Here is a 288358-nt window from a genome sequence, read left to right on the forward strand (position 1 = left end):
CAGAAAAAAGATGATCAGTTACAAATAGAAGAGTTTGGGATCTGAAATGGCATGCATTGTCAGCTATTAGCTGGTAGGTAGTGGTTTTAAAAGTGAAAGTTTTGGGGAAGAAGAAAATATTTCATTTTAATAGATGGTTTCCTCTCTAGAAAGGATAAATGTAATTTGTCACGCTTTTTTCTTCATTTTTTTTCAATCTTGTGATGATTCTCTCTGAAGTTCAACTGTTCTGTTTGTCTTTGAGTACAGCTGTGCTAGGAATAACTGTCTTTAGCATTCTCAGAGATGGAATGAATACATACGTGTGGCAGAAAGAGCAAACTAACCCTGCTAAATCATGAAAAATAAATACCAGAGGAGAAGTACATTGTGAGTTTGAGCAATTCATGGCATGAGGCTAAGGATTTTGCCTTTTTGTCTCTAAAGGTAAAACATTTATTGCTTTAAAAATAACAGTTAAAAAGAAACAGAGTAAGCACAGTTCTTTAGCATGAAGTTCTCAGAAAATAAAATACCAGGCAGGCATTTGATTGAACTCCCAAATGAAGACTTGCTACTAATGGATTTATCTTGTGATCGCTTAATTTCTCAATGTGTGGCAGTGTCAACTTGTGTTTTGTTAGATATCACAGAACGCAAAAAAGCTGTGTACCACCAGTGACCCATGATGAAGGCAAGTTTCTCTTGAAATTTATACCTCACTGCTTGGATGAGAAGATGACATGAGAGAGATGCTGGTACAAAGGTGGGTTCTGTAGGGCATCTGTTTTTTTCTTTCCTTCTGACAAGAGGAGCAAGCTGAGCAAAGGGCAGAAATGGGTGAGAGTGTTGTGTTGGTAGTGCTGTAAGAACCATGGTACTGGGCAATTGACTTTCATTTCTATGCTTCAAAAAGAACAGCAAGCACTGCTTTGTGGTATACGGAGACATTGTTCGGTAAAATGGGGAAAAAAATTTCCGTCTGTTTTTCCTTAGAAGCAAATACTTCTTAAATGAAGTACTTACAGGGCCAAAGATATTGGACTTAAAGAATCAGGGTATGATGGGGAAAAATATCTGGTGTTCCTGTTAAAGCAGCAAAAATCATGAAGCAAGCAGTAAAGCAGAAATGTGCTTATTTCAACAGAATATTCTATCAGTCAGTTTTCTAAAGTACTAGTAAGAAGACAAAAAGTTGTGCTCTGTCACCTGACTGTTATAGGAACAAATTAACATATGTTACAGCAAGATCTCAGGTGCCATGAACAGTATCAATTACCTAATTGATGTCAAGCAGAGCTTTCTTACATGTGGCCCAATTGCATTTCCCCATGTTTTGCTTTTTGGAGTTAGAAAAGAATAGAATTTGATTAACACTCATTCTTCAAAATGTTGCTAAAATAAATAAGAGCACTTATCATGCATTAGCATTTGAGATTAAGAGCTGAAAATCTGCCTTGACGTGTATTACTTTGTAAATAAAATGTATTAAAAATTGTAACTAAAAAAAAAAAAGCAGATGAGTGGAGTCCAAGACTCAAAATTGAAAACAATTTGTTATTTTACATTCTTCACATCAGCTGCTGAAAGCAAAGCAAAGGGCCACTTGGGAGTTGCTTTCGTGGGGCACAAAGGTCATCATATTTGATCCATCCATCATATGGAATTTATATAAAGTAAGATTTAGTAATTACCTGGTGTGGGAAGGAAAAGCATAAAACAAACTAAAATCTGCCCCTCTGTGCGCGACTTCTCAGGTGGGAGCAGAACTGCGTCATATGCTCACACGTTGCTTTGGAGGTGGTTAACGAAGCTCATGTGAAAGTGCTCAGTGTGCAGGAGCAGAATATTGATTTTCTAGAAACTTTGCAGCTCTCCTAATTTCATTCACCTGAAGCAACTAATTGCAACAGGTGTGATGCAGTAGCAGGAAGCTACAGACTTTCCAGTAGTAGACTGTGTGCTTTGTGATTCTGAAATCAGTGGCTTGGTATCAGCCAAGTAGGATGGTTGTATTTCTCTGCACGTGCAGCCACAGTAGATTGGAGTATGTTCCAGTTCTCTCATCTTTTGCTGTGATGATCTTGCTATATGCAGGATATTGCTTGAGTGATGCACTTCACCTTCCTCGAAGGATGGGGGACAAGAAGTCGAAGTCAGAAGATTTTGACATTCACTAGTTTACACCACTGTGTAAAGCCTGTATGTCACAATTACCTCTGCTTCTCATCCTGCTCCAAAAGGTAAGACTGAGTATTTTGTTTTCCCTTATTTCATGTGTTTGGATGTATTATAGAAGCTCAACCTCACTCCAAAGAAAAACCCTTAAGCCCTAAGGACATCAATAATTTTTGCTAGTTGTTAGTTTCTTCTTCTATTTTTCCTTAGAATCTGCATTTAGAAATGGTCTGAGTAGGCATTTCAGTGAGGTCTCCTCCAGTGCGCCAGAGCTTTTGGTGTGTGCTCTTTGTAGTTGTGAAGAATGGGTCTGTGACTGAAAACAGCAAATGTGCAGTGTCTGCCCAACTTAAGAAATTCCTTAGGATTGAACATGTCTGTTTTCACCCAAAACCTAATAAATATTAGAGAAAAAAAAGTCCTCTGATTTTACACTTGTAGCCATGAGTAGATGAAGACCCAGCAGCAGCAATATCTGCATTCTTGTGCTGTAGAAGTTAGGGGAAAGGTGCTTGGGGGCATTGTGCAGTTGCAGTGAGGGAGGACAGAAAGAACTGCTGTTTTGTTTGCCAAACTGGCTCCCTTATCCCTGCAGTTACACAGTGATTCTGTGATAGGGTGGGAAAGCTTAGCTTTCCTCAGAGCAACTACCTCTGTTCTGATTTTCCTCTTGGACATATTTGCTGTCCCAGTTGTCAAGATGGAAGCTCTATGAGTAAAACAGTCATGTTGTTTTAACTGTACTACTTCACACTCCTCTGTGATAAAACTCTGTGCTAATAATCATTATTTGTTTTCTTTAAAACAACTGATGTATTTGGCTACCTGAAAGTCTAAATTCCTTTGTTCTACATTTGAGTTGCAGCTGGTAATGTACCATGTAGGGATGTTTGAAGTAATTGACAGTAGCTACAAAAAAAAAAAAAAAAAAAAAGAGGGAACAGACTCTTTAGCAAGGCCTGTTGTGAGGCCTTGTAAGGCCTGTTTTACCCTGTAAGGGTAAATGGTTTTAAAATAAAGGAGGGGAGAGTTATACTGGATGTAAGAAAACAGTTTTTTCCACAATAAGGGCCATGAGGTATTGGCACAGGCTGCATTCGCCACAGAGAGGTGGTGGATGTCCTGTCCCTGGCAACATTCAAGGGAAGGCAGGACAGGGCTCTGAGCACCTGATGTAGCATAAGTGACCCTGTTCACAGCAGGGGAGATGGACCAGATGGCCTTTAAAGGTTCCTTCTAACTCAGATGATTGTATGACTCACTCAAGTTCCACAAATGCACGCAGAGAGGCACGCATCTTTCTTGGCAAATATGTTGTCTCATTCTCCAACTATAGATGCAGCTTAACCAGGCAGATTGATTTTTGGGGTCTGGGTAGCTTGCTGCTATCATTTTGAATTAACTTCAGAAAGTATTTTATTCAATGATGCCTTTAGAATTACAATACTAAATAGTTGTCTGCTGCATCAGGTCTTTGCATGCTGCTTATGTTTTTTAACCCAGAACTTTCTATTAAAATTAAATTGCTTTTGCTGTTAGCTTGGAATTGTTTTAGATGGACTTTCTGCAGCAAGCAGGATTTGCCAGGATTTTAAATTCCATCTAATTCCTTCTTTCTTCATTCATATCAACGCTGAAATTGTAGTTGACATAAGGATGCATTTGTACAGAGGAGACTGGCTGAGCTCATGTCTTGAAAGCCCACTTTAGACGTTTATTGACTATTTTAAAGCACTGAGGGCTAAATCACGCCTTTAGGTATTTGTTTTAGCACTTGGGATTACTGACTGATAAAAGAGAGAACGTGCAGTAAGCTTCAGGAGTTTTGTTTTCTATGTGACGAGATTTATCTGTTGTTTTGATAAGAGATAAAATTATATAAATAAAGTGATAGAGAATATTAGTCTTCCCTAGGAGAGTGAGGACTTGCCTGTTTGCTCTGATGCAGAGTACTCAAATATTTGGCTTGAGCGAGGTCCAGGTTTCAGATCAGACTTCATCTCCTCTGGTCAGCAGTTGCTGTTGAGTTTAGCTGCATCACTTAAGGAGGTGGACAGGACAGGAAAGGGCAGCAGTTCTCATAGCTGTTTGAGAGAAATGGGTGAGAGCAAATGGAGGGAAGCCACTGCCTTCAGAGGAGATGCTTTCTCCTTTGCCACTCCTACAGGAGTGAGAATAGAGCTACGCTGACCAAAACAAAACCAAATCTCTGCATTTTCAAGGTCTTCCCTGTGCCTTATCTTTCTTGGAGCCAAGGAATACGAAATTTTTTGGCAAAATTGAAGCTGTATACTTGGCCAGTGTATCTGTAAAAAACTAAGGCTACTCTTCTGATGACTTCACCCAGTGCTTTTTGGCAGAGAATTAAGTTATTCAGTCAGTTTCGTGGATCACAAAGTGAATATTGTAAATACTCACTGCCTTCTGAGATACGTATATTGGTGTACAAATTGAATTTCAAGCATGTGCAGTATTAAACTCATTTATCAAGTAGTTAAGAAGCCACCTTCCTCTCTCTCCCTTTCCTTGGCAAGGAATTCAGGAACTTTGAATTGTTTGAAATAGCTGCTTTGAAAGTGCAGGTAGGGTTCCCAGAGCAGAAAAGTGGCAGGAGATGCACAACGTTCTGTGTAGAGAATGGTGTTCCAAAGAGAGCACAGCTTTCAACAGGACTGGCAGACAAAGGATGGAAGAAAAACAAATGAAAAGCAACTTTTTCAGTGTCACATAGTAAGCCTGTCACAAAGTCAAACAGAGCTAAGGTTTCTCTATCCCATTACCTGCTGGCTGGCCTCTACTGCAGTCATCAGAAACCAGAACAAAGCAGGGCCCCTTCCTCGCCTCGCGGGCACTGTTCTGCAGTCAGTACTTGGAGAAAAACTTAATGATTTGTTGACAAAAAGTTGTTGTGCATGCATGAGTGCACAGAGGTCAAGTTAAGCATGCTGCTATTCCTCCCCTGTATCACAGGTTAAGGAAGAACAGCTTTGGAAAGAGCTTTACTTACAGATATAGGGACAAATAAATCTAGAAAGAATTAACAGAAATAGTGATCTGCACCATCAGGAGGAGGAATTAACAGCTGCAGTAAATCAGAAAGCTGAAGACAGCAAGCTTTTGAAAAATCCAGCTGCTATTTCCTAGCCATGTAGTCACTGTTATGCGCTTTAAAAGGAGGGTATTGGAGTTCTGTCCTCATGCCATTAGAGAGACTGCTTTTCCTCTGAGGCATCTTTTCTCCAGCACAGCATCAAAACACTTCTTCCAGTGCCCTGGTCATTGCCTGCATTTCACTCAAAAAAATGAAAGTGAGAAGGTTCTGCTCGATTCCTTTGCACAGCTGACCTTGTGCTGTTAACCTCACCTAAGAACGTGCTCCAGAGGATGTACTTCTGTCTCTGAAAGTCACTGCGTGCTCAGTGCAGGTGAGGTGTCTGAGCCAAACCACTGCTTATCTTTCTGTCCCAAGCCATTTTGTTTATAGGTAAAGGCATGATTTTCCTGGTGTTCAGGCACTGTTACTACTTAAAGCTGGATCTGGAGTCTTTTCCACTGACTTGTGTGTTGGGAGCCCATTTGGGTTCTTAGATTTTTATTGTTGTTTATAATTAAAACAGATTTTTAGCAGTACAGCTGCAGCCTGATTGCCATTCTTTTAATGAATCTCAAATGAAAACATGATCCAGCTTCATCTCCTGCAGTTGCGCTGAAGAAGTGAGAATGGGAGAAATCAGGAGTAGTAATGGTGCCTTTCACCCTTCCTGCATTAAGTATATAAGCATTGTTTGGAAGGACAGAGCAGCAAGTGGCTTTGTGTGATGAAAAAGAAAGCATTACTGAGCATACAGAAGTACTGTGCAGTTGTATAGCTCAGCTAGTTTTCATGGATCCTGCTGCTTTCACAATAATATCCTTTTGTTCCCTTTTTTAAGGCATTTCTACTAGCAGCATCATATCACTCATCTGGGGCCATTCTGGAATGGCAATAGAAAGCACAGCAATGCCAGCAGAGAAGCAAAAGTACTAGGCTGTAACAAGTGAGGATATGCCCAAATACAGCAGCCAAAAGCATAGAAATAAAGGAAAGAAGCTACTTACCCTTAGAAGGCCTCCAGTACACAGGAATCTTCAGCAACATCCCTTTGCCTCCAGTGCCAACCCTTAAATGAGGTCTGGGAAGGGGTGGATCCTGGCTCCACCCCTTCAAGTCACTCAGGTACATTGCATAACCCTGAGCTCCCCTGGGTTGGCCCTGCCTTCCCATTAGGTGCTCCATCACTGCTTCAGGCCGTGACTTAGCATTTCTGCTACAGGGAAGTAAACAGTCACATTTGAAAGAATTTACTTCTAATTTCAGAACAAACCTGAAATAATAAAATCTTTCTTTGTGAGAAGCATTCGACAGTGCAGGTGTCAGGCACTTAAATTTGGGCAGTTTCATCACGATGGTAGGGAGATGCCACCTACAATGTCTGCAAGCATGAGCAAAGCAGGGCAGCAGCGTGACTCACTGCACATGGAAGTGTTTTTGAATTTTTGATGGAGCTGTGTTGGACTGGAAAAGCTGAGCTGGAAGTGAGAGGCACCTGTAAAGCTCTCGGGTTCCCTAAGGGCATCTCTCTATCCCGCGCTGTTCTTTCACTGTAAAACTTTACTGTCAGACTGCAAAATTCCTGATGTTCACCTGCAAGGCAGCGTTTTGTGAGCTCCAATGTGCATTGCCCTGAGGAGGGATGTCTGGCTTAGTTCTGAAGTTATTTGTGCCATGTCCTTTTCCATTGCTATTGAAAATGTGCATCAGAAGTTATTTAGGAATGTGAAGATGAGGCTAATTATTTGCACAAAATTAAACCCTACAGCGTTGTAGGTTAGGGTACACTTTAAAAAGCACATCGTGTTTGCAAGCCCTGTCGTGGGTTGTGTACCATATATGTACGGTCTGTCTGGAAAGGCAAATGTTGGTCTGAGGAGCAGTAATGCTTTGCAGAAGGAATCCCTTTTATTTCCAGGAGTATTTGGAGTAGAGGCTGGTAACTGTCCATTCATAATCATGGTTGATCTCCACTTAATTTGAGCTATTCTAGCTCATTTCTGCCAATGTTAAACAAAACTTTAAGAATGAAGAAGGTTAAAGAAGGAAATTAAATGATCGTAAGTCTGCCAAGCTTCGTATTAGGGTGCGTAGAATTTATGGCAAAACAAATTTGGCTTACCTATTAGGAGATTATAAAGAATGTATTTAGAAGGAAGCTGAGATGCTTATTTTTACTTAACGTCCCAGAGACTGTTCTGCACATTATCTGAATAATTACTTCCCGTGCTTCTGTAAGTAACACATTATTTTCTTTCAAACTATTGTGTACCTTAAGTCCATTAAAATGATTCCATTGTTTGGGTTTGTTATTTTCTGCATAAAGGAGCATTTGTAAGCACCTACAGCGAGTACTCCTAGAGGCATCTTATAAAACAGATAGCCAAGTATGAAGTAAAGCATAAACAAGCTGAGCTACTGCACATACAAAGGATTGATAGGATTACAGGGAGATCATTTCATTACCAAATCTGCAGTTGTTTAAAGGAGTGGCCTTTCAGTCTTACAGAAGAATCAGAATATTGTTTTGGTTTCACACTGGTCGCTTCTCAGGCCTTACATTTCCCTGTAGTCTGTGTGGCTGTACAGGCTGCTGGCAGAAGGGCAAAGATTGCTGAGTTCTGGGTAAATGAAGAAACCACGTTCCTCTGGGCTCCTGTGAATGGCCATGCCCTGCAGTCATTCAGGACACCTTGGGATATTTAAATTTGATGTACTGACATTCTTGTATGTAGAAACCTTGACGAAGTGCTCTGCGGGAGCAGACTGTCGAATTGAGTTTTGCATATATAGGAGTTAATACATGAGTTGTACGTGTGTAAATGATACCAAATGCTGTGATTGTAATCCCTTGTTAACAAAGGGATTGAATTGCAGAACAGAATGACTTACACTGTATGTCTGCATGCTGTATTATCCCCACCAAGGGTTTTGGAGCCCTATGTGTTTTCTAACTCTCAGTGCCTCCTCACTTTAATGCAATACCTGCAGAACTTCTTTCTAAGAAATGGTAACTGTGTTTCTTCAATGATTCAACACTAAATGCAGTGTTTTGGACTTGACTGACCTGAGTATGGATGCATACACACAGAGTCTAAGCTCCCCTTTCTTTCATTTTTGGCAATATCCACGTTGCACCCTGTGGGCATGTTGCCCGTCTGACCACTGTTTGCTATCTGAAACTGTCCTGAGGTTGGGTTGAGTACTTCGAATCCTTCCACAAACCTCATTCTTGTGGCTGTGCTGGCATTTCAAGGCAGGAGAGAAGGGAGCTCTTGTCCTTCAAGGTAGGGCAATTAACCCAGTGCCTAGGCAAGCAGGGCAGAATGTGGCTGCAGGGACACACCGACTGCTTTAAGGTGAATGGATTTATTGCACAGTTCTGCTAGTGTGGGGACATCCACCTTTACCTAATACCACCCCTTATATATTTTTCGTTGATTGGGAAATGTTTGTTTCCTATGCACTATTTAGGACTTCTCAGACATACAGAAGTACTTAAGATTAAGACCTTAATATTTAATAAGCTTTCTATTGTTAAAGAGTGAGCAAGCCTGCCAACGTGAGATTGGGCCGGCAGCTCGGTGGATTAATGGAAACAGAGTTGGATTTAAAAGCCCTGAATGATAATCTTTAAATATGCTTAGGCATTGTGGTTGTGCAATTTCCCTGGGGAATCATCACATTCTCTGCTTCAGAAATTGCATTGAAGACATAAATGAAGCTGCAGCACAACCTTTCCTGCCGACAAATCTGCTTTCATTCCTGGGGCTTAAATTCCGTGTTATGTGTCTGTATATGCAGAATGTCATTCCTTCAGGGTTTCCATTTTTTCATTTATTATGAGAATTTATTAATTGTTTCCACTGGAACAATTTAACCAAAACTGGAAGAAAAAAAAGAAAAAAAAAACGAATTGCTCTGCAACTTTCTTACATGAACCAATATGTTGTTTAAGCTTTCACACAAGCAAATATTGCTATGTGGAAATACTGAAATAAAAACCATATTGAGCTGTGTGCTATCAGTAGGGCAGACAGATGAGATTAGAAAACGGCTGCCTCACACTGCTGCCTTTTTCTTTTTTTTAACTCCTGGCTGGGAAATTCAGTGTTGCTTCTGGTTCATATAACACATTTCAATATTAATTCGTTCTCTGATAGAGATCTGAGTGGTCCCACTGCAGATGATAGTGTAGACACAACGTGATTTATTTGGGGATGTCTTCAGAGAAACTGAAAGGTTTGAGAACACCTTCATTGCAGGAGATTACTTTTTCTTATTTATACAAGAACTTGCCCGTGTGAAAGGTATCTGAGTTGCTTTACTTGTGTACACATTTCTGGGGATTATCTCAATTTCAATTTAATTTGCCACTTCACTTCATGCTATAAAACTCTCAGGGAATCTCTAATTTTCAGTGAGAGGTCACTGGATGAATATGAAAATGAAATAAGCTTACATCATTGGAGCTGTGTTGTGTGAATTTCTGTTAGCACTTTAAAAGAGCTTCTTGTGTAAATAAGGCAGCAGGGCACTCAGCTACTTGGTGCTAGGTCTGGTTGTGTGACTGAACACCCGGACATTTTGTGTGATTGCACTGATGTTAAGGAACCTTCTAACCTGCCGGACACTGTGCTCCATGAGAGCCAGTGATGTGTCAGCTGTCATGCGCTGAGTTCTCAAAACGTCATGGATCTCAGCAGTTTTCAGATGTTTAAGCTATATATAAATTCACCCTCACTTCTCCATAGATTGATCTCCTGGGAGGCCAGGAGTACTGAAGGCTGGAGGAGATAAGAGAAATCAGTTTCTGTGCTCCTTGTAACTGTTTTCATCATCCAGGCCCTTTCCTAAGCTCTGTGAACCTAAAGCATCAGGGAGGGGAGCTGATGGAATTGCTGTCAGAGTACTGGAAGAGGACAGGCAAGCAGCTGGAATGGAACAACAGCAGGATCAAAGAGAAAAGGTGAGCAAAACAGCACTGAACACTTATATGCATACTTTTGACCTTGTATACTAAGGATGGGGTTGGTGACTGCTTCCCATTCTCGGGTGGCAATATCAGCTGCAGTGCCTCTACTAGGAAGTAACTTGTATGAGTGAATGAGGTGGTAAGACTGTACCCAGGGATCAGCTGATTGCTCCTGACTGCAGCATCAGTGAGACATCGCAGATTTTCTTACGTACATCTGACTTGTGGCATCTACAGACAAGAATCCATCACCTGCACGTTCACACAAAACTCAGAACTTCTCAGTCTGCTAAATCACACTGATTGGATGGGATGGTTTGTAGAGAGACTTTACTGTACTGTGTACTTTACATGTACTGTGGCTGAGATTCAGTTCTGGGAGCATCTTTTTGTGCTTGTTGTGAAGGGCTTACCGTGTATTTCATGGGATGCTGCTCCATTGTGCAATATGGTAAGGAAGAACACTGCTCAGCTGACTACAACTGCATGCCCAGCTCTTGGGCAGTTTCCATTTTCACCCACATTCTGCATCTGTGGTTTTTGTGGGGGCTTTTTATTTTTAATATCTGTTATTTTTTAGTGTCCCTTTTCTTCCTTGACTTTCTTGGTGCAAACATAAACAACATAAATTGGAGTCCTGTGTCATCCTTTAAAAACAAAGATTGCTTGCACTGGAATATTCTGATCCTCAGAAGAAGGTACATACGTATATTTCTTGAATGTACATTAACTCTTGATTCCGTCAGCATGGGTGATCTCCAGGAAGTTTTTTAATTACTCCAGTTTTCCATGTGATGACAATTCCTTTAAACATGTAAGGACTTATTTCAAAGCACGTTTTGATAGTGAAGAATGTACTGTGTCACATTAGCCATCTGTGGTGCACAGTTGGACATAAGAAGGTGATTAATAAGGAAGAACTTGAATGCATGGACTTCACAGGATAGAAATTTAAAACTTCAATTTTTATTAGCACCAAATATCAAGCAGGCTCCGTGACAACAAGTTGTACTTCCAAGCTGGTAAGTTATTTAGTTTAGGAAAGCGAGTGGGTAATGATACGACATTCATTCAATTTATGTACTCCAGTATTTGCATTTGTAGATCCCCAGTGCCTTCAGTTGCATACAGGTCTGAGTCCACAATTTCTGTTCTTCCCCAGAATGTAGGACTACTTTCAACTATGAGGTTTAGGGGCATCTCTGTTCTTGAAAGGCCAAGGCCACAACTTAGCTGCTCACTAGAACAGTCAAAGTGCTTCTGACTCTGGGGGCAAAACATTCCTGTTTCTAACATACTGTCAAGTTCCTGCAGCTGAGCCCATAGCATAAAGAATTTCCCCAACAGCCCTTCCTTGCTTGCAGCCCCACCGCGCCTCCTTACTCATCTAATGCCAGTGTCACTTTCAGGTAAAGCTCCTGCAATTGCAAACCAGTAGCAATTGGTGGCGAGGAGGAGGGCTATGTGATGTCCTGATTGTAAAGAATCATGGTGACTTGGACTGTCATAAGCAGCATCTGGTATAGGTACACTGAGGGAAAGAGGGGAGCTTCCAAGAAAGCACCAGAACCAGCTCCATGCTGAAATGTTCTTTTCCTAAAGATCTGCAAATGCTTCATCTTAACTCAGTCCGTAAATAAAATTAACTTCCTTGGTGGGAAGGAAGAGTTCAGTTCCTTCAGAAATGAAAGCACAGTGGGATTTTGGTGTAGGGCTTTTGTTTGGTGGATTTGTTGGGGTAGAAGTTACCTGGACAGTTAGCTTTGCCATAAGGAAAAATGTGGGGATGACTACACTGCTCATCCCCTCAGTATTGTGTGGGTGCAGGTGAGCTTTTCAAAACAGCAGAGGGAATGTTTGTGAGCTGAGGCTGATCTCAGTATCTTGGGTGCTATCAGAATTGTCTAATTGTGTCCATCAATGACTGAGGAAAGGCCTCCGTGGAGGAGGGAGGTGAGGTGCATCTGAATAGACTTTCACAAACCAGTTCCCGAAATCCCTTTATTTCTGTAGTAATTTATCTCCAGGATGAGTACTTTACACTTAAAACTTTTCTCACTGTCAGTATGGGGAAATAAATACATAGGCAGTACATGTTAATAATTGCTTTTTATGCTATACCTTGTACAAAACTTACTTTGTTTTACAGATATATACAACTATATATTTTCTTTTGTTGCCTGTGATTCAAACCACATCCTGTAATAGTCCTATGGAAACCTAGTGGGAAGTTTCTACCATATAAATGATCCCATGCTTTTAAATTATTTCTTTAACCACTGGCACAGGGAAGTCTGTGTTAAGCAACTCTGTCATAACAAAATGTTCTGCCCAAACAACTTCATCAGAAATGGTATCAGTGGATTGGACATCTCTTCACTAAAGAAACATCCACTGTGAGGCAGCTTTCAAGAACCCCATGTTGCTCTCTCACTTGCATTGGCGTAATGAATGCTTTCTGGCTGTTTGAGAGAATAGAATGTAAACTGAGGGGTTTGGCCAGGTCAACAAAAATCACCATTTCTAGTGAACAGAATAACATACCCATGTCTATAAGGAAATAATTAAAAAAAAGAAAAAAGAAAAAAGAAAAAAGCATGACCTTGGGTAAAATGACTTACATAGACACTGCTGGGAAACAGCCTTTCCAACTGCAGTTGCTTGGTAAGTTACTAACGATAGATTCTTTGTCTTTTTTAACATACCAGAAAGTAAGAAACATATAGGGCTCTGTATTTTGTACTTCAGATGTCTCAAGCCAAAAGTTGGGATGAAGATTTATAGGCTGCCCGTAAGTCTCTTTGGAAGCATTCTGTGTACATTCTTGTTTTATTTGCCACCTTTAGCTTGTTTTCTTTTGTGGCCGCAGTGCCATGTGGACAGAAAGTACTCAACCTACACAGTGAGTATAATCAGCTAAAGCTGAAATTCCTGGGTTGAGCTGAGTACATCTGAGAAAAATAAGCAGGATGTCAGCTGAAATGTCATCTTGTTGCCGACTGAAATAGAAAAACACCTGTCTGTGCTGATGTGTAGTTCAGGAAGCAAAGACAACTGAACTAGAATAGCTGCTGGGGAAGGTACACTGGTCTTTGAATTCTGAAACAATGGGATCCTGGAAATCAATAGTAATCTGTATTTCCCGGGTTAAAGCCTTAGTGGGGAAACAAATTAGGCTGTAAAGCTGCTCCTTGCCCACAGATTTCCATAATATTCATTAAATAATATTTCAGCATTTCTGAAGCATAGACCCAGTGGTGACTACGTGAAATTGGAAGGCAACGCATTAGAATATCTCTCTATATGACAGGTTTTTTGTTTGTTTTTAACATACAGTGAAATTCATTGTTACAATATAAGACTGAAGTGGCAATCTTCTCAGAATTCAGAAAAGGACTCCAGCTGTGGTCAATGAGACCATCTAGTGGTGCACTTAACAGGATGAAGGAAGTGCAAGGAATGCAGGTCTGAGGGTGGAAGAAATGTCCGCCAACTTTGTGAAGTTTCCTGCAACAACCTCCAAGCTGTCTGGTTCTCCATTTTCACACCGTGTCTAACTACCCTTTCATTAGTCTGCATTGCTCAGAAGGCACCGAATTTAGAGGCGAGCTCACTTGTGAATGTGTCTGAAGGGTGCAGTAAATCAAAAAAGCAGTGTCAGACAAGGTACTTGGCTAAGCAGAACTCCTTTTGATTTGACACAGGAGATCAGGAGTAGGAGTCCCTGACATTCCATTGTAACACTGTCTGGTGTTAATTTCCTCTGTTTTCCTAAGTAATTTCTGAGTATAAGCAACTACCTCAGAAAAAGAGAAGTTACTCACTTTCAGAATTATCAGTGACAGATGAGCTCTACGCATAACAATTGGTTTGGGGTGTGCAGCTTTTTGTTACATTATTAAGCCTGATCCCCCAATATTTTCTGAAGCGTTACCTGTATTGACTACCACATAATTTCAGATTGCCCTTAAGAGGAAACAGAAGGGAGTATAAATCTACCTGGCAATGGGTAAGCTGCATAAATAAAGAAAAAATCAATAACGAAGGATAGAGCAAATCAAAGACAGGTAATGAGAAATGACAAAAACAAGTATGCTGCTTTTTTTTTTTTAACTCATGTACAGTGCGTGTGCTGGCCCACCTTTGGCTAGGCATATACTCGTATAGCTGGCAGTGTAGTTTCTTAAAAAGAATACAAAAGACATTCTGTTGTAAAGTTTAAAGAATATTTAATAATTTTTTTAAAAATAAAATGTATATTTTCAATTTTGTTCTGTATATGAATGCACAAAAATGTATAATCGTTGTTGCAGTGACAAAATCCAAAGAGCTGAGGAGATCTGCCCACTGTGGTAAGATACAGGTGACAATCTAAGAGAATTCACAATGGAATCCAAACACAATTTCCCATAGCGAGTCCTGACTTGTTTTCTTACTGTGATTTGCCTAAGTAGCTATGAAGATCATTCACACATAGCACAAATCCTTGTGGACAAAGTTAATAATGAGTTGGGTTTTAAAATAAATGCCACAATCGACGTTTTTTTTCTTCCTCTTTTTTTTCCTGCTTACCTTCAGTGCCACATTTCTATCTAGCACAGCAATTAAGCCAAGTGGTAAGTGAAGGACATTAAGTTCTTCCACGCTGACAACCTCCTGTCCTGCCTATGAATGGGGGAAGAAGCAGCCTGAAGCCACATGCACTAAGGACTCTAATGGGGAAATGGAAATCAGCTTGTGAGCAGTGAGGGGGTTGGGTGGATTCACGCTGCAGCCAGATTGCTGATGCTGGAAAATGTATTTGTACAACTCCGGTGCAGTTTCTCCCTCTTGGTTTTACAAATCATACATACAGTGCTGCATTCAAATGGTGATTATTAAATGGAAGAATAAACCTGTACAAGTTGATGTAACTTGAGGGGGAGGAGTAAAGAAATACTCATAGAATGCAAACTGGAGTGAATTTCAGTGACTGTGCATTATAATATGTTAGAGCTAAATAATTCTGTGGTACAAGCAATACAATTTGGCTGCTGCTGACAGTTGCTGTGCAGGAAAATAAAAAATGTTTTCTTAAATATACATATATATATTTCTTATAATTGTGAAGATGAAAAGCCAGAAGTATTTTGGACTGACTCTAAAAGCTAAATCCTGGTCTTGCTGTATTCAGGTCCAGCTGTGCACCCTATGCCTTCACATCTTGTTTTTAAGCAGAAAGAGCAAGGAGTTTAAATCAGGAGTTCTCTGCCTTGTGCTCTTTGTTGCCTTTGGTTCTGTCTTTAAATGTATTGAGCCCTCCTTCACGTTTAAAAATGAGTGAAAATAATATAAAAGACCTTACTATGCAAGTGACAAAAACACAAAAGGAAGCAACTGGAATGACTTCTGTATTACTCTGCATAAATGCACTATGAGCACTAGCATTATGTACTACAGGATAATTGTAATCAACCAATTCCATGTCAAGTTTTGTACATTTTTTAATACATAATACGGAACAATCTGGTTTTTCTTTTTAGAAAAAGAATTGCTGCTGTTACACAACACAAAGCAGTCTGACCTCATCAGGAGGAAAAGGATGTAATGCTTTTGAAAAGAAATATGATAAAGCTGAGGCGTGTTATAGTCAGTATGTTCAGAAGTTTGAAATTGGATTGTGCTGGTAATGCTTTAAGCACCATAACATCTGCTAGACCTGCATGAAGAGAGTCAATAACATCAAATATAGAAAACAGTCCAGTTCAAATTAGTGATAAGTTGCACCAGCACCTCTATTGGCAGTGAGTTTTGTTGTTTTTTTTTTCAGTAGGTGCTGCTGTTGCAATAGGTTTTACAAAGTGAATGCTTTCATACTGTCTGTAGATAAATGTTTTTGAAAACTGAGGCAGTTTGTCTTGTTGTAAGGATGCCTAAAGTGTCGCACATGATTAGAGGGAACCAGAAAACGCAGTGTGTCTTCCCTGTTTCTCATTTTGTGTTTTTACTTCTGTAGGTGTAGCTGAAAGTCTGCCTAGCAGTCTGCTCTAAGAGTTCAGCATGCATTATTGGGAGGCTCACAGAATGAGGCCTGTGATGTCTTCTCCCTACATCTCCATCAGGCAAACTGATGAGTGTTGCCTTCTGCAGAAGCTCTGTTGCACAACGGTTTGCTCTTATCAGCTGAGCCATCGGGCCTGCTGTCAATCTGTTAATTTTTAATGGCTGGGATCACTACAGATAGACTTGTCTACTTTTATCTTTCCTAAAAAAATCAATGTTTTATTAATGTGTTCATCATTCTGTTATGCTGCTTTTCAGTGTTGGAAACTCAGAGCTGTCAGCAGAAGCAAACAGTGAGTACAATCTAAGAATCACGGGAAAAACTCACACATGGTACATCTAGGCTACAGCTGTTTGTCTGCAGTTAAGGAAAATGGAGAGAGAAAGGAAAGGAGAAAACTTCTGCCATTGCTCCAAGAGTGCAACTGTTGACAGCCAGCCTGGGCTCAAGAAGCAAAGAGCATCAAGCCCATCGTGATTACAACTCCACAAGTAAGTCTTGCTCAAGGCACAGATTGTCCATACTCACTGGGATACTCACTGTTTAACTTCAGTCACAAGTTGTCCTCTGTTAACATTTGTGGCTAGCTGGCACGGTAATAAAAGCCTTTAGTGGTGGTGAGGCTGTTATAGCTTGTGATTGGGAAGCCACATGATACATACACAAAAGTAGTGCATTCCTTTCACTTTATTTTGCACAGCTAAATGCCCCGTGCTGCAGGGGCTGATGCATAAAAGGGGGCATAAATGAGAGTTAGACTCATTGGTGGTGCAGGTCCAAAGAAGGGTTACTGCTAGAGCTAAGGAGATGTTCAATACTGTAGGTTGGTGAGGCCAGCTTTACTGCTGGAAATTGCCTTAAATCAAGGTAAGCAAAATGTCACTTGTGACTGAAACCTGCTGTTGTAAGCACCGAAGTACAGGTTAACTTGTGTGCCTGAGCTTGATATATGCTTCATCTGGCCCAGTAGAAGTGGATGCACTGGGCTTTCTGTGGAAACAGGGCACTGTGGCTGGCTCTTGTCTCCAGCTGAGAGGTCCTCAAAAGGCTGCCTGGGGGGGAAGCAGGCCAGGTGGCTTGCTGTGATAGCCTGTTCCCTGCTATCTCCTTTCCCCAGGATGCTTCAGCATTACCTGGAGCTGGGCTCTGACAGGGAATTGTTTGAATAACAGGAAGCATTTAATTCTTCAGATTCTACAAGGGTCCTGTATAAATTACTTCAGTTACTCAAGCAGAGTGGGGAATGGGACAACCAGTGTGGCTGTTTCTTGGCAAAAGGAAAGCAATGACTTAGATTTCTGCAAATTCCAGAAAGTGTGGGAGTATTGTAGCCAACAGCCTTTGAAGCCAGGAGGAGGGAGATGGGTATGAAAAGCACAAATGTGAGATGACTTCAGTTCTAACAAAGACTGATGTGCCTTGGCTGTTGTAAGCATACAGCTGAAAAAAACCTGCTCAGCATAAAAACATCTGAAGTCTTAATAACTCTTAGAAAAATGAGCAATGTGCAAAGATTTTTCCTTAGCAAGGAGAACTCTATCATACCTGCAGATGATGGTATTTCCAGAGTAAATTAATGAAATGGTGACATTCAGGGAAGGAACAGCTGACAGCATAGTACAAATCTCCAAGCATGGAAATGACTGATATTTTTTGGCAGGCTAACTTGAAACAGAGATGATAAAAAATAAAATCATAGTAGAATGACTGAAGAGCCCACTCACAAGTTGTTTACTGAAATGAAGATACAGCTGAAAGTAATTACTTGTTTCCCAAAGGTATAACCGATAGTGCCTCCTACAAGAAAATCCTGCCTGGTTATTTCAGTTGGAATGCAAAATGGGACAGAAAGGTTCCCACCTTCTGAGATTAGATGCTGGTTGTTTTCACCTCCTTTCAGAACAGTGTGTGTATATGAATCTAACATATATTACATATACAGTCAACTATCACCTATATGCCACTGGCAATTAATAACTGTTCAATACTGTTTTCCCTTAACAGCCAGATCTCACTGTACAGATTCAGATTTAAAGCCTGACTTTGCAGCACATGAAATTAAAAATACTCCTTTAAAAGAACGTATTTCTGAAGATGATCCTCTCCTGGCTACAAAATCATCTTGAGATACTTGGATCAAAGGCTGCTTGCTCTTGACATTTTAGCTGTGTGCAAACTGTAGTAAAATTACACCTGCATTCAGTGCGAGCTATTCTGTACCTTCTTTCCGTGCTGAAGAATGTACAGTTTCTACACCTTCTCTTCCAGACTGTGAAATGCTGGAAGGCAACCTGGCAGGTTTCACAGAGGTTGTGTCAGTGCAGTCTTTTCCTAATGCTGGTTTGCAGATGTGCCCATCATCAGCATCTTCCTTTTGCTTTGCTGTAGGCCACAGGAAAGGAGCCATGGCTGTTTGCAGGTTTTCTTCCATTCAAAGACAAGGCTGCTTCTTACCTGTGCCAGTTCAAGTACAGAATCTTTCTTTTCTTCCTCCTTCAATAAAATGGGGTGATTCACAAAATCTCCAGAAAGATAGCATTATACACAGTTTATAGTACAAAGGGGGGGAAAAAGGTCAGAAGAATGAGCATGAAGGAGTTTTCTCCTGTGTCCTTCAGAGGAGAAGCAAAAAGACTGGGAATGGTATCTATGCACAGTAGGTGTCTGCCTTGACTACCTGACAATACATGGTCATTGCAAAGGTGAGTCCAAGAATCTAAGAGAGAAAGAAATAATAATCATTTTTCAGAGAGATAAAATCTATTGAAACCAAAGAAAACAAAACTAAACAAAGAGGGAGAAGCATGCTTACACTGGTTTTGTTCATGCACAGAAAGACACATCACACACTGCTTTTCCTGCCAGCTCATTCCTTGCTTCTGTTCCTAGTTTCTGCCTGCCTTTTATCCTTATCTGTATTGCTGTTTTACAGAATGAACAATGAGGGCACAGGAGAGCTGATTTCTCCATGGAAAGCAGTGACCAGATACTAGGAAGAGGTACACTGAAAATAAATGTTTGAATGTCTTTTGTTCAAAAATGTTTTATAGTAGCAACCTGCTTGGCTGTGGGGCTGTGGTTATCTCTGTAGCCGTTGTTTTGAAAGACAAGCAGTTTCATCTCTGACCCAAAGGACGCTGTGGTTTACTTTACTGCACTTTACTTTTCCAAGCATGTGTGTGCACAGATCCCTTTGGGGGAGTCGCTGCAGACTGTCCCTGCATTAATCATAATCATCAGTAGCTCATCAACATTGTATGTGTCTTTCCTTCTGCTCAGGCTGTTCAAGAGAAGCAGCAGGCAGAGGTGGCTGCTTCTCCCAGCCTGAATACTGACCTGCTGCGTTGCCTCTGGTACAGTAATTCCTCAAAAAAGGGGATGAGAAAGACCATCGTGTTTTCCTTCTATTTGAAGTACTTACTTACACTAATTGCTTATTGCTGTTCCTTTACAACAAACACTGCTGTACAAATTTTCATTGAGATAAAGGTTTGCCTGGTAGAATTTGTTGGTGTGAATTCCATTTTAAGCACCTAATTAATTGACCACGTAAATGTTAACGTTTCCTTAGGTGGTAGATTCCATCTATGAATATTCTTGAAAGAATGTGAATTATGCCTATGCTACTTCATAAATAAACAACAAAAGAAGGTTACGTAGTTGTCCATCTTTGCTGCCCATGAATACGAAATGAGTGGTGAGGCATTGATTAGCTGCCTTTTGGAAGCAGTCCCTAGAACAATGCCTTCTATTTCCCAGTAAAGGAACACTTTCAGGGACAGCTGTGCAATAAAACCTGAGTGGCTGAATGTGTTACACAGTTTCCAGCATGCATGACTGAAGAACATTCTCCCGCCACATCTGCTGTACATCCTTCAAGTTATGTCACGGTGTCATTCGAACTATAATATCATTAACATGAAAAACAAAAGCTGTCACGTACTTTGGGCCATACCAACCAGATCACAGCAACAACAGAGGGAGCGCGGTTCATGTTAGGTGAGAGTGGATCAAGTCTTTCATCATCAATTACATTCAACCACACAGTGCAGTTCAGCACAGACTTTGATGAAGGCTTCTCTGTTCTGAGGTATTTTCTCTGTATTTCACAGCACTAGCTGGCAGCATTAATTAGCATTTTTAGATTGTCTGAAATGTTTTCTCCCATTCAAAATTAGTCAGTCCTGCTGGTCAGAAAGCTGGTGTTTGCTCTTAAATTCCTTCAATATAATCAAAGTCAGTGAGAAGGAAACCTCCATGGTCTGCTGAGTTTTTCATGCATCTTTTAAAGATTCCTTAAGTGCTGGATAGAAGCTTAAAAGCCTTTTTTTTAACAACAGAACCTTCTTACATTGTCTCTCTGCCGTATGACCTCGCTGCATGCACTTACCTGTTTCTTGAGCATATCTGCTTAAAACATTGGAAAACAGAACAAAACTGTACTGAATTTGGGCCCACAAGGAGTCAGGCATTTGCACTGATAAGTTGTAGCCATGACGTACAAGAAAGTAAGACACGTGTTATCCTGCTTAAGCCAATGTTAGAAAGAGCACAAGCTGAATCCCAGTTTCTGACCCCAGATTCTCTCTTGCTGCTCCAATATTATACCATGCAAAATTTAAATTAATTAATGAGTTAATTTTGAGTAAATTTAGCTTAGTGATGCCATCCTTTTTGCTCATGTGTTGACTATGAGAGAGAGGTGCAACTGGAAATTAAACTCTGTCTTCAATGTGGTGTTCAGGAGTGGGACCTTATGCTATATGGGGCTGACAAACAGCTGTAAGTGCCAGAGTTCTAGAGCAGCCTTCACATACTTCAGGGTAAGCATTGTAACCAGCATGTCTGCACTGGGACCAGAATCACCATTGCTGGATTAAAGATACATACAGATATTGAAGAGAATTCTGCACTGGTGACTGACCCTTCTGTGACCAAAGTTAGGCTGGAAGTAACTGCAAGTGAAAATCTTACTTACAACTCTGTGCCAGTCTTGCTTGCTTTCACTGAAATTAATTGAAAAGGAGTATGGTTTATTGGGAGGGTAGAATTATGGTAATAACAGCTAAACTTAGAACTAACTTACCCTGGAACTTAGAATGGGCTTGAAGTCTTAAGCTACCTTTAGGCTATTTTAACATTAGATATTTAGGCTAAGCTGACTGCACTCTTTGGAAAATTACTGGACAAACATTGGTGCTCTAAAAGACAGCGCACTCTACCATAATTAGGATTCTGTCTTAGGATGTTGTGGACTTCCTCTTCATTAAATCAAGTGTGTGCCTTAGATAAACCACTTGATAAAGTGACTGCTCTTTACAGTGCTTTATAGCACAGAAAATGTGGGCAGTATTCCCAGTCCTGTATCTCATTCTAAAAGAAAGAAAACATAAGAGAGAGAGTTTTAGTCTAAAGTGCAAAACTTGGAATTACTAAATTAATATTGGGCAGACTGCTTGCTATTTGGTTCTGAGTACTTAGGATTTGAAAATCAGTATTACAGTGTACCTGCACCAGAACTGTGCACAATCCAAAGATCCCCACTGCTAGTAAGTTCTCCTGGAGCCATATTTTCACTGTTTCGTAGCAAGGCTGGAATAAAACAGAATACGGTATTAGCCATAAATACACTGCTGTACTCCCCTGGGAATATACAGACAGGAAAGAGCCAGATCACACAAAGCTGCTGGGTACTTCATCTTGGCACTACTGGAATGAATACAGTGCATTTCTGATTTAAAAGCTTGAGCATGGAGCACTGACTGTAATGCCACCTCCAAATCACTGCACAAGCACTGTTCCATACAAACTGGGCCAGTGCCTAAAGATGAGCAAGCACTGGATTCGGGGCACCTTTCCCCTCTAAAATCCAACTAAAAGCAGTTAGATTTTTAGAACGAGCCTTTCATTTATTTTCCTCCATGTTTCAGGAAAAGCTTATCATGTAATGTATGCACATGCACACATATTTAAATACTATATGTACGTGTACATATATATGCAATCAACATTATATTAGACATCTACCTAAATGAAAGTTCCAGTGAGAGCTGTTCAGTAGCTTCTCCTGTTGCATGTGGGCTGATTTCTTACCATTTTCCATTAGTTTAAATTGCAGTATGAGCGTTCCTCTGTTATTTTATTTGTGCTTTGAATTCTGCAACAGCTCCAACCTCATGTTTTTGGCCTGGACTGGTGGGATGAGAATTGGCCTAAGTGAAATCTTTCTTTAAATACTATGCTCTTCTCTGTAAGAAAGAAGTTGTGCCCTGTGCCCTGTAAATGTACTTGGGCAAGAGTGTTCTGCCTTCAGTTAGTGGCTTTTACAGCATGCATCAAGGATTAATGCCTACCCGAAACGTGGTTTCAGCCTTGTTAACCTGCACTGATCACCTTGGTACCCTGAATAAAATGCAATAAGAACTCTGAAGTCCTAAAATTGAGAATTTGATTTGGAGCCATATTTGGTTTCAACTCAGCCTCTACCACTGTCAATCTGCATGCACGAAATCCCACGAAGAACAGCCAAACACTTTGTACTTCCTTTGCAAAGCACCGGAGCTAGCAAAACTTCATTTCATTTCCACTTCATCCGCTGGCCTTGCCCCACACCCCAGGCTTACCTGCTCACCTTGCCTCATGACTGCTTAGGCCACACAAAGCTACTGCTATGGCAGCACTTCTCCAGGCTTGTGTTAGATGTATGAGCAGCTGTTTGCCTTCAACTTAATCCAGTAGGTAGAGTGGACAAAAACATTCCTGTCATTTTTTCAGCTTAATCTAGCTAGGCTGTGCTCCTGATCAGTGAAAGTATTCATCTGCAACATGAAACAACAGCTCAGAAAGCCTTTAAAGCCTAGAAGTATTTGAATGGATGGCTTCATTGGAGGTGAAAAGTCACAGCTCAAAGTAAGCCTTCCCACTTAGAGATGATCAGGGTTACATCACTACCTTATCACCTGCATCACTCTGCAACCATCTGCCTGCCTGCCCTTTCTATGGAGGCTGCTGAGCTATTGGAGAGCCACTCACCGCTTTCCACCAGGTCCCTGGGGAATGGAGTCCACAGTTCTCGCTGAATTCCAGGCAGCAGGAGTCTGGCACCCGGGTTGTGTTGTACACCTCAAACCAGTCGGTGTAGTTTGAGACTCCACAGCATCTGAACTGGAAGAAGAACCAAGGCAATACTGTAAGGATGATTTGTCACTGGTGTCTGCTTGTTCTGAGGCAGTGGAAGAATCTTCCATGTCTCTTGTTGGATACAAACTGGACCTTATTCATTGCGCTGAATTACACTTGATGACACCAGAAGGGGCTTGACATTTTAAAGAAACGTAGTATTTCCTCAGCTTTACCAACAGAGACTAATGTAGCTAATGTGGAGACCAGAAGCAAAGGCCTTATTTGCAGTGGTAGGACACTGCAGGAGCTGAAGCAGGACAATGCCAGCCACGTAACGAGTTTAAGAGTGACTGCACAGGATTATGATGATCATTTTTATTTTGCTGACAGGAAAAAAATATTTAGGACACAGATACAGTATCCAGGAGGTAAAGGAAGTGTGATCTGTACTGCATACTATTTCTAAAATCATGATTTAAGTTAACGAGGCAAGCTTCTCTCTGTGCTGATCATCTCTGAAAGCCTTTGTGACTCAGTAAAAGTTTTGTTTCCAACTCTTCTCTCTGGTGCATTCTCTTAATGTTGCTATTGGTATTACTAAGTAATGGGACTTCAAGAATGCGGAATGATGCAACGCACAATGACCACATCAGTGCTAAATCTCAAGGTTTGTTACATTTGAGTGGTGGGATGCAAGTGCACGAAATGTACGAAAAAGCACAGGGAATGGCTCTGTGATCATCTTCCCCTGTGGGATCTGTGATGTACCTGTGATACAAAACAAGTGAGGATCATTAGCATCTAGATGTATACACCATCTGCCTCTCCTGTGCTAACTCAAATGTATGAACTTGTAGGTATCAAGGCACTTCAGCACTCGTTTTAATGAGTGAAACAAGGCAGCCCGCATGGCTTTATAGGCATGGGGCTGCAGAGCTCTCAGCTACAGGCAGTACTTCAGACTTTTCCAAGGCTTTACCAGCAACCTGCTTGGCTCTGAAACAACTTGCCAAGGTCTTTTTTTTTTTTTTTTTAAAACCTGATTGTACCTGAGCCCATCAATATTTTTCACTTCCATACACAACCTTTTCCTCATGTTTCTGATAACTCATCATCACACCAAGTTCAGCATCAGCAGGACTTAGGACCTAATTCAAACTCTGGTATTTTACACGGTCCCAGAGAGTTTTCCCTCTGAAATAATGGGTTTTGTGGGCATCGAGGGGCCGGTCGCTGTGCACACACCAGAGCTGCCATTCAACACCAATAGAGGGCAGGGGTGTCACACGCTGCCTTACTCATCCTACATTTCTTCAAGTGCCCACAGAATGAGGCCCGTGATACAGCCATTTCAGTGCTCACAGTGCAGAGGTTTTTCATCCAAATAAACAAAATTCAGATTTTTTCTACTGGAGTAGCACCTCCCTAAGATTCTGCCCAAAATTCTTATTTGGTCCATGGCAGCAATCAAGCCTTAGCTTGTAAACTCAGAAATGAAACATTCACAGGCTTCCACAACATGACTCAAAAGGGAAAGAAAGTGTGCGACTTTTTTTCCTTTACGTTCCCACACACAAGGCAGCAATTCATGACGAGAGGTCCCAGAAGCAGATAGGAGCAGTATGGAACACATGCCACATGTTTGAAGAGTAAGAGTTTATCTGGAAATCTTACAAGAAGTTCTCGCAGGCTGTCATCATTCGCTTTCAATCAGCTCTTCGGATAGATGGAAGTGACAGACAGCCTGTCTGTCAAGCAGGCCTTGAAAACGTGGCTCAGACATGATGCAGAGAGTGAAACAGTGAGGTCTGAGGCATCTGAGTGACATTCTGGCCAAACACAGGTGACACAAGTTTGCACGGATCGGAACTGAACCCCTTCTCCCCATAATTTGGCATGGATGAAGGTGTCAAAGTCTGACAGGCTAAGGTAATGAAGTGTAGGTTTTGTAGTCTTGCAGCTCAGCTGAAGGAGTTGAGAACAATTGTTCCTGTGGAGCCTGCAAAGCAGACTGTGGCAAGGTCTAGAATTGGGATTCCTAACAGTGTCAAACTCTCCAGTACGCCAAAAGGCGGAAACAGGAGGCAGAGACAAATTTGGCCTAGTCTTGGTCACCCATTCCACGCCAGTGCAGGTTCTCTGTATAGTGTATAAAAGCAAAGGATTAAATATTGCTATTCACCTGCACAGCTGACAGATAAATCCCAGCAAGAGGAGAAAGGGCTAAGAAGAGATCAAGGGTGAGAAACAGAATGAAGTTGCACAGGGTTTGTGGGACTGGAAGAAATAATGATAACACATCAAAGGAGATGTCATGCTCTTGGAAAACACAGAAAGGACGAGCAACGGAATTAAGCAGTGACTCATACAGAATCCTAAAACCGAGTACCAACACCACAGAAACTGGAGAGCATACAGGCAAGTAAGCAGCATTCAGTGAAGACCAGGTCAGGTGAACAGTATCTGCAGGGAGCACTGACCCATGGCAGTAGGTCAATCAAGAGGCAAGAACAAGGAAACGAGCTGCACTGGGTTTGAGTGAGTCACCAGCACAGATCCAGATCGAAGCCTAAAAGACAATTACAAACTATTTGTGCTTATTTGGTGAATCTAGACTGAGACACTTCAACAAGGGGCAATTTTCAGCAAATGTCAGATGCTGTCTTGAAAACAGCAGTAATTTTAGGACGCCTTGACTCGGGCACCTCAGATCATTTGATGCTAGGGCTTGTAGCTGTGATAGAGCATATGTAATTAGATGTAATTGTGCACATCTGCATGAACAAATGCAGGTACTTACAGCACAAGGTGACAGTCAGGTAGGAGACACACACACACACACACTCTCTGAAACGAGCAGAAATCTTGTCAAATGCCTTTGTGTCTCCAGCCTCCTGCTGCTGAAAGATTCCAGGAATACTGATGTGAAACACTGCTGTTTGTTTCACATGTTTCACGTGGGATGTTCTTTCTCCTGAGATACCAAACCACTTTTTTTTTCCCCCTCCTTTTTACAGTGGCATCGATCACTCCCTTGAATTGATTCCGCGGGCTCTGAAGTGGTGCATTGGTTCCCAAGCACTCAGGACACACAGGGCTGCTCAGCCCAATGTGCTGCTGCAGTGTTTTTTCCAGCCAAACTGCATCCAGTGGCACTCTGGTCTCTGTGCTGCACTTCTGGAATGCAGAACTGCTTGCAGATTGCTTTATTTTTGCATTAATCAGCAATTATTGCTTGGGATACCTAAATGTTGTTAAACACAACATTTCTATCTCACTGCAGTGGAAATATGAAGAAACAGATTACTGTATGGATTTTATTGGTGTTTAATACCAGCCCTGCATGTGACAGGGGCTTGAAGCTTTATGATCTTTAAGGTCCCTTCCAACCCAAGCCATTCTATGATTTTATGAAATTCTAAATAGGCTTTTTTTTTTTTCTTTCTTTCTTTCGTTTTTTTTCCTACCAATATCTCATAAGAGCAGACAGGTTGGGACAGGGTTTTTAAAATGAATGAATAAACCTGACCGTGCAGACACCCAGTCCTTGCCTCGGTCTGGTTTTAGCAATTACTGATTGGTTTTGTGAATGTGACAGAGCAGGAAGGACAGGATAGGGTGCCCTTTTCCTCCATCACTGTAAAAAGTAATGAAAAAGATAATTACAATTTGAAATTGTATAACGTTTAATGGATTTCTGGGATTACTTCAGCTGTTATGCCACCGTATGTTTTGATCGAACACTGAACAGGGTGGAGGGAGATTGGGTCAAATTTTGTTCTCAGTTACGGTGGTCTAAACAGACTTGAAAGGCATCACACAGCAATAAAAGTGAGCTGAATTTGCTCACTTTGGTGAAGCTAGTGCTTTTCCTACATGCTCCTCAAATTACTGCCTGGTTAGTTAAAAGGAGAACTGTTCCAGTATTGATCACAAAATTGTTGGGATGAAGCAACATTTTAAAAATTAATGCCTGTTTCTCGTTTCCTAATGATCTCCACCTGGAACTTCACCTAGTTCTGGCTGGTGAGAAGCATAATGCTGGTCAGCGTAACTTACATCCTAAAACTATATTTTAGTAATGTTTAAAAAAAAAAAATAAAAAATTGTATGCTTCTGTGATCTTCACGATGTGCAAAAGTCACCTGCTCATGCAACAGATTCTTTTACTGTTTGAAAATCCATTGAGATAAGGCAGCGAGTTTGGCAAGCTGAAGGTATTAAAAAGAAATCAATAGTGTTCCAATTTGAAACAGCATCCTGATCAAAAGGCTGAACAGCACTGCAGAATGAGTCTAGAGCTTTTCCTATAACATGCATTGCAATGTGTGCCTGTGTGCAGGTGAGTCCTACTCTTTCACTGGTAAAGGAACAGAGCCAAACCAGTAGTCCTCCTGACATCTGGGCCTTTGGGACCTCACTGTTCCTTCATTCCCAGTTCCTTATGATGTATATCCTTCTGTTCAAAAAAGAAAACAACTGTTTAAAGCACAAAAGCTTCAATGAAGAAAGGCCTCCACAAGAACAGAAACAAGATTGCCAGAACCCAGAAGAAACACAAGAATCACCATTCACAAGTGCCTGTGTTTGCATCAGATAGCCATATTCTCTAGCTGTGATCAGCTATTCCCACAAAAACCAAATGGCACCTGCTCTGCGTGGTTCTCCTTTTCTATGGGGAAGGTGCCACACACAGGAGGGCATGGTCTCTAAGCTACCAGGAGGATGCCTGAAGAAGTTATGGCCCCCTGTGGCTGAGTGCTTTCACCACAGTGCCATCTTCCTGCTCATACTCAGAATCATTAACATTGCAAAGAAAGGAGTGTCAATGTGGATGGGAAGGCAAAGGAGGATCACGGGTTCTCCTACTGTCATGTAGTATTTTACTTTTTTTCTGATGCTCCTGTTGTGATGCTATCCACATACACACAAAGCCCATGGCTCAACCAGTGACTGATGTTTACTGGGTCCATGAAAAGAATCCGTGCTGAGACATTCTCCTGCATGGCAACACAATTAGTTCTAGTGTGGGGTTTTTGAGAGCTGTCTTTCAGGAGCCAGAATGAAAAAAGCACTTCTGGGCTGGGACCATCCCTTCCTGAAGTCCCCTGTATGCTCCTAATCCTCCTATCAGTGATTAAACTCTACTGATTAGCAGTGTAAGAGGTACCGATTACTACTGAGCACAAAAAATAATACTTGGCATTTACATAGTGCTATTCAAGTGTAAAGTGCTTTACATAATTAACCATGCTGGGATTGCCTTCACTGCACCACTGCAAGCCTATTCCAAAATAGTTTAGAAAGATACACGTGAAAAACTACCATGCAGAGCAGTAAATATGGATCTCTGGGAGCATTTTGCTTTTGTCCTCAGTGCCAGCACTGGGAGCATGCTGACTTTAACACTACGTCAAGACAGTGCATGGAAATTTCAAAGTTGCCATGTTAGGAAAGAGTGATGTACCAGGGCTGTAGGTGGCACTTCCCTGCTATCTTCTGGGCTCCCAAGAACTAGCTGACATCTGAAACTCAAAAGACCCCCTTTTACACACTAATAGGTTTCAAAGGCCAAAGGAACCATTAACATGATCTAGCATCGTCTGTAGCAATTCATACACCACAGACTTATCAAACCCAACCTTGTTACTCAACAAGACCATTTCTTTTAAAAAGAAACCCTGCACACACCTCAGAGGAGGATCCAGCATCCTGCTGCACAATGGCATCTTACCACCAAATATTTCTATGGTACAGTTTTAGCTCTCAGATCAATAGCAGCGTCCTCTGCTTTCAAAAGCCATTTCCCTTCCTGTTCTCTTTAAGGACTATAAGTAAATCACTACTTCATCTTTTGCTGGTTATAGAAAGCATTTTGAATTTCTGACCTCAAAGTAAATCTCCAAAGTTCTGATTATTCTGGTGCAACTTTTCTCTATCCCGTTCAATTTGTGAACATCTTGAAAAAAACTTGGGTAGAGAACTAGGCATACCTGAATATACTGATAAACCTATTTTACAGAAAGGAAGCAGGAGCATGGGTTTTATGTCCCATAAATCCTCCACATTATTCCTTTCCCCCCACATTACACATAAACTATTAACACCTGTTGGTGTATTAATACTTCAAATTTACTGTATTAATATTTCCTTCAAAGATCTTAGTAAATCTTATTACATATTAAAGTTAGGAGTAGAGCTTCTGTGTTTTGTTTGAAATAAGCAATTACATTAACCATTTTCTCTGTATTTCATATGGCTCACTGTTGGCCCAGCACTTCAAAACGTATTTCTCTTATTAGGAGTTTAGACCTTCTCCTGTCCAGTCATGATATTGGAAGAGAAAAATATGACCAAGTTTTGCAAAATGCTGAGTCCCCTTGATGATTAACAAAGGAATCTTCCCCATACAATTGCTGGGATGCAGGATGGGAGAGCTTGCTTGCTGGACCTGAGCCGTTTTAAGAATTTCATACACAGCCACTGTGCTGCATTCAACGCAGACAGGGCACACAGCCCCAAAGACAGACATAGATGAGCAAATCAATGCTCTGCTTCTGGTAGTGACCTTGAACATTTAACCTCCCAAACCCTTCCTTGGCTGACTGCAGACTCCTGTTATCTGATATTGGACAGAAGAGCACTTGTGAAACTTCACCACCATCAGACTGAAAGATGTGCAGTTCAGGATTTCAGTAAAGGGTAAACAAGAGGGTTTATTGCACCAGAATGTGATAGGTTCCCATCCATCACCTTGAGTAATTCATACAACCTTGGAAGGATGGGCAGAGGTTGTTTAAGACATCAGAGGCAAGCCATGCATGTCTGTACTGTGCTAGCACCTCTGGAAGAAGAAGCTCTGAGAAAGCTGCATGAGATTTTCAGGGAGAAACCAAGGCAGCACGAATGCTTTTTCCTACAGCTGAAGGAAAGTTGAAACATGTTCTTAATTCAAGGAGGATTACTCAGATTAGAAAGATCATACCCATGAGCAATAACTGCACTGAATATGAAAAGAGAAGGACAGAGCTAATAAATCTGGACTGCAGGTGATGGCATTTCCTCAGCAAGCTGGACAAGGGCAAAAGGAAAAAGGCAGCTATGGAGTTGAGTTTTGCCTTGTGAGACAAATACTGGCAGAGCGTTGTTAGAGAATTGGAAGGATGTGACAGTGATGGTAACACAGCAAAAAGTGTTCCCAGCCCATCTGTGATGGAGAATGACTGAATTCTGATGGGGAAAAAAATGCACTGACTGTAGGAGGAGGTTGCAAATACCATGGACAGTTTCCATTTTAACTGCAATAAAAAGGAGACAAGGCAGAAATGAATTGTATTTGAGGTGTTTGTTATCGCACTATCATCGTTCACTCCAATATCAGTTATCACTTCGACTTTAAAGAGAAGATTTCCAGTTTGACCCTCTACTCTACTCTCTGCAATCAAAGTGATATTTAGGTGTCAACACAGTATAAATATTTAACAGAAATAAGCTATCCCAGCCAAAGAGAAATTAACAAAATCAACATTTGCAACAGAAAGCATTTTAGTTGCTAATGTGCTCACTGGATAGGAGGAAGAGGTTGGTATGGGATCCAGGGGTTTAATTAGGTTCAAACACAGAATATGCTGTTTCAGAACCCAGAGGGTAAAGAGGAAGGGAAAATAAATAAATAAATCAGACTTACATCTGTTTGAATGATGCTCCACGCATTAGTTAGGCCGATATTTCCATCTGTCCCATACAAATGAAGCCCTTTCTTCAGATCCCGCTGAGCATACTTGTCAATCTAAAACAATAAAAGACATAGAACTCAAGGTTTGCTGAGTACAACATTTCAAAATCAAAGTGCAGGGACAGAGAGATCTAAGACAACAGTCAGATACTGAAACAAACAAAAAGCAAACTGGCATTTCTCCTGTATAACTGTTATCTATTACAGGTATCTGAGTTTTGTAGGGAACACGAGGAGCTCCTATTCAAAGTTAATGCTCATGTTTTCCATTGCAGACCTCCAGAACATCTTTTCCCTTGTCATTTAATCACCAAAGTGCCAGAGAGAGGATGTAAATAATAAATGGATATTCACAGTTTAACCTGATGCTTCTGCTGGAAAAGAAAAGCAATGAGTTGCGCTGCTCATATATGCTCATACTTTCCCCCTTCCCTGTTCCACTGGGTGCTTCCCAGTGTTGGTGGTCTGATGGACAGCAGAGGTATGGCAGGAAGGAGAGGCAGACCTGTCCCTTCTCTATCAGTCTGCTATAAATTCAACTGACAAATACGGTGCCACTCAAATCTTTTTGCTGCGACAGTGAAAATGATAAAATAAATGGACTATTTGCTTCATGGGGACAGTCTAGGTTAATGCACGCTCCTCTTCCATATCAGGGAACAGACACATAATGGGTTCTTTACTGAATGCCCCTCAGACAGCAGCCGCTCCAGCTCAGGACATCTAAAATGAAACCAATGCTAATTTGGAGTTAACAAAGGGCACAGAGCGACTCTTCTTCTACCATACACCAGGATTTCCCATCGACATTTTTTGGTCAGAACTGGTTTTGTTTGCTCCAGGAAAAAAATTTGATGCAAAACACTTCCCACAGTGTAAAACAGGATTTCTGAACCCTTTTCATTATTATGGGGTTAAGCGTAATGTTGCTCAATTAAGAGGATAAACGTAAAGTTACTCAACCACATGACTCCACAACAAACTATGGCCTCAAAATGTCATCACACCAAAAAAATCTCTGCTTGTATGCACACAGGTTATGTTTGGTGTCTCCAGTTCTTTCATTCAGTTCCTGGAAGTTAACTACAGTCAAGATGAGCCACCAATAAAATACAGCTTTAGGACAGTACATGAAAAAGCTACCTCTTATTCTCAATACCTTGATAGTCTCATCTACAACTATCTTGAGCATTAGGTGCTGTGCTACCACTGCAATCACTGTGTAAGCTGCTTCTGATTTTATGCAGAGGTTATACACAGACACTGGAACATTAATTAGAAGAGAAAAGCAAAGCTGGGAGCTATCATTAAGCTTGAGGTTAGTTGAGAAAATTACAGGCAATAAATGATAAGCTTATATGCGCGTGGGATTCCTAGTCTTCATTTAAGAATTAGACTGAACCAGGTTTTAGCTCTTCATATACCCTCAGTGTACATCCCTGCGCCTTGACTGGACCTGGTCTCGAGCAGAACATCAATTAGGAAGGACAGGCACAGTTGTGCCGCATCTTCGAGAGAAGCTTGGAAATGTAGTTGGTGTCCTACAGAGGTACTGAGATAAATTGATTGTTGAAAAACTAATTCAGAAAGGGACAGGTGAAGAGGAACAGCATGGCTGAGGGCAGTATCTAGCTATTAGATTTATTGCCTTGAAGACAAAAGAGAAAGGTCTACTTGGAATATTAATTTATCACACTTAACAAGATCTGCCCTGCAAATTGAGAGAGCTGCACATCAGCCCACCATTCCCATCACCACTAATCTGGGAGAAAGGGGAAGAGGTCGAATGAAACAGTGATGTTTCTCTGAAATCCAAGTGGCAATGGCATGCTACTGGAAGGATACAAAACATGCAGTCTACATTTCTACACTCAAATTTTGCTTGTCAAACCAATGCAGTTCCTCAGCATGGTAATGCTTTTACCTGGGCTCACAGGCTGCCCTTGTTAAGGCAATCTTCATGCCCTGCTTGAGATCAATAATGTTTAATAACTTACAATCAGCATTTATAAAGTACTTCAAGATCAAAAGTAATGTTTTGTTAGTTCGTGTGTGCTGTAACATGGTCTCAGCAGATTGCCTCTACACGCATTCCTGCTCTTCCTTTCTACCTGCAGAAGACTCACTAATCAGCAACCTGCAGAGAAAAAAAAAACCTCTTTTCCTCATAAAATTAACCACTTTTCCTGGCACAAACAGTGTTCACAGTATAAAATTCTTGCACAACTAGTAACAGCTTTCCATATTTCAGAAACTGAGGAGAATGCTACTCAAGAAAACATATATTTCAAGACCAGTCCCCTTGCTAGTATTTCAAAGCAACAGCATCAAATCCCTCAGCATCAGTTTGTGAGTATTGTATGGCCCACTATTATTATTTGTCAGTTTAGAAATAAGGACTTGTTTGAATCTTGTTCAGAAGAGGATACAAGTATTTTATAATCCCACACTATACGTCTATCTCATTTCCTTCTTCAGATCTAGGCAGTCTCTCAACTGGTTGCAGCCTCGAAGGAGGCAGGCATACAGATGTGAAACAGCACCCCCAGATCTCGTTCCTTTATTATTCTATGTCCACTGACATGGAGAGCTATCTGGAAGTCTTGTAGTTTTATGTATATATGCACACATAAATATACATAGCTTTATGTTTGAGTGACTACAAACGTAGCTTTTCACCCAGTTCTTCATGATTGTTTCTAACTGATCTACCCAACATGCTCTAAATGCACCACAGAGCACATTCTCTGAAGAGCAGTTGATTTAAAACCTTTCTCAAAGAGCTGCTCCTCAAAGCACTCCCACTCTCCTGCTTACTTATGCTAGGGTCAGAAGGTTGTTCAGCATCACCTGAAGCTTTCCACCCTGCCAAGCCTATGAGGCCATGCCATAACTTATCCAGCTCTCAGTATGGTCTGCTTGCAGGGATGAATTCTGCACTTCTCTGATCTACAGTGGGGATCCAGAAGCAAGGGTAAAAGTTTTGACCTGCAAAAGCTCTTACAGATGCTGATGTTCCCACAAGACAATAAAAAACTGCCAAAATTGATTTGAAGACACAACCAATTTGGTATAGTGAGAAAATGGATGTGAGAGTTACTCCTTGCCCTGAGCACAGAGCCCTGGCCATAACTTTGTGCAGCACAACGGGGGCTGAGCTCTTTTGCATCAGGAAGAATGGAAATGGGCCTCAGCCTTTGGTCTCCTATCACTTGTGTCTGCAGCAGGGGTACCAGCATGAAATACCACACCATTTATGCCTCCTCTGCTTCTAGCCAGCTACACAGAGCCCTTTTCATGCATGTATATCAACTGGTCAATCTTGATACCAGCAGCCTTGGACTTCCAAGGGCGAACACATTAGACAGGATCCCTACTCTTATTCAGGCTACGTCTCACACATTGCTCACATGTGTTTCTCCTATTAAAAGCACATTAACCTTTGCTTGAGCAACCTGCCTATGAGGCTTTAAGAGGGATATTTTTTCTTTCCTAATCGAAATGCTGCTTGAAGTTCCAGACATATGAGTCCTACTGGTTTTGACCAGGGAGGGTTAAGCAAAACTCAACACCTACTTCTGGAACATGGCTGACAAATACTCCTCCAGATAACTGTGCTTCCTGTTAGTCTAGATTTTATTTGCTTCTCAAAATATTTTAATAGCAGGAACGTTTAAATATATCTTTACTCTGATGTAACTGTATATTTGATTTAAATGAAAACTCACAAAACACTCCCAGCTGTCTCTTCTTCTGCCTTCCATTTGAGTTTTTCAGAAAGTGATCTTTCTGAAAATGAAAAGCTGCAGCAGAGTGATTCATCAAGTCTGCTGGCAAATGAACCCACCCAGCATTCCCCAATCTGTCAGCTTCTCTTGTTTGTCTCTATGCTACCAGTCCTTAGCCCAGCAAAACAGCTCTCACAAAACAGAGACTGTAAGTACTTTGCTAAATATTCTGCAACTGGAATCTGCTGTGCTCTCCCGTACACAAGCCATGTCTTTCACAAACTGTACCTCTTCTGGAGGAGCACAATGAAGCATAATAAAAAACTCTCAGCGGGCAGACCATTACCCTAAATGAGTTGTCTATTTTTAGTCATGTAGAATACCAGAGATTTCTATAGAAAGGTTAGACAGCAAGAAGCTTTTATCAACCTGGAATTGAAGCAGAGAAAAATTCATTTTCTCCTTCAGATTCATCAGGCAAATGATGAGAGGAGCGAGCTTCCACCTGGCACCACTTCCATGTGAATTCCTACAACTTCTGACTTGGAAGTCACATTGGACTTGTATTCCTGTTTATCAACACCATTAGATTTCAGTGTTGGTTCTGCTAACAGAAATTTACTGTGTCCTCCTGCTTGCTGTGAAAATGAACTCACTACAAAGCCGTGCAAAAGCACCCGTGCCAGTGGGGCACACACATGACTAGCACTGTACCTGAGGTCACTGAAATGAGCCCGACTATTTTCCCACTGACTTCCATCAGTCCCTATTTTGGCTCTTAAATATCAATATATTAAAACACCTTCCAAAAACCTGTGAATAAATTCAGGCCAAATTTAGAAGTGGTCTCCTCTTAATCTGTATTCCTTTGAGATAGCTACTTAAGCTATAGCAATTTCTCTCACTCTGCCTAAATAAAAGGCTTGGGAGTTTATCTACTTACTGTTACAGCATGACACGGAAGGCAAATACTGCTCCCAAAGAAGCCCAGTCCTCTAATTTTGTTGCTGATAAGGAGGAAGTGCTTTGGAGCAAAACTTCTTGGGCACAGAGGAAAGATGTATCTGTGCAGAACACAGGTCTTACCAATACTTACAATTAGAGCGATACATGCCTTTGATTAAGCTGAAGCCATGGCAATACTAAAGAGGCTTTGGCCAAAGCCTTTCTGCTGCCCCAGGACACAGAAGGGAGGGGGTTTGTGCATTCCTCTCCAGAAGAAAGGCCAAAAGAAGCCTTGGGTATTAACTCATTTTCAACTTGCTACCAGCATGCAACTTGTATTCTGGCACAGCCTTTAGGCGAAGGCCAGACAGAGGATGCCAGCAGCAACCCCAGCCTGCTAATGCACAGGTAAATAGAGGCTTTTAATTTCAAGCCTCACTGCTTCCCTGCCACATCATGAACAAAACATTGCACCCAGCTCAGACTGGCCAAAGCCACTCAGCAGCATTTCAATACAGGTAAGTAAATATTTCTGACCTTTCTGGCGATTGCTTCCCCTGCCTCTCTGCCTCTCCACCAGGGTAGGAGAAGCCACAAGAAAATGACAAAATGTCCAACAGTTTCCCATCGGGCAAAACTTTAAATTTAATGCCCTGATAATCATTCTCTACAAATAGCAGGGAGTGGGAAATCGAATGTAAACAGAAAGCACCTAATCTATAAGGTCATTTGTAGGAGCCCTCTTGCTGCTAAGAAGAGATGAGATTGATTGTACCAACAGGCAAGGCTTGTTTTAAATGAGATGTCCCCAAGCCTGTCTACAATAGCAAGAAGCTCAGAGCAATACGTGTTTTCTTCAGCCCTGAATGACTCCTTACATCATCTGCCTATAAACAGAAATCATCATATTTACTGTAAAGACTACTATGGTAGGGAGGAGGCACTTCATGAGTTTCGTTGACATTTGGTGGTCAAGGCACAGCACAGTCATTTCTTGTCCATGTCAGCAGTCCTACACAGCATCTCCAGAATGCCACAGTCAGCTCTCAGCGATTCCCTCTTCCTCACTTCCTTCCCACATGTGAGGCACCTCCACAACTTAACAGTTTTTGTAATTGCTTCTTGAAACACAGCAAGCCACTGGCTTAATGAATTTTCATTTCCTAATTTAACTGCAAAAGACTACATCAGGAATCAAACTTTTTTTTTTAAGGGATCTTACACATTTGCTGCAAAGCTTAATGGCTTTCCATGGCTTTAAAGCCATGTTTGAACGCCAAAACCAACCTGGAATACAAAGCCTCGTAAAGAAACAGAGCTAAGGAGTAGAGTTACCAACCTGAGGGGAACAGTGACCCTCCTGACACTGACAAGGTTAAATGCTGATCCATTACAAAGCAAAAGAAAGAGCAATTACACCTTGTACTGGCCTGGAGAGGGAAGCTGATGAAACCATGAGTTCTGCCACACGCTCCAACAAGAGCTAAGAAGTTGCAATTGTTTTTATTATAAAAGAACTGATAAGAAAGCCAAACAACCTGGGTTTTCAAATGAGTTTTTCCTGGGACCGTAGTTTGGTCCCAGGAAGTTTCATCAGCCTTTTAGCCATAGGCTCAAGAAGCACAGAAGCAAATGGCAAGGCACTTGATATGACAGATAGCTGAGGCTGCAAGAAAGAAAGCACCTGAAATATCTCTGTACCATTCACGTAACCATAACACCAATGGATCCCAACAGTGGCTTTACTGCTGCTTTGTTTTATAGAGAGATCACAGGTCTGGCAAGTCACTAGGCTTTGCATCTCAAAACTTTTTGTGCAAGAACAATTCAAAAGTTTTCACCAAACTACACCTTATTTTTTTTCAAATGATTTCTTTACAGTCCAAGGGGAGAGAGCCATTTTCTCACTGCTTCATAGGAAGCAATTGTTTAGCTCCCTATCATGGCTGGAGCAAGAGGAAAGTATGCTTTTCTTTAGCCAAGGAGGTCATTGCAATCTAATCTGTTCTCACACTCAGCAACAGCTGATTAACTTGTGTATCAGGTCTCCAAACTTGTTTAAATAAAATACATAGTAAATAACCCAGAGATAAGAGCTCAAAACATTAAGATGCAGATGTAGCTACGCATATTCTTAGCTCAGTACAGAATTACACAGAATTAATCCAATAGCACAACTGATACTTATTTAAGAGGATGTCTACAGCCAGCTCTGTCTTCTATGGCACCGTGTGCATGGACACTCCCCAGGGAGATTGTCCTCAATCTCCTTAAAAACAAACAAACAAAACCCAAACCAACTGAAGAACAACCTTGATTTTCTTTCAGTGGGCCTAGGAATAAAAACTTTAAACATGAATTCTTGGTTTCTGCTTCTTGTTTCAAAACAGTTTGAATGCTGCAGTGAACACAGAGACAGGGGTAGGTAAAACGAAGCAGGTAAATCAAATCAATTACCTTCACAAAAGGCTAACACAGAAAATTAATTACTAAGATATTAAGTCAATTCTTCTTGAACATTATGCATTTTGAGTGACAAAATCCACCAGCACGTCAGAGGAATTTCAAAAGAGTGAAAACTGAAGTGTTCTTTTGTGAAATACAGAATTATTAATATAGACTAGGGATACATTTTACACTGATTCCTTATAAGGAACTTTTTGTTTACATTTAAATAAATTATTCAGGTTATTAAAATGGCTGGGGAAAATGCTAACGTTCTCAACAGCAGTAACACCAGCAAAGTTGGGTGCCATCAATAGCAAGCGTTGTCACTCCTTTTCCAGAATGAAACTCTCTTTGTAGTAGGTTTTTTCCACATACTTTGCCCCAAGCGACACAAGACATCTGTCCCCTTTCTCCAGCCATGTAACCCTCCAATTGCTGTTCTCAGACACTCCTCTTGGTCTTGGCACATCAGCCAAGTGCCACAGATCTCCCAGCTTCTCCTTGAAATTCTCCTTTCTGTGCCACCCTTCCTGCTCACCCAAATTGCCTTTTTCCAAGAGTAATTCCTTTCCTGAACATCCCAGTAAATGGCAATCTCGCCTTGATCTACAGTGGCAATAGGCCCACATCAGTGCCAGGCTGTAGACTCACCCCTTGTACACTGAAATCCCACGAACACAGAACCTACAACAGCAGAAAAGGGAAATGCCTGTTCTTTCAAAACCTGTGCTTATGTTGAGAATAATTCCAGGGTATTTGTATTCAGCCTCTTCACCTCCATTTTTTTAATTTTTTTTTTTTTTTTAAAGATAATCACTTTCATTTGTCCTCAACAACCATCAGTATAACCTCAGATAAGTAAATTGGGAAGGATGCTAATTAACATGATACATGCTGTTGAGCCTTTGTTTGCCAAGACACTTGAAAGGTGAGTAGCATTTGTGTTTCAAGTGCTAACAACCTGTTATCTCCATCTACCAGACTAAAATACCCTGAAAAACCCACCAACTATCTAGGGATGCAGATGTCAATAGAGCTCGAGATCCAATTAGCTTCCACTAAGGCTTCAGGATGTGTAGAGGCAAATCAAAGCGAGGAGACAGCCTCCTCCTTGGCAGGATCTAATGACCACTGTGCCATTATCTATTAGGCGGAACAGTGACACTGGACACAGGCTCCTTCTCAGATGCAGCGAGCTGGGAAAGGGAAAGGCAGGAGGTTACTGACACTGATGAAGGACTTGGCTATTTGCCCACTATGCCATTTGTGGCAGCCATCCCATGGGATCAACTTCAGCTTCAATTATTTACTTGGTTTAAAGGTGAACGAGAGAGCTTTCAGAAGTAAACTACTGGAATACCAGGGGAGGAGTGATGGCAAAGGCAAACAGTGCCCTAGGCTCCCACTACGGTAAGAGATGATGAGCCAGCCCCTCAAACCTTGTAAGTGTGGGCAACCTCTAACATTCATGTGACAAGAGACTTAAAACTGTGGTAGAAGAATATAAGCCAAAATGCAGAATTGGTCCTCTGCTCTGTGGTAAATACATCTCTGAGACAGTCAAACCAATTGCACCCTATCTAGATCAAGCCTCTGAATGGCAGCATCTGACCCTTGCTGGTGCCATGGGAAAGGCACAGAAGCTGCCCATTTTGTAGGTGGCAGCACTGGTCTGCCGAGCACAGGGCTGACAGCTCTACCAGCAGTTAGCAGTAGTTGGAGTAAGTTGTAATGGGGAGAGTGGGGTAAGAAATGATCCCAATTCCTTAGAATCAGGGGAAGACACGTCTGCTGATAAGCCACCTTCCTCTGCACTAGAGCTAGAAGACAAATTAAAACCAAACAAAACGCATGCAGGATAAAGCACACTGAAGAGTTAAAATCTGTTACATTGCCTGGAGAAAGTTGTCTGGAAAGGCAGGCTGGCAGAAAAATGCTGGGGAGCAGAACTGAAGAAACTGTCTTCCTAGATCCAGGGACCGTTAATCCTTAGGGGAAAGTGAGATACCACACAGCCTGCTTTATTATTCTTAAGATATGCTTTCTCTGAAATGAACTCATTTTAAATAAGTAATGCTGCAAGGAGAATTACCATTGTCCTTGGAGGGAACGGAACGACAGGCGAAGGCACGCTCGTGGCTGAGAGCTTTATGCCTGCCATGGGATGATCTCTGCTCAGCCCTGGAGCGGGAGCAGCTTGATGCAGCCCTGGAGTGAGGGCAGCAGAAATCCCAGCTCTGAGGGAGGGAGGCTGAGGGCTTTGCAGGAACATGTGGATACTCTGCAGAAACTCAGTATGACCATTTGAACCTCTGCCTGGCTTTGTTTTGAAGAAAATGGAATAAGATCTCAATTTCCTCCTGGCTAAACACCAGAGAGGTAATTATCTCCATACCTAAATTTTCTTCCTTGAAAATGCATTATTTTCTTCCAGTCACACAGACACGCATTTACAAGAATCAAAGGTTATGCGAAATACCAGCTCTTCAGCTAGCAGAATTCTGCCTGGCTCCTCTAAAATCAATGGAGTTGCTCATATTTCTGCTTGGCATCAGTCACACGGTGTCTCCAGTGGCTCAAGAACATGTTTCTGTCAGGGTACATGCAAGTTTGTAAACCATTCCCTCCCCAAAACAGCATTTCTGACATCATTTCGTACGAGTTCTGACCTTCACGAGCAACTGGAATTACTGTTCTTAATCATTAGGTAGCTTTTCAGCAGAGATAGGGGTAAACAAAGTATCTTGGAAGGCTACTAGATGACAAAAACAGAGGTGAATAACTGCTATTAAATGCCTCCTTCGTTTTAATGAAAGAAACAATCGCAACTCTTCACTGTACTTCACAGAAAACAGATTTTCTCACGAAGGGAACGATTTGGGACTCAGTGACTGAAATGAATAAACTACACGGAGATTGCTTTCCATAACGGTAGAAAACAAGCAAATAAACAAACTGCCAGTCACACTTAGATGACAAAATGTAAGTTTCCAACATCGGCTGTGCTTCGGATAACGTCACAAAAAACTGCATTTCTAATGGGGAGGCACACAGGTTGAAGGGAGAAGGGAATGTAGTTGTTTCCCCACAGGGAGATAAATGACAGCACCTTCATACAGACCGGGTACTGGAGGACTGCAATTTCTCCATATGGAACAACAGAATTATGCATGCTTTTCATTCCCATTAGAAACAGCATTCACTAAATGAACAGCAGAAACCCTGCTAAATGAAATCAAGTTGGATGAAAGGAGAAATTGGCTATCTTGAAGAAAGAACGTACTGTTCATGTGAGCAGCAATAGACACAACAGAGACTGTGGTTTGATTTGCTCTCATCTAACCCTATACAAGCCATACTAGTAAGCATTTGGACATCACTTACCACACCATGGACTATGGGTAAGCAGGCTCCACTGACAAAAGGAGATGCCCGTATTGTGACTGAGATGAATACAAAATACTCAGAGACCAGGAGTGACCAGCTACAGCCATGAGATAATAGAAGATTATCAACTTCACTGATAATTACAGCAACAGGCTGGAGTTAAATTTCACAATATCTGTGGATCCCATGGAGTTGCTGGGTCCACTCATACTGGGGAGAGCAAAAGGAAAAAGGCACAGTTCAGTGCTACGAACACTCTGCAACAATCAACGACTTCACTGCAAAGGTAGAGGAAACAATGCTGTACTCTTCTTCTTTGATTACTGAATTTTAGTGCCCACAAAACCACAGCAAGCCTGACTTTACAGCCTGAAATCCTGTACCTTAATATAAAAAATACAGCATTAACAATGATGCCCTGTCTATTAAATTGCCCCATTCTAAATCCAAAGGTGTCACTGTTTAGGAAAAGGGAAGAAAACCTGCAGCTGGTCCCTCTCAGGCTGGCTGCCTCTCAACAGCAGAACAAGGTCACATCTTATAGAGAACTGTCTACAATAATCCAAACTCAATCAAATCACCGCTGGCCACACCACCATTCCCATCAGATGGCAATCACTTTTGATCAGTTCCAAGCACAAGCTGCATCTTAATCAGAACCTTTAAAGGGCATATCTCCACTGGACAATTTCACCCTGGATTAATTGACTGCTACTTGCCTAGTGGCCACTGATGCATTTGTAAAGCTTAGGCTGGATAATCTCAGAACATCTTTGATTCACCTCTGAGATCGAGCTAGAGGAACATGAGCTTGGCACAAGCCTATCTACCCATGGGCACCTCCATTTGTATTTAGAGCAAAGGAAATGTGACCCAATATGTCCTGCAGCATCACCCAGTACTGATGATAAAAACGAGCAGATGTCTGAAGCCTACCATCACCCATTTACAGTAGAGCCCCCTGCTGAGCGCAAGCCCATGGTATCCGTTTTATCCTATTGCCAACCTGCTATGCTGACCCATCTCTTTACTTTCTCTTCCAAAAATCCCTCCAGCCCTAAAAGCTTTCTGGCAGATATGAACAAAACATTGTGCTTTCTCTTTTTTTTTTTTTTTCCCCCCTTTCATTTATTTTGGTTGTGGTTAACACCAGCTAGCTCTGTGTTCATGCACCTGACTTCACCCAACATACAAATCATCCAGAAAGCAGATCTGTTTCCAAAAGGCAGTGCTTGAGCTGAAGACCTGAAACAAGTTTCTGCCATACACAAGAGCTGCTTCTAAAAGGGCATCAAGGTCCTGGAAGGAATCCAGGCAGATTGAGCCACTGTCAGTTAGGATCTGGTTTAGTCAAAAGCAGCCTGGCAGAGGGGTGAGCTCTCCCTCAGAGGACTGTAGGCTGAAGAGAAAGGTTAAATCTGCCGCTTATGACAGTGGTCTCAAAAACACTTCTAGGGATGATTCTCAGCTGCTTATTGCTCACACTTCTAACATTTCATCTTAAAAATCAAAGAAGCCCCTCTTTCCTAATTAGGAGATTGACTTGTTTCAAAAGAAAAGCATTGATCCCCCATCTCTTTGTGAAGCTGTAAACTGCCTTCTCTCCCTTCCTCCCCCTTGCAATCTCTGGGGTCTAGCAATGCTGGCTGAGCTAACACAGAACTTTTTTTTCCAGAGGACATCTCTTCTCCTATCCATCTCACTTCTTCTCACTACCTCTAAGTAGCTCAAATTTCACTGAGATTTACTAACAGCTTCAAGGTTTATGGGGGCATAAGTGAAAGGGAAAATCATTGCAGTGACATTCAATGTATTTTTGAAGTAAATCTGCAGCTAAAGAACATTAATAAAAATAGGAGATTGATCCAGTTGATTCTTCACCCAAAGTTATTTGATATTTTTCTTACTGCTAGGCAAAGAAAAAAAAAATTAGTCACTGCTAATGGAATTTAGTAGATAACACAAAATGTGATGTGCATAAAATAATCTGCTGAGATCACTTGGACTGCTTGGTTACGAAGCCCTGTGGCTCACCCAGCCCAAAGGCAAAAACAGACATTTGAGAATAAAGAAGAGCAGTCACACTACAAGTCTTTAAGGTGCATTCTGGAAAGCAGGAAATCTGCAAAAGGACTGAGGGTATGTTTAGAATAAGCTGCATAAAGGTTGAATTGTATCGGCATTGCTACATTGCAGAACTGATATCCATATTTTGGGAGACCAACTGAAAATATGAAAAGATTTCAGAGAAGACCTATAAGAATAACCCGATCACTGAGACTCAGGCTTTGTTTCAAGTGGCTTTTGGATAAACTAAGCAGGGTTAAAAAGCAGCCTAATTGTAGTCTTCAGGTATCTACAAGGGGAAGCAATTCTCAGCAGTGCACCAGAAAAAAACCTACTAAATTATGAGAGTTCATGGTTAGAAGTTTAAGCTAGACAAACACAAGATAGAAAAAAAGCACAATTTTAGCTGTGGAAAAAACCCCTATCTTTGGAACAATGAGGAGTGAGGTGCAAAGTTGTCTTTAAATCAAGGCTCAAGAGTTTGGCAAAGTTATAACTCAGATGTAATTAGTTTCATGGTGACGATACTGATTGAAGTGCTTTGAATCACAGATGACCTTAACAGTTCCATCTGATCTTAAATTAAATCTCTCAGCCTTTCCAGAGGTTACAGTGTTTTCGAAGGACAGGGACTCTGTTATTCATACCAGATTATGTCACCTTTGCCTTGCAGCTTGAACTTTACTTTGAGTCCATCCTGAAACAAAAGCTGAAATCTAACAAGTCAGTCTACTTAGCACATCTCATTTTGGAGACTTGGGTACTGCTTCTTTTAAATGGCCACCGGTGATTTTTGGGTCACAAACCATGCTACAACATGGTCCAAATTCATAGAATCATAGAATCACTAAGGTTGGAAAAGACCTCTAAGATCACTAAGTCCAACTATCAGCCCACCCCCCCCAGGCCCACCAAACACATCCCTCAGTGCCATGTGAATATTTTGTCACTACAAAGACCTGAGTCATTTCAGCTGCTTTAATTTCAATAGAAGTAACACTGCCCTGCTCTCTGTTCCTCACCTGTCTTCCAGATCTGCCTTGGGACATCACTTGGCCCACCTCCAGCCTACACCCAGCTAACATCCACCGCCTGGGCATCTGCCTTAAACCCCAGGCTGCACAGAGCAGGCTGTGCTGAGCACAAATCACAGCAGTGAGGGCCCTTGCTGCCACAGAACTGTGATGTCTGCCGAAGTCACCAGTAGTGCTTGAGGTCTACAGTCACTTTCTCCTACAAAAGCATCTGAATCCCATGAATTTTTTATTTGAAAAACTTCCATCATCTAAACAGTAGCGATTTCAGAAAACACTGCCCTGTGATTAGCTGCAGGAAGGCTACCTGCCATTTGTGACCTGAAACGCAGCCAAAGCTCCCATTCAGTCAGATGAGACTGTGCCATGCTGTCATACTGATTTCTGAACTTAATGCAGACAGACTGGGATCAATAACAATAAACGTCTTAGGGAACTCAAAGGTGTTTGGAGCAGGGATGACAATTTTCTTTACCCGCTCCTACAGGCCTAAAACCAACAGTGGAGGCCTCCAGGTGTTGCTGTTGTGAAAATAGAACAGATACACGCAGAAGTGAGCGCTGAATTCTTTTGGAGGGCGCTGAAAGGCTGTGGGAAATTCACAGCACTGTTTATAAATGCTGGGGAACGTAGCTTAAGCAAGAATGAAAATGAGCTTGAGACTTGTTCTGCTGTTTATTCATTATTCACCATCGATCATTTTCTTTACTACGTTTTCTTCATTCTGTCACAGGAAAAAAAAAACACCCTATTCGGCCAGTATGACAAATTGCACAACCTAAATGTTAAACAGCAAGGAGTCAGAGTGAATGATTTTTTGAGCAATTTGTATGCAAAAAAAGCCACCAACAACAACTAAAACACCTCAAAACAAACAAAAAGCCATACCACTAAGGTATTCACTGAGCAGCATTAAAGAAATAGCAGGCTGGGATTAATCCGCAGATGAGATTCATCAGCCCAAAGAAGCAACCTGGTACTTCTATCAGTATTGTCAGCTCTTGGGATGCTTTTAGAAGACATGTGGTAGTTTGATGGGGGTGTGTACAACACTCCAGCTTTATTGAAAAAGGTTTTATTACAAAACACTGAGGCCTCATGATTTACTTGGACATTTTTTAAAACATTAAAAGCCAAAAAGTACAAAACAAAACAAGAAAAAAATGCAATTCCCAAGCAACAGCTGTCCTTGTCATTCTGCCTCACATTCCATGTTACTCTGAACAATCTTGTATGCTGAATGCAGGCATTTCTCAACTCAGGTAAAGTAGCATAGCTCCACAGGCTGCTGATGTGGCTATTTAGCAGATGCTGTAGCTATTTAGACTATTTAAACCAGTTCAGAATCTAGCAAAATAGCCAGGGCTGTATAAGCAGTGCCTTCACCTGAGCATCAAAAGGCACTTATCATTAGCAACAACCACCACCAGGAAGAAAAGCCAATGGTTCCACACACCTTTCTAATCAGCAGAGAAAACATAAAGACTATGTAATTCTAGAAGAAATTCCCAGCCAATCTAGTTTAGCTTTGGAGTATACATGCAGGAAATTCCCTTCTGAGCATTGTGCAGGGCTGTGATCACACTCAGAACCTCCAGAGTTTGAAAACCATGATGAGAACCAACAATGCTGAAACTCAGCATCACTGGGCTCTGATCACAGTGGGATAAAAAGAAAAAAATACCCACAATTCTTAAAAGCTACTTTATGTCAAAAGAGCAAGGTTTGTAATACCTGCGACAAGAGAAAACTTAGAAATCACTGAATGAGAATCTGGGGAATCAATGGCACAGGAGTCAAAGTGAATTTGAAGGAAGAAAGGCTTTGAGGCTTATATGTATATAGGCAATTACAACACACTCCAGTGGAGAGTTGACAGTGCTCACTACTGACACCAGAGCTTCTGAGCTCATTAGCACCAAGATTAAGATTAGTACAACTAAAATGATAATGACCACAATAACGTTACATCAAGCCCTGAATCAGGCACTGAATTCCAAATGTTCTGAAACTGCAGTGGCCACATCCCCATGATCAGCTATCACTGGGCAGTAACAACGGCTTTGTAACAACCAACCTTGGAGCCAGATCCACACACACAACCATAAGGGAACCATTCTGCCAAAGGTCACAAGTTCTGGAGCTGGAGGCTGCTAGGAAGAATGCTGAACATTGCATGAAACAGAATTGCTGGTCAGGCTTACAGTTTGTTGACATGCAGATAAGTGTGTCACAGACAAGCTAATCCTGGAAACTTAGTTGAAACCACACAAATCCAAAGCAGCAGACATTTAGGTTGTGCATAAAACAGCTTCACAGATGAAAAATGACAGTCAGCATACAGGGAGTAAATAAATCCTGGAATCCTTAATTGGAAAGACTGAATTGAGTTTCTATTACTAAACCTACTGTACTCAGATCTTCCTACAACATTTTGCAGACAGCACAAGTGATCAGGGAGGATTGAATCTCCTCCCGCTAAAACAGCTCATGCAGACACAAAGGGAAAATTTTTGAGACTAGGAAAAAATAGTAGAAAACTTACAGAGTTGGATATTTGGTAGCTGACCGTTTCACCAAAATCGTGTGAGGGCTTAATAAATACAGTTTCTGAAACAACCAATGTAAATGTTGATAATGGAAAAGATACCCTAAATTAAATGGAGAAGATCATTATTTGAAGGGAAATTTCCATGAAAATGACACCTCAAGAATGCACAACATTACTGTGAGAAAACTCTAGTTTAAGCCTGTAAAACTTCAGCTCCCATTGACCAGACCAGACACTGACAGCATTCAGCAACACGCTGACTCCATTGCCATGAAGGTCAGAAAAAGTCACCAAATGTAAATATAGCCTATAGGCACAAGTATTAAAACATTACAAATGTTTCCCAGGCATTCTGTAGGAAAGAGTTAAATGCCGTGGCCCTTGACTACTCTTATCTCCCTGGATTTAGAGGAAAAGAAAGGCAGTGAGGCATGAGTGGGATAAGCACGGTTCTTCTGCCAGTTATTTTAGACAGATTTATAACCTGTTCCATATTGCATTAGATATTCAGAATTTAGGACAGGAAACTTCTCATTATCTTTCACAAATCCAATTATGTAAATGAACATGCCCCAAGCAACAGCAAATTCCCCACATACACTTTTGAGGAATGGGATTCTCTTCCTCATCAAACTGCAAACCAGCACCAGGCATCCCCTGCTGCACAGGCAGAGCAATTGTCAAGAGGGATGGCTTAAACCTATGAGGAACACTCTGGATTGTAAAAATACAACCCCATGTAAGACAATGGCAGAGAGCCTCAGGTTATCACTTCTGGAAAGACTGGAAAGCAGGACTGGAAAACGGAAGAGTCCTAAACCATTAAAACCAATGGGAAACAGATTGAACCAGGCCAGCCCTCACAAAAGCTACAGCAAAGCTGAATTCTGTCCTCTTACAGTATGTCACCCACCCCCGCATATACCGTTATAAGAAAGTTACTGCTGCAGAGACAAACTGGGATTTGCTTCAGGAAAGGTAATTCCCACAGAACCAGCTTTGTCTATGTATGTCTGATACATAATCCACAGAGAGAAAAATGTTACCTTTGAAATTACTTAGGCCCGGTAGTTTTTAACTGTCAAAGACAATTTCTTTGAAATCTAATTCATGATTTGCAGGCTTCATTAAGTTTTCACGAGTAATTTTAAACTTAAATCACCATTGGTAAATCCATCATTTATTGATAGAAACATTAGGACTCTAATGGAGCATGACTCATGATGAAACAAGATAGGAAGGGATGAGGGTGGAAAAAATGTGCTCCCTTCCTCCACAGAAGACTTTTTTTGGTGGAAAATACATTAGATGGGGGAAAAGAGTATTTTTTTCTCAACCGGCAATTTAAGAAGAGCTTCCAAAACTGTAAAAATTTTCTTCTAAAACTTGAGCAAGAAGATACAAGCTGAACTCAGGAAGGGGCAGAAGTAATGTCGTCTTACTATTTACAGAGAAATGGTAAGGATGGGGCACAGCAAAATTTTGTCCTCTGAGAAAGAAGGGAATAAATAAAAACATGCCGAAGCAAGTAATATGCAACAGAGATGCACAGATGTCTGTGTCAATTTAATCCCTCACCGTGCTGCATCCTGTGATTCTGGCTGAGGACATGTTGGAACAGGGAGAGATGATGCTGTTTTGATTGATGTTTATGGACTTACTACATAGATACTCCAAACTGGATATGCAGTTAGTTTCCAAACAAATGGCATTTGAGGACATTTCTCAGAGGCACACTGGCCTGTATATAATGCTACCAAGAAAAATCCCCTTCAGGCACAGTTGCCAATTCCCTTCTGTACAACTTGCCAGCAAACAATATATTTTAATTCCAGCAAGCCATTTTATTTACCATACTTTATTTATCATTCTATCACTCTCTCAGTCCAGAAAGTATAATTTCTGGCCAGCCATTTTGAACAATGCAATAAAAATGACACTTTGCATAGTAAGCAACTTCTGGATGAAAAGAAAACACTATTCCTGCTGATGTGCAAAGCAGTGATATCATAGAGAGCTGAGTGCTAGATGAACTGAAGTCCCTGCACTTTCTTACCTGGGGTAAGGTAAGGCTGTCTGGCAGCAAGAATTAACACTGTAAAGCCTGTAAGCACATGGCAAAGAAGCCTCCACTACAATCAAGTGTGAGCATGCTGCAATTTGCAAGTTGACAGGCACTGGCCATGAGGAAAGGATAAGAGAAAGAAAATGAAAAAGAACCACAGCTCCCCACAGTTCTAGTATTTGATGTGGCAGTGTGGAAATGATGACTTGTTTGGTGCAATATAAAAAGAGGCTGCTCTGCCTGGGAGAGACCCTGAACAGTGTCACTAACTGTAGGGAGGTTACTCCTAAGTTCAGCCAAAGTTCCCAAAACGATTGGCTGGTTTCTAAGTTTTATCTGTTTAGAACCACCACCCTCATCACTGAGGTGTGTGTGTGTTTCTATGACTTACTCATTTATTTTTAATGTATACATAATGAATAAGAATGTATGAGAACAAGAATATTAAATAAGCTGAATGTAATGCATTTTAAATAGCTCTGCTACTTCTTTTTTTAGATCTAAATTAAATGCAAAGTAAGCACCTCTCAAAGGCTTGTGGCTAAATTTACCACTGGGAGCTTAATGGGTGTGCTGATGAAACATTTACATGCACCTGCTTTGGTCATAAAAAGAGAAGATTTGCACATCCAATACATCCAGCTTTACATCTGACTTCGCGTCTGCAATGCGATTGCCAACTTAATACGTATAAATGAAATTAAATGGGAAAAATGGACAAGGTTCAAAGCCTGGACCACTTTTTAAAAGACGTTTTCAGACAACGTTTAGGCCATCGCATCTTACCTGAGATTTACAATCACCTGCCATTCACATTTCAGCTCTTTTCCAATAAATACCATTATAAAGTTTTCAGACTAGTAATAAAAAGCTATTAATATGTTTTTTTTTCCCTGTGCTGATCAATTTAACATGCAGATTGTGCAGTTAACACTACTTTACATTATTGCCTTCATCATTTCTCACCCTTACAATGCATAAAATAAACAAAGAGGTTTGGGATACCTTACAGAATCATTTTTATCTCAAAGTGAAAGCTGCATAAGATCTGTGGCTTCGGACTTAGAAGCGGTGATAAGCTGCTCCTTCCTTCCTCTTCCCTAATTAAATATATAAAGAGACTTTAACAAAATTAATTGCAGTATTCAGCACTCATGAATTCCTATGCATGTGCAATTCATTTCCTTGCAGACAGCAAAGCAAAAGGAGGTTCTCTTGCTGCCAAGGTTACAGGATTCATGAGTGAGCCCACTCAGGACTAATGAGGAATAAGCAAAGAATCTCCCTCATCAAAACCTACACAAGGGGCTAACATTTAATCACATTAAATTACTTGTGTGTCAGACCACATTCCTTAGGATAGAGGGACAGCCCGAGAACAAGTGCTTCCAGGGGAATCCCGAGCAGCTCCTTCTGCCACAGTCTGTATAATATTTAGCAATAAAATGAGACCTGGAAGCTATGTTCCCAGTTTGGGGACCGGCTGTATTGATACTCAGCTCTGGGAAAGCAGAGAGAGAGACTTTCATTCATTTCCTTCAGCATCAACTCCAGCCTTCAATCCAGGTGGGATGTGGGAAGGTGAAGGGCAGGCAGCCTACGCTCCTTGAGGGAAGAGCAGTGCCACAAAACTCCTGCTTTCTCCCACTTAACCCTGCTGCCTGAGCTGCTGACTGCAGAGCTCAGAAATGGAAACTTCCTTGAGAAGAAGTGAAAAGGAAGATCCATCAGGTGAGGTAAAGCCTCAGAAAGCTAAGTCATTCTTATCCAAGGAATCCTTCCCTGTGAAGTGTGTTGATGTGGTAGGCAGTGCAGAGGAGTGCTGCTGCTGTTCTGCGCCACTTCTGTCTGCAGACATGACAGAGAATTCTGGGCACTCTCTTCACATCCTGGCAGGCCTAATTTTCATAAAGTGTCAAAATTCAAGCTTTTTAAATTTCTTTCAAAGCAGGTCAACAAGGAAGAGACACTCAACCACTCTTAGCTTAAAGACACATTTTTGTTATTCAAGAAGTAGTTAACCCTCTGCTCAACCTCATACTCCTTTAGCATCAATTTTTCTTCTCTTTATCAGACTCCCTCATAACCACTTAAAAGAGCAGCGAGACACTGCATAAGGACCACCTCTCTAACAAGTGTCACGTTCTTGCCTCCTTAACTCCACTTAACTCTGTTCAATCAGAACACAAGTTGTCTGCATGCAACCTAGAATTCCCACTGACTAATTGCGTCAGGGAAAAAAGTGAAGGAATAAAATTCACGCAGGGACATTTCAGTGTCTTCTTCCCTTGAAAGGTTAGAGTCACTAGAGCACTGCAAAGCTTTTAGGGATCGGAAAGTCCTGTTAAGTCCAAGCTACTTAAACAGTGGATTCGTGACGTTAAGCTGAATGAGACAGAGTCTTTGACGAGAAAAATACTTATTGTGTGACTGTAGAAATAAATTTCAAGCAGGCCATTCTAGATCCTCATCACCTTTGTTTCTAAATCCCTGGTCCTGCCACTTTTCACAAAGATCTGTACAGAACAGGACTCCTTGATCTTCTGTGATAAATTAACCTCTAGAAAGGTTCACATGGAAAAATCTTGAGAAAGAGTGATATTGGAATCCTTGCATTTAATACGCTATTTTAAAAAAGAAGATCAATGAGATGAATCAAATTTAAATATGAAAGCTGCAGCACAGGTGACTTCCTGAGGGCCCCTTACAGGCTTTGCACAGCATCCTATCTAGACCAGAAATAAATATACATGGCATGTAAAACGCTGGTTTAAAATATTGTTTTGCTCATTTGTATTGAACTAGTTTCATAAGGCCCTATGCAAAGAGTTCATGTGCTTGTTTCTTCTTGTTGTTTCGGTGGGTGTTTTTTTTGGGGTTTTTTGGGGTTTTTGGGGGGAGGGGGTTGGGGAATGGGGTAGGAGGGTTGTTGTTGTTTTTTTAAATCTATGAGGGTGATCTAATCCATGAACAGATGGGCTATGGAGTATCTGTGAAGATACTCAGCATTTGACCAGACATGGTCCTGGGCAGCTTACTCTAGCTGACTCTGCTTGAGCAGGCTGTTGGACTACGTGATCCCAAGAGATCCTTTCCAACCTAAACAATTCTGCAAGTCTGTAACATAGCAAGGGAAAGCTGGACAGTCACTGAGAATGCAGATGGAGAAGCCAAATTTTCACAGCAGATATTAGGAAACAAATATCCACAGGAAGTTAGATTTCATTAATTTCATTTCTCTTTAAATGCTCATTTTTTCTGCAGCCAAAGTTCAACCAAATTCTAAGCAGGCAGCAGCATCCCCCAGATAATGCACTGTGAGATTCAGACAACATCATGCTAGAGAATAACACCCTCTTTCTAACATAGTTGCCATGCAGAACTTGCCACAGCATTGTACTGTGATGCACAATCTCCAACAGAGAAAGATGCCAAAAATTCTAAAATTCAGAATAATAGCTTGGTTCCACAGTAAACAAACGCACAGCTCCCAGTGACTTCACTGGGGCCAAGACTTCATCATACAGAAAGTGCGTGCAACATGTGTGCTCATTCTGTGCTAACAGCTGATACCGTATGAAACCCTCAAATGGCTTAAAATGGATGTGGCAGAATTGTGATATTCAACAGAGAGCCATTTCACAGTCCTAATCTTTCTCATCTAATTGTCCCTTACTGACACTCGAACATGAAAACTGACACTGATGTGAATGCAGCCCAGAGAAAGAAAAGATATGCTGGACAATCAAAAAAGCAGTCCTCATGGCTCCGTGCTCTTCTGTGGTAACAGCAGTTGTCATGAAGAGCTGCCTCTGTCATTTGTACATAAATCAGTGTCAAAGAGAGCACAACTCAGGTTTCTATTGAGAATAACCCTGCCATGGGAAGTTACATCTGGCCTCTGAATGGCCACGAGTGGAGCTGGTAGCAGTAAGGGCACTCCACTGACATCTACTGAAATACCAGTTTGATCTCAACACACTTCAAGGTTCGCAACACATTCGACTCCTCCTTTCTGCACAGTCCCCAAAAGGAAATCAATTTCTTTTTCTCCCCAAGCTACCTGACCTTGAAAAAACCATTGCTTCTCTTTGTTTGAATGCATTCAGCTGCTCTTCTGCCAACTACAATGCATTCTCTATTCATCAAGGAAAAGGTAGACCTGAAAGAAATCTATGGGATGTTTTCTTGTGCATGTGCACTGTACAGAAAGAAATGTTGATTATTTCCCTAGCTTTTAAATATCGCTTCAATCATTTTGATTAATTCAAGTCTTACTGCAATTCTTTTGGTCCTGAATTTTTAAAAGAATAACTGAATGTCTTATACAATGAATCCAACAAACACATGGTTTTGAATCAAAATCTTTTCCTCTCGTGCTTCATAACTTCCCAACACTGTTATTCTCTATAGAAACACTTTTTAGTTCTTTTCTTAAATATCTTCAAATGATCTTAGCATCTTTTCCCGTTTGTTACTTTTCCATAATTTCCTGATTTATAACATGCAATCCAGTTTGCTCTTTAACATGCCCTTCAAGCTGAACTCTGAAAAGGTTTCCTAAATGCTGAGGTTAGGGCTTTGTCAACAGAGGAAGCATCAGCACAGCAGAAGCCGATGACACGTATTGTTCTGCCTTCCTGTGGTTCAGAGCAGCAAGCTGCAGCTGGCACAAATGTGTAGCAGAGCAGCAGCATCACTTGCTTGCAGCAGTAATGTGCAAAATGGACAGGGCAAGCAAATCAAAACTACATTTTTGTGTCATAATTCAGTCTTACCCAGGAAAAAAAAACCCTCATTTCTAAATTATATCAAAGACAGCTAGACGCAGAAGGAAGAGTACATGAAGAAGAACGAGTTTCAAGAAGAAGGAACTGAACCTATACAGGGATACTCTGGTCTCAAGGATGCCTTCCCTGCAATTTAAAGGGACAAAAGAGAGCACACTAAATAACTGCAGTAAAATAAAGTGGATTAAAACTGCGAGAAGGTTAAAACAATCCTTGCATATGCCTCATTCTACTACTCCACACTGCTAATCCCAGGAAACTGTAAAGAAATTGTATTATACTGTCATCACCCAGATTATCAGAAGCACTCAAAATTTCAAGTAGGAAACGTGTGCATTCAGAAACTGTTCAGCCCAGTTGTCTCTCTACTTCCTGTTAAGATTTATCCCTTTGCTCAAAAGCTACTTCTCTCCCTTCTATCTCAACCTTTTCCTTTTGAGAAATATCACCGGCTTTGGTGCTCACTTGTAAAAAGATTCAGAGATCACAAATGATTAAAGATAAGTAGTCCATATCAAAGATGATTACAGCTATATTTAGTTGCTGTTTTACTGGCAGGAATTCTCATGCACCATTGACTACATGGGTTTTGTAAATTTCGGCATGTATTTCAAAATTACAAGCACCACTGACTCATTCCTCCATCTTCACAGATTCAATCCTCAATTATCAGCCAACAAGACAACACCATCATAATGCTTCAGATGAAGGGCAGATAAGTGGAGCTATGCTGTAAGGTGGCTGCTTCATATACATCATGGAGTTTAAACAACTAAAACATCTGAATGTGATCTGCAGCCCCAAGTCAATACACTTCAGCTACAACTCCACCAAAGAGGTCCCTGAACAAGCAGTGACTTAGAGCTGCTGATCCACAGATCCGTCTTTTCTCATTTCAACTGGGAGCCATCCTGTGTATCCCATCACTGAGTTAAAAGGAAGGATTTGGAAGAACTTCAACTCCAAGTCATATGAATAAAGCGGTCTATCTCCAACACTGTTTTTCAGCTGCAGCTGACAAGTCTTAGACACGAGCTGCGTGCTCCTGGCCAGCATGTATTGGGTGACACAAAAAGCCACCTTTCCTTCTCTTTCTGTACATGTAAAAATGTTAAACATTTAGTTTACTGTCATTTTCTAATGTTGTCTGAAATACATAGTGACACATAAAAAACGTTCACAGAATGAATAAAAAATGCATTGTCTATTTCAATATACTATCTCAGTCATTCCTTTGCACTTGATGTTGCCTGTATTTAGATGTCTAAAGCCGCATTTTAATAATTTATCAGTTTTCTAAACCACCTTTTTCTCTTTTTGCTATTCTGTCCTTTTTTTTTTTCTTTTTTTTTTTTTTTTCCTCCCCCTAAAATGTTAGGAAACACATATCAGCATTTAGAGAAGATGCAAAGAAGGGATTCAAATGCCACTAAAGCCGGTGCTGATCAGTTGGCATGTACTGGAGTTCTCCTGGCCATTTCTACACACCGCAATGACTTCTTTGACCACAGCAGAGTTAAGTAAAGACTGAGTCTCCAGAATAGCAAGGTCCTCTTACACATATTAAGATATGACAGTATTTAGCACTTCCCACACTTCCCACAGTCCCAAAAAGGATTCAGTTTTCAGCATCACTTCTGCCAGTCAGTAGAAGAAGAGCTGAACTACTTACTATCAGTAACACATTTTAAGATGCCCAGACAAAAAGTATGCACAGCTGTGCACACAGTAATGCTGATTATTAAATACACTGCTAGGTATCCCAAGGCAGAGGCCAGTTGAAGATCTGCACCACTCATAATTTGCCTGCTATGAAAACTAAAATTTAAGACATGAGCACTGGAAACAAATGTTTGTAAAAGTGCTCCCACAACAAAGAGGTGTTCTCTGATGTGCTCCTCACATCACAGACTAATCTCTGATTAGGGATTACAAACCAGTGAGAAGGAAGCCCAGAAACATCACTTTCGGTTGTATGCTAACTGATGCATTGCCATATATTTATCAAATGAATTTAGTGATGCCAGGAAATAAAAGATAGATCTAGCTGGCTTTAAGCCAGGCATGACGGCAGCAGTAGCGGTGTGTGATTCATCTACACAGCTCTGGGAATTAATGTCCCAGCCAGTCAGGCTGGAGTTCAGGACTGGATTTCTCCCAAGACAAAGCACTATTCCAAAGTGTGCAGTAGTGCAATATGAGCAATATTATACTCACTGCACTATGAACAAAAATCCATTCTGACTAGGATGAGACACCTACAGTCTTCATTTCTGAACTCAACCACAGTAGGAATACATGAGGCATGAAGAGCTGACAGGCCATGCATTATCTATCTTTACGCAGGGTATTTCTGTTAGGCACAGAGCTTAATTTAGGAAAGTTTGATTTTCCGTTCCTGGCGCCCATTCCCTTGCTAGCACTTTACTCAAGGAATCAATTAGGCTCTGATCAACTGCTGATCAAGAGCTCCCAGTGGGGAGCCTTAATGCATTTTATCTGCTGTTACCATTCCTAAATAACACCTATTTTGTAGCATGCACTTAATTCTTCTCATCAATACTTTGCTATCCTTCAACAACCCTGTTAATAGCAGTTTGCAGGTCCGCTTTCAATGTTTTGTTTTGCTTTGTTGCTTTTTTTTACAAATGAATTAGCAAAGCTGTGGAATTTCCAGTGGTGTATTTGTGTTTTTTTTCAGACACAGAAACAAACGAATTTCTCTTCACTTGCTCCTGCCTAAAAAAAAAATTGGTTAAACTGATGTGTTGGAGATAAAGACACTAAAAGGAAAGCTGTTTGAGAACAAATACAAAAAGATAGCCACCGATGCTTTAAAGCAAACATTCATTATTTTCCACTAAACTCCCTATGAAGTGAAAGGCCACCATCTTTACCATCTTCAGAATTTTTCATTATTGTTAGCATTTTCCCTAACAAGATTTCTTTTGAAAGGTAAGAACACAAAAGGCACATATCAACTTTGACAAGACTTCAATATATGATTAAGTCAATCATGTGGATTTAAGCACACACTTAAGTAATCTGCTGAATAGAGACAGATTTAAACCCGTGCCTGAATGCACTGCTGAAAAGAAGCCAAAACGAATTGGTTATAATTAAATTCTTTTGATGAAATTTCTGCAACTCCCTATTGTGTGACACCAGTACTGAAATGCTAATAAACTAGTTAAAATTAAGCTTATTACCAAGTAAAATAAGCCACAGAGAAACGTCTGTCTTTTCTTATTTTACATATTACCAGTTTGCATTAGAGAAATAAAATACTCGACCAGGGCTAACCCATGACCTTCACAAAGCAATAACTGCAGGGCGTCACAGTACAGGAGACAACCTACAGATTCCTCTACATCAACCTGCAATGTTATTCCTGCTTCTCAGAGGAGTGGATTTTATCTCTGTCAGCACTTATGCAAAACTCTAACTTCAGAACACTGCCAGAGCGATGCTGCAAGCCAGGAACTGATCAGTGTGTGGAGAGCTCTTTTAAACACAAAACAAATTGAGCTCTAACTGAAAAATAAAGTGCTAATGTACCAGCTGCTCAAAATATCTTGTATACACAGATCACAGAATCACAGTTGGAAGGGAGCTCTGTACAACCCCCAGTCCAACTCTGTTAAGAAGGCTCCTTACAGCAGGTTCTGCAGGAGAGCATCCATGCAGGTTTAGAATATCTCCAGAGAAGGAAACTCCACAAGCCTCCTGGGCAGCCTGTTCCAGTGCTCTGTCACCCTCACAGCAAAGAAGTTCTTTCTCATATTCAGATGGAACTTCCTGTGTTCCACTTTGTTCCCGTTGCTCCTTGCCCGGTTGCAGGGCACCACTGAAAAGAACCTGGCCCCATCCACTAGACCTGCACCCTCTAGATATCTATAAGCACTGACAAGATCCCCTCTCAGTCTTCTCCAGGCTGAAAACCTATGTTAATGCAGCACATCCTGGCAGAAATACCCCAGAGTTAAAAACAGCCTTGTTACCTCAAGACCTTCCTGCACACCAACAAACCAAGACACTGCCCACACTGATACTCTTCTGCAATTTTTCCAGCCTTGCCTGGCAGAATAGCTCTGTTCACTGAGGCAGGAGGAAGATACAGGCAGCCAATATTTCTTACTGTTGAAAGTTTTGAGCGATGTAAGAAGTTTAACACATGCCAATGCAATGGCACAAGCTAATTAAATGATCATGAAACCCTGGTAGGAAAGGTAGGATCATCTGACTGATGAGCAGTGCAGAGTGACCGCCCCCAGTAGTTTTGCAGCACTTCCCAAAGTGTTTTCTTCCACTAACTTAAGACCATCCGGAAACTGCACACACAGTTGGGGTGATCTGGCCCTTCACTTCAGCCTCCAGTACTCCATCTTCAATCAGATCTGCCTCTTTCATGGGTTTGCCTGACAGGCCTGCCAGACTGGCTAGGAACGGGAAGCCAAATGCAAAGGAGGTGGTGAAGGCTGAGCTATACTTGAAACCATACCCGCTACATTCCTCTACAGTCTGCTGCTTGTAATCTGTATGGGACCAGGCAAAACATCTATAAGAAGTTACAATCATTAGTAAAATGTTTTGAGAAGCAAAACAAGAAACAAAATAATCTACACATCAATCATATTTCAGTAAGAGAGCAGTAAAAACTAAAACATGTACTCATTATGATTCACTGTGCCACAGAAAACAAATGTTTTTCTCCCATTTGTGGGCATTAACTTGCAGCACCATAGCTCTGTCCATAAATCTGACAAAATGAAGACATCTGAACAAACAAAAGTACTGAAAAAAATCATCCACTATGGCTGCAAAAAAAAGTAAATATGGACTTGTTTTTTTCTGAACCTCCAGGAGAACCATCACAGCAACAATAAAGACAGTCTCTCAACACAGATGCAGTATACAACTTAGAACTGGTACAAGACCATGTATTTTCCTAGCATAGTTTATATTTTAGCAGGGTCCAATTTGGTGTTGAAAAATACAAGGAATATCCAGCCTCTGTCAGAATAGGGCACAGATGTTTTCTCTTTATCACAATATAATTAAGGTTACCCCTAACAGAACTCCATGGATCACTTATAAATACAGAAAGGCCCTCACGCAGAAACAATTAACAATTAATTATTAAGCGTATAAAATATAAAATGTTTCTCTGTATCAATTGAATCAAAATAATATATATCAGAGAGGAAATTCAAGCTATAGTTAGGTAGCCATTCTCATGACTCTGGTAATATCACAGGAATACCTCAAATGGGGGCACATCTATTTAGCCTTAAAAAACAGTGCTTAAGATTGACAATTATAATCACAACAACTCCCTTCCAGACCCATATATTTCAGGCTGATATTTCTGCCAGGACAAAACAGAAATGCTATGTATTTCTCCTGACACCCGTTCTCCATAGGAATGTGTTTCCTCACCCTCTTCCCCCACAGTCAACGTTTCACTTCTGCAGAACTCAAAGGATTTATAACCAGTGTAATCAGGTAGGATGGAAAAGAGAAGCATTAACCAGGCTTGAACTCAGCGCTCCCTGCCAAGGAGTCACACAGTGCAGCCCCGAGAAGCAAGGAGTTTCTTTTACATCCTCCATTAAGCATTGTTGAGCTACTTCTCCAAGCCCTTCTCTCTTTATAACATCGCACCACATAGACAGCTTAGAGAAAGAGTTGTAAAGTCCAGGGCACTATTTATCTCACGAGGTCAAGACAAACATTTCTCCATCACAAAAAGGAAAGATAACGTTGTGGGGCACAGGAGCAAGACTGCAGCTTAAAAGCTGAGGGGCTGCTGCCAAGTCTCTGGGAGTGAGAGGTCAGTGCAGGCTGCCCCAAATCCAGCAGCCAGGCCTGTCCATCTCCACAGCTGCATGCTCTCCCACAACAAAAGAATAAAAGTACTGTGCCAAAAGCTGTAAAGAACTTTTGTCTTGATGCTTTTTAATAATGAACACACTACTAAATCAGTAGTCCCAGCGGTGGATACAGATGCATTGCATCTGTACGTGCTTGGATGCGTACTTGTGCTGCAGCAGATATCTCAGTACTGGACCTGGCTTGCCACTGTGGCCATTTTGCAGAAGAAGGAACAAAAAGGGCACTGGCAAAGTATTTTTAAGGTAGCTACAATGCCAGCCACACCGCTGGCACAGCTCAGACTCTTGGCTTCTTTCAGCCAAGACAGCAAGAGCTTTACATTTAAGATCAGCCCCAGCTGCTTGCAAGCTTGGGCAGCCCTCTCAGCCCTGCTTCTTCACCAAAGTTAAGGAAATAACACTGCCCTGTTTCAAGCAGGGAGGGCTGATAAAACTGTAAAACGAGTGAAGCATCCATTTAACAAAGTAGAAGTAAACAGAAACTGCCAGGAAATCCATTATCCAATCAACTCTAAGCCTGGTAACAGAAAAAAATAATTGGACACCATTTTGCCCTGGGAAGAATTTCACATGCACATACACTCCTACTATACTTCCAAGTAATTGAAAAAAATGCTGTTCACGTGCATACGTAAGTATATATATGTATAAAACCACATAAATATACATACATGATAAAGGAGGCCTCAAAGACTTAACCTGCAGTCACATTCTGCTTCTGTATGCAAAGTTGGTAATAGCTTCTCCTGATGTGTGGGTGTTAGCACAGATTGTTCCTTCACTGATCTTCCAAGGAACCACATTAACTTAGTAACTGTGGCACACCTGTCTTGGCTCACTGCACTACCTGTATGAGTGCACATGGCAATGCTGTTCTTCACATTAGCATAGCTGGCACACAACTGAAAGCATGCTGTAAGAAAATATCAGTTGTAGGCTTTTTTTTTTTTTTAATAGGCAGGACTGCAAGCGTAACACAGACACAAACCACTAATTTCCCCAACATAAAATCATGTATTTAAAGTCTCCCCATTTGATCATCCGCAAGACACAGACTGAAGCAATTTCTTAACACAGTAAACCTGAACTTGAACCAGAGTTCATATTTTAGAACCATTTTTGAACTTGCAGAAATCTGTACTGCACCTCCTGCATCAACCTACAGTTGATGACCTGGAAAGAGGTTTAATGTCTTGATATACTTACCAAGAACGTAGATAGGGGTGCTATAAACCAACAGGTCTGAAGCAAGGAGGGAATCCCTCCTCACACTTTCATTATTTTTACCTCTGAAAGATGACCAGCACACTCCATGAGAAACGTGTCAACGTAATGGCATTGATTGCGTTATGAATATTTTCTTTTAATTACTATACCTTAATCATCTCTATACCCATATCATCATATCAGCCTCAGTAACTGCCAATGACAGGGAATTTTACGATATGGTGATGCAGAATATCAGAAACACTCGTCTTTTAAACATATCTTCTTTGTATATAGAAAATTATAATTCTATATTTATTTTATGATTTTATATTTATATTCTATAATTCTAATTATAGAATTATGATTCTATATTTTCAAGTTCAAGACAGGCCTGTGATATATCAATATTTTAGAAATTGCTATCATTTTTTCCTCTTAGGATCTCTTAAGAATATGACATCTTTCCTTTATCAAACTGAATCAGGACTGTCTCCATAACCCCTCCATAATCCTTCTCCCAACTGTCTGTTGCTTCTAATCATTTGTTTTCCTTCACTGAAATGAAGAAAACAAAACTCAATCCCAAATTAACAGGGAGGCAAGTCCTTAAATTTCAACAATGACATGATAATATTTTCTGATTCCTTTACCAACTGTTGTATTTGGTTTTTGGAGGCCTATTGCATATTAAGTAGATGCCTTCATTAAGTTGTCATCTATGACGTGTAGATCTTTCTCCCAAGAGGCTACAAGTAATTCAGAATCCAATAACACATACAAGGAATTTAAATTGCCCTTTCTATTTTAATTACCTTGCAAGTTAATTCCAAGTCTCAGCTACAACACGCCATCCAACAACCTAGTCCTTCTCAATCCTTCAGAAGTGCACCTGACAATCATTCAGTGTTCATTAATTGAATAATTTGGAGCCTTTCTAGAAAGTAACGTTGCAGTCTTATCCACTGCCTGTCCACATTATCTTTAAACACAATAGATCCACTAAATCTAGATCTACTATTAATCTTCATTGTACTTATTTATACCATATGTAAGACATACAAATGTTTTTTCATTAAAAAAAAAAACAAAAACCGAAACTGCTTATTGGTCATGTATCTGATGACTGTTCATGGCAAATTTTTGCCACCTACCCTACAGTTTTCCCTTAGTAATCATCAGTTGTAAGAGACTTCGTTACATCATTTTGATTGAATAGGCAAGTTATGCATAATTGCACGCTTTCACTTGATTTGGGGTTCATTCAAAGATGATATGGATAAGTAAATCTTGCCCTTGCAGAGAAATAACAAGTGCAGGAACAGAAGTCAAACATAAGTCAAATTTGAAATTGCAAACAAAAGCTGAGTTTACTAAATTTTATCCATTTATAGGCTTCTACAGGTCTTACAAGGAGCAACTTGAAAAGATAATGAACTGTGTGCTTCAGCCAATGAGGCTTCCATTGATATAATATTAATACGGCTCTTAAATTGCAAACATTCTACATTTTTAAGAATCCTGTCTGATGGCTCTGCCCACATGTTCCTAGTAAGCCTCATATGCTTTGTTGCATGTTTGCTGGTTTTTCCTTTTTTTAAAAAATTTATTTTTAAATGGTACAGGCACTTGGCAATGTCTGTGACCTTGAGTTGTACACACGAGCAAGCAAGAGAGCCCAGTCCTGTAAGGCTGTTTATGCATTCTGAGAGAGGTGTCTCAAGGAAGACAGAAGCATGACGTGCATACCAAGCCAAGTGCTTCATGATTTATTTATAGGGAAAAGGGGCATAAAATTTTGCTGAAGGGGAAAGAAAAATGAAGAATCTGACTTACCTTGTCTGTGTAGACGAAGAACAGAATCACAACAGTGAGCTCCAACAGAAATATAATTAACAGCATGATAAAAAACTGTCAAGAGAAGAAGGGGAAAAAAAAAAAAAAAGCAAAAACAATCAACATCTATCTCAGCTTTTTCTGGATGCACAGTAAGTACATTCAGCAGACCATGCAAAAAGGGGAGTGGGAGTCAGACAGCAGAATGCAAAGCTGCTTACAGCAGAGCAGAGGGCACGCAACATGCAATAATCACAAAAGCAGGTAAACAACTAGTCAGAAATACACCTCTAACCATGTATGCATGGCTCATTTCTGTCACTGACATCAGCAGAAGAGCATAAAAACCCACATAGATCTGTCCCCCCCAGCAGCACTTCCTAGACTAAGCTTAATTTATTTTTGCTATCAGATCTCTTCAATTAACAAGATTTCACCAAAAACCACAGTTTAGGCTTCCCACTGCTAGAGAAGGTATCTTGGTTCATAAACCATGAAGTCATAGCCCTTTTCAAAGGGAACTGCGGGTTGAGTGGCAACCCAAAAACTTACACATCAAGTTAGCTTTAAAAGCAATTCCAGATAGCTACGCAGACTACCCATAGCTTTCAACTGAAAAGAGCTGATCTGTTCTTAAGACACCAACATAACGCTGGTCTGTATCTTTTTCTCCTTTGGAGTTCCTGTGGAACTGTGTAAAACCCAGCATTTCAAAGCTCAAGGGAGTAGATAAAAGAAATCTTTCACACAGGGATTTCGGGAAGCCCTCAGCTCTGATATACTTTAGTGGGACAAACTCCAGGCAACGCACAACACCTCTGAAAAAAATACACCTGTGCGTTTTGCTAAGAACCTGCATGGGTCTATAGCAGCAGCAAAACAGCAGTTGCACAAACTAGAACAAACCTTGCCTAAGCTGCAGATGAAAGTTTTGCAGGTGAGGAAGCGAGAGTGATTTTGGAAACTTTCAAGGCTCAGGCAATGGCCCTTCAACACAAATTCCATATGCTTAGTAGCTTGCAAGGCTGGAATTCTAATACTGAGCAACTCTGACTTCACTGAAACCCTATTCCCAAGAGGAAAAAAAAGTTATTGTCTGGCTTCAACCACAGGGCTACAAATCTATGAAAGTTTAATAGCTACAAAACCTTATCAGAGCTTCTTCTCTGCCTGGCAAGTCAAAACCAAACCTCTGAACCTATGGATTTCTGTGATTGAATGGAGGACAAAAGGTCAAGAAGGGGAAAATACCATTTTCCAATAGCACAATTAGACTGCCTGCAGAATGGATGGCATTTTGCCCCAAGAGTGTTAAATGAAAGTTTATTTTCAAATCTTCATCATGAGTATCTTCACACCTGCCTGACCCTAATACTGGATCCCATTACTGCCCTCTCAGTGATCTGAGTTCATTTCCATATCATTACCTTCCAGCACTGGCCTTCTGTATAGCTTTGCAAACCAGTCTTGGTGCAGCTTGCTTATTATTTTTTACTTCAAACATTTTAGCCTGTTGGATAGAATTAACTGCAATAAGGCAAGTAACATCACTCTTTGCAAAGATGCCTGATTTATTTAGCTGTGGGATGCTTTATTGCTCATCCATAACGCACACATTTCCCAAACCATACATGTGAATACTGTCCCCCTGTGCAATTCACAGGCTTAGCCTGGATCACACTAGGCCATTTCTGAAGCACAGAAAAGGAGGGACTTGCACCCATTATCAACATCAATAATAAAGCATTTCCTACCACAGGACCCCAGTTTCATCAGCTTATAATTTTGCCAAACTTGAATTGTCTAGGTTTATATATTCCCAGCTTGTTTCAGTATAAAGGATAAAAGCTTCTGAAAGAACTTTTTTTAAAAAAACAAACCAGTCCAATTACTTTTAAGAACAAGGCAAGACAATGAATGCTACTGAGGTTAAATTTCTGTTGGCTTAATTTGAAATTCTTTTATGCTCCAGCATTTGGAGCAGGGACCTGCAACAAGGCACCGCTCCATTTCAAGCAAGTGCCTTTTGTCTTACCCAACTGCAAGTGGATTTTTGTGGGCAAGTCATTAACCTTCAAAAACCTGCACTTCACATAACCAGTACAGACGAGAGGGCTCAGCTAGCTGCTAAATTCTTAAAATTCTACAAGTGCAGAAGGCCTGTGCAAATAATTCCTGCTGCTTGTGTACAACCACACAACTCCCAAACCACTCCAAAACTTTGCCCTCTCATGACACCACACAGACCCACCATGCCTTTCTGCTGTCCCCACAGGATCAATATCCCCCAGCTTCATCTCACAGGAACCTGGACCAGTGGATATGGACAGGAACCTGCTCAAGAGTTGGGAGCTGGAGAAAGAAGAGATGGAAAGACAACTGGAGGGAAGCACGAGGGCTGGTGAGCAGGGTACACCTAAGGGGATGCCAGTGCCGAAGTCAGGAGGTTCACCAAGAAAAGCAAGACAGTTGGGATGTGGCCAGGTGACACTGCCATGCAGGACAGGTGCAATGGAGAGGGGACAAGCCTTTGCTGACCCCCTCCCTGTCCCTAAATGTGATGGGTTCGGGTGTTAACAGGCAAGGCTCAAAATTTAAGAAATGAGAACAAAAGCTATCCTAGTGATGTCCAAGTCTATCCAAAGGCTCAGAGGTTCCTGCACAGATTTCCTCTCCCACCCACAGCTCAGTGCAACTTTCTGGCAGACTGGGCAACAAAGTCACTATCGCAAGATTTCAGTTTCATGCACTGCAGGTTTTGGAAGTCATACAGTGAAATAAAATTAACATTGTTCAGAAAGTCAAAACCTAGATAAGCAGGATTTTGCTTTTCCTCCACAGAAAAATACTCCTACTTTTAAAGAAAACCTCTGGTTTTATCTTTCTTATTATTCACACTCATTGACAGAAAGAATGCGGTTATATAACAGATAACATGCATTAGCAATCCCACCGTGTGCAGACAGTAGGGACATCCACTGTATCTTTTATTGCAAAGGTAAATTAAGCGAGGTCAGCCTCAAGGCGGAGGCTTAAAATTCATCATCTGCTAAAAACTGCAGCACTTACATGTCAGCACATTTATCATTTCCCTCCAATGAAGAACCCTACCTGAACCCAGACCAACATGTCAGAAAGTAAAAAAAAAAAAAAAAAAAAAAAAAAAAAATAAAATAAAATAAAAGCAGCAATAACAAAGCTTCAGATGGACCTGGCTGCAAAGCACAGCCTGCGTGCTTCATCACATCTTCTGATCCACTGAACTAAAGTGCACAGATGGCCGCACGCACAACCTGCCCCTCGATTCCCAGTGCACCTTCCCACAGAAGTTCACGTTCAGTTCCAAGTCTCAGCATCATCCCAAAGGAAATCATGTCCAATCTGGGGCCAGAGGTGGCTTGGCACATCCCATTCAAATTTAAAGGGGAAAAACTTAAAATCACTGAAGGCTCGCAGCACTTAAAACCCCACCAATTCTATAGGAAACTCAGCTCATTTTCAAATAAGGTCTCTCACTGTGTTGATAAACACAGAGAGGAATAAAAATGAATTTTTCTGCAGTCCACTGCAGGCTGCTGATATAAAGATTTATTCATGGAGAAACAACAATCCCAAAGCAAAGCATTCATATAAAACTCCACAAAAAGATTAATCTGACCTTGCACAGAGATGCTTTACCACACTACATGTCAAATGGTAGAAACCAACCTAACAGAGGTTCACTGGAGAGGTACCTTCTGTACAGTGTTATCTAAATTACACCTGAAAGAACTCCAGAGGATTTTTGATAAGAAGAGAGGTAAGGTGATGCCTTTTTGTCTACTTACCCCTGCTTACTTCCAAGCCCTAAGAAAACTAACAGCAGTCCATTGGCACTGACCTTCATAGTCTATAAAGCCCATCACCCTCTCACAGGTTCCCATTAGAAGGGTAGAAAATGCAATGCTGGAAAGCCTACTGCAGAGCTAAGCACTGCCCTTCTGATACCAGAGAGAGAAAAATGTATCAGAGGAGATCCCAGTTTGTAAATCAATCCGCAATGGAGCTGCAGTAAACTTTTGACCCATTAGTCTCTAGTCCCTTCATCCAGCACCAGTCCTTGATCCTCCTTACATGCATATAGTCATAGAATCATTTGAGTTGGAAGGGAGGCTTAAATGTCATACAGTCCAACCCCCCCATGATTAACAGAGACACCTACAGCTAAGCCAGGTTGCTCAGAGCCCCAGCTTTACCTTAAATGTCTCCAGGGATGGGGCTTCCACCACATCTCTGGGCAATCTATTACAGTGCCTCATCACCTTTATTATAAAAAGCAAACAAACAGAACAAAACCACCTTCTTCCTTATATCCAATCTAAATCTCCTCTTTTAGTTTGTAGCCATCTCCCCTTGTCCTATCTCAAGAGAGCAACTATTAATGTTTTCTTCCCAGCAAACAAGATTCTCTAATTTCCTGAACGTTACAGATACTTGCACCTTTACATGATGACCAAGCATCATACACTAATGCATAGGATTGGGTCCTTTTTCCTGCTTCTCCTTCCCAAATCTTAATAGTTCTATCATGCTGCTCAGATTGCCCTCCTCTCTATGTCAGAGGTAGCTAACCTCACAGCCTCCTGAAAGAAAAAGTAACCAAGTACAAGAAAAACCATCTACCACTGCCTTGTTAGTCACATGTTACAAACATTTTGTAAGGAGATAAAAACATTACAACTGATGATGAAATCAAGAAAGCTCTGTTTAGCCTGACCCCAGACATAATGCCTTTAGTGTGATGGAAATCTTTGTCAGACAAGGAGGCAATAAGATGTCAGGGTACCAGACCCTCTTCTCACTTAGCTAAATATGAAGAGACAGAAGTTTCTTACTAAGTATTAATCAGATCCTCTTTGACAAACAGCAGGACAATACATGCATCACTCCAAAAGTAATTCCTCCTATTTATTTCCATGGAAATTAGAACAGATAGAACGAAGACAATAACACTATTCTATAGAGCAAATTCTCAGCTACAAAACACTGTTTTCCATCATCACCACCTTTAGCTATGTCTTTTCACCAGTGAAGGTCCTACATGTGGCACTCATAAAAATCTGCACCAGTGGAGATGACTGTCTGTTGCCGCATTGTTGAAATGCACGATCCACCACCTCACTGTGCTCACATCCACTGTTTGGTCTCCATAAACGTTCAGCAAGGGTTAATGAATGTTAGTGGTGCCATTTTTTTCCATACAGAAGAATTCAATCCCCCACCTTTACTTCTTTTGCTCTTCCACGTCAGATGCCATTCTGCCAGACTGCCCCTCTGCTGCCATCTGTCACACAGCAGCAAAATGTAATGGAATATTGGTGGGAAGGTTCAACCTCTACTGAAACCTCGACCGACATGCCACCAACATCCACCTCTGATATCATGGGCCAATGTAATCAAATAGAGGCATTACTTTCAGAACAGCCCTCAAGTTAAGAAAACCCAAAAGCCAGTAGTCTCTCTGGAATAGTGACATGTTCCAAAACAGTTTAAAGATTCATGGCTTAGCAAATAATTTGTTTAGGCCAAACAGCCTGTAAGTCAGCACAGCCTAAGAAACTGGACAAATACTTCAGCAGTCAGCTTATGCTGTGTTTTATTATGCACTGCCAATGCTGTTAATCTCCAGCAAGCTACGTGTGATGTTGGCCTGAAGCAGCTCTCAGAATGAAGAGGGAAATATATATATAATATATATATATATTTTTACAGGCAATTTTGCCTTTATTACAGCAGCTGCAAGTTTGATGCAGTCATAGTCAAGTCATTTGGTACTTAATTTGGCTTGATTACTAAGTTCTCATTTGATCAGCTTTAATTCTGATATTACATTTGACTTCCTAATTAAGAAGCATCTCAGGTAGAAGAAATTACAGAGCATTCATATTGGGCCCAAGTTGCTGGTCTTCCAAGACAGCTCTGAATTGATGGCCTGGTAAAGATTTTGTTTGCCTGGTCCTAACATGCACAGATCAAAGTTTGGTATAAGAGATCAGCACAGCTCCAGTAACTGGAAGACAGTCTCCTAAAATCACAGAAGCACACAGGTTGGCAATGACCTCTGAGGCTTAAAAGAGCCCGCAGCCACACAATTGGTACATTTATCTTTTTACCACGATTTTAAACAACAGCAGATATTAAAGCACAGGTTCTCTGCCCACTTGAAAGATCCCTACTGTCCTGATCAAAAGGAGAAGGTCCCTTATTGCTGAATTTAAAAGGAAGATTATCAGATCATATTACTGTGCTGTAGGCTGAGGTTATCAGCCAAAAAGAAAGGCTGTTTTCCTTCTTCCCTCAATTGATTTTTGGATTACGTTTTGATACAAACAGATGTACTACCAAATATTACACTGTGTTCTGCATATAACCTTCTCTGCAGGGACATCATTTTATTTTCAATGCTGAAGGTATAAATGGTATCTCGCTTTTTTGAATAAACAAACACAAATCAAACCTTTATCTACAAATTCAGAGATCCAGAAAGCCAAATGAACTTCATGGATTTTATAGCAGCCACAATTTACCAACCTACTGGAAAATGAAGAATTTAGCTTGAATTTAATATGCTCATTAATTTTTCCATTCTCTTATCATGGATTATATTCTCTATAACTGAAATAACATTTAGGAGGCCAAGGGGAGCTGCTGCACTTCTACAGTTGGTATTGATAAAACCTTCTGATCTCCTGCCTTCTCCCACAATAAACTGAGAAAAGTGGAGAGAACAGAAGAAAAAATGTCAATTGTATTGACAACTTAGAAATGACTTCTGCAGCCTGGAATACTTGTACAAAAAAGGCAAGGAATAAGGAATGATAGGACAGAGCCAAGACAGTAGTATCAACTGGCATTACAGTCAAGAAAATCCCACTCTATTGCTCCTTTATATGAACTTCAAAACAAAGAGAAAGGGCAACTTGCATCCACCTGTTTCCATCACAGTAGATTTCACATCTCAGTACCAAAGTTTTTGCTGATGTTCAGTTCAAATTCTCCTTTTGTTAGTTCCATACTATTGCTCACATCTCTTGTAGTGCCATACTTTCCTTCTGCCAATAGTATTTAGATTCCTCAAACATTTTATACATCCTATCCAAACTCTCTCTTAGCCATGCTGTGCATACCTGGCTTCTAATACTTTCTTAGAAGTAAATCTCTTTAGCTCCATGATCATTTCATATTTTTTTTCAGTAATAAAAATGCTAAGTTTGCTCATAAACCGTAAAAAAGCAGTACTGTGTAAGAGCAGACTTATGAACAGAAATTCCATTATGAAAATGGCATGTATTTAAATTTGGCTCATCAGCTATTATTCTCTAAAAGCCTTAACAGTTAATTCATCTTGATTGCGACAAAGTTTTGCATGCATTATGCCTGGTGGATATATAACACAGCTTGGTTTATGTTCGGACCGTATTTTTTATGAATGTGCAGATATTCCTGCTGATGAATAAGTCTCAAAGAAGTCTAGAGTAACTATTTATGGGAAGATATACAACACATGCAGAGTTAATGCAGATTATCATCATTTCATTTTAGTCTTATTACTGCTTTCAGTTGGAATTATCCAGCCTTACAGCACTCATGAGAGCTGAGAAACTCTACATTTCCATACTATTACTATTTCTAGTCATTTCCCATCCTTTCCAAAAACTGGTTCTAAATTAATTCAAGTATTAGCTAGCTATCACTGGCACATGAGAAGAGTAGGTGGGTACAAGCCCACTTAACACGACCACAAATTATTTCTTAGCATAAACAAGGGTCTTGTAAGCCTCTGACTCTCTTTAAGGGTTGTTTCTACTCTCCTGTAGAAGAAGTAATGCAAAGGCATAATGTGATCCGGTGTCTACCTTAATCCTAGTCAAGACAGAAACTCAGCCTACCTGTAAACTAAGACACAGGTTAAGAAAAACTGAAAGATCAGACTGGCTCTCTCAAGACCGTGTGCTACTTCATTAATAGCACAGCAATTACTTGAGTCCAACTGACACAGCTAATGGAAAATACAACTAAAAGACTCTGTCTTGGGATTAATTCAGTATTCTTCCCCTATGGCAAAGACATATAAAGTGAATTAGTGTCTAAATTCACACCTTTTACTCAGACTTAATATCACCTCTGTACTCAGTAAATGTAGCTTCTGCCTGACTCTACCTTCCCCAGGATATTTCTTGTCATCTGAAGTTGCAGCATGACAGGCAATTGGCCAGCTCAGTGCCCCTGAGAGCAGCAGTGACTGGTCCTCATTGCTCTGCCCGAGGAGCAAGCAAATTGGCAGGGCTGGCTTCACATCCGTGTTCACTGAACATCTGGCCATCAGCTGCTGGGCACGCTGATAGACGTGCCCTCAGGATGATCAGGGTAAGTGACATGAGTGGGCTGCTTGGGGACTTAGCATGACCTGAAGGGGAAAAAAAACAAAACAACAAAACTGAAATTCTGCAGGTTTCCCCTTACGCATTTGGAAATCTTGAGTTAAACTTGCAATGGGACCACATCTGCTGATTATAAGAATAAGATGTCTCTTATTTCTAGAGTCAAAACTGCACTGCAAGTGAAGGAAATACTGGTAAGCACATGGCTGAGGTGAATAAAAAGGACAAGTTGGAGCATTTTGTTTGTATTTAAGTTACACCACTGGTTTTCCACCCAGTCCACAGTTCCCAACTGTACCACACAGACACGTACTACACGTACTACACTGCTGCTTCAGATGTGTATAGGTCAGTTTTGCAACAGCTCAAAATAAAATGAACAGCAAATCAGCTTGGTCTACTTTGTTCCACTAAATACATTCTCCTCCTGGAGAACCAACATGCCTCTAACATCAATGAAACCTTTCTTGATAGGCATCAATGACTTGTGCCAACTAGCTTCCAACTCTACCTCCAGAGTTGTTTCTGAATTTAATGTAATTCAAATCCGTAAAGAGAAAAGCCAGTGATGCTCTTCAGAAAGCAGTGCTAAAGTAGCTAAAATAGCAAATGAATGGGAATGTAAGCCCACACATTGCTTCTTTAAACCTATGGCTTTATCTGAGGAAATGACTGCACTGTAAGGAAAAAAAATAACATTGTACTTCATGTTCACAAGTGAAACAAATGTCTGAGCTGGTGAGGATCATACAACTCATCTGTCTTTTGCTTCTGAAATGGTAAAGCCCTGCTGTCTAACAGATCTCACAAGTGACCCTAGGTCAGTGCAAAATCCCACAAAAATCAGCAGAACTTCATTTTATAAGTCAGACAATTAGTGCATGGCTTTATCTGTCTGAAGATGCAAGCCCTGGTAGAAAACAAGTTTACTCAAAAGTATTTTCCAGAGATCCAAGCACAATGTAGTCTCATGCTCTGTTCTTCCTCTATGAGTTTCACTGGGTTATGTAATTATCCTGGCAATTTGATACGCACTGATGTAGCTGTGGGCTGCCTCAAATCCTTACAGACAGCAGCAGGACAAAACGAGGCTTGCTGTCAAGGTCTGATTCTGGAAAAGACTGTGGTCTTTTTTTTTATTTTCATGAAACTCTAGCATATAAGAGTTGCTCCAATGCCTGGACTAAAAAGATAGGCTAAGGGGGTTTTCTAAGTGATGGGGAATCCTGAGCCCATGCAGGATTTAGAGGCTAATGTTAGTACCACTGGGTCAATCAGCCAGGCGCTGGGAGCTCTGAAACACTGATAGCCACTTATACAAACAGCTTGAACCTTCACCTGTTACAAACTAGTACAGCTCTGCTGACTCCTGCTCGTGGCACCATTACTCTGTTTGTCTGCCATAAAGCAGCATCTCGGCACCACGTAAGATAACTGAAGGACTTGAAACGTACTGTGTGCTAGTGGCATAGATCAGTCTACATTATACAAGCATGACCTTATGACATAAGCTTGTTCTACATGTTTGAGCCTGAGCTGAAGTCTGAAAAAAAAAAAAAAAAAAAAAAAAAAAAGGGAAGGAAACCATCTTTGTTCTTTCTGTCCCCCTGTCCCCAGGTATTTTGCCTAGCTACTACCAGAAATGAAGAAAGGAAAAGGAAGAGAAGGACTCACCCAATCCTAAGTTTTAGTATCAGTATCAGACAAGCAGAATTCATTAAAAACTTATCAAAAAATCATAGAATGGCTTGGGTTGGAAGGGATCTTAATTATTAACTAGCTCTAACCCGCCTGCTGTGGGCAGGGCTGTCACTAGGTAGATCAGGCTGCCCACAGCCCTATCCATCCTGGCCTTGAATGCCTCCACGATCAGCACAGCCACAGCTTCTCTGGTCAATTTGTTGCAGTGCCTCACAGACCTAAATGCTTAATAATAAAGGAGAGGCAACCAGACTACTGAAGTTTGGTTCTCACTGCTTCCAGTTTAAAGAGGCAGCAAGGAAGCACCTTTACATGTAACGCAGCGCTACCTAAGAAGCGTTACACACAACATAGAACACTCTCAGGCACATCACTGCATGTCCTTCTGCCTTTCTGATCTTTGCATCACTTGCTGCTGTGTCTGCAGCCACAATTATCCTGATTTTTCTACTCAGATCACTAAAATAACATAAGCCGATGTGCTAAGCTGGGGTGAGAATCTACTGTTTGCTCTGTAGCATAAAATTACTGAGATGAAGTCATTCATGGGCTATTTCTTTCCCATTTAGTTGTTCTGAAATAAATTCCCTATCACCAATAGAGTTTCAGCTGTCAGCTCACTGATTGGATGCAGTAATACTATTGAAAACAGTAGGGGTTTTAGTTGTCTTTTCTTCTCACTCATTAACTTTTTCCTCATTTTCTTTATTGCTATTTCACTTACAGATGAGCTGGCTGAACTTCAGAAAACTCTCAATAGCGCAGCAGAAAACATCACTGGCACTCATTTTCCTCTAGGACTATTCCAGAAATAAAAGGCTTTTGATGGCTGGATAGTCATTCAGATATAGACTATCAGCAGTTTCCACAGCCAGGCTCACCTAACACAGAGGTTTAATTCTGATCTTATTCACACTAGCAACTGTGATGAACTCCTCACTTACTAACATGGAGTCCTCACTTAAATAGAGCTGAGCATACATAGCTGTCTGTTAATGATTATTTTCTTCCCCCTTGTCACTAATCATTCTTTCAGCTTTTCTAGCGGAAACAAAACCCCAAACAAAACAAAAAATAGGCTTAATCAGGAACAAGGGGAAACAGGGCATGTCTAAGCCATCTTCTTTCTTATCTGATCCTTGATTTGATACATGCCCACTGTTGACACTTCACAAGAATGATGACTACTTTCAGCCATTGGAGAGCAAGTCAGCATTTTTTCTATTTCAAGTCCCTTCCCCATTCTAAAATACTCCTGTACTATGTGGCAAAGAATCACCTACACACACTGAAAGCCTTTTTAGACCTTAATATCTCCACAAGCAGACCCATCCTCTACCTCTTCTGATAGGCGCGTTGCTCACTGTGCTCATGCCAACTGGGAGCAGAACATGTTCCTTGTACCAAATCCTGGGGGGAAAAACAGTAACAAAACAGTGGCACAAAATGACAGGATGAAACTGCCTATGAATCATACCACCTACCAACCTAACAACATGGGTTGTTATTCACAACAAAAGAGTCTTCAAACATATCTACACACATGAGCTCTTACAACCAGGCAGACACAATCACCTGGCCCAAAAGTAAGTTCCAGTTTTCAAAAATTTTGCATTACACAACGCTCACTTGCCCTTTCTGGCAGCTTCTCTAAATCTCCTCTTTCCCACTTAACTGAAAATAATGTTGCAATTAGGGTAATTGACTTAGAAACCAGCTGAATGTACCGACTGGGCACTTTCAAAAGGACATAAATTGAGAGATAACTTTGCTTTGGAACATTTATTTATTATTTAGGCATAATATATGTGAGGAAAAAATTCCAAGTTATTATCACTATTATGGAAACATGGATTAAATACTTGCTAAAGGTCATTGTAGAACACAGGACAGCTGGACATGTTCTACTGACATCAGGAAAAGAAGACACAGGCACTGAGTTGTGATTTAGACAATCTGGGTTTGTTTCATAGCTGCACCCCATTCCCCCGGTGCAATCTATGCAAGATGCTCGGTTTCACTGTGCTGCAGCTCCCCATCTGTCTAATGAGGGTAATAACACTGTCCATTTGTCTTATCTATTTAGATGGTAAGCTCTACTGGGCAGGGACTGCTCCTTACCAGGAGTTTATTCAGAATTCATACACAACTGACTGATCTCTTGGGCTGCCTGCAGGCGATACTGTAATACAGATCATGAATAATGTGATCCATCACGATTTAACATCTGGAGTTGGGTTTTTTTAACCTGGGCTATCCACAGTGACCTTTCCTTTTTGCCCACTGATGTACACTGCATATAAAATAGAGAACAAAACATGTATGCAAGACAGAACTTTGGCAATTTAGGTCCTCAAACATAGATCTTAAGCAGTTAACCTAAAAGACAATCTTTACACAGATACTTAAAAATCAGTGGAGTCAACAAGTGAGCATGAAAGAGAAAATAGTACTTAATCAGGCATGAACTTCTCTAGCATAGAGCAACAGCATGGGCACATTTACATACAGTCACTGCCTAAGGGGGATGTCAGTTCTGTGATCAAATCATAACCAATTGCACTAGAGTGGCACAGTGAGCTGGTGCCCTATCTTCTGCAAGGACTTGACCTCAGCTGAAAAGCATATACATTACAATGATGTTCAAGTACACACACTGCAAGTTTTTGTCAAAATTCCCAAAGATGAAAGATAAGGCTAATGGCTCTGACAGACACTGGAACTGTAAGCCATTTGCAATGGAGGAGGAAATAACAGCAAATTCCCCACTTTTTTTTTCTTCAGAATATCCTATGGAGATTTGCAGCATAGGTAGATGATACTGTAGGGAGTGATCAGATACTTATGAAAAAGATCCATAAAGTCAATAATCTTTCTTGCTCAAGTCAGACTCTTAGCTTATTAGCTGTCTTCTGTTCAGGACAGTGACCCAACCTGTCAGAATAAAGCTGCCATTTTCTAATTACAGAAGATTTTTTAGCACAGACACTGCTGTTATATGATACTGAGCAGCCAGAATAGCAGAGAAGTCAAAGGAATTGTACTAAAGCAAGAAAGCATTGTTCTCCTGCTTCCCTCATCAACTTGCATCTGCTTTCAGATGCAAGATTATATATGCCAGGTTGTATACTTATTTCAAGAAATACTAGTTGCTTTGATTTCCCTAGGGAAATTTAATGATGGAAAAGTTTATCTTCCTTCACGCTGTAGCTGGAGCAAATAAAAATGATTGTAAATACCTATTCTTTCTTTAGTGAATCTTAGAATGACAGCTGTGCAATTCATCTCATCTGCATACTTTTTTTCAGAATGCGTAGGATGGTTGAGGTTTCCTTCTCATTTTTCTGTCATGCTCCATTTTAGATTTTCATATTATTCCATTTCTCTGAATGCAGAAAGATAGAAATGGGCCTGTTTCTTAAAAGATTAAGGAGGCAGTGTCCCCAGCTATACAATGCCACTGAATAAAGATATCTGCCAGCTCCTTACTTGGTGGACACTAGATTAGTCTTTTCAAGTCAGTAAAACTGTGAAGCTTTAGGTTATCTAAACACTTTATTCACAGGGTTAATGCAGTTCATTCCTGAAGTTCCTTACACCCAGCTATGAAAAAATCTCATTTACAAATTAAATTCTACTGCTGTTTTTGGCCTCCCTTCTCTGTTTGTCCTCTGTTACTTGAAACATTTTATTTGTTCTCCTTCCTTTCAAAATCATTGGCAGTTCCAGAGGTATGCAATTATTATCATTTGTACTTAACATCACAACAGCCTCATACCAAAGAGCTTAAAGGTTTGCACTGACAACCTAATAGGAAAGTTAGAGAACACAAAGGTAGAGGATTAGAGCCTCCTCTGCTCTGTAACTTCCTGTATGAAATACAGATAACTTGAAATGTCTCTTTGAAACCGCTCATTTCTTGTTTACCCAAGCAGGCTCCTTAAATAAATCTAACACCTTATCACATCATCAACCAGAATTCATAAGGCAACATCGTATACACGCAAATCCAGCTATCTTCAACACTGAAAAGGCTTCTGCTGCTCCAGTGCAGGTGAACTATGCTGGTAGTACTCTTCCCCTGCTCCACCCTCAGCTTATTATAATACACCCACGTCGCTTTGTTCCTCTGGCTATACTACCACCTACTTCCTCCAAACCACCTATCCAAACACCAGCAGCAACCTGAGGCTACAGCGTCTTTTTCTTCTTTCTTCTGCTTTTAGAAAGCTAAACAAGAGATGCTTCCATTGCATGGGAGAACTGCCTTTCCAATCCTGTCATTAGGACAGGGCGTGCTACAGAAGACAACAGCAGGTGGAGGTCCAAATTGTACTTGGTTACACCAGGTGTGTCCATATAATTCATATGCTTGCAATGTCGTAAGAGTCTTCAAGATCTCAAGGGCATGACTTCAGAGCAGGAGGTGACAGGCAGGATGGACAGAACATATGGAGGATCAGATGACATTCACATCATCTTTATTTATGTCTGCATCCATAGTGAATATTCCTGTCTTTCTCTCACACTCATCAGTAGAGGACAGAAGAAGGGCAATGAAACCTGCTGCTCCTTCAGGCATAAACAGAAATCTCTGCTCAGTGGAGCAACGTTTTAACTCACATACATAGGTGATAACAAGAGGATTTGCCACTCCAGCATGATAGCATCCTGGGGAACACCTCCAGCATGGATGAGCTTCATCAGACTATTGCATATAGGGTAGTGAAAGATACAAATGACATAACTTCCTACCTTTTACTTCTTGCTTGCATATTGATATTAAGATCTTTTTTTGCTGTTTATAAGCCCACCATGGATTTGTTTAAACTGCCTGCAGACCTTGTATCACTTCTGCCCATTTCAGTTCTGCAAGTTTGTTTAGCACTTGCCTCTTCACTTGGTCGGTTGCTGGGGCTGGCCAAATGCTAATGAGTAGGAAGATATTAAGAGAATCAAATAGACTATCTGGTGAGTAGCACAACAGAATGCACTACCTATACTGTCAAATAGCTTCCATCAGTCCAACTTAAGCGTATCTGTGTGCCTGGACTTCAATTTCTCTGTCAAAGTGCTATCAAAGCTCTTGTTTACAGACAGAAGTAACACTTAGGAAAAAATACTTTCTAAGTTAAGAAAAGTTAGCTAAACCAAATAATGCATAAGAAGATATGGCAGAAACATCACGCATGAGCAAGACAATTTACTCATGAGTTGCTGTCATGCTCGAAAGTGGATCCAGAGGAGGCGACTAAAATGTTCACAGGGCTAGAGTACCTCTCCCATGAAGATAGGCTGAGAGAGCTGGCATTGTTCAGTCTGGAGAAGAGAATATTCCAGGGAAACCTTACAGCAGCTTTTCAGTACCTAATGGGGGCCTACAGGAAAAATAGGAGGGGACTCTTTATCAGGATGTGTTGTGATAGGACCAGGGATAATGGCTTTAATCTGAAGAGGGTACCATTCAGATTAGGTATAAGGGAGAAATTGTTTATTCAGAGGGTGGTGAGGCACTGGAAGTGGTTTCCCAGAGAAGTTGTGTATGCCTTATCCCTGGAAGCATTCTAGGCCAGGTTGGCTGGGGCTCTGAGCAACCCAATCTAGTGAATGGCAATCCTGACTATGGCAGGGGGCTGGAACTAGGTGACCTTTCAGGTCACCTCCAACCCAAGCCATTTGGTGATTCTATGATTCTATATAGCAGCTCAATATCAGATCTAAGGGAACACACTTCCAAAGTGAAGAAAGTGAAGTAAAATAGAAGTCACACAGAATAACTAGACAGAGAAATATGGCTCAGTGATGGTACCAAATTAACTCAAGTTTCCCAGCTCTCCCATACGAAGAGTTTCTAAAACAAATTGATCCTATTCTTTTATCTAACTTGATCCACCAAATACAATCAAGTGCAATCAAGACCAAAAGTATTTTGCTGTATGTGTTAGGAGGAGCAAGAAGCCTTAACAGCTGCATCTCCCCAAAAGGATGCAAATCTAGTTGACGGAGTAGATTCACTCTAGTTGCAGCAAGGACAAGTGATCCTGTGAGAATCTGCCTATGCCAAAAAGGTTAGTGAGGGCCAATATATCAGAAACTCTCGAAGTACTGAGGACTGACAGATCCTGATCTGTGTGAAATAAGGTGATGAACAGCCTTTTTACAGTGGAATCGCCAGCTCAGTAAATGAAACCCCAGCTTCACTTCACTATAAGGTTTGATGGACCTCATTGTGAAGTACAAGACTTCAGCAGCAATGCCATCTCAGTCTTCAATTCGACAGGACTAAAAGTATACACTAACATCAACTACAACAAGCCCTCTCTACTGTAAAGTCAGTCCAGCATTGAGTGGCATCAAACAATATTTGATAAAATGCACTAGCTGTATGGCTCGAGCTTCTGCTAAATTATGGACAGCTGGTACCTTATTAATCTTTGATTTCACAACAACCTCCTTATGTTGGCACCTTTACTTCCTGACATCTCAATCTTTGGAGAGCTAACGATTGGCAAAATAAACACTGCCAAGTCTAAAGGACTTCATTTCCAGTTTAAACCAAAATCAGTTTTTCTCTTCACAATGTTTCCTGCCTACAGTTAAAATTCTGCCCAGGACTTCACATCATCAGTGCCGTTAGAGCAGATGTTAAGAAGACATAGCTTCCAAAGCTAAGTAAACAACAGTTCAAGGGTATACTGCAAAGATGTCTTCACAAATCTCACCCTCCTCTCTGAAGAGTTCAAGGAAACCCACATAACCACTAACCCTTCCCTTCTTGCAGGTCTCATCCTGCAAAGATAGGCTAATAGCACAGTCACAAATGATGCAGCAACCCCTCAGAACTACCAAAGACCGACTCCAACAATATTCACATTTCTTACACACCAAGTGGACCACCTCTGTTGAAATACAGGATATTGTAACATGCATAGGAATAGCGCCAGCATCTTAAAACAGCAAGCACTACAACAGCACAGCAGCTTAATACTTACACTCAGCAGGAGGCACTTGTTTTCTTTGATGGCACCTATGCAGCCCACGAAGCCAATGATCATGACAAAAGTTCCTGTGACAATCAGCAGATTGGCAGCTGACAGTGATGGGAAAGATGAAGAGAGGGTGGCAAAGTTCCCTTGAGTAACTGCCAGCCAGATGCCCACTCCAAGGATTCCACAGCCCCCCAACTGGAAAAATAAAGTGAAAAAAAAGCTCAGTTGTTGTATCAAAGTAACCCCAGATTTTAATCCACATCAATACAGCAGTGAATCAATACAGCTTCACTGTAGCAGCCATGCCTAAGAACGATCTTTAGTTACAGCACTTTCAGCCCAAAGTAGACAATGCAGACAAAGGAAAACACTTTATAAAGAGGAAATTTATCAATAAGATAATACAATCAAAAAATGACCCAAATTTCAGATGAGATGAGAACTTCACTGGTTTAGGAAAAATCTTAAAGGGAAGCAGTAGTACAGGCTCTTCTGGTATGTGAGCAAGGAGAAGGGAGCATGGCAGCAAAGGCAGTCACCACCACAAAAACATCAAATTTACAATTATTATATACACAAGGAACTTTTAAAAATGCAAACAATTATAAGCCTGCTGCTTATAATTGAGATAAAGTCTGCACAATTGTAACAAACTGAGTAAAGTTGAGCAATTAAATAGAATTAAACCAAAGGGGATTTTGCATTATTATACAGTCACACAGCAGCGCATCACTTACATTTCTTTCTTTCCTACCTTCCCTTTAAAATAACCAATTTTTATTGAGTTTTATAATTGCACTTTATTATCCAAACCAATTAAAGGTGAGGAAAAAAAACTGCATTCATAGAGTAGTAAGCCACACATAGGAGCATATCAATTAAATGTCTGCATAAAATGGACGAACATAAGGCAACTCCTGAACCAGAAGAGGAAAAAGACAGAGCTAATCCTGGGGCAGAGCTAAGCCTCTGAAATGAAACACAGAAGGGAAACCCAAAAGCCAAAGCAATTTCTTAGTGCTAATTGCTAAGGCTGCCTCTGCATGATACTGAATTTCCCCTCAGGAGGAGACAGGAATGGTGGCTCTACCCTAGTTGCAAACAAGACTGCTTTTGTTCAGACCTAAGAAGCAAAACTGTACCTCATTGCAACCTCAGCTGCATCAACCTGAATGTCTCCACTGAGAGAAGGCAGACCAGGACACGTGGATTCACAACATCTCATTAAGTTGTCTTTCCATATATATGCATCCCATATCGCAACATTCAAGCTGGTGCAATGTGCCCTTGGTAAGCACCAAGGAGGGACAGTACCTGCAGTGACCACATATACTGAAGTACCTTTCTTCACTGCCCACTTGTGTACTGTGATATTTACAGTGGTCTAAAATGACTAACCAGGAGACAGGAGTAGGAAAAATACTGAAGGAAGATAACCCATAGAAAATTATCTGGAGTACCTGAGGACATGTAAACAAAAGTTATCATCCTAGGCCAAGGAAAAAATGGAAAAAAGGAGGCATATATGCTCTAAAAAGGGAAGACAGTAAAATAATATCTATTGGGAAGAGGCCCAAGCTAAAACCAAAATAATCACAGCACTGGCAATTAGTGCCAGTTCTTTCTTGCAAAGCAATTCCATAGCACCAATAAAAGGCAGCTTATTTCATTCCTTTTCACATTCTCTGTGTTTCTACATGCTTCAAGTAATACAAGTGCCTACAACTCCTGCTTGTATTTTAGGATGTGGGTCAGGACATGCTTGCTGTTCCTCCACTACCCGCTAGGTTCTTTATGAGGTACAACACACAACACCAAAGATGACATTTCCCTTAGGACATCAGATTACAGCACCATCTCCTTTCACAGTCATTCTTGGCTGCAAAACAGAGAAACCATTGGCAGTACAAAACTTCACAAAACCAGATGTTTGATGTAGAACACTGCAACTGTGGCTGTCCCATTTACATCAGGGCTGAATATTTCAGGTCAGTTTGTCACCAGGAGCATCTCACTATGCTGTCCTTGATTCAGAGGTACTCTAATATATCTCAGGCTCTCTATCAGCTCATTATCTTTCTGTTTTTGAAGAGGGAACACATACTTTTTCCTTATGTCGACTAACCAAAATCTAACAAGTACAAAGGGATCCTTTGAGCATTAAACCATATGGCTATAATGGATTTCACAGAGTGCTTCCTAGACAACGGCAGCACACACAACTGAAGGTTGCTGCACGTTACTCCAGCCCTGTTCCTCCTCCCACACCAGAATGTTTCCTTGTGGTGCTTGAGTAAAGTCACGGAGCTGCCATACAACTACCTGGAAAATGGAGGATGCCCTTGATGTTGGTCTACACTACTCTTTCCACCAAGGGCTGAGCCACAACTCTAAGTCTGTGGCCACAGGACACAGTAACACTCAAGCATCTGGTTAAGAACACAAATAAGGGAACTCAAGATCCACCAAGACAACCATAGGAACCTTTCCAATGAGGGCAGAATATTTTCTGGTTCCAAATGGCTCCCTTCCCTTTTGCTTCTCTTATTCTGAACAGAAGTGTAACTCCCAGTTTCAATTCCAGGGACCAGAGGGATCGTGTTTATTTATGCAAGGTATCTCAAACAGATGAGAACTGTCATAATTGATTCTTTGCTGCCTGATTTGGTTTCTTCATCTTTGTCTCTAGGAAGCTATTAAACTATGGATAATTTTGCTTAGTTACTTATGATGTTCCTTTTCCTCCACTTTTTCTTCCTCTACTCCATCTCTCAATCCTTGCTGGTCAAACAGGCAGAAGAAGAGTGATGAGATGACAAGTCTTGACAGCCTTCAGGATTTGCTGAGATACAAAATTAAGCAAAACCAAAACCATTACCAGGGCTACTCCTGAATATCTGGTGTCTTCCTTGCAAATAGCTGTCACATTTAGAACACACACTAAATGTTGAAACAAAAAGATTAGTGATAAGACCACAGCCTGAAGCTGGCAACCTTACACAACTCTGTATTGGTACTACATGGAGACTGCAAGGCTAATTCAAAAAGAATTTATAAAAAAAAAAAAAAGAAGAAGAAAAAATCCCCAAAGATGTCAGGCCACTGACGACATTTTTTAATCTTTTGCGAAATGTTTAACACATTATTTGCCTAATTGTTCATGATATTCCACTCTCTTGAGCAAGGCAATCGTGAATGAAACAACAGAATGCAGCATCTTTTAACATTTTTTTCGAGTAAATGTTGCATTTTTTAGTAAAATCTTTTATTCTAGTGCCCAAACTGGGATAGTTTCATAGCCCTAAGTCTGGAGATTGAATTGAGATTTTAATTATGTTTGTGTTCTAGGATAGACTGTGGTGGAAATCTGGAAGGGGCCATCCAATGTGCCAGTTTCTCAATTCTGAAGTATCAACTATAAAAACATAAACAGTGGGTCCTTAGCAAGCCCTGGACTTTGAAGTCGACTGTGGCAGGAGTGGTTCATTTTGCTTACGACAAATTGCTTGTGAGCATTTAAATAGCAGAGTGTAGCAGTAAAGCTGGTGGCTCACCCTAAGAGCAGAGATTCAGTCCATCTCTTTCTCCCTGGGAGACACAGCCACGTGCGAGTTCACTCTCTTAGCAGAAAAGCTGTCTGCAAAATTAGATCCTCCAAATTGTTCTAATGGGCTACAAAATAAATTATTCAGGCTTTAGAGCATACACTTAAAATTGATCTTACATTATTGTAAACAAAGTAATCCCAAACAACCCCGGATATATGCGTGCTGTTAGAGAAAATAATTCTGAAGTTACAGCTACACACTTAAAATACAGCAGGAGAAATTGCCTCATTGTTCATCATAATGGTGTTGGTGCCCTTAAGTGTTTTTTATATTGGTTTTGTTACATTGAGAATGCATCTAATCAAGGCTTCTCATACTGTGACTGATTAGGATCTACCCATCACACTTCCCTTTTAGATAAAAACTATTCCTGTTATATTAAAAAATCCACTGATAACAGGACTCAAGTGGAAGCACGACCAGTTGTTTTACAGTTACAATAATTCACTTAGAAAGATTTTTCTCTCCCAGTCTCCACAAATTTAAACTGGCTTAAAATGGCTTTCTCAATCCCACTTGCTACGCAGTTATTCTTCTGCAAATGTTCTTCCCCCTCCTTTAACTATGGAGTAAGAGCTTACAATGAAAAAATCAACATCAAAGTATTAATAGCTGTGATGTGAACATTACCCAGCAAATGCTCTTGAAATGTAAGGCGTACTTAAATAACTGTTTCTTTTAGCTAGATACATATGTCAGGTGGAAATGTAATACGTACGTACACTGACAGGATGCAATGAATCCAGGATCCTACATGCACAAAGCAGAAGCTCACATGCTACTGCAGGGACTGCAGCTTTCTCTACAAGCACACAGACAACTTCTTGCTGTAGCAGCTGCCTGTCTTGTTGAAGGATCTGGAAACTAGCCTGCTGGCCACTTGTAGAGAACATCTTCAAGCCAGCATTAGTATGGCCTTCAGACTACCAAATAAATCTCTGGACCTGTATCTGCATCACATCACCACATACTGAACGTGCAGCCAGTGTTCCACCACTGGGATGGGCTCTTTAGCAGAGCTTATCTGATATTCACTAGTAGCATCACCACAGTGTAGCACATGCTGCAATTCTCTTGCTAGTCAGAGGTCTAAAATCTAACAAATGTAAGAGGCGAGGATGTCATAAAAGTTCATCTCTTTGTGCCTTGGATTTTGGAAAGTTAAGTGGAGTACTGCATGAGGAACTGAAGTGCTTTCTGCCTTTATTATAATTAGGCTCTAGGGCTCTGAACTGCAGAGCCAAACAATAAGTGCAAGCCTCATATAGGATGGCCATGATCTGAGCAACATCATTTTAGCTATGATTTAAAAAAGAATCAGCAAAAAAACCCATCAGTTCGTGGGGACAACATTCGTGAGAGTGAAGAGACTGGAATAGAAGCAATCCCTAAAATCCAGTATTGGATAGGAAAGGAAAATAGAGAAAGATAATTTTTAAAACAGGCAGAGTTCATTTTGTCCACAGGTTTAAAACCAATTAAAGTACCTTTTAAGAAAACACTAACCTGTACTTTGGAATTTGCTGCCACAGTTTTGTGGATATCAAAATATAAGCAGGGTCAAAAAGAGATTACACAAAGCCAAGGAGGGCAAAGTGCGCTGGTTTTATTGAAAATGACATCTTGAATGCAAACCGTGCATATGAAGAACTTAAAACTGTAAATTGAAGCAGCTGAGAAAAGTATCCATTTTCTTATATTCCCTCTCAGCACTCCTAACTGGCCATGACCCAAAGCCGGGTATTTGGCTAGATGAAACCTGGTCAACATTATGGGCATTTGTAAGTTCTCCTTACCTCACTCTTTTCCCCTCTCTAGTTTTAGTGCTCACTTAGAATTTAAACGTGAAGGTTTTTTTCTTGCTTGGCATCAACCTATTTTCAGACATGGGTTTATGGAGAGAGACACCAATGAAAGAGTTAATTCCCTGTTTCTCCTTACCCACGTCATACTCTCGTGTATATATATATATATATATATATATATAAAATATATATTATATATTATTATTATATTATATTATTTTATTATTATATTATTATATTATATTATATATTATATATATATATATATTTTTTTTTTTTTAAATCAATGAAAGCATGGCCTATTCAAACCAAATTGAGGAGATCTGCCATGCAATTAGTTACAAGGTCAGAAATCTCTTTCCCTCCCTCAGATCCACTGCAGAAGCTGTATTTCTCTTCCACTGGGCACAGTGATTACAGTCGCAGGTCTAAGCTGTAGAATCACCCTGTAAGCTCCAGTGTTGGTGAATCAGCAGCTAAACTACAAGCAATGCAGTACTTAAACTAGAGTACATTAAAAAGAAGAAATAAGGATCGAGTTATTTCACGCATTTTGGAGCTGAGTAAAGATACCTCCACTTCTGCACTTCACATACACGCATTCCCTTCTCCTGTTATCACTGCCTTCTGCTCTTGCATCATGACCCAGGTTGTCAGTAATGTTTATGGAATTTGGACAGCCACCAGCAAATTCTCAGCTGTCATCACTCCAGAGCACTTCAGCTGTCTCGTAATTTGCATCAAACAATCAGTGAGAGCTGGCTTACAGAGCCACTAGATCCTTGCAAGAAGTCTCCTGATTTCCCAATACTGAGATTAAACAGCCTATTAAAACTTGGCTGAATGCAAACACATGCCTTGTGCACCATGCATGTCTTCTGCACCCTGGCTATCAGTCTGTGTCCCCTAAGGAGGTCTTTTCAGAGCAGCATAAGGGTAGAAAAGTCATTAGTCTGTTCAGTTATAGGATAGACCTAAAAAGTCTATTGAAGCTTGGGATTTCAACAGGAGGCTGCGTCATGAGGTTTGTACAGAAGGAAAACAAAACAAAACAAAGCAAAAACCAACACAACAACAAACCTGCAGTCCACAAATCCCTTCTGTAGGGTAGAAGACTCAGGAAATAATTTCCTTGCCTAATTCAGACGGGCTCTCAGCCGCACTGCTTCACAGACAGACATGTCTGGTCTCAGCTCGGATGAGTGCCAGATCCACCTAGCAGACAGACATTATTCCACAGAAATTACACATCACAAATGGATGCTGCTCTACTCTCAGACTCAACACTTTCTTGATAAGAACATCTACTCACTGTAGCATATTAGCTTCAGCCAAAATTTTATTTTGTTCTGGTGTCATTTTAGTCCACTCTCAAACTCTTCTCTGATATCTCTATGACTCTGAGGAAGATGTTTCAAAAGAGTGCATCTGAGGAAAGCACAAAGTATTTCAAATGTCAATCTCTTCGTCTTTGCAGATAAGCAGTGCACAGCAATTAAAAATTAAAAGCTCTATGAAACTAGTTGTTAGCCACTCCATTTCTGCATTTTGCTTAGGAAAGTGATGTTAAGGTTCAAGTATAAAAATGTCATCTTGCAATATGGGGCATTATGTATGTGCCCAGAATCTTCTGAGAGCCACACAGCTCTCCTCTTCACTAGTGCCAGCCAGCATGGCAGATCACTCGCTGCCCTAATCAGCACTGTTGCATGAGACCTTTTCTTACAAGATGATTCACTTGCTGTCTGCCTCTCCATTACAAGCTGCTGTCCAGTGGTGCAACACAGTATAGAGCTAGAAATTATTTCAAAGCTGATGTTATGCATCATCCTGGGGTTCATGCTCTCATTGCTCTCTTCCTTGCTATTGGCACAGGTTTGAAGATACACACTTTAGGAGCTCGTGTTATAAATAAGATTTGTTTTAGGATATTCCAACCAGTGTGTGAGCCTGACAAATAGCGAGAGCTTTTATCAAGCCTGAAAATTCTACAGACTTTGGAGCATATGGGAAAAGAAATATCATAAGAAAGGCATTTGTTTTCATAGTGTCAATAATGGAAACACAAGAAGTTGTTTTTTCAGTTATCCTGCAGAGGAAAGAGCCTCAAGAGCTTAAGCCTTAAGAAATTCATTATCCCTCCCCAGTCGAGTTCCACCACTAAATTGCGGCCCCATACAACTAAAGTAAATTCAGGGCCAACTGAAGATGTAAAAAGACAGAATATCATACTGACACCCTGCTAATGGAAAAGTGAATAAAAAGCCTTTCAGTTAATCCCTACTGCTTTATGAGCTGTATTCTCCTAAGCACTTGCTCCTCTAAATCATAGTTATCTATCAACTACTGTTACAAAAGAACAGAACTGCAACAGTTATGAGTTAACACATCCAGTGTAAAAACTGTATTTTCCTTTTACAGGTTCAAAATTCATTGAAACACTTCAATATGCTCAGTGCCATCCTTATCGAGCAAAGCATTTAAGCACATGCTTAACTGTCAGTGACTTTAATTAGTCACTGTCTTTCCAGGTTTGAGTTTTAACCTCTAACAAAGCAAAAGCGTTAAAGCTCCTCAAACATCATTTCTAAATTCATCTGGGATGACAGTAATGAAATCGATACAGTCCTAAGGAAGAATATATGCATTGGGTCTGGAATCAGAATGAATAAAATGAAGTTAAAGCTTTTAAAAAGAAGCAGAAATGGAAGAAAACAAATGTGCTCTGCAATCTCAGTTCTGTGCCCTCTGTAAAATAATAGTTTCTAGTGACTTCGGAGCATAAACTGGGAAACAACCAGATCTGGAGTTCTAGATGCAATTTTTGTCACTTGTTGCCACATACATGTTGCTAAATACTGAAAACGAAATAAGCAAAAGGTGAAATTTGGTCTTCTACACAGCATAAGAACTGAGATTTCTGGAAAGGAGATTATCTACAGAGAATTTTACCCAAACCATCTGGTGAGATGCCAGGAGAAACTATGGAAAATGAGCACCAAATAATGACACCAGAAGCCACAGCTCAGTTCTTTGGTTTACACAGATTTCTTGCACAAGAAATAACACAGATTATTTGGTGTCTGTAGTGTTATTCTCTTTTAAACATTGAAAAGGTTTAGATTGAGATATAATGAAATAAGATGACAGGGGTCATACAAAACCAAACATAAACAAACAGATTTCTTAAATAATACAAAGCCAAAAGAGACAGTCTTTCTGTTTCATTTTACTCAAGATGTTTTTAAAACGTGCTAACAGGCACAGTCTGCAGCAAAATGCAAGTAAAAATATTTTTATGTTAGATGTATAATCCACCCATAGAGGTATGCAGATAGCACAGGGCTGGTTACTATAGAAACCCCTAGAGTGCATATAGATACATACTATAGTTGGAATGTAAAATTAGTTGTGTATCTAAAAGAGAAAATTGCTGATAGTGTGGGAAAGAAAGAGCTAAGGCTGATATCCTTCCTCATAGAAGCTTCCAAGAAATACCGAGTCTTGACTGTATAAGCCTATATCTGATTAAAAATGCTCTGAATAAAGGGTCTCCCATGATGCACACTGGCAGAAGATAATCTTAGTTCTGAAAGTTGAGGCAGATCGGGAAAACAGTCCCTGGTTTTTTTCCTGAAATGGGGGAGGCTTGGGGATGTTGTTTTTACTCATGTGTTTGGCTCTTTACATCTCAAGGCTGGTTTTAAGAGCATCCTTTCCACAGGTCCCAAATCATGCTGATGTAATTTCACTGTGATAATGGCTAATTTTCCTGATGGAGACCTTTTCAAAGAGAAATTGGTTTTCTTGGTCTAACCAATCAAGTAGGTCATCTTCCCCTGAAGAATACAGCTATTCCATACTCTCCCCTGCCATTTGTACTTTCGATGTTCAGTCATTTGCTCAGCAGCTGGTGGCACTAGAATGACACAGATACAAGGGGGTCACAGCCAAGTAATTCTCTGAAGACTGTCAGAGGGCAGGCAGAGGGCCAGAGGTGCAGGTTAGTGGGAATGCCAGAAGCAGCGCACTCTGTTCCCTTGGTCCCATCACAGATGTGCCTGCAATCTGCCCTGCCTCGAACAAGCAATACCCTGAGTCCTTTCAAAGACAAATGTGCTGGACTGCAGACAGACCATCACATGGGCAGCTCGCTCCTTGAGTGGCTCAAGTCCTGCTCAGGAAAAACAGTAGGAAAAATTTCTGAGAAAAAGGAGTGGTAAGGTACTAGAAAAGGATGCCTAAGGAGGTGGTAGAGTCACTGTCCCTGGAGGTGTCCAAGAACTGTGTAGGTGTGGCAATGAGGGACATGGTGGTGATGGATTGACAGCTGGACTAGATAAACTTAGAGGTCTTTTCCAACCTTTATGGTTCTGTACATTGAGCCACCTCCAGTAGGCACAGGAAGGTTTCAGAAAGCAGTTGGACTTTCACACAATATCCCAGCTCCTAAAAGCTAGGAAGCTCTGTGACAGACTCCAGCGTGACTCTCGTATCTGAACAACGCATGAAAAACTTGTCACTGATATTTATTAACAGGCTCCTTCATATTCATGCTAATAGTAAAGCTAGCGATACTTCCACAGTGCAGAATAACAGCATTCTACAGCATCAATCAATGAAAGCAATGTAAAGGGGGAGCTTAGTATTGCGAATAAAATGAACTATGTAACACCTGGAATACTAGGCGAAGGTATTCGTGCCTTACATACAAAAGAAAATTGTGCAATGAAGGTCTGGTTCAGATCACTCTGATGCAATTCTTCCTTCTCCTTTTCTCTCCCTGTGGCCTCCCCATTGCAACCACTGCCACGTTTTGCTGTGAAAACCCATTACTGTCTGGGATGGAACGTGACCTCTTGTCTGCTCTAAGAGCTCACTGGCAAAATGAATGCACACAGTCTCAATATTCTTTCCTGTATTAAACAAAACCACCCCAACCAGGGTACCCAAGATATAAATATATCTCCATGCAGGAAGCCAAGCATACTAGCAGTAGCAACACTAATGAAATTTGAAATGCATTGTGACCCACTAAGACCTTCCTTTACTGAGGTTTAGCTATTCACTGAGACAGGGAGAATGATGAAATTCATGCACCACCACAAGCTTTTCATTAAAAGACTTTTTGAAATAGTCCCATCAATAAATAGTTCACATAGCCTTAGGAAAGGTTTTTGCCACTTTTAGGATCGATGCCCTAATCAATAACAGAGTTGTGAGCAATAATCACACCCAAATGATAAGCAGCCTCACTTCACAAAGCTCATCTGCTTTCACTGAACACCATCAGAAAGCCAAGGAAGATGAGTTCCAAATCTTTTATGGATTCTTCTAAATGGATTGTTAATAATATTTGTACAGGCAAACAAAGTATTAACTACCATCACAATTGCCTAACAATGCCATGTAAGCAGTCTCTTGTAACAAAACCAGCATTATGCCCAGAATAGCATCTCTCACTGACGAGTCCAAATGTCTCGTCAAGACAACTATTCTAATTGGATGGGAGTACAAGAGAAAGCAAAGATTATTCCCTTGTTTTATGTTAGCAATTTTTAATGATTGTTTATTTATATTAGGCTTTGCTATGCAATAGCACATTTGAGACTTTTCTGCACTCTTACTGGTGCTATTTATATACGATTGCCGTATCCCAAGCCACTTCCAAGCACGGGCAGCACGCCATCAGTAATGAATGCCACCTCAAATAATCTTTTTTTCTGCACTAGTTATCCCCAAAGGAAACAATATAGTCTTCTCTTATCATGAACCAACTATCTGCTATGGAAGCATTTCAGCTGCTTTGGAATAAACACATCTTTGATCAGCAATGTCACTGCAGTGTATAGATAGGAGAGCCCATAGCATCCCTTGTCTTCATATTTTATTTGGCTTTATCTGTTCTGGGGAATCCACCGAAGTGAGCACAGAGATTACGAAGTAAAAATGAGTATAAAGCATCCTTTAAACAACAAGTCTGCACCACAGGCTACCTAACAGCGCCCCTCTAGTCTTACAAACACTGCTGTCAGAATCTGAACTGCTCAAGATTTTTGGAACAAATCCCATCTCCCTTTGTCACGTGCTACAGGATACAACACAGAAAGACCGCAAATATTTCGGTCTAACTTCAGACCCGTGCAACTAACTTTTCGACATTTAAGGTGGCTTGCATGTGACTGTTGTCACTTTAGATGTCAAGGCTATCAGTAGCGTCTAAATATCAGCGTAGCTTAATCTAAGCCCACCTTTATCAGCACCATTAGCAGCACTGATCGAAATTCCCCTGACCACATTAACAGCCCAGATGCCCACAATGACCAGACAGCTGTAAAGGTCACTGCAGCCCAGGGCAGCCCCACCCCTGATCAGTGCAGAGATCACAGGGGTGACCAACAGAAAATCCCTCTGCTGTCCTGTTTCCTAAAAGACTTATCTAAGATAATTATCACTGCAAACGACAGGTCATGAAATTTCATGATCCTCCCCGAGGTGATTTGGTAATTAACTCATCTACCCTTACTAATTAAAAATTACATATTGCTTTTTTTTTTTTTTTTTGCCTACCTTATGGTAAGACCATGCTATCGTATAGCTATTAAAGCCACGTGCGTGTGCAAATACACACAGAGCATGAGGAATCAAACCCTCCCAGTTCAGCAAATGGAAAGCATTCAGCTGTACACGTTCTTGCACTGCCCGTCACACGTGTTGCTTGGCAGCTCTTAATAAAGGAGGATGACTGACACGAATTTATAGCTTATTACTTTGCCCCCTCACGTTATAAATTCATGAAACAGTTGTACTTTATTGCAGTTTTATGTGTGTCAATTTTATTTACATACTCTCTCTTGCCATTAGAGGGGAAAAAAGCTTTTGGGTTTCTGGAGATTCTCAATCACTCTGTGCTGGGGCCTGAAATGGGATGGAAACAAAGACTTCTGGCTCATCTAAAAATAAACCACCACCTCAAACTCTTTCTCAGCACAACCTTCCATCATAAAGCACTGCTACATAAATACAGCTTTATAAATTATGTATCTTAAGTCTTTGTGTGCTCACAGCAGTTTACCAATAAACGTTTGGCGATTCCTTCTGAAAAAAAAAAAAAAATAGGTCATAAAATCATTGCTAGTGATGATAAATGATTACAGCTTAATAACAGTCAAGCTGACAAAGCTGAAACGTCCACAGGGTGTACTGCAATTCTAATGCCACAGGTGGAAAAATAAAAAGCTTCCAAATATAAATGTTACAGCCTTCAGCAGAGAGGAAAACTAGAGAAAGGCCTTATGACACCAGGCTGCGTACTAACTCTAGGATGTCCCCCAAAACAGAAATGGCAGAAATTTAATGCCAACTTAACAGGTGAGGGAATAAACCTGCTTCAGGACAGAGAGAATTGCAATGTGTCTGTGGGAGAAGACTGATGAGAGAATAAGATTAGAGAGAGATGTGGGATAAGAAAAGGCAGTTAAATGTTGAAAAGCATAACTTTATTCAAACAAGAAGAGGATACCTTGGATACTAAACTCTATTCTTGGGTTAACTAGAACTTCAGTCTATGGATAGGAAGGAAGAAGAGGTCAACAAGACTCTTGTTTGAACTTCAAGCTAAAAACTGTATTTGTGAATCAAGTGAAAAAATCTTTTTAAATACCTCTTCATCAGGACACTTACAGTCTGCAGCTGGACTGTTCTGCTCATAATTAATGACCCATAGCCACTTAAAGCTAAACGACTGATTTCAAATTGCAAACGAGCAGCTCAGTAATGAGAGAATGTCTCAAGTTGATTTCAGCAATCTCCATACCAATTCTGATAACATTTTAACAGGCAAGACACAACCAAAGGGACAGAAAGCTCCCATCGTTGGAGCTTTGCTTTAACAGCTTGCCTTCAAACAACACAGTGAATACCTAATGGCATCACTTCAGTATTTTTTCTGGCATTTCAGTCCAGCAGGTTCCCTTGCTCTGCCAATGTCAGGTAAGCTTTATTTATCAAATGACAGCAATGCTTCTGCTAAATCGAGAATGATGAGATCTTTCCTGGCATGTGGCACATCTCAAGGACCATGCTACTGCAATGGATTTTTCCCAGGAAAACAACAAAGAAGTATCTAATTTTCAGTCCAGCTCCCCTCTTTCCCACATCCCTTTAAGAGCATCCACGGCCACTGCAATGTTTGCTGACAAAAGAAAAGGACATGTATGAAAGCATGGCTGAAATATTGCAAGACACAGAAAGTAAGCAGGATGAATGAGAGTCTTCAAATAAAACTGGAAAGATAAAGGAGAGAAAATGCAAAGAAAAGTTATTTGAGTAAATAGCCTATTCTGCTTAGTTCCCTTCATACTCAGTGATCTGAATATTCCCTCACCATCCTTGCCCTTCCATGCTGAGATATGCAACCTCAGCAACTTTTGTTATTTTCCAGGAAGCCTGCATTCAACCCTACATTGAAGACCTTCTGCGTTCACTGGACCAAAACCCCTTTCTGCTCAATGACTCATTTCCTTATGGAGAGAGAATGAAGCTCAAAGAAACCTTTTGCACGCAATTGATAGAGAAAACGGGCAGAAAGGGATCTCCACCCCAAGGGACAGAAAACTGCCAGACTATGTAAAGAAACCCGATGCTAGAAAACATTTCCCACTTATGTTCAGCAGGCTTTTGTCATCCAAGCTATCTGATGCTATGGATTCAACGATATGTTATCTGGAAGTCATCCTTCAGATTTTTTGCACAGCCTCCAAAAAACAGACCTGCCAGTAGCAGTCTTCCTACCTACCTCCACCATACCACAACTATGAGAGAAGCATTCTCCCTACAAAGCAGCTGATGTGCTGCTGCTCTCTCTCAGAGTCAAGCGTATTACTTCGAGTAAGACAATATGTGGGAGGCATGGTCCCATTTTTCAGCCAGAACCTCTCTTACCATTCCTACAAACCTCCCTCTGGTGCCACCAGAATCGCCTACACGCTGTGCAGCTGCTCCATGCTGGACCTTGACCCATGATGGAGCAAGAAACAAAGCTGTAAGCGTCACTGCAGAGGCATATAGATTTTCTCAAAGAAGTCTGCCATTTAACAGAACGCCTGTCTTTCTGGTTCAAAATTGCAGGGAGTAAACTGTGTTCAGGCAGGAGATAATAAGCTAACAAAGAAAATACAGATTTGGAAGCAGAAAAAAAGTTAGAGAAAAGCTCCAGAGAAAACTTTCCCTTCATTGCAGTAGCACAGGGAAAGCTGATGAAAATACGATGTCACTATGCTCCTTTATTTTAAGGGAGAACGTGGCTGTTGGCAAGCTGCTGTCTGGGTAATTGCTTCCTCCTTGGTCCGGTGAATCTGAGATTTGTTGTCAGCCTTCCAGGGGCAGGGAAAAGCTCATCTATCTCTTCCATTTTATCCGGATGAAATGGCCATGGGATTTGCTCAGTTGCGCAGCATTAGAGTGAATGATTACAAGGAAGTGCTAAAGCACCACCAAGACATGCGGTGCTGCCACGGCTGCGCATTACTCCTCTCTGACAAAAACTAGTTCTTAAAAGAATAATTATCTTAAGTTGTAATCTTCAACAGCTGTGGATGGTGCAATAACTATAACTAGGTTTTGAAATACTAGCGTCTTAAATAAATACTCCTGTCAGGACCTCCGAGTGATCAAAGCATGACACCATTTCCAGAGAGCTCAATGTGGTATTGAAGTCAGCTCTCTTCAGGCTTTCTATGTAAAACGTTATCCTGCTCTCACAAGCCCACTAAAAGCACAGTCAGGCTTACCTTGACAGCTTTGTACACAGAATTCTGTATGTTCAGCCTGCCTGCACCAACGCGCACATTAGAACAGGCAGAGCAGAAGAGATTTTAGAGAGAAAGAGGCAATGGCTTGCCCTGCAGTGCAACCTCCTTCTTCAGGAGTGACGTCCCCAGGCAACACTCCTGTTCAAGGAGGTTCTCATTTGGGAGCAGGCTAATTCTGTCACATTTACTTTCACTCGATAGACAAGTTCTGTAGAGCCTTGCAGGCGGTACAATGTTTTTCAGACTGAAGTGGAAAAAACCTTGGCTTAGGAAGGAATCCTGCAGCTTTGTTTTACTCTAAATACATTCAAACATCAAGACCTTCCTCTTTGAATCAATGCAATCCAGGACAAAGCACGAAGTGAGTCTGCAAGGGCTGCAGGTAGCTGGGAATGTCCCCCGAATCCCCATGATGCCAGTGACACAACAGCACTTGGCACTTAGCACACTAAATGTACTTCAGGGCTTTCAACAAGTAAAACTTTCACCTTCCTTCGCTCTTAAATTGGCAAAACAAACATACTGTTCCCTTAAAGCCAGCCAGAAATGGGAAATTAACTCTGACAAGGGGGACAAGACGCTCACCGTGAAACTCCCCCTGCCTCCTACCCAATAGCAACTCTTGGAAAGCCAGGCTTATTACAGACACAATTGACTCACAATGAAACTTTGCTACAGGGCAAGAAAACTACAGGCAGAAAAATAATTTCTCTCTGTGCAGCATCTGCTTGCTGACTTTATTGCTGTTGCCAACTCAAACTGCTGAATTAAATAGTGGCAATATTTGTACAGGCAGGAGAAACACTCAGAATCACTAAGTGAGAAACTGTGCTCCTCTCTTTCTACACCCATTTCTGTCTTTAGCAGAATGGACCCTCCAAAGCTCCGCAAGGAAAAGAGTCAACTTTTCTCAAGGTGCCTCAAAGCACGTACACAACTGCTCTGCACACAGGCTCAGGCAGAAGGGTTTCAACACGGGGTTAAGCAGGTGCCAAACACTTTGTGCAGAACTCAGCTGGTACCTTCTCCAAACTGATGGCCACAAGGAAGCAGGAGGCTGCCTGGCTCTGCGGCTGGAGCACCGACCAGAGACTGCTCATTGCCTCTCGGTTATTATATGGTTATTATCCCTGAGCTGCTCTGGAGACATTAGAAGAGCGTTCCACCACATCCTGTGCAGCGCTCAGCCCCGATCATTACATTGTACCTCTGCAAATGCCCACTACAGTCTGTTACTGATGGCACTGGTTCATTCTTGGGTGCCAGAATGGCTTACTACCACCTGTCCCACAGCAAACAGATTGATGCAAGGGCAGCCAAAGTCCTTCTGGCATTGACTGGGGGAAAAACATCGGCCAGGCAACAGACAGAGGAAATGTGCAGCAATTCCAGCCTCATCTGGCCCATGTGAGGCACTTCAACAAGTTTCACTCCATGGAGGCAATTTCCATGGGCACAGCGGAGGGGACGAACCACTGAAGCGTAACACACTGCACCAGACATGTCATCTACCTTGCTGAAGCCAGAGATGATTTTACAAGTGTTATTCACAGCTGCATGCACAGGTTTCCCTGGCTGTTATTCGTGCCCTTCTCCCCCAGGTCCCTTCTGATACCAATGGTCTTTGCTTTCTGTGCTGTAACAGGCTAAACCTGCAGCTGGGCACACCAGATGAGAAAGAAGTAAAGTAGTTTAAGTCTGACCCTTCAGTGCAAATCACAAGTAGTGGTGTATGCAATACAAGGAAGCTATGCAAACATGTACAAACCTTTCCTGATGTGACATACCTTCCCCTTCACCTGAGGGGAGCATAGCAAGCAGTAATGCAGGAACGCAAAACACAGCCCCCTTAACTGTCTTCAACTAAAAGAACTGTTGTCAATTCTATGCAACTTGCTAACTTTCTAGAGGTAAACCAGAAGCAAGTCAGCAGAGCATGTGCAGTGAGATCAGTGGTTTGGAAAATTTGGTCAACTCATACAATCGCATTCTGTAAATGAGAAGAGTCTGAAGCAGTAAGAGAGACTCTCCAGTACTCTCCGGGGGAGAAGCAGCAGCATGAAGTGTAATGAAGGTAAAATAATTGAATCTCTCTCTCTTTTTTTTTAACTTTTAAATTCCACTTTTTGAGTTTGTTCGTGAAGAATATCAAACCAAACCAGGCCCAATTTATAAAGCTGGCTGGCTCTATTGATAAAGTTTTGCTTCTTGAAAGACTCCTGCTAGGATTAGCTCGAGCATTTGTAAAGAAGAAAAGAAAGAGGCAGCTCTCTCTCTTTTCCCAGTGTATCCTCTCTTGCTGTTTCAAATCAAGTGTGAAAAACTGACACATGAGTGAACTGCATATTTGGGCAGGCTAGGGAGAGCTGGTAAGAACAAATCTTTTTGGTGCTTTTTCCCAAGCATACCTAGAAGTGAATTACAAGAAATTATGGAAGGAAAAGGCAACACTGCTACAATCAGGTCTATCTTGCAGAGCCATACCCAAACCTCCTCTGACTTCTGGTTGAGGTTCCCAGTCATTTCCCCTTAGCAATTTTTTATGGGGTTCTACCACTACACAGAACTTACACAGCGATCTTTTGCAAAACAAAAGGGTGACGCTGAAGACAAATTCCTCAACCATCCTAAACTGCTTGAAGGTCTTTTCTTCTCCTCTTAGCGCTGCACCCACTTGCAGGTAGTAGGACTATTATTAAAATGCAGAAACATCTCCAGATAACTGAGCAGGAAAGAGCCTATTGAGTTTTTTATTATGTGTACTCCCAGTGCCACAGAGACTCTTGCCAGTTCTGAACACAGGACCAACCTGCACATAAATATGCCACATTTAAGAGTGTTACAACTGTTTACTGGTGTAAGTGCTTTCCCTGGAAGGACGCTGATGCAAGCAGTTACCATATGTCACTGTAACATGCCCCCATAAAAGCACACAGTTCCAGAAGACTGCTGGGCTTCTACACAACAAAATCTGTTCACCCTTTTTTCATCTTCTCGTTTTGTTGAAGGAGAGAAAGGAAGAAACAATCCTGTATTTTATTCCTATGTTTTCAGTCTTGTTCACTCTGTTTCTAATATTATTTTACTTTCCTTCTGGAAAAAGTAAAGAAGGGCAGAAGACCTCCTCGTTCTGTTGCCACAACAATGGCATTAAAAACAAAAACCCCACAAGTGGCAGCACAGAGTGCAGTACATAAAGACATAACAAAAATCCAGCCACACTGGAGTTGAGGTGCAGCTTTTCTCTGCATAGAAGTTTTGCAGCCCCGTTGTTTCTGAAGGCAGCCAACATTGCCCCTAAGCTGCTAAGTTTCCTGCATGGAGCCTCCACAGATATAAATTGTACAGCTTTGTGAAGTTCATCAAATTTACATGTGGCACTGTTGTTTTTATCAGCCCTCCTTCACTATCGGTTTTCTATTCCAGGACCCTACTTTTCCCCTTGTCCACCAAACTGAGCAGTTCCCAGCTGTCCAAATAACATGGTCAAAATGAGTTCCCCCCTCTCCCCCCATCATCTCCATGGCTGTTTCCCTACTCTCTGCAATTACTACTGTCACCTCTTGGCCATTCCACATCCTGATTCTTGTATCCTGCTTGCATCTTCCTTTACCACACTGCTCAAATCCTCCTCCTGTTTCAAAGCAATTAAAAAAAAAAAAAAAAAATCCAAAACCTTGCATTATATATAAAATCATATTCATCCTTTCTCATTCTTGACATCAGCAACTCCCATAACTTATCTGCACCCTTCACATGAATTGTCTTCTTCTCGAGGAATTTTAACAGCTCACCAAAGATAGATGTTTACTTGTCATTATTACTCTTACAATCCCTTTGCCCCACTACACACTGTAGTCTTCACCATGTAATCTGTGCCACGCATCCAGGGAACACTGCCTGTTAAAATTACAAAGGAAGCCAATCAAAACTGACAGCATATGTTCTCCTAAATAACTCTGGCATTTGTAATCAAACACTGAAAAGCCGAAAGGTTCTCAAGCAAATGCAAAAGGTGTCGCAGACGACGTAAGCGAATGTTATCACCAAAACGGTCACTCCAGAGAACTCAGAGCAATCAGCTTGCTGTGCCTGGGCAATGCTCTGTTGTGATAAAGCACTTCTGTGCAGATCTCCCTCTCTATGCCCCAGAGCCCATTTGCAGACATTCACACATCTCAGCAGAACACAGCAGAAACGTGCTGCTCAAAGCCTGGCCATGCTATGTAACTTGCTGGTCTGGCACTTGATGGGCAAGAGTACTTAAGATGCACAGATCCTTTTTCTATTGCTCTGCATGTTTCTCTACTAACAACAACTTGTAAATTTTTCTGGAAAGAAACTGTTGAAGAGCAAATTTACAAAAGCAAAGAGGTAAACCTGCCAAGGCCTGAAGAATCAGCACATCTACGTCAGTGCTGCAGCTTCCCGACCTGTGCTATACCTGTAAGCTTATATCTGTATTGATAGTAAAGCTCCTTTTCTATTTTTCATTCACCTAACTACATTAGAAGTCACTCAGATCATACAGTAAAGAAATCATGTGCTATAATGCCATCTCCCTGCTATAGTAATGATGAACTGATGAAGCAAACATCTGCCATTTGGCTAGAAGATGCAAGGTTGCTTGGGCACAACAGTCCTGAGAGGTTCAAAAATGCTGGCTACAGGTGCCTGTCTGTTCTGAAAACTCACATTCCAGCTCTTTCCATTACCTGACATAATTACAATGAATGCAAAAGTTAACCCCATGCCTGCCTCGAGGTCTCAGTGTCCCAACTCATGACAGCTACGCAAAATAGCAACTGCGGTTGTGTTATGCTAATGAAACGGCTAAAATAACTACAGAGCGTGAAAGAACAAGGGAGCAGTGAACCTGTCATTGGGCCTGTTGGTACAATACAATAATACCTGGATAAGTGAAGGGATGGAACACACTGGGGAATTAAAAGTAATTTCCCATTTTCAGCTTTTTCTAGTAGGATTCCCTCAGGGACCTGCAGAAATTAAAAGTTATGATTGTGCTTTCTGAAAGCCAGAGGTAAGCACACAGATATCCTGGCTGACATTTTCAACAACCAACCTATCGCCTGATGGAAGTATTCAGCTTTGGCTCCTTCTCTCAAGCAAGCAGCAAACGGCACAGCCTGCTGCAGTAAGGGTTTGTGAGTGTAAATGAGCAATAGAGATTTGCAAACAATAGTGCTAGAGCAGACAAGGCAGCCCAGACCCAGCTAAATGGGAGGAGAGCAGGGGTGGACAGAGACTCAGACCCACTGCATCAGTAATTTCTCTACCACATCTACAAAGAAATCTCAACATTTCTGGGGGGAAAATGAAACACTGCTGTTATGATGGCTTTTTTTGTTTGTTTAAGAGAACATTTATGAAATGTTTTTGAATTTTTATTGCTCACTGTGGGACAATTGCATTTTCCTGCACAGCAGTACAAGACGTGTGTAACCCAGAGAGGCCCAGAGTTCACTGGTAACTTGCTGTACAGTTAGATGCAGCAAGCACCCACACAGCTCCCTGCTTCTGCACCACAAACTGTGGCAGTAGCTGAGGTCTGTGAAACCAAAGGTAAGTCAGCCAATAGATGTGCATAGGTACCAGTACAGAAACATACCTCACTACTGAATTTTTCAACAGGTAAGCTGCAGAAAGCAGGAATTTTAATGTTGCAACCCTATTTCAGGTCTTCTACTCTTGTGGAAGGAAAAGAGCTTCTGCAATCACTGTCAGCACTGCACCAAACCCACTGCATAAGCAGCATACCTTTATAAGCACAAGAAAATGAAGGAAACAAACATATCCCCCAAAGAAATCACATCCTCATTAACCAGAAGAATCCATCCTTAACTGTGAAGTTTCCAAGGTACTTGCTAAATAATGAGATGAAGTTTTCTGTCATGAGAGATGTCTTTGATAGGCCAGCCTCATCACTGCAACACCAGCTCCAGGTTTCCATTGGAGCATGCTGAGATAAGCAGGCACGATAGCTGAGTGCTACTGAGATGCCAGCTCTCCTCCAAGCATCCGGTGGACGCAATCAGTGCATTTTTATTGCCTTTATAATCTCCAACTCTTATAAAGCTTCCCAAGACAAATGAATGAGAAAAAGCCTCACACACCATGTGCAAGATTTGTATTACTGCAGCTATCTGGGAGAGAAAAAAAGACAGAGAGATGAAGTGGTAGAAACAAGCACTCCACTCTCAATCCCTACTCCAGTATCTCATCAGTGAGGCAGTTGTGCTCTCAGAAAGCCATAGCCACAGGCTTGTTCAGCATTAAACAGGTGGTTTCCATCACTCACTTGCACTCATGGATAAAGCTCTGCACAATACAAACTTTATAGAGGAAGTACAACTTCTTAATTCTTTTGCCAATGAAGACTGTAAGCCTAAGATAATGTTATGTTGCAGCTTTTTGCCAGCTATGGCTGGCTGGGAGCTGAATGGGAAGGAAGCTAGTTAAACTGACAAACACGAGGCCTAACATTGATTTTTCAATTGATTTCACTAAATAGTTGTCCACACAAACCATGGTGTGGAAATTCCTGAACTGGTTTAAAATTGACTTATAATGATTTAGCTTATGTTGGCTCTTTATCGACTCGAGTTTTAGCCACATTAGGGGGAGAAAAAAAAAAAAAGTTGTGTTCTTTGTGTCAGAACACAGCAGCATGCATTGTGACACGTCCCAACAAGAGCAAGGTTGTCTGATAATATGCTTTTTATCAACATCAAGATCTACAAAGCTGGTAGAGACAAGATGTAAGTATCCTCTTCTATACTCATGTAATTGCAAGAGATCCATAGATTACATTTCAGAGAAGATAGCCAGCAACTACAGTGCCGGTTCTTGGAATTCAAGCAAGGGCCCAGCATGGGAACGGCACCTCAGCCACTCGACCACGCGTGGCACAAAGCCATGGGTCACTGCTGAGTCTTTCAGCAGCACATCCAGATTTCATGATGGTCATGGAGCATTGGAAGAGGATTGCACATCAGCACAAGTCTGCTTAAGTAGAATTCCACCTTCGAAGGAAATCAGGGCACTTCTGCTGTTGGAATGTCTGCATTCCTGAAGGGAAAGTTTAAAAGCAAGTGGTTGTGGACCAATTCAAGTGTATTAACTAACAAATATGCTGACAATCATACTGAAAAAAATATGGACACTTGCCTTTTGACAGCAGTAAAAACACTTACAAACCTAGCTCTTGACACTGCCCCGTTAGATGTTGCTCATTTCTTTTTTACTTCTGAATACTCTATACAGATATATTTGCTTTTGTAATTGCAGATATGAAATTAAAATCTTCCACTTCCCTGGGCAATCAAGATCTTCCTCTCTACACAGTTTATAGAAGCTCACTCTTTGATTTTTTTTAATAACTTGTGTTGTGTTTGGTGCTTTGGGGAGTGCCTATGACAGAAAGCACTTTATTACTTCTCTGTTTGAGTTTGCTGCAGAGAACTTACCAGGCCCCATCTCAGAAAGGATGGATCTAGGCAGCAATTTAATCAAGCAATGATTGAAAAATTAAATGTGGTGATTAATATGGATTTAGGACTTCTGTCTGAATGGGTTTTAGCTGGTGAACATGGCACGGTTGTTTGCTAGTAGTTGTTTTTTTCTCTCCCAGAAAGAGCAAAGGGGACACAAAGGAAACCTCTTTAGTCATATCATTTCTCTTCTCTTAATATTCAGAGAAAAGCTGGAGAGGAGGAGGTTATGTGCAGAGCGTGTTGTTATCCTTAGGTAAATATCTATGCATAATCTCAGCAACTGCAAGCTCACCTCTGTGTATAAACAAAGATTGAGAGCATAGAACCTGGCTTGGACCAGTGCCAGAAGGGAAATCCTGCCCAAGATCTGAACCATCAGCCGAGCCGATGAAGAAATAAACAGTTCTCAGTTAACTGGAGTGCATGCTAAATATACAGAGTAAGGATCTTTTACATTTCACAGTGGAGTCAAGGTCTTTAAAAGATGATAAGCATCAACGATCAGTAGCCCTCTAGTCAGCAGCACAAAATGAACCTGAAGGTCTTCATCTCAGAATCTGTGTCCATCTCTTCCATCAGAGGAAAAGAAAGAAATTTCTATAGGCATCCTTCGGTACATATTCCTTGTAGCAACTTGGGGGTACAGCCACTGTTACCTTGCACTTTCTGAAGAAAGCTGAAGTACCTGGCATTGAATCAGATTCCAAATCAAGTCTCCGTATGGTAAAACAACAATATCAGTCAAACTACCACCTCTAGTTACGGAGACCCCCCCAACTTATGTCAACCTTTTCTGTATTGCTCCCATATACAAGTTATTAATGCAAATTCACACTTAGAAGAGTCATGGTAAAACTGGCTCAGAGTTGCCCTGTTTAACGTAAAGCAAACATCCTTGTGCATGCATTTACTTTCATTTAAACAGTTTATTTAGCACTAGACTATCATAGAATCCAGGATAACTCAGGAGATGAACACCACGAAGAAGTTACTTCTGCTTTACTGTGACTACCTTAACAACAATAGAAGTTTTAACCAAGCTGACACAAAGTCCATGTTATGCTGGCTTCAATTCCTTTCCCAGCAAGGAGCAGGTTCCACTGAAGCATCTTTACAAAAATATCACACATACCTCATCTTCCATAAAGCAGTGAAAAATTAAAGGAAAACAACAACAACAAAAAAACAACATAAGCAAACAAAGAAGGTTATTTGTGGAATACAAACACCTTGTCTGAATAAGGATTACCAGAGCCTTCATTTAAGCTAATAGACTTATTTACCCCCTCTTCCTTTTTTTTTTTTTTTTTTTTTTTTTAAAGCCTGTCCAGAGTGTGTGATTCACACCTGTCCCAGATGCCTCTCATCCTCACACATGGAATAGATTTTCATAAACACTTGCTTGAGCACAGATCTAAAGCCCATATTCACAGCACTTAGATTAGTAAGAAATAACTTACAAAACATCTCTGGAAACGAGGATGTCTGTGTGCAGCTCCAGATAGTTTTGCTAACACTTATACAAATGCCTGGTTCCCAAAGGATTCCTATAATTTAAGTATGGGGTATCTAAGAGAAAGTGAGAGTGCTGGAAGGCAGATATCCAGTAATTCAATCCCATACATCCCTGGGCACATACTTAATTGTGTTATAAAGTGGTTTTGCAAAAAATGAAAACAATTAAAGCACAATATGTATTTTACTGCTTACAGTTTAGAAGAGTGGTTTATTTTTTTCCCATGCACATCCACACCAGTAAACAGAAAACAAATCGGTGAATCCTGATTAAAAGCACAGCGGTGATACATTGCTACGTCACGTGTGTAGCAGGGATATTTTATAGCCAGAATCAAAGCTTTGCCAGTTCATTGGCTAGAGAGTTCTAATTTGATCAGCATTCTTTAACCATTTTACAGCAGCCAAACCAACGTTTTAAACCTCAAGGAAAGCCGTGAGCACAAATCCTGCTGGAATCCAGACAAAGACAAAGACCTTTCTCTAAAAGTGCCGGGCTTCCTTTTCTCTTCTGCTTCTGAGTGTGCCATGTGAGCCTCAAGTAAAACAAGATCCATTGGTGCTGCTTGTAGCTGAGGTTAGTTAGAACCACAAAATGTACGGCTCAAATACACACAGCGTCATCACATCCAGGATTCTGGGAGAGATTGGGAATGGGGGGACCCAGCCAATCATAGCCACCCACCTAACAACCTACGTATGGTAGAGCAGTAGAGAAAAGAATTAGAAATTGTAGCAACATGCAGTATTTCTGTTGAGCCCTTTAGGCCAAGGAAATATTTGCTTCCTAATACAGCAGGCTTTTGAAAATGCTGGACTGCATTTCTTTGAAGCTCAGACTCTGTCTGTAAACTGAACATGAAAATACCACCATGGAATAGCAACATGACTTCCTTGTTTGCACAGTGCTTTTGAAAAGCGAGAATAACCAACTCTTTAAGACATATGTATATTAACTTGATATGCAGATGCCTCATAGCATAGGTGATGGAATTGGGCTGCATTGATTTTGAACCTTTTCTTGAGTAGCCAAAACTAGGAACTTAAAGAAAGCAACAGGAGAAGCAGATCTCGTTGAAAGAGAAGCACAACTACAAGCTAACCAGGTTCCTACCACTGCCCTTACAAAGAAACAGCTGTCTGATAAATGCATGGTAGCACGCCCAGCAGCAAGCACAGAAACTTATTTCTTTTTGCAGCTGATTTATGAAGGCCTGGAGAACTTCTGGGCACAGCATTTCCTGGCAAGCCACTGGAGCCAGTCCCCCACATCTGACAGGCAGAAACTCTGCCAGCCAGTGGTCACACTTGGGGGTCGATCTCATATTAAAGAGCTGCAGATTTTGATTTCTCTGTAGTCAACCTTCACCCTCAATGAGATTTTCTCCTTTAACCACTGTTCCCTCTTTTTCTTTCCCCCTTTGCTTTGCAGGACAGTACCTGACACGATACGTTGGTGTCAGCCTTCCCATCCCATTACATGGCAGGGTTTAATGCGCACACACTGGGTGCTGTCAGCCCAACGGAGTCAGCGCTGCTCTGCCATGCAGCTCACAGGGCTGACATCTCCTCCCGCCTTCTCTGCCCATCTCCACACTCAGCTCACAGCAGGCCCTGCATCCCCTGCTGCCAGCTGACATTTCTCAAACTCGGGGGCCCAAAGGAGGAGCTGCACTGCTTTCCTCAGCCTCGCAGTTTGCACTGCTGCTTCTCTGTTTCGTGGCAAGCCCGTGATGTAAATTGTTGCTATCAGCTTCTTCCCCTCATTGCCAGCATTGCTGATACCAGACTGCTGTGCTTCATGCATAATTCATCAAGTTCATAACATGCAAAGATCTCCTCTGCAGCTCTTTTCTCTGCATTAAAGTTACCTCTGGTAAAAAGCAACCATCCAGCCCCTCCTTGCCATGGCAAAAGGAAGCTTGAATTTACAGGGTCTGCTGCCTTCTTTAATTTACCATAAAAACAAAGCATCAGCAGTGTTCCCAGCTGAGAAGAGCCCAGCCCAGCACGACACAGTCACAGAAGGTCACAGGGATGCGAGACCCAACTCTGCCATTGGAAATGCAGCTATGGCTGCAATGTCTGACACTCATCACAGGCTCTTTTAACAGATTTAAAAGCACTAAGCCTGAAACCCTCTGCTATCAAGACACACAGGTAAAGGATAGAACAGGATACTCCTAGCAGCATGCTCTGTGTCTATCCAGAGGTTCCAATGGACTAATATTCTCACAGTGTTAATGTAGGGCAGTGCTGTGCATATAAGAACCTCCAGGAGCTTTTAACCATCCCAGCCTCATGAAGAGTCCTGGGTTACTTTTTGGGAACACACACAACCAACCTATGGCAACCACACACATTCTTCTTACCCCCTTCAACTGCAAGAGCCTCCTGCCCTCTGCCACGCCATTCTCCAGAAGCCCTAAATGCTCTGTCCCTCTCAGTAACAGCTGAAAATTCGGGGTCATCAGGAAAGGAGGCTGATGAGGGTCATTTGGGCTCACACCTGAATGCAATATTGATGGGCTCGCTGCTGCCAGCTGAAGGCAACAAGCAGAGTTCTCCAAAGCAAAGGCAATTTCTTAGTTTCTGCCTACTGTTACAATCCTTTTTCTCTGCAGCAAGTGACCATAAGAAATGTTCACAAAACAACAGGGGATGGAGAAAAAAAGAAAAAAAAAAAAGACACCAACATAAAAAAATGACATGACATCTATTTCTACAGTAATGAAACAATTACTAACTAATCAGAGCTAAACAAACCAAGCAGGACACAGACACATGAAAACATTTTCTAATAAAGCTCCCTGCTCACTGAGGTGGCTAAAAGATGTGCGATTACTTCCCTTTCACAGGGCAAAAGGATGAGTACAGCAGGCTCAAGTTTACAGATTTGTAGGGCTTTGCTCTCAGCCTGATGCATGGGATCCAGGCCATGGTTACAATTTACTCTTATATCCAAAAGTGGGCTGAATGCAAGAGCTTCCTGCTTTTCCCCTTTGCACCAATACAACAAATTCGTCTGGGAGAAAGCACAGACAAGCCTAAGAGCCAAGCTCTCTCCAGTAGAGAGCTGAAAGGCTCCAGCTGTGCTGCAGATTTAACGAGCTGCAATGGGACACAGCTGCCACGGGCAGGGCAGAGCAGAGCTGGAGGCGGCAATGCTCAGCCATGTCCCAGCCCTGCAGTCTATGCTCACAGCACCCTGCTGCCAAAAAAGAAACTCAGAAGACTCCACTTAGCAAGAGATTTCAAGAAGATCAGTGTTAGATGTGGTTGTAAGGGATGGGGGGTTAGCAGGGAAATATTGGTGGTGGGTAGATGGTTGGACTAGATGATCTTAGAGGTCTTCTCCAACCTTGATTCCATGAACGCAAGTCTTGCAACAAGACAGAAGACACGAAGTGCTCACTGTGCCTGCTATAACAATCTGTTACGATATATCCCCCCTCACCTTGTGTGCAGCGACACAGTACAGCAAAGTCATCTTTCAGGGAGACAACACAGAAGGCTCATATACACTGCTGCAGCACCTGAAGCAGGCTAACACTGCCATCTTTACAGAAGTTAAAGGTATCCAGAGGAAATATTTCCTACATTCCACCACAAGCATTCCAACTTTCTGTGCCTCAGTCTTAAAGACATCTAAGCATCGTGTTAACAGCTGACATGACCTTTCTGCTTGGCTGCAGCAGTCTCTCACATTTCCAAATGTGAAATCCCACACCATCTATACCAGCACTAGGTTTTTCCCCTTTGTGATGCTCCTTTGCCTCCAAGGCTGCTTCTCCCCTCTGCAGGCAAGAGAAAGCCAAGTGCCTCCCAGCCTTCAGCACAAATATACCTTAAGCACCAATGCCTCCAACCATCCCCCATAAATCTCACTAAATATTTTTGTAGCCATTGTTCCCTTTCTTACCTTTTTCCTCATGCGAGCTCTCTCAAGCTACCGCTCTAAAACCTGCACCTCCAGCTTTCTTCTGACACTCACCTTCCCCTTGGTAGCTGGCAGCCTCTAGTTCTCGTTAGCTAACTGCTTGCAGCTGGGGGAGTTAGCCAGGCTCAGCCTTAACCACTTCTGATACTCCAGGGGGTTACTCAACAAGCTCAGCTCAAAAAATGCCACTAGGAGATGACTAGTCTTACACAGGATGCAGAGCATTCGGAAGCTTTTGCTGTCCTTTCACAGTCATAACCCATCTCCAACCAAATATACAAAATGGAACAACACTGTTTAGGCTGATAAAAGTCAGACCATTGCATGTGTTGCAGCAATATGGGCCCAACTGCATGAAGCTGTGCTGGATACAGGAATGGGCAGATAGGAATTAAATGACTCTTTGGACCTAGGGGGCTGTGCTCGGTTAGTGAGGATGCAGAAAAGCTGATTTCTTCTTTTGCGCCAGCCATCCTGCACCAATAGGGTGGGGATGCAATCCGAGAAGGTCTGCATGAGACCATATATTGCTTTACAAGCAGAGTGTCTAAGCCTGGGACTGGCTTGGAGCTCAGAGCTTACACAAACAGGAGGGGGACCAACTTTTTACATAGCCTGATGATGATAGGACAAGGGGGAATGGCTTTAAACTTTAAGGAGGGAGATTGGGTTAAACATTAGGAAGAAATCTTTTACTCAAGGAGTGGTGATGTACTGGCACAGACTGCCCAGAGAAGCCTTGGATGCTCCATCGCTGGAGGCACTGAAGGCCAGGCTGGAAGGGGGCAGCCCCTGCTCATGGCAGGGCAATTGGAACTGGATGATCTTGACTGTCCCTTCCCCAACATAAGCCATTCTGTGATACTATGACTGGGGAGCAGGCTGAACATATGGTCCCCAGAACATATTTAAAAACAGCTACAGCCTAGAGGGAGGAAGGTGACTTAAGCCGGAATGAGAGAGCTGCGATGCCACCAAGTGAGTTTGTGCCCCATGGAGGCAGAGTTCATTTCAGGCAGTTATCTCCCACTTCCTACCAACTGCTGCTCTCACCAATGATGGCTGCAGTCCATCCTGATAAAGACAATGAAAGCGAGCTGGACACTGGAGTGATTCCAGGAATAAATTCCCACCTCCTCAAAGGCAGGAACAATCTAGCAAAGAAGGGCATCGCACAGCACATATGGCATGCCAGGAGGGGTGAGCTAGAGCCAATCTACTTTGTCACCTATGGAGGAAAAAGGAAGAAGAGGAAGATAAAGGAACAGGCAGCTCGCTAGGAAGACACAAGACACCCTTCCAAATTGCTCAGGATGATCTGTGCGGTGGCACAGGAATGACACGAGCAGCATCTTTGTTTTTCCTCTTTCCCCCAAAATAAACATTTTGGACAGTAAGAAAAGTTACCTCTTTCATAAGCCTGACCAGTTGCTTCAGGCATAGACCAAAATAGAAATACTGGTCTGACATTATGTTTCTATTGCTAATAGTTGCTAAATTATACTTGCTGCTGCTGTATTCCAATCAGAATTCATAAGGTCAGATCTCTATAGCTCTCTTTTCTCCCAGCAGGCATTAAGAAGGTTATCCCACCATGAGCCACATGAGCATTTGTCTCTGCCTGAGCATATGTGCACAGGTGAAACTAAAAGAAGATGGGTATCTCTGCAACTAGTAGGTGTGTGAGAGAAGATGTATCAATATGCTTTGCAGAGAATTAGCTCATCTCCTTCTCCACCACATATGATCTTCGTAATGCCAAGATAGCAGCGAGCACACAGCGATGATATCAGCAAATGGAGATCCTGCTGTGCCTGGTCAGCAGCAGGGAGCTGTGGGCAGCCACAGGGTCCGGAATCAGCACTCGCCTTGGATGGCAGCTTGCTTCCCCAGCTGCGTGCACCACGGGGCATCTTACTCACATTGGCTTTACTGAGCCAGCCTGTGCTTCACGTGGCCAGTCTTCAGGATTTAATTCTCACCGTGACTCTCTTCTCATGAGACACAGCTCTCATTCCTGCAACCCAGCAATCACGTGGGAAACAAGGCATTGGATCTGATCTTTATTTAAATTTAGCCTATTCTGAAAAGGGGCCTTACCAAGTGCTACGGCTTTGTTCCACTGTTTTCCTTTTGCATTTCCAGGCTTATATAAAGATGTCCCAAAGGAACATGGAATCAAGCTCTCTGTTTCTAAACCCTGCCATTTAAAACCCATGTCTTTTTCCTATCTCCCCCAGTGTCAGTGCTGTTCTTTAAAAAAAGCCAACCTGCTCAGAGAAAAAGAATACATTTAGCTGGATCACACCCAGGTCTGTGAGGAAAGCACTAAGCCCTAAGGGAGAACAGCTTGCTCATTTTTTGCCGTGTGCAAGTCGCCTTAAATATGCTGGACCTGTACAGATTTCTGCTAAATGTCTCTATAAAACCAAAAATCATTTGTCTTTAAAATGACTGGAAATGATCATGAAACATAAATCCTTTCCCTTCCTCCCTCACCCCACAAACTTCATATATTATATAAACACGGGGATATTAAAATTATACATAATTTTTAAAGTAAGTGGTATCTGCCTTTGAGAAATTGGTCAGGTAAATTATAGCCTCAGAGACTAAGGAAAAGATATGGGGACCATTAGATATATGGTGCTATGAACATCAAAGCAGAATAAATTAAAGCTGAGGTAATTTTAAAAACTGGATACTCTCCAATTCTCCTGCAAGAAAGTCGAATGGAACAAGGGCACTGGAATGGAGCGTCCCAGTGGGAACTGACTGAAAGCAGACAAAGCTTGGACACAGAATCTGCATCTAGTTTATTATTTTGATGGTACTTAAACTGTCCATCTGCCTTGGCTTTCTGCCTCCTCAAATTAAAACAGCACAACTTCACAACCTGAGTGCTGTGCCATGCTTCTAGGGACCTACTGCAAACACTGACACCTCTTTGAGACTTAACGAAACACAAAGCAGAGGGATGCACCCTGTCAAGCTATGAAATATAACAGAAAAGCAAAGAACAATCCTTTGATAACAGCAATCTTGCCTTTTTTTAAGAGTCTGTTAACACTTCTGAAGAATTGCAGAAGCTAGTTGTATGGATTTAGCATGATTACATACATATCTGTATACTGTATGCATTTCCATGCCTACCTGGCACTGAATGTGGGATGCTGTGCTCCCACGAGGCTGATGGGAGGCACTCAGAGAGCTCTGCCCAGCAGACACCATCTGCAAGGCCTGCAGCTGGCAAAGGCTGAGTGCAATACTTTCAGTAGCATGGCTGCTGCTACGGCTTATTGTGGTCACTGGGTGTGCAGCACAACCTGGATCCTAGGGGTCAGCTTTTTCTTGTCTCTGTGCACTCCTAGCAGCCTTACTCATTTTCATGTTTTGAGTTGCATTCTGCATGCTTGAGAGAGCTATGGAGCCCAAGGTCAAGGATGTTCTGCTCTTGTCAGTGTAAGGATCTTACCCCATTACCTTGCCCTTTAGTATCACCATGTGGCAGAAGGCAAAGACAGAGATAATTATTAGCTTACATTTAATGTGCAAAAGGATTCAAAGCCTTCTCTTTGTAAGTTCCACAGAAAAGACCAAAGGGCTCTTAAATTAAAAAGGCAGTCTGTGCTAGAATATAAAACAGAGTATTTAACTTTTTAATTAAAGAGAAAACTCAAAGAAAGCTATTGGAGAGAGAAATTAAAATTGGTGAAAACCAATTTTTCCTTCATCTGGTCTCTCCAAGCAGATCCTTGCCCCTAAGCTTTACTTCTGCCATCAGTTTCTTTCTGCAGAAAACAGTGCTTCGTCCTTAAGGACTTTTCTCTGTGCCCCAAGCAGCTGCTGTCAAGCAGTGACCCTCTCTCACTCTGTGTCTCTGACAGCCCCTTCCCCTTCAACACCACTGTTCCAGGAAAGGGGCAAGTTCCTCCCATGCCCTAGGGCTGCCCCTGACCCACCCACCTCAGGCAGAAGAACACAACCAAAATATGTTAGAGGCCAAACACACAGTCTGTCTGTCACAAGGGATGATCACCAAGCTGTTATTCTGTGAAATTACTGGAAACTCTTGACTGTCCTTCCCAACAGCTGTCAAATCTTGGCTGTGCAGCAGACAGCATTCAGGGTGGTATTTTTTTTCCTGCAAATAGAAATACAGTGAAAATCCAAATAAATGTGACCCCTGGGATCTGAATTTGCTGTCATCTGATACCTTCATTTTTAATGATTTGATGCAGCTTCAGACAGCTTCACTCCCCAGTGAGCACTGCTTGGGCCCCACCACCATGACCTTCCCCTCTGGTCTAAGAGTTCTGCAATTTATGGCTGTAATGGATTGTGCTGCTGGCAACCACACGGCAACTTGTAACTAATATCTGTTATGAGAAAAGAGAAGGCTTCTCTGCACAAACGCTGCTGTAGCTGCAGTGCGGTTGGGCTTTCCATCCACTTGGCACCTTTGAAGCAGGAAGGCAGAAGTCAGAACAGAAGCACTAAGAGAAAGAGGCGAGGATGCTTAAATCATGGCAGTACCTTAACTCTGCAGTGCTAGGGGTGGCGGGGAGGAGAACCATCGGACGCTCCAGTGGGCTCAGTGATACAAGGAAAGCACGATGCCTGAGTAGGTGATGTTAGGTACAGCATTTCCTCAGTAGCAGCCTGGGGCATAAGGCTCTGAGTAGGTCAGCACATATAACCAAAAAAACTTTTCTCCCACACACAAATTCAGTGAAGCTTGTAGAGGATTCCATACGTCCCAGTAAACTTCAAAGACAACCTTGGTCTTCCTGGGCAATTCCTCTTCAAAACTAGTACTCTCACATGCAAACATTTGCCTGCGTGCTGCAATGAGAGCATATGTTGCTGCTTGCAACATTAAACATTATTCAAAGGAATAACGCTCGTGCTATTAACACAACAGCACGCACACTGTGAAAATGCTTATGCCCTCTCCTAGAGCCAAGCAGAGCACAGAGCTGTTATTCCCTTCTATGAAGCGTCCTGTCAAACAGCATCACTCTAATGCTATCTCCCCATTTGCCAATCACATCCAAAGAACACCCTGCAAAGAGATTCCCTGACTCCTAGCAAGACTTATTTTGTCAAATTTTCATCTGCTGAGAGCTGGAGATGCCAGCATCGCCGAGATTTATCTCTTGTGCCTTGCTTCAGAGGGAGAAGTCTCTCTTACGGACAGAATTCTCATCCTGACAGCAGCAGCTATCGCTACACTGCACGGGTTACATTACATCTTGAGCTATACAAAGCAATTACATTTCAATTAGTATTGTTTACTATCAGCTCATTTCTAAGTTACTTAAAAATATTAGTTAATAAAAAAAGGTTACAAAAAACAACAACGCTTAAAACAAGAAATATTTTAAAATGGGAAAGTGCTGAGAAAGACTGCTCCAGCAAGGAGACTTCAGACAGAGTCAGCTACTTCTTTTTGCTCTCAGTCTTTTTTTTTCTACCCTCCACCATCCTGCAATAATGAGCCTTAGAGTCACTTAGCATGAACTGCTCTTTGAGGTCTTATCTGCTTTTGAGACGGATATTAACAGTGAGGATATTATGAATATTATTCAGCGTTGAGGAAAAGGAGCTATGTGTTCTTTGCATCTTCAGAAGTATGTGGAAAAATAAAAGAATGCTCACTTTTCCAACAGGTCAAGTTAAAAACAGTCTGAGAGCAGTTCTCCCTGCATCTATACAATTCTTTTCTTGTACAAGCACAGAAAATAATGCCCTTCTTGTTCCCACTAGGAAAAGAACAAAGAAAAAGACTAATGATAGTAATTTAAAAAAAAATGAGAGTTTGCTCATTCAGTCAAAATTAATAAGCAGGCTCCATATGAACAGGAACATTAATGACAAGGGTCTTTGTACAAACATTCTGCCTCTAATAGAAACAGACTTGATTTGATAAGTGCTGCTTCAAAATAAGGGGCGGCCAGGGGTCAGCCAAGCACACTCCTGAGCAAACTAGAAATGGTCTGGATGAAAGAGATTAAAGTCTACCCTTAAAGCAATAAAGAGAAATAAGAATCCAGCACTGTGCATCTCAATTCAATCTTCCACCAAGCACAATGCTGAAGAACTTCATCTCAGGCTCAGGATATTTTTAAAGAAAAATCTTCAAGATGATTTTGAATTATTTAAAAGGATGTTACTTCTGATTTTTCAGCCTAGTTACAATAGCAATGGCTCCAATGACCAGAAACTTCAAAACTAATTTATTTAGCTAATAATCCCATCTCTTCCAATGTGACATATTGGGCCATCTCTACTACATTATTGATTTTGGCAAAAACGCAAAGTTCAGGGAGTAATTTAAGTTTTTGTAAAGTACTGCAAGGGAGAAAAAAGGAAAAAAAAAAAAAAGAAAAAGCACGCTTCACTTTTTTACTCCTCTTCCTAAACAGGATTTGAAACTTGCCTGCCTGCTTTGTTTTACATTCTTGTTGCTGATGACTCTGGGTCTGCAAGGATCTGATAATAAGTTAATGAACAAGTAGTGCACAACTGCACACGCAGAACTGGAGTTGAGAGGCAGAGTGGGGAGATAAAACACAACTCGTCTGGATATTTTCAAAAATACAGTATTGCGGCAGCAAGGAAAAGTTCAATAACATGCAACAGACCATCACCACTGACTTTCCAAGTAAGGACATTTTGACACAAATTCAAATTTGCTAATTCCACCCACTGCCAATCCAAGTCTCTAGGATCTGTTAGGAGTTGTTTGTGCTTGTGGCTGTGTCAAAAGTTCCCAAACCATGATATGCAACAAGAATACGGTGGGCTGTTCTTTTCCCCTGAGAAGCCCAGATACTGCCTGAATAACTAGCCATCTGTGCCTGTACATGGACTGACACAGTCAAAAGCTATTTGCAGCCACTGCTGCTGTCGCTGTCACATGACACCCTACAATCTCTGCTTTCAGTTGCTCAGCAAGCATAGGTTGCAAAACCCCAGGTGATACTCTTAGTACAGCAGAGTGTGATAGGAGGATATCAAAGATTAAGAAAGGATATTGCAGCAGCAGTTCCTGAGCCTTGAAAGGCTGAATGAGGTACTAGGGAAGTCTGGTTATGCTCACCAGTGGAGTGGTAGAATGGAGAAAGCTACTGGATGCCAAAGTACATCCAGCCCAAATCAAGTCTGGTGATACAGAAAAAGGAGAGAGCTGTGATGGGGGCACAGACGTGGTCTGAATAGCTAAAGTCCTCAAATTTGCACATGAAGCAGCTGACTGTCCTGGTGCTCTGCAAGAAGTTTCTTTCCCTCTCTGGCATTAGGAAAAGGAGGCCACAGCTGTGTCAGATAGGATGTCAGCATCCTCTGGAAACTGACTTACCCTGACCCTTACTCATCCACGATTAACCAGTTTAGCATTCAGCAAGCCAATGCCTATACTTCGCAGCGAGTTTACAAGATGATTTTTCATGAGATGTGCTAGAACAGGTCTAGGCAGAGCTAATTAAAGACATATTTAAAAGAACGTTTTATATTCTCTTGCTGGCAAGGAGAACATGATGAGATTTAAGAGCAAAGACCGCACTCACTGCAACACAAACCAAGTGTTTTATAGTTTAATGCCCCAGAATATGCAATTCCCTCCCAACAATTGCAATCACACTGAGAACATGCAGCCTCGGCATCTGAAAATCTACTCTGTCCTACTGTGCAAATTCCATAGCTGCAGGAAAAACAAAACCAAAAAATAAAAAACCCCCTTTCTTCTCTTTCCCATCAGGATTGCTGTGAAAAGGTCTCCAAGAGCATATACTTATCATACAACTGAATGTATAATGTCAAATAACAACCTCTCCAGTGGTGAGTTATTTATATGTAAAGCTGCCACGGCAAAGCACCACATTACTTCTGCTCTATTTAAGTGTTCACCGACTAATGCAGAGGTGAGAGAATCAGAAGAAATACCTGAACACAGCAGGACTGAGGGAAGCCAAGTTCATTTCAAGACTTGGTGTTTTGAGAACAGCCCTTGCCTTGGCTGAAGTATGGCCACAGTAAATGAGGTCAGTTTTGTGATGGTGGATGCAAATGCTGTGCAAATAAATGGTTCTGCCACAAGAACTTGTTTAATTTGGTGATTCCTGTTTTTGAGGGGGTTTTGGTACGTATGAACACAGTCAATCAGTCTGTGGAAGAAAAAAGGCATTATAGGACGAAAAAGCAAGAACACTTGCATACAGCTCAGTCATATTCATGTCTTTTGAGAACGTAACACTCAATTTGGAAACCTCCTCTCCAAGCAATGCCTGTTGCCACTGATAAAGAGGAATGCATTCACTATCTTTTAAATAAAAACATTTCTTACCCATCCTGATTGTTTTTTCTCTGTTGTCATTACAATGTGAAAGCACAATGGCTTCCACATTGTAAAGCTGCCCACTGCTACCTGAATCCATTATAGGGAAAAGAGAATGGATGTCAAAATACAGTAAGCACAGTAAACTTCATTTGAGGCTCCTACAGAGCTACTAGGCATACCCTGAGCTTAGTATGAGATAACACCAGGTGGGAGAGCTTTATAAAAGGTGGTTTTAACAGGAACAAACTACATAGAAGTATTGCTTATTAGAAAATCTGCATTTATGCTTCTGTTAAAGGAATAATGCCTCACCTCAAAACAAAGCCCCAGCAAACTGAAGGTGCCAAAGAATCTCCATTTTTTAAAAGATTGCTTCCCAGCAAGCTTTTCTGATGGATGTCCTTGAAACCGTGCAGAGGCAAACAACTGCAGCACTAAAACCATCAATTGGCAGCTTGCTGTTGGTTGCACAATCTCTCTACAAGCCAGCTCCTATTCTGTTTTCTTCTCCCCCTCACAATGACCTCATTCAGTGTTGCTATCTCAGAGCCCATAGTACGGAACCATAGTTCCAAGGTTTCTTCCCCCCCCCCACCCCATGACAAAAAGAGGTTTTTTACTTGAGATAAACTTAAATGCTTAATCCAGCTTAATTCCTCTGCACTTGGGAGTGAAAACAAGTTTGCACATCTGTATCAGAAGGTTAATGAAATTCTGACTTTGTTTCAGTCTGAAGCAAAGTCTAGGAATCAAATGCTCCACAAATCTGAATCTAACATCATCTCTAATTTGCATCCCACGAGATCAGCTACTATGGAGTGAGAAGCATAGGAACAATACAGTAGTTAAGGTCGGGCCTTACTGCCTCCAGGTATTTATCAGGAAATGCTTTTGTTCCTTTAAGGATGTTTGTCTACTTGATTTTACACTGAGCTTTCCAAAAATCTCTCCTCGAATCTCTACAACTCTGTAAGTAATAATTTGCTAAGCCAAAACACTGCCAAAAAATTTATCAAATGACACATTTGTTTCTTTTTTACCTGCCTAGTTCCAGCCTTCTTCAGAAACCAACCAGTCACCTCTCTAGTGTTCAACCTCACCTTTACCTGAGATATGCTAGCCTTTACCATGTACTTCTGAGACCTTCAAGGCGTGTAGGTGCAAAAGAGAATGGGGAACACACACCAATGCCTGTGAGTCGTTTTCAGTTCAGAAAACTGCAGGGCAAGCAGCTAAGGCCTGCTCCTGACCACCACTTCAACCCCACCTCCCCTTCACATCAGCCTGCCTTCCCGCACGGCTCTCCTCCCAGCACTGTGATGCTTCACGTGGGCTGCATTTCACTGTGCCAGTGACCGCTTATTCCCAACTAGAAAAATAGGAGGAAACCCATCATTAGCTCCTTCTGGGGTGCTGCTGGATGGATTCTGTATCACACCCCAACTCAATCCAATGGAGCCCTGGATATAAAACATAGTAAATAGTCGCTATAAAAGTAATAGTGTTACCAACAGCTTAGTACTCCTTACATCGTAAATACAGAATCAAAGGATTGACGTTTTGTAGTCATGCACAAATTGAAGTGTCTGGCAGATTTAGAAGCATCTGTAAAAGAGATCTATCCTATGCTCCTCTGTGCAACATAAATTAAAGTGTGCAACACAAAAATCCCTGGTTTAGCATGCAATCAAGCTTGTCCAAACCCTACATCTCTGAGTCTTCGCACAAACACTGTGAGGCAGGGAGACAGGTCTGCGATGCTGGAATTACAGGATTCGTTTTTGTGCTTGCCACATACATTGTAAATGAGTGACTATGACATTTCATGATTATTTTTGTGCTGCCATACATAAATGACAATGATGATAGCGACCCCTCTTTGTTAAGCTGCTTGCAGTACAAAGATGAAAAACAGACATTAAACAAAGCATTTCTATCATTGTTATTATCAGCATGTTAAGCATTCACAGGATTGGAGAATAAGTGCTCGCATAAAAGAGAAGCAAATACTATTCAACCAATATAACAACAAAAAAATAGCAAAAGCAAATTTTGGTTCAACACATCCTGAAATACTGGATAGAGGGACCTTCATATTTAAAAATAATACAAAAAGTATATTCCAGTATGAAAAAAATAATCAATCTCCAGGACATCTGAACATTATTTTACATTGTGCTCCAACAAAACATCGTTAAAGCCTCCTATAAAATATCAGCAAGCCTTTAATTATTTTCCTTTTACTGGATAGACTACTATGAGTTGGCCCACATCCATTCTGACTAAGTGCAAGAGTTAAAATGAAAGTGCCTCTAGATGCTTGTGATTGGTATTCAGCCACTGGGATCGCAGTCAAATGTCTGAGTTGCTGTGAGGATGAGCAGAGCTGCACCAGCTCTGCAGGAAAGCCCACAGGAGCAGCTCTCAGGACCAGCACCAGACCCATTTCCTGTGCTTCCACTGTTGAAGAGGCAATGCAGATGCTAAAACAGAAATGGTGCTCCTGAGGTGCGTTCTGAATACATGGCAGTCTGCGTGGTGTACCATAAGTCTTATTGGCTCATCCTAGAGATGACATACACAACTTGGCATGGATGTACAAATTTTGCCAATATAACTGTTGCTAATAAAATCTTTCCATGCTATATCATATTTTCTCTTCCTCTAATTTTATAGAGATAAAGCAATATGATAAATAGGTAGATACAGACATTAGATCAGGATAAGTATTTCTAAGTATGGCAAATAATAAGAAATAAAGCTGCCCAGCTCTGACTGGCAGTAAGCTAGCAAGGTTTACATACAAGCACGGCCAACAAATCTGCGATTAGCACATGGGACTATTGCTTGCTGTGCAATCAGCATGCCCTCACTGAGCCAGCCTGTGGCTTAGAGGCATTTTGACATGGCACAATCCACACCAGGGATGGACAGTACTGCTGACACAAAGCACTGCCCCTTGCAGTATGTGGGCCAGGGAGCTCTGCTTGCCTCCATGGAGAGCCTGAAACAGTGGATGCTGCTTTGCATCCTGTCATCTCAGCTTGGTGCTTTATGTGCACAGCTGGCTAATGACTGTGTTGTATTATGTATAAAGCCATTTACTGTAATATGTTCGCGTTGTTAATATGCTGTAGAGTACTGTCACTCTGCTTAAGGGGCAACTTTGGGAAACATTAACGCTGGACGGTACAAAAACAAGGGCAATTCCGGTCCAGACGGTAAGAAGAATCCACCAAGTGGCCAAATATTTCCATCTGCTCAGCAAATAAAGAGACTTTGTTCCCTCAATTCATGCCTTCTGCTGTGAGCTGCCACCACAACTAGTAGGGAAACACTGTGTTTGTAGCAGCCTGTGAGTGGCCTCTGCACTCCTCATCTCTCAGCCCATGCATGGGGTTTTTGGGCTGTTCTGGCTGGTCTTGCCACTTGGACAGGTTTTTGGCAGCTTCCCCAGGGATGCTGAAGACAACAAGCCCTCTGTTGTGCCAAGAGAAATCAATGGTCTAAAGAGGTGAACTGGTCTCTAAGAGCTTGGTGCTGATTTCAACACTCTCCTTCTGAACATCCCATTGCCACATGCTTCTTGAAAGCATATAACAGCAAAAATATGTATATATGTACATATGTATATACACACACCCTTTGCTTCAGTCTGTACTGTACAGTTCAATTCTCTGACGTACTCTCATCCTAAAAGGCCCTTCCCTGCTCGATATAAAAGCAATGACATTCAGAACATAACGTAAGTATCTTCTCACTGTAACTTGCAATTGCAACTGACTTTTTTCCTTTTCTTTTTAACCACCTGTGCACTTTCAATGACGTATCTCTAGAACATCAGACTTGAAGAACTTACTGAAGACTTCAAATACTGAAAAGTACCATAAAGAATCTAGAAAAAAAAAACCCAAATGACCTTATTGAGTACATATTCTCAGAAGTTATGAATTGTGTGTAAAGATCCACTAACATCTCCCCCAGCATAAACATCCAGTGCAGTTTTGTTTCTCAAGCTTAATATGTGAAAGAGAACTCCAGGCCATTAGCTGCGAGTACACAGCAGCACTCATCTCCAGAAGGAACTGTGCATGCTAACATCATCGAGCTATTTCATCCTTTTCCATCTTTCTGAGCAGGATTGTCTTCCAGAATGCAAATAACAGTGATGGGGAAGCTCTGGTTCTCTGGGGTGGGTAATCTGCTTCATGACCTACAACGATGGATCATCATCCCTGTTTCCTGCCTCATTGGAGAACGCCCTTGGTGTCTGTATATTCCTGCTTCAACTCTCTACTGGTACTTAGTGATGCTGCACGATATGGAAGTGAAATACTTCACTGGGTGACTGACATCCAGGTCTAATACGTGTTTAAGTCTTCCAGTCACAGTATAACAAACAAGTAGTGTTTCCTAAGATGCTCAGACACTTCCCTACATACCCAGACAGTCCCCAGCAGCCTTGTCATTACTTGTTCTGCATCCACAACATCGCCTGTTTGCAATGCTGACAAGATCAATGATTGATCACAATAATCACTGCAACACGCAGCACTCGAAGGCCATTCAACAATTTCAGTTCATTCAGAGGGAAGCCATCCATTAATGTTTCTGCGATCTCCATTATACCTCCAGGTTCCTGGATCTGTGCTGCCAGATAACTGGGCTCTGCTTGGATTAATTTGTTTGATAATGCTTCTGTTGGCTTGGGCTGCTGATACATCTGCCTTGGACATGAAAATTTGAAAGACTCCCCTCCCTGCTGTAGCTCTGCAGGCAAGACTCCCAGACAATTCAAATGGCAGCACCACATAGCAGCCACAATCACTGGCTTACAGATTTGCCATATAGACTGCTTTCTCAGGCAGCTATGAACAGAGAAAGAACACCTAGCACGTGCCAATTCTTATCAGGAGAGGACAGACTGAACTGTGTTTGTTTATAACACCGTTAATGTTTGCTAATATATTTTAATAAGCAAGTGAAAAGAAGAGGCTCTCAAATGCCTGGTTTTCCTTTGATGGAAAGAGAAGGAGAGAATCTAAACAAAAGTAGATATGTTTTCATACACAGAAAATAACAGAGTGTGAAGAGTTGTGATGTTTCTCTATGAATAGCACCTACAGAAGCAGGCTATACTTTATTATTGTTGCTCTTGTTCTGAGAGCGGGGGAAGCTTGCCATTTTTTTGTATGAGGTGATTGTGTGCGTTTCTGTGGAGTTTTCACTCACTGATCCAAACCTACGGCACAATCACTATGAGGCTGCACCTATACTCTAAACATACATGTGCAAAATAAGATCCTACACAGCAGATGAAACTTGAGGGTGTGTACAGCATTTGCTATTAACATACATTTTACCTTTATCTCTCATTATAGTAAAGAACACACCAGTAAGAGTAAAGGCATTCATGCTCACAAACACGTTTAGGCTGTCACAATTCATCCCTAAAGAAATGAAGATCAATGCTCCAGTTAAAGTAAGCTCAGTTACAAAACTTATGAGGAGGGCCTAGAGCTGCTGTTCTTTGCAACCCTTATTTATCAAAGTGTTTTCATGATGTGGATTGATTTTCATGGCTGCATGGTTCAGTTTCTTACCTGTCTGGAAGGGGAGATGTTAGCATGTTGATTAATGAATGGAGAGTTTTTCCAATTACGCTGCTGTTTCTTTAAGCACTTCTCCATATTCCCTACCAATAATCCCAAAAGCTCACCACAATGAGTGTCTGGATGCTGATTCTGCACTCACAGGACGGTTTTTTTCCCCTCTCTCTTCCACTAGAGATTAACAAACACCAATTGTTAAGTCAATATGGAAACCATCATACAGCTAACTCCAAATTCCGCAGGACACCAGACTGAAGCACAAGCTTGTCCATAAAAGATAATCACCACAACATTTATTAGGGCAGCTACCAGCCACATCATTTTCTATGAACATACTGTAGATTCAGAGCAGTTTTGACAGCAATGGCTGTTTCTGCCTGAGGGACATCACAAGCACCAGGATTGCAACGCTCTGAGATACCCAATGTCAATTACTGCACAATGGAGAGAGCTCTTTTACCATGCATGGAATGTTTTACACACTAATGGCTGAAGTTACTTTACATTTCACTGAAACTATGATGAAAATACCACTTGGAAACCTGCCAAGGTACAGCTGCATGAGCTGAGGCTGTCATTTTGACTGAGTCACCAGTAAATAAAGGTTGTGACTTATTGTTTGCCTGGTGTGTGATCACTTGGTCTTCCAGCAGACCGTTGGAAAAGCAGATTAGAACTAAAGGAAGAAAAAGCAGTGTGTGACATACATCAGTGTTATGGCAGACACTGCTTTACAATTCCCCCAAAGACAGTATCATCTCATATGGGCTATCATATTACTTTATTGTACTTGACATGATACTGCTGCTGAAGTGCCTTCCAAAGTAAAGCATATTTGTAATTTAGGATGCTCAGTAAGTAGAACTGCGTGCAAACAAGGAACTAGGTCAGAGCAATCAGATTCAGACTGAACGACACGCCTAATGCACTGTTTGCCCTATTCTTCTGAAATTAAATATTTATTTAACTGAAGGCTGATAGATTTGCTCTGATCTTATTAGGAAAATAGCAAACGCATAGAATAAAGACAGAATGAAGGGGTGCCAGCGTAAATTAATATATCCTGAAACGTGAAAATACCTGCCTTTAAAAAATACATATTAAGGACAACAGACCTCAGCCTCTCTCTCTGTACGTTTTATTTTCATAGGTAAATAACTTGTATTTATTTTCAGCAAGACATTCTGCTCTAAGCACACCAAGTTAGCTATAGCATAGTATTTGCATATATATGTACAAATGCACGTGTGTGTGTAGCATACCCTCCCTCCAGAATAATCCAGTCACTCTGAGATGCACTCTGTCTCACAGCCAGACTGCAGCAGGTACCCAAGCTACCTAGTAAGACGGTTGTTCAGGTACCTACCAAACATACCACATCATTTCTGTAATGTAAAAGCAGCCTTAGCACAACAGGCACGTAGTCAGCATTAAATCTTTCTTGAATCAAAGGCCTGAGCTTAATGCTTCTTAGCACGACATTTCAGTAAGTTCACAATTACTGTTCAGAATTTCAATACAGATGAACTGAAAAGGACTGAAATGAGGTTCATCTGATGTTTAGTGCCTTTGCCAAATTAAGAATCGAGAATGTGAACCAGAAACTAGTACAGTTAAATTTACACCAGTCTCAGCAGGAACTGGAAGGAAAAGAAGGGGTTTGAATGGGTAATTCTAGTATCTTACACTTAGAAGAATTCTGATACGTTTTAAGGTTAGTCTACAGCTAGCAGTCCCTTCTCCTTTGACCCATACTCCATTTAGGCAAGACATTGAGCTCTTCTCCATCAGTGATCCAGAAAATTAGGAAAATAGGTCATACATAAGGAAAGCTAGAGAAACTAATAGTTTAGGAGAGAGGTGACTCAAGAGGAACACAATCACATTCTATAAATATCTTCAAGGCAATAACATAAATGTATAAATGAAAGAAGGGAATTACTCAGTCTCAGAAGTTGGTAGGTAAGCTGGCAGTGTAAGTTAAGGAAAGGAATCTCTGGTAAGTGAATAGTATCTCCAAGGAAGTTGGGCAGGAACCATTACTGTAAATATTCAAGAATGGATGCAATCAGATACTAGTTTGAAAGATGTATTGAGCAGATCTGCAAGAACTCTGGAGCTCGATTAGAAGATTCTAAGGCATCTTTTCTGATGCTTCTTTCTGTATCAATGACATAAGTCCTAGAAAAAGGAAAGGTGCCATTCACCAATCTAAATGTGGCTGATTAAATTACAATTATCTGTAATCAGGTAGTCCACTGACTTAGCACCTGTCATCCACTGCCTAACAGCAATGTGCTAATTTGAAAGGTACTACAACATCGACAAAAAATCCTAGATGCTGATTATACTATTAGTAACATCAAAACTATCTGCTTATTGATATAAATAGCAATATTAATTCCATCAGGCATCAGCAGAGATATTGAATGACACCATACACAGTAATTTCCCTGAACGACTCAATTGGGTTATTGAGAAATATTACTAACTTGCACAGCTGCACCTGGCCTGCCTGAGGCACTAATGGCACCAATATCTTTATTTCCTGTCAAACAAGTAGCCAGTGAAGTTCACTGACGTATTTTTATTCAAATTAAAATAAATAAATAAATCCTTCAGCATACGAAAACTGCGATTGCAAAGCCAGATAGTATCAGGTTGCCTGGTGCACTTTAGGTCTCTCCCCAGTACACGTGCATTGGGGCACACTGCCAAAAATTGCTTCCATGGGAATCGTGGCTCTTTCAGTGACCCTGCAGCCACTCGGCATTTCTTCTCAACCTCCACATTCAATGTGTTGCACCACATTTTACTTCTGCATACCCATGAAGACTGACAGTGGCGGCACCACTTTATCAGGCTTTTCTTTGTTGCACAAACTAGCTCAGAAGATTTCACATTTTGCCTCAATATTCCTACAACATTTTGCATTTTGATAATTTTATTTTTGGCAGACATCAAAGCGAAGCCAAAATAGCTAAAATTCTACATGTAATCAACAAACTTGAAATCCCAGAGTGCCATTCTCCAAAGTATTTATCACTTCTATGACACCCCATACATGCAGAGCACAGATCCAAGTAGTCACACGTGCAGCTGGGAACGCTCAGCATTTATGCAAATGTGGCCTAGCAAACACCCCACCACATTCCCACATCATTAGGAATGTGCAAACTCTGGCTCTGAATAGTTTGGCACTGCACAGCCTTACCCACTGCCTGTCAGCAATCCCTGGCCCCGTTTACTATAGAATTTCCAAACAAGATAAGGGCTCGATTGAGATCAGACTCATTCCTTTCCAACCTTCCCCTGTTTCCAGCATAAAGAAGGCACTCTGTGAAACAAAACGGTAGTGTCTGTATCAAAGTACATAAGCATCCAAAGTTGAAATGAGACAGTAAGAACAACCAGCTAGAATCCTTACATCTTACATCTGTGGCATAGAAGATCTATTAAGTTCTTAGCTGATGCCACTTTCGAAAAACAAATATTATCCTAGGCAACAAATAACACCCTCACTAGATTAAAAAGTGTTCTATTCCGCACTTTCTTAGAAGTTTTTAGAAACAAAGACAGCCTGGATGCCATGGTAAACCAGGAGCACGCGTGGGCTTAGCAATAACTATGCTGTGCCTCTTCTTCCCTATTTAAAAATTCACAGGTGAACATTGAATAAATCAGAAAGATCTACGTGGTGGAATGGTGATACGGGAAATGAAATGATAAAGGGACTAATGCAAATAGAAAGGTTCTATAAAGCAAAAGTGCTCACCCACCTCTGAAGATCCAGGCTCGCAGGGAAAACTCCACAAGGGAGAGACCTCCAACCAGAGATGCTTCCCCAGTACCGGTCAGCCTGTAAATGAGGTCTAAGAGGGGTCACGAGATGAACTGCCTTCACCTGTGCTCCCAGGGCTGACTGGGTCTTCCCCAGGTGCTCAATCAGTGGTTCAGACTGTGACCCAACAGTTCTCATACAAGTATGAACTAGTTTAATCACATCCTGCTTTACTCCAGACCTGTGGCCATTCTGTCCCAGCATCACATAATGAGGAAATTTTTAAAAACATCTTAGCAAGGATTTTTTTTTGTTCAGTATTCGTATTAGATCTGGCAACCTACATCTCTGCTTCATAACTGGTTCCAATCACATGTTATCATCGCTTAAGCGGTGCTTGCAGTTTTTGGTAAGCATATTTGTGCACTGCTTAGCTTTTTTTTATCAGCTAGATCTTCAAATATTTGATTTGCAAGTGAGTATGATTTTTCAACCCAGCTACTCTCCCCATTTCACCTGTTTTTGATTAAGTTATAAATATACTCAGGGTTTGGTGGTTTAGCAAAGTACTATTAGACAACGACCCCTGAGAACAGTAAATGTGCAAAAAAAGCAGCCTCAGCCATAACAAGGGTTACAACACAGAGAAGCAATTCCTGGCTCTCCACATGCAGGATTGGATGGGGCCCTGGACTGCCTGATGTGGTGGGTGGTAGCCCTGCCCACAGCAGGAAGTTGGAACTGGGTAGAGTTTAAGGTTCCTTCCCACCTAAGCCGTTCAAAGATTTGAAAGATCATTACTACAGATCACAGGGTGCTCAGTTCTGCTTGACAAGTACCAAGGTGGTTGCAGGCATCTTAAAGCAAGTGCCAAAGAAGATCATGCAAGTGTTTTAGGAAAAACATCCTGATAATGAAAAAACTAAGAAGCTTTTGACATGTTTAGGACAATGAAGAATAAAACTAGAGGTGACATGGACACTATGAAACCTTGATAAAGGGTAAGATCTCTCAGTGAAAGTACAATTAAGTATTAAAACTTATTACCAGGAAAGATGATTAGCTTGCCTGGGTCTGGAAATGTTTAAATATACATAAATGCTGCTTCTGCAAGAAATTTTATGGCCTAAATGGTTGGAACAGGAGAGAAGGAAATCAAGCTAAAAGTTCCCAGATAACCCTTCCAGCTTGGATGTCTACTAATTCTCTTCCAAAATGGTATGGACTTCACTCCCATCAATCTCATCCTGCAGTTCTGCATTGCAGCACAGGCAAAGTCAGTACTTCGGTGCTCAGTAGTTGGAATCAGGAAGAACTTTCCCACTGCTGCATGCTTGTTGAGGCAAGCTGTGGCTTTCCCTAGTCTGAGCATTCCTTCCTGCCCCAGGGCATCACAGCGGCTGCAGACAGAGCTGAGGCACTGAACAGAGAGCAACTGCTGTGCTATTTGAAAGAGTCCTTTCTTCAGAGATGGCTGTTGAGTGTTACTTGGATGCTCAAGAGCATGCAGATCATTTGATCTGAAGTTGAAAAAGAATTTTCTGAGGACCTTGGGGGATTTTTTTCTTTTTTTCTTTTTTTGCCTATCTCCATAGCACGGTGCGTAGTTTGCTGATAGAATCGTCTGGACATATTTCAATTAATATGTTTCTCATCTCTGCTGCTCTCTGTAGCATAGTTTAATTTCCCGAGAAAAGCAACTCTTCAGACTACCTGGTCTTTGGTCTTAATATACAGATCCCTGATTGAGCATCTGAGTACAAAATTATTTACTGTAATATTGTCTCTACTTCCTTCAGTGTCCAAAGCACGTAAGTAACACTCAATTTACCGTACAGAAAAAAAACAAAATACAACAGACTGGACTCCGAAGAATCACAGTTTCACAATTCAATTTATCCAGCTCCTTTGGGTATCGTATTTGCCCTCTGTATTAACAAAGTATGTAGGAAGAGCAAAGAGCAGTTACTCAGCTCTGATGTACCAATTACACAGGGCTGGACGGTGCATCTATTTCTGCAGGCTGCCAACTAAGTTATGCTCACAGCCGACAGACAAACACTCTGACCTTTGTGGTCAGCCTGCAAGGTTGTTCACACTGCCTGGCTTTACGCATCTAAGTGCTAAAGTTTGATCTTAATTCCTGATATCGTCAAGTGAAAGAGCGTCCTCTGGAGTTTATTGAGATGAATATCTTCTCTAAATCTAAGCAGACGTATGTCCACTAGGACCAACTCCAGTCCACTTTTTAAAATCATCTCACATTAATTAGCTCATTTGTGTGTACCTCTCTGTGTCTACACATGCATACATGAACTTCAGGTTCTTGGCTACAGCATAAAAGCCAAGCCAAAGGACAGACATAGAGCTATCACAGAGAGACTAAGTGCAGCCCAAAGCCAGGCAGTACAAATTGTTTAAATTTTTAAATTTCTTTTTCCATTCAGGATCTGTCTTGTTGCTTTGTGGAGCTGCCAAACTTTCCTGATATTCTTAACAGGAGATTATTTCTGTGTCATTTCCCTTGTGACAGACTGGCAGCATTTCTCCTAGGACATGCGGCAGACTCAGGTGCACTCTGACTTGCAGAATCCCCAGAGAATGGCCTTTGCACAGCTCGCATTTCCAGCTGCACCTATCACTATTGCAGTATTGGGACCAAAGAGGAAACACAAACAGCTTTTCAGGGAACCTGACTCAAAAGATGCAAATCCTGCTTCAACACAAAATGACCTGGGAGGAAAAACATAAGGTCTGGGTGGTGGTGAAGAAAGAACTAGAGAGCTTAAGCCATCAGGGTCACCTCCAGCCACAAACAACATTTTTTCATTCATGAAGTACAACAGCAGATTTGAGAAGCAAAACCTGGGAAATTAAAGTCAGTTTTGATTCTAATTTCTGTATTTGGAGGCCTTCACTCGGACTTTTCACCTGGGACAGCCTCTGTCCTGCAAACACGGGACCCTAAGGACTTTTTCATGTCTTGGAGCACTTTCAATGGATTCTTGTTATCTGAGATGCTCAAAGGGTTCCTCCAATCCCACTGCTCTTTACACACTTTAAAATATCCCTTTTCATATTTGCCACTGATCTTTGCCAAGCTTCCCATAGTGGAGCCTCAGTCCAGTTCTACATACACCAGAGAAGTTTGATTCTGTTCTCTTAGCATGAGGACAAGGACACACTTACCAGGAGAACATCTCAATGAGCAAAAGAAAACTCGAGTCCCAAGAATACTGCCAAATACATTCGGGGGGGTGGGAACAAACAAACAAAAACCCCAACAAAATAGAAGAAAGGGAATCTTAAATATTCCACTGTTAAGAGACAGGAGGAGGAGGAGGCAGTCAGAAGGTTTGGTTAGTAAAACTGCAGAAGAGAAAATGTGTTTGGCAATCTGTCACAATGGCATTAAGTCAGTTCATCCAGAGTTCTGTTTTCAGAATGAATGGGAAAAAAGAAAATCTGTAATACTCACCATTTCCAGAAATTTTCAGCTTTCCAGAATTAAATGGCAGAAAGTAGTTTTATCTCCATTCTAGCAAAACATTAAGTTTGGGAGAGAACTCGTTCTAGGCCACTTGTCTCTTCCTCCTCCTCCGAAGAGAAACATCAACAAGGATGATTATCAGCCCTTTCCCAAAGATCAACTACGTCCCCTGGAGTTTGGTTGTCTGATACCCAACACTCAGCATGGTGCAGAACAGCCACGAGATGCTAGCTCAGCTTTCTTGTAAAAAATAGCTATTGAGCAATGAGACAGTCCATAAGTTAAAGCCAAGCAAGACAGAAAGAAATGAAACTGGGGAATCAGTACTAGTCAATGATTGGAGAAAAATACTGCCATGAGGCAGTTATAAAACTCCAAGAAAAAAAGAAGAGAATCAGAGAGCAAGAACTATCTAGGATCAGCTTAACTGTGGAAGTGGAAGCAAGCACTTTCCCACCTGGCTAACTGGTTATGAACTCACCACACACTGGGTCACCATACCAGCACTAGAGACATATTAATGCTCTGCTGGACTCTTAGCACTTTTGTTTTGGCTCTCTACTGTATGCTTTAGACAATAAATAATCACTGTGCACTCTTCAATAGCGCACATTCTACTTGCAATCTCTCTGCATGCAGTCAGAGATGCCCCAACAAAAGTGACCCAGTAGAGGGAGGGGGGTTACAGAGAATTTTTGAGTCTGCAGAAGCAATTTGCCAGCACATTAAAGTGATAAGCATCACAACCAGTCTCTTCCACAGGGCTGTAAAGGAGAACCAGAGAAAAACATTTCTTATTTTGTTCATGGCTTGGCAACTTAGAGGCAGGCAACATGCTGATAGAGACATGAAGGCAAGTGCATCGGATCACTCTATCTTTTTGAATAGCATGCCAACAACGGTATAATCTTTCTATGAACACCCAATATATATCTTGGAACACGATATCCCAAAAGCACAGCAAAAGGGGCTCAAGAGAAAGAAAAGGACTGAGTGACAGTGTTGCTGTTGCTACTGCCACGACTGCTGCTTCCCCTGACTGCTGATAGAAAAAGCACAAACAGATGACAGCTGCTCAGAGCCAAGGCTGACAGATCAGCTCTTGATTTTCCATAAAGAAGCAACACATCTGAATTTCTCTGCTCTCCAATGGGAATTTGAGAGGGCTCTTTCCAAACTCCCTGCCAGTAACTATGCACTCTAAGGTACCTCTTTAGGAGATGTCCCACGAAGTTAATCTCTTATCTAGTAGGATCAGTGCAATTATCAGGATTAACATATTCACTGCAAGATGCAGTCTCTGCCTGATTTCTGCCTCTCCCCTCCCTCTGTTAATTTTTTTCTTTTTACAAAGTTTATATCTTTTCATTTCATCAGAGTCACATGAACTTAAATTTTTAAAAGAATTAAAGCTTTTGCACCTGTTTACAGAATGGGAATATGGACAAACTACAAGCCAACATACTTTGGTTTTGCCTGGGTTTTGAAAGGAAAGATGGAAGTAACACAGTAGGCAGCTATTAAAGAAGAGAGTCGAGGCAGGGAACCAGAGCAAACACTGAGAACACATGTTTAAATTAAAACTCATATTGAAGTCCTGTGGCTCTACTGACTTCAATACAAGCTGAAATGGGATGGAGGTAGAATTCTATGGATATTCTGAAAAAATGATAGGATGCAGCATTACCTTAAAGTTGACTGAAAAAGAAGAAAAAAAAATAAAAAAAGATTTATTTCTTTTTTTTTTTTTTAATGTTGAAAAACTGTACTGAAATTGCAAAGTATGGTCTCTCTTCTTTGGATAAATAAGCAAACACTGAAGGATCTTTAGCACTAATCCTCAGTGGGCTTTTTTCTTTTGCACATTGCATTCTGCCACTGTGGTGCCCACTGGGACCAAATATGTCAAGGCATTTAGTGAAAGGAGAAAAAAATGCTGTACTTCTGTAAGATCTGTAAACAAAGTTTGGACATGAACAAAAATATCCCCATTACTGGGACCTTCACGCCCATACCTGAGAACAGAATTCAGTACTGTTCATCCTTAAATCCCTAAGTTGGATCAGTGCACTGAACTCCCTACAGAGGACATCAGAAACAACTTCAGTTTCTCTCAGTCTCAAGTTCCTATCTGACTGCATTTCATTCTAATCTCTGAAATGGGAAAAAAAATTATGACAATATAGCATGCTTGTATTTATTCCACACTCTTTGTGACCTTTCTGGATAGGATTCAGCTCTGTTTCCTTCCCTTTGCTGTTATTTTCTGAGATTTTGCTTCTTTATGAACCTTTCCTTCAATACCAGAGAGATGAGACCCTAGACCTACCTCACTTGTCCTTCATTTTAGACCTTAACAATTACCTGTTCCACTTCACTCGAAGCATCTTCCACTCATCGCTTTACCTGTGCTGCTTTATCCCTTTCTCTTCCTTCCTAAAGCAGTGCCCAACTTCCCCTAATCCCCATTTATGCCTTTTCTCATAGCTCCAATATTGTTATATCATGTAGGGAATGACAACAAAACTGGCATTTCAACCAATACCTTTCTAAAGTTCCAGGCGCATACTTCACCCTTAGCCTTGCTCCACAGGGATATATGGAAAACTTGTCAAGTCAGGAGGAGTTGAGGCTTACAAGAAAGCAAGTGCCTTGAAGAAAAGGACTGCTTGACAGTCCCTGACAGGCTTTCAGATGGGCAATCAGAAGGAGGAACAGGTACAAGACGTGGAAGCCCAGAGGCTAAATCAGGTCTACAAAGCTGCTTCACTATAATGCAAAGATCCCTCTTGAATTTTTTAGTTCTGCTTCTCATTGATACTGTGCCATATACAATCAATAAAAACTCAATGGATTTTTACTGCTGCTATTTGAATATATATTTTACTTTTCTCCAAATGAGTCCCTGTTTGCTAAATTAAATTTCAAAGGCAAAAATAATCACTCACTGACATGTTTGTTCCTTTGTTTTCACTAAAAAACAAATTTAACGAAAACAAATTTTTCATCAGATAATCAGCATCCACTGAACTCTGAACTTCAGCTTCAGGCCAAAGGCTAGTAATAATAATACCTGAATTACCCACATACAACAACACATCCCTACTCTCCCTGGATCCCAAGGCTGAGGCATTTGCATGAATCCCTAAGGCACTGAATTGCTGATCCAGATCAACAGAGCTCTCAAATGCAGTGTCTTGTTGATACCCTCTATAAAACACAACCATATCTCAGAAATGCTGATCCACACTAATGCACTTACTTCCCAGTACTTCAGTATACAGTCCAATAAAAATATTAATGCACTAGAAGTGCTGATGCAGCCCCATTAAAGCAAGATTTCCTCACCATAGAAGCATCCTGGTTTTCTTCCTTATGAGCTATGCTTTCAGCAAGTGTCAGACTGGAGCCTCCTGAAGAGGAGACAACATTAAACAGTTCAGTCCTTGTCAGTCAGACAAGGTTACAGTGATTCCAAACTAATGGTATACTTCTTGCCAAGGAGGCAGGGAGAGGGCAAACATGAAAAAGCATCCTGGCAGATGAAAGAAAGAAGGAACAACATACACTGAAGTTACTATGCTCTCGGGTAGAAACAATTTTCTTCTGCTTTATTTGGTTGCATATATCAGGTTGGAGGCCCTACAAGGATAGAGAAATGCACTTCCCTAGGTGTGTCAAGAAAGAACACAGTACTCTGCGGAAGAGTGTGCACTGCCTCCTTACTGCCACAGAGTGACATCCACCAGCCCACTCATTCCTCCACTCCGTCACCAAAGGTGCGTAGATTTGGGAGCAGAAGTTTCTTATCATATTGTCTAAAGCACTCTTTTAACCACTACAAGAAGTCCTGTGCCAGGCACACGATGCTATAGTATAACCATGTATAGTATATATAGTACATATAGTATGCTATAGTATAACCATGGCTCACAAAAATGGCCTTTATGTAGCCTCAGACTTTAGATATTGTCTGTTAGGAAAAGCACTGTTGAAGAACATCACATGTTCTGCTGCAATGACATGACACAGGAAAAAATGGCTGATGTTGGATCTGATCAGTTTTTCTGAAGTCTAAAACTCTCCTTTTAAAGCACAAATGATTTAAAATGGGAAATTCCTCTGTTTCCACTTCCAAGTACACTGTATCACTTTTGAAATGCAATGTCAAAGTGCAATGACAAAGGCAAATACAAAAGTCAATGTACTTGTTCTGTTTAATCGTATACTTTGTGGCCTTTGGATGCATACATCTGCAAATAAAGTGATTTTATTTATCATTAAACATGAGCATTGATCCAAATAAACAAAATTGCTTCAGAATGTGTCATTAAAGTGAGTAAACTGGATGCACTGAGGTAGTCCACTCTGAAGACTTCACATATTCTTAACCAAGATCTGCACTAATGAAAAGGCAAAGGATATTGGAAAGAAGATCAAGAAGCTAAAGAAGATCTTTATGATTTAAAATACATCAGTAGAAGTTGGACTGTGAAGTAAAAAAGTAAAAACTGAATGTGAAATACTATTACAGGCAGAGTCCCAAAAGGAGACTTGACACAATGTATGGCCAAAATAAATAACGTACATCAAATCAGCCTGGTTTCCTCAGATGAGGCCGATGCACTGACGCTGTCTTCCACATAACCACTTGTTCCTCCTCTGCATCAATTTTAAATAAATTCACTTTCAAACTTGAGCGTAAGAGAAGCTGTTTGCAAGGTGATACAGGTCCTATAAGTTTTGTAAACGTCAACAGCTGCGAAGAGGAGAGACAGTCATACCTGTGGCTGCAGTGAGGAAGATGACGAAAGAGCCATTACTCAGCCTCTGGCGGAGACTAACCAGTACTTGTGTGATGTGCATGCTGGTTAGCCAAAGAGCATGCGTTCGGCTCCAAATTTTATCAGAGATGAGCAAAGTCTCTCGACCTCTAGGCAGGCGATGCATGGAGATTTACTCAGCACACATAAAACCACTGCAAATGTTGATTTGCTAGATTGTTAAGAGTCAGAAATCACATCAGTGTGGATGGTATAAAACACTAAACCACTGATCTTAAGAAAAAATGGTGGGAGCCATGAATATGTTAAGCTTTTAGATCCATTTCCATGAGTGCTGGCTATGGAGGTGAGATGCTGGCAGTGGGGTGGGGGCTGCTGTGGGCAGAGGCCAGGGCTGACCCTTGAGGGAACAAAAAGAGTGGGAAGAGCACCAAGGCCAAAGGAAGAGGAGCAGGTTTCCTCAGCATTGTTTTAGCACTCATCTTTTCATTTCTCACAATGCAAATTATTTTAATTGGCAATAAATTAAAGCTAATTTTCCCCACATTGAACCTGCTCTGCCTGCAACAGTAACTGATAAACGATCTCTTTGCCCTTATTGCCAGCTAGAAGCTCTCCTGCTCCTGCTCTCCCTACATGCTCACTGGATGCTGCAGGGTGGAGGTGGGAGCATCGGTGTCTGACAAGCTTCATCCACCCCCAGGCCTACTACTATTTATTCAAATACATACATCATATTGACTCTAGGATACTCAAAACACAGCTCAGAATATGTAAGTGACAACTAATGTACAGCAACACAATCTTCTTAAGTGTTCAAAGATGAAATAACCTCCACTGCAATTAAATGATCTCTGCACCATTACTTATCAAAGCAATAACCAACAGATTTTTTTCCAACCTTCTGGATGCCCATGGACACTTAGAAACTTCGGTTTGCAGCTAGTAGAGAAAAAGAAAGCTTGACAAGAAAGTACCAAAAGCACAGAGTAATCCCCAAGTTAAAATAAGGTTGCTAAAATGAATTTTGAGTCTGAATTAATCTGATAATGGCTATTAACGAGTCTCCTGTTGTTAGATAGAATAGGCCTGAAGACTAGCAGGTGGCATATGCTAAAAATACACATTTGCATTCCTTGAGCTCCAGGAACTGACTAATTATCTACCAGCACCTTTTTCTTATTTTAAGAAGCCTTCATTCAGATTAATTTTAAACAAACACAAAAACATACTGTTTCTCACAACACCAGTTTGGCCAGCAGAGAGATAGAAACAGGTAGAATGAACTCTACCATATCTATACGTATACGCTTCTGTTTACCGTACTCTTTTCCCGATTCTCTAAAATACCAACAGTTCCCTTTTAAATAAATTCAGAAACATCACTACAAAATTTACAGGCCACCAAAATCACAAACTACAATGGGTTTTGAGCATGCAAGGCAAACACAGACTGTGTACTGGACTTCCACCCAAGGGTGCCACTTAACCTAACCAGACTGGATTCAGAAAAATCACCAAGACAGTTTTCATTTTTAGAAACCTCTGGAAGAAGTCAGAGTTCCTTTTACTTCAGATTTATTGAAAATTACATCACTACACCAGCACAACAGAACACGGGATTAAACATCACCTAGAAACTACCAACCTGTTCCAGTGCCCAAATTAGGATTCTTCTTCATAGAGCAATTTAATAACTTACTTCCAACTTACTAATCTATGCACATTTCAATGCATTGAGCTTTTTGTTGACAGCACTATACACACTTGTGCATCACTGTACATTTCTGTACCAATATGGAACAGAATTGAGACCTTACATGTAGGAAAATCTCAGGAAGGGAGAATTGGAAAAACACGTAGCAAAGTAAACTAAGGCCACTACAGCTGCTGCAGTCTTTCCTTCCATAAATGCATTAATGTCTGTGGAACACAATTAAATTTGATTTTATTTTATGGCGCTCCATTTAAACTTCAGAGTAATATATTTCAAAATACATTTATGGAACAAATTAAGTATTGTTATAACTTCGTACAGTCTCTCTCCTAAGTAGGTTATCACTGAACTGGTCAAGCTGGGGACAGATCTCTAACTACAACAGCCAAGTATATTTTACTCTGCTAATTTAGTGCAGTTCCTTGTCAGTCAGATTTATTGACATTACAATTTGTTTCATTGATAAAGACTGGCAGGTGACATATATATATTGTATATATATATATTGTTATTTTATTTTTTTATATGTTCCACAAAATGTTAAAAAATGCAACCATGTAATCGGAAATGGGCAGAAGAAAACCTACTTTGATGTTACACAAGTAAAAATGAGACATAGGGAGATACACAGGATTCTGCTGGAAAGACAGGAGTGCATACGGACTTGTTTTCCTGGAATACACTCATCACTAAAACTTTCTTCTTTTTGAATGCTCCCACAAGCACAACTCCTCATTTACAGTCCAGTAGTTCCTTTCAAATGAACACCTTAGAGTATTTTTGAATGAAAAAAAGTAAATTCTGTAGCTCCCCTAGGAGAATTAGTACTGAAATGATTTCAAAAAAAACTAAAGCTAAAAAAATCCTAAGCTAACAACAGGCATTTTCATTCTGTAAGTCAAAAGAATTTTCAGCCTCCAAGGAAATGGTGAAGCGGAAGAATTCAGGCAGAAAAGAAACACAAATGACCATGTACAAAATAAATGCACTGCTGCAAAAAGGAAGAACAAACACAGGTAAGGGTGACAGAAACATTAAATTACTTCCAAATAATTAGGACTGCCCTTTCCCTAACTCAGAGGTTCATTATCTAATGACATCTGTTGACTTCACTGTGAATAACATGCTCTGGTCAGGAAGTTACTTTTTAAACCCAAACTGACTACTTACGCCCTCTGCAAGACCTGTCTGCCAAGCAAACAATAAATGGCTTAGGGAACAGGGAAAGGCCAGAATTATAGTTTTTTGCAAAAGGGCAATGTGATATTTAGCCTTACATATTTAGAAAGGCATACAACAGCATGAATAACAACTTCAACTAACCAGAATTTCCCTTATTAAACTGTTTACCCTGTCAAGTTGATTTCTGGCAGGGAATGTCAGCAGCAGCAAGCTCTGAAGACCTGATGTGGAGAGTTTTTTTAAAAGGCAAGCATGCATAGGATAAGTCTATTTCTAGCACCAAAGCAGAAATCATTCAAATCCCAAAGACTTTGACACAGCAGAAGCATGCCTCTGGCTGCACTGTTTTGGAAAATTTCAGTCTCGCCAGTTCAGACATTTCCCAGAAGAAAGTTACAGAAAAACACACTCTTTTACTCAACTTTAAAATTGAAAGAAAAAAATATTTTCTTTAAGAAGCTCAAGACCTGCAGTGGGGAACTGCAATTTGGCAGAGAAATTGCTTTCCAAGAATAACTTGTAAGCCTTTAAAATAAACTACAGCTAAACTCTCCTTAGCAAAGATGTTTAAGTAGGTTGCAGCCTGTTCACCTTGAGACAGACCTACAGGAGGCAAGTCAGGGTTTTCTGTACAAATGCAGATTCCTCACCTAGCTTCAGCATCAAAAACACATACACAGTTTCTTGTTTCTTCCCAAACTCTGACAGGATGAAGGAAAATACAAAACAAAACAAAAACAACCAGAAGATGTAAAGGTATGAGCAACGCACAAGAAGGCTGGTGGTGAAAGGCAGGGAAGCATTCAAATTTATGAAGATGAGGCAGAAGAAACATTTTCACCCATGAAACAAAGAAACCAAAAAAACCCAACTCCCTCTCCCCCAAACAAAACAAAGCAACAGCTCTACCTGCAAAGCCTGGAAACGAATCTAAAATATGAGTCTCAAAATTTCTCAAATACCTTTCCTGTTATCAAGTATATATGTATCTGTGCATCTATCACTTGAAAATGCATGTCTTACTTCTGTTTGCATTAACACCTCATCCTACTGTTGCTTTAGTCTTCCACTGGCAAGAGTGGCAGAAGTCTGATGGGGGAAAATGAAGCATCTTTTTCACTGATATACGATGAGACTGCCATTATTACTGGAAAATTAGCATATTTCTAATGTAATTATTAAATCTTTACCATTAGGCAGTTAACACAGAGAAGCTAAACGAGTGCTACAGAGGTTACTTGAATTGTAGTATCTCCTCATTTTAGAAGCAGTTTAGTTTTACTAAGATTCTTCTGGGGATTTTTTTTGGCATACAATTGCACACAGACTGTAGGTATTTATGCACAGTTTTATGATGGCAATGAAAGCCTCCTGTTTGCCTTTATTCTGAGACAGGGAATACACACACAAAAAAATCTGCATCATTCAAATCTGAATGGCAGGAAACAAACCAGTTAAACAATGGAAGCATAACCCAGCGGTCAAAGCAAACCATGGGACTCCGGAGGAGTGTTCTATCTAAGTATTCACAAAACGAGCAACACAGCTCTCTTTCTGACTTATCTCCAGCTCATCTGCTGGTGTCTGGCACCCAATTTCTCAAGTGTGCTGGCCACAGGTACTCAGTCATTTAAGGTTTTTACACCTGGAACAAACATGAAATACCTAGCTGCTGAAAGCTTTCAGAGCAGGAGGTATGAAACAATGTTATGTTCTGAAATTGCCTTTTATGCATTGGTTTTGTAAAGAATGATTGGATCAATTCACTGACATCTAGAGAAACATGAAAGTGAAAATCCGCTCTAATATACTTCCAATACTGCAGCAGCTCCTAGCAGCATTAAGTACCTTTCTAGTTCCACCTGTGTTTATGAACACTTGCAAGTACATTGGCAATTCAGCACTTAATTGTACATACAAAAATGTTTTACAATGCAGACATTGCTTATTTTAAAGCAGAGAAGTTGGATTAAAAGCTGCTCTTGTATTATGTGTTCAAATAAGCATGGCTTACAAAAGATCTTCAAAACAGAACGTATAACATTCAAAGAAATCTAAGTTATTTGAGATTTGCTTATAAATATGTTTTTGAAAAAACATACCTAATGAGATCACACTACACTCTTGTTGGCCTTTGCACTTGTATATAAATACAGCTAGCTTGGCTTTTATACGGAATTACCATCCAAGAGCTTACATTAAAGCCTCTGGTTTTACAGCAGTTCATTTTCTATGGAAAGACAGCTGCAGTTAACTGCAACATTTCTGGAAAGTAGCATTACCTACTGGTGAAGAACAGCAGAATTGCCTTTTTTTGGTGCTCATTGCTTAACATTGTCAAACAAGGTTAATCATGACAAGCGAATCACTTTTGGTTTGATCTAGAAACCCTGCAGTCACACAACTGGAACCACACAGAAATACCCAAGCTCAAGGGTAGAAGGAAGGCAGTAATGGCAATGCAGTCAGATAGCTGAATGAAAACGTATGGCAAAACCTACTTTTCTTATAAACACTCCTTTATCCTGAAATGTGAATACCTTTCAGTATGGAAAAAGCCTTTTGTCTTTTTCTTGCCCTAACTATGAACCAAGTTTAAAGAGATCTAGATCAGATAGAGGAAGAAATTCTTTACCATGAGGGTGGTGAGACACTGGAACAGGTTACCCAGAGAGGGTGTGGGTGCTCCCTTCCTGGAGGTGTTCAAGGCCAGGTTGGATGGGGCTTAGAGCAACTGGGTCTACTTGGAGGCGTTCTTGTCCATGGCAGGGAGGTTGGAACACGATCATCTCTAGGGTCCTTTCGAACCCAAACTATGATTCTGTGAGCCATAAATAACTGTCATCAGAAAGGACAAGGGTCTTCACTGCACTATTTGAGACCCTAAATGTTGCCCTGCATACACAGCAATTTCAGTAAAAGCAAATCTATATTCTAGATGTCAAATCAGCTTTACTTTGTTCAGTTTCATGCCATGAAGCAAACTTGTTCAGCCAAGAAGGATACTTGAAATTACTAATGAGGGAAGCTAGAGCTATACAACTAGTCTAAACCAAACTCATGGGTCCTCTCCTTTTCCCTCCCTCCCTTCAAACAACAGATTTATTAAGGCAAGGCCCAGCAGTCTAGGTCAATTACTGGGAAAAGGCCAGGACACAATATATCAATTGAATGACTTTCTACCTCATTAAAGGTGAAAATATAAGGGATTTGAGAAACAGCAGCCTCTTGTGTGTTTGCTGATGGGATTTGAGATTTGCTATTGATTTTCCAAGTGGAGGCACTTAGTTCTTCTTACTTTACTGAAAGGACATTTTGTCATTAAAATGAATGACAAAATAAATAAATAAATAAATAAATAAAATAATAAAAATCCACCCCTACAAACCTTAGCCATCAGAGGATACAGTTGCTTGGTTTTCAACCCCCTCCTTCTCTGACTACATTTGATACACTGCTTTCCTTAGCTTCTTCTTTTAGTAGAATGGAAAAATTTGGCACAGCATAAGGCCTGTATGACTTCCACGCTGGAAGATAATCATTTCAAAGACAACTACATCACTTGCAATAGCATTCTCAAAATGGTATCCCAGTATCTTTATTCTCGATCTGCTCCAAAGTATGGAAACCGCATTCACTGAATGACTTAAATTTAGAGTACAGACGCTGAAAAGAAGAAATGGGTTTTGTGTGAGTGTGCGTGAATGTTAGAAACAATCAGAGGTATTCCTGAAGCAGATACAAACAAGAAAGTCAGAATTTCTGGCAGAAAATGCAGATAAATCCTGAAACTGTTTCCCTAGCCGAAAGCACTGAGTTTCCTGAACTTACTCTCTAGCTGAGATATAAAACTGCTCTACAAAAGTTCTCTCCAACAAATAGAGCATTTTTTGTCCTCATGATCTCCATTACAATGAAATCAAACTGTTTTCTTTTTGAGCAGCCTCCTTCAATTCAGGACCTGCGCATCCATAAAATGAAGAAAACAGCAGAAGTACACAGCATGATGCATACAGTCCTGCATGCTGTGTCAGCCCACCCACCAGCCATGAGTCCAAACTGCACATGAGAAGTCCTTGAAAAACTCTACAGAGTAAGACCTCATTCTATTGGAACGTCCTGGAGTATTTTTCATTTGTATTTATTTTTAGTTTCCCATTAATTAAAATAATACTTTCACAGTGTTTCTTTTCAATTAACTGCAGAATGAATTTGCTGGCACTAAGCAGCACGCTCAGACACAAGCTTAGCAACAAATAAAACAGCTCTCTTCCGGGCACTACTTTGTCACAGACCTAATTAATGAAGATAAATTCAAACAACATCTCAACTTCGTTTTTGAAATAGCTCAAGCAATTATCATCTTAAAAGAAATCATAATATGAAAGATAACCGCAGAGCAGAGATGTGCACAGCTCAATGGGACCTGTCAGTTATCTCGGGCAGAAACAGGAAGCTCACTGGGAGTCTCTGGCACACTCACAAACCCCACAAACATTTTTCTGGCTTGGCTTCATTTGTCACTACAGAGATAATTGTAAAAAGAGGTCAAATGATTGTTGTGGTATTTCCAAATCAGAACAAAAGCTCGTACGTATCATTAATCTAGGAAATTGCTAGTGCCTTACTCTACAAAGTAAGTTGCTTAAGCTGTATCTCTTTTTCTGTAGGTTTGATAAGGGACACAAAATACAAATAGGCTTTCAGCATTTAAAAATAAAAATAAAATAAAATAAAATCTTCAAAATTGATGGGAGGTACTAAGAGCGGGCTGGATGCTTGGTTGCTTTTTAAAAGGTCATGCAGAGGAGAGATGTGCACCTAACTTGCTATGCTACAGAAGCTACACCAATTCCGAAATTGAGGTTTCAGCATACATAGCTCACACAATGCAGAATTATCTAAATCCTTAGGAATAAAATCCCCAACCAAAAAGACATTCGTTGTTGAAACACCTTTCAAAGCAAGATGTAGAAGGCTTGGCAAAATGCCTTTGTATTCAACTGAGATTTTTAAAGTGACTGAAGGGAATTAAGAGTCTGAATGCTTTAGGAACCTATATGCTTTCTTGAGACTAGTGACAAAGCTGGATTTAAAACCATAATATAGGAGAAAACCACTTTTTATTTCACATGCAAGATGGCTAAGATAGAATGATACCTGAAGGGTGGAAATTTTTTCATCCTTACGCTAAGCTCTGTATCTCAACCACAGATAAGTTTTATTCTTTTCCAGATATGCATTACAGCAGACAACAGCAAATTTCAAACTTCCAAACAAACTCTGAGTTACTATTTTAATTTGGTTTTTGGAGGCTCCTTGCCAGCGTCATCCAGAATACTGAAGGAAGTCACACTTGTCCTTCTTCACACAGCATTTTAACTTTCTCAAATATAATTTGGAATCACAGAAATCCTCTATCCCTCTCCTAAACCTAAACCCAGAGGATGCCTACACAGATCAACTTAGTCAATCAAAGCTTCAACACAGACCCACCACTTCATACACAGAGTTTATCTGCAACTGGACAGGCAAAATGTAGATCTGTTAGCTAAAACAATCAAACAAAATGGCTGACAAACCAGTTTGCTTCTGAAGAGCTAAAGACTTGAAGAGCTAAATGTATTTTAGTAAGTAAAGAAGCTGGCGCAAGGAAAACCTCTTTTTTCCTCATGTCAGATTTCAGTAAAGGGAGATGCCTGCGACAGCAACCTTCTCTCATGAGGCTCAGGCTGCAGCAGCCTTTCTTGCCCCCTAAAAGTGATGGAACAGTGGACTCTCTCCAAAACAGATGAGCTTTCTGCAGAATTAGCCAAGAACAGGTGCTGGGCAGGGCACGAGCTGTCTGTCACTACTCTGAACACTAGTTAAGTCAGCTACTGCAAGTAAATGTCTAGACATCATTTTCTTGTCCAATTTAATCTTTATGTCAGCTTCTCTGATTCTTTCTATTCCCAGTGCTCCCATGTTGTTTGCTCATCTGCTGCCTCCCCCCTCATCTCTAGAAAGCACACTATTAAAATAGCAAGGTTTAAGCTCCATGACCAATCCCACTTCTTTGCTTCCAAGCCTGTCCCATCACCTGACCATCTGCATCTTCTGTCTCAGCATAAAACTGATGTTACCGATAGCATTTGACACAACAAGATGAAACAACGGATGGGAATTTTAGTTGCTACCAAAACACTAACAAACACTTGTAAAATGATGCAGAGACAAACAGGCCACCATTAATACCTGATCATTATTGCTCCTGATGGGGCTTAGAGTGAGCAGTAGGAAGCACATCCTAAGTAATATTAACTTTGTAAGCAAAGATACTACAAAATGACTTTAAATGCAGTTTGCAAGCTTCCTTTGGTAGAAACACACTCTTATTTTATGAACCCATGTCTGCTCACCATTCACAGCCTGACGTGATCGCTGCAGATCTTCAGCCCCTAAAACTATAAAAATAAGTAATTACAGTAATAACAGAGAGGATTTAGAACAGCAGGAAGGGAATAAGGTGAGACAGACATGCAGGAAGAGAACTAGAAAGTTCTGCAGCAAAGATTCAGCCCCCTGCTGACTGCATAACAGAGAAACCTCTTAAGAGGTAAATACAGTCAGAAAGCCAGTCAGTGCAAGTTCAGCTCAAAGAGAGAATTTCCTGCCTTCTACAGTGCTGTAAATATTTCTTTCATTATTATCCTAACCATTACCTACATACACAGGCAGGAATCCTTTAATTCACAGTCATTTGTGAGAGACAGTACATAAAATCTAATAGGAACATATGTTCAGCCCCTGCAATAGCCCAAGCAGTTCCTCCTCACGACAGCAGTGATAGGCACAGCCAACTAACAGCTTTCCCAGCTTCCCACTGCTAAGGACATCGGTCCCCATTGCTGTCACAGACAAATCAAATCAACGCAGATGAGAGAGGAGCTGCTCAGCTTCAGTGTATGAGCAATAACAGAAAGGAAGGATGGGATGAAGGAGACAAAAGGGGAAGAGGAGGGAGGGTGAGATGGAATCCATTTTCACAGGGTTTGTATTGAGCTAATAGTGTCCTTTAGCTGGCTTGAAGCTGCGCTTCAGCTTTGCTTTTTTCACAAGACAGTTCTTAGGGTGTCCAGAAATGCTTGCTGGGCACCAGAGATGAGATGGATTTTATGGGGCTTTGAGGGCAAGTTGAGAGGGAAGGAGGAAATGAGGTGCTAATGCTGATCATAGCAGAAACAACTAGGGCCAGCCACAATGGGACAGTGGCAGCATATCTGAAGGGAAAACGAAGGTCTTAAAGGACAAACCACACTGCATCAATGCCAGAGACAGTCTGTGGTCTCTGAGATACTCAGAAATACCACTGTGGCACCACTGCCCGTGTAAGCCTCTTTGTGGTTACAGCAGCCATCTGCACCCTCTCAAAAATTAAAAAGCAAAACCCTTCACATTACTGTCAGTGGTGTGAGTGCAGGCAGGCGATGGCAGTGCACTTTGTAACAGGCGCACTCTTTCCAAATACATTCCCCATTTTCACGTAATATATCTGAATTGAAAGGAACAAAGCTTAAAAAAAATTTAGAAGCTGTAGTTTACATGGCATTTCCCAAGCTCCAAGCAGAATGGGGCTGACTGAGAAGGCAGAACCAGGACTCCTCTCCCATGCCCCATCACCTGTATTTACACAAAGGGTAAAGCTAGAATAGAGAGGCATAGTAACAAAATTATAACATTCCAAGTAAAACTCCTGTTTTGTAAAAGCTTGGGTAGTGATTCCTTCTCTTTACTTCTCAAACTTTCCTTTCTGCTTAGACTTGTCTAACATTTTTATTACACTGAACTGATTAAGAGGACGAAACCTTATTTGTGTCCTGTCTACCAAGCAACATTGAATCCAACCTAACAGAGTCTCCCTGAGCTTCTGAAGAATCACAGAATCACAGAATCACCCAGGTTGGAAGGGACCTCAAGGATCATGTAGTTCCAACCCCAAGAGCTTTGTGTCTCGACATAGCTGCAAAACCTCTGAATCTACACAGTTTTGCTTTGCCCGCCAGTGAATGCACATGACTTGCTGTAAGACCAAACGCTCTTGCCTGAAGCCATCTTTCTTTACTCAGCACAGTGCACTTGGATGGTGCCCATAACTACTTTGGGGCAACTGTGCACCTTTGCATCCTACTAAAGCAAAAAAATCTGTCTTATTACAAGGCGTTTGTACTTGGTGGGATAGAGGTAGATAAGCATCCAGGATTAACACTTTTCGCTGTGAGGAGTACATTTTCTCAGGTATATCTGGTGTTCACGTGGCACACCCCATTACTTGACAGTCCAAAAGAGACATCAGACTTCCTGGGTATCTGCGCTGAGCCCTTGGATAAGAGTGGTGGCATGGCCAGCAGCGGGTGCTGCTGGGCTTCTGATGGATGCATTCCAGGAACACCTGTGAGATGGGATTTGAGATATGCCTAGGCTGCAGATTTTGGCACGTGTAAACTGTGAAGTAGGCCACGAGGCACAAAATACTGCCTTCATCTCTGTATTCCTAATATACAGCAAACTTTTATTCTCTTCTTGAACTGCACTCCATTTAATAAAGTATAGAAAATTTGTCCAGGTACATACACCAGCTTTCTGATTAATGACACTTGTACAACTGGTGGCACGCTGAATCTTAATGGAGTCTGGAAAACAATTATTTTGTGAATTCTATGGTGAAGAACTAGAGAAACAGAATTGTTTTTTCGAGACATTGCATTTTTATGCATTAAGATATTTTAGTGCATTTGAGAAGCCCAGCCTTTGTAGTCAGTGAGAGTTACACTTGTTTATTGTGTCTGAATAAATTAGGCACAAGAGTGCTCTCAGGCTCAGCTCTAAGGTTCATCTATACTTGGGCAGTACAATCTGCATTTCTATATTTTGAAATATTTAGATTCATCAATAAAGCTAAAGGGCAGTGGATTAAAAATCAATACAAAGGCAGACTTCTTAAGGCAACAGAAAGGGAGTTCATGGAATACATAATTGCTAGAATTCATTAAAGACAGGTGCAGGTAATGAATTTTAAGAAGGAGGCAGTGTTATCATTATGCGACCTCACATAAAGTGGGCAGTAAAAATCACACTTTGGAGTGCGAATTGACAGATACAAAGGTCATGAAGTAACTCCTCTGCCTTTTCAACCTTAAGTAAATTACTGCACCACTGATTAGATAAATTACTGAACAGAGCTGAGGGTCACCTTGATACGGCTCCATGGCTGTTACACCGGTGTGCCGATGCACCCCAGGAGGTAGTGAGCTAATCCAATATGGCAAAGTCTGCATTAACAAAGCACTGCTTCCTCTTGCATTTATGACATAAGAAAGCTTGAAAACGTCTCTCATCCATCCCACAACATAGAAAAGGAAAGTTTTCATCTGCCTGGCTAGAGTAGTGACCTTGGACAACCTTCAAAAGAAAATAACTATGTATGAAGTATAAGCGCTCTTCTGACATAATGCTGATAGAAAGAAATCTTTGTAATTCCTCAGATTCATGCTTTCAGAAGAGAGAGAAAAGTGAAAAAGGAGGAAATCCTCTGCCAACACAGGCAGTGACAACCACATCTCATTTCAAATTAAAGTTCTCTTTTAATCTCAGCTGAAAACCAGCATCAGCGCAACGCTCAAAGACAACTTTAAACATGCAGTGCTGGACTGCGGTTAGTTAAGGGAAATCTCATCCCAATTACTTGTGGCACTTTGAATAAGCTGCTATGGTTTGGGGTTTTTTTTTAGCCTGCTGCCCCATGTGTGTGACGGCCATTGCCTTGTTTAAAGAGAGCACACAAAGGCAGAATCTCCAAAAGAATCAGAAAAAATTTAAAGAAATACCCAAATAATTCACCTGAAACATTTAAAGCGTTAACTATGCTAATACCTAAATTCAGCTGCTTAACAGGGCTAATATGAACTAATAGTAACTGAAACCTAACCAGATGGCAGCTGTTTTCTCCCTAACCAGTAATGACTCTGGGTACTTAATACCTTAAACCCCTGCCCCAGTGCAGGGATGGAGGCTTAGCATAACCCTTGCTTTCCTAGCACTCTGTTCAGACAGGTTTTAGATTTCTTCTTTCTTTGACAATAGTAAAACAAACCTTTAGTGGATTTTAGTGATCCATAAATCTCTGACAGCAGTGGGAAACAGGAGAACATTCAGAGCAGCTCTACAGCAAAATCTGGCAAGGTCTGACTGGTATATTGTACAGCCATCAGCAGAGGGAAGACCTCAGTCACTGAATAAAATCTGTAGAAATGTAAATTGTAGGAACACTAGAGCTTACTAAGCAAACACACAGTTCCACAAAAACAGCATTATCCACTGAAAAACTGACTATGCTGAAAAACACTAAAAGGAATTACTATCACCACTTAAGAAAAATGTAACTGAAGTATCTCATTACAGAGTTTCTTGCTGCAGGGGAGTCTGTCGTTGTTCTGTTGGGTTTTTTAGTGTGAACTGTCCTAAAATGCTTCCTTGAAGTTGGATTAAAGAAATAATCAAACTGCATTTCCCTACCAGCATGTTGATTTATGTAAATTGAAGTACGGGGCTGCATTTTCTAACACAAACTAGATGGCCCAAAAGATTACATTTCCTATAATGCAATGCAGATCTTCCTCTGAGAGATCTGTACGATATAGTATGGAAGCTGCATAATTCCAAATAATCCCTGGAGATGCAGTTCAGAAAAGCAGGCCAACCCAAAAGGGAGAATGGAAAACAAATCATGTCTTAACAGCAATCCCCATCTTGAATATAGCTTAAGTACTAAACAGGCTCACAATCAAATACTTCAGAGTCAAATTGTGGATAGGACAAAGGGGAATGGTTTTAAAATGAGACAGAGAGGTTTAGGTTAGATATTAAGAGGAAGTTTTTCACACAGAGGGTGGTGACACACTGGAACAGGTTGCCTAAGGAGGCTGTGGATGCCCCATCCCTGGCCAGGCTGCATGTGGCTCTGGGCAGCCTGGTCCGGTGGTTGGCGACCCTGCACATAGCAGGGGGGTTGAAACTAGATGATCATTGTGGTCCTTTTCAAACCAGGCCATTCTATGATTCTGTGATTATACGATTCAATCAGTAATAGAAATTTAGCACTTCCAACCTGGAAAGTGTTAAGATATCTCATTCTGATTAAAGAAAAGTCAAATGAGGCTTTTTGGCATACCTACTCTGTTAAAATGTCTCTTATTTCTAACAAATCCAATGTTCAAATACAGGCATTCCCACTGTGATGGAAACTCTGAATTTTTACTCAATACTAATCCCAGTTAATTTTCTTCTTTAATTTCAAAGGCAACCCTGAAGACACAGGTAAGCAGAGACACTTATCCTTTTTCTCAGTTTTTGTTTTGTTTTCCATTAAAAAAAAAGTCTCAGTTTTCAGAAATGTGGTTGCCTACAGTGAAGTTTGGAAAGCCACTGTTCAGATGCTAATCGAATGAGTACGGATGCATAGGCAGGCATTGAGCATGGAAAGAGTTCAATAGGTCGTCTACAGAAGAGCAAGCCATACTAACAAGTTTCATCAATGCTGATTTACATTAACAAGTACCAGCATTCACAGGGAAAGCAGTGAGCTTCTGTTAGCCTCCATTGTTCATGATGATCCTCCTAGACACCAAGTTAGCCACCTCTAGCACTACCTAAAGGTGATAAGCCTGATACCACACTGATTATATAAATACAAAAATCACGACTTTCCTATTGCAGGGAAAACCTCCAACAACTTTAAGTGGTGTGGTGTTCAACCCTGTGTTTTTAAAGCTTGCTATCCTTGGGAAGTTGTGTCTCACTTTGAACTGTCATCCAGTGTGGTTTAGAGGTGATGTGACATTATAAACTGCCATGTGGCAGGCATCAAAGGGGATGTGAACAGGATGAAAGATGACTATTGACATCATAGCCCACTCCACAATCACCACTGCAGGGTACTCTAGGACCAATCAGCTTTGCATGGTTATGCTACCCAGATAATTCAGGAGGTATATTCATAAGTTGGACAGGATTTCTCATATGCATCGTTTTGTGCATCTGGAAAAAATACGCTAATGAATCATGCCTTGTATCCTTTACCCATCCTCTTTCCAAGAATTCCCTTACTATAGAAACTAACAGCACAAAAAGTCAATGCAATCACCACATCATCATCATCATCATCGCCACCATCCCAAGCTCTCTTTCCCCATCTGTCAGCTGCACAAGCTTCAGCCATCCTTATTCCTCCCATCCCACGCTAGCGCAACCACGCTGAGTCAGCCATTATTGTCTGTGTCAAACAGTCCTGCGCACCACGAACCTGTGTGCAAAGTTCAGCTTAATCCTAGCTGTTAATCAGTTTATGCCCTGAAGTATTTATTGTGCTAAGGCTTGCACTTTTACACAGGTTTCCATCATCGGGAGGACAGTGCCACTAATAGCTTGTCACACACTCGGCAGCTCGAGGAAAAAATTTCTTCTGGCTGAAGGAAGTTTCTCTTTTGGAATTTTAATGGCTATGTGGCAGGTTCCTCATCACACCTTTCTGCTGACAAGCCATGCTCAGAAAGCATCACAAGATAGAGTACTGTCTCCCTACTTCTCCATTTACTTACATTTATAATGTAGCCGTGCCGTGCTGATCACATTTACCTTTTGCAAAAAGCCATCCAGCCCAAAATGGTACCAACACCAGCCATGAGAGGACTGAAGAGCTGCTAACTGAAACTGGAGACCACCAATCAGTGAGAGAAACAGCAGCTCTTGCTCTTTATTCACCTTTTTGAAAAGCCTGGAGAACAGGGATGAATCATGTTGATGGAAACAGGAGCCGCTCACCTTCAGGTTAATGGTTCAGGCTCAATCCCCAGTTTAAAGCCAGAAAAGCTCTGTTATCCCCTGAAGGTAATTTACTGATTTTTAAGGAAATTGCTAGAAATAAGTCACACTGTATGGAGTATTTACCTACTGCCAACTAAGCACCCATCCTAAAGCAGCACTAATCTGAGAATAAAGCACAGGGCACCATCACATCATCATGGCTCAAGTATAGCAGAGATCAAGAAAAATCTCAGCCTCCTTCTGAAGGAGGTGGCACAGCCCTGTCTTTATGCTAGGCAGTACAGTTAAACACACAACCACAAAGGGAGTGATAACTACCTCTGATGCTGTTGCAGCAATACTAATTACTGACAAGCACCTGAGGCAACACAAAAAGACTCCAGAGATCTCCTTTATCTGAAGATCACCGGAAGGCCAGACTCTGGGTACAAATACAAACATGAAACCAAGCACATACAATCCTGCCAAGCTTTATTCCACCTGTTTCTTGAGCGTGACATTTGCTGAGCCCAACAAAGGCAGCTCATAGTGCTCTCACTGCATGGCCAGAGCCCAACCCACTGCACCCAGCAGGCTGGGGACACCAGAAGGGCCAAGGTTGTCTCTCATGATGTGAGGTGATGAGAGGGTTGCTCAAGGAGTCCAGCTGCAAGCCACAGGAGAGGGTATTTGGACAGAGCACCACATCGGGCCATTTTTAAAAGGAAGAACTTCACTTTCACTTCTTTTGCTCTCCCAAATGCTTAATAACAAGAAGTCTGTAATAGTCAACTGCTGGCCATGCAGATTTTTTGCATTCCTGCTTCTGTTCAGGTTAATCCGTTTTTCAGCCAGTCAGCCAACCCCCGTGGAAACCTCAGAATCCTTCCAGAGCCCTTTCTCTCCAATATTTCCCTCCACTCATTGGGATTACACACAATATTTATGATTATAATTAGTTTGTCCCTTAAGAGAGTAGCCGTCTGTGAAAACTTTAGAACGTGGATTCCACGTTTCACATTAATAAGCCTCATAAATAAACCTGACTTAATTTATGGTAACTGCTTTCCTACAAATACAAAACTTCCAGTCCAGTTTCTTACTGGCTTTTTAAAATGCTGTTTTTTCGTTGCCGCTGTTTGTATGAGGGCATGTGTTTATAGCTACAACTGCTTTGTACTGTAGAAAGAAAAAAAGGCAGAGGAACAGTTTGATCCCCTCTTCCAATTCAGCAGTAATAACAGTTGAAAGAAATGTAAGGTAACAGCAGTGAATTTATACTTGCTGGGAAAACTACTGCTGCCATTATGTTTTGAAAGACGCATTAAAAAGAAGTGTTAGGGGCTTCACTGTCCCTCATGCCGTCACGCGGTACACAAGAATTATTTCTAATATCGTCTACCTGGTATAAAACTAGCTGCTATGACATTAACAATATTTTCTGGTTAGAGAATTGGCCTGGGGACTTAGAAAATTAAAACTAGGACTCAATATTTGACTATTATGGATTTCCTGTGTTTTGTTGGATACAGAATTTCATCCATCACTCCAATTAGTTATCATCTATCTAATTCCTCCTTCATCCTTACAGAGCAGCCATATAGCTGATATATACGAATTCTAAGCAAACGCTCTACTGGATTACAGTCCCTCACCCCTGCATAAAAAGACCTCATCTACAGAAACAAACTACAGTGAAAGGTGCTCCCTTCTTCACATTTCTGCTGATCACTGAGGTCTAACCCAGGCTAAAGAGCATAGGCATTGCCTCTTGGACTCCCTGGAAACCCACTTGGTGTACAGGTGCAGTCAGGCAAGTTGCTTGGCACAGGAGCATTTCTGCACTAGTCACAGATCTCAGCTACTTCAAAATTCTATCTTCAATGCTTCTACTCTAAAGGAGCTGGGATAAATGTTAAGCCACTAGGGTCAACTCAAAAAGCCATCTCTGCTCAATGTTAGTTACCCTTTTTACAAAACCCTTTTTACAAAACATCCATACTTCTAGCTGTATGTTGACTGTGACCACCACACACATCCCCTTGTGCTTTAAAATTGAAGGAGGTGTCTGCAGAAAGTTTCTAGAGGGTAGTCAGTACATACTGCAGAATCACTCTGCGTGATCCAAACAGTAAATCTGTGCTACACCTTGCACAGTAATCTATTGATTACTATTTAAAACAGATTTATCATAAAATCACCAATGTTGGAAAAGAGCTCTAAATTCATCCAGTCCAACTGTCTACCTATCAACAACATTTCTCACAAAACCACATTCCTCAGCACAACATCTAAACGTTTTTGAACACCTCCAGGGTCAGTGACTCCACCACCTCCCTGGGCAGCCCATTCCAGTGCCTGACCACTCTGTCAGGGAAGTTTTTGCTGACGTCCAACCTGAATATTCCCTGGCACAACTTAAGGCCATTCCCCCTTGTCCTTTTGCCCTATCTGAATCCTCTTCATTTCATCGTTTGCCAAGAATCTCTAAGAGGAACCATTTTGTTAATGTTTGTTACACTTCAGTCTTGCACATTTCTTCCTATTTGAAATAACCCCACAGCACAGCACTTTATCTCATTTGTATTATTTTGTTTAAGCCTATGTGGATTTCCTTTTTTTTTTTTTCTTTATTTTTAAGAAGACATTTCTGCTATCCAGTCACAGCTCTGGTTGACCACGTAGCATTTATTTCTTATTTTAACAGCATCTGAACATGGAAAATAAGTGGTTCCAATGGATTAACGTTATTCAAGACTCTTATTCACGTTTTCTGTCAAGTTATTGCTTCCACACAACAATTTCCAGTAGGTTTGGAAATACATACTCAGATTCTCTCCAAGTTACAGATGACATTGCTAACAGAAAGCAACGTAACAGCAACTTGGCTAGTTATAAGAAAGTCACTGACATGTAGAGGGATCCACAAATGACATAGAGCTGCACAGCACTATCTGTGTAACAACACAAACTCCCACCATGTTTGCAATAACTTCTAACACAAGCACTTGCAGCTCATCAACATTATTAATATCTACCACGCTTATCTTAAGCTTTGTTCTGTTTAGTGTTATTCTTACGGTTCTAATTCCTGGAGCCAGAGATAACAGCAGTCTCAGCTAACAATAAAAATCAGTTGCAATCATGATTTCAAAGAATGACTGAAAAATACAAATTTGAAGACTTAAGAATGGAGAAAATATTGCTCAGATTTGAGTTTAAAATACCATAGTTTTCCAGGTAGAGACAAGAATGTTTGACTCCCCACACAAGACCTGTCTTTGTTAATCCTCATCAACTAAAGAAACTATACAGTAAGCTTTTGAGCAGCCTTACTGAAATGCAACTTACATAAAATAGAGAAGTATGGAAGGACTTAAGGTTGCATTTGCCTGATCTCCAGTTTCATGAATTACAAGTTGTAAGCTGTAGACTGGAACTTGAGAAAAACGTTATTGAAGTCCACATGAATAGAATCATTAATATTTCTTCCTCCATAGGAAATAAGAGTTTAAAAAGAAAACAAACAAAAAACCACAATAGTCTGTCTCCAGAACTTGAAATAAACTGTGCCATGCCAATCTAGTTGGATGAAAATTACAACTGACCCTCTGGATTTTATCACCTCAGACTATGAAAAATGAGGAAAACAAAGCAACAGGACACTTAAAAAAAAACCAAGTATTTCCTCCAGCAACATCTTAGTCACTTCTACCAATGCAGACAGTGATTCCAAAACTTAGATAAATGAGTTTTAATGTAACAGCTTCCATATAAACCACGTAAGTCTCACCAAAGGTATAAGGAAACAAAGATGAGAGAGTTCTGACATGAAACTACTGAGTTTTTTTAGTGCTTCCTTCCCTGGGCCCATCTGCACTCTCTACAGAGATGCTGAAGCAGCAAATGGAACAGCTACATATGCACTTACGTACCCTATGAAAGGCTGTAAACATGAGAGCGTCATGAGAAAACATGAAACAAGCTGAAATGCAGAAATTAGCTCCCATTCAGCTTAGGTAGATTGGATGTCATTCAGTTGAAGCAAAAAAAAAGCAAAGGCAAATAGAGACACACTTGAAATATTCAAAGATTGGTGAATAAGACAGCAAACTAGAAATAAGCTTCTACAGTTTCTTTCTAATTAGTCAAAGCAAGAACATGAATGATAAATCAGTCATGATGGTGAGGTCAAAATTAAACGAGTAAGGTGAATACTAGGTTAGTTTTTCCTTAAAATCATTTAGTTTTGTTTTGTTTTGTTTTCTTTTTCTAGTGAATTGAACAATAAACATTTCTGAATAAATTACCTTTTTCTAAGTCTTGATTCATACTTCAGTACGTTTTTGAATATGTGCTTAAGCTCTTTTGACAGGGCAACTTATTTAATCACGTGCTAAAGTACTTTTCTAAATTGAGATCTAAATCAGCAGCCTTATAAAAGCTTTGTTCAAATCAATGAGAATCTTTTTACAGACCTTACTAGGAGCTCGATCAGTCACTAAATGAAAGAATGAACCGAGAGGTGGAAAAATCCAAGTTGCTTCTCCTGGAAGAATTAGGTCTTAAACCTATGTAGGTAGTAATAACTTTCTTTCAGACTCTAATATTAAATGACAGCACTAATAATACGCAATACCAAGTTATTAAGCATCTAGTCCCGAGCCATCCAATTAGTCTGCTGCAATGTAATTAAAACAAAAACAACGCTAACTCAAAAGTGAAATCCACTGCAGTTGAGATGAGAAAACCCAAAGAATAAAAGTTCATTAGAACTAGATGAAATTCATATCCAGATTGGTCTAAGCTCTGGGTAATTAGCTTGAAACAGCTTGGCATTATCCAAGGAGGATATGGATAATTGGGTTCAACATCCCTGAAGATCTGCTATGCTTCTTGTGACAATAAACCATTTGCGCTTTGAAGCTGCTTCCAGCTTTCTCAATCAGCCTCATCTTACATGGGCTATTGACCTGATAATTTACTTGTCAAAACTTGTTAGTCAAGGCAGGACAAAAGCAACAAGGCTTGTGGGTAATCCAAGAGATTAATTTGTCGTAATGACTTTCTGGGATCCTAACCATTGTAGCGGAGATCAAACACAGCTCTGAAACAGTTGAGACTTCTACAGATGACATGGTAGAAGGAAAGAAGCAGGCCAATAATAACTTTACTATCCTATCCAAGGTGGTTAAAGAAAGATAAAGCCAGGTAAGAAGCACATATCCAACAAAGCGCCTCATCACTTGACTTCAGACCCAGCTACAATGCTTTCCTCTACTTAAAATATATATGCTTTAAATTCTGTGTCAGGTAAAGGCTTCTCTTAACTCATTGTCTTCCACTTTTAACCACCACTATGGCTGAGATGCATTATAGTTGAAGAAAGAACTGATCCCCAAACTCCTACTATGGGGATTGTTTTAGCCCTGAGTTGCTACTGCATCACGAAATAAGACACTGCAGAACAGGCAGATCCTCCTCTCATTTATCTCAGCTTCTCTCATCTGAAAGAGCAGATTGCAATTTTTCCAAAAAGACAGGTATCTTTTCTTCAAAGGCTTAAGAAGGACCAACACATTCCAATTGCACTTCACACTATCCAAAGAATCAGCTGATCCAAAGAAATGACAACAGTGACCCAACAACTTTCCGCTATGCCCAAAATGATTCTTAGGCAGGTCCACTACCTCTCGTGGCTTCTCCTGATTGATAGTTGAGTGAGGTTGGCTGAAGTTCACCATATTTCTTAAAACTGTCTGTTTTAAATACAAAAGGAATAAAATCCTATTTGTTTTATTGTTCCTGGTCTTATCCATACACAAATCAAGAAGCAAATGCCTAAAACTGTGTAGCTGAATTAAAATGTGGGATGAATATAGGAGTCCAATTCTTCAGGAACATGTGGATGACTCTGGAAGGGGTGGCATTTGACTGACACCTATTCCTCTGGAGAAAATAAAGTGCATTCATACAAAAATAAAAAGTAATATATTTAAGTATTAACACGAATGGAACAATTGGGTTTTTAGAAAAAGATAATAAATATGGTTAAGCACCACAAGAATATTACATGAGGACAATGCTGTCATTTTGCTACATTAGTCTTGCAGAAATAAAAAAGGTAAAAACAGAACTTCTAAATATTCAGCATGTCAGATTCCAACGCCAGAAGCAATCCAGTCCCAAAAGTATGGCAATACAACTTCTGCCTAGCTATCTGCTATAGCAGAAATACAACTTCAAAAACTTGTGAGTTGTAAAGCACATTTGGATTTTATCAGCGATGCCATCTCCTCCAGCAATACCCTTGGCAGCTGGGAAGGGATTCCAGAATGAGAAATGATGTAATTTCAGTTTGCTGGGTTGCTGGACAGTTGGTTTTTAACCTGCAGAATTCTGCCCCACTCCATGTAACAAGTCTCCCAAGCAGCCTCTCTTCCATCAGCTCACTCTGTATGTGAAAGTCTGACACTGGCAGAGAAAAGGCACCAGGGGAAATAAAAACAGCAAACCAAATATGCAAAGTCTTTCACATCTCACTGATGAGCAGACATCATCAGCGATAGCAATAAAAATAGTTCCTTTCCTGCATGCATCTGAGAGGAAAAAGCAAAATTTAGTTCTCAACGCACATCTCAGAAAAAGAATTGTCTTGGGGGAAGGTAAGTAGGGAAATTCCAGAAACACAAAAAAGTTTCTTTCCAATAAAAATCAACAGTAACAGTGCAAAAAAATTTGCATGTATGCTTTGTTATTGGCATTAAAGATTGCTAATTTTTTCTATGCACATCATTCATTGTTTCCCTCATCAGTCAACATGAAACCTGGCTGCTAAAAGTCATTTGCTATTGATAAGGTTCACTGTCTGTGGATAGACACAAATGTGTTAATATCAGGCATCCCCTGTTCCTTTGGGCGGCTGAGAAACTGAGGATGTGAGACTCCTAGAAGGCCTCCCACCATCTTGCCTACGGCACTTCATGGGTAATTTACAGAAACACAAACTCAAAGCCAGAATACCTTTGTGAAATTCTTCAAGAAGGTATACACAGGAGTATAGACCAGATGATCCACTGTTCATTTCTTACCTTAATAGAAATGAAGCCATTACTTCAGAGGAACTAAAGGAGCATGGTATCCATAAAAAAAAAGAGAAAGCTAAGACATCAAAGGTTAAGTGATTTGCCCACCGTGACAGGGAAGGTTCTTTTAGAGTGAAGAAGAAAACATTTTGATTCTACTGACTTTATCTTGCCCATATGAATTGTGAGAGCTTCCCCCCCCCCTCTTTTAACCACATCTATGATTTTGCAGAAGGATGGGAAAAGAAATATTGGCTGTAAAGATCACTCAAGCCCTTTTCTTGACTTTTTCATCTAATTAAATGATGATGGAAGAAAAAAAGAACATTTTGTAGCAAAGAGTTAGTGAAGACACTGTGAATACAATGACATTTCCCCACTGCCTCATAGCCATCTTGTTACTACTTGTTTGTAACACGGATACTTAAAATCTGACTAGACAAGTAAATGAATGACTGGATGTTGAATTACCTGATGTAGCAAAACCTGCTTTCAGCTGGCCTAGATAACCACCAGAGATCACTCCCATCAGAAGTTATTCTATGATTCTCCAGCTATCTCCTATCACTTTTTGTCAGTTTGAGGCAACTGAGAGCTCTTCTTCCTCAATCATCTTCAGACTAACAATGCAATTACTCAGTAGTGAATGAAGCTGTCACTGCATAGGTGAAGGCCCTAAGGTTGCCTCCATTCCCAAAATGGGATTGTGCTGTAAGCATTCAATGACCCACATTCACTTAGACCCAGAACTCGAAAGACTACGAAACTCTGTAGGACTGAACATAACAAAAACATTCTTAAAAATTAGATGGACAAATTCAAACATCAAAAACTCAAAGTTCTCATAAGCAGAATGAAGTCCAACATTTGATAAAGTTCTGTACACAGTGCATGAATTATGACTCTAAGCTTCAACCTTCTTACATACACTTTATCTGACAAAGTAAAAACTGTAGGAATCTGAATCTTGTATGTGTACAAAAAACCCCTCAGGCTGAATACTGAAAATGTGAATGCAGAGACCATAAAACATAAGTGGCAAATTCTGCTAGCTCTTTCCACGTTCATCCTGAACAACATTAACTACAGAATGTGAAATGGAGAGTTTATGTGAAACAAAGCAGAACCGTATCTTCTTTTTTTATTAAAAAGTATTTATGCTTTTAGTAGAGTTAAGCCTCCTAGATGTTTCCCGGTGCATGAAAATTCATCATAGCTTAGAATAAATGTAAGTGCTAGTGTGATATTTTTAACGTAGCAGCAACCACCTCTTGGGAGTTTTTGAAGACCAAGGAGTATTCTCAGATCTAGACAGCACTAAAATGCATGTAATGAGCTGGGAGTTATTTTAAGTTGCAAGATGTATAGAAGGTAGGTCACTGCATTCCTGAGTAGAAAATGATCTGCAATTATTTTCGCTTCTTCGTGGAAAAGCAAGACCCAGTGCCCTCAAGTCACAGTCAGAAACAAAGCCTCAACTCAGAACTAATTCTCACAAGTAGGCAGCAAGGTACACATCCTGGATTTGTTTATTCTTCTGACTATTGCTGTCATTTTGAACTTTCCTGTTGAACTGACTGTGCAAGCTTTTTAATTCACCCCAAGTGACTTCTCTGCCACGGCAGAATCGTTCAGTACACTTTAACTTCTACTCATTCAGATTTGTGTTGCAGTGATGGCACAGCAAAGCCGGCTTCCACAGATGGAGATTTTTTCCTTAATAATTTGTCCTTTCTAAAGCTCATCCATCTACCAACAAACATTTCCTTTCCTTCCTCTCCAGTTTTACCCTTCATTTATCATACTTTTCCTTTACTATATTCTGCCAGATTCTTCAACCATGCGGCTCACAATTATCACCAAGATGTTTTTTCTTACTCTCCATGCTGCTCCTTTGATTTCATGTATGCCATCTGAATCCCAAATGCAATCAAAGGATTCAGGATCAGATTTGATAGATCAATGTGAGATATCTGAAAGGCAGTTAAAGGAGAAGTTGCCTTTCCTGTTACAGTACACAATTCAGCAAAACCAGGCAGACCTCCTGCCTGTGTTTCTATGGCCATATCACACTGCAGATATTCAGAGTCTATTTACATCCTATTTACCACTTTTACAAATTACTTGTTTCCTTCAAATGTAATCGGAAATTATTTTTTATCTGATGTATTCACTTGTCAATTCCATGGCAAGTTTTGTTCTCATTCTTTTTCAGCTTTCCAGCTTTGTCACTATTCAGCTCCTGTCTGCCTTATCTCTTCTGCTTGATACATACTGGAGCTACCAAATTGCAGTCTCTCAGATACATTTACAATTTATTAAGAAAATAGGAAAACTGTATGGAAGACAACAGAGGTAAGTCATACCAAACGTCCATATATTAGCGCTTGCCTACCTTTCTTTCAACAATTTCTAATGTGACTGACTGAGTACAATGCAAGAAGTTGTTTCGCCTGAAGTGCTCAGCCAAATGTTCCAGTATAATGCTGATATAACATTTACCTCTTTGCTTTTTTTTGCTTTTTTTTTTTTGTTCTTGTTGTTTTTTTCCAATGCCATCCAAAATGCAATATGGAATTAAAAGACCAAATAGGAAGATGGGATTTTTAACATCATTACCTCACTGAAATAAGCTGAGCAATGGTAGTTTAACCAAGCTGAGAATATGGCCCTATTTATTTTTGCTGAAGATACACTTTTTCTTACAGTACATTAGTAGTCTAACCAACTGACAATTACACATTTTGCTTCAGCTGAAATTGCTGGTCACAAGCACCATTAAATACTTCAGCACCGCCGTACTACAAGGCAAAGGGTTCTGTTAACTCTATCCTTGGTCTTGACAGTCTCATGGAAGTATCAAGAAGCACTAAAAGATTCCAGAAAACATTAGATAGTGAATCATACCAACTGCAGTTGATCGTGGCCATTGGAAATTGCTGTGTACCAGCTAGAATTTCCAGAAGAAATTCAGCTCTGTGGCATGGAAATGAAATGCACAGGGAAAAAAAATTACAAGATTTAATTACAAGAGAATAGGCAGTTGATAGCATGAGGCAGAATCAGGGGATGCTGTCAGATGAATGGAGGGAGTGAATTCTGGTTCACTATTGCATATTTTTTATCTGAGTGCTTTTTAACAATGTCTCACATCCAGAGACAACAACAACATTGGCTTACCTCAAATAAACTGGGGGAAAACACCAAGAGGGAAACACATGCCTTGGCCCCATTACAGACAGAGTCAATGACCAGCCTCAGCAGCTCCCTGCTACTGGAATGAGATGAGCAGTGGCTTCAGTGATGCTGCTCCACTTCATATACAAACTTCATGTACACATATTCACTTCATATACAAACAAACTTCTCATTCACAACAGGAGCACATCATTGTTTGATACTCAGCTGGACATCCCCTGTTATATGCAGGGCCTTTGCAGTGGGATTGCTGCCCAATCTCTTAGTTCCCAGCCTGCACAGCTACTCTGCAAGGTCTGGATTTGGTGCTTCTTGTTAAGGGTTCCCCCTTGGATTATCTTCAGGTTCAAAGGAAGCCTCTGAGAAGAATCTCATCCTTTGGCACACATCCACAGAAACCTGTAGTTCTTATCTCAGGTTTTGCAACCAGAATTGGTCACAGCTATAGCTTTTTCTCTTCCTTCTAAAAAAATGGTTCTACACACCAAAGAAAATAGCAGAGCACCAGCAACATAACTGCCTTCCCAAATATGAGGCGTTAAGTGCCTCAAGCATCCTTCTTAATACAAATGTTCGAAGGGAGAGTTATTTTCCCTAGGGACAGTGATACTGCCGCTGTGTAAAAGGCAGAAAAACATCCCCATACATCTAGCCAAAGATTCGGCATCAAATTCAAATGACACGCACTATAAAGCAGGAAAAGCCACACACAGCAGCTGGTATCTAAAATGTGTTGGGATGCCTCTGAAGCATTAAAGAACCTCTCCTAAATATCACTGTATTTCTACTTTTCCTCTTCCAGAAAGCAGAGACTTAGCCTACTAGATTCTGTATCGCTGTAGCTTTCCACAAGTACAGGATGTCTTGCACTTTGCAAAATCGAGTAACACCTCCTTCTGAAACCACTCAAAACCTGTTCTGTGCCATTCTAACATAACCTTGTGCTTCTGAAACTGAAATAACTTTACTGTCTAACCCTTGCCATTTTTGGATACCCACGCGTATCCCAAGAACTTTTACTGCCTTAGTGACTACGTAAATGGAAAAGTACTCCCTTGGGATTTTCTTCTCAGGTAATACAACAGCAGAAGAAAATGCCAATCCCTTCGGCTCAGAGCCCTGCTAGCCCTTCAACGGTCTGCAAAGATGCAGAACTTGCCTGCGATCCTGGATCTGGCACTTGAAGCCCTGCAGACATGCAATAGTTAACCATTTAGAAGCATTGACTCATGATAAAAGCAGCGGACCTCAGCAGAATCACTTCAACCAGAATGATCTCAAGGTCCTGAAGGAATAGAGATGGTGTAAGTACAGTTCTTAAGATCATGGCTCTTTAATAGACATTTCATTTGATATTGTAGCTATGAAAGAGTTTTTAGTTCTTTATTCCCAGTGAATAGCTACTTAGACTTAGAATAGAGATTCTTATGGCTAATGCAACCCAGTCTGTGAATGCAACATGACAACATTGCCTAACATTGTTTCTTGTGAGCTTTGAGCTAACACAAGGTCGACTTCATACTGCACTTTCTTTCTTAATAAAAAAGGTCTGCAAAACACATGAAATCATTTTTCAGATCCACCCATGTTTCTCTCCTAGTTTTCTCTTCTTCACATTAGATGTCAGTAGATGCTCCCACCTTGGGTTCCTTCCCCTTTCTCAAATTCCTGGCAGATGGAGGGTTACTCCATTTTCAGCTGCAGTCACCAGGCTCACACAGTTAGCACACCAACTGCTGAGCAGTACCTACAGTGTGAAATGAACTATTGGCTCAGGTCAGATTTCTAGCTGACAAGTCTCTACATCAAAAAAATGAAAGTGATTTGCCTTTGTGAACCCGAGAACATATTCAGCAAAAGCACTAAAGACCAGAGGCTTGTAGGCTACCAAACCACGTTTCCTAAATCTCTCTATTTTCTCCTCTCCCTTGAATCATTCCCAAAAAATGTTGAAGGGAAATGAGATTCCTTGGGGACCTCTGAAAGAATAACAGTTTTAGGAATGAAGAGCACTGACTGTAGTCCAGCCACAGGCTTGTAGGTAGTACAGACAAAGGAAGCTGCAATTGACTGACTCTTTCAAGGTCATCCATCTGCCTGTAGTTTGCTTCCCTCCACCTCAGGCTTGTAAAACCTCTGCAGGTAGCTCCTAAGCAATGCATAACAAAATGCAGGTTGGCACTTTGCTCTTGAAAAAGAGCAGCGTGCTCCTGTGCTGCAGAAACAGTGTAGTCCATACCTTGTCAGGCCTCTCCAAGATGCCCAGAAAAAAATTATGTAAAAGCAGCTGCTCTGGAAGGAAATCAAGCAATTTATAGCTGATTTATCTCTGCCACTTATCTGGAAAGCATTCCCCTTTCCAGACATTCTGGAAAGTCTTCCCTTTCTTAGAGATTGAACAGATCAGGGATACTGAAAGGCTATGAAAAAAATAAAATAAAATAAAGCTAAAGCCACGAGTTTTCAGATCCACGAGCATTTAAAGCAGCAAGAAACTATTGGAGATCCCTGACCAGGCAGCACACACTTCCATGTCACCTACCAACCTCCCTGGGGGCCCTGTTTCAGCTGCTGTAGGGATGGGCCTGTCCCCAGCTCCAGCCCTGTCTAACAATCAGCTGTGTCTAACTACCTGGAGTCCCAGTTGTTGCTGCCACCACCCCTCTGCCCCCTGGCTGTGTCACCGCATGTGGCCCATGGGCCCCAACCTCTGAGGGAGCAGCCAGGACTCCCTGCATCCTAAAACTCACCTCACAGATGATGTCTCATCTATTATATGCACAATCTTGCCTAAGCTGGGTACTAAAAGAGAACCAGATAAGACAGACGCTCATGAGGCACTGAGAAAGAAAATCCCTAGTATGTTCAAATGTGGTTTTTGCAGAAGTGCTATGAAGCCTCTGTGCTGCATCTTGCCTGTAGCACTCCTTCCTCTCTGGTCTGCAGGGAGCTGGGAAGGAGCTGTCAGCTACAAGGAGCTAAGACAGACTTCTGCTAGAGGAGAGAAAATCACTCACACCTTGGAGACAATGGAGCCTCATTAGAGAACCCCTGTTGTTCCTAAGACTTTGCTGAACTTTAGAAAATGTTCCTTTTGTGAAGAGCAGAAGCTTAGCGGCTGACAAGAGGTTCCAACTGTGCAGGTCTCTGTTATAATAACTGCACGAGTTGGGACTCATTAGCAGGATGTACAAAAATACAACCATAGAGAGGATAACAGTTTTCCCTCTTTCAAAAAGTGCTCTTCCAGTGCACAGCTACAAGCTGCACATTTTGCATAGCCAAAGAAACTGCATAGCAGCCCTTCAGAGAGTCTAATCTATAGTGCAGGTCCACCTTGCTTCAAAAGAGGGAAGGTCAATGTAAAGCCTTGACGCAGGACCTTGGGATTTCCGAGATCATGCACTGCCAAGGATGCAGCAGAACCTACAGACATAAGAGAACTCATGTCACAGCCATAATGATTGAAGGGAATCTTAGTGCACTTTCATCCTCTCCCAGAGAATGCATCCTCTTCACTTGCTGTAAGTATGTACTTTATGCTCCCTGCAAGAAATCATGACAGACCTTCAGCTTGTCAGTGCAAGAAGCCCTGATTATTCATGTAGTCAAACAGGGGCCATCCGAATTGGGACCGATCAACACATTTAAGGTACTTCTTTCCATCAGAGCTTATTACCTGATTTTATAAACCCCAGTGCCATCTGTTCTGCTGTTTGTGGAGTAAAGAGCACACTTTGATTGCATCACTCAAATGCCTGGCCTCATTTACAGGACTTCTTTCCACCCTTGGTTGTGGTGCCTTTTGAGTAGAACACTGCTCCTCGTAGACCAGACCACCAAAAGGTGACCAAGAAAGAAGGGCTGAATTCAGATCATGTATATAATTTATCTCTGGATTGCTTTAGGTATTTCCCTTATCTCCCAGTGGTAACAGACTCAGTGTGTTCACTAATACTGGCTTGTAAATCAGCAAAACACGCAGAGATTGAAGATATGAGCCTCAAAAGAAAGTCTGAAGTCATCCTGGGAGCTGTTTTCCATGAGATGAGAGCACCCATGGCTCAGGATACAGCTTCCATCAAACTGGGTAACTGACAGCCTGAAGGAATCACACCCAAACATTGGAGTTCACACAACAAAAGAGGAAGGGGTTTTGAAAACAAACACACTCCTGCACGCAGATAGTAGAAAACAGAAAGAAACAACTCAATCACTTTCAAACAGAAAATACAATTCACCACACATCCTTTTCTTACTTGGGTGTATTTACTGAGCATTACAATAACACCATTGATTATTATGCTATTCTTAATTATCTTGCTGCTCTTTTGCACACCCTCCCATCTGTTTTGTCATTTTTGTCAGTTGTCTGACTGCAGTCTCTTTTGAGTTAGAGATTGCTTCTCTGTTAACAATGTGGAAAGTCTGGCCTGAGATGGTCTTCATTTGCGACTGAGATTTGCAGAACCTCTCAAAACCCTCATAGGCTAATTAGCATCAAACATATCTCAGGTTGTTTTTGTTTTGCTCTTAAATTAACTTTCACCTCACAACAGAAATTATTCAATTAAAAAGGACTCTATGTATAAACCACTAAAAATATAACAGCCATACCAGTGTCAGAAATCAAAACTTGAACATCATTTCCCTTTTCTTTGATTAGCTCTCTTTTCTTGCTTTTAAATATCTATTGAATCATAAGAGTGAAACTCTTCCCACTGTGTCTTCATTAGAAAAGCCTAATGCAAACCACCAGGTTCCTTTAGAACTACAATCCTTTCTCTGCTGCACTCTGCACGAGGGGCTCCGCTTACTGCGAAAATCACCATACAATGGATGCAATGGAAATACCTTTAAAACGGAATAATAACCATAGAAAAATATATTAAAAAATTAAAACACAAAACCTCAAAATCTTCTCTGTTTTAAGAAGATCCTAAGTATGCTGGGAAGGTCTGTTATTTCTTTAACACTTTATACTGGAGTCACTTGTCTGACAAAGCCCATAGCAGGGGAAGCGCACACAGCTGTCATTAAATGCAGGTTAATTTCCCAATTAACTCATTTGCAATGCTATCATCACAACTGAAAGCTTCTTTCTATCACTAAACAGCTTTGGAGTGTAGGCAACAAAATAACAAGGGTTTAATTTCTCTGAAGATCCAACGCTTCCTAAGAACCAAAGGAAGTGGTGCGAGCAGCAGACACCAGGCTATTAACCATCATGGCAGAAGGAGCACCCAAATCAGAGGCTGGTTTCTACTTTGGTCTTTCCCCTCTCATAAATTTGCTCTCTGAATCCAGCTTAAATCAGCCAGGACCTTTCCTTGAGGTAGCACTTAAAACTACAGAGGAACAAGCGTCATCCTAATGTTGAGACCTAGAAACTCTTTACAGAAACATACTTCCACATCCCTGTACCAGGGCACAGTCAGAGCCCCAAAGGGACTAACTATCTATTAAATGACAAGTGCGCATCTCAGCTTGATGGAACACATGTTTCTTTAATCCTCTGAAGGAGATTTATGTTCACAACTATATAAATACATGAGTGGCAAGAGAATAGTTAACAACTATACGAGGAACACAGCAAAAGTGTATAGGAGCTTTCACTACCAGCTCGTATCTTAGCACAGCAGAGCACTAAGCCACAGCCTCAATAAATCTTTCAAGTTTCTTTCTTAAATAAAACAACACTCTTTCCTCATACCTTCTGAAAAAGAAAACTACAGGAAAAAAATGGAAATGAAAACTCATTTAATCTATACTGAGACTGTTTATGAAAACAAAAACCCGATCCCAACCAATTGTAGCAAATACTTAAGAGGGGGCTCAGATGGTGCAAGAGGCATGGATCCTTCCTGCAGATCTCCAAAGGCTGATGGACAAGCTGTCAACCAGCTTCAGAGTTCAAAGTAAAAATAAAACCAACAGCTCCTCTCCATACCCACTTGGCAGCATCTTGCCCTAATTTGCACTTGCAGTGTTGAGTTGCCTCGATCCATGGTAGGATTCACAGCCCTGCCTATGTTACATTTTCAGTAACAGCTTGCTAGATCAGTAGAAAGAGGCACAAAACTCCTGTTACCAAAGATGCACTAAATGAGTCCTTATTATTTGTTTCCAGCAGTTTTGGATCCCAGGTCACTGCCAACAGGATAGAGCTGTCTCCCTGTTTACTGATGGAACAAAAGGGTCACACCAAGCTGCAAACCCAGCTGATGTTACAGCTGTCCCGTGGCTGCACTAGGACCTGAAACTTAATCCTTAAATTGAGGGAGTCTCAAATTCCTGGGGCTTGAAATCCGAGCTGAAATTGAGATTTTACATTTCAGCTCCGTCTCTAATGAGCAAGGCAGAAGCTAAGCCTCAGCATGCCTGATCAGTGTGTGGTAAGAGTGAAAAAAGAGCACAGTGTAGTCTCCTGCTCTGTTTACTATAACTGCTGGGCATGGATGCTCATGAGAGTGCATAGGTGCTGATATGCCAGCTTCTATGAGAGGATGAGGAGAACACAGATGGAGCTGTATTATTTTACGCACCACTCTGCCCTAATGAGATACATCTCTTGCCCTTACCTTCTTACATGGGCTGACGCTGAACCCTCTAGGCACTCACCAGCCCACCACTGGAGCAATCAGTTTATACAGAAAGGAGAGCAGAAAGCCAGCATTAATTCACTTAGTCAGTTTACAACTCAGTCATGGGCTTTTTCTCTCTTGACAGTTCAGAAATCTCATTCTGAGATTGGAAAAATCATACTACATTTCTCCTGTCTCTAGCAGCAGGCTCAGGTAATAAAGATAGAGAATTGCATATTCAGAACCGTGCCAATGAGTTAAAGCAGCAGATGCTCAAGGCAGAAAAGACTGCAGGCCACTCTTCCATAGTTTCACAAGGTCTGCAGGCAGAGGAAGCATAAAGACTTATATTTGTCAAAATAATCAAATGTCTTGAGAACACACTGGGGAATCATTCTGCAATAAGGATGGGGTTATTTTTACTTAGTCACTTCCCTGACCAAAACCACACTTTAAAATATACATTCTCTGGCTTTAACTACCTTTGAAATACACTGCGTAACTCTCAGAGATAGCAGCAGTGAAAAGGAACTGCACCAATATCTAAATGTTGGTCTGGACAGAAAGTCAATAAAACACAAATACCAACACAGCTCCGCAATAACAGGAAAACATGGCAGATGAAAAAACAATGAAAACTTTGCCAGTGACTGGGAGTAGAGACAAAGGCTGGGCAGAGGCCAGTGTGGACCCAGCACCTCTATGGCTGCTCTGAACCCATGCCTCTGGCAACATCACAGCAACTTCAAAGCTAAGTTGTCATCACTTGCAAACCTTCCTCCTGGGTTTTGTTATGGATAAATAGATACTTTTTCTATATTCTCATTTGTGTAAGCATTTTTTTCTATGGGAGCAAATGTAAGTGCTCTGCTAAGCTGGGGGGCAAATGGAGTGGCTGTACCCATACAGGAGATGGAGAGGCGTTTGGCAAAGCTGCAAATACACCATGCTGACAGCCCTCAGCACAGCCCCACAGCTCTCCTGCTGTTCCTGGTTCTTCAGAGCACTGTGAGTCATCTCAGCCTGCCAACTGACCTAAGGAAATGCAGAAAAATGATACAAGGAGTGCCAGGCCAAGCACTCCTAAGAGCCGCTGGGATCGCTGATGGTGCTTAGATTTCTGGCATCAGAGGTTCAGCTGCAGTGAGGTTATTTTGCCCGCACCCAACAGCAAACATGAAACAAGCACTTGACTTTTCATTGAACTCAAATCTTTACTAAAACTGCTCCCTGTTTGATACTCAGGCGTCACAGAGCTCAGTTCTCAGTAAGCAAAACCTCTTTCTGATTTTTCTTGCCTTTTTTGCATTTTTCTGAGAAGAAATTCTCTTCCTAATTGCTTGCACTGAACGTTATGCATCAGTGCATGGATCTGGCTGAGGCACCTCAGTGATGCAGCAGTGCACAAAATCCCAGCCCTAACCCAACCCTACCCCACTCCGTGAATGGAGCTTGCTCCAAACTCAAGCACACACTGTGTGCTTGCACACCCCACAAAATCTGCCACAAAACTGATGCTATGAGGAGGCAGACCCTCCACAGCCATTTTGGCTGCTGGGCGCTGAGCTCAGAAAGCTCTGTAAGCCTGAGGGCAGATCAGGATGAACAGAGCTAGGAACTCACCCAAGAAGAGCTCAGTTAACTCTCCTTCTCCCCTTCCCAGCCCTCCTTCTTTGTGTATATATAAAAGCATGAAGACAAAACAAGTTTGTGCCTCACCTATTTTAAAGAAATTGGTTTTCTATTGCCAAAGATATTCCCATTGTCGGAGAACACCTACATATCACAGCCAGCAGTTGCTCCTTTGCATTTAAGTCTTCAATCTGATTGTATAAATATGTATAGTGTGGAACAGAAAACACTCTGACAGGTACACAGGATGCCTGACAGGATAACCACTCCTCTTCCTAAGCCATCGAGTAAGTAACTACCCAAGCCTTGTGGGCTTCTTTCTTTCTAAATACATTCTATTTACTTGATCATCTGTAATGACTCCTCTCTGAAATTGTTAAGCTCTATCATGTAGAACCGTATTCAGAGAGGATTACTCTTATGCTCCTATCAAGAATGAGATGGCATCACTCATCTAATACTGTCACTTGGCATAAAGTACTCTCTTTTACTCAAGTAATGGCTAAATTCCAATCCTCATGCCTACAGTAAATAATACCTTAATCTACAAGCTAGCCTGTGTTTCTGGGGTCAGACACAAAGCAAGGTGCTATTCTTCACAATTAATGCTCTGAAATTTGGCATTTTACAATCTGAAGTGCAAAGAGGGATTTAAAATCATCTATTTCCTAGGGCCTGAACAGAGACGGTTTTATAGAGCCTGTTTCTCAGGAGGCGAGAGCCCAATATTTCACTCCAAAATGGCTGTACCAGCTCAGCACTTCCACCTAGAACAGCAGCAAACCCCCCCATAGGCATAGCTACAGCAGAGGACAGAGGCAGCATTCAGCAATACTACTCTAGGAACTTGCTCCACACTCCAATGCACAGGCACTGCCTGATCCTTAAGTGTTGCCTTCATATTTCACAGCCTTTAATAGATTCTTCTTCCCGATTTTCACCATTTCAAACACACACTGCCTGCAGTATGGCCCATGGCAACAAAAGCTACAGGTTTTGCCACGTACTCTTTAAGTAAATACAGCATTACAATCTGTTTAGATAGGGAAATTTTAAATTAGGCTAGCATTTCACCTGTTCTCACAGCTTATCTGTGATAGCAGCGGATGCTTCAGAAAGGAGAAGTCAATTCCAGAGTGCACAGTGAAACGATATTTGCACTTAGAAAACTCCTTCCAAACTCAGAAGTGCTTTATTTCTTAACACACAAAGATTTCTATCTCTATTGTATGCAGTTCAGGAATTTAGAGACTAAAGAAGCTACGTATCCTCAATGCCAAAGTCTCTCGAGAAAGAGGAGGAACACCGAGTCCCATATTTTGCATTCAGAAATGGTTCTTCTACCTTCACTGATACCTTATGATAACAAGCTCAAGTAGGTTAATTCCAAGGTATTTTCCTCTATCAGTGTCAGAGTAATCTCTGACCTTTGCTAGATGTCATCTGTTGTTAAATTTTTGTGAAATGGAAAACAGAAGCACTTGAAATTGCATTCATCATTCCCTTCCACACTTACTATACGTTCTCTGATCCTCTTCTACCAAAATGTCATTTGACCTCAACAATCTGCATGTTTCCATCAATAAAACCCTTTTTGAACCAGACGGATCAGAAATACCAGCTGAATGGGACCAACAATTCAAGCTGCAGCCTCCCTGCGGCCAAGCACCCAGGGACAGCCTTCAAGCAAGATAAACCCCAGGCTCACAATAGCTACTGACTTCAGTAGCTCAATTACAAACGCTGTTAATAGACTTGAAATTTTGAGTGCCTTTCAGGAACTCCAGCAACTTCAGTGCAGCAGTGAAATTCACAGACCATCTTGCCTCTCATGTACACTCTGGCTTTGATCGCATTTTTTCAGACTTTTCATTGCCTACCCTTTGCTCTCGGGTGCTGGAAGCTCTAACAGAGAGAGCCCAATCACTGCATCTTTGTGGAGAGGACTGAAGAAGTGTGAATGCAAATATTATGCAAAATTCACAAGGAACAGAAAGACAGCAACAAAAATGGAGTTATTTAAAATTAATAGTGAGTGGGACATATTGTGAGACTTGCAATTTAAAAAGCAATAGCTTGTTAAGCTTCCTTTAATACCAGCTTAGTTCATTAGTCATTACAGAGTGACAGGAAAAATAAAGCAAGAGGAATTGCTAATGATGCCAGAAGTCTGTATTATATATTTTGCAGTTCCTAATCTTTTAAAACTAAACCGAAAAATAAAAAAGCTAATCATCTGTTCCTACTCCTCCGATTTCATACCAAATTGCCAGCAAACAAATCCATTTAAGGGGAGACTTTTAGTCCTTTTAAAGCAGTGGTTTAACTAGATTCCACTAACGAGTCTCTGAAAGCAACATAATTTCTTGTCCGAGAGCTGCCGGATGATGCCCACACCCCTCACATGAAAACTGTCTTTCCCTGTCTGCAGCTCCTGCTGCATGCAGCCAAATGCACACGCCTAGGGAAATACTTGGCACGATATGAGAGCACCAAAATCTTCACTTTAAACGGACAAAATTTACTGCATGAGTCTCATTGAAAAGAACAGGACTGAACTCTTGACAAGCAAATCCACTTGGCTTGCACCATGCATATCTTCAAAGCATCTCTACCCATTCCAAGCAACTCTTTGTTCAGAGTGCTTTAATGCACAGCCAGGTATAGCTCTCTCAGAGCAACTGGATCTTCTCTATGCCTTCCAAATTGCTAACAACCTATTCACTCCATTCTGATGACAAAGTCCTTACAAATACCATTTTGTAAGTAAAATTGTCAGAATGGATTAAAACGTCATCCCACTGGAATCATCAAAATGTGCATCTCCATCACATAAGCCTACTCCTGAACCACAGTGCCTGGCATTAAAATGTAATCCATCTTGTTTAAAATGAGAATGTAAGGTCTTCAAGAGTTGGTAAAGATCCCCAGATGCATACTCAGACTCTTTTTCACTATTTTGGAGAACTGTGCTGTCATAATGTGAAGCACTAAAAAGTATAAAAGATTTCCTAACTGAAGGAAAACTGAATCTGAAGGTTTTGTGCGACTGTGCACCCACTGAAGCATTTGAAAGAAGATCCTTGAAATCAGTGGTGCAACACTAGGTCCCAAATAACTTCCCTGAGGTTCCACTGCAAGAAATCCGAATCCTTCTCTCCTGCTGGCAGAGAAGGTGCTCCCTAACCAGCCGAACAGCTCTGGGTTCTATAGAAATATGGAAGCAGCCAGCGAGCTTTATTGACTTGAGGGATCAAAACTGTAATGTCCCTATTCAAGATGTGGTAGCAAATATGAAGCATCAATCAAATGAAGTGAAAAATTATCTTTGAAGTATTAACTGCACTTAGGAAGGGCCACATAAAGGAAGGAGAATGCAGTAGTTGACACCACTTTTACTTGAAGAGTTTCAAGGGGAAGAAAAACAAAAAGCAAAAAAAGTCCTGCAAGACTGCGTGTGATTTGTAAATACTGCTATAAATGAGGTGGCAATAAGAAGATAGACAGTTGGGACACCTGGTTTGGGAATGGTACCAAAGTGAAAAGGAAGAAAAGAAAAAAGGGGAAGTGAGATAAAGAGCAGAGAAAATAAAATAAAATAAAATAAAATAAAATAAAATAAAATAAAATAAAATAAAATAAAATAAATAAAATAAAATAAAATAAAATCAGCTGTAATTGCTTTCCCCTACCCCTTCTTATTAGTGGATACACAGGCTTGGAGAAGGGCTCTGCTCTAGAGCTTATCATGTCAGCCTCCCTCCATGGCTTTACTGTCTTCTGATGAGGCTGAACTTTGAGATCTCCCTCTTCCTGACAATCATGACCATTGCAGCAGTTCTTCAGGACTCATCAAGAATAAAACCCTACCGTGTTATGCATCGTGCAAACAAATATTTCCAACAAAGATTTTTACACAATTATAAAATGGGAAAATATTCTTATAATGTTCCACACCATATCTGTTGCTTCACCACCTGAAATCCAGGCCTGACCAAAGGCAGAGGAACGTACCTTGCTTGAGGTCTTATGCTAAGAATAGAGCTGCCTGGGGAATTGTAAAGGGCACAAAATAAGATGCAGTTATGACAGTCTGTCCATTCCTCAAACTGCAATCCAGGTAAAGGACAAGGCCCTCAGCAGTTAACTTGACCACACAGGCTTTGAGAAACCTATTTAACCTGGCATCATAATCCCAATAGCTTGCACACACTGCAAGGTAATATAAGGCAGGTTCTTCAGTAATATCAGGAAGAAAAAGGCTTTCAAGAGACTAGAAAATATTTACGTGCCAATCTCTCTAACCAGCAAGACCAAATCAAAACCTAAGATAGAGTTGATGAGATTTTAGAGAAATTCTTGATATGCCATAAAACCTTGTGTAAGTTAAAATATGCATTACTATGAATTAAAGATGCCCTTGGGTATTCTTATTTCCAGATGAGTTACTGCCTCACAGCACAGCAACCTCTTGTGGAGACCTCACAGGAAATCACGTTGAGTCTTGGGGGAAGCAAAAAAAAGGTTGATGAAATTACAGCATGTCACTGTGGAACAACACCCCAGCCAGATCTAATCAGAGAACTGGAATAAAAGTGTGCAGAGTATAGAAAAAGTTAGAGATTAGATTGATCCTTGAGTCAAGAAAAAGTCCAGCAGATGAGAACAGAGAACAAAATCAATTCACACTGCACAGAACAAAAAAATTAGTTTGCTGGAGACCACAGATCTGGAGTGGCTAATATGCACTCATACTGGTGTTTCTTTTGTACAACAGAACAGGTTAGGAAGCGAAGGAAGAAAGGAAAGCCGGAAACAAAAAGTTAGATTGTAGCACAGAATACAACTAATTTTTACCCAACATCTTCATTGCAAGTGTTGTTAAACACTCTGCTACTAGAGAGTCAATCACAACCTAAGGGAACAATAAAAAGATTTACAGTGTGATAAATGGGGAGGAAATGGCTTAGGGAGGAGAGTGAAAAAGGATTGGGAAAAGAAAATCCAACCCTGTTGAACATGACAAGGTCAGTCTGGGGGCACAAGGCAATACTGTTGCACGAGATAAAAAAAAGTAGCATTATAGCAGCTGACAGCACCTGGAGCATTTATTTCAGTGAGCAAACCCAGGTTCGATTTTACAGGTCAGAAGGGCCATGACAAGCACCTAGAACCAGAACTTGTGTGCCACGCCAGGAACTGGTAGGCCTGCTCCCTCCAAGGTTCACCTCCAACACACATGGGATGTAACATGGCCAACAGTGTAAAGAAAGAGCCTCTTGAATTCATTTATTTAGCTATCATATCTACTTGATACGGAAATCAAAAATCCATCTTTTCACTTTAAAATCCTTTTCCAACCCCCTTCTTTTCTATCTGCATGGACACAGCCCACTAAAAACCTTTCCCATGCCATGCAACTTGCTCTCTTCATCAGCATTCCCTGCTGCCTCCTCCTGATGAGGGCTGCCACGCAGCAGCACTGATTGCTTGTAGGCAGCTTTCCAGTTGTCAGCACGAAGCAATTGCTTATTAGATGGACAGGGGGAAACTGAAAACACGTGGGCAGCAGTATTTATCACAGCAATGAAGAGCTTTGCAAAAAAAGAGGCAAGGTGGTATAAGAGGAGGAACTCTGTCAGGCCTGAAGAAAGCCAGTGCCCTGGTGAGGCAAGTGCAATCAGTTCCGTGCAATGGCTGGATTCACAGAGAAATCTTCTTTAAGCTTGATCTTTAACCTGCATGTGAGCTTGGTTTCCATGATCAGCAGGGAGCAATAAAGACCAAGGAGCTGCTGGATCAAGCATCTCGACGCTTTCATCTATGCCTAGCCCCTTTTGGGTTAGGTCATTGGTACTGCAGAGCACCAGAGCTCAGAAAATGACTTCTGCAGAGGAAACACAGAGCAGGATTGAGCACCTAACAATCTTGCAGGTACTCAAGGTCTGTATAGAGTTTAATGAATGTAATGAGGCAGAGAACAGTGGTTTTCCTCTAGGGAGCTGAGCAGTCCCACATCTGCCAGCTCCAGGTAAAACTGCAGCGCAGGCAATTTTTCTTTCACAAATCCACAAGTAGTTTCCAACTGGCAGGAAGACACCAGGCATTCAGTGGTTAATTAAGTATAGTCATTCGGTGATTAATTAACTAATTGAAGGGCATCATACTCCCACACAAATGCCTGCTATTTAATTTAACAGACTGTCACCTTTACAGAAGATTTCCTGCTGTGGAAGCTAGGTCAGCTTCCTGGGGACAGGCTGTGGTTATAATCACATCCTCGTAGCCTACAATACTACCAGCACCCAGACCAGTAGCAGTATTTATTAGTTCAGCTTTAAGAATAAGAAGGGAAAGAAGAGAACTGTAAACTACACAAATGGTCAAATAAATCATGTTTGGGCTATCAGGGAAATATCCTCAGTAGGATGCTTTGCATATCCTTAGGCTGCCTCTCCTCCACCTTCTTGTACAATATCCTATCAAGGAGAATAAATTGGTTCTGATTACTTGCTGAAAATAGAAGACATCAATAAAAGTCACTTCCAACCTCTTTAACAACTTCATAATGCAAAAAGGGTTCTGTTCCATTACCATCTCCTGCAATCTGCGCTCTCCCAGATAAACCCCAAAGACACAGGTGGTGTGCTCCTGCGAAATATCAATGTAAGTGAGCCTCACCATCCCACTCACACTGTGCACCAGAGCCTCTGTGAGTAACTCAGCGGAGTATCGTGGCCTTCATGACCACAACAGCCATGCGTATAGCCAGAGATCTGCTCCTCACGCTCCTCATCCTCATCTGAGCAGTTTTGCCTACTTTTACAATAACAGGGATATTTTTCCTACTGATTTCTCACCATAAGAAGGGAACAGGTTTCATTAAAATCAAAGGTATTACTTAGCTCTGTAATCACTATTGGATATTAAGAAAAGAGAGAAAGGCAGTCGGTTTCTGTATCTGAAATCATTAAGTACCTAAAGCTGCATGCAGACACGGAGATATCTGCTTTATATTTTGGTTCCTCAATACCTTTAAAAACCTGGCATTTTTCCCTTGGGCACCCAGCAGAAAACTGGCCTCCGTCTCCACTTTTTGTAATCTCATTTGCAGCAGCCATCTGACATCCTGGTGCCCAGCAGTGATATTAATCATTGAAACACTCTTCCCTCAGTGCATCATAACCCCAGAATTCGTTATTTAAAAAGACTGGATCTCAAAGAGCAGTTGACAAAACACAGTTCTTAGAGCCATAGGAACATCAGCCCGAAACGCTGCTACAACCTTTTCCCCTTCCTGCCCTAGAAAAAGTAAGAATGGAAGAGGATAATAAGTGCAGTGCTGCTGGGGGGAAAAAAAGTCTATTTGCCTGGAAGCAGCAGGGCAATTTGTGAACACGATTATAAGGCTGGGACATTTCTACTACTAAAGCTCTCTAAGGGACAGGATCATGGGGCATGTCACCTGGCCTCCAAACCATGTCTGCTTAGCTTTATGGATTTCTTGTAGCTTTCAGCCCAAGGCTAAGAATAATCTGAGACAGATTTTTCACTAAGAATGTATATTAAGTGTTTTGGAGCTAGAAAGTAACAAGATCAAGCAGTGAGTGAGGAGTCTCTGGCAAAACTGCAGTCTTACACAGCAAATAATATTTTACTTTCAGAGGAAAGCATCATTAGTCATGAGCTCAAAGGAGGGGCTGGGGGGGAAATCTCTATTGCTGTCATCTGTCTGACCAAATTTTGGTCTTGTCACACGAGTTAGTCATTCCTACTAAATAAATCACAGAAATCAATAGGACCATCAACTGAACACAGCAGTTTTCAATGCAGGTAAGAAAAACATGAGCTAACCCTAGAAATCTGGTCAGAGAGCCTGACCCTGCTTGAGTTAGAACCCCTAACCCTGTACATCTGAGCCAAGAACTCACTCCACAACAACACTGTCATTTGTCAGTTCATCTGCTGTGATGCTGCTGTGTGCTTTCAGCAACAGCCACTGCAAGAAACATGAATTTTTCATTATGGGTGAAGCTAAATGCAGTTAGTTCAAACATAACATAAAACTATATTATCAACAGCAGTCAGCTGACATGATAATTTGACCATGCATCAGAGGCCTAAATTTTAACCAGAAAGATAATAAATACAGGCAGATGCAGCACACTAACATTATGGTTGTTAATTCAAGATGCCATCAAGGAAACATGAGAAATTCCAGGTTTGGGGCTTTCTGTCTTTTAATGAGACCATCACACGGTGACATGAAAGTGAAAATGTGGGAATGTCCACACAAAAGAATTATGATTCAGAACTCTAATGGTGGATTCCGGGGGATGGTTTCCAGTGAATATAATGATAGAGATTATCATCTGGTCCAACTCCCTCCTCACTGTAAGGCCAGTATTTGCATGCTTATTAAAAAGCAGAGATTGAATACAAGAAAAGGATTGGCCAAAGGAAAGAAAACAAAAGGGAAATTAATGAAGCAGAAGCAGAAGAAAGGAGACAAGAAGACTACAGAATAGCACAATTCTGAATTCTCACAGTGATACTAACATAGACTTTACAGACTACAACTGCTGCTAGAAAGATACAGAATATAGGCAGGGGAATAGCTGGTGGATGGTGAAACAGCCAGATTAATGCTAGGGCAACAGAAAAACAAGTAGCCTTTGAAGAGGAAGTAAAAAAACAAGGCTCAATTTTATCCCAGAGGTAAACTCAGAATGCACCTCTGGTAATAAATCCTACCTGCCTGCCAGGTGCTACACTTGTCTAGACCTAGAGCCAGAGTCATATAAACTCTCTTGTATGGATGATAATGGAAAGGACTCCAAGGAATTCCACATTAGACATATTTTCCACTGATACCTCACACTTCTTTACTCGGTTATACTGAAACGGAACGTGTCTGCATCTCTGCAATGAGTGCCCACTTGGCACCACACACAAAAAGCAAAGATGGGGTACTGCTGCACCCGATACCACATCAGTTCTGTTACATTTTCTCTGCAGGAAGACTGAAAACAACTCTTACACGCTTCGTTTGTGTCATCTTACCTTAAGCTGTAATGGAGTTCTGCCTGCATCTATTTCAGGGAACAAAGCAATCCAGCAAAACAAAAGGAAAGAAAAATTCCGTATGACCTCGAAAGTCTAGGACACTGAAGTGGTGGTGAAGACACACCTCGTGCTGAAACTCATCAAGGATCAAGATCACTCTTTTACTAAAGGACCCACTTAGGGAATCTCTGGAATGCTCTAAACTAGTCTTATATTCTGGCCAAAGCTTTCCTTTCTAATGGCACACTGGTCCCTCTGCTGCTGAACTGGTCACTTGACAGTCTCTAGAAGGATGCTGTTGTTCACGGTATTTCATGTTTCCTGATGCCCTCCCCCAGCTACTTCAAACTAGATTCAGTTTGTTAATCCTAGTAGCAGCAGAAATGCTCCTGTTATTGAGATTTGGTGAAAGTTTCTGCTAACAGTTTCCATGTAAACCTCCGGCACAGCAAGGCTGAGAAAAACAAGTGCAAGTTTTCTTCCAGATCTGGTGAGCAAGACAGCAAGCACCACGCACTATGGGTTACTCTACACATCATTTTAAAGAGAGATGTGCCATCTGTTCTGTCCTCTAATTACAAAATATAACCCAAACATAACTCATAATTGAATCATAAAAAGCTATAGAAGATATAAATTCATGGAGAAAGCTCTTTACTTAATGCAGAAAACATCTGCAAGTTTTTTTCTTCTGTCATCCTTCAGGTAGCAATCTTGGGAAAACAAAGGAAGGAGGATGTTCCCCAAGCCACTGCCAAACATGCTTAAAGCAAACCTGGATGAGTCCCCCAGGGGCTTCACCTTATGTCATGTATGTTGCAGGGATGCTTTTGCATTGATTTATCTGCCTGTAGAGAATTGGAGCATTACTATAATGTAATAAAAAGGTTACAGAGCCATGATAGTCTAAGTATGTAACTGAGGCACGACTGGAAGAAGAAATGTCTATTCACTGGAGAGATTGATCAAGTTGGGAAAAAAATAGGTTTTGGCAATGTGATTCCCTCATTTGGGACCCATATTAGAAAATACTTTTTTTTTTCCCTTTCATCTATATTCTATTATAAGATTACAGTATTTTAGTTTGCTGAGCAGCACAGTCTTCACCAACATGGGAACACAGACATGAACGGCTGAAGACAACACCAGTGTTTCTTAAAAGCTGGCAGTCCTTGCACAACCTGGAGCTTTGCAGACGTGCAGCATTTTGCTCGATCAGGAACTTGTTGCCTTACCAAATGAATGTGCCTAATTGCTGCTTCCTGAATAGATATCTATCAGTGGTATTTAACGAAGGCACAGATTTGGGAAAGGAGGCAGCAAACGTAAAGAAATGTCTTTGGTTTTTGCAGTGTCAAACAAAACTGCTGCTCAAACACATTTTAATACCCGGCATCTTTCACTCTGACTGAGCATGTTTAGTGAAACCACATCTGATGGCAGCTGAAGTCTGACAGAATAAAGCATGGGCAAATGCCCTCACAGCCTAGCTCTCTCACACGTAAAGAACTACAACATTTCAGTGGTGACCCCTATTACAAAAGCTGGGAGTGATGACCAAACAGATGCTATTCAGACCTGCTGTGGGCAGGTACCTGACTCAGGTCCCCAGACATGTGCGCTTTACGATAAATCAGGACTGAACACGCAGAAGGTGAGGAACACAGTAACTAATGATACCAACAGAAGGATGTTTGTGCCAAATAACCAGCTGCCTTGTATGCCAGAGAAACAGGAGGTCATTAAGAGGTCAATAAAAGTCTTCCTTCCACGGCCAAGGGCTCACTTCTAAGGGCCAAGTTGGCCACGTGTTTCAATGGTTTATAGGTAGAGGGTTCTGTTTGCCAAAGTGTCCCCTACCGCACAATGTCAAAGAAAACACAATTTGTAAAACTCAGAGCCAATAATCAAGAGAGAACTGCAGACAGGATTACCCACAGCTGAAGTACAAGAAAATTAGAGCAAAAAGACACATTTTTGATGCTTTCAGGATGTTGGAGGTCTTGAAGTGAGGAAAAAAAAAAAAAGCTATGGGGGAAAAAGAAATGCCAAAAAGGCGTAAGTTCAGAAATAGAAGCAATAAGGTCCTGTATATCAATACAAGAAATTCAAGTGCTAAAACAGATGAGTCTGAATACCTGGTAGTATAAGAGGGCTTTGACAAAGAGGCACTTCCTGAGCATGGCAGAGTGACAAAAATCAATGCGATGCTATTCGGGAAGGACAGAATAGGTCATAACCGCTGGGAAGGTTGCTCTAACTGAAAGATCCCTGTAACCTAACAAGATAACATTATTGACTGAACAAAGGGAACTGTATCTTCTAAACTATAGAGTTATACAGTCTTCAAGCATAAGACTGTCTGTCTTTAGAAAAGTTAGAAAATTATTTCAATGTCCAGAACCACGCATGAAAAAAAAAAAAAAGGAAAACCACTAATGAATGCCTGATTTTATTTGAGTCTGCAGAGTTTCTCACATTGGTTTCAGTGCAACCAACACACCATTTCTGTATATAGTTTGAGCATCCTCAGATAAGACAACCATATCTGGGATGATTGCCCATTTCAGGTTCTCTGCACTTTCTCCTGAAACGTCTGGCACAGGCTTTGCCAAGCTGCTTGTCTGATCAAGTACAGCAACGCTTCTGCAATGACAAATAAATGCCAAATAAATGAAAGGAAGAAGGCTGAAGATACAATTATCATGCATTCTGAACAATCACACAATGAAAATCATAAAAATAAAACCACTTCTGTGGATGAAAAAAAGAACAAAATTCAGATGGGCGATCGCTTCTGCAAAGGCAGTAGCAAACCTTTTCTACGACCTTTTTCCTGAAGAAGATAAGAAGTTGAATCAACCAGGAAAATGCTGGGAAAAGAAGGAAGCAAGGTGATTCAGAGGAGCAAGCAGGCATCCGAGCAGACTGCAGCAGCAGCACTTGTTCTGCTCAGAGATCTGCTGTGAGGAAAATCACTGTGTAGCCAAGAGCTGTGATAAGTACTGATTATGAAATGTTTGGAAATGAAAAATAAGAAGGGTGCTATGTAAGGCATACAGATGAAAACAACCCTTTCCATTCATGAAGGATCTGCACAGATTCTCACACAGGTCCCCAGCATACTTGCCCTTCCCTCACCCTCAATACACACCCACGTACACATGAGATCTCCACGCTGTTCAAAACTTCTAGCAAAGAGCGCTGGAAAGGGGACCCAACCATAGCAACCCCAGCTGGTGACAATTTCTCAGTGATCAACAGTTGCATAATCCATGCAATTAATAGAGCAGAGTTTAGTTTACAACCCAGACCAGACATTGCTAAAAGGAGCAGGAGGAGTGCTACAGTGGAACTGGCATGTCTGTTTAACCCTTGAAGACAAGACGGATGGCTTTCACAACCAAGTGACCCTAAGTTTCTAATATTTATACAAATTCTCACAGGAGCAGCCCCAGGCACATCACCAACTTCTTCAGCTTGCAGAAAACCTGAGCATCTTGCAGTCTGATGATGCTAAATGGATGCCCCATCCCTGGAGGCATTCAAGGCCAGGCTGGATGTGGCTCTGGGCAGCCTGGTCTGGTGGTTGGTGACCCAGCACGTAGCAGGGGGGTTGAAACTAGATGATCATTGTGGTCCTTTTCAACCAAGGCCATTCTATGATTCTATTCTAGAATTCATACTATTCGATGATAAATGCTGCCAAAAAGATCAGAATCAAGTATTTGTTAAAGACTAGTACTAAGCACAACAGCACTGTCCCTGTCCCTGCGTCGCACACTCCTCCTCTGAAACTCTCAATTCCAAGTGGGAGCAGCAGGGCCAGTTTTTCAAATAAGTGTTCCATTTCGACATTCATTGTTTCTGTAAAGCTGCTTTCCGTTTTATGAATGTGGTTGAATAACTCATGACTAAACATTTTAAATAGCATATTCAGCACGGCCTCATACCAAAATTAAACTCTCCCAGTTGTATGATCCTTCTGTCAGGTTTATAGATAGTAGATCAGAGGGAACTGTTTAAAACTTAGCATCAAAGGTAATTTAAAAAAAAAAAAAAAAAAAAAGATGTATAAACAATATCTAGATCACTGCACAAGCTCTCTGGAGTGTCAAGGGCAGCCATAAAGTTCAAGCCAATAATACAACTTCCTGCTTAATTAATATCATTTTCAAAAGAAGCAGACAGCAAGTCTCAATAGGGCTTCCCAAAAGAGTACGCCTACCAATTACACAGACAAACAAGTGGGCAGTGGCAGACCTAAGAGGCAATTCATTAGCAGCATTTCCTTGGTGATAAAACCCAGCTGGGGATACAAAGGCCCACAGGTTCAATGGCCCTAGGTGTGACTTCTGAAGACACAGGGAAAGTATAAAAAAATAAGAAAAGAGAAAAATCCCTGACAGCACTACCTCCAGACCTGCAACGTTCATCTGAAGAATGAACCTACCTGCCTGTAACTGCACGGGTGACTTCAGAGACTCAGCAAGTCGACAACAGAGACAGGAAGAGCAAAAGAAAGGCCAAACCCCAAAGCAGGGGTTTGTTGGGGGGATACATGGATGTCTGCAGGCCCAGCAATGCACACAGACACAGTGAAGGTATTTCTCCTCTTCAGCTCATTTTGCACAATAGTAGATTTTTTTTTTCTTTCCAGATTATAAATAAGAAAAAAAACCAAATTATTCAAGGTAAAGAAGCAAAAATGTACTGCAGCTGGTTTGCAAGCCGAGCCTATTGCACAGTCTTTCCAATAAACTCCCATTAAGAGGTGCAGCAGTAGTCACAGAGGTGGAAGCCCAACAACGAATGCTATCAAGAGGTTACTACTGTGTTATGAAAGCACACTGTTTCACTTTGCTATTGTAAAAAATTAGCTCACTTAGAAAAAGGAATTTGATCAGACACCTAGCTGAAGAGCACCTCAGACTACTGAAAAGTACTTCAGCCATCTGCCTGGCACATAAATCTTGGATTATATGACACCACACATGACATGGCTCAGTCCTGACATTTACTAAGAGAATCACATCAGTCTGAGAGGTGTGCACTCACTTTTCTGGATCCACCTCACAAATGCCTTTTTCAAGGCAAAGCTCCTTCTATCCTCTGCAGATATACATCTGATCTACATTTGAAGTTTTAACTGAAGAATGTAGAAGAAGAAACAGACTTGGAATAAAACTTCAAAAGAACTTAAAGATGTTCAGCTGTAATGGAAATTCATTGGGAAGTAGACAATTAAGGACCTGCAGGGTTTCTTTGAACACCATCGAATTCAAAATTACCACTATCCCAACACCATCCAGTACAGGTGACTGAGTCATTCCCAACCATATGGCCAATTTCAAGGCCAGATTGGATGGGGCCCTGTGCAGCCTGGTTTAGTATTAAATGTGGAGGTTGGTGGCCCTCCCTGTGGCAGGGGGGTTGGAGATTCATGATCCTTGAGGTCCCTTCCAACCCTCTGATTCTGTGATATACTATATAATAACATACAGCCAACACATACGAAGGTCCATATTGCACTAAAACACCCAGGCTCTTCAAATAGGCCCTTAATCCCTTCTCTTTTTCCTTCCCCCTACATTAGGTATCTAACTATACTCTTTAAGTGGAAGAGACCTAAAGCAATTGACAGAGACCTAAAGAATTTGACAGTGTTTTTGCACTTCTGGCACACCTGTTAAGCACCTAACAGCCTGGAATGGCTGCTATTAAGTAATTCAGTTGGTAAAGAGATGTTGTTTTCCAAAAGGTTAAAACCACCACTTTGCTGAATAATTACGTATCTTACCTATAACATTTTATTTAAGTCCTGGTTTCTAATTTTCAGAAGAAAGGTAAACTAAGAGAATTCTACAAGTAAAGCCATTCCTTAAAAATATTACATTTCTACTCAAGCTTCCTTTTAAAGCAATGTGTGTATTTGCCGCATTTTACAGCTTCACACCTGCTCAGAGGCAGTTAAGCCATCTGACAGACAAAATGCTTCACCAGCAAGGGAGCAGAGCATCAGGTCCTGCAGCACCAGCACAGAGCCCTCGGCTGAGCTCTCCGTGTTCATTTTAAAGCAAATCTATAGGGAAAAAAAAAAGTTCTTCCTTTGATGATATTGCTTTAGTGCTCAAGTGGTTTTCTGAGCACAAAAATATTTATTTCTCTGTCTGGGGTACTGTTTTCAATTGAATGATACAGAGAAATTGTTGGTTTCAATTTTATTTTCTTTTATCTCCAGTAATGAATGTTGGAGAGAATCATTTATTTTTATCAAAGAGTTTGAAATATAAATCCACAATCAGTAAACAGCCCAGTCTGAGGATTCCTTCCCCAACAGGTAACCTGCTACAAAAAAAAAAATCTACTGAGACATTCTATGACTGCAGCAAAGTAATTTTTTCCTTGTATATCTGTTTTTATACACACAGTGTCTCAGCAACAGTGTGATAGAACTCCCATCTCTTATCTTACACAATTTATTTTGAGGAAATTGAATTGATTTTCTCTTAATATTCCTTAATATTCATGTAATTTGATGCATATCTTTCCCCATGGAACAAAATAAGCCCATATACACCTACTGTTCTGGTGCAATCATTATAACATAGCTTCCAACTTGATGCATCTGGAAGTCCCACAGCTATCACTCGTTATTGCAAATTTTAAGGGAAGTAGGCTCTTGTTAGCCAAAATTGAACACCCACTCACAAAAACTCAGTTATCTCACTTGTACAAACACGAATGAAGCGTTGAAACTGTTTGGATGCAACAAATGATTCTGCACGCTGCACAGAAGTACACCTGGGTTGAACAGCTTCCCTTTCCTGGAACAGCAACAAAAATTGCTTCCTATATAGGAAAAAATATTCATTAAAAAAAAAAACAACAAAACACAAATACGTCTAATTTCCTGCTCAGGACGAAGTCAGGAGCAACAGAATTTAGTTGTCACAAAAAAGTTTCTGAAAACCTTTCAGAAGGCTCTGAACATCCCACAGCATGCATCCAAACTTTTGATAACTTTGCAGAAGCTTCTTGTTGTGCCTTTTATACAGCCCAGCTTTACCCTATGGACCCTGGATCTTTGTATGCTGAAAAATGCCTCATTCCAGAGTACCTGCACATACCTCTCTTGATGCAAACACCAGTGCTAGGATGAGTGGGGCTCCCAGCAATCCATCATATTGAAGAGCTCTGAGAATGCTTTATCTGCCAATACCACCAAATGGCTGACATGAGGACATGTGCAGATTTGTGCCTTACTTTTTCTTTTTAATGGCACAGCTGTCAACAAAACATGTGATGGCCAAGTACCTCTCGGCAGGATGTTTGTGGGGAAAACCAGGCAAAGAAGAGGCTGATGCAGGGCACAACAGAGGAGCAGACTGGAACCAGAACTCATAGCCATCTTTACTGAAATGCCGCTGGTCAAGGAGTCAAACTGACGAATGCTTCAAATCTGTTTTCACCCAACTTTGTATCACCTGCCCTTCCTCCGTCCCCTGACAGCTTTAATCATTTCCCACAAACCTCACGGGCTCTTTCCCACTTGCCACACTGATGAAGAGAGCAGAACAAGCCACATCCCTGCTGCCCCAGAGCAGCCTCTGCAAGAGAAACTATGGCCCCTGGGCATGTGGCTTGGGACCTGCAGGCCAGACAACCCAAGGCAGCACACAGGGAAAAGCTTTAATACCACCCAAGCCCTCTGCCATCGCCTGCCCTGCCTCCCATAGCAGCAGCCACAAAAGCTCTGCAGCAGAGCCCATGGAGAGCCGAGGTTTAAAGGTTTGCATCTAATTAACATGCCACAGTTATTTGGAGACCAGCTGTGCCTCTGCAGCTTCCCCACTTTATGAGCAGTGTGTAGAAGTAACGGACAAAGCATTTGGCAACAGAATGGAAGCTTCATTTGGGCACAGAGCAAGACAGGGTGTAACTGCAGACAAAACCGAAATCAAACTACTCTTGCCTGCAGTGCTGGGTATGTGAGCAACCTGCTGTGCAGTCAGAAAAAAAGGGTTAAATCGGGCTGCTGTTTACAGAAAGCTGACCTGTTCGGTAATGCAGTTGAAGATTTGACACCTCCATCGAGTGACTGAAGCGATACATACTAGTTAATGATATCTGTGATGAGAAAAAATGGCTGTTTTACAGAGCGTAATGGGGGTTGATGCCTCTAACTTGCTGAGCAACCTAACAGCTCCTATTATACCAGCAGCCAGCAGTGTGTGCCAAGATTGCAAGTCCCCAGCCCACAGCCATCGTGTGGCCACAGAGTACTTCTGCTTTTACAGCTGGGATACAAAAATCCTCAGCACATGGCTGGAGTGACAAAATTAACAAAGTATTGCCAGTTAGGATGAAACGAGACGCTGCAATAAGGATTAACTCACTAAGGAAAGCAGAAGCAGGTATGTGTGGGATCAGATGGGACTCTGGAGCATCAGAGGCTGGCTGAGATCTCACCAGCAGGATGATTACGGAAGCTGTAAAATCCTCATGAGAAGATAAAGCACAACTGTAGAAGCAGAGCAACAGGACTAAGTACATGCAATTTCAAGGAAAACGTGCCAGAGAATTTCAGATTTCCAAGTGAGTGAGTCCTGATTCGGAGCCCCTAAAAGATTGGGTACAAATGCCCAATACAAAGGACAACATATCTATACACATGCACTCTTCCAACCGGTGGCACTGAGATTTAAAATGAAGGGTCTTTTGCTGGTTTCATAACTTCACACAAGAATTCTCAAATTACTCAAAGGAATGAAGTTGCAAAAGAGAGCAGCACTCCTAACACATGCACAGGGAAATCCACCCTGTTATTACCAGGAAGGTGACATGCAACTGTAAGCAGCTTGTGCTAAAAATACTAAGCAGGGAATTGAATTGGATATGCGTTATGCTGGAGAGTGAGATTTCAGCTACAGTGACAAAGCATTAAGCATTTCCAGGCTCCAAACTCTAAATAACAGGTCACAGCAAGCTTTGGTAGAGCAAGTGGACTCCTAGAGGAAAGCAGCTACTTCAGCTACCAGAACCAGAGCAGTAATATATACCTCCAGCTTTGGCTTTCAGAAGGAAGGAGCATCAGGAAGGCAGCAGCCTTACTAGAATACTGCTGAGCACTCTGTGCTGCAGCACACCAACCAAGATGTAAATGTGCTTCCCTTATCACTTCTGTCACGAGCAGAGGATGACAAGGACACCAAAGACTGCGAGACATAATCAGCATGTTCTCCACGGTACAAACTACATCCCATCACTGACGTGAAACAACAACAAGATGTGGAACAACAACGAACCTAAAATGAGCTCATACTGATTCTAATACATGCAGCCACAATGAATGGACTCACACTCACACAAACTGTTCCTGCTTTTCTTTGCACTGAAAGACCAGCCAACGAACTCTTGAGGTTGACCCCTTGTTTGCACCAGGCTCTTACAGCCTGATGTTTGCGTCAGAAAAGCACTCAGTGCAGTATAAGAGTGAAAAAGTCTTGTGGATGGGGGTCATGGATAAATAAACACTAAAACGACAACTGATTTTTCATGCCCAGAGATGCCTCGGCACATCCTTTGGGAGTGGCATCACTTGTATGCAGACAATTTCTGGGTTTTATATTTTAGTTTGCAAAGTCATTCTAAAACAGGCAAGCATGCTGCATGAATACAACAAGGACCGAGCAGATGGTGGATGTGTTAAAAACTCTGGCCTTCAAGGATGGGAGCTCGTAACAGATTGCAAGTGGCAGTGGAACTCAATTCAAGTCCAGAGTTCCAATTGTTCCATTGAAGAAAATGGTATCAAACATGTCATCTCTGCTCCCCTCTGTGCTGCCACAAATGGATTAGAGAAAAGATTTATCCAGACACATAAGTAAACAATTTGTGCTGCAACCCAAGATAAATGCTGCTTGCAAAACAAGAGTACAAATTTCCTATTGGCCAACACGAAGGCAGTCCATACTTTAACAAACCTGACAGGTGCAATGTGGTGCATGGAATGTGACTTAAGTTCAGTTTTCAGTCAGCCAGGGACCTCAGAAAAAGGCAGTGTATGAAAATGGCCATAAATCAGCACATCCCAAAGCATAGTTCCAGCAATGATTTTTTTCAATGATTTTTGAAGACAACAAACGTTTCTTTTGGATGCTGAAATGGTTCCATGATAATTTGCAGCTCTGTTTTATACAAAAGCTATAAATCCATCTCACTCAGTACATGCCTTCACAATGGCCAGTGGTGAAATATCACGTAGACAGCAAAGCCAAAACAACCAGCAGTTAAAAAAAAGAGCTCTCCTGCAGGTCTTGTTGGGCACTGTGCAATTGAGTTGCTTACCAGGAAAAGCCCATGCCATCCATTGCAGAAATTCCTGAATGCAATCCTCTGGCCCACGTTTAGACCTACAGATAAGAGAAGTGATGCCTACTCATCTTAAAAACATAGGGAATGGAAACAACTACACTAAACAAATAAATTAAGGTAATAAAATCCCTTTTTACTAGTGATATTTTACATGCTAAGAAAAAAAATATCTGTGTTCATATACCAGAGTGAATTGTGTTCATTTTTTTTTAATTTAGTGAAGCAATCCAAGTAGGATGTTTGGCACTGCAGCTGACATCAGCCAAAAAAGCAAGTTGTTTTTGGGTAGCACTCTGCCTGGAAATCTTTCCAATATAATTTTACTTTCCGGAATGATTAAACATCCACCTCATGTTCTCCAGCAGTTCAGGAGCCTGACAAGGAATCTCTACCTTTTCCTCCTCCCTAGTGAAGGAGGAGTTATCATCCTTTAAAGGGAAAGCGAGGAAACAAACCATTCTCCTTTGCTTTGCCTGACTCCATTCTGCCTCTTTGGATCTGGTGCTGTCTGACCTCGGTGTGGAGTTGCTTTTCTTAAGCCTTGGAGGGTAGGAGGAAATTGCCAGCAGGTTACACCTCCAGCAGGGGAGGAAATAATACTAGCAGAAGCATGTTTTGCCATTGCAGCCTACAGAAGTCCTCTGAACACAACGAGCTTTCTTGGCACAAGCACAGCTTTGCAGGTGGAACTGCAGTTCACGCGACGGCTTTGTAATCCCACTGTAGGCCTGCCATGCAGCCATTCATTAAGGCAATGAGATTTTTGCCCCTAAGTGCTAAGCCTGTTTTAAATAAGAGACTTAAGTTCTTTAATTCTGAGTATTGCACCTCGCGCCAGCTGTTTGATCACTGAAGTTGGCAACTGCAGCAAAGAAAAGCCATGGAGGGAAAAGAAAGTAAACTTCATACAAAAAAAGAAAAAAAAAAAGCAAAAAACTGCCGTCTGCATGTAAGAGAGGTGGCAGCTTGGTTTTCCTGACCCCACAGCAGAGCATTGCTTCTTTCCAAACTAAATCCTATAAAAGCACAAGGTGCTGGAAGAGGAAGAACATGAAATGAGCAGCATGCACACTAAACGTGTGCAATAAACACAATCAGCATTAGTGAATCACTGCTTTGTTTTCTCAGGGTCCTCATGTAGCATTTACCAGAATCAGCGCTTAAAGTTCGAAAAGAAATGTACAAAATACAGCTGGAGGGAAATGGGGAGCTTTAGTCACCAGGATTTTGCCGGTCTGGACTCAAGCCACCCTGATGTGTACAGCTCACAGGGACTCCAAGAATAAGGTGACACAATAGTGGCTGCTGCTGCACTATTCTGAGAGCAACTGAGAAGAAACAAAGGTACCACGGCTAAGGAAAGAACAAAGAGGGCTATAGCAGCAGCCTGGAAAAGCAAGCAGAAAAAAAATCCTGAACTTCTTGAAAGGCTCTGTATGAAAACTTACAAGACCAGGTCATTCTGTCCTCTGTCCTAATATCAACCTTCTGCCTTGCTTAAATTACCGTTTAAAATATATGGCATCCCTAGAGCAAGTCTCAGTTATATCGTGCTAAATTATAAGCCTCTGCATGCATTCACACTTGAAGCAGGTTGGGAGGGTTTTCTGGAGGGTGTTAGTTTTTCTATTGAAGACAGATTTAAGATGCGTTAGAGTATGACAGTCTAATTACAGACTGCAATTTCAATTTCATTTGCTTCTGTTGCATCCTGTGACGGTTAAACATTTCCTGGAGAAACAATTACAGGACAGTACTAAGAAACACAATTTACTGACTCCAATCTTCATGAGTATGCAGATTTCATTCCATCCAACTCCTCATTTCATTCTGACCTAGCGGTGCTCTCTTCATACTATTAACAGTCCAGAGAAGTGTCTGTACATATCTTAAACATATTTTATATTATTCATACAATGACTTTCGTGGATTAGCTATCTTAAGCAAAAGTTGGATTCTAAGTATATAAATTGCATAGCAGTATTAATACATAGTTAATACATTAATTAATTCATTAAATCATGATTAACTGTGTTTGAAACAGCAGTGTCTGGAAACTGAGAACGATGGTAATGATCTCATCTGCCTTTTGCTTTGCTCTGTATAGCTCAGAGTATTGGCTGGAACAGATTTAACATTAGTCACTGTCCAGAGGAGGGAATAACATTCGCAGCCCTTTCACTCATTGCTTTAAAAGGCCAGTTTCTGCACAACTATAACGTGTCATATCCTGGGGCTTTATCCACTGCTGGGTTTCCATGGCTTTGTACTAAGGCTGAATTAGATACAGTGGATAGACTGGACTGCAAATCTTACAGAGCTAGGTGCTTAGTCCGTACCAATACTTGTGGCCAAAAAACACATCAGTATGTCAGCAAAGCTGAAGCTACCCTTACTCATGAGCAACAGAAGCAGAAGCTGGAAGCAGAAGCTGGCCCATAGTGGGCAGTTTGAAGGTGGTATCTAATATACAGCCAACTTTAAGGCTTTTTTTTTTTTTTTCTCTACTCTGTTAAGAGCCTTCCTAACCTGGTTTCCCTAGGGGAAAGAAGATTATGAAATTGAACTCTTGGCTGTGCATCTCACAAATAACTAGCAAGTCCATTTGTCATTGCCAGCCTGATTTGACAGATACACAGCCTTTCAAAGTCACTGACTTCCCAAAGTTTATGAAAAGATATGCATTTCGGCAGCGAATGTCTCAGCAATGCCTTCACTGGGAGATAAAGCTCCAGCATGATCCCCAACCCCTATTAGACATCAGAATCTACCCAGAAAAGAGACAGTATGAATAGCACTGCTATGGAAAAAGCTCTAATTGCTGTTCATATAAATCAGACACCAGGTAATACAATCATCTCTCTCTCACTTGTATCAGTTCTCAACAGTTCTGCTTCTCACGGCACTGCCATTTCTTGACGTCTGTAATTCCCATATCAAATGAGTTTCCTATCTTTAAAAGCAATGCTCCTTAAAATACATCCTTGGAGAGCCTTCACAAAGTCAGAGGCAGAGATAAGATGTCAGTCAGAGACTGAGCAGTTCCTGGAGGAGGTAAATAACAAAGGAGAATCAGCTGCTGGGAGGTAGGTAGAGAAAATGGCATTCTGGGGTAAACCTCCCACATATTCAATGCATAGGAGTAAAGCCTGTGCTGCTGTTCAATTACATTTTTATTTGTCACAGACTATCACAAGATACACAAATGCCAAAACGCCCCTCTGCCTCAAACCACCAGCCACACCTGGCCAGGGGTGCTCAAGGACCAACCAGTGCTCCATGGGGTATCTTCAGACCAAGTTCCCTCCTCCTGCTGCTGGGAGTACATGCTGCCCTGCATGCTGTTCTGCTGCGTGCAGCCCTCCAGATATCATCAGCATACACACAGTTCTTAGATGAGATACCCATGAACACTTGAAGTACAAGGATGGAAAACAATGCCATTAATGAGGGACTTCTCACTTTCATTTCTCCTTCTTCTTTCCCGTGGCATCCAAGTAATAAAGCTAGGCTGCTGGCAACAGTGCTAGTGCACCAGGCCAGCAGCACACATTAGTACACAACCTTCTAAACCATGATTCACAAACCATCAAACAGCTGCAAAGCCAGAGCAAGAGCCCTGCAACTCATCACTGGAGCCAGATTAAATAGGTTCTTGGGATTTGTTTCCTACACAAATACTAGTCCATACCATTCCCACGTGCCTTCTATCACTTCATTCGCTCTGTTTCCAACCACACTGGATCTGCAGTATCTCATGACTGGATCAGTTGAGAATTTTCTGGGGATTGAATGGTAAAACAAAGCAGCAAACAATGAGCACTTCAAAACAATAAGCTTCTGCTGCTCTGTGCTCAGTGGTCTGCAGAACCTAGAGGTCTTCAAGCCACAGGAGTGTGTTTCCTTGCCTCCTGAAGACGTTACCTGCTGGAACAGGAGGATCTCTTCGCTCACCATTTTGAAGACTTGGAGTCCCCTGTAGTGCCTACAACTCTACTACATTTTAACAATGGAAAGGAGACATGAGACATAGAAATGAGGAATGATACATTTCAAACTTCTTTGCCTCTTGTCATTTTATTGCTGTCTCCTCTGTATATGCCAATCTTTTTACAACAGAGCTTTGAAAAATCTTGTGCTTTACTGAATTTCTCTATTAGCCTAGAATATTATCTGAAGAGTCAGATATAGGCATTCAATTCTTTGATGGACAAATTGCTACCAATTTAGCTGGTCTTCTCTAGCACAGGATTTCTAAGGAGAGCAAACACCACTGGAAACATCAATCAGTGTAGCACTGCCTTTCTGAGTCTTGGCAGTTTGGGAGTTACAAGTCAAAGAAAGTAGGAATGCTGGCATAAGCCAACAGGGATTAAGGAGATGACATCTTTCTTTCTGTAGCACTCTCACAGCCCTTAGGATATAACTTAACTCTTTCTACCAAAAATATTCTTTTCTAAAAAGAAAAGGCAAGCAGAACTCTGGATTATAAGCAAAATAAAAGTACAATTCACTTTACTGACTGTCATAAAGAATCTCTGGATGTTTGGAGGACAGAACGTGAGGAAAAAAGATGTTCTTCATAGTGAAATACGAATATTTCTTTACGAAATAAAGGCATTCTGCTTTGAGATCACCTGATGCTGCCTTTAGTTCCAGTGGTTTTAGCAATTCAACAAAAGAAAATGGAAGTTTATAGCAATGAATGAATCGAGCAACTCTACTGTATCAGGTGACAAGAGTCATCCTCAGAGCTTGCAAAGCAGAACAGTGATACAAGGATGGCAGCTCTGCCTCTGGCAGGACTCCAGGAAACAGCCTCTGAATGGCAATTCTCATCATAGTGGCAGTGCTGCTGGCTAATAACGTCTTGTCCACGTCCCAGTGCCTTCATAGCCCACAGCAGCCACAAATGCGCTGCCCATAATTTCTGCAGGATTCTTTGCAGAGAAGAGAGCTATTCTTGGACACATTCAGCACTAACACTGAGAAGGCACCTCAGCCTCTGACATTCATGAAAGAGCTCTGTGTTGCCTTCAACAGCCAGAAAGGGGAGGAGAAATTTGCTCTATTTTCACAGTTATATGACAGCCTGTAAAAGTTTTACAACGTGAGCACAGCACCTAATCCAATAAAGCTCGCTAGGAACATTTAAAAATCAAGGGCTCTGGGATTTTGTTTCATGTAGAATCACAAGATTTATAATGTAGGATCATCTCAGAAACACAGAGTCAGTCCTGCTGGAGTTGCACAGGACTGAGGTCTATTCTTCTGCCCCACTGCAGGAAAGATAGTTGGTAGTGCTGGAAATCATAGAATGGCCTGGGTTGAAAAGGACCACAATGATCATTTAGTTCCAACCCCCCTGCTATGTGCAGGGTCGCCAACCACCAGACCAGGCTGCCCAGAGCCACATCCAGCCTGGCCTTGAATGCCTCCAGGATGGGGCATCCACAACCTCCTTGGGCAACCTGTTCCAGTATGTCACCACCCTCTGAGTGAAATAGGCTATGAAGATGCACAAAATGGACTGGAGTTAATGAATGGGAACAGGAGAAAGAAAACAGAAGTATGCTTTGTGAAGAAAATCAAAGCATTTTGCCAGAACAGAATAAAAATCAGGAGCAATCTGTAAAAGGCATTTAATTCATTTAATGCAATGGCTGTGCTTTATACATGGAAATAACCAAAGCTTTTATTTGGAGCATGAAAGAAGTAATTTATCCTCTTACTTTCCATTGATTGTTACTACCCAGCTACCTAGAGAAGGGTAAAGGGGGAAGCAGGATAAAACAGCAAAACTTCTTTGGTAAGCGTGTAAGCAAAGAGCAATCCAGTGTTCTGGCAGAGCTGCTTCTCCCTTAATTGCATAGAAAGTAAAAGCTGACAGATAACTGACATCAACTTGAAAAACAACAACAGCTTCATCAACCTGTAATCATTCCAAGACTTTTGATCATTAAAAATAGACTTCTTCTCTTCTTTTACAAAAGACAAGTCAGCTTAAACTAATACTTTTAAAAATAATCTCTTCTCAGTTGCTTTCTCCAGTGTGAGAAGGTAAAAAGCTGCATCTATTATAACCACACGCTGTGCAAACCTCATTTGGACGTGATCATCATCAATCACTCCTGCTGTGCAGGTAGCATGTGAGAGGGAAGCAAACCACTGATGGTGCTGCAGTATTTGACACCACCCACTCTTTTCCCTGCTTGTACACTTTGGTACAGGGAGAAGCCAGTTCACACGTGGTCATCCTCTCTTTTTGGGACTTCTGTCTTTTCTCTCCCTTCAGGCATTTGAGAATAGCTTTGATAGTTTCAGGGGAAGGAAAAATCTTTCTTTCTCTCTTAAAAGATTAAGGCTCCCCTACTGAACAGCATGCCAGAGATACACTACCATGTGTGATCTTCCTTCTGTAAATACGCACACATTACTCACAGCAGCACCTTTTCACATCACACACATATGCTTCAGTGGAAGATGAATATTGTAAAAGAAATCAGAATGCAGTGAACATCCTTTGTGGCTGTGCCACGCACTGTCCTGGAAAGAGCTATTCACACCGCCAGCCGAGTGCATTTCTCCAACACACACTTCAGCTAGCTGACAGTTATAATCCTGACTGGGGACAAGGCTCAAAACAGCATGAAAACTAGGTGGACTAGGTGGGTTTTTTGGCCTTTTTCAAAAGGCTCTGGAGTAAGGTAGAATAAGTATTGGATGATTTTTAGAAACTGGAAGCAACCAGAAAGACAGACAACAGCCTCATCAACATGCCTCCTTACCAGCATACAGAGGATTAAAGAGAGCAACCTCCTCGTACTGCACAACTCTGGGTAGTTACTACTGTGCCAATTCAGCAGACTTGTGTTACTTTATCACGCTGAGCTCCTAGGCATGACTTGGGCCAGCAGAAGTTGCCCACGCTTTGTGTTTCCTGATGCACCAGCACTGCAGCATGCCTGCTTTTAAGTAGCTATACAGCAGCGCACGCTAGAGAACAGCTTCTTCAATCTCACACAGCCCTCCACAACCCTCTGATAATTTCTGAGCACAGAGCATCAACAGCCACAACGTGGTGACATCCATCTGCAAACACCCCCCGTCCTCCCGAAGTACCAGGACAGAGGGCTGTCACTTTGCAACACCCTCATTTCCCTTAGCATGTTAATGAACCTCTGTGGAGGGGTGAGATGTTCGAAGGCACCTCCCAGGGACCTCGCAGCAGGCTCCCAAATCTGGATGGGCAGTTTTCTGTGCTAGAACTCTCTCCCCTCTCTGAACAATGACTCTACACCCTATTCTTACATGGCAAACAGCATTTATAGCTGCACCCCTCACCAAGCTCCTGCAGTCTCCATCTGCAGCCCGTCCTCCCGTTTGTGGCAGTGAAGTGCCCGACCACCCTGCTACTGACAGCCACCTCATTTATCACAACAGTGATGTAACGCTGCACGCTTGTATGTTCCATCGCGGTGCCCTGCTGACACACGCGCACCTCACGCTGAGTTGATGAGCTCCTGTCACAGAGCTGCAGCCCCAGAAGAAGTGAGGTTTTTCTCCACTTCTCAGAGCCACGTGGCAACGCTAGGACCCATTGTTGGATAGGACAGAGAGCAGACGCCTGGAGATTTCAGATATAGGCAATAGCACTGAGATGAACCAAGTGTGCCATCCCTACTATAGTGGTGGACGTCACCAAGCGCTCAACTCTACACTCATGAATGGCCTCAGTGACTTCTCTGAGACCATGCATGGGGCATGTACTTTTGGGGCAAGTACATCCAAGAACAAAAGCTTGGTGCAAAAATGCTGAAGAGCATGAAATGAAACGGTGAAGAAAATGCCCTCAGTAGGTTGCCCACACCAATTAAGGAAGCCAAAGAAAGGCTACCCTAGCCACCATCTTGCTCAACTTTCAAGTTCAAACTTTTGAGCATAAAAGCAACAACAAGTTTACTTTCTATCTTCGTAAGTAGACAGAAATACAACCGTCTCGCAGTTTTAAATATGTACTCACCCAGAAGAGAAGGTTGAAGACAAACATTAGGTACTTGATACACTGCAGGCAGTTGTGAGCCATGCTGCACCTCTTCAGTTCTAGGAGAAAAATAAATGAGAGATCCAGGTAAAAGACAACGTACTTGTTTCCCTTGGGGGACGTGTACTTAGCCTTGGTGGCCTTAGGGCCCGGGTTGGTGTGGAATCCAAAAAAAGAGTTGCTGGCCGCCCCAAACTGGCCGCCATACATGCTGCTGTAACGACGGAAAGCGCCATTTGGGAAACTGTAATCCTTGCTGTCCAGGGATGGGCTCCGGTGGTAGGTGGACTCATCGGTGCTGGACCTGCGCATGGTGGCTCCGGCTCGTCCCGTCGCAGCTGCTGCTCTGACAAGCGTCAGGTGTCCGGGGCGCGGGTAAAAGCTTTGCGGTTTCCTTTCCTCCTCCTTGCCAGCAATCCCCTACTGCTTTGCACCAGCTGTTCTTTTGTCTGCCATCCTGTCAAGGAGTTGCACGGGCTTTATGGCAGCAAAGTTGGTGAACTGGAGGCTGCTTAGCCAGGAGTTAGGGAGCGGCGTGCTTCCGCGTGAAAAAGACTTCTGCACAAGTAACCATTCCCTCCGGCGTCACAGCGGGTCCCCCCGGCCCCCCCCCCGCTACCAAAGAAGAAGAGACAGAGAGATATACTGTACCCAAAGCAAGGGATTTTAAAAAAAGGAAGCGTGATCTCGCTCGGATCGCAAATGCCAAACAACCCCCCAGCTCCACATGCCGCACGCGGAGCAGACAGCGCACGGGGCCGGCGGTTATCCCAGAGACCGGCCGGCAGCTCCCGCGGCCCCGCGCTGCCTCCGCGGCCCCCGGAGCCCCTAAGCGCGGAGCGAGGCAGTGCGGAGCGCGGAGCCCGGAGCTCCGCCCCGCTATCGCCGCTCCTCCCGCTGCTGGGCGCGGAGCTCCGGCCACGGCCCCGCCTCGCCCTGCCCGGGCGGCTCCGGTATCCCACCCGAGGCCCCGTGCGGGCCCGGCCGGGCTGGGGGTCCGGCGCTGCCGCGGCTTTAAAGGGCAGAGAAGTAATCGCGGTGGGAACGGAGCTCTTGCGTCGAAGCATCGTGCCGGCCTCAGCACAAATCGGCACAGACAAGCGATTAATTAAGAACAAATTAGCAGAAGTGAAATGAGCTGGGTTTGCACATAGCCCGAGCTCTTCGCCCTTGCAAGCCACCCTCTAATTCTGTTAATTTACAAACGGCAAAGCCGGAGCCTAATTATTTCCTTTCATTTCCTCCACGAGCTCTAAAGGCACGGCGCAAGCCTCGTGCGAGCTTCGGGACTGAGCGCAGAGCTCGGGCTGATGCCTCCTGGGCCATCTGTTCCAGCAACTCTGGCTGACTCCTAACGTGACTGCCTTTCATTTCCCTACCCCTCAGCACAGTGATTTCTGCGCCACGATGGAGAGATTTGCTCTCTTCCTGCCTCCCTGTCCCGCAAGCAGAAGGTGTTCCCAGCTAGGAGCCTCCCGCCCTGGGGCACAAAGCCTGCCCTGAGCAAGCAGCTGCTCTCAGCCCAAGTTCCCATGCACTCCTTGTGCTTCCAGTGGCAGTCTGCCACTAGCCTTCCTCTCTGTGCAGTCCTGGACTGATCTGGCAATGCAACATCAAAAATAATTCAACTTTTTTTTCTTTGTTCTCTATCAGCATACACACAAATTTGCCCATTAGATGGTGAAAATTGGATACAACTCTATGCAGATTATGTCAAAACAAAGTCAGGTCACATAATCAATATTTAACAAGGGTGCCCACCACAACAATCTCCAATTTGGCATAGTTACTGTCAACTTAGTAACAAAAATTCACTAGCAGATTGCTTTTAAAGCTATCTGGGTAAGAGAAAAGGTAAAAATCACTCAGCTTGACATTATGGTAGGAAAACAGCAATTCCCAAGTAAATCAATCCTTAACATAAGGCCAGGATGTGGGGTGAGACAAAAAGTTTCCAAACATTGCTTCTAAATGAAGTGGGGTTCTTCAGACGGATGCAGAAAAACGCCCACAGTAAGCAGGGCTCCTGCATGGCCATAATGGGCACGTTTCCCCCTGTCTCCTTCCACCTACAACACTGAGCACAGAGCACTGAATTGACAACTTTTTAAGGACTCTTCAGTGCAGAAGTCAGCCCTCGAGTTGTTGCTGTTCTTCTTGCTCACTCTAATATCAACAGTTAAAAGGGGCAGGAACGTGCTGGCATCGAAAGTTAAGCCCTTGCAGGCACATAACCTTTTGGTAGTTTAAGCCTAAAATCCCAGCCTGGGCCTTGTGACTTCTGTTCACCTCTGTTTTCCATTCACTTACCCTTTCACTGGTTGCATCTGTGTATTCCCATCCTGGGGCCAATCCATATCGATTCCTCAACACAAGAAGCAAAGCACTGCGCAGCCTCACCAGCACAGCTTAATGTGCATTGATTTTGGTGGCACACTACCATGTGTGCTATAACAGTTCTACTTCTTTCCCTGTTACACCTAAAAAGCTTCCCCTCCTCTTTCCCAGTGGTACACAGTGTTTCTGGACCCCAAACCACCACCTATTTTCATACCACTTTGGATCAGGCTGAATGCTGCTTTCCCTTTCTGTCGCATCATCTCACTGTCACACATGCAAACTCTGTCCCCTTCAGGTTGCACTAATGCAGCTACTGGATCACCTCCTCATTAATTTAGTCTTCATTAGTCCTTAATGGTTGCACTTGCTTTCCCTAATGCTTCCTGTCACTGTCTTCAAAACTCTGTACCTGCTCCAGCCCTGCAATGAGACAGCCCACTCAGCAGCCTGTTCCTGAGCACCCCATAAAAGCTGTAAAGAAGAGAGTCATAAAATAAAATAAATTCTGCTAGAAATGACTACTAAAATATACCGTGTTAATTCAGGGTATGGCAGCCAGCACTGCTCTGCAATAAGGAGGGGCTGCAAAATCATGCACGAGAGGTTATATTCACTCCCAATAGTTTCAGTCAACAAAACAGCTAAGATTAAACATTTCTGTGAAAGGGGGAAAGCATTGGGGTTACAGCATCACAATCAGAAGGGCAACCACTTTAGTAATTCACTCCAAATGGTTAATTCTTGCTTTCTTGAACATACAGAGATCACCATGGAAAAGCACTAATCGAAACCATTTGCAGCTGCCTGTCCCCTTCAGCAACATGCCCAGAGAAAAATCCCTTCTCTTTTTTGGCTCCTGCCCAACACGCTCTTAACACCCCAGCAGCTACTGCTTGGTTAGGCTCAATTCAGCAAAAGAGGCTTTTTAAAAACGTACATCTTCCAAAGACTAATGGGAACAGTTCCTCCTCTGACTTGAGGGTGAACCAAAATTCAGGGTCAGGCTGGCGGTGTTGATGAAGAGAATAATGCACTCCTGATGGAGCCCTTCATTTGTTTGCTTTCCTAGGTCCGTTTTGCATGAATGGAGAGCTGAGAGGGAATCTCACCTACATTCCTCGATATCTGAAGGGAGAGTGTGAAGAGGACAGAGGAGGCTCTGCTCAGGGGCACCCAGTGCTAAGACAAGAGGCAGTTGATACAAACCGACACGCAGGAGGTTCCTTCTGACCATCAGGCAGCACTTCTGGGTGCCAAGTGCCGGCACAGATTTCCCAGAGAGGATTGAGATCTCCTCCTTGGAGATCTCCAAAAGCCACCTGGATGTAGGCTTGGGCAGCCGGCTCTGGGCCAGAGCAACCCAGAGGGCCTGCCCACCTCAGCAACCCTGATTTTGTGAAGGAGAAAGTCAGACTTCCTCAGCCAACACAATCTAAAGAACTTTAGGTATTCACAGCTGCACTTGCAACTTCTTTAAACATTTACTAATGCCTCCAACAAAACTTTGACAAAGACTTCCTTCAGAAGCAATTTCACTTACATAGCAGACTTAGGGTAGTTTGGGTTTTGTGTTCCTCCCCTCTCTCTCTCCCCCCTCCCCCCATTCTCCTTCTTTTTTTGTTTAGAAATAAGGAAATTTGCATGAATTAAAAAGGATCTTCCATACTTAATAGCTCATCTCCTTCTGCTCACATGCCACCTGAAGTCATGATCTTTGGTTTATGGCACAATTAGTTGCTATGGAAATAACATAATCAGATACAGAGAAAATATTTGGAGTATGATTTGCAATGTTCTTTATTTAAACCTGTGCACAAGTCACTTGTGCAGAAACTTTGCTGCCTTTTACATGCTCTCATCTGCATAATAACTTTCATCACCTCTGCTGTGCATTCAGACGTGCTGGTATTGCCACATGCACGACTCACACTAAAGGCATTCTTCACTCATATTTGAGCATCTGCACATCCAAACAGTAATGAGAGTGTGCATGCATGCAGGTGAGCCGTTGTCAAGTCCAAATTAACATCAATAACAAAAACTGTCTGTGAAGAATTTACTTGGGATTGGGCCCCTATACCCTGTGTAGCACAGAACTCCTTTCCCATTTGTGCTTTCTCTGCTTTTGAAACCCTATTCTTTGCTAATGATTTCCTTTTTTCAATCATAGAGCTTTTAAGTAAGGAGATTCTCTGTTGCCCCAGCAAATTCTGCTTACTTCTAAGTCCTGGATAGGGAGGATCACTGCTCCAGATGAAAGACAAGCAGTTCCAGCAGCTGAACTCAAGAAGCAGGAGCTTCTGCCAATGCCCTCAGTAACAGAGAACGCAGGAACAGAAATAAAGAATATGCCTGACACTCTGTACCAGATGAGTTGTGGCCCGAAGAAAACCTTTGTCAGGACCTAACTTTGCGGTATCAGCAGGTCTTAGCAGCACAAATGCAATTTATGTGCTAGTTTTCTTAAAATCAGGTTACATTCTCTAACCTGAGAGATCAGCTGACGTTCAAAGAAACACCGCTTCAAACACATGCGTGGCACTCAGGATCTTTCTGTCAAGTATAAAGCAATCAATCAGGCACAAAAATCTTTCAACTACACACAGCTCTGATAGCTTCGAAAAGAAGGTATTCTAAAGCAGAAGCAAACAAAACACTGACTTTAAAAAAAAAAATCAAAGATTCATCAATGCTCCTTACCAAGTGTTTGCTTTTTAACATCTTCATGGATTTTTCCCTGAGTATTCAAAATGGATTGTGTTCTCGCCTTGCACCCTTAAAGCAGGGCTAGGGATGCAAACACAAAGATAAGTTGCTCTAATTTCAGCTGCCTTCCCAAGGCAATGAAGGCCCAGCAACGTTCACTTATCTCACAGGGCTCCAAGTGCTCAGCATGTTTGAGAATCACATCACAGAGAGCCCAATTCCACAAGGTGCTCAACCACAATTTTCACTGTATTGAGATACACACGTACCTACGTTGTCAGCATGCACTTAACGCTTTTGTGAGCAGGACTGCACATAAGCCTGAGAAATGTCTAAAAGGCTGCAGATGGAGCTGAACTCTGCATATAGCTGCTGTAATAAAAAGAACTGCTCCTTGAGCATGTCTTTGAGGCTGACACTTCTCAGATCTACCAGCAAAGCTGGCAGGGGAGAGGCCCTCACCAAAACAGGAGAAGTTTGTTCAGCTGGCTGGAAATGGAGCAGGGAGCTCCCCTACCAGCAGCAGTCAGAAGATTTGACTAAGTACACTGAGACCTAAGGGCAGCTAGAAACATCATATCTGCTGCTGGCACTGCTGGGTCTTGCTGCCATCTTGCTCCTCAGATTCAAAAGACCTCTTCTTCCTTCTAAGTCCCTTAGGCTCCTTCCAAAATCCTACCTTAAAGATAAATAAACTTCTGATTCTGAAAAGGGCTGAAAATAAGGTTCCCAAGGGAGGAATAGCTTTCCTTTTCATCTTGAAAAAAAACCCAATAACTTCTAAAAATTAGCAAAAGGACATTATATTTTACAACACATAAGTACTGTCACACCAACTCAGAAGGCATTTCTTACAATGTAAGCTGTGCCAGAGAGCTTAAAATTAAAACTGAAACATTAAAGAGACTGCAGCAAATTAGGAGTATTTGAAGAGGAATAATAAGCAAAAACAATATATGGCCTTCCAATATTTGAAAGGAGCGTATGAACAAGAGGGTATGACTGTTTATGAGGGTGAATGGTGATAGGACAAGGGGGAATGGTTTTGAGCCAGGTGAGGTTTAGGTTAGATATTAGGAGGAAGTTTTTCACATAAAGGGTGGTGACACACTGGAACAGGTTGCCCAAGGAGGCTGTGGATGCCCCATCAACATTCAAGGTCACACTGATGTGGCTCTGGGCAGCCTGGTCTGGTGGTTGGCGACCCTGCACATAGCAGAGGTCTAGAAACTAGATAATCATTACAGCCCTTTTCAACCCAGGCCATTCTATGATTCTATGACTCTATGATATGATGATGAAATGTTTAATATTAAAATGGAATGGAAATGCGCAAAGAAAATGCAACCAGAAAATGCATATCTATGTATTATCGACCACTATCCCTTTTCCTTGATGTTGTAAAGAATTGTGTGGCTTTTATCATCCCACATGCTAACAGCAAACAGCAGTGAATCTCTTATCGTTGACATCTCTGCACCCATTCAAGCAAAAAGAGAGGAGCTTCTGCTATCAGAAAAAAAATTATAGGCAGGAGCACAAGCTTTGCCTTTCTGCTTTGCCATTCTCAGCATTCATAACACTCCTCAAGTCAGACATAACTTCAGACATACCCTCAAGTATATTTTTTTAAACAGATAACACACACAGGTAAACAATTTAAAACCACAGCCAAGGATTTACTCCTAGAAGATATATTAGTGAGCATAATAGCGATAACACACTGAATAAAAATGCTCTCTTAAAAGAAAGAGAATCATCCGCGCTGGAAACCATATATCTGTATTTACTTGTTCACATCACCACAATCTGGTTCTTTATATTTCACTGTCAAAATCCGTAAGTAAGCCATTTCCCTATGGAATGGCACAGCTAACAGAGAGAGAAAAGGCACCTGTACTTTACGGCAACAGAGTTGTGATACCTTTTTTGTAAATGTACCTAAATTCATTCACCAAGGATAACAAGGAGACTCTAATTGAGTAAAGTCGAGCTGTCCAAAACAACACTAAACTCATCTCTATTTGTTACAGCACATAGTGGTATTTAAATTTAATGACAGTGCTTTGCTTGAATAGAACTAAGGATATATTCAAGTCCTTTAAAGATAAGGAATGAAAGATATTAAATGTTTGAATTCAAGTGCTCTCACTGAAAAGGTTCCTACAAAGTATCTGGTTAAGCTTCAAAGTCCTCACCTGTTCTTCTCAGACTGAGATTCTGGATTTAAAGCCAAGGTATCAGTTTTCATCAGGATCTCAGATATTCCTGCCCTGTAGGAAACATCTGGCACAGGACCTTGCAAAATTTAATCCTGCTCAATCTAAGCCCTAGCATACGTTAACCTGCTAAAAATGCAAGGTCAATCTCTTCTGTGGTCTGACCTCTAAGCAGTCTGTTTGCTGTGTTATATTTGCCAGCATTTTTATGAAGGTAGATTTAGGTTTAAAGAAAACGATTTCTGCATCAGATCACTACGAAGCCAGCTGAGAAGTGATTGGGAACATTTCCACAAAGAATGATGGCTGCTCCCTGTCGGGAACCAGTGTGACGACAGCTGTTAGCCCCGTGCTGAGCAATGGCAGGTCTGTGCCTGGCCTTCACTGCTCCTGCAATCACAAACTCTGCAAAGAAAGGAACCAAGGCAAAGTTGGCTTTGATGAGACGGTGGTGCAAATCTGATTTTTCCCCACTGCAAACTCATGTCTGTGTCAGCTGGAAGCTGACAGCCTCAGAGGAGAGGAATTTATCATTATTATTTTAGTGTGAGAGCAGTTCGCTGATTGCAGCTTGACAACTCGAGTTAATTACTTGATGAAGGGTCTGCCACACACTGCCTGGCTCCACATCTGTAGACAACAACAATCAGCGGAATGAAATCCATTCTTAAAAGGTCTTTGGTCTTTTTAATCCTAAGTTTAAAATCACAAAATCCACATAACAAATTGTGCAGGTCAGGGGAATTACACCAGAGGTTCCCATTTCCCCAGCCCTTGGGACAGTCCAGTCTCTGCAGCTTGCTGAATCTCATAAACACACCTCACTTCAAAAGCATCCTCTCTTCCTCCTCGAGTCCCAGCCGTTCTCAAGATAACTGCTTGGAACTCAAGCTGGCCACACTCCCTGGTGGCTGCTTTCCCATCAGGTAAATAACAACTTGCAAGCTTTCACCTACTTCTGCCAAACACCAGGCGGGATTTACCAGCCTTGTCAAAGAGATTATGTCAAAACTGCCTGGCCTTACCTGTTAAATCAGTGCGTGGAACCCGTGTGCTATTTTACATCCAAGTTAGCAAAATGTTGAGACTCTAGTATGCCATAATCCTAACCCCCTGAGAAGTGGTGACGTGCAAATAGCAGGGAAAGCTGGAGCCACTCAGCGGTGAGGGAAGGGGAATCGCATCTCACACTGGGAATTAGAACAAGACAATACCAGTAAACCAGAAGCCTTATACATGTGGCAGCTGTTGCAGAAATTAAGCCAGACTCTACCTGTGATTATATTGTATAGCTTGAAATCTGTGTGTTCCTAGTTCTTCACATAGACAGAAAAAAACACTTTTTTTTTTTCTCTGTCTTCCTCCCATCACCACACTTGGCACTTTTCAGGACAAAGCCTGTTTCCATCTCTTTTTTATTTTTTTAAACTCATCACCTATAAAAATGTACTGCACTTCTAGGTGCTCCCTTAAATCTGAAATGTGGCACATCTGACCTGCGGTCAATCAGAAGTTGCTGGAGAGTAATCAAGAGAAGGGAGGCTGTCTCCTTTAGTGGAAGGTAACAAGTTTGAAGACCAGCACCTCTCATCATCAGAAGTGATGAGCAGAGTGTAACAGCAGTCATCTCACCTAGGGCTCCCAAATTCTAGAAAGCACTGCAGGTAAAGACACACAACTACAGACAGACAGACAAATATTTAGTAAGAGGTGTACATAACAGAGAAGGCTGGGTTCAGAAGCCACTACAAGGCTTTACTAGTTTAATTCTGGTGTGTTTTATTCTTTATTCATCCACATATGGACTCTGATAATAGTGTGTTTAATTTCTCTGACAAACTCTTCAGTTCTGGATTCCTGCTTCTCTACTCTTCAAGTACCATAAAAGTGGATGCAGATTGTGTTGTTATCCCTAGGACTGTTTCCTCTCAATTTGAAAGCAGATCAAAGGAATGGACTTCAACAACTTTGCCATGATTTAAGCTCATTTTCAACTCCAATGAGAGCCGTGCTTTATTCTGCCTTCATTGAGTTGCTACAGGAAATCTTAGGGCCTGGAGCACCTCCCATATGAAGACAGGCTGAGTAACCTGGGTTTGTTCAGCTTGGGGAAAAGAAGGCTGAGGGGGAAATATGATTAAATGTTTATAAATATCTAAAGGGAGGGAGGAGGCAAATGGATGAGGACAGGCTCTCCTCAGTGGTATGCAGCAATAGAACAAGGAGTAACTTAAACATTTGAAGTTTCACACAAACACGCAGATGAACTTCTGTAAGGGTGATGGAGAACTGGAACAGGTTGCCCAGAGAGGTTGTGGAGTCTCCTATGGAGATATTCAAGACCCACCTGGATACCTACCAGTGCAACCTGCTGTAAGGAACTGCTTTAGCAGGGCAGTGGGACTTGATCTCTTGAGGTCCCTTCCAACTCCTCCAAACGTGTAACTCTCTGGATCAGAACAGCACAAGGGTAGCACACAGTTTTGAAACAGCTGCTTGTGACATCTCTATGCCTCCAGGACAGAGGTGTGAGTATACAATAAGAAAGCTTATAAAACCAGGTTGAAGAGACTAGAAGGATGCCCACGGTTGACTCCAGCCAGCTGTGAATAAATTCCTGAGCTACCAGCAGGGCTAGCCAAGATTTTTCTGTGGGTTACAGAGGTCCTAATCTCAAATTCTCCACCAAACCTACAGCGCTGATGACTGCTGCCATGTTTGAACAGGTAAGATCTGAGTCTGTTCTTCAGGCAACAGGGCAAAAGAGATGCAGTTCCATGCATTAACTTCCATGGTCTTTGAAGAGGTATCTGAATGCTGCCCAAAAATTAATTACTTGGCATGACAAGCTCCGACAATTAGTGAACTAGACTGCTTGATGGTAGGATTTTAAAAACACACTGTTCAAGGAGGAAACTCTGGAACACGCAGTGCTGCTGTCATAACAGGCAAAGCTGTCAGAGAAGTGTACCACCAGGACAGCTCTGCAGGCTACAAGATCACAGCTGCAAGGAAAAGATCCCAGAGGATAAAGAACCTAACTATATCTGCATTCCACAACCATCCTTCCAGGAAAGCTGGAAAAGAAGAGGATCTGGGCCTTCTTTTGACTACATTGGGCCCTGATGAAGCAGTAATGGAAGCCAGTGTCAGCATCAGCTCTTGCTAGGGCTGGCGCAGGCCATTTCTATCACGCTGTGTTCAGCAGAGATCACAGACCAGCCTGCAAATCTGGCCCATCCATGCATGGTGTGACAGCAGGCCCAGTGCCCTTGACACTGTGTGGACCCCAAACTGCACAGTCTCCAAAATCCCCCATGTGCTTACTACAAGGAATCCTAAGGGTTGCTGCTCTTTCCCCTTGCACCAAGCTTTGCCAAATGTTTTTTTCCTGCACAGAAGTGTTTGTGCAGATTTCCCTCTCAGCAACTGATGGAAAGTGTTGTTCCACTCTCTCAGCCCTCACCTGCTTTTGGAAACAAAACAACACTCCCTCTTCCTCTGCTTTCTGCTTATCTCCCTTCTAGGCAAACAGAAGAGATGAAAACGCACAGATTTCAGGATAGTAAATACCCAGTGAGTGACTTGACAGCAAGTAAATCAGCATTTTGTAGCATTCATGGCAACAGCTTCTGGCATCACAGAAGAAATAAAATTCATTAGACAACAAATAAACGATAACCTTGTATTTACAAAGCAGACTTTAAATGTAGCCAATTAGTTCACATGTAATGATGATGAAAAGTCTTGCGCTCCTGTTCACAGATCTTTGAGATCACTGGGTTTTATCAGTGTAGCAGTTTTTATGAAAGAGGATCAGGGAATGTATTAAATAGGGAAGACTGGTTTCAGTGGAAGTCGGGTGCCCGCTTCCCTGCTATGTGTGGGAAAATCTTCTGACTTGACAAACATGTTTCAGTCACAAAATTGTTGCAGTTGCTTTGCAATTTGTTATTTTCATCAGATGTCATTATCTATATTAGTTGGCATTTTCTTTTCCTTGACTGGATGATTCTCTGGGCCTTCAGGAGGTTTCAAGAAGCTTCTGCAAATATTTCCAGTACATATATGTAGAATCAATGCGTACATCAATGAGCATGTGTCATTCTTAGGTTGGAGTTCATCAGAGCTGATCTGGGACCTTCTTTAGAACCAGAGACCAAACCCCTACCTAGAGGGGTGCATTGAAGCTGTGTTCCCCAGCACCAGAACTGCTTTAGTGTCATGTGCTAATGAGCTGTCAAGTTTTAAATGAATCCGTCAGAGCTTCATGCACCTTGGCCACAATTCAGGTGGCTAAGCAAGACTCTTGACCTCTGCAAGAAAGCTGATAGCATTGCATGTGTTTACATCAAGTGAGAACCCAGCTGATCATCTTAAAATTGCAGGGGCTACATCTCAGCCAAACCAACTGTTGAGGTATTTTCCCCTAGAAGCACGCTGCCTTTCTCTGTCCTGGTGCCACGGAAAAGATCTGGTAACGGGGGATGCTGAGAAGGCGGAGATACTGAACGCCTTCTTTGCTTCTGTCTTCAGTGAAAAAGCTCCCACTCGGGAATCTGAGACCCTGGAGATGAGTGAGAGGATCTGGGGAATGGAAGACCTCCCTTCTGTCAGGGAAGAGGTGGTCCAGGAGCGCCTAGGCAACACCAATGTTCACAAATCCATGGGACCCGATGGGATTCATCCACGGGTGCTGAGGGAGCTGGCAGAGGTGGTTGCTGAACCGCTTTCTGTCATCTTTGAGAAGTCTTGGAGGACGGGGGAGGTGCCTGAGGACTGGAAGATAGCCAACGTCACCCCGGTCTTCAAAAAAGGCAGGAAGGAAGACCCAGGCAATTATAGGCCAGTCAGCCTCACCTCTGTCCCTGGAAAGGTGATGGAACAGCTTGTACTGGATGTCATCTCCAGACAACTGGAAGAAGAGGAGGTTATCAGGAGTAGTCAGCACGGGTTCACAAGGGGGAGGTCGTGCTTGACCAACCTGGTAGCCTTCTATGATGTTGTCTCTGGCTGGGTGGACAGAGGGAGAGCAGTGGATGTAGTCTACCTTGATTTCAGCAAGGCATTTGATACTGTCCCCCACGACATCCTTATAACAAAGCTGAGGAAGTGTGGGATAGATGAGTGGACAGTGAGGTGGGTTGAGAACTGGCTGATTGGCAGAGCACAGAGGGTCGTTGGTGGTGGTGCAGAGTCCGGTTGGAGGCCTGTAACCAGCGGTGTTCCTCAGGGGTCTGTGCTGGGTCCGGTCTTGTTCAACATCTTCATCAATGACCTTGATGAGGGGATAATGGCCACCCTCAGCAAGTTTGCTGATGATACGAAGTTGGGAGGATTGGCTGACACGCCTGAAGGCTGTGTTGCCATTCAGCAAGACCTGGATAGGCTGGAGAGCTGGGCAGAAAAAAACCGGATGAGGTTTAACAAAAGCAAGTGTAGAGTCTTGCATCTGGGGAGGAATAATTCCATGCACCAGTACAGGTTGGGGGATGACCTGCTGGAGGGGAGCTCTGCGGAAAGGGACCTGGGTGTCCTGCTGGATGACAGGTTGGCCATGAGCCAGCAGTGTGCCCTTGTGGCCAAAAAGGCCAATGGCTTACTGGGGTGCATTAAAAAGAGCGTGGCCAGCAGGTCGAGGGAGGTGATCCTCCCCCTCTACTCTGCCCTGGTGAGGCCTCATCTAGAGTACTGCGTCCAGTTCTGGGCTCCCCAGTACAAAAAAGACAAGGATCTCTTGGAAAGAGTCCAGCGGAGGGCCACGAAGATGGTGATGGGCCTGGAGCATCTCTCCTATGAGGAAAGGCTGAGTGAACTGGGTCTGTTCAGCCTTGAGAAGAGAAGACTGAGAGGGGACCTGATCCAGGTCTATAAATATCTAAGGTGTGGGGGGCAGAATGGCGAGGCCGGACTCTTTTCAGTGGTGAGTGGAGACAGGACAAGGGGAAACGGCTGGAAACTGCAGCATAGGAAGTTCCGCACAAACATGCGCAAGAACTTCTTTACAGTGAGGGTGACGGAGCACTGGAACAGGCTGCCCAGGGAGGTGGTGGAGTCTCCTTCTCTGGAGATGTTCAAGACCTGCCTGGATGCCTACCTGTGCGACCTGCTGTAGGGAACCTGCTTTGGCAGGGGGGTTGGACTCGATGATCTCTGGAGGTCCCTTCCAACCCCTACAATTCTGTGATTCTGTGATTCTGTGATCTGCAGCAGCATTTCTGAGCTGCACCGAGATTTGCCTGCATTTCTCCCTTCCTTTGAGTCGAGGCTGTGCTTTTCTGAATTGGTAGAGTGCCACGGCTCAACTTGCGCAACACATACGGCTTTGGCACAGGTGTGGTCCCCTTCTTCCAAGCTGTCACCAGACTCACTGGACAGCCAGCTGCCACCGGGGCTCAGCATGCACAGAGGAACTGCGAGTGGCACAACACAGCCTGCCCCTTGCTCCTCTACTTCTGAACACCGCTGGCTCCCTTCTCTCTTCAGCCAAGCAGCCTGTCAGTGCCAGAGGTCACTTCACAATGTTATTTGCTACTTACCAGTCTGTACTCAAGCCAGAATTTTAGATTTCTTTTTCCCTTCCAGGCAAAGGGGTGGCAGGACCCTGCCGCTGAGTGCACATTTTGTGCAGCCTCCCATTGCTTCTGAGATTACCATATCAGGATGTTCATCATCACCCTGTAAGCCCTGTTACATAGTGTTTGAAGTGTTATGGCAAAGTGTGTGCCAGAACAGAGGCTCAGTGTAATTCTGCATGGAAACTTATGCTATCCTAAAGCACAGGAGAGGAGGAGGCAACACAACTCTCTGAGCTGGGGACCCATGCAGCCACAGCCCTGAGAAAGTTGCAGCTCTCACTGGGATTTGCCAGCTCAGTGAGTGTTTAGTCTCAAATTCAAATGTTTTGTGTTTTTTTTTTTCCCCTTGTCGGGGTCAATCTTGTACCCAAAGAATTCATTGGGAGTCAGTGAAGTCAAACTCTGATAAGCCCAAAGAGGCAAATTTCTGAGAAACCTCATAATTTGCAGTGCAATTTAAAGCCATCTCCCCATAGGTGTGAAACAGCTAAATAGCAAACATTTGCAGCTATGTTACTGACAGCTGCCGTTCTATGATCCACCTGCGTAGTTAGAAAAAATGTGCCTCTTGATGTGCCAAATGAGACCATTAGGTCTGGCCTTTTGCTAATAAAGGAAGGGAAAGATGGGAATCAGTCTATCCTGCAGGTGAAACAACAGGAAGGACTACAACTCTGTCCCCCCAAAATTAGCTAAGCTACTAGACTGAAGTCAGAAATCAGACTCCTAATTTCACCCATCTCAAGACCTTCAGCGCAGGAAGTCCATTCAGTTCCTGTGCTTGTATGTGGTTTCTCCAGACCTTTCATCTCAGACCATCTCCCACTGCATATTAATACAGAGCTCACAGCTCCTCGAGATTTCCAGGGATCAGTGCAACACTACTGGAGATGGATGTGCTGCAGTAATAAGAACATAATGATAATGAGAACTCAAACCTGACATCTGAGCACAAGCACAGAGAAATAACACGGACTCATGGATACATAAAGCATTCTAAGATGCTTTTTAATATCAGTGGGCACCGGGAAAGAGTTTTTCTGAACAAGAGGTCAACCTTCATGCTAATTACCATTATAACAACAACTAGTCTTCACTAAAGTGTCTTTTGCTTTTACTACAGGAGCAATTACACGTGGCTAGTCATTCCAATGTTATTTGCGCTGTGCTCAATCATTGCACTGGCTGGATGAAAACTCACCTCAGCCAGAACAATGTGTATTACAACCTGTGTATTGATTTGATTCCTCTGAGACAGGCCCACAAATGGAAATGGAAGGCTGCCATATTTCTAATACTCCCAGCAGCATCCTAAAATAGTTCACTGATGCAGTGTAAGTGAGAGATGATGATAGCGAGAAGGAAAGGTACCGTGTCAAGATATAGGGAATATTTTAGCTCTGCTTAAAGAAACTGCACCTCACATCCCAAAAGCAGTCACTAGCCACTCAAGTAGAAGCAAATAATTCCGTTGGATTTGTACATTTCCTAAACACACAGCTTTTCCATAGCAGTAACCACTGCATTCCCTTAATGCTGATGGAAAACCACAGCACTGGACCCACTGGTCAAAGGTCAGAGTAAATTCTTTCTTCTTCTGTGCTTCTTTCACAGCAGAGCCCTGCTCTCTCTTCCCTTTCCCAACAGTCTCTCTCAACTTATTCAAGAGTGTATGAGAAGGGAATAAGTTGTTTTCCAGCACAGTGACAAGACTCCACAATGGAAGAGATCGCTTGTTATAGCTGACAGGTATCTAGGCTGAAATGGTGCAGGCAAACACTCTGAATCCAACCACCCAAATGTTAATAATGAAGTTTAGTGGCTCTGCAAGTTATTTCAGGCAAGTCAATGAATGCTTTTAGGTGTGCAGGCACTGCAGTATGAACTAACATTCACTAACAAGCTAGCATTTGCAGAAGGCCAAAGGGAAGCTCTGCCACAGGGATGCAACAGAATACAAGGACAAGTCAGGTGGATTTAGTTAACATATGTAACAGCAAAGTAAAATACATATGAAATATATATCAACTTCCCTTTTTTTCCATCCATCTTTGCTACCGACACCTGTGTTACATATCAATATATTTTTTTGCTCCCAGAAAGATCTTGTTCCATCTGCTTTATCAACAATACTTAATAAATCATATTTGACAGCATAAATCATTCCTTACTGCAAATGAGATTTAAAGGAACCATTCCCTAAATGGAGTTAATAAGCTCAGTGAGGAAGCCACCATTCATGTTAAAATTCAAACCTGTAATACATCAGCATGCATGGTAGCTGACAAAAGAACCATGAACAGGCCCATTTAATGCATCTCCACACAGCTTAAAGAAAATATTTCCCTAAATCTCATCAATGTCTTTCAGAGGAGATGGAAAAGCTCAAAGCCTGAATAGCCTGACAGTTTGGAGCCACCCATCTTACTGGTAAGTGAGAGCTGCAAGGCAGCTGGTTTTACAAGGACACCCTGCATTCTGGCAGCAAGTCTAGCTTACCAGGAGCACTAATGAAGTTAATTTCTGACTGTGGAGTAAAACAGAGCATGCTCAGTTCAGAGAGTTCCGATACGTTTTACTATTGACTTTATGCAAAACACAGTGAAACTTTCCTGTGCTTGTTTAGATTTTATATCTAAATGGATCTGTTTCCAACTCCTTAGGCCCCACTCCATAAAACTGGGGCAGAAACAGCCAAACCATTATTGAGACTAACTTTTTAACAGTCTGTTGAAATCCTCCTGAAGAAAGATGTTGATGGATTGCAATTACTTGATTCAAGCCCAAGAACAGAAAAGCATGATTATTAAATGTGCTCATTCTCCAGTGCCTTTGCAGGGTTGCTCCATGGTCTGTGTGCTTTAACAGGAGAGACCTGTTCTGTACTGCACCACACAATGTACCCCGGGGCAAACAACAGGTGTAATTAACTTCTAAACATGACCATTCATATCACAAATCAGGCTGTTTCTGCTTCAGATTGCAAGCACCGTAAAAACAGAAAATAAACCATTTTGTCACTTTCTTCATCCTGGCCTTTATCTACCTCACGCCCAAATACTCCCCTCTGATAGAAGTCAAAACTCTCTGGCTCAATACTGCTGCTAACCTGCAGAGTACTCTGAAATATGTATCCTATTGATGATGTTCTGGAGATTAATTATAAATAAAACAGAAGTAAAAAATTCAAAACAAAAAACATAGAGGCCACCAAGCCATGCAGGACAGCAGCCTCACACAGAAGCTGAACAAGGGATCCCATTGATGGGAAGATAAATAAATGAGCAGAATCAATGAGCGGAAAAGCCAAGTTTCCAAATGCCCTCTGCTGGCATCCATTAGCATTACTAAGCATTTCACCCTGTTACAAAATAATTTTTCAGAAAACTGGCTGAAGGTTTGTCATTAGAAGACAGCCTGGTTTTACAGGCTAACATCCCTTCTTCCAGCTTTGCTCTAACATCCATATTTGTTTTAACCAAACACAACAGAAACCCAAGTGCTGCAGTCTCCCTGTAAACATCATCAGTAGGTTGTCTTTCAGCTGGAAAGCACACCTGGACAAAGTTTTCAAATCCACTAGCTTCCAGGGATCCTCACCTGCATTATTTTGATCAGCTGCTGCTCTAGAAGCTGCTAGGAGGTTCTGCTCAGCCTCCCATTTAATAGCAGAGCCACGTGAAGCCATCTGTCATCCCCCTGTGGGATGCAGCATTCCATGGATTGTTTGGTGGATTTCCAATCACAGTGGAACCACAAACTTATTTCCAACATCCCTACTTACCCATCCATGTGGAATTGGAAAAAGTCATCACCAACTTATCGAGTAAGAAAGCCAGATTACAGGTCCTTGATATTCTGGCTGTGAATTACTCCTCCTTGCTTTTTAGTTACATGAGGACATTGTATCTGATGGTATTTTCAAGTTAAGTTTCACACACTCCCCCCTCCCCACCTCTTCTAACAACTAAGCTGCAGTATCAGAGAAGACCAACAATTAATAATACAGATTGGGAATATGTATCAGAGTGATGCCTCAACTATTTGAAAGAGATGATTATGTCTGCATATTTTCTCTGAAGCAGTATAGGGGATGAAAGCACTTCAGACATGTTTGTTAACAAGCGCTATTAGGAAAAAAGAACACACCTTTCTCCCTCTCATGGTGGCCCCAGGGAGGGACCCACATAATTAAACAGCCCTACCTGAACACTGAATCCTGTGACATGCAAAATGCAGACGTGGTAGCAGTCTGGTTTAGGGCAAGGAATCAGTAGCTGCACTTTGCAGTACAGAGCCCTCAACTGACCCTCAGTTCTCCCTTCTCTGAAACACCACAGGACTTCAGGATAATGCCTTGGTTGAGATACACCTCTTTGAGACTAAATAAATGAGAATAAATGTTAATCAGGCTTTGCACGCTAACTTCACAGAATCATAGAATCACCAAGGTTGGAAAAGACCTCTGATCACCCAGTTCAACTGTCCACCTACCACCAATATTTTCCCACTAACCCACGTCCTTTATTACCACAGCTAAATGCTTCTTGAACACCTCCAGGGACAATGACTCAATCACCTCCCTGGGCTGTCTGTTCCAATACCTCGCCACTCCTTTTGGTAAGAAATTTTTCCTGATAGTACAACCTGAATCTCCACTGGCATAACTTGTGGCTATTCCCTCCAGTCCTTCATTAGTTAGGCAGGAGAAGAGGCTGACCCCAACCTCACCACAACCTCCTTTCAGGTTGTTGTAGAGAGCAATAAGGTCTCCCCTGAGCCTCCTCTTCTCCAAACTGAACAATCCCAGCTCTCTTAGCCACTCTCCACCAGAGTTGTGCTTCAGACCCCTCACAGCTTCACTGTCCTTCTCTGGACACGCTCTGTGCCTTCAATGTCCCTCTTGTAGTGAAGGGCTCAACACTGAACCCAGCACTGGAGCACTGGAGTACTGGAGCACTGAACCCAGCCCCACCAGAGCTGAGTACAGGGGGAGCATCAGCTCCCTGCTCCTGCTGGCTGCGCTATTGCTGATACAACCCAGGATGCTGCCGGCCTTCTGGGCCACCTGGGCACACTGCTGGCTCACATTCACCTTACTCCCTGTGCTATTTCCAGGCAAACTAACGCTGAGCTGCAGCAGTCTTCCCTGTAGCAATCTCTACTAAACACAACTCCACCAGCTCCTGCTCAGGGAAACGAGGCCTCACTCTTAGCACTCTACCCTTGAAGTTTAATATAACTTGTGACGCATATGAAATCTTTGATGAATCTATAAAAAGACCTTAACAATCAGAAGACCAAAGTTGTTAAGTTAGAAGTGATTATCCAAAATACATATTCAGTAGAACAGCTTTCTGGTGGTACTCTAACTGCAGAACCAAACAAGGCTCATAACAACCTTACAGAGATAAGTGATTGAATAAAGCAACTTAGGGCCATCCATTGCAGACACAACCCTTAGTGGGACAGTACTAAAATGCCTTCATTTCTTTATAGTCATCTCTAGGCTGGCAAATCTAATTTCCATAGCTTTCCACAGCTGCAGCTCTGATAAATTTCATTGGGGTTTTTGTGCACACAGGAATCAGCTTGGGTTAGTCCTGGAGGAGGCTTCCAACAGTGGCTCTGCAGATGACAGATCACCTCAGCCCGCCTCTGCTTCAGAACTGGGAACTGACTGTAATCTTGCAGAATAACATTTCTCTTCTTGTGGCTGATCGTTGAGGTAGGGAGAGCTGTTTTTATCTTGTTTCAAAAAAGAAAAGCTTGGGCCAATCACAAAAAGTTGTTTCAGCTTACCTTTTTGATGTTGCTATACTCTGACATCTGTACAGGTGGCAGATTTTAATTTTGTTATCCCCTATCATATTTGCATTTAAGTGCTTTTTGGACGGGGTGAGACAATAATTCTGTTTGGTCTGGAAACCTGCAGGATACCTTCCCTTTCGGAGGGGAAAACAACTTGACCTTTCCATTTTGGTCAAACAGGAGATACCTTTAGCATTAGAACGCTAGAAAGACATTTGGATTGTGACAAGAAAAATATGGAGAAGAAGATACAGAAGGAGAGGAAAAATAAGCACAACAGTAAGCCTTCATTTTGATATTTACAAAAAACATTTCATTCAGTGGATAAGAAGCAGGATAACAATACCTATGTTAAAAATACTCTTTACCACCCTAGGACAAAACTGCTGTGTTGGCAAGCCTTCGCAGTAGCATGGTAGCACCTGGGGGTTTCCAAACTTTATGCCAACAGCAGCACAGGATAATGCCTAGAAAAGGCTGAACTAAGAACTGGAGCACCAAGAAGTCATTTTAAAAGATGAATTCAGTCCAAATCATTCAGAAAATGCTTCCTTAAAGCCTTCTCATCCAAAAGCTGGTTCAAAAGCAGTACTAGAGCGTTCTCTCATTGATGTTTTTCAAGGAATTTCAAAGGAAATAGTCTCAATTTGCAAGAAAGAGTATTTTACTCCCCAAATCCCATAAATTCACTGTAGGAGTCCCAAAACTCCAGCTGGGTTCCTTCCTTCTTTTCAACAAAGAAATTTCAAGAAACTTGCACAGAAATAACAGTTAGAATTTAGAAACAAACACAGAAAGAAATAAACCACACGCTATACAAAAATACACTACATTCCCCTAGTTCCTTTCGTTCTGCAGAGATAAAAAGGGGGGAAAAAAGGGAATAAGAAGGGAATAAAAAGGGAAAATAAACAATAAGACCGGACAGTAAAATTCAGTACTGTATCTGCAGGGCATTTTAACAAATTCTGAAAAACAAGCCCCCTAAGGTTGCCTCATATTGGGCTCCAAATGAGAAGCATCACTAAGGTATTTCCTGATACTGAGCTTTGCAGAATGATTAATAGTGCCCGGAAGATAGACTAAAATAAATGGATAACAAATATTTACAAATATTTACCAAGCTTGGGGCTAAAAATGAAGATACAAAATGAATTTCGGGGGAAAAAAAATGTACAAACAGGATTTTATCACACTGGTGCAAGACCACAGGGGGGGAACCAGTTAGAATAAGAAGCTGACACTTGATAAATGAGAGGCTGAGAATTAAGCTTGCCCAGTGGTAAGGGATTGTAGTACTGCCTTCAACCACATAAGGGCAAAGCACAGAGAAGATGGAGCCAGACCCATCTCACAGCTGCACGGTAGCAGGAGAGGCAGGGACCACAACCTTTGAATAAGGGAAATTCTCACTAGGTGTTAGGAAGGGGGAAATCACTACAGTCAAACATTAGGACAGGGGCCAGAGATAAGGGGAAGCTCCTTCTGTGGGGATGAAGGAAGTATTTAAGACTTAAAGAGTCCCCAAGTGAGTAATCCAACATAACTTCAACCTTGGCCCTGCTTGAAGCAATTGACCTATCAGCCACTTCTGACCCAAATTCTTTTCTGATCCCATGCTCTGTGGAAAAGTTAGGGCTGTGTAAGGCAGCAATATGAGCTGAATCAGGCTGTATACTGGGAGCAAAGCAGGAGGTGAAGCACTACAAGCACCAGTGTTCTGGAGGAAGAATGTGAAAAAAACAACAGGCTGTCTGAGAGACAAAGAATGGACCGACTGTATCTTGGACTGCATTTCAAGTATTAAATGAGAAATTTATTATTACTGAGAGTTAAGTCATTCAACAGGCAGCATGAGAAACTTCAGAAGAAATAAACACTGGGGGAAAACATATACAGACACTTTACAAAAACTCACAAAAACATGGTTACAAATTGTACGTTGCTTGTCACAGAAGGGACTTAGAGAGTTTAAATACGGCCACACAGGCACAGACTATTTACACAGTCATGTTTAAGAACGAAGATATATGGTAGAAAACCTTCACACCGAGATTGTAGAATGAGGGACCAGGCCCAAAGGAGTATCAATCACTATAAATGGATGCACTTTAGTTGACCTGAGATGTATATAAAGTACAAACTGACAAAGTTAGAAGTATTGTGTGCTGATAGCTCTGCAAAAGTACGATCTATAAATTGCAGAGAAGTAACACCACCATAGATCAGACAGAGTTGTAGAGTTTAAAAACATAAAAATATCACAGGATTTTTCAGCCATTCCTACTCACAAAGCACCTGTAGAACACTAGACACAGTGACCATAAGAACTGAAAGAGAGAGAATGCTTCATCACAAACTCAGCTCTTCCATTTGGTGAGAATGACAGATTCAAAAGGCTAAGAGATGTAAGTAGCCAGGGCCTAAAATCACGATGACAGCTGTTTACAGAGCACTGAGATCTTCTGGGGAAAGAGCACAACAGAACCATACAAATTGGTACCTGGTCTGAACCTCAAGCCCTTGTAAAAGCACTGCAGAGAGGCAACTCTAAAATACTTCAGAAGGCATTTAAAATCCCTGATGTTCACCTTTCTGGTAGCAATTATGCTTCTTTTTCTCTCACTCCTAACCTGCAGTGAAGAATGTAAAAAAAATTGTGTGTCAGGATCCTATGAACGCCCCTCACTGGGAGCTTTTAAGAAAGGTCATTATTGTTACGGACATCTGACATATAAAAACACTGAAGCACAAATAAGGAAAGACCACTCAAATGAGCAGCCAAAAAAGCAGGAATAGAGACAGCGCCCTGTATCTCAGCAGTTTCTTCTTCATTTGATCAACATACATTTTACTGCTCATCGCTTTGCTGCTAGTCTGGATCAAGCAGGAACACAGAGTAAAGACATCAACAACAGCATACCTTTTCCTCTTGCGGCAGCTGCACTTATATTTCATCCAATGCATACTGATGATACATCCCATGTGACCAGGCTCTTTCCTCTACTGCTGGAGTGACACTGAAAATTTCCACACTAGATAACTAACAGATTATCTTTTAGTATTCTTCCTCTAATGCAATAACTGCTTCCTTCCACAGCACGCTCAACTCTTATTTATCCATAGGCCAGACTTGAATATCCCTATTGATTTGGCTTAGACTCCTATCAACAGAAGGAGAAAGGGAATTTATGGGGCTAGGTTGTTGGGGACTAGCAGGAATTACTAGCAGGAAATGCTTTGATGGCAGCAGGGAATAACAGAAAATTGCCTGTGCAAACACTGTCACTGTAATAAGCAAGAGGCAATTCTACATACTGGTGAGCTCATCTTTTAATTGCCTTGAAAGCTAATGCTTGCCCTCACAGAAGTGATTGTAATAAAGATCATTTCACTACATCCACTGCATGATCACTGATTAAACAATGTAAATTAAGGGAAATTATGACTTCTAGAAATAGATGTCGAGCTCCATATTAGTTGAGAGTCTGGAGAAATCAAGCCCAAGAAGTTCAAAGGGAATGAACACAGTGCTATTTCCAACTTTCACCATTAAGACACAAATTTGCCAGGCAAGGGAAATACGCTGAGCACCTGCTGCCTGTGACAAGAGTTTGCTGGTGTTAATACTTCATGCACAGCTGCTTCCATCTAAGAAGCCAAGAGGAAGCCCAAGATCTCACAAAAGCACATTCCAAAGTATAATGCCACCGGCGACACGTTAGAGCCACAACTGACCTAAGCACCCATGTAACACAAGAGGTATGCTCAGCCCCAGTCTCAACCACATGGCAGACTTTCCTGACAGGGGTGGCACGAGGCAGGGCTTGCCAGCATCTCCCCATATCGGTGCATCCAAGGGGGCTATATTTTTCTGGGCCGAGTTTATATTCTCCTATCCCAAGGAGAGGGACAAATCAGGTGTTTTCAATGCATGAAAAACAGTTTGCTTTCTCTTAAGTAGCTTGCACCTGCTCTTTAAAGTGGCTACTTTGAATCTACTGCTACTGAAGGCACCCAACCACTAGCCTAGACTTGGATATCTTGCAGCACTGTTGCCTTTGCTTCGGCAACCTCTGATTAATGTCCCAATGCCAACTGCATACCAAGGCAGTTCCCCGCTCCACATGCTCTGCGAGGGACCACAGCTACCAGGACAGAACTGAGCCTGCCACCTCTCTCGTCTCTGCAGGACAATTCATGCAGGGTCCTACCATCATCTGCATTAATGACCCCCATTAGAACCAGCAGCTCCTACTCAATGATGCATCTGATTAATCACCCCCAGCTCAGTCTATCATAATCCCTGTTGGTGAACTGAGCTGCATCTGTGTGATACAGCCACTGGCATACCTGCTCAGTCTGCCTCCCAGAAGCTCTGATTATATCAGGACATTTCATGAAGTGAACGCCTGATTCACTACAACCACCATCCAGAAGCCACTCAATTCATTTCATATCCCCAAAGAAACATCAAATCCAACAACTGATTTGCAATGGCCTCAAAGCAGCTGAAGTAACAGACTCTGTATTTCATTATAAGCTGCTTAAGCCCATGCATTCCCATCTGCAGCCACACCGCCTTTCACTGGAGCTGCACAAATACATTAAGGTTATTGTCAAAACAATAGGATGTTGTCATCCTGGATCAGCTGAATAGAGACAGCAAGTAAGCAGTATCTGCATGGGAGAGCAGACAACAAGGGACTTCAGAGAAAGCTGACTTCTTTTTTTGACAATGCTCGATTTTTCTAAGCAAACTCCAATGGTCTGGGATGTTTTTAGCAGGCATTGACCAAAGGACAGCATTTAAATTACCTCGGTGCCTACTGCAGTGGGGCATAACAGCATGCTACAGATGCCAGCACAGCTATTAGCAGTTGCTCGCATACAAAAGCATACCAAATAGAGCCAGTACTTTGAGGAAGGAATCCAGGTGGTTTTCTGTATTTGTTTTTGCACCAAAATAGAAAATTATTGGCCAAATCAGATTATGATAACAAGGACAATTTCAGCTGCATGGGACTCTGCTTTGTCCTGGGGTTACTGCCTTCTATGTGACATTTTTGAGTAAAAAATCCCAGACTTGTGCATGTGAGAGTTCTGCTGCGACAGACACATGGAAACCACAATTATTCAGCAACAAATGGTTACAGAAAAACACAGCAGTGACAACAAAAATCCACCACCAGGCTGCCAAAGCAGTAAGAAGCACAGAAGCAAGATCTGCTTTGATACAACCACACTCAATTAGCAATTTCATCCCCTCTATATGCCTGGTATGTGCATATAAATAAGCATCTGTGAACATGATGCCTTCCTGGAGCTCAGTGTCAGCAGGACTTTGGAGCACACAGATCTCCACCCAGGTTCAGGCGTTGGAAAGATGCAGTCAGCAGCTGGGATGCTCTAAAGCTCTGCCCTTGGGGAGCCTGCTGCTGTCTGTCACACCCCAGGAGCCACAAGAACCGCTTTGCATTCCTCCTCGTCCAGTGACCTTCCCAACACCAAACCAGCTCACTGGTATCTTTAGTCCAAACGCTGGAGAAAATTGTTTCCAGAAACTCATTTAAGGCAGCCAATGAACAAAAGCACTTGTTTTCTTCTGCATTTAACTGCTCAGTGAAGTCCACAGGCATCTTGGTTCTCTGCTATAATGAAACCTTAATACATGTGTGAGTCACTGTAATACCCTTCCTTGCACACTGACATGACAGGAACCTACACTGAAGGCTATTTAGCCAAGACCCTGTGAACACAAGGTGTTATTCACAACGTGGATCACATCTCATCCCATTACCCCCTCTGGAAGCAGGAGTCATACACAGCCAAAGCCATTAGCAATAGCTAGGAAGGTGGGAAGAATGAGAAGACAAATCAAAATAGGAAGGGTATATCCTGTCTTCCAGCAGAGAAACTGCCCAAATTCAGAAAGCAATATCCCTTTGAAGAAGTGATAGACGCATTCCATTTTGGTAAGCTCCAGGGTTGGACTGCAGAGAGACCTGAAGCATCCACAGAATTCCACAAACCCCAGGGAACAAGAGCACATAAACAGTCTCCTGGTCTGTTTACCAAACCAGTGGCTGCTGTTGGAAGAAACAGGATAAAAGCACTGCTGCAGAGAAACATGCTGGGGAGAGACAGCAGGCAGCAGCTTAATTTGGAGAGAAAGAGCACAAGAATAATAAGGGACACAGAAGGAAGTTCTGCTGGAAGATTAGTTTCCTCTGAAAGAGGAACAAAAAGGAACAAAACAACCACTATACCAAACAACTACACTGTCTTAGTTTCAGCTGGCATGGAATTGTTTTCTTCAAGATCTCTGGTATGATGGTATGTTTTGGTTTCAGGAGAAAAACGTTCATAACACACAGATGCTTATACTTGCTGCTAAGCAGTGTTGTACAGAGCGAGACCATTCTCAGTGACCGGGCCCAGGGGGATGGGAGAGAACAGAACCAAAACAGCTGACTTAAACAGGCCAAAAGGATATTCTGTACAGTATGGAATAATGCCGAAGGAGTTTTGAAGGGGGTGGGAGTTCCGCTCACTGGGGAACTAGCTGGGCATTGGTCAGGGGCTGGTGAGCAATTGCTTGTGCATCATTTGTTACGTGCATTCATATAGAAACATGCAGTCATAACTAGTACCCTTTTTCTTTTCTCTTAGTAAATAGTTCTATCTTAATCCACAAGTACTACTTTGTTGTTTGTCTCCCTCCCACTCCCCCCCAGTTCTCTCCCCCGTTCCCCTGGGAAGGGCTTGGGGGTGGGGAGTGGAGGCAGGGGGGAACAACTGTGTGCTGCTCAGCCACCTGCTGGATTAAACCACAACACACACCTACAAACCTGGTATCAAACCAGCTTAGCACATGGCTCTCAATTCTGTCCAAGTATTTTCTATTTGATGACAGTCTGAATTGCTGCTCGCTGAACCAGGGTTATCTCCTCCATGCATTACCAGCCTGGTAATCAGAAGGGAACCTGGCACACAGGGTAACAACAAGGACAAAGTAATCTTCCCTCCAAGGTCTGCTGCCAAGCGACAGAGCTGCCTGCCTGCCAGCAGCAAGCGTTTCACCAGGATCATGCAGGTAAGCATGTGTCATCTTGGGGACAGCCCATCTGCTGACTTCACTACACGATGGACATAAAGTGAGATGCAGGAGGGGAACAGCATGAGTTAAGAAAGGAGCCTTTTGGCTCACCCCTGCCATCAGCGCTCAGCGATGCACTCCCAGCACTGGCAGCTCCAGGGCACAGGATGCCAGGTGGTCTCACGAGATACTCTCCCCACCCCACCACTCCAAACATCCTACTGGCTTCATCAATACAGCTTCGTGCTGAGCCCCCGAGGAAAACAGAGCTACCCGGTTCTGCTGAGATTTCCCATTTCATGGAAAGAGGGCACATCAAAGCACAACCAGTTACAGGACTGCCACCCAGGACCCCTGAAGAGCTAGCAGGGCCATGCCTTGGCTGTTAAGCTCCAGGGTTACTTCCAACAGTGCCACAAGATCCTGTCGCTCACCACCACCTCAAAGAAGTGGTTTGCATAAATACAGCTGTGGTGCTTCAGCAGTGTTTTCCTTTGGCTTTGCAGCTTCAGTCCCAGTAAAACATCTGGAAGAAAGTGCAATGGAGCATTTCATGCCAGAAAAAGCCAGAAAGTTGCAAGCATACAAGAAACTGTGAGGAAAATCTTACAAACTCATTGATATCTGCCCAGTGGGCTTTGGGATTTTCCATGCTGACATTAGAATGACTTATAGGGCTTAGAGTCCTCACATCTGCCCCACCATAAGTTAGGGCCCAAACCATTCCTCAGTACTTCAGAAACATGCTGTTTCCCAGATAGCTGCCCACTGAGTACCAGCTGCATTTCATTCCAGCCTGAGTTCTCTCTTCAAGGACACTGGGCTAAAGAGCAGGACTTCTCCCAGCATTTACAGTATTTTTCTTTTCTTTCTCACTCCTTTCTTCCAGAATCTCTAGCTTCTCCAGATTGTGGAGAAAAGGGAATTATACAGGTGTTATTCCAAATCTAGCAGTCAAGCAGAGCATTCTGTTCTGGTTTCTCAAATATTTAACCTTCTCCAGCTAGCTGTGTTACAAAAGCCTTGTCACCACTGGTTTTCCCCATGCACAAACACTTCAGCTCAGAAAGCAAATGGTATCCTGGGCTCCATCAGAACAGGGGTGGCCAGAAAGGACAGGGAGGTGATTGTCCCCCTCTACTCTGCTCTTGTGAGGCCCCATCTGGAGTACTGCATCCAGTCTGGAGCCCTCAGTACTAGAAAGACAGAGCTGTTGGAGAGGGTCCAGAGGAGAGCCACGAAGATGATCAGGGACTGGAGCACCTCCCCTACAAAGACAGGCTGAGGGAGCTGGGCTTGTTCAGCCTGGAGAAAAGAAGGCTGCGGGGTGACCTCACTGCAGCCTTTCAGTACCTCAAGGGAGCCTACAAACAGGAGGGGAATCAACTCTTTGAAAGGGTAGATAACAGCAGGACAAGGGGAAATGGTTTTAAGTTGAGGGAGGGAAGATTTAGGTTGGATGTCAGGGGGAAATTCTTTACAGAGAGAGTGGGGAAGCGCTGGAACAGGCTGCCCACATAGGCTGTGGATGCCCTGTCCCTAGAGGTGTTCAAGGCCAGATTGGATGGGGCCCTGGCAACCTGGTATAGTACTAAATGGGGAGGTTGGTGGCAGGGGGGTTGGAGATTCATGATCCTTGAGGTCCCTTCCAACCCGGGCCATTCTGTGATTCTGTGAAACAAATTTCTACGTCCTCCTTTTTGTCAACTCTTAAAAAGTCTTCTTCGTAGCCATCCAAAACACGTACTGTAAGTTGAGAACTGTGAAAAAGATTAGTTTTAAGCACGGTGATGATACTGAATTTAAATCATAGTTTTAAGTGGTTGCAGAACATTTTAACAGCTGCTTTCTCCCTTACCCTTGTTCCCACTTCTGCCTTTCCATTTCCTCTTGTCTCAGTTCACTGGGGTCTTTTGGACTCTTCACTGAACATTCAGCTTAGAAAGAGGAATCAAATCAAGCTTTAATCAAGCATTCAAATCACTGCAGGTAGATCCATTTGACAGCCTCAATAACCAAGCACTCCTGTGACAAAAACTACTGACGCATGAAACTCACATATGCTGTGCAGAAGCTGAAGTACCAATGCAACACAATCATCAGGGACTTTCCACAGCAGACTACTAACCACACAGCGCAGATAAACTTCATGTTAATAACTCTAATGCACTGCCATATATGCTAAACTGGGAGGAGAAGGGGGGTAGTACAGAAAAATTCCCAGGTACTCAAGATCATCACTGCTTCTTTTCCATACACATAAGCAAATCTCACTCAACTGATCCCTGGAATCACGATCATCCTCTAGGGCTCCATAAGCACCTCTTCTTGGCATTGCTGCCCTGCACTCAAACTGCTCTCTTCTGCCATCGCTGTTATCCAGATCTCTTACTCACCACAGTAAAATTCACTTTTTAGAGCTCTAAATTTTTCTGCTGCAAATGAAGAAGCAAAACTGTTCTCACTTGATAAAGACCTGAAAACAGGTGCCATGTGGAAACAGTCACAAAACCATATTTTCAGTTTCATGCAAAACCCCACGTGTTTATCTGTGCTCATAAAGAACTATCACTACTAGAACAACAGTAAGGATATAAAATCATTCTGTCTACACCAAACCTCAACTTAGGATCTCCCCATCACTTTTAGATGAAGTGGTATACATCTGAAAGCCGGAGATGCAAGACTTAAGTAATCAGGAGAGCAAGGGGCTGAAAGAAGGGTCTGTATTGCAAAGAAGGTGGCACTAAGATGACAGCAGTGTCACATCCACCATCCTGTTGCCCTCCCTAGCCAATCAGGAAAACAGCAACCACTGAGCCTAAGCTGCACTTAGTAGAGTTGTGCTGCAACAGACTACCCTCCAGCTACCCCTGAATTCTAAAATGCATAAAGGGTCAACCCAAAAACTAGCTTGTCACACCAGGAAGAAACTTTGACATCTGGAATCCTTTGTCCCCTGTCACATCCATGTGACCCTGGCCAGACCACCTCAACATACAGCCACCTCCTGGTGCTTATGGACATGTTGGTAAAAACACATGGATGAACGAAATTATGATAAAATGTATCAGAGGCAAAACCTACCTAAGGATTTTGTGAATAAAAGCAACTTTCCCCTTCTATAGGGTTTTTCACTGAATCTTGTTATATTGATTTCCCTCTACACACTCAGTTCTGTGATGTTCATCCCTTAATGCCATAGCAAATGAGCCCATTTAGTTTTCTGTGTAAGTCAAAGCTCTTCTGCTTGTCTGCCCCATATTCATAGCATTCATTTCTGAAATTTGCTTCGGCCACAGACTCCCTGCAGTTTAGCCTAAGTGGGAAACTTCATGAGAATCCACAGGTTCTTGATATATCCTGTCAATTCCCTCCTCTTACACTCAGGTAATAAGGACAAAACAATTATTCCAAGGAGGATATCAGGATATACTATGGCATAACAACTAACAAACTATATTAATGCTCACTGTATTAAATCCCATGGTTGAAACTTTAATAAACATGGCTTTTCTTCACACAGGTGAAAAGGAAAATGCTTCCTAACCTCCTGGTAGTTATAAGCATCTCAGGGACATTTTCCATTTTATTAGAAGATTCTAGAGTTGACATGCCTTCTCATCTTCAATCAAGATCAAACAGAAGTTACAGTTGGATGGTTGATGAGCCATTTGTATATTGTCACATACAAAGAAACACTGCAGCCCCAAACATTCCAGTCTGAGTCTGTTGAAGTAGATAGCTGTATAATTTGTACACATTAAAAAAACAATCTATGTTAAAAGGAAAACTAGACATTAGAATTCCTATCTGCAATAGTCTGTCTGCAAGATACAAGGCATCTCTGCAGCCCAGCATCCACTAACAAACATCAAGCAGAGGAACAGTACCCAGTTTGTGATGGAATGATACATTCCCTCCTCCCACTTTCCTTTTCTTGACAAGATTAGTTTCTCTGGGAAGAAGGGAAAAGAGAAGCATGTGGCAGTGATGCATACAGTCCTGGCTCTGTGATAAGCAGAGGCTGCAAACCCACCATTCTGTATCCTGCCAAACATCTGTGAAGTAGATTACAGGACTTTGCTGTTGGTTGAGTTGTTTATTTAAATTCTACCAGAAAACTGCATTTCAATCTCAAAACTGTACTCTGCTTTCCGCATTTCAAATTGTTTATGCTATTTGATTTGGCAATATAACTCCATTTGGAAGGAAATGAAAGCTCCTTAAACTCTGTCACTACTCACATGTAATGTAGGGAAAAAAAATGAAACATTTAAAATCTTCAGAAGAATTTGTAACATAAACAATCTAAAATATTCCTACTCATTATAGCTGGCAACATTAAGCAAGGGCTAAAACATTCTGGAAACAAAGTAAGACATGAAAAGATGAACTTATCTAAAGGTCACATGCTATCAGTGGGTGAATAAAATCCATAAAATCCTACCTTACGGATGAGCTTATCACCAAGAACGCTGTAAGCTCACCTTGACTGGAAACCTCTAACATTTGATACTCCAAAAAGACCATAAGACATTGATTCTTTCTGAGTTCAGTCTAGTTATCAATAGGGTTAGGGGAAGACAAACACAGACAAATGCTACTCAACATGTCTGAAGCTCTGAGCTCTGAGCTCTTACAAATAATGCTCCTCTTTCAGGAAACATTTGTTAGTGATTTATTGCTCCTCTGTCAAACAAAGGAGCTTCTATCACTTGTGTTCTTTATTGAAAATGCCAATCAGGGATTGACTCCTGCGTCCAAAATTCCACCTACCATCCACTTCAGGAAACAGAACTTGTGTCTTAAAAAAAATAAATAAATCAACAGAAGCTATTATCACTTACATAAGCATCGAACCACCTCAAACTGCTTAAAAGCACAAACAAAGGAAGAAATAAGAGTTTATTTCACAGGGGATGCTATGCTTCAAGCAAAGACAGAAGTTGGCTTTGAAAGTGAAAATCCCGCTTTTCTTAAATACTGAATCAAAGTTTTGTGCTGATGGTCCTTTCACTTTAGGGCATGTAAAAATCAATAAAACAATTTCTGTAGACATTACCCAGTTTCAGATGGGACCAGGAAAGGCTACACAAGGGACAATGAAAAGAATAGTGAGCTGGCATCACAGTAGATTTTTTATTTTTTTTTTCAAAAGGTTTGGTTAAGAACAGCAATTAAGATGTCTTATAGGATTTAAATCTTAGCGCCCTGAGACTAAACTGATTCCTAATTCAGCTACAGCCTACCGCAGTGAGCATGGTAGAATTGTAGATGATGTTCACCTATATTCTATGAAAATTCATTTAACTGATGTGTAGTTTACTAATATGATCATTACTAATATGATCGCTGCAGGCCCTAAGCTTTTATTTGTATTGCCAAATGCCTGCCTATGCTCTGAATCCTGAGATCTATTATTTATTTATTTTTACCACAAAATGCGAGCTCACCCATTTCTTGGGCACTTTTGTCCTATGGTCCTGTTGAAGTTGGACCCTGCTTGGCATTCTCCAAACTGTCCAGCATTGTTGTTCTGTTCTAAAGTACCTTTTGCTCACATTCAGCATCTCCAGTTGTTTCACCGCTGCTGCTATCTGAATGTAGAAGTGTTGATGTAAGGAATCGGAAGCCTGACTGTCCTTCCTGTGTCACAGATTCTTTCTGCGTGTGTGAGGGAGGAATCAGCCCTCCAGCTCCTAACCTTGCTTCACCCTGCCTTAAGATCTCTCCTGGTTTGGAACACTGCATACTGCTAACCAAAAGGGCTGCCCACATGTGGGCACACCTCCATTCAATACACATTCATTTCTGTTCCTGTTCTGATCATGAAATTAACATCAAGAAATTACTAGTTATTGATAATTCTAATTCTAACATATTGATAAGTGCTTTGCACCATTTCCTTCCTATAGCCTTATTGTTAGCACTTTCAGCCATAGAACAGCCTTTCTTAGCTCTTCAGGTTCTCAGCACTGTACAGCCTATATGCTCCTGAGGTTCAATAGCTGTATCTCCAGGCTCCCTCCTCCCAAACCTGGCTACTTTTGATGCAACCACACACATATCAAGCCACGATTTCTACTGATCAAAAAGCCAGCCTCATCAGCAAGGGGCAAAACGTCAGACACACAAAACCCAGGAAAGCTTTGCTGTTCACCATTTGGTAGCCATCAGCAGCTATGGATAGCAAAGCCTGCCCCCACCCTTAGTGGGGCAGACCAGTACAGCTGCAGAGTACAATCTGTGAACCAGCATGCACTGCTTTGCAAGTTGCCTGCCATGGGAAGAATGACAGCATGACTAAGCGGGCAGCCTTTCAACTGGAAAATTCCCTGCTCACTTCTCATCCCCATCCTTTCTGTAAATGCATGCTAACACAGGTAACCAGATGGTCCCCTTCGTGTTGAACTTGCGCTCCCATCTCCTGCTGAGACAAGGTGTCCCACACTCACTCCCTCCTCACAAGCCAGGGAGAGAACAGGTTCCTAGCTTTTGCATTTATTCTTCAACACAGATGAGCTGGGAAGTCCACGTAGGCAGCTTGTTTGCCAGCAAAGCCTCCTCCCCCTTTGCACAGAGGGCACAGCTTTTCACACCACTTCCCACAGCAAGAGAAAAGAAAGGCTTTAGCAGATCTCATCAATTGGTAACTTTGATGAATTGTCTGGCAGTGGCACCTGCTGCTAAGGATACAGATGTACAAGAGGAATTAAAAGGCATTTCTCCATAAAGCAAGTGCAGATATGTCACTGTATCAATATGTGTTTTTTCCTCTCATCTGATCAGTGAATTTTGCTTTAGAGAAAGAATCAATAAAAAAGGCTTGGGGACACAAATAACCCCAAATTAACTTTGCAGAAATACTAATACTGGGACAGATGATATAAGCAAAAGTATCCTTATGTGTCACTCAGAGAAGCAGTTTTTCATTCAGAGCAGAAATTTGCTACATTCAAAACGTCACTGAATAAAGCTAAAAACAAAAACCAAAAACAAGCAAACAAAAAGCCACTGGTATGTATTTCACAGTAATAACTGAATACTATTACAACTGTTCTGAGCACTGTGGCTACCAACCCTTTATAACATAAACATTCATAGATTAGTTGAGTCTCAGGAAGGCAAGCTATTCTTAAGGGAAATTCTATTTCAGCAAAACAGATCAGAAGTTCAGAAGGAATTCATGTGCATCAACCTGCAGAAATATCTGCCATTCTGGTTGAGACTTCAGAAATAACTACAACAGAATCGCCTCTAGAATATTCATTATAAGCTATATGCTATAACCATTGTACATAGCCCTCCCCTGAGGGCACACTTGTCATTTCCTCAAGAACTATCATGGGAGTTAAAAGCACTGAATAAAGACACTTTATTTGTTTATTTATAGTGACTTTCAGGGTGAATTTTCTTTAAGGTGGGCAATATGAGAGCAACGGCTCTTCAGTTCCTCATCTGATTGCTTTGGCTGTTCAGAATGCACAAAGCAACTGCACAAAGCTACTGTCAAAAAAGCAAAGCTGGGGATTTTCTGGCATCAGGCACATCCAGTAAGACTGCATCATTCTGGCTTAGATAGAGCAAAAAGGCTCTACTGGCTGCTAAGGGCAGACAGAGGAGGGGGAGGCAGGTTGGCTGTAGGAGAGGACGTGAGGGCCAGGTGAGCTGAGCCAAGTCCATGGTGAAATCCCATTACAGGTACTAATTCAGACAGTAAAACTTAAACTAATCTGCAGGCTGCCCTAAGTTCAAGGGACGAAATTCCTCTTGTGCAACCGTTCTGGTTGCAGTCATACCACCTGAACTCAAACAGGGACCTCGCTCTCCAACGCCTCTGTAGGATGCGCAGTAGGATTTGACTTACATAAGGGACATCCGTGTACATTAAACAGGATTTAAAATGTATTTCTAAAATACGAGATAAATTAAATGAGAGGCTTCTGAGCTATGCCGTGTTGGCTAATGGCCAGCAGGGAGCAACGGATTTGTCTGGTCAATGCCCTGGCCTGGTCTCATATTCTTTTGTCATGTCTATGAAGTACATCCCCTTTGAAACTGTTTTTAATGCTTTCAACCACCTTTTAATTTAAAGTACTTATAAATGAACTGTGAATCATCTGCAGTGAATTCTGTTAAAGGAATGTTAAACTGATGGTTTTCTTTTTCAACTTTAACTTGGGGAATCTTTGCTCTGGGCCTTTAGATTATGAGTTGCTTTTGCTTTGTCCTAAAAAGTTTGATGTTAGAGAAACAGGGCAGAGAACCTTGAGGGAATACCTAGAAAGATATTGACAGAGTTCTGAGGAGTGTTTCACAAATAAACAGTTCTTCAACTTGTATTTAATGGCAGTTTCCAGAATGACCATTTCTAACCATTGCTGCATATCTACACTACAATGCAGCCAACCCACAAAGGACTCTTGCCTTGTATAGCTTTGCTCCACTGTTGTAAATGTATTTTTAGCTGTCTAATACAAAAAAAAATAGGGACCACAATATCTTTCCCAATCTAAGCAGTTTTTTATGTTCACTCATAGAAGCACTGTGCTATGGAGCTACAAGACTGTTCCCTCTCAGCTTGCATTCTGTTGGTTGAAGGACTTCTCATGTGCACATAATTCTGCCCAGCTTCTATTTTATATCTGTCTGCACACTGACTGCCAGGAATATTCCCTCTAACAATGTGTTCCAGCAGATTGCTCTATCAGACTCCATTCTGTAACAAGCTGAACACAACTGGCAGTGCTTAGCTCATGTTATGGCCTCTCCCAGCCCCACAATCTCTTGCCAGATAGCCCCTGCCATTGAATTCAATCCTTTTCTGTCGACACTTGGAGATCATTGCCTCACAGGTAAAATTTGTAGCATGCTCTTGTCAACGAAGTGGGTTTAGTGTTGGCAGAGGAAAGCTTATGGGCATAAAAGCATCAAGAGTCCACTGCTTGCATACCACTTCCTTGCATATCAATCCCACAGAGTTATGTGCTTGCAACACATAATCCTAATAGGATGGCAGCATGTCAGCTACAGAAATTATTTTAGGATCTTTCATAATATCATCCTGCTAAAGACAAGGCAATTTTGTGAGAGGAAAAAAAGTGACACATAACATTAATGCAGCTTTTACCTGACCTTGCTCACATACTACCTGGCTATTTGCAATTCCTCCCATAAACTATGTCAAGCTTCATACTCAGAAATGAGATATATATGCATGGTATATTTCCCATAATGAGGATTCCTAAGTTATCCTCAACAGCAAAGACATGATACTTCACACCACAGTTCTGGCTGGAAATAATGTGGGCATCACATGAACTGAAATTCCCAGCAAAGACATGAGAATGCCTGAGGCCTGGAGCTGAATTTTTGCTGCCTCTTCCCACTCTGCCCCAGCTGTTCTGCTGCACCTCTCGGATTAAAGCAGGAATGCTGACAGAATGCTTCTCAGATGGGAACAAGAAGTCCCGGTCAGGGTTCTTCTCAGATCCGGAGAAGCAAAAGGCTATTTTAAATGTGCTGATTGTCAGGCACGTGGAAGACTCCACAAGGCTATGCCTTGGAGACTGGAGAAAGAGAACACTCTCCTAATTTTGGACACAGCTTTCCCTTTGGATTGTGGCAGCCATCAAGTGCCAAAAGTAAAGCACAGGGCACAAACATAGCAGTAGCTTCCACGGCCCACAGCCCCAGGCTCTAGCAACATGTGGCCCAGGAAATTGCTGAGCTGGAAGTAGTATATACTTATGCTTAAGCATCACTTCTAACAGATCTGCTGGCCTAATATCGTCTAATTGCTTTCAGCAGGCAACATGTCCCACCACAGTAAGTTCCTTGGGTTAACGAAACATGGTGTGAAAAAGTACTTTCCATTTTGCAATTACCACCTGAAAAATCAAGTTGTCTACAGCTCACGTACTATGAGCAACTGAGAACAAGCAGTCATTCTTGACTCAGGTCTCTAGGTTGTTTACTACTGCCAAAAGGCTACTTATTCACCCAACCTCTTCCCTCTACTAGGCTATTACAGATAACAGCATCAGCCCCAGCTGCAAGAACAGGTCATCCGGGGGGCACAGAGCACTGTGCCTTTTGCAGAGGATTAGGGACATTAGTTTCCAACTCAAAGCCTATAATCATGCAGAATTAAAGAATTACAGAATTGCAGAACCCAGAGAGACTTGAAAAGATCACCCAGACAAGGGTTGAACAGGTTGTAACTATGCCAGGCCGCACAGCCATTGACTTCATCTATTCTCAATGCCCGCCCAGGCTGGAGGTTGCCATTTACTCTATTTTACTGCTTCATTAGCCTAGGAAAGTTTTATTGTTAACAAACTTGAATATTCTATTCTGTGACAGAAGTCTTATTTCTTACCCTATGCCCACAGAGGGCTCTTTTTTTCCTCTTACAGCCAGCAGCCACTTACAGGTTTGCGAGGGATCATCAAATGCCTTTCCGAAGAACTCCAGTTCATGCAAATTTCCCTTTTAGATATTATTTAGACCCTGATCATTCACATCACACTTGTGTTACTTTGTTCGATTGACCCACAGCTGTCAGCTACAGCTCCTAGAAGGTAAATGATATCCATGCAAAAGTTGTACTGAGCACCAGACAAGGATCGCAGCCCAGGACTAATGGGCAGAATGCTAGGGCACTGCAGGATGGTTCTGCCCTTTGAAACAGCACTTAGCACTGACTTAAATTTATGTTGCAATCCATTGTAGCCCCCAGATCTCTTGCAGGTCTACTTATTCTTATAAGTTGATTATTTCTTTAGTGATACATATTGCATTTATCATTATTTTTCATATTTTATCCCCAATTTGTCGAGAACCTTTTAGCTGTCAAATGCATCTCCTCTATTTCCCACCTCTTCATAAAATCAGATCAGGCCTGCACAATACATGTACCAAGCTATGTGAGGAAGGAAAAACTTTCAGATTCCAAGAAAGTACTTTTAAAATTAAGTTATGAATCAGAGTCTGAACTACCTTCATAATCTTTCCCTCTTGGTATCACAGGTGCAGCTCATCTCTAATGAGGTTTCACGGGATAATTAAATCTGGACAGCTTGGGCAAACATCCCAATCTTCAGTCACTCACCTTTGCTGACAGCCCTGGCAGATAGCTCACGGTGTTTTAATTCCTAACACAAAGAGCACATAATATCTGGAAGCACTGACTGAATATTTCAGACATCTCTCATTGCTTTTCTGATGTAGGTAAAAATGGCGTTATCTCAAGTGCTGCATTTGGAAAGGACTTTCTCATGTTCTTGTTATTTTAGGCAGCGCTGCTACTAGTAAAATTACACCACGGGTTTTGCCATGTCACTTCTTTAAAATACCCATTCAACTATTTTTGTGCCATGTGGATGACTAACCTAATGTCCTGCAACATATTTCTAACTCTTACTGAAGGTCCCAAAAGGGAACGTACAGTGAGGGCAGCACACAGGAGATGAGGAGGCAGGATTACTGCATCTATTCCTGTCTTTGGACTTCATACAGCTCTGGGAACATCCTTTAAACTGTCTGCAGCCCATATTCATACCCTGTAAAATTGTTTTGGCAAGAAGAACCCAAAACTCCCACTTCAGAGGCAGAACACACCTCCCAGGAGCAATGCACCAGCAGTTAATTTGGCAACTCTGAAGAGGTAAAAAAAAAAAAAGTGGAATTAGCATGTACATCAATGACAATAAGATTTTATTCACACAACATCTCTGCTGTAAAACCATCTTTATACAGATCAGAAGCTGAAAAGTAAAAAGATTAGATGAGCAAATTGTCTGCAAGGCTGAAATACAAGCCAGGTCCTATGCCCAAATCCCAGCACCTCACCCACTAAGACATCTCAAGTAAAAATAAAACCACACAGATTTACCAGTTCCTGATGTTTGCTACTCCTCCTGGATCTAACAACTCACTAACACAGCTTATAGTATGGAACTACATTGATTTCCGCAGCCTTACTGCACATCTGAGAGCAAGACACTCACTTTTATGAAGTTGTTTTTCCACATGAGATTTCCCAAATTCACTTTATGTTGCAGATCAGCCTCATAACGCGGGAGCTGCACGACAAAACAGTATCCTCTACTCAATACCAGCAATATTCAGGAAAGTAAGCTGTGCCAGCATGATAGAAGATAAAATCAGGAAGAGATAGCTCTGGCACTTAGTTTGCTAAAGCAACAGCAGTGCTACGTGGTGCCATGCTCAGTTAGCAGGCTCTTCTAATGCAAACCCAGCCAGCAGTATCTGGGGAGAGCACATCTCAAGGCACCTGTGTTACGAGCCAAGTGCCAGCAGAGCAAAACTCAGGTGCCCACACTGGCAGTGCCAGGCACACAGGAACAGCACAGAGCAGGCTGGCACAAGCATATGCATTGCTTGCAGCTTCATTTCAATGCTGTGCCTGGCTGAGAGGTTACTGGGTGTGGAGCCACGTCCTTGTGCCCTGGGCATTAACAACAGAATCTGCACCCGTGGCTGACATTTATATCTTCTAGCAACGAAAGATCTAGCAACTCATTCTGGAATAAGGATCATACAGTTATTCAACTCACAGGGCATCAAAAACTGCATCAACATCAGTTTCACAAAGTCTTACTATCAATGGCCTGAAGGTTATGTGTTTGAAATGTCCAGAGACCAACACATTTAAAAGTAAAGTCGGTCACAAAAGCTTTAGCAGCATCCTCACATCACTTTGAACAACAAGTCCTGACTGTAAGTACAACGTTGTCTCTTTCATGAAGTTGAGTAGATTTTTAATACTACTGAGAAAAATCACCTGAATTCTGTCAGAAAGGGATTAAACCCACACAGATCCCATACATACCACGGCACTGACAGTTTGAAGCTTTAGAGAGAGCTTTAAGTATCCACGTTTTAAATACTGTTTTCTAAATGTACAACTGTAGGAAGGCTGTGACAGAGTAATATTTACATATTTAAATTCCCAGGGGAATTTCTAGGCTAGAAAAGTTTTGGAATGAAGCAAAAAAAAAAAACAAAAAAACCCTGCATCCAAAAATCAAGGACAGTCATACAAAACAGCATTCAGGTGGGAATGAACAGCAAAACCTGCCAAGCAAAACGCACCATCCCAGGTCTCCAGAAGCTTGTGATGTGCGAAGCTACAAGTCTGTGAAAGTAGAGCTTCACAGAGAAGAGATACTTCGTTTCCAAGTTGTCATTGGTTTAGTGAGACTTTGCACAGTTCAGCAGATTTTTAATTATTCACATTTAAGCAACCACCAGAAATCAAAACAACGTACGATACCTTGATGAGAGTGCACCAGCAACACGGGTCCCTCCCAGAGTATGAGCGGAGCAGGGCTGGGGTTCATGGCAGCAAGCTGCTCCCCTCCGGCGTCCGGCCGCACAGCTCTCGTGGGCGCTCTCACACAGAGCCAGCGCTGAACCCTGATTCATGATTTCAAGCTCCGGCCGTGGAATGCAGCCATTGAAAACCCAGAACTATTTTTACCCCTGAGCAGCCGCAGAATTTCTATCCCATAAAGACTTCCAAAGCTAATGCCTTACCCTAAGCGCACACACACCCTGAACCTAACCAGCTAAGATGCATGGTTCCCTGGCATTCGGTGTGGTTTTTAAACTGCGCAGTTGCTACCAACAAGACAAAGCAGCTCAGCCCCTGGCATTATTGTCAGCCCTCAGAAGTCAGACATTTGATCCCAGTTGTCAAAATTAGAAATTCCTCGGAAATGCTCCGCTTCACAAGATAAGATTAGCTCAGAGCAATGACTATATCTCTACAGCTCATCTTGTACGTCAAACTCAGCCTGCATTTAATAAAAATGCAATAACTCCTTCAGTGAGCTGACAGAATGCAGACGCAAGTGAAACCACTCCAGGTTTAATCTTCACTTTTAAGGAAAATCACAAAGCCAAAGCAATTCCCCCAAATCCACAAGTCAAACAATAGCTCTTTATATAGAGCACATCCAAGAATATGGAATTGACTTCAACAATTAGCATCAAACAAGAGCTAGACACTGAAATTGCTTTTCGAGACTGTGTAGATATCTTGACCTTTATAATTAGAAGTCTTGAACCTAAAAGACCATACCGAGTGTACCTCAGGAAGAAAAAAGTCACCTTGTTATTTATGCCTCCACAGTAAGACAGAAAAAAAGTGATCTGATTTTCCCATAAAAGAACTAACCAGATTTTTGCAAAGTCAACAGTAATCAACACAATACTCAAGCACTTTGGCAGAGAACAGTCTAGAAACAAGTGGACATACTTTATGGGTCCAATTGCCAAAAAAAAAAGAACAACAACAAAAAAAACCAGCAGATTCACTGATTTAGCCTTTTCATGTCCCACTGCTAACAAAGAAAAATAATGGCAGATGTTACGCAGAAAACAGAAGATGCAAGACACACACCTACAAAGAACAATTATTGGTAGTCCTTAACCTGTGGAAGTATCTGGAGGCTTCAGTAAGAATTAGCAACTCCACTCCACATTAACACATCTTACATGAAAAAGGAGTCCCACTCACATTCAGCTTTCATGGTGGCAGAAGAAATAGCGTGCAAAAGGTGAGACTGGCAGCTTCAGAAAGAGGCCATTCAGCAGAAAAAACCATAACCTCCTGTCTCTCACAGTATTTTAGTGCAGAAAATCCCTAGATAACTCCTTCAAATAACAGCTGCAAAGTAACCTATGGTAGGTTAGAGAAGATGTATTAGTTTGCCTGTCTGCTGCTGTGAATATATAGAGGGTATCCATCTGCATCTGGCCTTCTACTACTTCTGCAATGAGATGACTCTTCCAAACTTTGTTACATTTTCAGTGAGACTCTAGAAATCCCATCAGCAAAAAGAAGTAGAGAGAGAATATGTCCAGTTAACAAAAGTACCTTCACATCTTCTATCACTTTCCACTTGAGGTTTAGGATGTACATGTTGCCTACAAGCTAAACACTTGTTCAGGGATGGACTGGGGATTCAATGATTTGAGGGGCAAGTAAGAGAAAGCATAAGACACTGATTACAAAGCCCTTTCCTTACCAACAGAACATTTACATTTCTCACTGCATACAAGCGATAGAATTCAGCATGGGTGGGTTTTTTCCTTTAATTCAAACCTAAGGCTGCCTGTTAATTTCCGCTTTCAATACCTCATTTAGCAAGCTTCAAACTTTGTGAAAACCAGAAACTGAAGAGCCAAGATCATCTCCACGGATTTTTATCCATGCCCTCTCAGAGACTGCCAACACTAGAAAGGAAATTATTCACAATTCTCCCACAGGTGCACTCAGTGATTTGTTTAGAGACGCTGAAGGACTGGTCAAACTGGGATTAGCAATAAGAGGCCATCTGTGAGGGCCTCAGAATTTACTGATTTGTTTCTAAATTAAGAATTTCAAAGTTATTTACACCTTTTCTTATAAAAGCTAATCTTTTCCCCTCTGTCCTTGATTTTATCCCTTATGAAAGTGGTCTGGGATCAGTATCAAAAAGGGAAGAAAAAAAAAACAAAAAAACCCACCAAAGCCTAGCATGAACCCAAGACTTTTAGGTATCAAAAGACTAAATTACAAAGCATAGCACAGTAGTCACCAGGCCAGTTACCAGAGAGGCTTTAATATATAAGGAGGGAGGAAAAGAATGAAATGGAAAAATAACAGAATTTCAACTTGTACCAACCTACTTTTTTTCCCCCCATTTAGAAAAAAAGCAAACTACTTCCCTCACTTGAGAGTTAGAACTATGCAAGGTATCTTTGCAGATATTTTCAGGCATAATCCCAAAACACTTTTTGTTGAAGAGCCTATGTGCATAGAGGAAAAAAATCTATAATGGAACTAATGATCATTGATGATAAAATGTCCATGTTCCCAAAGACCAACAGAAAAAGGAACCTGAAAACTTTATCAGTTTTAGTGTCAGCATTCAGGGAGAACATCAAAACATCAAAACTAGCAGTTACAAAGCAGAAAGTCAGAGTTCTTTCTTTTGCTCTTCAAGAAGTACAGCCAGGGCTGTCAATCCTGCTTAAATAGAACGCGAAGGGAATAACCTGAGTGCTGATGTAATTGCTGCCACTTTCTTGCACCACTAAGGGAAACTATACAGAGATGTCACGTCTCACCCTTAAGGAGATTCCTAAAAAGGAGAATTTCCAGCTTCAATCCCCAGCTAACTTTCTGGTAATCCTTTTATACTTGCATGCAGAGTGACCAAGCATGAAAAGACGCTCACAAACACACGCTTATTTCTTCTTCAGCAGCCTCAAGTGCTAGCAGTCATAAATAGTTGTCATCACTGGCCATCCAAAATGCACATCCATGAGAGAGAGAAACAGCTGTACAGCTACCAATAGCCATGTTTCCAATCGCGTCACAGGCAAGTTGCTAACTGCAGGCTTTATGTGCAGCTCATGTCACTGCAATGTCACACCCAACACCCTGAGGAGTCTTACCTGCTTCACTGGGGTGAGAGGTGACAGAGGTCGAGAACTGACTTGACTTGCAATGATACAAAACCACTCTGACAACAAGGGAAAGCTCAGACTGCGCAACTTGCACTTAAGTACTGTTGCAAAGAGGATGAAAACTGGTAACAGCGGCAGTTTCTGCTTGAGACTTGGCACTGCTGCAACCCTATTGCTCATGCTTGGAAGTGCAAGCAAGACAAGAATTAATGCTGTATGTCTTGTTTCTTTTCCCATCTCTTAAAACATTTGCTCACTGTTGGAAAGAATATGGGGACAGTGAAATTCAGAGCTGAAACGCACTACTCATGTGGCTACCTGTGATTTTTGGCTTCTTTTATAGAAAAATATCTCTTGTTAGACACTGCAAAATGTATAAAATCAGGAGTTTCTTCCAGAAATTCCTGCAGGCACCTTCCCTAAATTCTTTCTTGGATCACAGCCTATTTTTCCCTCCTCGTTTCTTCACTTACCTCCTTATTTTATTTCACTCTCCTACATCAATAGCTAGAATTTCAGCAATCTCTGTAAATATACACACACTATGACTGTCAGAGTACCTTGGGAAGAAAAAATACACATATGTATCACCTGCATTACTACATTCATGTGACTGCTCCTTGTCCAGTTCTTTAGAATACAAACTGGGAAGAAATGGAGGATCAAACAATCACATTAGGACAGTAACATAAATGCACATCATTTTTACTTTTTTTTTTAAATGGAATCACACCTGTAGAATTCAACAACAAATAGACTTTTTTTCCAAGTAGATGTGGAACAAATCAGAGAAAAATTGCTACTTCGCTTATATGGCTTGTAGCAGAGGCCTTCCTTATCCTAAAGCTTTTTGCAGGTAGCAGTGCCTATTTAGCTATGCTAAAACATTTTCCAGCGAAGAAGAGAAAAAAATATATAGATTGATAGATACATTTTGGTATTTGTGAGAATCAGCCACAAAGCACAGCTTTCCCATACATCAGCTGTTCTCCAGGTGAATCCAGTTGAATATTTTGCATTTACCCAGGGCTGGCATACATCTGAGAGTCTTAACCACATCCACTGTGCACAGCTAAGTATAGTAGCATGCAATTAGCTCAGGATTTATCAGAATAGGCTAAAAGACAGAAGACAGCCATAACTATGTTAGTTGGCACTTCTTGTAGCTTCCCAGCTATGTTCCTAAAGCAGGGCAGCTAACCTCCTCAGCTCTAACTGAATGGTACAAGAAAAGTAACTGGTGAAGGGTGCTCTTATCTGGGAAAGCTGAATGTGATTTATACAGCTTAGACATGGTAATCAATAAACAAAGCTGTGATCAGAGGGTGGCAACTGAGCTTTGGCTAATCATGGTGGGGCATCTTCTATCTGACAGATCAAATCCTGAACAGGAGTCTCTGCAAGGGGCTGGATGCCAGCAGTTTCTCAGCAGTATGTGGAACAGTTTAGTGGAACTGTTGCTACTGAGAAAGAAATCTGAGTGACACATTCAGCATTGAGCTGGATTTTGCAAGTCTGATCACCTGGAGGTGGGATTCAAAACATACTCAGCAGCAGCCAGTTCAGGTGATCAAATGAGCTGCTGCTACTTTCTGGTACCAGATCCCTGGGAAAGGGCAGCCAGTGGGAAGTAGGCATAGAACAAAGCACGCACTGTGAACTGCTGCACACACCACAAGTCTAAAAGGCATAACAGCATGCCATAGACATACATTACAGCACTCAGCAAAAAAAGAGAGGATTAAATGCAATTTCTTCTGACATATACATATGTATATACCCCTTTCTTCCAAGTGTTAGCCACCTGCATCAAAGTTCTTTGGATACAAAATCTGACTACCACAGTTGTGCTCCATCATCATGATTTTCCTGAAGGTTGTCTGCTTCCTCTAGGAACAATCAACTGATCAACTAAAACACAATACTTCTCCCACAAAATCTTTCCTCACGTACTTCTTTAGATCACCAAATCTTCCAGAACGCAATCACTAAGGTGTTAGTAATAAGCACTATCACTAAGATAAGGATTCTAAAGGCATTATGCACCTCGCTTACTTATACGCTCAGAAAAAAAGCCAGCACCTAAAAGGCAATAACAAATATATGACCATTTTCTTCTGCTTGTGCAGTCATACCTTCTCTGAAGAAAAGAGAAAAAGCACAATTTTCAAAGGAATGCAAAAAATCAGAGCTACGTAGAGGTGAACACTCTTATCATAAATGAAAAGCACCAGTCATTTTGTCGTTTGGAATAAAATACTTCCATGCATTCTCTCAAATACTACTGTTCTACCATTCTTACAGAGGCTGGTATTTAAACTTTCCCTGAATTCCCTGGTGCCTCACAAAGATCCATCAAATGTAGCTTCTAGTCCTGCTTCACAGTTCAGCATTAACTCACGCACGTTCAACTCCTTGTAAACACTGTTTTTTCCTGAAAGCACTAATTTGCATCAACGATGCATCATTGTGCTGCTCAAGCACCATGGGCTGGCACAGCACCAGCCTGTTCTGCAGAATGCCACAGGCATATCCCTGCTAAGGATTCAGCATCTGTATTTGAAAGCTATGGGTATCATTAGTTTGCATCATGCTGAGCAACTGAACTTGGAAATTCACAGCCATACACTGGATGAAACGTTTCTTGAGAGTTAGATATGTGTAAAAATGACAACAAATGAGCAGACAAGCAACATCAAGAAGGTGGATAAAGAATGCAGGAGGATTTATAAACACTGCCTACCTTTCCCTCCAACACAGATAACGACGCACTGTCAAGATTTTCTATTAAACCTTTACAGCACTAAGATCTCAATGTGCTGGAAATAACCCAATGCAATGCATTGGAAAATTGTTAAGCCATAATCATTTTAGCTAAGAACATCATATTTATGACAGCTTCACCATGTTCATTACAACTTTGGCAAAAATGGAAAGCTTTTTACTCCCCATTTAACAGCTATTTTTGTCAAGGCCAGCACTGCAATACCAGAGTACTAGAAGCTCTGGCTGCATTTTAATCAGAACCAGTCACTCCTTCATTTTAAGCTGGAGAACAGAGTTGAGACTAGTTTGCCTGTCTGCAGTTGTGAATGTATAGAGGGCATCCATCTGCATCTGGAAAAATGCAATTCTACACATGGCCTTTGCAACACACATTTTCTCCCAAGGCTACAGATTATCCAAGCAGGTAAAGGAATCCAGGAAAGCCAAGAGAGAGAAAATTCTCCAATCCCTGACTAATTTCTAATTAAGGAAAGAAATTTAATTTTTACCAAATTAGAGCATGCATAGCTCTTCTCACACAAACACAACAATGAGAAACGTTTGGCTAGCACTCCTTTTGCCAGCCAGTCACTTCCCCAAAGCAGCAACTGTGACTGATGCCACTCCACTCTGACTGCAGGCTTCTCTTCCCTAGAGCTACACTCTACTATAGTGACTAAAGCATCAGGCTGAGATTTGGATGATTACGATTCAAATCTTGGCTCTTACACAGCCACTCCTCTGATTTTGGGTGAATCATTTAACTGGTACTCTTCTCTGTTTCCAAACTACTCTGTCGATTCTATATTACCCTATCTACTTTCTGTCGTACTGTACAAATAGGGTTGGATAGCTGGGATACCAGAAATAATCTTGCACAGCATATAGTTCTGTGGAATCTAATTTCACTGAGCACAAAGAGTAATCAACGTTTTTGAAGCTGCCTGTGCTTTTGTAGTCTTCTACTGATGCTCATTCCTGTCACCTGCTAAGGTGATCATCAGAAATGGATGGCAGCAAGCTTTAGCATTATCACTGTTTAAGTTCATATCCTCACCAAATCTATATTAAATCTTCCTATAGGAGGAAGCTGTGGACCTTTCTTCCAAGATGAAGGAGGAACTCATTTCTGTAGTACGAGAATATACGTTACAACTACAATTCTTAAATCACAAGCATGACATGCAACTGATGAGAGGATGGTAAGATGAACATTTGAAGCACACTGATAATACCCTGACTCGAGTTGCAAGAAGATCATGACTGGCAAGGGTAGTTACCACTTGCCCAACAAGCAGCATCTGCAGAACATTACAAACTGTGGATCGCTTCTACCCCTATGCAAGGGAAGAGGGAAACAGAGGGAAACTGCTAGCTGCAGTCAAAGCTGGCAGCAGTTATCCTCTCCTGAAGTATCTTAGCTAGTGGGGGTACTGCCAACAGTCCCTAAGGTTACATTCTGTAAACAGAGTAAAAGGATGGGAACGCAACTGCAGTTCTATCCTTCCATTCCTTTCTTCTATCCTTTCTCAGCGGTGGAAGAAACAGAAAAAAATCTGCTCCCTTCTTTTGCTCTTTCCTCATGTCCCTTCCTAATGTCTTTTATAACACTTTGATGTCTAACTATGGGCCAACTAATATGGAGCTGTTACTTAAAGAGATATTTCACATTACAACCATGCAATAAAGAGAAAACTGCCATAAGCAGAACAAAATAAAACTAAGAAAATGCAAATTAGATGACCACTGCCATATTTTGCCTATTTACCTTTTCTTATGGCATCCATAATGGCTCTTACCCATAGCAACATCTACAAGAGATATATTTTCTTATCTCCCCCCCTCTTTCATCCTGAAAACCAGTGATCAGTGTGAGGCACAGCTTGATTCCAAAGGGAAACCTTCCATACACCAAGATATGTCAAGGCATAGAAGAAAGGCAAGAAATCCCATTCACACCAAGAGTGTAGTCACTTAGTGGTTGAATTACCCACAGAAGGAAAAGAGACTTCCTCCTGAACAATTCCCTCCAAGAACTTTCAGATGTTCGCTACTTCTGTGGCCTCACACATGAAGTGTAAACTTTTTGTCACAGGGACTTGCACATTTTCTGAACATAAGACATTTACAGATGCGCACACTTTACACTGCTTTACAAAAGGAGAGTCTGATTATCACAGTATAAGACAAGCAAAGGGATTTGGTTTTAAATGCATGCAGCAGGATTTGCTAAAGCTGATTCCTGAATAAAGCAGGTCACAGAACTTAAAATGCTGGCAGGATCCCCATAAGGGAATTCAACAGCATTATGGTAAATTCAACTGCCTCTTCTTCCACTCTTTATCTAAGGGTACAGCACCATGGTCCCAAAACCCTGCTCCTTCATTATCTTTGCTGTGCTGTACATTAGCACCTTAACTATGTTGCCCCAGATAGGTCACAAAAAAAGTTAAACTCACAAGGACACATTCTCCTCAGAGACAGACTGTAGACCACAGAACTAAATCAGTAGCCCATGTGAAAATCTAGTTTACTGTTGAGACATTAATTTTGCAAGTCAAGGGATCATTCACTTATCACGTTATGATTCCTTAGTTAGGCTCTTCAGTAGCTCTGGCCATGCTCCTGAGCTCTTTCTCTTCATGCCTTCTAAGATATCCTTTCCTGAATCCTTCCAGTTCTCTAAATGATCCTTCTGCGTGCCCTCTGCTGAACTCTCCTCAAGCTCTGTGCCTTTCAACTTTCTTCTGTAGTCCTGCTGGGCTCTCCTTTTTGTTCCTTCTCTTTCTTTTCACATTTCTTCGAAGTTGCAAATAATTTTCAGCTCTTCTCATGACACAAAATATCACACCTCCTGTTCAAATTGGAATCTCAGCTTTTCTTATACTTTAATGCATGCATTTTGCAATTGCCAACAAACTCATTATGACTAAAGCAGATATCTTCTCAAGTCTCTCCTGCCCATTAGCTTCTTTCCTAACTGTTTGTAAATAATAACACCATCCTCCTGCTGTATCAGCCCTTACCCTGAATGTCATTTTCATCTTGGAGCTTACTCTTTACTCTTCCATCTTGTACCTAAGTTGTACCTCAGCTTGGCAGACACTTTCCACACAGCATTGCTAATGGGCCAGTCGTACCACTGTATCTGCAGAGATAAAACTCTCTTGACAAATGCAATCTTGTTTTCCAGCTATTTATCCAAAATGCCACTTTAAAGGCCATTTCCCTACACTATCTCTTCAGTAACATTATTTCTCTCTGTGTTAGCCCCTGTTCATTCTATTCTCTCTTTCCCATCAATAACAAGTTATATATGATTGCTACATTATTCGTAGTGTAACCACAACTCTCTCACAACTCTTCTTCATCATCAGAAGATCAATTTTTTTTCTGTCATAGCCCCAGGGATTCTACCAGCTCTAGTTCATAGTTTGAAAATATTTTCTAACCTTTGTGTGGCTTCTACCTCCACTGAAGTCTGAGGAATGTGGAAGCCAAGATTTTGTCTTATGAGTAATTTCTGAAATCATTCAAACTATTCAAGTGCATGAAGTTGAGCACAATGCTCAACTTCAGAAATGGCTTGCTGGTATCACTATGTAAGCACAACCACCTTGGCATGACTCAAGCAGATAATATTCATGTTACCAAAGCAGCCTATAGCAATCATATTATCTTAGTATGATTTATACCAGTTCATAGGACTAAAAATAGTAATAATAATAAAGACCACTCTTAGCAAAAGCATTTATGGCAGTAGAAATGCAATGTGTTAAGGCTGCTATCCATATATAAAAGTTCTAATAAATAAACAAATCCCAACAAAGCCCACTCACAATCCAAGCAACTCTGCTGACATAAACAGGGTGGATTTGACTGAGTTTCTTTTCAAAGCAGATTTGAGGTGACACTGGTGCCCCATTGCTTTCTACCTGTAATTTCCTACCCATACTGCCATCTGAATAGCATCTCTCAAAGCAGAGTCTGGGCTTTGTTAATTGAGTCACAATTAAAAAAATTAAGTGTCAAGGTTGGTGTCTCCAGTAACTTCCCTGTGGACCTCCCAGCGAGGCCTTAGATCTATACAGCACACAGAAGGGTACTCAGTAATAAATAAAATTCATAACTGAATACCTTAAAAAGATGAGAGGAAAGCTGTCTGGAACAGCATTTATAGATTTCCACCTGACTAGAAGCCACTGCTGACACTTATGGTTAAGGCATGAGACAACTCATCCTGGGTTTGGTTTGCCCCTATTTATTAGCTAGTTTCCCTTCTGACATCTTTCAGTGCCTCCCAGTAGCAACTTTGTAATAATATACCTATTAGCGACGTATGTGAATATATTTACCCTGTCACACATACACACATTGAAGTACCACAAATCATATTAATACCATTAATTTTAAGTGATGACGCAAAAATCCTTCACCACACAGTATTAAGCCAGGATACACAAACTTCATTGTACAGAGACATTATCAGCCAGATGACAATGGCTATCTCACTACGTCACATCCATGTTTGTTTGTTTTCCCTCCCTTCTGAAAACACAGTTCATGAATGCTCAAGCCTTCCCTATAAATTAATTTGAAGTATTTACAGATTCCTAGTTAAGGCAGACATACTTTGGTAAAATTGAAGATTTAGTGTAACTCGCAGCTGTTACTAAATGGAAAGCATCTATTTTCAGATGCTGGACTGCCTTTGTAAATGTTTTCAAGGAGATACCCTTCCATCACCCTGGCACACCACAACAGAGATAGTTCTGATAACTGCGTTATCTCAAAAACGCAATAATGAGGAAAACAAAATGTCCAAACCAAGACACAAGTAGAAAAGAATGTATTACCAAGGGGAATGGAGGATACTCACCTCTGCTTCTGCTGCCTGCCTGCTGTCTTCCAATAGATTCTATTGAAGCCTCTGTAAAAAGAGAAAAAGATGGAAAAGTAAGCAACTTAAAAACACCACCAAAATAAATAAATAAATAAATAAATAAAACAAAAAGCTAAATAAAAGAATGTCAGACACATCTGCATATCTGTTTAAGATTTGTCCACCTGGATGACAGCACTGATGTGAAAAATACTTGGAAAAAATATGACAGTTTGGAACCAAACCCTAGTCTGAATTTGTATACTGAACACTGCATTTCCAGCTCTGTACATCATCTGCTGTGTCCTACAGCCACACACAAAACACAAATCTCATGATGGGGTGGGGACCCAATACTTAAATGCCTGTGGCAGAGGATGTAAGACACCCAAAAGACATTGCTTTCTACAAATTGCTCTTATTTTAGAGGTTTATTTAAATAGGCCACATCTCTGACTTTAAAGTCTCTTTGGCAAAAGTCTTTCACCCTTCATGCACTGAACCATGGAAATCTCAGCTCAAGAAGATAAGTAAGAAAAGATGACACAGTTTGCTTTAAGAAAAAAGAAAAAAGCACATTTTTGCCATATAATAAATAACTACTTTAAATAAAAGCCCACCCATGCTAAGGAATACCTCGGTGAAAGGAAACTGCATTGAAGTGCTGATTTTCCCACTCAAAGGTTTTCAGACCGCACTGCCACGCTTACACGTGTTGGAGGCATACAGTCAGAAAAGCTTCCTCCTTTTTAAGAAAACACAGTGACTGGAAACTAAAACTAAATGCAAGAGGTAGGTTGGCTGTGCTGGGAGCAGGATTCCCTGCAGGAGGGCAAAGGGAACACTGCGGAGAGCTGTGGGAACAGACTGGAGGCAAGGGGCCACGAAGGAAGATCTGTGTTTCTCATGGGCTTGGGACAGAAGGGTTGCACCGGAGGTCAGAAAATCAGAGCGGCCCAGTACAGGTCAGGGCCCACACAGGAGGGCCAGCAGCAAGCTCTGATAGGATAAAGCTATATACCATTCTCCCTGAGGTGTTGGAGACCCATCTCTGCCCCAGCAGCTCGGAAGCTTGAACTCCCCTGTGTATTGCAAAGCTCCAAGTACCGCTCACATGCCCAGCTCAGGGCCATGCCTCAATTTGGACATTTAGCATTTGGGGGCCGCCTGTTCCCAGGCTCCTGGCCCCTTCAGAGGCCTCCAGCCTCAGTACCACCTGCCAGGGTCAGGCTGCACTTCTGCAGCAGCTGCTTTCAGTCGTCCTACCAAAGCAAGCCTTATCCCATCCCGCCTTACCAACCTCCACCCTCAGCTCCACCATACCCACAGCCATCACTGGACCTGAATACCTGGGCACAGAAGCAGGCCAGAGGCTGCTCAGGGGTAGGCTGGTGTCTGAGTGACCAGGCATGAGAAGCAAGAGAAGTTAGAAGCACCACAGTTGGCAGCATCAGCAACACAAACCTTCCCTGCTTGTCTGCCTTTGGTAAAGGATATTTTAACCTTGGGAAGCATAACCTCTCAGTCAGTCAGACATGGCTGTCATACTGCTGTCCAATGCATAGTAAAGTAGAATGAAGAGCTTCTGCTGTTATTTTCAATCTGTTCTAATTAGCGGACTATACATTCCTCTGCTTTATATCTGCTTCATTCAAGTAGACAGGTCAAACATACAGTTGACTGACCACATCTAGCAAAAACCTTTTTTTCTTTTTAATTACTCACTATAGCTATTTTGCATGCCAATATCACTAAGAGACCTGATGTTGTGCATCCCTGCTTGGATATAAATAATATCCATTTCCCCTCAGAAGTTGGCTCAGTGTACCCAGAGCAAGTGCTGTCAAACCAAATCATCTACCTCCTCTATGACAAACTACCCTATTGCTGTCTGTACTCAGCCTTCTGCCCCATCAACCTTTAAATACTCTTTTATATTTAAGCATTCTTATTTTAAGAGGATAAACACAACGATGGAACTAACGCAAGCACATGCATGAACATACTCAGTAAAGACTGAAGTGGAATCCACCTGTCAATTTTGGCGAGAGCAAATGTAAGCATGTTGCATTTTGAAGAGACACTGATTTTTCAAATTGTTTATATAATTGCTTATACAATACAATTTGTTTATTCTTGTTTATTCTCATTCATAAACAAGAAAGACATACTATCATAATGGTTGCAAGCTTTTATACCTGAAAATGCTTTTTTTTGCCCATATGAACTACATTTTCTAGTAATTATACTGGCACTATAAAGGTCTGACGTAAGCAGAGAATATTCTTTTTATTCTGAACTTCTTAAATATAACATTTGTTTAAAAATCACCATCAGCAAAAAGATTTTACATACAAATTACTAGAACAAATTTCAGAGCTAAAACACAGCAACTTTCTTTGTACTGAACAAGTAGAGACTAAATACAAGCATCCTGTTTTACCTACCACAAATTATACAAATCTAACATTCATAGATTCTGGTATGTAATACAGATCTCCTCCTGTCTGACTGCTATCCAGACTCTGTCCTGTTTGGCACTTGCAGTCTGGAAGATGCCAAAGAATGCATGGAGAAGTCATTGTTCTTTCAGGTTCTGCTGAACTTCACCAAGTTAAACACAGTCAGCTAACAGATTCCCAGCTCCATACTGTTGCTCTCATCTCCACTTCTGAATAAGGAAATCAAGCCTTCCTTCGCTTGTCAGGGTGAACAGGCTTCTTGCTCTGTAACTCATATGGAGAAGGGGCCACTCAGCAGGAAAAATACTAATCACAGAATTGTAGGAATTGGAAGAGACCTGTGAAGATCAACCCCTTGCTAAAATATGTTCCCTACAGTAGGTTGCACAAGAAAGCATCCACACACTTCTTGAATATCTCTAGAGAAGGAGACTGCACAACCTCTCTGGGCAGCCTGCTCCAGTGCTCTGTCACCTTCACAGTAAAGAATTTCTCTCTCACGTTCAGATAGAACTTCCTGTGTTCCAGCTTCTGCCCATTGCTCTTTGTCCTGTCACAGGGCACTGCTAAAAAGAACCTGACCTCATCTACTTGACTCCTGCCCATAAGATATTTAGGAGCATTGATAAGACCCTTCCCTCCACCAGAGTCTTGTCTTCTCCAGCCTCAACAGTATGAAGCCTCTCAGTATTTCTTCGTACAGAAGATGCTCCAGGCAGGCCCTAATCATCTTTACAGCTACTTGCTGGACTCTCTCCGGAAGTTCCCTGTCTTTCTTGAAATTAGGAGCCCAGAACTGGACTAAAACCAGCATTCTTAAAAAACTCTCCACTCCTTAAATTCCACAATTGAAGTCACTGATAAAGCTGAGGAAGACGGTCAGACATTTGTATGACATAAAGTTTGGTATATAATTAACAAAGCAAGAGAAAGCATTCAAAACCAAATGTATTCAAATCAGCTCAGCCACTTCCAGCAAGAGGTATGCAGAGCAAATCCTGACCTTCCTTTCAGTCAAGATGATTCAGGTTCCCAACATTTCTAGAAGTGCAAATTTCTCTTGACAGCCATAAATTCATCTGAAAAGTGACAGAAATTAAAGAAACGTAATCTGTCACTCAACAGGCTTTTATTTTATGTGATAATGTGTTGATATATATATACACACAGTAATGAAAAGCGTATTTTGACATTTAAAGTCATCCCATTTAGCTGTGCCACAAAACCCAAGCTGTCAGGAGACATGGGGGGAGTGTAGCAAAGTTTTTAGTTTACAGCAATTTCTAATTAAGAAATGAACCTTAATTTTTACCAAATTAGAGCATGCATAGCTCTTCTCACACAAACACAACAATGAGAAACGTTTGGCTAGCACTCCTTTTGCCAGCCAGTCACTTCCCCAAAGCAGCAACTGTGACTGATGCCACTCCACTCTGACTGCAGGCTTCTCTTCCCTAGAGCTACACTCTACTATAGCGACTAAAGCATCAGGCTGAGATTTGGATGATTACGATTCAAATCTTGGCTCTTACACAGCCACTCCTCTAATTTTGGATGAATCGTTCAACTGGTACTCTTCACTGCTTTGAAACTGGTCTGTAGACTCAATATTACTCTATTTACATTATGTTGTGCTTTACAAAGGGCGTTGGATAGCTGCAAGCTTTAGTGCTATCAGTATTCATGATCATATCCTCACCAAATCTGTATTAGATCTTCCATAGGAGGAAGTTGTAAACCTCTCTTCCAAGGTACATTCTACAGGAATTAAAGATGGAGGAGGAACACATTTCTGTAGTATGAGAATATACATTACAACCACAAAACAACAAAAAAAGAAAAAAACAACCACCACACAGAAAGTGTGGTGAGAAGTGGATAGCTACTGCCACATTTTGCCTATTTACCTTTTTTTATGGCATCCATAATGGCTCTTACCCATAGCAACATGTAAGAAGAGACATTTCCTCCCCCTTCCCAAAACCATTATGAAAACCAGTGGTCAGTGTGAGGCACAGCTTGATTCCAAAGGGAAACCTTTTAGATTGAAAGATGCCAAAATACCAAAGGAAGGCGAGGAATCCCATTCACACCAAGAACTTAATCACTTAGTGGTTGAATTACCACAGAAGGAAAAGAGACTTCCTCCTGAACAATTCCCTCCAAGAGCTTTTAGACGTTGGCTACTTCTGTGGCCTCACACATGAAGTATAAACTTTTTGTCACAGGGACCTCTATGTTTTTTGAACACAAGACATTTACAGATGCTCACACCTTGCACTGTTTTACAAAAGGAGAGTCTGATTATCACAGTATAAGACAGGTAAAGGGATTACAGTTTTAAATGCATGCAGCAGGACTTGCTATAAGCTGACTCCTGAATATAGTGGATCATAAAGCTTAGGGTGCTGGCAGGACCTCCATAAAGGAATTTAATTGCATTATCATAAATTTAACTGTCTCTTCTTCCTTTATCTAAGGGTACAGCGCCATGATCCCAAAACCCTGCCCCTTCATTATCTTTGCTGTGCTGCATCTTAGCACCTTAATTTAGCCACATAAAGGTCCATGGGTTGATGTTATAGACTAGGTCTCTTACAGATCAAAACTACTCCTTCCTCTCAGGAGGGAGAATATTTTCTGCTGTGCTTGTGAATCTCCATAATTTTCATGCTCAAGTTTCATGGTGCCTCATTGACAGTCACCCCATCCAAGCAGTGGAGCAGCAAACACAAGCGTTGAGCCCACAGGTGTTCAAGCTGGCTCCTGTGTTGATACCAGTACTTATCACAACTCTTCAGAGCTGTCTGAAGACACTTGGACACAGTGATATTTTCACAAATCAGGAGCCACAGTCTAACCCACCAGCAGAGATTGCACTCTATGGAAAGCACACAATATTTTCTGTATGGAAATGTGACTTTTACCTCACAGACTGCAGCTTGAGATGACAAGCCCCATACAACAACAGCATATCAAGAAGTCTCTGCTTGTCACCCTTTAAGCCAACAGAAAGTAACAGATCTCCTTTGTCAGACTTGGGTTGTCTCATTGCAAATTACATCTCACAAAGAGAGAAACAAGAGAAGACATCCATGGAGAAATGAAGTAGGTTTGTTTGTAGAATGGCTTTTGTTCCACACAGACATATGGAAACGCAAGATAAGCATGTGTATTACTACCCAGAGACTATAGGACACATTGCACTCCAAGTACAGGCACAAGTCCCATTGATGCCAACAGGTGCTGCGTATGCTCAGCCAGAGGAGAACACAGCTGCTGCACGTTCAAAGCAGTGCATATAGGCAGCAAGCACTTGCAATCTACTTCACTTTTGACAACTTCAGGGCAGTCTATTACTGCATTCACTTTGAGAAAACAAAATGGATCAGAAACACATGTGCTAATTAGCTGAAACCACTCACATGTGAGTTCAGCAACTACCATAAACTCATCATGGCTAAAGCAGATACCTTTATTTTTTTCCCTCAAACCTCTCCTGCCCATTATCTTCTTTCCTATTTCTCAGAAATCGCAGTTAAAACACAAGAGGCAGGATAAACATATCTACAAAGGACAGTCAATTATTGGTAGTCCTCAACCTTTGACATAATCTAGACTTTTTTTCCCCTAGGACTGGGAGACTTACATAAAACACCCACCTGATAAAAACTAAACTGAGCATGTATACATATTTACATAAGTCTGGATTTATGCATGGATACAGATACATATATCAAACTAAAGAATGCATATTTTTTCCTTTAAAAAAAAAAAAGCCTTATTTTTACTGCTGAAATTGAAAAAATGATAGTCCAAGAGAAATAAAAAGCTTCATGGTAGACTATGATTCTTCACATTATTACAGAAACATAGGTAAAACATGACATTAAACATACATTGAGGATTAGAGAAGATCTACTTAGACGTGACATCATCTTTTGGCTTCTCCTGAGACTATTTGGAAGAGTGATTACATGATTTAATACTTTCCTCAAAATTACTCTTATGAGATGGCACTAGTGATAGTATATATGTAATGAAGATAAAGAGGTGACTACATTCCCAATTAGACACCAGCATTAGATCTCTGCAACATCAAGGGTATGAAAAGAAATCACACACTAAATTTTTAAGTACAAAATATTGTCAGTGCAGGACCAAAAGCACCAAACTTACTGCTCACATTAAAAGTTTAGCTCTCTGAATTGGGAAGCAAGACCACTACATTTGTTGCCACTGCTTTACCTATTTTAAAGCACTATATTACTACCTATTTCACTGGAATTATATTAGTACCAAGCTTGGTAATAATAATAATGTAATAAAAGAGAATATATGTATTTTTTCCTGGTTAAAACAAGATATCAATGGGAGACAATGAAAATGGACCATTGTGCTGTAATCTTTGCAGTTGTTTTAAAAAAATTAGAGCTCCCTTTTAAAAGCACTTTATCTGCTTGCTCAAATATTCTGTCTGCACATAAACCAGTCCAGTCAATGTGATGTGCAGGAAACATTCTGTATTGTACTAAAACAGTGAGAGAGGGGCACAGAACCTACAAAGTGAGGAAGTAGCGGTCTAAAACCAAAAAAATAACTAGTATACTCTTCAGAGGAGCAGAAAACTGAGGTTTCTGAAAGGGAAACCATATTGCGACTAAATCTAGACCAGCATCTATTAATGGGAGCTTAGGAAGCAGAGGTTGCTGATAGCATATTACCAGCATTTGGTATTTTTAATGAATGTAGGACATGTGAGGCAATGCATACGTGTGTTTCTACAGCACGGCTATTTCAGAAGGGCTCTACAGTTATTTTCTGATATTTATCTTACTCCTACAGTAAAGCTCTATTTAACATTAGTAAAGTTGCTTTGTTCTACTTTAATAGCATTTTTCTTTATTATCAAAGACTGAAAAATACACATTTACATTCACCAAATGCACATCTGTTTCTTAACCTACACTAATGGAAAACTTATCTGCTCTACTATTCTTCTCCCACAACCCATTGTAAATATTCAGGACTTCAATAGTTACTATTCAGCCCTCAAGTTCAATACACACAAAAGGAGTGCACTCTACCCCACAGGATTCTAGGAATAACACTGTGTACTTTATAGAGGACAATCTTTCATTGCAGCAATTCACAAAGCTTTACAGACACCCATGAAATTCCACAGCTCTATTTATTAACATTTTAAGACAGAAGAAAGGAGTTACAATTGACTCAAGGGAACAAGCCCTATCTTTCAGCTTCTCATGCAATGGATCAGACCATATTCCAGAAGTTATTAGCTCCATTTATTCTACAGAGTCCAATACTGCTGCCTTTTAGAAAATTGAGAGGGATTTGTAAGGCCGTGTGGGCCATACACATTTTTAAGCCCTGTGATGTCACTGAAAACCTTCTTTATTTCATTGCAATTGCTTTATGTCTGCATAAAAACTACATGGCTGCACCTGACACGCCTATTCCTGGATTTTAAGAATGCTAGTAGCTATGGATTCCAGTTCTTCCTCTGCTGAAAGCAGAAAACCTTATAAAAACAGCCTAACAGGGAATAACTTACTTCAACAAAAATATATCCAACTGGTCCTGTACAATGAAGTTTATTCTTTTCATAACCTTTACTTACATTTCTGCACGTATTTCTTTTTATTGTGGCTACTGAAAGTCATGGTCTACAACTGCCTCTCTTGCTGAGATCTCCTGTCACTGCAGATAACAAAAACAGCATTTTTGATCTTAGCTCCCAAGCCATGTGCTCTCCAGGCATCTAACAGGAAGAAATTTTTTAAATATGTCTCAGGGGTCAACACCAGAAAGCACAGCATGACTAATGAAAGTGATCAAACTACTAGCAGAAGATTATCACATTGAAAAAAACAGGACATTTGTCATCCTACACAAGGGGAAAGGCCCACTTCCTACCTGCCCTACATCCTCTGCACGTTGGCACTTCTGCCAGCCAGGATTCCTGCAGCTGCTTCCTTGGCAGATCTTTCCTCCACCTCAGGCAGTTTAGCCTCTATTTCTGCTTGAACTCAGCCTTGCAGAAAGCTTTGGAATGCAATGCGTCCCAATATACCTGTTCCTCTTCCTTTTTTCTACTGTCTTGTTCCCATTCTGATTTTTTTTTTCCTTGACTCTGCTTGGATCTCTGTGAATCTTTCTCCAACTTATCCCAGTAACATGCCACTCTACTCCTTCAAAGCTAGACAGCAGTTAAACCACATCTATGTATCTGTCACCACCTAATGCCTTTTGGTACTTAAAATCAGCAGGAGAAATGCTCACCTTGTAAGGGCCAGCTCCCAAATAGTGATAAAGCAACTGTTCACAACAAACTTACTGTCTTCATTAAAAAAGTAAAGCTTCATCTGCTCACGCAGTAACTTTTTTCTCCTGTTGCGTAAGACACACAAATGCCACTGAGCCTTCCCTCTTTCCTCAACAAGTCTCAGCCTTCTGTCAGTTTATTATTCCTCCTGGCAAAAACCTACTGTGCCCCACTGCATAGTTTCCACTTCCAGAATGTGACGCTGCTTAGAGCCCCCCAGTCCTGTATGTAAAGCTTGAAACCTGCTTGCAGCTCATTGCAGCACTTACCTAGTCTCATTCTTTCTATTACTATAATAAATAGAAGTGTAACAGCTACAAAAAGGTTTTACAACTTTTCTTTGTAGTCTCATTTTAGCTGCATGCATATTCACACTATTTTCATCCAACCCAGTATGAAGAGCCACGAGTAAAAGCGAAATTACACATTCCCAGAGGGATCCCTCTTTTGCTTATTACTTCCCTCTTTTAATGCATTTATTAGAGTTCCTGAATTAACAGTGGCAGATGCATGCAAAGAAAGAAAATTTTAATTTTGTAGATAATACTGGATTACAATACATTAATGTTACAGTAAAACCCAAAGCGGAAGCACTCAAGGGACATAAGAGCAATTAACGTAGTTAGATTATTTACCTAACTCTGACACATTGGTAGGCCATTCAGAAGCAACTGGAATTGTGTTTACATAGGCAGAGCTATTATGCTTCTTCAAAATTGTAGATAAATATCCTGTTCAGGATTCAAATGAACATCAGTTCCCTCAGGCAAAGGAAAATATAAAATCATATACTGAAATAGCAACTTTAAACAGATCTTCTCCACTAAGACTTTGGGCAGGGGGAAAACATAAGGATATGGTGCAAAGATTCAACTCTCAAGAGATTCATAACGTGGGTATTTTGAAAGAGATTATGCACCAGTTAAGAGTAATAGTTATTTATTATATTCTTCTATCACGTTCCAAAACAAGTATTTTCAGGAAGAAATAAGCTGAATGTAGGCATAGATGTCATCTCAAGTTAAAAATGTGTATTTATTTACACAAACAGAACTGTGTAACTACTGGGGAAAAAAATCCAAATATTAAAAAAAAACAAAGTTATGGTTATGGTTAAAGCTTTTTAGTAGTGCTGGGAAAATCAGCAAATGCCTCATTGAAACACAATGTCAATGTGCAACTCATAGAGATGACTCATGGATATTACCAATGTGGATCAAAAGCCATAACTTTTGTGCTTTGAACACAGCTACAGCCTAAAGCATTAGAGCTAAAAGCACCCAGCAACACTGTCCAGTTCTATCTCAACAAGCAACGATCTTCTGGAAGTCAGAATCTCTTTAAAAAAATTAAGCTATTTTAAAACATGGGATTCACAGGTGTGTGGAATTCAACATGTTCAAATGAAGACAACAATGATGCTAAGCATTTTATAAGTTCTTTGCTGCAAATTAAATAGGCCAAGCTGACTTCAAGTCCAGTCAGATGACCTCTGCTGATAGCTAAAGGAACGAATATGCAATCTCACACCAGCAATATAAATACTAGAAGCCAAGTTCTCACAAAACCTCAAAGCTTTTTGGAGCAACCAAAATCAAACCTCTCCAGCAATAAAGGCAAAGCATCTTCAATTGCAAGCAGAGAACAAGTTGTTTAGATGGATTTAATTTTTAGCAAGACTTCTGCTAGTTCTGCTAGTTCAGACTACTTGCTTTGCCATGTTGGACTCTATCAGGAGATTACAGACTTGGCATGGATTCAGTAACAGCTGAATCTGGGCTTCATAGTAGCCCAAGCAAGGAGTTTGGAACGTCTGTAAAATTAATAAGAAACTAATAAGCAATTATGTATTTAATCTTTTTCACTTGAAGCTCTTGGAGTTCTTCAGAAAAATTAAATCATTAACAATCTTGTAAGAAGATATGTGCCTCAAGCCACCAAACTCTATGGACTATTCCAGACTTCAGAGTAACACTGAGTAACATCATCACCATTTACATGGAAGCCTAAAGCAGAAACTTATAAAACTACCACTAGTCATTTTTAAGTACGTATGACTAGATCCTAGTTAAGGTATCTAGCTGAGAATTTTAGTCCAGACATTACACTTCCATATATCTCACAATGCCCCTGATACTGTGAAATACAGCTGAAACAGTTTGTCTGCCATATGCCTACTGTAGGAAAGGAATATTGTATATGCAGGATTCAAACATGCCACCTTCCTATCCTCTCTTCCTAACAATTCCTACTATGATATTGTGCTCAGCAATAAAACTTCAGAGAAAAGAGGAAGAAAGCGAAATTAGTGGTTATGGCATTTGTTTTCCCAAATAACTGCTTCATACTCTGAGGTCCTCACGCCTTAGATGGCAGCTAAGAAATCCACCTATTGATGAGAAGTAGTGAATAAATTCCTTATTTTGCCTCAGTGCAGCTCTGCTTCACTTTGTAAACTATCTTCCTCTGAACCCACAAGCGTTGCTTCTTCCAATCCCCATTCCACAGCAGGGGCAGCAACCATCTGGTGGGTGCTTAGCTGCTGGCCAGAGTCAGCCTGCCACACATTCCAACCATGTACTGTGACTGGACTACACTGGACAATGTAAATTTAAATTTAATGGACTGGATTATTTCTTGTAGCAAAAGACCAAGGAAACGCACACAAACGTATTTAAGATGTCCCCATAAATCTGCTTGCTCTTTCCACTTCTCCTTATTCTGAACGTTGCAGCTCTTGCTTACTTCCCACTACGATTCGATGGTTTGTTTTTATACTATGATCCTGGTTCAAACTGACTGATGTTCATTGCCGGATGCTACAGTGAAACCATGAAATCTCTTATTTCTGTTTCAGCGCCTATACGGAGCAAGCTGGAAATGACTTTTTCACTTTATTTTTAGCCCTCTTTCATTTATATTATTCTATTCTCTATTTGGAAATTGTGCTACACGGTTTGAGTTGAAATGCAAAAAGTGAGGCGTCCTCACTTTCTCAGATCAGCGAAAAAGGAAGAAATCCAAACATTTGTTTTAGGCAAAGAAATATAGAAATCTCAATTACACACAGCTTCACAGATCACTGAGTCTCATTACGTCAAAGGCAGTTTTCTCCTTGGTCTCAAACATGCTGCTATTATTTTATTTTGGGAACAACTTCCTCTTTTCCTTTTTGGAAATAAAAATATAGTTCTCATAACAACAGCAGAAGTAATACATCACTTGCTTTTTCGTATACAGTTGCAAACAATTTAAAGGGCTCAACTTACTAAAATTGTATTTCTTCTTGCTAGGAAAATCATGCCTCTTTAAAAAGACACAGGTGAAACACTGAAAAAAAATAGATTTCTGTTTATTTATTTTAAATCTTACCTTTGAAGCCCTCAATTACATTAAAATTTGTTAATTCCATCATATGCCTACTTGAAACCCTCTATACAGAAGTGCTGCCATGAAGTGACCTTGGAAACCCAGCATTGAGACTTCTAATTCACATAACTCATTCAAAACTTTTAACTGGTAATAATGGCTTTTTCTTTTTTTTTTTTTTTTAATTTATCTGAATGTTTATTATTTTTTTAACTATCTGAATAATGTCAGGCTCTTGGCAGCCTGAGACTAAGTTTTTATTTCCAACTGAAAAATTTCCCCCATAAAAGGTGCCCGTGAGTGTATCAGCCAAATTACTCATTAGAACTCAGCTCCTCTATCACAACAGGGTTTAACAAACAAGCAGAATTGAAGCAGTGTTTTAATACCAAAATAAAAAGCAGGAATAAAAACAGATTTAATGGCAACTCTGTGCACTACCTTATCCAAAAGTATTAAACCAACTGAACTAGACTTCATGCTACAGCTATGTAGCCATGTAGGACACTGGGGAAAGCTAAAAATTAAAACAGCAAGGCCAGTTAGTAAAGCAGTCAGCAGGATGTAACTTGGCATCCATTACATGGGTTTAGCCTCAGTGAAGTCAATTGCTGAGAGTCAGAAGCGACTCCAAAACATCATTCTAGCCATTACTTTTTGGTCTTGTTTTTATCACCTGCCTGAGTCTGTACTGTCTCAGAAATTCTGGCACATCCATTTGCAGCCCTTCCTGTTCCTGTGCTCTGTTACATGGAGCTGATACAGAAGCAGAATGCACAACTGAGATGATCTTCTCCTGCTGTTGAACATTCAGCTCTAATTCTAGTAATAAAACAGCTGACATCTTAAGCCACTTCCAATCTCTTTCATTAACCTAATGTGAGGCCCTGTAATGACTCAATCTGAATCAATCACCTCAACCCTTGCTGAAGACCAGGGAGATTTCTTTCCAGGCAAACAATTCTTGGTTTACTCATCAATTGTTGGAGAACAAGAACAGTGATATTCAGCAGCATTTCTTTCAGCCATCAGGTAAGAGGGGCTGAAAAGTCAAAATATGCAATGCAAAAAAGTCAGTGACAAGTGATAAAGGCTTTCTTCTTCAATGTAAAATAGTCTTGCTGTTACCATTGAGCCCGAACCTACATACATCCTTTATATATATATGATTACAAAATACATAGACATTAAAAGTAGAAGTGAAAGGACAAAATAGTTGTGAAGGACATAAACGAATTTGGGATTAAAATGAAATATACCCCTTGCAAACAGGAAAGGATACTTGGTAGCTAAGCTGATGCCAATAAAATAAGTTTTATCCCATAAGTTCGCCCTTTACACATATTATTAATGTTTTATCTTTCTTCCACGGGAGATGAGTAAATCCTACTGACTCGTGTAGAGGAAGGCTGAAGTTCACTGCAGTTAAGATATCTGCACTTTGTTCCCTAGGAATATCAAACTGTCACTCTCTTTAGAAAAAGCTGCATTCAAAATGAGTAATCAGAAGTGCAGAAGTCCTGGTTATTGTCCCACAGCATTAAACACAGTGAAATCACAGCACAGTCATGTATTACACACTACAGAGCCTGACATTTTCATTGTTAATGTCACCTACAGCTTAAGGCTTTTTCCCCATAAATCAAGCAGGATTTTTTTCTCCATTCCCAAAGTTTTCTAAGGGCTATATTTCAAAAAAAAAAAAAAAAAAAAAAAGTCATAGTTGTCATACACTATCCATATTCATTTAATAAAAGAGAAGATTTAGCCTATAAGCAAAAAGCTGATCCTGAGCCATATCATACAAATGCATCTCCCCCCTCAATGTCATTGTGCTAATCATTTTTTCTCAGATTTATTTTTACAATACTAACAACAAAAAAAAAAAAAAAAAAAAAAAAGCCTGAATAATCCTGAAAGCCCCAAATTTTTCCCTCACTTGTGGACCTCTTTCGGTTTGTCTTTTTTCTTTAAGATAAACTGGTAAACAAAGCTAATGACAAGTTAAGGATAGCTTTTGTTAGAGAACAGAAGCACAAGGAAGATGAAGGTGCAGTGACTCTCCAAGTCCCCAGCTGACACCATCTGTATCAGACTCCTCCATGCATCAGTAAGATAGGGTTTGCAAGGTACGGAGGATTTTTTAAAATTCAATCCAGTTCTGGGAGATCTTTGTACAGACCTTCCTTTACCTCTGTCACTGCACTAAATCACTGGATTTTTAGCCAACGCTAAGGCATACAGAAAAGCGAAAAATGAACTGTAAGTCTAGAAACTGGATATGAAAACAAACATTGCAAGAGGCAGAGAGAGGAGAGCGCAGGGCTCTCTCAAACATTTCCTGAACAACATGGGAGTAAAACAGCTCACAAGATACTTCCCTCCAAAAAACCTTGACCTCTCGTGTCACTGTATTACACACTCCACCAGGACACAGGTATGTGCAATTCATTTACTGCTTTATCTGGCCTTGCCTTCTCATGTGCTTGGTTGCTTGAATTGCCCAGCTGCTGTAAGGGATTTGGGTGACTCCAGACTAAAAGTATGTTTCGAGGATTAAAGTGCTAAACAGGATTCTCTCAATCCACTGCTCATCTACTGACCGTGCATGTTACCTCACTTGTCAGTGCTTTTGTTTTCTTTTTACATTTTCAACCATCTTAAAAGCATTTTAAAAAATAGACAGGATGAAACTTCTGTCATTCAACATCCGATGTCCAGTCTCAGCCTTTTCCCTGCTATATCCTTCCCTTTTGTGAGCCCTGAGAAATAAACACTTCTCAGACAATCAATCCAATCTGTTTCTTGATACTGTGTAAGAAGAGAGATAACATCCTAGAGATGCTTACTTCCTTTGGCAGAGGCTAGACACACAGCTCAGATGAATTCCATCCCATTGATCCATGAACACAAGATCCTTGTTCAAAATGACAGAGGCATCCAGGAGATCAAAGCATTAGGTATCAATTGCATTTACTCATTTTGTGAATGCCTTAATGTGCTCAGAATGAGATCTCTGAATCAAGGCTTTCCATAACTGCATACCTATATAGTCCCTTGGCATAATACAGCCTAGGACAGTTGGGAGCTACAGTTGTCTTTGTAGCCTACAGGATCAAAGGGTGCAAAATTGACAGATATGTATGTAGACTTCAGAGCACGGTGAAATGTATGATTCAATATGAAGCACGTGTTTAATTGAAGAAAATAGAGTGTTTTCTATCTCATTAGCATTCCAATGCCCAGACTGTCTTTAGTGCTTACCTTAAGAGAAAAGACAGGGTTTGCACAAGAAACATCTATTTACTTAGCCACTTCCTTCAGCTCCACTCTGCCTATCAGCATTGGCCATTCTCCCAGTGGCATTCCCAAATTTCAGTCCCTGTGCAACAGGAACAATTCTTCAACATGCACATGAAAAGCTACAAGTGGGAATCCATAACACCAGGCTTCAGTACAGCCATTGATTACAAAACAACTTCTGCACAAACCCCACAAACCCATCCTTAGAGAAGTGGAAATACCAAATATTTTAACCCAATATTTTCTTATTGTTAAAGTGAATTTTCTACTGATCGATGGCTATACCATGCCTTCTAAACACACACCAGCTCTCTAAGGAAAACAGCAGGAAAAAAAAAAGCATCACCACTTTCTAAATCCCCATAATCCTCTTTCAATAATACTTCCCTGTGTCACAAATTAATAGCTCTTCACCTGTCTCCCTCCTCCTGTACTGCTAGTAAACAAACAAGAAACTCACTTTGCATCTCCTATACACACGTTAAGAAGGGAACAAGCTACCATGGCTCAACCTGCTAAACAGTAAACCAAACCCCATAGCTTATAATCTGATCCAGACATTGCATTTCCTCCAGTGCAATCTCCTCAGAAGGAAGATCAATGCAGCAGCATACAAGACTGAAGCTTGACTTTCACCTATACCTACTTTCTTAAGTAGTTTTTTGAACATGTGGCTTAAGTCCTGCTTCACTCTTCCAGTGTCATCTGCACTCACAAGGACGCTGCATTCATACTTCCAATTTGCTACACAGAAAAACTGCTTGTCCCATAGTGAATAGGAGGATTTTCCTGCTGAAAGCAGAGGACTGTATCAAAATCAAAACAAAATCTAAACTTCCACTGAGCACTGTTTCTCTCCCTTTGTATTTGACTGCTTTGGTTTTATTTTTTAATTAAAATCTAATCTTGAAAAATGCCATTTTCAAAGCATTAATGGAATTCAGAATGGAACTTCCTACATTGCATTTAATTACTTCCTTCTTACACACACAGATATCACCTAGAACAAAACCTCCAATAAACACAGTAGTTCAGAGTCACTGTTCTCAGTGCAGCTGTGTAGTGGCTAGTCTGGCTTTTTGAGGGGAAGTCTTTCATTTCTTTGCAGAAGTCACTTCAAGTAACGTGATGCAGAACACTTCAGGGAATGTGACTGGCAGTTAGCACATTTGAATGATTTACTTATTTACTTTTTAAGGCAGACTGTGACCATTCACCCAGCTCCTGCCCAGATTTTAGTTCCCCAGATTTTAGTCTCACACTCAGCTCACATGGAGTCTGCAAGTAATACTATTGTGCCAGATGTCTGCATACTCATAATGTAACTTATTTGTGAAATCATTTAGTATGTATACATACATACATTCAAACACATATGTAACCATAACCATATGTCTATGAATGCCAATGGCTGTCATTCCTTGTGTTTCCACCTGTAGAGGACATGTTAGCAAATCTGAAATGGAATCAGAAAAGTAAATAAAGCATAACAAAGGTCAGCCAATGAGACAACTGGATGGCATTTTTGTTGCCAAGCCAAGAACTTACACAGCAGCTCTTGCATTACCCAAAGTACCAAGCACAACAATACCAGGCAATGCAAGAGCTGGAGCCTGCCAGTAATTGTTATGTTGAAGGACTTTTCAATCAGCCTACAATGGAAGGTGCAAGTAAAAAAGCAAAACTAAAAGCTATCACATACCATCCCAAATCTCTCTCCATCCCACCACAATTCCTACAGGATAGCAAGCTCTCAGAAAAGTATGACTTTCTCTTAATAACAGTAAGAAGTCTTGTACTTTCAAGATATTGATTTTTTTGCTAAAAAGGAAGTAAATAAGAATCTGCCCTTTAAATCTTCCAAAAAATTGACAGAGAACTCAATCTGGTTTGCTACAGCACTCAAACCTACAAGCATGTTCATAAAGTGCTTATTTTTTTGCACCATTCAGGAAGTACAATCTGAAACACCAGCTCAAGATACAAAAACAGCATATACAGCTTTACTGAAATCCAGAAATGAAGCCACAAGGATTTAAAATTGTCTGGAAAGCAAGGAACAAAAAAATCAAGTGAGCAGTTATCTCCTGTGGAGAACATGAGAGACTGACAACACGTGTGGGAAGCTTTATTTCCTCCTTCAGCAAGGCCAGTTATACCCAAATGCCTCATCACACCAACAACTGTAGGTGGACAGGGATGAACAGAAGATGCACACTTGGAAGGATCTAAATCCCACTCCTAACAAGAGGAAGGAATTAATAAAACCAAATGACAAAACCAAATGACTCTGCAGCTTGTTTTTTCGAAGGGAAAGAATAAACCAGCTAGTTTGTGCTATCCAGAATTGTACTTTCCTTCATACTCAGGGCTTTTGCAAAAGGAATCAATTTCTGGACAGGAGACCAACATTTGCAAAGAAATCACATGCCACACTAGCTAACACTGTCCTCTTGTTAATAAATTAGATTAACAGCAGAATAGTTCCTCTTTGTAGCCCCATCTTGAGAGGCATTTCTTAAGAGGGAGGCTTCAACTTGCTCAGCCATCTTGAATTTCAGGCTTCACCAGGCTTCTTGTAAGCAATTACTCCAAAGCATCTTTGTACATGTTGTGTTCTTCATGGCACTGTGATATATAGAAGGTCTTCCCACTTAGAAAGCAGTTCTTACAGAAGGGAGAGAAAACAAACCATTCTATCACATCTCCAGATTGGAGTTTGAACTCTTTTTGACTCAAGATTTTGTCAAAAAAAAAAACCCTCCCTCAAAAAAAAACAAAAAAAAACAAAAAACCAAAACTTTAAAAAAATTAGCCTTATTATTCAAATGTACAACTTCTACAACATTTTTGTACTTACTTTTATCTCAAAAATTCTGGTTTAGATAGTATTCCATAACACTGCCTCACATGCAACAAGGAACAGAGGGTCTTTAAAGGAAAGCAGTTCCTGCCAAAATTGGCCTTTGCTCTTCCTCCTTGGAGACACAACAGTAAGGGGTAAAAGAGAAATAACATACTGTATGGCATGATGACTGCCATCAACTGGGATACAGGCAGTACGGAGAAGTAGCAGGTACAAAAGAAGGAAAACTTTTACACAAAAGTACTTGGTACTTGTTTGACTACCAGTAAAGCATGCTACCTTTTTTCCAGATGCAATATCAAACAAATACCAAATACCTTCAAGATATGCTTTATCGCAGACTTCTTACAGAACAAGGAGACAGAGGGAATACCTGGATTTTCCCCTGTGCAGAATGAACAATCTTGACAAATACATTTAGTCTTTGGGCTAAAAGAAATCTTCTAGGACTTCTGCTAACACGCACATGAAAATGTGCCTCAAGGAGAAATCAGTGGAGGCGGCTCAGCTAGGAGCAGCAGCTCCACACACGTTACCATTTCAGATTCCATTGTCCACGTGCACTAGATGAGATAAGAATCTATACTCTCCCATACATGTTATATCCTCCGGGTTTTTTCCCCACAGAGTTCAAGGGAGCTCTCTCATGACTGGGAAGATTTTCCTTGCAGTGAAAGTCTTCACTTTCATGAACTTAACACCGTGTTCAGGCTTGGTATGAAGATAGCCTACAATAAACAATCTTTGATAAATGACCTAGCTATCCTTTTCTCTCTTCTAAGAGAAGAGCTATTTCTCTCCTTCAGCTTCGCTGGCAGGTCACTTCAGATCAACCCTGGAACTGAACAATGCTAAAACTATAAAGATTACCCCCTATGGTAAGGAGAGAAACATTATTACATGTCTGGGAAGAGAGGGGTCAGAGAATTGTTGGCCAACTAACATGTTGAAGTCTTTTAGGACTTTAAGACAATGCAGCTCCCACAATTGTCTCAGATATGCACCAAGTACCATGACAAACATCTGTCACATCGGAATCTTTTTTTGTCATCCCTCCACATTTGTTACAGAACTTCATATTAGCAAAAACACTTGTGCTTATATGGACCTTGTTACTCAAAGTGCTTCGGAGAACACTATACGCACAGATAGCTTCATAACACGCTCACTGCTTATTTTCTGTAGTTAAGTTTAAATATTATGTCTTCTGTTCTACAAAAAAAAAAAAAAAAAAGAGAGAGGTCAGCAACTGTTAAACAGAATTTCATCTGCTGTCATTTATCATACTAGGCTGCATTTCAAAGAGCGATATGAAATCAAGCTTGTTGAAATTCATTCATGACAAATGCTTATTTCCTGTCTCTGCTTCAATTTTATAGCGACATGCCTGCCCTTATTAGATTTAGTACCTGCTGAAGTCAAAAAGAAACTTAAAGAAATTCAGAATGGCAAAGGAGATCTAAATCTTTGACACACACACACACACACACACATCCAGAAATCCTATCTAAGGGCTGACTCAACAGAGGAAACCAGGACAACTCTTCATCTCAAAAGAAGTATCTTTCATTTACACATCATCAAATGTAAAAATTACTGAAAATAAAAGAAATAAAACATAAAATTGCTGTCAGCCAAAGCTCCCTTCAGTTTTCAGGAAGTTTCTATGATCGAATTCAGCAAAATTCAAAACCAAACCCAGAAAACCTATGGCTCGCACACACTATTCAGGTGAAACGAAGTCCGTTGATTTCATTCCAAATTAAATCTGAATCAACAAAAAATGAGAAGGGATATTGGGACTGAGATTACAAACAGACCTTGAATCTTTCAAGACCTTCACAAATATTATCTCTGCTTTTTCAGAAAAGTTAGACCCCACTGGGAAATTAAATAGAAACACAACATGCGTTCGCACTACAGAAAAGGACTTCCACAATGTTAACTTTCTTAGCAGCAGATAACTAACTAGCTTGGAAATGCATGGTATGGAGCACAACATTTGCTCTTGGTCTACCTTCACTACTCTCATACTGATAACTCTTAAGACCATTTTAAGATGAGAGAAGTGTTAGTGATTATAATACTCAGCATGAAGAGCAGGGAACAAATAAATTCCAGTTTAGCTTCACATCAGGAGCTAGTATAAAAACTGCATCACAATTAAGGCTGTAGTTCCACACAATTATTATTATTATTATTATTTTTTAACCAACAGCACATCTGATTTAAGAGTGCTACCCCTCCCTCTCCTTGTGCACGTCTGCTCTCCTCACAGCAGAGTCCACTGCTGCCTTACTTCAGCTGATTCAGTTATTTGCATCGCAACACTCTAATTTAGAGCTGTGAAATCATGCAGCAAAAGTAATGCAAACATAAATAAAGGAAGCTTTAATGAAGCAATGAGAATTTTCACTGGGTTTTTTAATCTGGCTCTGTGCTGATCATGGCTTATAACAACTTTTTGACTTCAGGAATCTGTTTGTCATTTGGGTCCAAGAGGTGAGTCCAGGGAGACAGTGACATCTGAATAGATCACCATGTTCGTTAGTTACTCACTGGGTGCAAAGCAGTGCAGTTATTTTGGTCAATGTTATATTCTAGTATGTGTATCGTGTTTCCCCCTTAGCATAAATGAAAGGTGATGGTGAACTCCTGTGTGTGCGCAGGCTATTAGTTTTAACTATCTCCAATCCAAGCAAATGATCTTGGAGTACGGCAACCTTTCAAAGCAATCAGGACCACCTTCATATTCCAACTAATCTCAAATCAGACCCCCTGCAATTTAACTACAGGCATTTGCACACAAGCAAAAAAGACCTCCACACAAAGTCAGTTCTTGGCCAAGTACAGACTCATCAGAACTACAAGTAATGGAAAAAAAGAAAGCAGAATATTAAGAACATAAGAAGCGGTGGTTAAACACACAGTGAACACAAGGTTGTGTATCAGCCCTGTGCAGATGAAAGATCTTCTGGATGCAGAAATGCACTTCCCAGAGGCAGAACCCGTGTGCTCAGGCAATCTGAAAGTTTTTCCCAGCTCTTGTTTATTTAGTGGACATTCCCCTTTGGTTTCTTCCCCCCTCAGCCCATTAATTGGAAACAGACATGGTATCTCACCAGATTTCTACGAATTTTCATTCAGACAGCCATGAAAATGTAAGGCATTTAGATGAATGATACCAGAAGGGCAAAAAAATTATTTTTCTCAGTTTTAGATATTGCTATTCTGTCCACAGCCTTAGTTACAATGCAGCTGAGGGCTGCCCTGTTCCTTCGCTGACCTTGGAGAGAGCTGTGGGAGCTGCTTTGGGGCTGAGCCTCTACTGTTTCACCCCGGCTGAGCTACAGCATCAATCCTAGAGAGACAGCAAAGCCAACGTGCTCAACAGTTAGTGCTTCTGGACAGGCACAAATAATTCACGGGCCAGTGGGTGGCCACAACAGACAGCAACGTCTGAGCAATGAAGGCTAAGTTCTCCACTGAAGCGAATGGGGACAAAGTGACAGTTAAAGTCAGCAGAGCTCAGCTCTGGAGAGCAGGGAGCCTGGCCCATCCCAAGCCACTCATCAGCAACTCATTTCAACAGGACCTTGCAGCTTCCCTCTATACTCTCTCCTGTTTACTCTCCCTTTACCAGCATTTTTCTTTCCCTCAATATTCTTCCACTGTCTTTCTTGAGTCTTTTCCATTAGGTACACATCAGCCCCTCAGATCTTTCCTCAAGTGACGCACTGTCTTCTCTCATTTTCTGAACCAAGTATCTTTGCCAGACAAGAGACGTTTCAACATTTAAACTCTCCTGATACAAAAAGATGGAACAGAGGTTGGGAGTTTTGTGGAGTCAGCACGCAGATATGCAGTACAGCGGTTTCAATCTGAGGTGCACAGTTTTAGATGAAGAGGTGAGAAAATTGTTAACTTCTGTTAATTTAAATAAAATGAAAGGATGTAATTCTGATCCTGACTTGTTGTCAGCAATACTCTCTGAGCTACTGTAAGCAAGCTGTGAGTTACAGAAGCAATGCCAGATGTAATCACTGCAGGCCCAGGTATGCTTAGAAATTAATCAGTGGCTACTTCCAAGTGGTTACTTGAGTTCAGTTTTCACTTTTATTCCAGAACACATGTCCTCATGGGGTTTTATATCAGCACAACTAACTTAAAGTAGCTGAACCAGGGAAAAATACAGAGGTAGACTGATCTTAGGATTAACTTATCACACAGAAATCTTTTCTCTAGGCAAGGAGTTGACATAGACAGCTGCTTGGTGTTGCTCACCCAAGTCAAGCAGAATATAAATATGTATCTCTGAAGAAGTACATTCCACAATATTATTAATAGATCTTTTATTCTGGTTTGGCAAGCCAATAATTTAAACTGGGTTAAAGGAAACAGGCTCTGACATCATGTCAACTCTGTCAGAATATATGGGTAAAAAGAACAGCAGGTAAGGACTTAAGCCAGGCTCCCATCTCTCACTGAGAGTCTAAACAGAAGAGTACAAAACTCTACTGATTTGAACACCACCGAGAAGTTAAAACCAAAGTAACAGCCAATAAAACACATTTGCTTTTAAAGAGGGGTGCAGGCTGGGCAAGATAGCAGAGCGAAGGATTAGATGATGCACTACACATGCTGTATGACTTGTTGTGGGGTTCTTCATGCAGACTTCTCTGCCTACAGCACAGAGTTCTTCTTTCCTCATCTTTTCCACCACTGCAACACGTCAGCTTATGTTGGCAGAGCTCTGCTTAGCAAGCAGTTGATTATTCAGAGCAGCCTCTCACGGCCCCTTTGCTTAAAGGAAGACGTTCTCATGATAAAATGTCCATTAAATGTATATTTGTGCTGTCCAAAAGCTGCCCACCAAGTACAGCAACAACAGAAAATGTATAAAAAGCACAGGCAAGAGATTTTTTTACTGCAATCCCACTTAACTGCTTTTTGTGACACAGGCCAGGCCTGAAAACCCATTATCCTAGAAACAGCAGCATTTTCCAGATGCATTACACCCATTAGCATCACCTCCATAAACATAGCTCATGAGAGTCTCCAAGGAGTTTAAAGGCCAACTTTTATCTACCACCAGTGAAGTAAGGCAAAGCCAGCTGAGACAGAAGTCCTCCTTTCATTGCCTTCCACTCGAGACTCTTGTATCAAGTTTTCAGAGATCTCTAATACCATTTGTGCAGCTGAAAGTGGTTCACTAACACACCTGGAGTTCTCTTGTACCTGAGATGACGCCAAACATCAGACTTTTTCAGCACTCAGGGACGTGCAGCATCCAACGAACACAGAGGATGTGTCCACTCACTTCAGAAACTAATTAGGGAATAATGAAAACCCTAAAATTCACTTTATGAACAGAGTTGATCAATTTTGCCCTGTTTTTCAAGACAATAAAAACCCACATCCTAAATCAGAAAGCCAATATTCAGTATCAGCATGCTAATATCATGCTGAATAAATGAAAAAGAAGTTCTCTGTTGTCGGCCCTTTTATCCATCACAAGCCAATCCCTGTTACCACTGCTTTTCAGCAGCCCAACTCTATCTTTTTAGCACTGCTGTTACAAGATGGCTTGACTGCAACAAACATGAAATCAGCTGACCCAGAAAAGAAATACTAACGTCAGGTTGGACTGAAAAACAGACACAAGTACCAAGTCTCTCAGACTGCAAGCAGACACACCAAAGAACTGCAGTAATACAGGGACTGATCAGAAAACAGAGATCCCCATTCTGCACTTACTCTGGGCTCCTAAACTTTCCTCAGCCTTCCATAGTTTTAAGCACACAAGCGACCTACCTAAGATAATGTAATTAAAATAAGCAAAAGTTCAATTATCCTACAGAAAGATTTAAAGCTTTCTATTATTTTTCTCAAACAGCTGAGCTCTTTTTTTGGGTGCTGCATACTATTAAGATAAAGAGTTTATATTTGTAGAGCTCAGTTTTAGGTTTTTAGACCTGTGGATATTCATTTACTTACAGGAAAATATACTTAAAAGCCTGCTCGTTTCATTTACCTTACAGCTTTCTCTAGTATGAACCAAAGCTTCCTCATAAGGGTAAAGATGAAATAAGTTTTTGATAGTCAGCAAGATGTGTGTATTCTGAAAGGTCATCAAGCCTTCGCTTCAGTTTAAAAGACAACCACACAACAACGGCCCTTACTCCTTCAGCTTAATTAGCAAATTGGATACCACTGCATTTCCCTTTACCAACAGCACATATTCAGCAGCAACACCAGAAGGTATTTTAAATTACATCTGTCCTACGGTGTTACAGCTAAATCTGCTCTGGGAGCAGGACCAAACTTCATCTCTACTGCACTCCTTCTCAGCAGTGCTGCCCATTCAGAGACTGCAGAAGCTGAGATGTTGGCAGGGCCAGAGAAAACAAAGCTCAGCTTGAATTTCAGGTCCATGAGGTGTGCAGGGCTTAAAACTGCTTTGCAGGATTGAGGTATAAGCAGCTTAGCATGGAGAGGCTGGGATATTGTCTATAATCAAATCTAAACCTCCTGAGCACCATTTTGTCCCAGCCATGATCCCAGATTTCTCCTTTACTACAGATTTGACACTTCAGCCTGAGTTCACATTTTATAGGGGAAAAACACAGAGTAATGAAAGGAGCTCCTGTGTTTCCTGCTTAACATTTCAGTCTTCTCAAGGGTAATAAAACAAGATCTCCCTACAACAACAGATAAGTCAGACAAATAAAATGTCAAGCTACTTTAGAAATAAGCTAGTCAGGATAATAGAATAAATCTCTTGGGTAGCCATTAATTGCATTCCTTTATGCATTTGGCAAAGATGCTGCCAGAGGATGTATGATAACTAATACAAAAAGAAGCTCTATTTTCGTATCTCTTCTTTAAAGTGAATTTAGTGCTGACAAAAAGGTACCTGATTAATATCTGGGGAAATGAAAACCTTCCACACATCCTCAGGAGAAGTGCTACCACTGACAGTTCTATTAACCAGCAGTAGCAGAGACTGCATGGTCAGACAGAGGGAGCCCTGCACCAAGGTTCCAGGGCTGGGATCCTCTTTTCTCCAGTCTGCCAAGTCATCACCGGGGCAAACTTGCTTCTGTTACACAGATCTTCCTTTCTGCAGTGCAAGGTTAATCGCACTCCACAAATCATTGAGGTCTACCAGCGCAAAGCCCTTTGAACAAGCTCAGTATTTTTGTTAGTAACAAATTCCCAAGCAACACCTATAACATAAAGGGAATAAATCTCCACACTGACCAAATTAGCAGCTAGGGTATGAGTGCAGCAAAACAGACTACAGGCATATTTGTCCCCCTGCACTGCATTCTGCAAAGCAAAGATGACAGAAAAAGCCCATAAATAGTTACTCAACATCACAAAACAAGAGCATATCTCAGACTAAACTTTTCCTATTATGTTTTCTGAATGATTTGGCATTGTCACCCATAATACAGCGTGGAAATACTGCATGGCTCAGCCCCTATTTTTGATTAACCAGTGCTCTGGGAATTTCTGTCTATTCTCAATCTTAATTAAAAGTTGTTATTCCCATTTCCAACGCATGCTTGCTGGCAATTAAATCTATTTGGAAAATAATAACTCTTTTCCTCCAAAGAAATGATTTGCTATTCAAGTAGGCCTGTTCAGTTCAAAAGTTAATTCTGATCCTGTCCTTTGCCTAGATGGTGCCTCATTTCCCAGTGACCCCCACAAGAATTGAAGAAATTCTGCATCTCTCAGAAGGTAATCAAGACTTCCAGAGAAGACTGCAATATGATAATGAAAGCTCTTATGGCAAGCCCTGCTTCTGCCTTGAGAACATATGGATGTGCTAAGCAAAACTCCCCTTTATGGACCATCCACAGGATTTTTGAGGACTGTCTGGCAGTCCGTTCCATCAGGTGTGGTTCACTCCTTGACTGAGGTGCACACAGATGAGCGCAGAGGAGCTCTTGGTTTGCAAATCTTTTCCTTGGGCTCAGATTTCTGATGCTGTTTTTACATTATAGTCTAAAATCAAGATTTCACCTTCACGACTTCTGTTGCCATTTATAGCTGGAAAAGGGCTTCTCAAGTGAGATTTTCACTTCTTATTGATTACAGCTGTCAAAAGAGCCTGCAAACTTTCTCCATCCTGTCAGTCCCAAGGTATTTAGCATGGCAAACCAGTCTCCTTGTCAGCAGTGAGCCATGAAGAAAGAAAAGCTGACAAAAACCAAAAGCCAGTGGGGAGAACAAAGCATTACTCCCCTCCACAATGACTTCATTCCTAACATCAGGCACGCGGGCAAAATGCTTTCTGATGGTCATAGGATCATTTTAGATCCATCAGATAGTCTACAACCTGACAGCATGTCATCTGTACTCCTTGCCTGTGTGCAAGCATTGCAAGGACAAGGGCAGACATTTGCCTCAGTGGCAGAGAGGGATAGAAAGATGTTGGCTTGCCAATTTCCTGCACTTGCGTGTGGGCTCTCCTGGCCAGAATGGCATCTTGGCTAAATGCAGACCGTGTGATTTCAACAATTGCATGTTACTTTGGAAGTTCGCACTTATTTCATACGATACAAACTACAAATACTATATCCACAATCAATTACATTCACCATCAGGCTGAACAGGTGCCCACAGCACCTTCTGATTCCCTAGAAGACAGTAAAAGAGTTTGTCTGCAGCCTGAAGACTCAATACAAAAACTCTCTGCAAAGAAACACATTTTCTTTTCCTGTGATATTACAGAGCAGTGCTGTGTACAGTGCTTAGGACAAAGCAGTGAATGCAGCCTTAAGTTCCTAAAAGCTGTATCCTCTGAATTAAACAGTGACCCTAAGTGATTTTAGTAACAAAGCATACAAAGAAGCCTCCTACTCTTCTCCAGTCCTCGCCTACTGAAAGCTCCGCTTGACTTAAATACGCAATCATTTAAAAACAACAGAATTGTCAGTGGCAATGCAGAGGCTTGGGTCAGTTCAGCCACTGAAAGCCTGTTTTCTGTTTGCTGCACCCCTTTGACTTAGATCTATAATTCATTTTGGGAACTGAAAGAAAAGTTTCTCAAGTGCTAACACAGTAATTCAAAAAGCAAATCAATCCCATGGCCACTCTCCAGAATTAACCTGCCTTATCTATCTGCGTACCCTATACTAACAAAATAGCCCTCCTGAGCTACTGTGACAACTGCAGCAATGTAGTCCTTCACAGACAACACAAAGCATGAAGAAATAGTTGATACAATTGTCACAGAGTAACTATATAACACGGACCTTAAGAGCCTTAATTCCAGTTCAAACTAATACACAAGTCATAGATAAATAGAAGCAAAGAAAATACCTTTTCTCCCAAAGAGCCACATAGTGAGAGCTCAAAGAGCTCTGTCAATGAAAATCAAGTAACACAAACACTCCTGATAGACACCAGTATGAGAATACCTGAGTCAAAAGATAGCCTTGTTAACATCAGGTGCAGGGCTCCAGTTCCCTGTCACACCACAGGCCTTGGTCAGCTCCTCAGTGAGCATGAGCTGCAGAAGTCCACAAACCCATGCTGATTTAAATATGTGCCTACAATTCTCAGTTAGAGCACTCACAGTGTTGTAGTGATTGCTTTTCTGAGGGTCTGCATTGAAATCCAGTGTATTCCCCCATTTCAGGATCTGATAATCTGTGAGATAATCCTAAATGGATGTTTTAGGAACTTGTTGCTGGGTGATCGACCTTATGTTTACAAGGACAGTGCTATAAGGCTGCAGCACTTCTTCTTCCCCATCTGTTTGTTTGTGCTTCTTATACTACAGCATGTTTATCAACACCAACACCATTTTTATAACTGGATTAGACGGACTGGAATGTTTGGGTTTTTTTCCTTCTTCAAGTACAGAGATTATTTTTAAAAAGATGTATCTTGGGAGGAGGGAGTGGGGAAGAATGAAGATGGACAGATTTCATGCATGACTTCAGTACACAGGATTACTTTAAAAAACAACAACAACAAAAGAAAAAAAAAAAAACAGTGAAGTTTCATAATATATCAGCCTTCACCACAAAAGGAAAATTGATACGGCTTGGAAAGAACAGAGTTGTTCTCAGTAAACGGCACTTGCATCACTAGAACTTCGGTTAGTTCACCAGTAGTACTATGAGGAGAAGAACCTGGGATAATAATTTAGTGTTCACTGTTCCCGTCACCCAAAAGACTCAGCACAATACTTTTGCAGTCCATCCCACTTCAAAAAGAAAAAAGAAAACAGTGCACACACTAGTCCATCTTGTACAGCAGTAAGCAAAAGCCCTGCCATCAGCCCAATCCATTACATCACATATAGGCTGCTGGAAATCGGTCTTTTCCGTTCTTTGAAAAGTCATGTGCTGAAAGCCTGAAGTCAAAATGCAATTAACTGCTCAGAACTTCATTATAGATCAATAAATCAATAGCAGCCATCCACAAACCTGATGCAAGAATAGGAGTTCAGAGTTCCCAGCAGTATCCCTGTTGACTTGATGGCCTCTGTGTAGCCGGCAAAGAAGGGATCTGCAAAACAGGAGCCTATGTGTCAGAAGCCACACGTGTCTTTTGCAAAATGCAAGGAAAACAGCTTCCTCCAACCATGTCTCTCGGGAAGGATGAAAAAGGCCGAGCCCGAAACGGACCCTCACTAGCTGGCCTACGTCCCTGCATTTAAACCTAATAGAAAAAATAAATCCCAGCAAGGGCTAAAATTTCATTACCATGACGAATGTGATGGTGGATGAAACGCTTAGTTTCATTCAGGCAAAGTGTCTACAACTGCTGACAGCAATGGCAGCAGAGCATCGTGTTCTCATGCCAATGGGAGAAAGCTCTTCACGTTCAATGGGACTTGAGCTCCTTTCAATCACAGGCTCTTCTGAACGTCCCACACAGAACATCTCCACTCAGAAACACGTTCAAGCACTTAATTAAAGCAGACATTATTACTTCTCTGCATAGTTTGAATCACATTAAACACTGGATGAGATATGAGCAAGTTATGGGTTTGAGACTCAAAAAAGACAAGTACATGAATTTTACACATACAGAATATGTAATCCACTATTTTAGGGAAAAAAAAGTCTGAAGTAGTGAAAGTACAAGAAAGTAACATAGTCAAGTTAATCTAATGAAAAAAAAAAAAAAATCAGCTTCCTAAAATCAAAATGTTTTCATTAGTGGGAGCATGCTGTGCAGAAGAGAGAGGTGAATGCATGTAGCACTGTGGGGTGAGAAGACACCTGACATCAAGACTCAATGCCAAACTAACTGCAGGAAAGCTGGAGGCTAGAAATACTTCTATAAGCAGCCAATGCAAAGTGAGCCATCAGTGCAGGTGTAGCTCATAAATCCACTACTCAAACATACATATGATGAACGATTTATCCAGCGTTTCAGTCCCAATGGTGTAGAAAAACAAAAACTCCATCCCAGGTCAAGCCATTGCCCTCACGATACTCTGTAATGAGATTTAGCTTCTTCACTTCACCACGATAAAATCACATCCTCAGTTTCTTTTCATGTACAAACCCACAACACTTCCAAACACCACAAACAGTCTTCTCAAAACCCTCCAGACACTCAGCAGGTGCAGATGTTAGATCCCATTCTGATGTGGAAAGTCTGTGAATACCAGCAGGCTTTAGGAGGCAGCTTGGTGATGCTTCCCTTACTCCAAGAACCCAGAAAATCTGAGAACAAGAGATCTATTAAGTGCTGTCGCCCAGGCTCCTCAGCTCCTGTCACCCCAGTTGCATACTGGCTGGAATGCTTTGAAGGGAAAATTTAAGTGGAGAATGTTACAAACAGAATAACGTGAGGTTTGATATCAATGCAATTATGGCAGTTATTATTTAAGCTGGGATTAGTCCACTGGGGGTGATAGGAAACATCCAGATTGGGTGATTAAGAGTTCAGACTAATCCACAAAGACAAGATGCTAAAGGACCTAATAACTGACTAAAAAGAGTAAGATCAGAGAGTGATTTAACTTCACCAGAAGGCCTACAAGGCCTTTGACACTCATTTTCCCCGCAGGCTTCCCTTGCCTCCATTTCAAAGTCACTGAAAAGGGTGAACTTCAAACACCTGTTTCAGCTGAAGAGGATGGCACCAGAGGGTGTTTTATTCAACCAAACAGATTCTACAAGAACAAACACAGATGCTCAGCACTCCTATCCTCTACTTCAGGGGTAAGAAAAAAAAGATCTGTACGTTTTAATTACTGAAAAAATGAGATGGATTAATTAGGTTAGACAGACAGAAGAAATAGGGCCATTCCTTCCTATTTAAGCACACTGTTAGTTATGGATGAGTACCGAGAAGGAAAGAATATCTACTGCATAGATTACACAATTCAAGTACAGTATTATAATAGCTTTCAGATAAGAAGCAGTCCTAAAAGAGGAAAGGAGATTATGAACCATTGATTGTGCTGATGGGTCTTTACCCACTTTTGGACACTTCTGTTATTTAAAAAATAGTATTACTGCATCAAGCTCAGAGCTTAAGGCCATGCAAGATTCAAACTCTGCGTTCCTTCAACAGCCTCTTCAATCTAAGATGCATCCACTGTAAAGGAGTAGAATATTCACAACTGGAAAATGCGTCTGAAGTCTGATTTTCCAGCTGCTCTCAGCAGAAGATTTTGCAAAAGTGAGGCACAAACAGGAGAGCACACTGGGAGAATTCTACAGCCAAGAAAACAACATCATTGGGAAAAAAAACACTGAGTAACATTAAACTTGGAATAACTTTCTCCACAACATACTTATCCAAAGTTTCTGCTTTGTTTCTGTTCCAAGAAAAATGATTTTGTGCCCTGTTTATCACTTGATCTGGCAGAATATAAATCTCTCTACTGAATTTCCTTGGCTCATTCATAGAGACCAACACAATTTTAATTCCTCTGTTGTAAATCCCTGACTGGGCTGATAGCTTAGAATAAATTCTGAACTCCTGTCTGAAGCCAAAGAGAAGCTTTGCTGCCCACCTAATGAATCATAACAGTAAGTCCACATCACTGAAATGGCTTCTTCCCCTCTACATTCTTTTAATCATTTGTTTTATGAACTTATTTTTTCATGTCTGCCAGAACACCAGACTTAATAGGGAATGTCAGCATCTATTTTGCTGAACATTTTTTAAACCATACTTTTAGCATCTAAATATTAACCATAAAGTTCTTCAAACTTTTGGGATTTTTAGCTCTTGAACGTTAAGTGAAGGATCTCTTTACTATCATCAACTACATTTTGCTACAATTGCTTGCTCTGCTAGCCCATTGCTATGGCTGTTGACCATTCACTCAGAGTAGCTCACATTATCATAGATAATAAGCTAAAAGCACACACAACTTCAGGCTTACTTGACATCAATTACACAGTGACTGCTCTAACCTCTGCTATAGAAGTTCACTTCAACAAAAAGCCTCTGAAAAAAAGCAAAACAATGTTTAAATTCTGTGTTTAAATTCTGCTTCTCCTCCTAAAAGGCAGAAAATGCTGAAAATGTTCGGCTAAATGATTTGAAAGTTTTTAACACAAGTTTAAGTTATAACACAAATGATACGAATGAGATTTCCGCCATACCCTAAATGCAACTAACAGGGAACTAAGTGTCTCCTGGGAGGCAGACGTCTCTGGCATAAAGCCACTTTGCCCTGCTCCCAAAGGCTGAGCCTTGGCTGAAGCTAGAAGTAAAAGCAAGTCTGCTGTAACTGATTGAGACCACTAGGCAAAAATAAAACCAACAAAAAAGGAGTGGTATATGCTCCAAACCTGGATTAGGAATTACCTGACCAGGAGCAATGCAAGCCACAGCCCTTGCCTTGCAGCTGGAGCAGCTCCTGGATGGAAGCATGAACAAGCAGCTTCATCCTGCAGGCAGTTCCCACCCAGGAGTGTGGTTTGAAGCAGAGGGATTAGGTAGCATGACCACAGCATTAACACACACACACACACACACACACACACACACACACACACACACACCTAACACAGCAGCCAGACAGCCATTACCCTCCAGCCTTCCCCGACATGTGAGACTCCCTACCAAGAGAAGAGCTTGTCATAAAACAATGTATTTATATAAAAAAAGGTACTGGCACACTGAAAGCTCTATTTTTCAAGAGGATTTAAACTGGGTACATTTTCTAGTTTGTGAAAGATTTCCGTTCGGAGTTATTAATTGGATTGTTTTCATTTCAAGGGGAGATCTATTGACGAAATACTTCTGCCATCAATAAAGAATAATCAATTCTGACACTTCTGTGGAAAAAGAGACCACCAAAAAACACATTTTGATTCAAGAACCTGACTGTCCACTGACATTCCTGCTGCTAAGTATTCTTCGAGCACGGTGCTGTCTTCTGCCTGAAAGCAGCAACATATACTGCACCTACTACCATAAGACAGCTTAAAGCCTGCAGTATGAAAAGTCAGTTGAATCCGGAATTCCTTCAGGCACAGAATCCTGTAGCTGACTTTCACTTCCACATATATCCTTTCCCGACTATCTGCAGGGATCCTCAGGGATCACATTCCTCTGCATCTCCTGGAACACCAGACCAGAAAGAAAAAGGGACTGAGTTTTCTTTCTCTCCCTCAGCAAAAATACATCAACTCCTGATGGTACCAGGATCCTGCAGTCTACTATTTCATTAAAAAAAAGGCAGGATACAGGCTTCATAGGCTCCCTGATCTAACATGGCCACTTACATCTTTTCCCTTGTACTGCCTATTAGCTTTGTATAGGAACGACTTACATCAAAACTGCACAGAGGTTGTTCACAAGTAAGTAAAATAAAGCTGAGGCTAGTAGATTCATTACACAAATAATACATCCCGGCAGCTCAGTCAGAGGTGTAGCAGCATGGAGAACAGGACAGTCTTGATTGATAAGAATTCACTCAGGAATTCCAGAGAATAAAACCACGTTTTACCTTTTCTTATTTCCTCATCATATATAATTTAGTAACAGATATGTTTAAACTGTCCAGAAGCCAGAACAGTTCTGAGGAAAACAAAACCTTACATCAGGCTCCTGAAGGTCACAGAAACAAGACTGCAAGGAGGTGAGGATATTACTCCTGTCTGCAGTGACCCAGCAGTCATCAGAAAAAAGACAGGGGTCTTCTGCAATACATTTTAAGCTTCAATGAGTGAAAACAGAAAGATTATAAAATGTCAAGTCAAATCAATCTTTTGCTTACACGGAGCAAGTAATTTATCTAAGGAACACTTGAGGTTTTATAGTCTTACCTGATGCTTAGAAGACATTAAAATAACACGACAAGGCAGGTGAATCCCACCCCAGTGCCTGGCATCAGACCTCAGTAAGCAGGAACAGATAACAGGTGAGAATAACAGAGGAAAAATGTGGAAGGCACAACTTACGTCATTTATAGCATAATACTACATGGCTAAAAACCTACGTTATTTTATTGCAGACTCCATTTCTTGTGATGATTTATGAGTGAATAAAAACAAAAAAGTTTTGTCATTCACATTAAGTTCTGTAGCAACAAGCTTGAATTTCAAGAGGGAAAAAGAGAAAAAAGAGGGACAGAAAATAGAAGAAAAGCAAAGCAATCCCTGCCAAGAAGAACCAAGATACCCTGATAACTGAGATTAGAGTAGATAACAACAGGTTCAAGATGTAGATTGTGAAGAAAACAAGTCAAGTCTCAAATTTGATTACCCCAATGTCAGAAAGTGTCCTGGGCATCCTGCAATTGGCAATACCAGGTGAATAGGCTGCAGCTCTATGCGTGCACAAAAGTCTTCGATATGTCTGTGTTTAACCTGGGTTCATCAGGGGCTCTGCAACATCTCTCCATCTCCTGGGGGCCTGGCTGCCCATGCTCAAGTCCAGCTCCGGAACAACGTAACCAAAACTTGAGACTGAATTGCTGTGAAACTGCAAAACACTCTCACCCAGTTTCAACTCTAATCTACCTTTTAACCCTGCACAAGGATAAAGAGCTTTCATTACAAATTAAGATGGAGCCATGCATATTGCAAGATGATTCCTTTCATTGGAGGTGCTATGTAGCAATATTTCACAACATCTTCTTTGTCACAAAATAAGTCTCCAAAAACTCTACCCCACAGGTTGTATTACTAATTTACCTTTCCCCTATTATCTAGGTAAACTGAAGCCATTACCTAATTAGTACTAACTATCATTCACCTACATACTCTAATAGGAACATTCTGGGTTATACACAGGCCAATTACCTGCTGAATAGTACAGCATCTTGTCACAAAACCATTCAAAGTTCAGCAGACAACTCCCTAGACAGTGAAAAGCTTTTGTTTTCAGAAAGCTGTGGTGTCAGTGGAGTGAGGTTGATCAGTCTGCCGTGAGTTGCCAACATTAAGATAGTTTATTTTGTAAATCAGTAAGATAATTCCCATCTCACACACACACACACACCCAGCATTATTACTAGGATTATCACAATTATGGTCAAAGTACTGAGCCCACCCCCATGGGGGTTGATTACCTTCACCCATGCACACACTTACTCTTATGCACACACAAATAAATGACTTACACACAAGGCAGTAGGAAGAAAGGCAGCGTAAGCACCTATCAGAAGCCAAGCCGTGACCACAGGGCACCTCAGGTTCATGCCAAAAACTTCATAGCGTTGCTCTTAATCCAAGTTTCACATTCAAATTTCAAGTATAGTCCGACTCTGGTCCTCAACCAGATTTCTCCTACCCTTCCTGTGTCTGAGAGGTTTGTGTAGTCAGACCTTTTAAAAGCACCCTTTTGAAAAAAAGCTACCTCGCCTGAGGAACAGACGACTAGGAAAAGTTGAGACCTGATCTTGCTGGTGCTCAGATTGCCACGAAACAGAACAGCCACTCTTAAGAACCACAATGAATTTGTAAAAATAAATAAATAAAACAGCCTATTTCAAATGAGGCATTGGCCATGTGGAGATCACCACAAAAAGACCAAGTGTGTCTTCTCATACCCAGGCACTGCAAAGAATTTGTAAGTAGATCAAAAAAGACACAAACTTCACTTATATACAAGTGGAACAAATCCGCATGCGATGCTGGTCCTCCTATCACCCCCTAACAGGGATGAATTACAGCACACAACAGCACAAAGCTGCAACAGCTCTCCTGGGTGACCTGAGAAATCAATGACAAATGAGCCCAGGCCTCAGCTTTTAGAGGGCTGCATGTCAACAGAGGGATGCAGCAGGGAAGGACCGCCAAAGCTTAAAACACAATTCATACAGTTCACTTTGCAAAGCAGCTCCTCACATCTCACTGGTAGCACCTCGTTAGCACTTTGTGCTCACAGTCTGGGAGCACAGGGCCAGCCCTCATTGCACATGTGCTGGTTCCAAAGCTAAAGCTGTTTCAGGCCCCAGGGGTCCATGGTCTGATTCAGTCACAACATCAGTGCAGTCCCCAGAGAGAGGAAGCACAAGATAGTAGGGGGAAAGGAATAGGATCCTGATGAGGATCCAATATGATCCTGATGAGGATCCAGAACCACCATTCATTGGCCCACCAGACTTAAGACAAATGATCCACAACCAGAACATCAAACACATGGCCTTTTCTCCTCTTAATTGAAATGATTTCTGGGAATTGCTCTCCAAATGTTTGCTTTATACACCAATTTCTTTATGCTCCTACTTAAAATACAGGAATATACAACGAATAAGTGTTAATCTGCACACAGCAGCTAGGGTGCTGAAAAATTAAAATCCCTTTCTTTGACATTGTGCATGCAGAATATTGTCACACTAAGTGTGCTTCTGGAAGTGCGGACAAGTTGAACAACACACTCTGTGGAAGTGTAATTCTTTAACAGACTACAGATATATGCGACCTCCAGTTAATTGACTGACAAATTATTACAGATCTGGGAAATGAAGGCCAGGATGAGGAAATTTTTTCTCTCATTTCTATCACCTTCACCAGTGCATCTTCTAACAGTCCCAGGGTTGCATTTTACAAGCTACTAAAAAAGGAAAGGCAGCCACTTTCAAATTTATGAGGAGCCAAGGGAATCTACTGAGTGCCACCTTTCTCATTTCATTCCTCATGCCACTGGCATAAATTGGGTTCACAGCCTGCTCCCTCACTTAACAGCCCTATGTTTCCTGCATTCATATATCTCCCTCCCTGCTAGTTTTTAATACCATTTACCAAGATTCATTTCTTCTCTGTTGCCTTTCTCACATCAGGGCTCTGTTTACAGCCCGAAGAGAACTCAGGAAAAAAAAAAAAAAAGGCACATTCTAGCTTTTCTGTTTATGGTACCAGGTCCTTAGGACAGGCACTGCACTTATCCTTCCCTCAGGCTGAAGACGACCAAGTGGAACAATCTCCATTAAAGACTGAAAATGCTGCTACTTAAACTTGGAAGTTTGTAGTAACATAAGTGAGTTGCTCGTACCACCAACAGTTCGCATGCACAAGACAAAAGGTTAGTTAAAATTTTTCTTTCCCCCATACAGTAGTGCTGTACATAGGAAGAGGGACAGAAAGACTGGTTATTAAGAGATAATGATGGTATAAGGATGCAAAAGTGTTCATTTCCTGGCAGGCATTTGTTTCTAATTTCCTGAGTTTTCTTCATATGCTTTTACAGTGTTTAAATCCATCTGTTGAAGTTTCAGATGCACAGAGGTGCCTAATACAATTCCTATAAGAAATGCCTCAAGGCCATTTGATGTCATGAAGAAACAGAAACATTTACCACCAGGTGGCCTGAGTTCTCAGTTACAAAATTTTGCCCCACAAGCACCAGCACTCTAGTGCTACTGGCAAAAGGTAAGCCTGCCAAGGTAGAAATAATACTCTGGAAGAAGAAAAACTACCACAACACGGCTCATAGTGAAGGCAAACATTTTGCAGAACAACTTCAAGCCATGGCTGAGAGGCTCATCCCTGCATGGTACCAGACATCATTCAGAGCTTGCTAACAGCTGCGTGGATTTCACAAAGCCCATGTTTTACACTTATCTTAACTTTGCTGTCAAGGCCGAACCCCATTCAAAACAGGGAAATGTCTCTAACAGAGCAGAAATTAAACATAAGGTGCCAAGCAACGTGAAGAAGTTCAAGTGAGGTGACAACCCAACTACTTATAATAACAGGAGAGAAGTGTTGCATTCTATCATAATATAATATACCCTAAATATATATTATATTTAGCCTGGTTAGGTTGTGGTTGGACTTGATGACCTTTAAGGGCTTTTCCAACCTGAGCAATTCTACATCAATTACATGTGGTTTTGTACAAGGCCAGGTCTGTACGGGGTTATGCGCAATACCGTGATACCAGATGAAATGCACTGAAATTACTGAAGTAATTCCCAAAACTGATTTTGATAGAAAGGAGAAAATAAATGTCAAAGTTCTAAGCAGGTCTCCAATATTTTTGAGATGCAAAACTATACCTCAGAAAGATGTGAATTATGAATTCAGCCTTCAACGAGTTACTCATTTACCTTTAAAATATGAACTCACTCAAGTATTTAACAGTAATTGGTGACCAGTAAGCCCTATTTTGTTAGGAAAAAAAATCAACTTCTCTGTTTAAGCTCTTAAAAAGTGGCCAGGAATTTACACGGGAGGTTCCTAGCACTTCTTGCAAAAAGTATCTATTAAATAATGCCACATTACACACCATTAAACTGAAGCATCCTGAACCAAGATGAGCACAAACCTAAACCAAGCACAGAGAGATGAAATTATCTGCCAAGGTCACCTGATTTTATTTTATTTTTTTCCTGAGAGACAAGAAGAGAAACTCATTTCTGACACAACTTTATGCCCTGACCAGCAAGACCTCCAACATTCAGTCTTGGATTGATTAAGGTCATATGTATTAATGTGAAATCTGTCCTCCTTGCTGAAAAATGTATGCAGATCTATCTCATGACTTACCCAAGCAACTACATACCATAGAAAAAAATGCACGTGCGTAAATCAGAACCGAGTCAGCTCAGTGCTATGACTGTGCTCTGTCCCTAAGAGAGAACACCATCATGGGTGGAATAAATGTCCTATTGTATTTATAATGAAGCTAATCAATTTTAGGATTAAAAACTAACCTTGTCCAGAATTTTGATGAATCACATGGCACAAATTCCAAGGACTCTATTGTTAAAGAAGCTTTTTTTTTTTTTTCTTTTAACTGGAATTTCAATAATTAATCATGTTTTAGGGTAGTTTTATTTCTGCTTATCCTGTGGCTTATCCTTTGATGATCTAATTTACATTTATAATGATCTATTCCCCTGTGGATTAATTGCTCGTGTTATTTTTTCTATTAATCAGATGTCAACATTTGCATTACAGATGACTGTTTGCATTATTTTCACAACACTAAATCTGGCAGTATGGTACTAATGATAAATACTTAGCTCAATTCTAGGGGTGAATTAGTATCTGAGCCCTTTTAAACAAAAGCATTATTAGGATCTTGCCACTCTTTTGAAGTAGAGTGATGAGTTTGCAGTGCTATCCACATGTTTGTTATTTATAATTCACTTTTCTTCTGTGAACTGTAAACACACAAATATTTAATTCACCCATTGCTGTTTCACAAGCCCTGAGCAAAGGGCAGACAATTATGAATCTGAGGCCACCGCTGACATTCTTCTCATGTGTCCGTGTCTCTTTAGAAGTTTCACACCTCCCAGCTTCTCACTGCAAACCCTCTCAGGATGCTATCAGGATGCTGGTGCTTGAAAAGTTATTTTTGTAAAAACTGCTTACTTGTCTTAAGGAAAAACAAAAATCATCAGTGTTGGTATAAACCAGTTCAATTGTTGGCCTGAGTTGGTTCCCTACTTTCTAGCACAGCTGGGCCAGAGGAGCACACCCAGGTCCTGGAGAAGTCACAGACTGCACATTTCCCCTCCTCCTGGATGGGTGGCATGCCATCTATACCTGACTTGACGTATGCTCGTACCTCATACCATCAAGCTTGCTCATAATTCCTTCCCCAGATGAGATTCAGATATGTAGGCAGACAAGGAGAGAAGAGCCTGGTTTCAAGAGCAGTGTTCAAGAGGTGTCTGGATGACATGCTGCGTGATGTGGTTTAGTGTTTGTGGTGGCAATGGTGATGAGGAGACGATTGGACTAGATGATCTTATAGGTCATTTCCAACCTTGTGATGCTATGATTCTGTACTGTTTTCTGCTGTCTCTGTTGCATCCCCACTACTTCTAGGGAATATAAAGCAATAGCAGCTCCAGTTATGCCCTCCCTGTGCAACTACTCTGACTACTCTAGTTGGCCATGGTTTCTTACAGTGAGAGAGACCTCTTTACAACTCCCTAATGCTCTCACATAGAAGCACACTCAGCCATACTACATTGGACTTGAGAGACATGCTGCTTCTGCCTAAAAGCATCCCTGGCAGCTCTGAGGCTGCAGCATCAACAACAGACTGGGTCTGCTCTAAGTAAAGGACTTACTGAGCTCCACCAGCAACTACTTTTGTAACAGTTGAGAACAAAACAGGAAGAAGGAAGCAGAAGCAAATGGTACATCACAATCAAATGTGGTGAAAGCCACACTTTTACAGCTTGAGGACAAATACCCCAGAGGATCCGTCCCACGTGTCTGAAACTCCCAGCTGTGGGCTCTCATCTCCTCAGGGTCCCTTCACTGGTGCTACAGCTGTTGTTCACAAGTCTGCCATGGTGAAAGCAGTTCTGTGCTTGTTGTTTTCTTTCACACTGGAAAGGCTAGTGTCACCTTCACATCACTCTAGCCAGATGGGGATATTTGTACCTCCTCTGCCCAGTTCCACACAAGAATAAAGCTTTCTCCCTACCTCACCAGAGAAAAAAACACATTCTATTTTATGTTACTCTACGTGACAAGATTTTTAATACTTCAAGTGTGATTAGATCTATATTGAAACACTTCACTGATTAGAGATGCAGATTTCTTTCTGTTCTCACTAGTAACCCATGGCACAGGTACCAAAACACACAGCTGTATGTGAACGACATGCAGCAGAACACAGGAAGAGCTGAGCACCAGTCATGAGGGTAATCTTCCCTGTGGACTCTCACGCACCTAAGGCAACACTCCTTGCCCTGCACGTTTCTACTGGCACATCTCATTCATAAATGAAATAAAAAAAACATCTTAAAACAACATGTGGCAACAAAACAGGTTCCAAGGAAGGATTATAGCTATTTTTTGCGTGGATTTTAACCCAGAGTTTTCTTCTGCTAAGCCAATCTAAAGGAGCAGAAGTATATTTGAAAGCTGAGATACAGCCAAAGAATCCTAAAGAAAAGGAATGTATCCATTAGGAAGCATTAAGTAAAAGCAAATAGTAAAATGAGTCTTGAAAAAACATTGCTCCAATCCTTCAATTCTGCTCCTTGTTTTTCTGGTTTGAGAATTATGAACAAACAGAAGGCAGCACATCGCTGCAATTTTTTTTTACCACATAAATGCAGTAAGATCAGAATGACTGGAAGATGAAACTTAACAGTAGCTGTGAGTGACGGCCATGGACCCAAACCCACAATGCACATAGGCTGGTTATCCCACTGGTATCCAACTACAACAAGGATGTTGTAGCTGCAGACTTAACTGATCTTTACTCTTCTCCAGTCACACAAACACAATCAGCAACTAATTTATGCCTGCACAAGCAGGACAGTGTCAGCTGTGGGGTTCAAAAACATACAGCTCTAGTAAGGTGCCTGGATCAGCATTCAGCACAACACTGTCAGGCTCTCTTACAAGGAAAAAAACATTAATGGGCTCTGATACAACTCCAAGTGATGGAGCTGTTTCTAGAATTGGCTTGGATGCACGGCCGCCTTCGCACACCGGCTGATACATGCCTTCAAGTCAGCCAGCTCAGCATAAAGCATTTGATGCAGGATATAAAGTATTAAACTACTGGCCAACAGACTCTCTACTCAGCAATAATCCATTCATAGAACGCTCTCATTTTCCAATCCATGAATATGATCCCTG

The 288358-nt window shown here is 41.4% G+C and overlaps 1 protein-coding gene across 1 annotated transcript; it reads right to left on the minus strand.

Annotated features, from left to right (window-relative positions):
- Nucleotides 1–18913: 18913 nt before the first annotated feature.
- On the minus strand, nt 18914–196423 carry TSPAN4 (tetraspanin 4; the record flags this gene model as incomplete). The annotated part of the gene is made up of 7 exons (XM_079537627.1): nt 18914–18982; nt 21775–21858; nt 23299–23430; nt 31076–31177; nt 63075–63149; nt 80188–80379; nt 196091–196423. The coding sequence occupies 7 exons, from the start codon at nt 196421–196423 to the stop codon at nt 18914–18916; spliced, it is 987 nt and encodes a 328-aa protein (XP_079393753.1).
- Nucleotides 196424–288358: the final 91935 nt, after the last annotated feature.

The sequence above is a fragment of the Tetrao urogallus genome, assembly GCF_951394365.1.
Source record: "Tetrao urogallus genome assembly, chromosome: 6".
Lineage (NCBI taxonomy): Eukaryota > Metazoa > Chordata > Aves > Galliformes > Phasianidae > Tetrao > Tetrao urogallus.